Raw genomic sequence first — 269,951 nt, 5'->3', positions numbered from 1 at the left:
AAATTACTTTCAGCACTTGGATCAGCAGAACTCATCCGTGACTGAATTCACTGAGGATTTTAGGGAGGTTGAATAAACATTAGTCCAACCCTTAGCACCAGACCTCATGTCAGTCACAGATGGTTTGTGTTGAAATCCACATCACATAGACCCGGGGGTTTTACCCTTGTGTCTGTTGTGTTTCACAACAAATTATGGATCTTTTAGTCCTTCTGCCATCATAAAGCCTATAGGCGACTTACTGTATTTCAGTTAATTTCTCTTGTGTCTGGTAAAGGAAAAAAAAAAGTTCCATACGCGTATAAAAGGACAGACTGCGTACACTTAAATGTTTTATACTGCATGAGCTCTTAACTAAGGAGCTGTTGAGAAAAGAAATGTATAATGGCGAAAGTAAAAAGATGCAGTTTTTGCTTATTTGTAGTCTTTTTTTATTTTTAGTTTATGGTTTATAATATCAGTACAATGTGTATCAGTACAATGTAACTGTGGAATTTATTTTCTTACAAAAAGAATAAAAATGTGCACTGACAAATTACATGAAGTCTAAATGTACTAATTTGCTGGAGTCAAATTTAGGACTGATATGATGAATGCTTCATTTTAGTTCCTGTTGAACTAATAGAAGACATAATAAGCATCCAAACTATCACTAACACTAGAAGTAGTGTGATTATATTTTGTGCATCTGTTAATGTGAGATAACTGTTGTCTTATGTGATAACAGTCATATCTCTGCTGCTTTCCTTTGTGTACACAGGCATTTGTGGATACGTTTGGTAGATTTTTAATTAGTACAGTGTTGGCAGACGCAGCTGATACTTTTGATTAAACCAGGATTCCTCGGTATCTGTGAATAAGAAGAACAGGCAGAATCTCCTGCAACTGCCTTCAACTCCAGCACCGGATAATAGCCCCTTCTGATGTGCCCCCCCCCCAATCCAATGGGCTAGAATGCTGTCAATCTGACAATTGTGATTTCCATTGAATCAAAGTACTGTCACTTGGCTGCCTGTTCTGCCAATCTTCCCAGCCCTTGTCACATGACCAATTCATGTTTCCATGATGACTATCCAAAATCCTGATACCATGGGACCATCACTGGAATTGTTTTTCTAAAAAGTGGCTAATCTTGTAGGTCAAAACAGGGATGACTCTCTAATCTGGTTTTGCCCAATTGGTGGTCATCTCCTGTGTTCAGTCCATAGATATATAGTAGGTTTGTATTTTGGGTCAACCCCTAACAAATACCCACAAAAAATCACAAAAAACTCAGAAAAGGCTTCTTTTGTAAGTTTAATACCTCCAGAGTTTCTAATGTTGTGATCTTGTGTATTACAGCTTAAAACTGGATCAGAGAAAATCAAAAAGTCATATTCCACTAAGCAGACTGATCTCATGAAATGGGATATGTATGACACACCAATTTGTATGCCATTATTGGCATGTCATCAAGACACATTTGCTTTTTAGCGTGTATATCAACGCTGTTTGGCCTCCATTGACTTACATTACCTTGCGATAGCAAATGAATTTACGCCGTAACGAGTACTATGAAAAGCTGAAAACACAGGACTTTCACCCAGGAGACCGGGGATCGTGTCCCGCGTGTCACGTTTCCTTCTTGTCCCACATGTCACGTCTCGGTTTCTCTTTTTTTACTAAAGTCAACCGTTCTTTTCCTAAATCCAACCAGTTCTTTGTTTGCTAAACCCAACTGTGTGTCACGTTTCCTTATCTCAACCGTTGCTTTCTTCTAACACGGCAAGTGGCGATAACACAGCAAGTGGCGTGTATGTTTACGTACACTCTAGACAGCGTAGACATACATGCGCATAGGTCAAAATGCATACAGATAACACGCCACTTGGCTGAAAAAAGTTGGCGTGTATGTTCATGTGAAGTCATGATGTTATGCTGCACTAAGACCTCTCACTTATCTGACTCCAGCGATACCAAACACCCACCCACACAAACAATTAAATCAGACAGACTAATACAAATTGATAAATGACAAATTTCCACATTCTCTGCATTCAAAACAGGAAGAGGAAGCACACAAATAGTGTGTGTGTGTGTGTGTGTGTGTGTGTGAGATTGAGTCAAGCGATTGGGTCGTATTGTGCACCAGGAATGTAATCCATCCTCAGTGTCACCACTCTTTGCACTGACTATAATCCAATCTGTGTGGATGAAGTAATCAGAAGGTGAACTTGTGATCTGTGTCCTGACCTCTAAATATGAGGTGATGAAATGTTAGTAGGTCAGTCTGTGTCTGTATCTATTCACACTGACGAAAACCAAATATTAGAGATCCTATTAAAGAGATAGGTGAGATTTGGGGTTGTATGGGGGTTGTATGAGGTTGGTACTTGTCTGTGTGTGTTACCTACAGTAGATGGCGGTCAGCACACCTTCAATTTGGAGATGCAGGCAGGACTACCGACACAGAAGCAAAGCAATGTACTGCTGTTGACTGGTGCTGCAGCTAAACATATTTTAGCCACCTAAAAAAAAAATCAAATATTAGTTTAAGTTATATAAGCTATATTTAGAATATTTTAACCACAGTCATTATACCTCACAGAACACAGGAGTTGTTGGTCTCTGCTGCCTCGTTAGGTAAGTTTGTGTTATTGTGTGACTTTGGTGTTTTAAAAGGTTAGTTTGGATCACGGATGTATTATAAGAAAAATTATTCTTAGGCACGCAGTAAAGCACATTTACGTCAGAATAAATGTGACAAAATGCATGTAAGGCTCATCAATAGCAGCATTTATGGCTGATATAAATGTTATTTTGACTCTGATTCTGTGAGTGGTTTTGTTTTCACATCGCTGCTTAATAGAGACTCACCAAGTTGCTCTGCTGTCTACAGAGAAAAGATGTTGACAGATCAGGTGACGAAAAACTCGTTATGTAACAAAAAATAAGGCAGCAGGACAGGGAACTTGTGAGAAGGATAGTTGTGTTCCCTGCAGAGCAGGATGTGTTCATCAGAGGGATTCAGCTCAGTCAGTCAGTTGTCTCTCTGTGATCTCATTTCAAGAGACACTGTCTTGTTTGTTAGTCTCGCTTTGTTACTGCAGTTGTCAATCTGAGAGAGAAAAAAGTGGGTTACCGTAAAAAAAGGTATTAACACTCCTCAAAACATCCTCATCATAACAAAATGACTATTAAACTCCTTGTTTTACTCATTGTTTTCTTGATCCTGTCAGGGTTATATGCCTAATAATTGTATCTGCAAGGTGTTAAGAACAACTTTGCAAGGCCCACCCTATTCTGACTATTAACTGACTGTATTGTATTGCTCCAGGATTCTAATGGGTTAAAGTGTTTTGTTTCAGGTCTCAAACTAAATCAAGGTTTCAGGTAACCTAGTTTAAGTTTAGTCCTCATTTTGTGGCATGAGTCAACTGCTGAAGGAGTAGTTGGATATTTTGGGAAATACATTTCTAGTGTGATACATTAGTACTCGGAAGTCGGAAACACTCCCCTTGACCTCGGATTTCGGAGCTCAGAACTCGATCAACCTCATAGTACCCTGAGCTCAATATCCAACCTGGAGGCTCCTGTGCATCAACAGTAAAAACTGTAGTAACATACAGTTATTAGCATTTCTGTCTCATTTGTGTCCCACTAACCGGGAACCATGCTCACAAGCCCCCGGCTGAGTGCCACTACACTGGAGTTTACCCCGGTGGACGAGAGGGTTGCCTCCCTACACCTGCGGGTGGTGGGGGGAAAACTCTGACTGTTGTTTGTGCACATGCACCAAACAAGAGTTTGGAGTACTCAGCCTTCTTGGAAACCTTGAATGGAGTCCTGTATGGGGCTCCAGTGGGGGACTCCATAGTTCTGCTGTGGGACTTCAACGCACACGTGGGCAATGATACATGGAGAGAGAGGCGTGATTGGGAGGAACGACATCCCTGACCTAAACCAGAGTGGTTGTCTGTTGTTGGACTTCTGTGCTAGTCATGGATTGTCTATCACAAACATCATGTTCAACCAAAGGGATGCTCATAAGTATACGTGGTACCAGAGCACCCTAGGTCAAAGGTTACTGATCAATTTTATAATTGTTTCATCTGACCTGAGGCCCTATGTTTTGGACACTTGGGTGAAGGGACGGGTGGAGCTGTCAACTCACAAACAAATCAAAGCAGCGGGTGCGGGAGAAGTTTGGAGAAGACATGGAGAAGGACCTTCGGTTGGCACAAAGGTGCTTCTGGAAAACCGTTCGCCACCTCAGGAGGCGGAAGCGGGGAACTATCCAAGCTGTGTAAAGTAAGGATGGGAGGCTGTTGAGAGGAGGTAATAGAGCGCTGGAAGGAGCATTTTGAGGAACTCCTATGGTAGAGGTAGAGCTGGAGGATGATTGTTGTGGACAATCCTCCTCCAGTGGGCATTGTCGTCAATTTCCCTGGTGGAAGTTCCTGAGGTAGTTAAGCAACTCCACAGTGGCAAAGCCCCAGGGATTGATGAGATCCGCCGAGAAATACTAAAAGCTCTGGGTGGGGAGGGGCTTTCTTGGTTGACATGCCTCTTCAACATTGCATGGAGGTCTGGGATGGTGCTTAGGGAGTAACAGACCGGGGTGGTGGTTCCCCTCTTTGACGGTTGGCAAACCTTGGGTTGAAGAAGAACAATGTGGATTCTGTCCTGGTTGTGGAACAATGGATCAGATCTTTCCTCTTGCAAGGATCCTGGAGGGAGTTGGGAGTATGCTCAACCGGTCTACATGTGTTTTGTGGATCTGGAGAAGGTGTATGACCTGGTCCCCCGGGAGAAACTGTGGGAGGTGCTGCAGGAGTATGGGGTGAGGGGGTCCCTTCTCAGGGCCATCCAATATCTGTATGACCAAACCGAGAGCTGTGTCTGGGTTCTTGGCAGTAAGTCAGACTTATTTCATGTGAGGGTTGGCCTCCGCCAGGGCTGCACATTGTCACCAATCCTGTTTGTAGTATTTATGGACAGGACATCGAGGCGTAGTTGGGGTAGGGGTTGCAGTTTGGTGGGCTAGGGATCTCATTGCTGCTTTTTTTGGATGATGTGGTCCTGATGGCATCATTGGCTTGTGACCTTCAGCACTCACTGGATCGGTTCGCAGCCGAGTGTGAAGCGGCTGGAATTAGGATCAGCACCTCTAAATCTGAGGCCATGGTTCTTACCAGAAAACCAATGGAGTGCCTTCTTCAGGTAGGGAATGAGTCCTTACCCTAAGTGAAGGAGTTTAAATACCTTGGGGTCTCGTTCCCGAGTGAAGGGACAATGGAGCGTGAGATTGGTCAGAGAATCTGCACAGCGAGCGCGGTATTACGTTCAATTTATCACACCGTTGTGACAAAATGAAAGCTGAGCCAGAAGGCAAAGCTCTCAATCTACAGGTGAGTTTTCGTTCTACCCTCATCTATGGTCATGAAGGCTGGGTCATGACTGAAAGAACAAGATCCAGGGTACAAGCGGCCAAATTGGGTTTCCTCAAGAGGGTAGCTGGCGTCTACCCTTAGAGATAGGGTGAGAAGGACAGTCATCTAAGAGGAGCTCGGAGTAGAGCCGCTGCTCCTTTGCGTCGAAAGGAGCCAGTTGAGGTGGTTTGGGCATCTGGGAAGGATGCCTGGGCGCCTTCCTAGGGAGGTGTTCCAGGCACGTCCAGCTGGGAGGAGGCCTTGGGGAAGACCCAGGACTAAGTGGACAGGTTATATCTCCAGCCTGGCCTGGGAACACCTCAGGATTCCCCAGTTGGAGCTGGTTAATGTGGCTTGGGAAAGGGAAGTTTGGGGTCCCCTACTGGAGCTGCTGCCCTCGCGACCCGATACCGGTTAAACTAACTCAGATGGATGGATAAATCAGTCATACACACAGTCCTGTCCAACTTCTATCTGTGGGCATGTTGATACGCTGTTTGTATGCACAAAAAACTGCGTAATGCGTTGTCATCAACTGGTAATGCTAACAAAAGCTAACCTGGCTAGCACTTACCCAACAATGAAAAATCCAACTTGTAAATGGAACGCTTTCAACTCTGATGTGACGTCATTCTCAGGTCCGGATCTTGAGTTCCAAGATAAATGGAACGCGCTATTATTCACTTTCTTTCTGACAGTTAGAAGGTAGGTATAAATTAAAGCAAATGAGCTTATTTCCCAAAATGATTTACTGCTTTAAGTCAACATTCTGTGTGAAAACTAAAAACACTGCATTTACTAGAGACTCTCTCTATATTCTGGTTACACCTGTCTGTTTGAGAAAGCAGGTTTAACGTCATCACTTCAGTAATTATATTGTATTTCCCTTCATGTTATCTGGTCATTTGATGACACTGTTACTGCCAAAGCAGATGCTCCGCCAGATGCTGCGTCAGTTCTGCGGTACAGCAGTACAATACAGAGAAGATAGAAAGTCAAAGTAGGTCCTCTTCTTGTTGGTGGTCAGCTGGTCTACCATTTTGGTTCAGACTGAAAGATCTCAGCATCTATTGGATAGATGGATTTGCACAAAACTTTGTACAGATGTTCCTCAGAGAATGTATCCTATTGACGATAGTGATCCCCTATACTCTAGCGCCACCATAAAGTTCACATTCATAGTTTTGAGTTAAATGTTTTAACAACTATTGGATGGAACTGTATCATCTAATGCTATCATTGGGTTCAAATAATTTTTCCACTTTAGTTTATGACAAATGCCAGCAGAACTTATGGCATTTTGTGTTTTTAAACTAGGCTTGTGGACAAAGATAGTTAACATGGTAAACATCATACCTGCTTAATGACTTTGCATTGTGCTTTATGAGTATGTTAGCACAGTGATGTTAGCATTTAGTTCAAATCATTACTGTGATTTAAACTAAATGCCTCACAGAACGTGGCTGTTATGTACTAGCAAGTCATACCCAGAGCCAATGCACTAAATATAGACTGTGTTAGAAATTGCATGTTAACATACTATTCATACTATTCAAACTAAGTAAGACGTACAAATTGATTAAGTAGTGCTTTTACACTGCTTAGTACTGTATGTAGATTTTTGTACGTGTTAATGCCCAACGTATACTAGAATAGCAAGAATTTATGCAATGTGTGCATCGTGAACTTGCTGGACATACTCAACTGCCGAGTGACATTAAGAAACGCACAAACCTCACCTACGTGCTGTAGAAAACATATTTAAATCTAAAATGTTTTGATTTGCCTTAAAATAATACTAAATATTAATAAAATATTAAATTTAGTAGAAAAGGTAATGTTTGTTTTTATTTAAAGCTTGGACTGGTAGTCTTGATGCAGAGAACATGCATTGCTTGAGTATACTGTACTTCTGCTGGTAATGGCATAATTTGTCATTAATTTAGTGGTATGCTGTACATACAGGTTCAGTATATAGTATGCAGTACATTAGTACGTGATTGCGAACATGAACATTGAATAATCCAGTTATAACGTAATGTGCAGTTTTTATTATTTTATTATTGGAATATTACAACAGACCATGACAATAAAATGTGAAAGTTAAATACATGCAGAGATTGCAGTGATTTTGCAGTAGTGGAGAGTGAGTCTTTATACAGGATAAATGTTGCATGGCAGTAATGTTTCAGCTCCAACTCGACAAGGAACAGAGTAGAAATAAACACACCACTAAGCAATCACAGTGAACATCTGCTCTCTGTCACAGCCACTCTGCAGCGATGCAAACAAGTCACTCTCTTCCCTCCTGCAGCTGTTGTCTGACAACAAACCCTCTTTATCCCTTTCATAGAGGATAGATGGATCATCTAAAAAGAGAAGACAAATCAATCTCTGAATTAAAAAAAAGAGATATGGACCATGTCACATCTGGCACGGCAGACTAAACAATACTTAAATTATACACAGAGATATGAACATATATATATATATATATATCATATAAGCCCTCACCCACCTTCACTGGCTCTCAATTAGGTCCCGCATCACATATGAAATCCTCCTTCACAACTACAAATCCCTCCATGCCCTGGCCCACAGTACCTCTCCGACCTCCTCCATCCATACACCCCACCCCGAAACCTGCAGTCCCCAGACGCTGGCCTGTTCTCCATTCCTCTCACCGGACTCTACCTTCAGAGACAGGGCCTTTATTGTTGCAGCCCCACCCCTCTGGGACACCGTCCTTGCAGATATCTGAATGCTACATCCTGGACATTTATAAAAATACTTTAAAAAAACAACAACAAAAAACTCCTAAAACACCTCCTGTTCACCACAGCCTACAACCTCATTTAGCTTAGCCACAGTAATTCTGTAAAGGGTCCTTGGGTTTCTTGAAAGGTGCTATATAAATAAAAGTTATTATTATTAGTATATACATATACTGTATATATATATATATATATATATATATACAGTGCCTTGCGAAAGTATTCGGCCCCCTTGAACTTTTCAACCTTTTGACACATTTCAGGCTTCAAACATAAAGATATAAAAATTTTATTTTTTGTGAAGAAATACCAACAAGTGGGACACAATTGTGAAGTGGAACGAAATCTATTGGATATTTTAAACTTTTTTTGCAAATAAAAAACTGAAAAGTGGTGCGTGCAAAATTATTCGGCCCCCTTACGTTAATACTTTGTAGAGCCACCTTTTGCTGCGATTACAGCTGCAAGTCGCTTGGGGTATGTCTCTATCAGTTTTGCACATCGAGAGACTGAAATTCTTGCCCATTCTTCCTTGCAAAACAGCTCGAGCTCAGTGAGGTTGGATGGAGAGCGTTTGTGAACAGCAGTTTTCAGTTCTTTCCACAGATTCTCGATTGGATTCAGGTCTGGACTTTGACTTGGCCATTCTAACACCTGGATACGTTTATTTGTGAACCATTCCTTTGTAGATTTTGCTGTATGTTTGGGATCATTGTCTTGTTGGAAGATAAATCTCCGTCCCAGTTTCAGGTCTTTTGCAGACTCCAACAGGTTTTCATCCAGAATGGTCCTGTATTTGGCTCCATCCATCTTCCCCTCAATTTTAACCATCTTCCCTGTCCCTGCTGAAGAAAAGCAGGCCCAAACCATGATGCTGCCACCACCATGTTTGACAGTGGGGATGGTGTGTTGAGGGTGATGAGCTGTGTTGCTTTTACGCCAAACATATCGTTTTGCATTGTGGCCAAAAAGTTTGATTTTGGTTTCATCTGACCAGAGCACCTTCTTCCACATGTTTGGTGTGTCTCCCAGGTGGCTTGTGGCAAACTTTAGCAGAGACTTTTTATGGATATCTTTGAGAAATTGCTTTCTTCTTGCCACTCTTCCATGAAGGCCAGATTTGTGCAGTGTACGACTGATTGTAGTCCTATGGACAGACTCTCCCACCTCAGCTGTAGTTCTCTGCAGTTCATCCAGAGTGATCATGGGCCTCTTGGCTGCATCTCTGATCAGTCTTCTCCTTGTCTGAGCTGAAAGTTTACAGGGACGGCCAGGTCTTGGTAGATTTTCAGTGGTCTGATACTCCTTCCATTTCACAATGATCACTTGCACAGTGCTCCTTGGGATGTTTAAAGCTTGGGAAATCTTTTTGTATACAAATCCGGCTTTAAACTTCTCCACAACCGTATTACGGACCTGCCTGGTGTGTTCCTTGGTCTTCATGATGCTCTCTGCGCTTTCAACAGAACCCTGAGATTATCACAGAGCAGGTGCATTGATACAGAGACTTGATCACACACAGGTGGATTCTATTTATCACCATCAGTCATTTAGGACAACATTGGATCATTCAGAGATCCTCGCTGAACTTCAGGAGTGAGTTTGCTGCACTGAAAGTAAAGGGGTCGAATAATTTTGCACGCACCACTTTTCAGTTTTTTATTTGCTAAAAAAGTTTAAAATATCCAATAGATTTCGTTCCACTTCACAATTGTGTCCCACTTGTTGGTATTTCTTCACAAAAAATAAAAATTGTATATCTTTATTTTTGAAGCCTGAAATGTGTCAAAAGGTTGAAAAGTTCAAGGGGGCCGAATACTTTCGCAAGGCACTATATAGATATATATGTGTGTGTGTATATCTATGTGTGTGTGTGTGTGTGAGAAAGTTCAAGATATATACAGTATATAAAACACATTTCAATTTGTGTTGACAGCCCTGAGAGCCACTGTTACTTGTTAACCGCAAGTTACAGTCATGGCAGAGGAAGCTTTTAAAATGTACTGCCCAAAGCAAAGCCTTCTGAGCTCTGCAAACCAGTTACTGGTTGTGATGAAGCTCAGCTATTTTCTGCAGCATTAGTGGAAATGTGAAAAAGACTAAGAGGACTATAGATAAGAAAAAGTAAAACTGTGAAGATGTAATCCAACCAAACTCCGATGGGTTAACTTGAAATTGTATCAATAAAATAAAAGCATTCCAGACATGCAGATAATGTTTGAAGTGATAAATATGTATATTCTTATGTTAATCCTTGAGAACTTACTGAAAGATAATACGCAGTTGGAAAATCTGTGGGAGGAATTAATAAATCCAACTTTCATTTAGACTTAGGCCGTTTTGGTTTTAGTACTACATGAGGTTGTGGATGCAGTTTAGGTGCCTGTAGAGAAAAATTCAAAACGTGTCAGAGGAGAAAAGAGGGATTTGGAATCACAAATCTTCCATCGTGTCAGGTGTTTTCCACTCGTAAACAACAACAGCCAATTAACCTCTGACACCCGGCCGGAATTGAAGTGTCAATCCTTGTCAATTCTTGGAAATATTGCATTTAAGTTCTTGTTCTAATGGCTGGTTTTACTGATTGAGTATCGTTTTGGATAGTCTAAGATTTATTACCAAATTACAATGGTATTTGGGTTCATGTTCTCAAAATGCTGATCAGTTTAACTCTCTTCTCTGGTGCTCCTACTTTTTTGTCTGTGCAGAGAGGAACCAGCAGGAAACACAACCTCCGTCATACATGAGCTTTATGTCTCATGCTACATATGAAGCTGCCTTCAGATCATAACAACACTAAATGTAAATGGGATTTACAGTAATTGCTGACTTATTAAGCGTTTTCTGAGCTAATAGTTGATTATTTTTAATTTTGTTTTATGTTACTGTGCATAAAACATCATTTCTGTATGGTACACCGGACGAGGACCTAAATGGTCAAATTACCACATTGCTCAACAATGTCACAATGTGCCACCTCAAGACAAATCATCCATCATTAGAACAGATTCAAAAGGTTGATTACAATGACATTTTGCAAGCATAACAAATATAAATGAGCTGCTAAAAGTAATGTTTTTTATTGATCTTATATTTAACTGACTGAGTGGTCAATAAATGTCCACCCAGAAATAATATCTAAAACCCTCACATCCACATTCAGTGGTGGCATTAAAGACATATCGTACATTTGCTGCAGGCAAACAACAAATCAGTTCTTTGTGTCGAGTAATTACCCAGTTATCTGTTTTGCGCTAAGGAGCTCTGCATATTTTGTTAAAAGGTAACATCTGGAATTTAGAGCAGACAGAATTGTTTTAGTTTGATAATTAACTGAAAAAGTTACTGGAACGATGGATGATTTCTGTCTGCTGAGCATGTGAGTTTTGAGTTGAACTGACAGATTATCATCTGATCATAGCGGCCCTAAGTGGTGATGAAGGCTGTCGATATAAATTCAGTGCTGTGGGTCAAACACAACCTCCTCCATGAGAACAAATGCAAATACTTTTTATTCAAAGAGACATAATGTAAATACATGAAGCAGTGTTTGTCTGACAAAGAGTCTCATACTGAGTTCACTTGATGTTTGGTTTACTAAAACATCTTGGATTACATAATAGAAAGATGCTTGAATTGAATGTTAATTTTATCTTTAATTACTCCACTGTAAAGCTCACCTTTGAAGCCGCATTCTTGGGAAGATTAAACATATAAAAGGAAGGTATGGATGAATGCACAAATAAGCAACGTTTCATTCAAGGTCTGAGACATTACTTTTCAGGTCAGCTTTCTGCTGACAGTGCAAGTAAGTCGGCATATTTCTCTGTCAAATCAAAAATGTTAATCTGGTGTGACTAAAACCCGCCTGGCCTCCATTAAGAGCCAACAGCTTGCACTTTGAGCTTATTGTATCATATTCTGTCCAAAATAAAAACATGATGGAGCCAAAGCTTTAAATGTGCAGGAGCCAAAAGCAGTGTGTGAAGCTGCTGAGTATTATTAGGTCATGTTCTCTAACCGTTTGGCAACTAGATTATGTCCAATATGGCACACACTGTTTTTTGGTTTCATGTGATTCATTTGAATTAACACATGTAATCACAGGGACTGCTTTCTGATTTCACTGACAATCAAAATCAATGGCTAACCGATTAGCTCTTTGCCAGTGTTGTTCACTATACATTGGTGTCTCTTTGCTTGAAGGCACTTCGATAAACCTCTGTTCACCTGCTCAATTTAATTGACTCTATAAAAGGGATTGCTGAGACAGAGGTGGGGGCAGGGGGCACAAATCAGGCCTCAGGGACAACTTGTTGGCATTCAATATGTGTGTACACACACACACACACACACACATTTGAGGATATGTTTGCTCAGGTATGTGTACTGCACTTTTATAGGTGCATGTGGGAGTGCTTGTTGTGCTTCAGTGCATTTGTTTATGAAAGCCTGTCAACACACAATGATTCATCATAGCAGTGAGCTCCTGTACTGTTGTGGTGTGTGTGTGTGTGTGTGTGTGTGTGTGTGTGTGTGTGTGTGTGTGTGTGTGTGTATGAGATTCATGTTAGTCTGCACAGATTCATTTTTCTTTTTCTCCTCCCAAAAAACACCAATGATGAAGTGTTGTGGTGCAAGTCACGGGAGTGGAGGGCATGAGCCTTTGTGTTAGTGTGTTGGTTTCAAACACTTTGTTAATGACACCCTGGTAACCACCATCTACATTATTTGATTCATTCTGAGCCTTATCTAAACTTACATTTTGGCATTTTGGTATTGGTTATAAAGGGCTTTATACTGCAAGACCAACAATTGCGCTAGAGGGCAGTAGTACAGATAGTTGGAATGAATATACAACATTAGAACATCAAAAAGTAAGGGCACTCGGAGAGTGCAGACTTCCCCCAAGGCATGCTCCATCTCACAATGTAAATGCAGGGTCAATTTCTCCAGTCTGGAAAACTATTTTCTTTACGATTATTCTACTATCACATAAATTCAGCACTAACACCCTATCTCGCAATGTTAACAAAAGGGGAATATCATTAGTTTTTCACAACGTAATTCGGATCTGCTCCAGAATTTTATGGGTTCTTCCTTAGCCCATGCTATACCTTGTCTATACCAAGTTTCATAAAAATCCAGCCAATAGGTGCTTCGTAATCCTGCTGACAAACAACAAACTAATTAACGTGTGTGTGCGTGTTCTCTGCTCACCAGTGTTGTGTCTTTTCTTACTGCCTTGAAATTTTAATGACCTGATAATGCATTTAATCATTTTGGTATGGATCCATGAAGTTATTGCCATGCATCCTCACAGCTCTCTCGGTTGTATCATGAGAGCAAATAATGACTTTTTTAGTCTCAGGTGACATTATTACAGGTGGGGTTGAATACAGAGGTCTCTAGAGGTCCCGTTGCTTAATTGTTTCCCCATAGAGGAGAGGGAGAACACATCGCTCTGCATGCAGACAGAGAGATGCTATTCTCCTCCTAACTGTTCAGCAAATTAAAAATTACAATTTTATCATGTGAAACTATCTGCTGAGGGTAATGCCATGTGGAGATGCTTGTGTCACACTGTGTGAGGTTAGCTCCTAGCTCAGCAGGAGGCCCCAGTGTGATGGTAGTGTTTGCTGCTATAACTATAGGTGGTCTTCTACATATGTGTTGCCTCGATAAATGGCATGCAGTCAATGCTGATGTGGTTTTTCTCATTGTAAGGTGTTCATCTGCCCCAGTATTCTGCAGAGAAATAATCACAACACAATCTGCCAAATAGACTGAAAATTGGACTCTGCTTTCTGTTTCCAGCCTTTGGCAACTCCAACTGATTCTATCTGTAATGATCACACTATAGTTACTCAGTGCACATGGTGCATGATATAAATGGCTGATTACTGCGATGAGGCACCCTGTCACTCTAATTTACACAAATACAATCCAACTTTGACTTCTGCACAACCGAATTAATGCTTCAGCAATCATACCCAAAAAGCCTAATCTAATCTGCACGGACTTCCACACAAATAATCCCAACTGTGATATTCATTCCTACCAACAATAAGTATGCAGATTTTGTATTTATTGTTCCTCCGAGCGCGTAATTATGCAGGTTTGAATGTTTGTTGTCTCAGTGGCATCACATCGGTGAGGAGGACTTTGGTGTAATTTATCAATTCAGCTGATATCTGATTATCTGCATGATTAGGGGCTTGTTGGAGGTTTTGCAGAATTGAAAGTTCGGAGCATCAAAGACCACATTAACATGCCTGTCCTGAGTGGATGTGGAGCTAATGATGGCAGATGAATGAGGTAACTGCACTCCTGGCCATTCAGAAGAATGTTTGTGCGCATGTGCTTGTGATGTATGGAGGGAATATTAGATGTAGGCTTGTTGTCAGCATGCAGTTACCGTGCTTTCCAGATGTCTACAGTTATCTGTAGTGTGTGTGGAAGTGCAGTACTAAACCTACACGGACAGTTCCCACCTCATAAAGTTCTAAAACTGACACAACACTGTTTGTGGAAAACATCAGGGAGAGGCTCTCTCTCTCTCTCTCACACACACACACACACACACACACACACACACACACACACACACACACACACACACACACACACACACACACACACACACACACACACACACGACTCCTTGCAAGTAAGGAGTTGTACAGCTGCATTTGTATTATTTAGAAGCGGCTAAGGTTTAAGTTTTGGACTCCAACGTCTTATCATATGAACCTCACAAAGAAACAAACAAATTAAAATCAAACCTTTGGCAATGTTTTGCCGTAGTCTTCTTCAGGTTTAGTGTCAGTGTCTCTAAGAAGGGGATCATCCTCTGGGGCTTTATGACAGAACAACTTTAGTTTTCAAGACACCAAAAACACAAATCTCAGGGTTTCCCCAAGAAAAGTTCTTTAGCCCGGTGGCAATTGTCTTTTTTACAACGAGGGCCCGGCCGGGGCCTGTCACAGACTGATGGCAGCTTTAGAGCCCTATAGTTTCTGTGATAACAGACAAAACAGACTTGCGAAATTGCGAATTTTAAAAAGTTAAACCCAGATTCCATAGGGCTCTACATTATAGTAAGTCAGTGCTTACAGCTAGCATGTTACTTTCAGCGCTTCTAACAGGGATTTGAAACATGGATCCTGTATGGTTTGATAGTGGATTCACTGGTAGTTAAAACGACTAAACTGAAAAGATTTCAATATGGTCTGTTTTGGTTATTAAACAGAGTTTATCCTTTTTAAAATAATCAGTTTTTTTACTGCAAAAATGCTACATTGTTGTAGCATTTCAGAAAAATTAAATTAAAGTGAACTAAAAAGCCTCTTATACACCTGCTGCAACATTTCCTAATCCTGCTTTCCATATCCATGTTAATTGTTAACATTAAGCCAGCTTTAACTCATCTTAAGTTCATATACTGTATAATACAGCATTAAGAGGATTGCATAATTATCCATAATCTGCAATCCACAAACTGTACAATGATGAGTTTGCATAGCCAACACAATATCACCTGCCTGTTTAAAATTTGTATTTATATGTGCACATTTGTGTGTGCAGCACGTGCGTGTGTTATGTGTATATTCGTGAGTGTACATGTTCATATCCACATGACACTTTTTCTAATTGAAAGGTGACCAGAAAACCGTTAACATCTTTGTCCATCATTGTCTCTCTCACGGTCTACACTTCTCCATTATTCATCCCATCCCTTCACCTCCAGCATTTTAACAGAGAGCGCTCAGAGCTCTGCAAACAATTCATATGCGTACATTGATCTATTTATTCATACAGTTTAGGCTTTAGATGGCAGTTCCTATAAATATCCCCTCCCTACACACACACACACACAACACACACACACACACACACCACACACACACACACACACAACACACACACACACACACACACACACACACACACACACACACACACCTTTTCCAATACACATACAGTAGTTGTTCATTTGCAGTTATCCTACACACACTATTACCTGCTCTCTTCAACTCTCTCTCTCAGTTGGTTTTCTCCCATTTCTTTCTGATTAGCAGCACACAGCTCTGCAGGAAGAAGATAAAGTGTCTTCTTCTTCTTTTGCATCCTCTTCATCTGAATCCCCTCCCCCCACATCACAGCACCCAACCAAGAGAAGGGAGATGCACTACAGTAGGAGGGGAAGATGAGAAAAAGATAGTAGTGATGGCTCATCCTGCGGAATGAACAAAAGGCATGTTGGTGATTTAGTAGCTATACAACAGCCGCCGTCGCTGCTGCTGCTGCTGCTGCTGCTGCTGCTGCTGCTGCTGCTGCTTGGGTTCACGCCAAGTATGGGTTCGATTGGCCAAGGAGACTGTGCCCCTCTGACCTCTACAGGCCAGGAAGAATAATGGAGGGTGTTGAAAGTTTTGGGAGGGAGGAGATGAGAGTAAAAGCTAAGAATGGAGGGAGGGTGTAATCTCATCTGTGTCATCTGATTGGTAAAATCAAACCTCAGCAATCCACAGACAGTGAGGGAAGACGAAAATGTGGCTCCCACGGAGCATGAGATGCACATCATTGCACATTTATTGTTTTGAGTTCTCCTGAGGTTTTGAAAATCCCTGGGAGGACATGTTTACTCATAATTCCTTTTCATAATCTATTCACATATATTTAATCTTGATTTAATAATTGGCAGTGCAGTAAGCTATAGGAAGACACATGGATGATAGATTCTACAAGTTCCACAGTAGCCAGCAGGGTGGCCCTCTATAAATGATGATGTAATTCTCTCCTCAAAGGAGCAGCAGGATTAGATGATGTATAATGACCCTGGTATCAAACCAGCAACATGGACAGCCCTTTATGGTTACTCGCAAAGCCCAGGAGAGCCTTCCTTCTCCTGTTATTGGTCTTTAGTCTGTTGGCTCCCTCGACGCTGAATGCGCCCCCATTTGGCGGGCAGGAGAAGCGCGGACGGGGGGGGGGTCTTAAAAGCCTCAACTGAGGAGGAGCTGTCCACAGTACCGAGGAGCTCTACGCCGGGAAAAGTTTACCCCTACTATTACACTCGACTAAAAGGAGGGAGAAACAGCAGAGATGGCATCTCAAGCACAGCAGCCGCCCCACCTGCACCTGGCTGAGATCACCGCGACGCAGTTTATCGACATCTGGAAACATTTTGATGTAGACGGTTAGTGCGCTAGTGTCCATAAATCTACTGAATGTGGCATTAATTGAGTGATCAATTAGCGTCTATTAGAAGCTAAATATATAACACTGAAAAAAAAGGTATGTTATTAGATATTCAGGGTTACGTAGGTGATGTGTTACAGTCATTTTGTTTCCAGAGTTTATTCTTCTTCTGTGTTATTTCAGTAAATAATTCAATAACATGAAAAATATTACAGTAATATCACTAACTAGCGTACTGTAAGAAAACAGTATATTTGCTCCAGGTAACTGGATATGAATACAATATATAGGAAATAGTCTTTACTTCAGTGTTATTTCTTTCTAATATACTTGATTTGGCTCGATGAGGGTCGCCCCTCAATGATCTCTCGAGGGTAAATACAGGATGAACAATTAAAAAAAAATACTTAGCGTGTTTACAACCCACTCATGCACGTGGATATCACTATAATGTGTGATATGTTTTTTGAAATGAAACTAGACTTAGCCTTAAGTTAATACAGAGAAGGATGAAGGAGAGGGTGACAGGAGGGGGAGGGAGCTGAAAGAGAAGAAGAAGAATAGAGAGTGAAGGAGAGATGGGGGCTTATAATACATCCATGGATGGGGAGGGACAAAAGGGTGTAAAGAAGGGAGGACAAGAGAGAGACAGGAGAGGGGGAGTGAGAAGCAGAAGGAGGGAAAGTGTGTGAGAGGAGAGGATGAAGGGTGTTTTCTACAGGAGTTTATTGAGAGGAGCTTCAGAATCTGAGAGCTTTCTGAGAATGAGGATTTAGTAACATCTAGTGGTGGGGTTGCAGATTGCAACCAAGTCAATACCCATTTTATCACCCCACAAGAGTGTTTAGCTGCAGCTTGGAGATCTCCAAGCGTGAAGTAGAATCTACAGTGGTCTTCAGGTAGGCTAATGTAAATACGCGAAAGGCTCTCTCTGAAGCCAGTGTTTGGGTTGTCCGTTCTGGGCTACTATAGAAACCTTAGACTGGTAGCTTTGGGCAGAAGAGCCTTAAACCTGCATTCTATCTAATTTCCAGCAGGGGGGGACTCGATTGTCTCCAAAACTTCTTTTTCATAGAAGTCTATGGGGAAATTACCTTACTTCTATCTTGATTTTTTACCTCAGTAAACATTTTCATAATGAGTTAATGGTCGCAATCACTACTTTCAAATTTGTAAATTATGGATTTATTAATTTTAAAATAGACGATAACGCAGGGGATACGTTGGGGGCGTGGCTACACACAGACCTGTTAATCCCGATCACAGACCGTTAAATCAGTCTATGGTCATGATTGACAGGCCGAAAACTGTCAATCACATCATAGCCACGCCCTAAACACCTAAGCACCTTGACAACCAAGCTAGCAAACTAGCGCTAGTGTTGGTTACTTAAGAGGTCGGGATGCTGGTTTTAATCTTATATTTTTTTAAAATGATTTTATGTGTGGCATTTTTAGGCCTTTATAGTTGATAGAACAGTTTATATACGAAAAGACAAAAATAATGGGAATGACATGCAGCAAAGGGCCGCAGGTCGGAACAGTGGCAGCTGCGTCGAGGACTGAGCCTCAGCATATGGGCGCGTGCTCTCCGAGATGCTTATATTTAACCGTCACTCCCCGATTTAAGTCGAGTGCAGATTTGAGTCGCGCATTGCGACGAGTGACAAGTAGTAAACAAATGCTAACAAGAGACTTTTGTAATGTCAATACAGTAAAAATTTACCTACTTAACGAAGTGTGTTCACTGCTGGCTACAAGTTAGCATCAAACACAACAAAGGCTGTCACTTTAATGGCATTTTGATCTAACGTTAGCAATCAAACAATCAGGTAGCTAACACGTTTTTGAAATGACTGCTAGCTTAGCTACAAGCTAGTAATCAAACACAACAAAGGCTGTCACTCGAATGGCCGTTTGAGCTAACGTTAGCAATCAAACTATCACAGATAGCTACACCGTTGTTGAAATGATTCCCATCTTCTGTTATTGTTTGTAATCAGAAAAGTTTATTATTTCATGGATTTCAGTATGACACGTTATGCTGTAAACCGTTTAAATCTGAGCATGCGCAACTCACAACTGCAATCGCCCAGAGCCGGTCTGACCTTATGGTCCTAACCATAGACATATAAAGAGTAGACGCCGCATCGACCGCTACTGCCTATTGGCGCCGACGAGCCGTGGGGCCGCCATCTTGGACCGGTCACCCGCTCCACTCAGTGTAATGTGTTGGGCAGCTGAAATGAGCTGTCAGCGCGTTTAATTAATCAATCTCACTGAATACCGAACTGATTTTCATGGTTTTTTTTGCTAAAAAGGTCATACATGTAGCTATGAAACAGGACACATGGTTAGGCGTATTTTAATATTCATAATGTGCTTAACAGTAATAGAATATTCTGATATGATATAAAGTCACCAGACGTCCGAGATCAAAACTGGGAACATAATCACCGAAAGGGATAAGAATGGTGACATTTCCAGTTTGACTATCAATCTTATTGAAAAACCTAATGTGTCTTTAAAAACAGAACAGGGACAGAGGTAGTTAGTGAATATTGCAATATCAATATGAATTCCGATATTTTTAAACATATGTAAAATTACAAAATAGATTCATAAAAAATTAAACAAGTTTTCTTTATTTCAACTGACAGTCATACATTAGTGCTGCTTTTGGACACGCAGAATAGGTCATACTCACTTATGTAACAATCTGCTGTATAATGATATTGCGTTTATATGTCTTGCACCCCTAACAAAGCACGCGTACCAGTAGGCTACTTGTTTAAAGTAGCAGGATGAAATGAAAAGTGGCAGTTTTTATTTAAACTGCACATTTACTTGGTTACTCTTTATATGTCTATGGTCCTAACGGTCTATGATGGGGACCGATCTCCTTTAACTGTCTATGGGTCTGACTCAACTCTCATCGGGTATTTCGTTAACTGTCTATGGGTATGACACGTTATTGCGTAAACAGTTTAAATCTGAGCATGCGCGGGGAGTGACAGAGATAAACGATGCCAGTGCCTAGAAGTCCACGCGCAAAACATGGGCAAGCCTCTGCATGATGACTCGCTGCAGCTGGTTGCAAATCAGCAAGTTTCCCTCTTTTTATAGTGTATCTCAAAAAAGAGAAATGCAATTGGAACCAAATAGACAACACTGGCTTAGCCTCATCATCCTTCTCAGCGCCGCACTCTTGTCCAAATATTGTCACAGTTTCAAGAAACCAAGATGCCAATTCAAAGAGCCACAGAATTTCAAAGACCATTAGGCTAATCTTAAAACAGGTCACATTTTAAAACATCTACAGTCGTGTCCTGCAATTTAATCAAAGAAAAGGCAGATAGGTAGTGTAAATGGACAACTCATCAAAGGCTAATTGATACAGAACGTCTCTGACTTAACTTCCATGACTTTTGCTAAGACATCGTCTTTAAACTGCTTCACTGGAGTTTCAAGTTTATTGCCATGTGCATTTAAAAGTACAAAGTACAGAGAGAATGCTATGAAATGTGTTTTGCCCTGGCCCTCTCGTCTCATGAGAAGAACAATTGTTCTGTTCGAGGGCACCACACTCATTATAATGAGGGTGAAGAAATCATAGCTAAATATGTTCCCACCATGTTTTAGGCAAACTATAAAGAAAAGCTAATCCCTCCTAAGTTTGACAAAATGTTTGTTATGCCATCTTCTGGTAAAAAAGTAGTCTGTATGGAACATTATTGATCCAGCGGGATAGAGGCTTTCACTTAATTGCAAGAATCTTCCATCCCCTTTCTGTAAAACTGTCTATTTCTGGGGATGTGTTGGTTACGGTTTGTTGTTCACTAAGATAGCATCATGGTTGTTTTCTTGACCACAGCTGCAGTACAGCAGTGACTGACTGGACCTTGGCTCCTATTGGCTTCAGGGAAATTGAGGACAACATACAAACATCTGAGGACCTTAACCAGTTGAAGAATGTGTGCAGCAAATTTTACAGTAGTCTTCAAAATCATGGGCTTTTCTTAAAATTCAGCAAGTTCTAGTGTTTTTGCATGATCCTTTTTGTCTTTTTCAGTCATTTCCATTTGGGAAACTGGATTGTTTTTTTAGTTGATATTGGCAGTCGCCTTTGAGCTGTGGTTTTGAAAATGTTTTTGGGAAAAAGGCTGCTCTCTCAGTAAGCATGTGGGATTTTGGGCCCCTTTTTATGTGGCAGCAGAGATTTGTATTGCAACTAAACTCTTGCAGTGAGCGCACATGATCTGAAAACTCAGTTACTTATGTGGACTTTATTACATGTAACAGGATTTGAACACACTCAGACCTTATCATAGATTTTTTGTTCTTTGCTGTCCCAAACCTAAGATAATCTGTACTGTATTTAAAATTCAGTTATGCTTTAGATTAAAATGTATTCAGGTTATAAATCTAGGACGTCATGTCTGATTTCCCCACGAATTCAGGAGACAATGCTGTACGTAACATTACAAGGTGGTTAACAAGATTCAATAAGTGTATAATTTGGGTCAATCAGAGCATGTCCTTGAAGGCCAACAACACATTGAGATACACACGTTCATGCATATTTACAGGTCTTGGCCTATAGTGCAACTCTGCTGACACAGTAATGCATAATCAGTTGTGTATACTCCCTTCTTGCATGCATCTTGTCTCACTTGATCACACAATTTTGTCATACTTGAACTGCCTAAAACCCGCTCTGCCAGCCAAGCAGAACTTACTGAATCATCCCCCCTAAATGAAGGCACAGATAAATAGTGAATATACAACAATATACAATCTTTTTGGCTAGACTATCAGAGTGACTCTATAGGGATGGCAATGTTGGTTGAAAAAAACAATCTTAAAAGATGAATAAATAAAAATGGTGATGTAGTGAAGGGTTATTGTGCTCACTTAATTGGTGGCTTCAAACCAGCCAAAGAAGCAGAGTCCAATTTGAAGCAAACTGGCTAACACTCAGTCATTTGATATTGCAGATAGAGATATTATAATTTTATTGGTGAAATTGTTTGTGCGGATTTCATATCCCACATGTACTGTACATACTTTGATTGTTCGCCTAACAAGGGTTAATCCAGCCGTTACTCAGTCTGATGATAAGAAAGTATTATCAATTTAAATTTGAATACTGAAAGCAAAGTGAAACCAAACTCAAGATAAATTTCGCCTTTAGTTTGTTGTGTCTGTTTTCAGACCCAAAGCTTTGTGCCCCTTCAATGATTTGTTTATATCTAAAACAGCAGCTCGCTCAACCAAGGCACAGATGGTGACATGAAGCACCTATCACATATCGTGTGCAAATGAATCTGGGCAGAAAGACGAGAGGACGGGGGGAGGTGAGGGAGAAAATGATTGGAGAGGAGATGAGAGGATAAGAGATTAAGAGATGAAAAAGGGGGCAGGGGGAATCTCAGAATTTTATTCTGTACATCTGTGTTTTATTCCAAATTGAAGTAACAATTTCATTAATGTCTATTTTGTATAAGGCACAAAGACCCCAATCTGTGCTCGGGTTGTGGACAGATGGGACGCATTCTTATGATTATAAAGAGAGTGCCGAATGTCCTATATGTTGTCCTCTGACTTGCAGAGAAACCAGTGAAGTAAGCTATTGTATTAAAATCATCCCCTATCATGTCAGACTGTCATAAGACACAGGGACAGAATGCCCCAACAAGCATCAATCTGACTGCACACTTTCACCCTCGTAGGCAAGAAAACTCATTAGACTGCTTACACTCCAGCTATAATGTGACTCTTGTAAGTTGTCTTTTTTCCTGCTGCAACACATTACTGAATCCAGAAATGCCAATTGAGCGCAAGATATATGATATATTTCTCTAGACATAAGCTTGTTTTTGTGCGCCTTGCCTTCACTTCATTAAAGTGAGGTTTCAATTAAAAGTTATTAGATTTGTAGAGATCATATAGCATGTGTTAATCTTATTTCCCAGCGGCTAAACCAACCAAATACTCAAACTGAGTTAAGTACTGCTGCAAGCATGTACAGGATAGGTGCTGTATAAAGTCCAAGTAAGCAGTTTACAGTTTGCTGCTTACTTGGATCCAATCACAGAAGACTTTAGACCGGACTAGCACTCAAGGTTTGGCGACTGTTTTAAAATTCAAGAACCCCCCCCCCCACTGATGTTAAATCTTTCATCCACATCCACGGTCTTTAATCAAACTTTTGATCAGTCAACAAAGCTTCCGATGACTTAAAAGCACCATAACATAACTCGTGCCAAACTAATTTAGTTCCTCTGGTGCTAAACAGGAAACGGCTACATCGAAGGGACAGAGCTGGAGAACTTCTTCAAAGAGCTGGAGACTGCAAGGCGGGGAGCAGGCGTGGTGAGTGTGTACACACTTCTGAATACTAGAGTTAAATTTGCCCAAAATGATTCGTTTAGGAACAGCCCTGTTTCTTAAAAATTACATTCTCATATTACTAATCTGCATTCTCAATTACATTTGAGGGAAACGTATTTAGTCTCAGATTACGTTTGTCTTTGACGTATCACAAATACGTTTCCATGCCCACAAATGGAGGAGGTCTGGGTAAATGGATAGGTCAAACAAACACGGGACTTTCACCTGGGAGACTGCTGTTCAAAATCAGAAGTCAACGATTTTAATTTACGTCCTTAACTTACTTAATCTAAGGAACATAATTAAGAATGCAATTTAATTGTAGGGGCACATAATCTTTTGGGACGCAGGGTTGGTGTAGCAGACACATGTGACCATAATGTTTTTTTACAACAGATCATTCAGTCCACTTTTAATCTATCATTTGACAAAATAAAATATGGATATATTAATATTATACTTCAATCTACATTCCCTTATTATGTTAATAGAAAACCTCTGGGTGGAATTCCATTTCATATGAAAAATAAAGATACTTTTTCGTAAAATAAACATTTCCTTGGGACAGTGTTAGCTTGGCTAGCATGTTTAAATAAGGTTTTCTCATAAACATATGTTCACATTAAGACCGCATTATCAGAAATCTCTTTAATCTGTGATTTGATTTGGTTGCAGGATCCTACACACGCTGCATTCAAAGAAAAGATGAAAGAGTTCATGGCCAACTTTGACAAGAACGCTGATGGGAGAATTGAGATGTCAGAGGTGAGAACTAACTGGAAACAGCTACTGTTCTGGGGCGTCCTGTAGTGGCACAGGACACATAATACACTATATCTCCAACACCCCGGGTCTGACTCCAGCTTTTCTCTGTATTTTCACTGTCAATGAAATAAAAACATCATCTTAAAAGATATAGCTCATGTTTAAATAAAGCCTTGTATATGTTTTCTGTCTTTAGGAATCAAAACTCTAACCCATAAACATAAAAACAAGTCTCTGGAATAAAATCACTCTAATAATCCCTCTGTCTCTTCATCGTCCACTCTTTAGTTGGCTCAGCTTCTGCCGACAGAGGAAAACTTCTTGCTCTGTTTCAGAGAGTTTGTGGGATCCAGCTCTGCGTTTATGACTGTAAGTTTGTATATCTATCTACCTTGCCACCAAATAAATGCCTGTCAGTGTTTCTTTCTTTCTTTCCTTATGTCTTGTAGAAACAGTCCAATAAGGTTGTTACAGTGATTGATAATTTACAGCCATGATAATGTCTTGAATTAAAACTGTTACAAAAATGTAAGAAGATGTGCTGTAAACTGTGCTGCATTTATGATTTTGGTCGGAGTCATCCCTGGCAGCATAAAGTGTTTTGTTTGATATAAATGAACTAGATTAACTTCCGTAACATACATACCTTAGCTATGTCAGTGGACCAGTTATCAAACCAAAAATTAACTCCAATCGTAAATGATCACTCTAAATCAAAGACAGTAGGACTAACCTTTAAAAAGATTTGTATACAGGTATTTAATGCCAGCTAGTAAACGAAGCATATTTGAACCATACTTATTCTTTGGTTGCATATGTTGAAGTAATTAGAGAGAAACGTTGAGACATCGAACATCTGGTCCACTGTGATTGAACACACACACTTGGTGTACTCGGCCTTGGACTGAGGAGGGTTTTCAGTGGTGTACTGTGTTAAAGCTATTCTCAGACAGAACATACATTATAAATGGAGCACAGCTTTCTGCAGGGAGAAGGCAGTGAGTGCTGGAAGGGTTTAGGTATCCATTTTTTTTTAAAGGGCTTTGAGAAATTCTGTATTTACACAATATCAAATGACACACTTGTACTTCTGTCATTTCTCTTAATTGACAATTTTCCGTAAATCATTTTTCCCTGGTTAAAGTAGAAGGGATCTTTTCTAAAAGCTAACATCACTCTTCTCCTACAGGCCTGGAGGAGGTATGACACCGACCGAAGTGGATACATTGAGTCGAATGAGCTGAAGGTAATACACGGTATTCCAAACTCTGCCAGATGAATGAATCGTTTAAAGTTGCCTACATGGTAAAAACAGAGCTGTTTTGACGACAGTACAGCACTCTCACAGAGATTTAAAGTTGTGGGTGTACAGTATCAAAACAAAAGAGAGAACAGTAAATAGGTAGTTGATATATATCCGCGCATATATCTATTTTATCATTACAGTAAAGATACCAGACTTTGGTTGAGGTGAGCTTCCGTGCCATGCTAGTGGTATAATTAGTGCTAATGGCTCTACTGTGGGAGCCACTCTGAACCTGCACACTTTTCGTATGCTGTCACTTTAAAGTCAAAAACAAAACCCTTGTGCATTACTAGGGATATTTTTGGCTTTTTTATCCTTAATTGTGAGATCATTTTGGCTGTGTTAATTCATGGCATACATTTTGGCAACGCTGTAGGTTTTTATTTTCAAATTTTGGAAGTTCAATCTCTTACAGTAAGTCTAACAAACTAAAAAAAATAAACCCAGACCTTTGAGGACACAAATGTCACAATTGAAACCCATCAACACACAATTTTAGCCCACAATTTTCAATATTTTGTGTGTTTTTGCTAATCACTGACATATGCCAGATTGTGAAAAAAAGTAGTATTTAGTATACAGAAAATAATTAATTATGTATTACGTAAACAAACTGGGATTTAAGGGGTTCAAATCTGAGAATGAATGAAAATTTGGTAGTGATGATCAGGACTGAAGTTGGTTAAAAGATTTAACTCAGTGGAAACAATATTAACATATTATTTCATGGCAGTTGTTTGATATGGACATTTTTGTAAGGACATCAGAGAAACCTTTTCAAAGGGATGCACAAGGGTTAAAAACAAAAGACTGTTTTTACATCCGGATCTCTGATCACTGGTACTTTTTCTCTCTCTGCAGGGTTTCCTGTCCGACCTGCTGAAGAAAGCTAACAGAAACTATGATGAAAAGAAGCTCAATGAGTACACACAGACAATTGTGAGTATTAATAGGCATAAAATATGTTTGTACTACTTCAAGCTCAACATTATAACTGCAAGAGTATTTAAAGGTCAAGAGTTTTAGCAGACTGACATTGTAGAAAATGTGATTATCCATATTTACAGTAACATTGCAGTAATACCTACACTGGTACTGACATTTAAAAAAAGCTATTGTATAACATATAAACTATTCTGTATCAGTTAACTGTGGCGTTATTTAATAATGCTGCAAAGTTCTCAGTTACTCTAAGAATTAAGATGAAAACACTTTCTTTTTCCATTTCTGCTTAACAAAAGAGTACATTACATCTATGCCCATATGTTCAACATGAAACATGCGGCTGTTGCATTTCTACATAATGTAAATGAAATAACATCCCTAAAGGCTTTCCTTTTAATATGCTGAACAACACTAATGCTGAACAACATTTATGTCTGGGTTCACCCTCCAGCTTAAATATCACTCATCCATTTGTGGTCTAAACACAATCACTTCTGTTGTTGTTTTAAGACCTCCTGTTTTCTTTTTTTTCTGATAAATTCTCTTCTTTCTGTGCAGCTGAGGATGTTTGATCTTAATGGTGATGGTAAACTCGGCCTCTCCGAGATGGCGAGGTAAGTGTCTCACCACTTTTATTTCTCTTTGTAAATTTTTAAACCTCTCTTAAAGGATGCTACCAAGATAAAACCTTCCTTTTTGTTTTGCTGCAGGCTCTTGCCGGTCCAGGAGAACTTCTTGCTGAAGTTCGAGGTGAGATTACACGTAAAATTGATTTTAGGCATAAAATCACAGCTGCTATAGCAATATTTAGTATAGTGGAGTCCTGCCCCCCGGATAGAGAGAAGCCAGACAACACTGGAGATTAGGTACAATTCAGCAAAACATTTCTTTTAAAACATGATAGGCTCCTGTGTTTGGAAACAGCTTTTTATCTTCTATTGAATCAATTTGACGATTAAATCAACAATAATAATTTAAATCCAGGACTTTTATTTTGCATTTTGAAAAATAAATTTCTCATTTTATTGGACAGTTTCAAATGTATTCTTAGTTGGACATTGGACATTATTAAGGGGAATACATAGTTATTATCTAAGCAATTTTGATGCTTCAAATTTCAACATTTGTATCACAGGAACAGTACTAATCTGCATATATCTCCCACATGTACTTTGTCATGTATGTTATAATACTAGCTTGCCAGAGCAGATCAACAATTCCTTTCTGACAGAGGATTAGTCTTATCAGGATTAACTCAACTCTAGTCCCAGTTATCATAATCTGTTTGGATTAATATAATTTCTGGATCATGTGATGCTTTTACTGCTCTCTAGAAATACTCTGCAGTTTCTAATAATTTTCACTGCTCTCTCTCTTTTACACAGGGCATCAGGCTCACAGTTAAAGAATTTGACTCCCTCTTCACCTTCTATGACAAGGTAAAAAGAGCATGTTGTCTGTGTGTCTAATATAATCCATCTATGAAATGTAATATGCATAAGGTGTGTTTGTTGCTAGACGGTCCAGTGTTTTAAAAAGAGCCATATTATCTATAAGGCTGTTTTTGACTGATTGCACACTGCCTCTTATTCATCTTATTCATGCACTTCAAATTGACGGCATATTATCACTTGGTGCCTCTCCTCCGAACAAGTATTTGATAAATGCTAAGTTTGCTGCATGCTAGTAGCGTAACTTTACAGCTGGCAATGTCCATTACTTTTGTCCAACAACTATTTGACAAACATTATGAACTTTTGTACAGCCATCTATCGTGCCCAGAGGATGAATCCCAAATGTCTGACCTTTCCTGGGACATTTTTGTTTTGAGGGAAATGTCTCACCAACTATTGGATGGATTAATATTTGGTGGACACATTCATGTAACCCTCAGGATAAATTGTTATAACTTTCATGACTTTTTATCTAGCACCAAAAAACATTGCCATTTCCATCAGCCTCATCTTTTTTCTGTTGTGCTAATTAGCAAATGTAAGCATGCTAACGTGCTGAACTAAGATGGTGAAAATTGTAAGCATTATACCTGTTAGCATTAGATAACATACTTGTCTTTCCTCTGCATAATTCAACCCTCTTGTGTGGTCTCTTCCACCAGGATGGTAATGGGTATATTGATGAGCAGGAGCTGGATGCTTTGCTGAAGGACCTCTGTGACAAGAACAAAATGGTAATGAATAGTTAGCCCATTGATTGATCAGTTCAGGTTACTTTTCTACTTGCCAAATATAGAGCTGATATAGAACAGCTGCCTGAGATACCTCTGCACTGTACTGTATGTTTGTACCATCCATAGACCACTTTGTGCCTCTTGATTTTATGTGCCCGTGTCATCTGTGGCAGGACGTGGACCCTGTGGACTCAAAAGGACTGCTGGGGTACAAGAAGAGCATCATGGCTCTGTCTGATGGAGGGAAATTGTACCGCACCGAGCTGGAGATTGTCCTCTGCCGGGACTCCACACTGTGAGCTCCCTGACTGGGACTCTGCCATCCTCCCCTACGGCCTCCTCCTTGCTACCTCCTGATGTAACCTGGTGCATGTGTGACCCTTAAACTTGCTACACCACTTAGAATGAAAACAAAAGTGCTCCTAAGAACAAAGTGTACCGCCGACCCTACTATTTCAGCTTCAAACCCTTCTTAGGTGTTCTTCTTTTCCATAGTTAGACAGTCATATTCAATTACTATGGGAATATAATATATATTATTTTATGTATTTATTTATTTGACTTACTTTTTAATATGCTCTTCTTTTTTCTTTTTTTTACATTACCTTAATATCTATATGTTCCCCTGCCAATTAATTAAAAATGAATACCTATGATTTGTAGCATCTGTTCATGTATTTTATTTATTTCCATGTACTTGATGAGGCTTGTACTGTTCTGTCAAAGATATTACTGAGATAATGAATAAATAAAACATGACAACTCTTGTCTTTCATTTCAACTGTGCCACTTCTTCAACTGTGAAAGATTTGTTTAGTCTTCTCTCTTGGTGGGGGGTAAAAGAAAATAATTTACCCTCACTCTAAGAGTTGTGTGGTTCCGGTGAAGATTACAGCTCCAGTACAGATGCCCAGAGCAAGAGTGTTTTTTTCCAGAGTGCTCCACCTTCACTTTCTAATCTCCTGGTAACAGAAAGTGTGATGTAGAAAAAGCTTGTGCTGCTCTATTTTTTATGGAGGAGAGTCTCCGAAGCCTCTGTGGCACTGATGAAGTGGGCAGAGTGGGACAAGCTGAGAGTTCAGGGACAGAAAAAAAAAACACTCTTTCTAATCTCAATGGTGTGTGTGTGTGTGTGTGTGTGTATGCATAAAATCCCCAATATAGTACTAATTATGTTTGCCCCTTTCATATCTGAATGACAACATATCTTTATTCCATACTATATGTGGATTATTTAACATTTACAACTGCTTAAAATTAGGAAGTTATTTTTCAAATATGCTGTCATAAATAACTTTCTCATTTGAAAGAAAGTCAAAACCACCATGTTTTCAACATCATGGAACAGTCTACCATAGATTAATTAATAATCAGTAATCAATATTTAATTGACATCACTATCTTTAAAGCACAGCCCTTCACACACCATCACCACTGCAACAACACATACACATAGACAACACAGTGTTAACCTCCTTCAGTCGTTGTTCAATGTTATTCACATGTGGGCATACAAACACACATCCACGCATAAAATACACACAGTGAAAAATTGGTAACTGCTGACAACAAGGGCAAAAGTGAGTTATATCCGCTCTGATTCCTTCCCACACATCAGTCCCACTCAGAGCAATGAGACAAACGAGGGAAACAGACAGATGAGAGTCCCTCTGTTATTTACCCTCTGCAGAGCTGTACACACACAAACACACACACACACACACACACACGTGTGCACACACGCACGCACGTACGCGCGCACACACACACACACACACACACACACACACACACACACACACCACACACACACACACACACACAAACATACACAGCAAACTATAGCTCAATCTATAGCATGTGTGTTGAAGTGATTTAGACCAAGATTTTACACATTGACAATGGTCATGTATGTCTGTTGCCCTGGAAAATCTGTGCAAATATTAGTGATATTTTTGGATCTTAGTCTAATTATGTGTCTCTAATGACAGACACTGGGAACAGTGTTTTTCCTTTTCTTTACTGTAAATATTGAAGCCACATAAATAATTTATTTTGCAATATGCAACTTACCAAATAAAAAACAAATCCAATTTTTGTGGGATTCCAGTTTTTAATTACATGTTACATGTGGGATCACAATATTATTACAGTACAAGTCATGATGAACATAATGAATGAATAAAAATTAATCATTTGTGAATCTGTAAGTAAAATGATTTTTCTAACATAATTTCTTTCCATCTTGGTGGCCCAGAGGTGTGTGTGTGTGAGTGTCTACACTGGTTATGTATATATATATATATATGAATAAATATATGTGTATATACTGTATATATACAGTATATTTAGTATATATAGTCTTAAGCTTGTGGTAAAAATGCTGTAAACTAAGAATGCTTTCAAAAATATAAATTATTGTTTATTTTTCTTTATCAATTTACAAAATGCAAAGTGAGCAAAGAAAAAAAAATCTAAATCACATAAATATTTAGTGTTACTACCCTTTGCCTTTAAACCAGCATCAGTAGGTCAAGCAATCTTATAGGTACACTTGCAAAAAGCCAGGCAGCAATGAGGATTGTAGACACAGATGAAACACACATCAAGCTCCTTTCCCTTTGAAATCGGAAGCTGTCCAGCAGTGACATCAGCTCAAAGCTGGCAGAGACCAGTGGGACCCAGGTACACCCATCTACTGTCCGGAGAAGTTTGGCCAGAAGTGGTCTTCATGGAAGAGTTTCAGTCAAAAAGGCATACCTCCGACATGGAAACACGGCCAACCAATTTAACAATGCACAAGAACTTAAAAATTGGGGCGCGGAAAAATGGCAGCAAGTGCTCTGAACTGATGAGTCAAAATTTAAAGTTTGCTGAAGGCCTGGAGAGCGGATTGCAGGCAACTGTGAAACATGGTGGAGGTTCCTTTCTGCAAATGGAGTTGGAGATTTGGTCAGGATTGATGGTGTCCTCAATGCTGAGAAATACAGGCATATACTAATCCATCATGCAACACCATAAGGGAGGCGTATGATTTGCCCCAAATTTATTCTGCAGCAGGACAACAGCCCCAAACACACAGCCAAGATCATCAAGAACTATCTTCAGAGTAAAGAAGAACAAGAAGTCCTGGAAGTGACGACATTGCTCCCACAGAGCCCTGATCTCAAAATCCTCGAGTGTGTCTGGGACTACATGAAGAAACAGAAGGATTTGAGGAAGCCTGCACCTACACAAGATCTGTGGTTTGTTTTCCAAGATGTTTGGAACAACCTACCAGCCGAGTTCCTTCAAAAACTGTGTGCAAGTGTTCCTAGAAGAATTGATGCTGTCTTGAAGGCAAACCAAATATTATGCTGTATATACATTATATTATATTTATTATATGTGTGTTACATTATATATATAGATTCCTTGTCTGTTCATTCACTGCCTTTTATTAATTGATGAAAATAAACTATTAACACTTCCATTTTTGAAAGCATTCTTAGTATACAGCATTTTTTCATACCTGCCTAAAACTTTTGCACAGTACTGTATATATTATTTATTTGTTTTTTAATGATGCTTGTTTATGTATCATCTTGTTTGTGTGTAGGGTATATTCTACCTTGCCATTTTAACTGTGGGCGGCAAAATGTAGGTGCACTTGCACAGATAGGTTAAGAGGATGCATGGGGATTGGGGATTGGGGAGAGTGGGGAGTGGGTGGAAGATTTCTGTGTATGTACTGTATATTGTGCTGTATATTTGTGTATTTATGTACATAGCAGCACTGTTGCGCTATGTATAATTGTGTAGAAAACGTGAAGAAATAAAGTTTTAAAAAAAAGATTAAGGTTAGTGGACCAATGCTGGGAATTAAATGAGCTCTTTGGATAATAGTTCCTGCCCTAACAGGAACAACAAAGAGAAAATAGGGACATGTCAATAGGCCCATTTCACTGAAGACATGCAGTAGGATACGCATAGGTGTAAATAATAAAAAAGATGGTGGCTGAATTCCATTTAGCCGCTTCAAATTTAAGGTCCTGGTTATTGTGCATGCTGGCTCACTGTCACGTTGTCACTCTTACTGGGACACTTCAATAGAATGGAGCCATCGTTAATGTTATTAGTAACACCTGGGCTTTTATGACACGCTTCTGCTGTGAAAAAAGGCCAATCCAGAGAAAAGCTCTAATCAGCAAAGAGTGGAAGCACCTGTGTGGGTGTACCGTGGGTGTGCAGTGCCTTTAAAAGTCACACTGCTAATCCTCAGATCACTGTTGAATATCACTGGTTTTAGCCTGAGAGACAGTCATGTTAACCATAGGACAGCATTTTGTCATTGTAAAAAAACAAGTAAGTGATTTATGAAGAAGATACTTTTCCCTTGTTTCTTTGAGCTATTGTTGTGAATTGAAAATTCTTGTAACAGTAATGAACTGAATGTTTTCAGCGGGTGGGCACGGCTGAACTAAAGACACTCTAAAAACCTCAGGAATTCTCTGTTAATAAAAGTCAGTATGCAAACAGAATAAAAACAATGTGAGCAACTTAAATCCTTTAAGTAAAACTTTGTGACTGACCATTATTGAGAGCTGCTATTGAAAACAAAGGGCCGAACAGCAAAGAGGACACCCCATAGAATGTAATACAACATAAGCCTTGAAAAACTATAACCAGTATATGAAATAAAATGCTCTGTCACACAACCTATTGACCCATTCCCTCACAAGAGTGGGTGGAGAAGTGACCGTTACACATGTGTTTGAAAATAGAAAGTATTCATGTAAACAGATGGCCAAGTAAGGGCTTGTAGATTTATTTTACAAGATACAGTAACAATAAGATTGAGGACAAAATCAGGCACGCACATAATCTTTATAATGGGTATTAATTAAAGATGCCAACCCCAAGTATTACAGTCACTAACACTTGCTCTCATCAGTTTGTATTCTTTTTCTGCTGCTCTTTCATTTCAATGCTTCTAACAACTCTGCTCTGTGGACTCCTCAGTTCCTCAAACTCACGTTGCTACTCTTATTTTGCTGTCATCAGTTTCTTTCCACAAAGTAGTTGTGTTGATGCAGAGGGATTGAGATTCAAAACCATACAGCTAACTTTTACAACCTATAGGCCATATCATGCAGGTCAAAACACGGCATGCTGCTTAAAATGTTACTGAATAAACAATATAAACTGTAAAAAGCATGTTGTATTTCATCTCTGTTCCACAAACAATTGTTTTTGAACATTGCATGTGTGAATGTGAGCTCTCTGGAACATGATGAATTTGTTGGAAAAACCCATATCACCTCTACACACTTGCACTCCCACATGCAAGCCAAGTGTGTGTCCTGCTCTGTCACTCTGTTGGGGTGCCAGTGAGTCTGACTTGCAGGAAAATGTTTCATGGGCTTCCATTCTCTGCTGTGTGATGTTTCTCCAGGTCAATGTTCCTTCTACTCAGACTGAGCGTCAGTGAGGTTGCCGGTCTTGTCAAGTTATGTGACTCTGAAAGTGAAACCAGGCCTGACATCTTCACTTAATGCACTTGTAGCGCCTTAACATCAGTCAAAAGCACACATAGTACTTACAGATAACAGTATTTAAATGGCTAAGACTCTTAGATGAGTGGAAAGTGTGTGTGTGTGTGTGTGTGTGTGTGTGTGTGTGTGTGTGTGTGTGTATTACATGTTTGAATCATAGTATGTTTACCATCTGGTGGGTAGTTGGAGGTACCAGTGCCCGGACAGTCCTTCAGTCGAAACACCTCTTCTGCAGTGGATTAGGTACAATTGAGCACTTCATTTTCAGTTTCTTGTGACACCTACTGAAATATTCAAATCTGACCTACATACAGGTGAGATGTAATTTTGTCATTAGATTATCATCACACCTCGAAAAGTATCCATGACAAACTGAGCAAAATATTTGGACTCCATAAGACATTCAAAGAACTGTAAAACTCTGACGACTGAGCAGATATATTTAACATGTGTGACCTCCCATTACTGAATGATATTAAAACTCTTGTTCTATGTTCTCTATTCTATACATTTTTGGGAAAGAAAAAAATAATAAAATGGGCTAAGACTATTGGGAGATAATGATTCATGGAGCAAGCAGCTGCAGCTCAAATGATGACGGCTGCTGTGTGACATCTCCATCAAGTGGACAAATCAGGCAACTGCAGAAGGCCACTGACAGAGAATATCATTTCTGCGTTCAAGCATCCCCCCAAAATTAACCACTTATAACATTATTATCACAGTATTATCACTTATCACTATAACACTTTGTTACTTCAATCAGCTGTGCTTCAGGCGAACACTTACAGGTACACCTGCTTTTGCACACGTGCTGATAAGACTCGTTGAAAATACAGTTTGGCTGTGCAGGGGTGGTCAGAAAATTAAGTAGAAAATAAACTCTAACTGCCAGACTTATTTCCACAGCGCTGTGGAGTAATAAATATGTATAAGTACTGCACTGATCGGTACTGCTGATAGTTTGCCACTGTGACGTCAGTGCGTGCTCAGAGCTGAATAGCGTAGCATCGTGGTCGTGCCTGCCCTTCACATCCGTCCAGATCCTACTAGGCTTTGCTCCCAAGCGCAGCACAACGATGGCCCTGCTCAAGTCAAACAAGGTGATCTACTGCCTGGGGAAGATTTCCCCGTCCCTCGGAGTTGTGTCCACCCGCAACAGGTAAACAGCATTAACACGCTCTAAACTAACGGATGTAGACACGTTAGAAAAGGCTTTCCTCAGCTCACATTTGTTTTACAGCTAACCTTAGCTGGACCGGGCAGACAAGCCGCTATTTTAATGTGACCGTTTACGGTTCTGTCAGCTATCACATTCATGTTGAAGCTTCACTGTTCTGTTATTACTTTAGCCATACTAGCTGGCTAACTTTATTAGCTACAGGGGTCAAATTATTTCAGTAGGCCCCCGGTGGGTTGTCTGAGGTTAGCTCCTGTGGCGAGAGCTAGCGTTAACCTAATGTTCACATGTAGCTAGCTTGCTAACGTTAGGCAAACCTTAATGACTTCTGTTTTTTTACTCTTATTAACTCCTAGGTCTGCACTTGTTGTGCTGGACATCCTGTCTGATTAGCACTAACTTGACCTCGGAGAGTAACTTGCTGTGAAGCTCGCTGCTGATGAAAGTCACGTTTATTGTGTCATCAGCACAAATTTCCATTAAAACGTCGTCTGTGTGGACTTAAAACCTTCTTATGGAATTGGTTTGTTATAATAACGTATTTATTGTTTGGTTTTAAAAGCAACTTTATTGAGGATATACATGATCGCGATTACTTTAGCTGTCAAATCCCACGCACAGTTTGAGCTTAGCGACTTATCGTAGTTGGAAAAGACGTGCGAGCTGATTGGCTGTCCTGTTCCGCCTTTAATCGCTGATTTGCTGTCCTGGTCCGCCGTTGATCGCTGATTGGCTATATTTTTGCAGCGAAGCTGGAAAGTCACCACCACCGATGTCCTTACAGGGTCTGCTTGGAGGGCAAACTAGTTCAGAACCTTTTGCTTTTGCTGCGCCTTCACTATGTGCATACACAATATCACATGTAGCTTTTGTAAATCGTGCAATCGTTTCACAGTGGAAGTTTGTACGTGTCTTTGCTCAGCCTCTGCTTGTGTCGCCGGAGGTGTAACTGTAGGTTTCGTTTTGCTAGCTGGTGCTAGCATATTTCTGTCTGTGTGGGGGTGTTTCTGCAATCGTCTCATCCTGTCGGCGTATGTTCAAGCACATTGGTCTGATTTCAAAGAATACATAATGAATAGTTTTATTTAGTTTATAATAAGGTTTTTAGTTATTACTTTTTTCCACCACCTGTAACTGGACGTTTTTATTTGATGTTAGACGCTAGTAAAAGGACTTCGGTCTTTTGAGCACTGATAACTTGCCAGTCACTGTGATGTTTATACAAACGCTGAAGTTCAAAGTTTCTGTGTGCATGTACGCTGCAGATGTGGACAGAATGGGAACACTGGACCCAAACGCCCTAACACAATGATTCTCTTGTACAAATTGGTTTATGTTGAAAATTAAACTAAATAGTAAAATAATTGCAATCTCTGTTTACACTTTGCAAAGACATGCTTATTTTGTTGCGTTATGTCTTTAAAAAAAAATATATATATATATATATATATATATATATTATATATATATATATATATATATATATATATATATATAATAATAAATAAATAAATAAATAAACAATCATGGCAACATTAATAGGCTATTTTAATAGCTTAGTATTCTATCAAAAAAAGGTATGTATAAAGGCTTTAGGCCACCCTACACATTATTGTAGGCCCAGTTTAATATGCAACTTAATATTATACAATATACGAAGTAGGGGATCCCTGATCTGTCTCTGTCAGTTAAGGGCTCCTTGGCTTTAACAAAAAAAAAGTTAAAAGACCCCTGAACTACACAAATCAATGAATGTAATACCTCTCTGACACAGTCAAAATATTATTAGTGTGAACAAAGAGGCTTTTATTCAGGGCATCATCGCATTGCACTGTTAAGTGTTGCTTGGATTGTGTTGTCAAACACCCCATTGTATTTTGAGTCAACAGTTGCATAGCAGGACTTGGCCCATATCCTTTTTTTTTTTTTTTTTTTTTACTTCTACCACTTTACTTGATTTTTATGCAATAAACATGTTTGTCAGTGAACTGTAGTCACTATTTAATAAACCAGTGTGATTTTTTTTTTTTTTATTGGTAGGGGTTTGGAGACACTTGCCCTTTGCAAAGTGCTCAGTCCTAAATTTAGCAACAAAGTTGAGAGGCTTTACAAAGTAGAAGAAACCTGAGACAGTATTTGAGCAACAGTGTGGTAAAGGCCACAACACGCAACAACCTTCATGTATCAAACAGATGTGAGACCGAATTTATTTAATGCTTTTGCCTAAAGTAAGAAAGATTACAGTGCTAAAACAATTATTATGTTAGTGGCAGTCCTTTATGACATAGTAGCAACATATCCGGTAGCAAATCATTCAACAATGCAGTACACTTATTTTATAAGCCTTCAACACATAATATCTAGATATGTAGTTATCTAACTAGGTTAAAGTTTGTAGATTATTTTTTTTACTTTTCTTTTTTTCTTTTTTGTGAGTCTCTGTGTATGCTGTAGGCGTTTCTTTCTTTTGTTAGTTGCATACAATAAAAAGTAGAAATGTTTGCAGAGTTGATCACTGCATTCATCTTTGCTTTGTTGGTGTGTTAAACCATTAAAATATCTTTAGTAGATTTCAACCAATGCTGTTTTTTCATGCACAGATGATTTGCTTTTGTTTTCCTGGATGCCACACACCAAGACACTTCCTGAAACATCTAAATTGATCTTCCTTATTCTAAGTTTTGGATTTTCATCCATATCTTTTCCACTTACATCAACTTTCATTTGCTTTAGAAACCCTTTTTATTTATTTATTTATTTTATTTTTTAGAGGGAGAGAGTGATGGAGGGACTGTGATCTTATTCAGGTTTTTCCAAGTTGGCACCCACACCTACCAGTATGTGTCATACATTCAGTTGGAAAGCATTTATAATAAAAAAAAGAGAAAAGCATTTTAAAACCGTACTTTCATGCATTTCATTATAGTAAGTCTAAAATAGATCTAATACATTTACACAGCCTGCCCTGCACCACTGTCATGTGCATGATGAGTTGTAGAGTTCAGTCTGAGGTCAATAGGTCAGAGGGCATGACCTTTTTACATTTGATATGAAGCTTGCTGTTTGTAATTTTGGTTTACTTAATTCTCTGCCAGTGCTCACTTTTTTGTTTATGCAGGTATTAACCAAGGGCTGGATATTTCCAATGATTTCCCAAATTACTCCGATTTTAAGATTCACAAAGACCTGATTCAGTTACATTTCCAATTCGATATCATTCGTATTTGGGAAATTACAGTTACAATACCAATTTTGCTTACAGATAAAACGCATACTCAGAGCTTATGCTGTAAATTGTACAAGCAAGAAGCAAACCTCACAATGTCTATTTTTTTATAATGCACCAGGTCAATGTTTACATCAAGAATTGACCCCCAAATACCAAAGTATTTTTTACTTAACAAGACTTGCAATATATTAACATCATAGATTGATTTGGGGATTTTATTAATCGATCACAAGGCAGATCACTCAAACAAAGATTTATTTTAATTGGAGAATTAATCCAGCCCTAGTACGTACTCATTCCTCTTACAATGGGATATTTCTATTTTCACAGATGAGAATTTTTTTTTTTTTTAATTCAAAGCTGTGATTTTTATTGTTCATCCGAATATTTTAGCATTTACTTAATAGTGAATCTGTGAATAACTTTGAATAAATAATTGATTTGGTGGGTAGAGACTTGGTGAACAAGGGTGTTTGTGTGTTAGACCCATATTAACTGTTACTGTAGGTCTTGGACTCTGGACTCTGAATTAATTTTATTTGTTTTGTTAAACTTGTGCCCACTGAGCATGTGTCGTTCATGTGTTGCTACGTCAGTGTGGTATCCTCGGGTCACATGAAGAGTTAAGCTAGAGCATTAGGCCCACAGCGTGTTACAAGAGCAAGGCTAATACAGCTATCACGTTAGTGTGACTGGTCTCGCCTGAGTTCTTGGAAACATAAGAAGTAGCTAATTTCATGACCTTGTCATTAATGTTTTCGTTTATGGGGTGGATATCTGTTTTTCAGTGCAGTGTGCACAGATGAACTCTTGACTCTCCTCAGTGTTCAGCCATGCCGTCCACATCACCATTAGGGCTGGGTACCGAATTCAATACTTTTTAGGCACAGACCGAATTGCTTCTAAAGTATTGAGTATCAAAATGTGTCTCGTTATTCCATACTCAATTTCAGTACCTAAGGAGTAAACCATCAGTGTAAGTGAGCCAATAAGCACGCAGGATGATTCTACCAAGAGACGAAGTAGGAGCTGAAAAATAAATAAAAAGATTTGTGATGTACTGTAATTTCAGTTTTGTTTTATAAAATTGTTAGCGAAAAAGAATGTTTAGGAACCGGTAGGAAAGTCCATCACCATTTATCTGACTTGGTTTTTTTTACAGCTCATGGTGGGGTGGAGTGCAAATGGGTCCCCCCGATCCCATCCTGGGGGTGAGCGAGGCCTACAAGAGGGACACCAACCCCAAGAAGATGAACCTGGGAGTGGGAGCCTACAGGGATGACCAGGCAAGCCATTTGGTGCTCAGCTGTGTCCGCAAGGTAGGTTTCTCTCATGCACGCAGACACCACACACACACACCACAACACACCACACACACACACACACACAACACACACACACACACACAACACACACACACACAAAACACACACACACACACACACAACACACAACACTTTATTTTCCCCATGCAATTCAGAAGTGCCTTTCCCTTGGGAGGAAACTAGTCATATCATTGTGGTCAATTCTTAAAATAACACGATAGAGAGCCACAGTATTCCACTATACAATAAAGCTGCTACAAGAGCTGGATGGAACATCACTTCTGAACATTTTAGCATGCAGTGTATGTTAGTATATGTTTGGCTTTATGTCAATAATTAGGAGAATTCCGGCCTTATCACCATGAGAAAGTGCGTATGCATTTGATTTGTCTCTTAATAAAATATAAACTAAATCATTTATGTTTTTATTTACAAAGCATGGCATACCATTCAAGGTAATGACTTTCACACTTTTCTTCTAGGCAGAGGCTATTATTACAGCCAAACAGATGGATAAGGAGTACCTTGCCATTGGTGGTTTGGGGGAGTTTGCCAAGTCCTGCGCCGAGCTCGCTCTCGGTAATGACAACGAGGTCCTAAAAAGTGGCAGGGTAAGTTGGGGTGGTGACTACTCTAAACTTAATGACGTTCAAATTGGTTGTGACAGTTTTAAGTCCAAATCAGTGCAGCTGGTCTCTTCTCCCAACAGAACATTACTGTCCAGACCATCTCGGGAACTGGATCTCTGCGCATTGGAGCCAACTTTTTGGTGAGGTCCTCTTGTATCCGTCGATCACACAAACAGCCCTATGTTGGGCTGGTAATCTCACCAGAACTTTACTTTGTCACAGTCTCGATTCCATGGTCCACGTGATGTGTACCTGCCCAAACCCTCCTGGGGAAACCACACACCCATCTTCAGAGACGCTGGCATGCAGCTCAAAGCATACAGATACTACGATCCCTCTACTTGTGGCTTTGACTTCAAGGGAGCTCTGGATGACATCTCAGTAAGACTTAGATGATGGACTAGTCAAGAGAGTCTGTACTGTTCATGGCATTGTAAATTGATTAACCAGAACCTTTCTTTATCTCACAGAAAATCCCAGAGCAGAGTGTGATCATGTTGCATGCTTGTGCCCACAACCCCACTGGTGTGGACCCTAGGCCTGAGCAGTGGAAGGAGATTTCTGACATTGTGAAGGTGATTAGACCTTTAGACAGTTCAAAAGCCACAGTTTATAAGCACTGTACTTTATAGTCACTTGCACTATCATTAACTGGTTGTCTCTGTCTGCATCTCTCTCCTGTGCTCCCCCACCCAACTTATAGAAAAGAAACCTGCTTGTGTTCTTCGACATGGCCTATCAGGGCTTTGCAAGTGGTGACATTGATCGTGATGCCTGGGCTGTGCGCTACTTCATTGAGCAGGGCCACAACATCCTGCTGTCCCAGTCCTTTGCAAAGAACATGGGACTCTATGGTCAGTCAGCTTTCAGTACACACTCTTCTTGAATAAATAGTTTTAAATATGGCACGCAGATTTTCAAATTTCCTTATGGAAAGAGTAAAAATGGTACTGGTAAGTTTGACTGGATAGGGTCTGGTTGTCCGGTTATTTCTGATAACACATTTCTGGCCAAACGGCAGTATCTATTGGAATTTGTGTTGATTAAAAAAAATTTGCTAAATAATTAATTCTGTGTTACTGTGTCATGTGACGGTCAGAGGATGACAAATCTACATAGTAACTGAATAGGTGAGCATTTGCTTGTGTTTTACCACCACCCAGTGGTAAGAAAGTAGTTGGTGAAGCATGATTTATCCAAATAAGCATTCAGACTCACTTTACAGCTCTTTCGGACGAGGAACTCTAGCCATTCTATGCTCTCTTCAAAGCCACCAACAAAAAACAAAATGAATTTTTCCTCGCAGAACATGGAGGTTTTGCTGCCTCAATTGGTTAGTTAGATTGTGTTGATGTGTGACTTTGGTGTTTTTAAGTTCTAAGATTTTTTGTTTCCCAGACTTGAGTTGATCAGTCTTAACATTTAACCTGCATGTTGATGTTCACAGGTGAGCGTGTGGGTGGCTTCACTGTGGTTTGTAGTGACACAGATGAGGCAAAGAGAGTCGAGTCTCAACTTAAGATCCTCATCAGACCCATTTACTCCAACCCGCCAATGAACGGCGCCAGAATTGCAGCAACCATTCTCAACACACCAGATCTGCGCTCACTGTGGTATGTGCTTATACTGTAGATCCATACATTGTGCATAATACCTGAACTGAATGTGTAGTTTGAATATTTGGGAAAAAAAAGAGATCAAGTCTCTAGCTTCATATTCATCAAACTGCCAAAATCTATTCCTTGATCTGTTTGACCCTGCTGTCAATCATCCCAGGCTGGAGGAGGTCCATGGTATGGCAAACCGCATCATTAAGATGAGAGAAGAGCTAGTGGCTGGTCTGAAAAAGGAGGGCTCCACCCACAGCTGGCAGCATGTCACTGACCAGATTGGGATGTTCTGCTTCACAGGCCTCAAACCCGAACAGGTACGCACAGACACACATTTTTCTCTTAAATATTAGGCTGCAGCTAGTAGCTGGGACCAGGAACTTCCTGGATGCGCCGCTAGTTGCCCAAAATGAGAAACTATTCCTATAAGATGATACAAATGGCACTAAAAGAAATCGTTTACAGCTTTCAGAGAAGTATTTAAAGTAAATAAGAAAAAAAACTCCAGCCTTGTTCTTTTTAAGGTAAATTTACCACAGCAGTCTGGCCCACTGCAGTAGGAGATTTTTACATTGACACTTCATTGTGAATATTAGCACTTGTACTGGTATTAAATTGAAAATCCACCTTTAAAAGGGGCTTTTATTAACTATTTTTCTTGTATGATTACAAACCAGCATTTGTCTTTGTCCTCTACAGCTGCTCTAATATAGTCTAAATACAGTGGCTTGAGAAAGTTTACACACCCCTGCTAAAGTTAATTAAAAAGAGGAATAAAAAAACATCTTCTGTAAATTAATCTTAATGCCTTAATAAAAAAAAAGGAAAATCCAACCTTTTAAGGATACCAATTTTCTTTGTGAATGAATAATGTATTGTAAATAAATGTTCTTCCTTAAAATACAGAGGGCATAAATATACACACCCCTATGTTAAATTCCCATAGAGGCAGGCAGAATTGTATTGTTAAAGGCAAGTTATTTAATGGATCAGGATACTATGCATCATGATAAAGTTCGCTTGGCATTTGGAATAAAAATATCCCCACATCATCACATTTCATTTACGATACATAGAGACAGGCATGGGGAACTTTCCGAAACATCATCTCTCAGGGCAAATCAAACCAGCTATTTGGCTAACTGAAATAACACCATGCCAATCTCTATGTATGGTGAAGGGTGGGTGATGAAATAGGGTTAGTTTAATTCCAAAGGCCAAGGGAACTTTATCAGCATGCATATTATCCTGGATCCATGAAATAACTGGCCTTTAAAAATAAAAATCTGCCTTCCTCTATGGGAATTTAACATTGGGGTGGGATTTGTTAATCTGTGACATGTTTATCAGAGCCCTGAAAACTGCAGTTCTTAAGCCACAATTAAAAAAAAAAAAAAAGAAAGAAAAAAACCTTACCAATGTACAATTACAGGCCCGTATCAAACATCCCAATTTTGTGTAAAATTGTTTGTTTTCCAGTTTTCCAGTCAGGATTTGACCACAACACTATGACTGCTCTTGTTAAGGTCTTGACTCTTGAATGATATCCCCTTAAACACAGACAGTAGAAAGGTTTCTTGATATTATTAGATCTCAGTGCCTCATGCAAGACGGAAAACCACAACATCTTACTAGACAGACTAGAAAACTGGGTTGGACTCTCTGGCACAGGGTTACACTGTACAGTAGGCTTGACTAATAAATAAAAAAACTTTATCTGGGATTTGGGGTGTTATTTTGTGTCACTGGTGCTTCCACAAGCATACCAACTTGGATAAGAAATAAATATCCATGCTGTTTTGAGGGAGATACAGGTTTCTGAATGTCCTGTGCCTTCAGTCTCTGTGTGAGCTGTTCAAAATCTGCACGGCTTTCTACGTAACTAGCCGAGACGGGGTGGCTAACTGTAGCTTGCTGAGCTAACTCTCAACAAAGATAGTAACATAGTATAGAAGTGAGATTACTCACTCAAGACCATGAAAATTATTAACCATGTTAACTTATTCTGGTACAACCTCAAAATACAATTATGAAAATGAGCATAATATGGGAGCTTTAATATGTCTCTCTAAAAGAAGTGGATCGGGCAGCTTTGAAATATAATGAGAGACCGAAGTGCAGTGGGAATGTTTGTTGTTAAATTACTGACGTGTGTGTGTGTTCGTGTGCGTGTGTGTGTGTGTGTGTGTGTTTTGTGTTCGTGTGTGTGTGTTTGTGTTCGTTCAACCTGTAGGTTGAGCGCCTGACCAAGGAGTTTTCAGTGTACATGACCAAGGATGGCAGAATTTCCATGGCAGGCGTGACCTCTGGGAACGTGGGGTACCTGGCACACGGGATCCATGCAGTAACCAAGTAGAGGGAATCCTGCTGGGAGAGCTACGAAATCAAAGCAGCAGTGCTGACGAGGAGCGTAATGCGTCACTTATTCTCTGTCTCCTCCATTCCACCTTTTAGGAAAGAGCTCAATGTTTAGTTAGACACACAAGTTCAACTTTGAACAGATGCTGCTGTCAAACGGTTTAGTTTCTGCTTAACTTTGTTTGTTTAACATTTCACTGAACAGGGTCCCCTGCCAAATTGTAAAATACATGTTTACTCCCACTACTGATAAATTATCTTTGCATATTTATTATGAGGAATCAACTGGTGGCTGTGCATTAGTGTCCTCCTAAATGTGTGCTGTTGATGTGCTGGGGGCACCACTCACTATAAAACATCCAGGAACCAACATCAGGTTAGACTCTGAATCAATGTCCCCTACAAGTTGAGGTCTATGTTGAAGCCTGTAGAAAATGTGAGTTCTTAACTTTAATGGTGGAGTCAAAGCACTTTTATAAGTTGTAAGGCACTGTTGACTTTCAAGATTAGAGCGGCATTCTAACTTATATCTCAATTAGTTAATCAATTCACTGGCTATCTGTGGTTGTCCATCTGGACTAATCAATGAAGTAATTTCCTCATTGTCTCTGTTTGAAATTTTCCGTGCTGTCTCTCAGTCAGTCCCTCTTTAACCCCCGATGCAAGCACACAAGCCAAACACGGTAGAACTTAGTTCAGAGAAGCATCTAATACTTGGAAGGAATTGCACAATGGAGATATTTTCCATATTCTACCATATCCCCAAATCAATGGCCCCCTTTTAAAATTTTATTTTAACCAAGGAATATTTGTATTTGACACAAGTACAAACGTCTCTTTTTCGTTAATAAAGATAAGCGGGGTACGTTAATGGGGTGAACACCAGACAGTTCCTAAAGAAACATGCACATGCTGCTCTTTCACTCAGACATAAATATGTATGTGTGGATGTGTGTGTATCAATCTGTTCATCATTGATACAGTGAGGCACAAACAACATTTAGAAATGGGGGGTTTGCCCCCAGTCAACGCATACCTCTCAAACGTCTGCCAGTATGCCTCCATGTTTTCCATTCTGTCTTAAAATAATGGATCCTTTGGCATGTATCTTATTGAACAAACAATAAATGGTTATAGAGGAAAGATCTTTTCTAATGTGATTTTTTTTAAATATATATATATATATATATATATATATATACATGAACTTCTTTATAGTATATATACATACAGTGTGTGTGTGTTCATATATGTGTATATATATGTATATATATATATATATATATATTTATATATAATTTAAGCTAAGTAATTTGCTCCTACTAAATGGAGGAGGCGTATAAATGCCGAGAACTACAATACCTACAATTCCAAACAATAGTCACGTGACAACGTGTCACATGCTCCTCCGCATTCTACTAACTGCCAAAACAGACGGGTCATTCAGTCACTATCTGGAGACGGTTTAACACTGAAGGTAACGTTACTGTTCTTCATTATCAGCATTTATCTTCTACACATCACTACACAGCGAATATAAATGATGTAGATATAGTTAAATGTGTAGAACCGTTTCGTAAAAAAATAGCTTATTAGTATTTTGTACTAGCTAGCCGTTTGCTGGGTGGCTATTGTAGGGCACAGATCAAGTAACAATGGGGCGAACAGCGTTGGCAGATGTTTTGTTACGTTAATGAAAAGAAAAGCAATAACCTAATCACACTTAAAGCGGGTTGTTAATCAATATCTCGTGTAGGCAGCTGAAGGTGTGTACTGTGTGGATTAAGATAGCAGTAATCTAAACGAAATTGACAACATCACAGATTTAAAACATGTCTGTACATGCATGTTTTAGCTTTGATGAGCACTCTCCCTTGTAACCCAGTAACTTTGCTTTTACCCTTTCTTTTGCAGTTTCTGTAGACATTGTTAAAACTTATCAGTGATTTATAATGCACCGGTGCGCGTGCCAAAAACTGATTGACTGCCATAAACTGATTTGTCCGCGGGAGCGCGCGCATTAAGGCTGTATCGCACAGTTTCTGTAGGTCCACAGCTGCATTTCTCTGGATTAAACCGTCATAACGTGCAACTACACAAAACTTTTTGTCCGTGGAAATAGGAAAGGTATATTTTTGACGAAATAATCACTATAATGACCAAAGAAGTGTTTGCTGTTTATAGAGTAATCAGAGACAACAATTACGTGATTTTAGGCAATAATAGAAGCCTAATTTTTTTTTCCTGATGGAATAGCCTATGTACGGTAGGCCTATGTAGACCATCCATAGTTTATATTTGGAAAACGGACTGTAGTAACCTAGCCTGTAATTTAAACGGTTTCCTGCTGGGTTACATAAACTAAAGTATCTTTGTATTGTAATTATGCATACGACTCTAAATTATTTTACTTGATCTGTGCCAACCAGTCCAGTCATTTTTACCAGTTGATATATAGCCTATAACTGTAGTTTTCCATATGCCAAAAAGTGATAGCAGCTCCTACCTCATTACTGAAAGGTTCTTTCAGTTTCAAAATGATTAGATTTCTTTCATTAGGGTTATATTTGACAGATTGTAGCTCACTAAATCGTGTTTACCTGATGAAAAACCTTTTAAATGGCTGATATAACCAGTAACATAGTTTTTCGACTTGCCAAAAAGTGAATACAGCTCCTACCTAGTCGCTGAAACGTTTTTTTTCTGTCTCAAAATTAATTATTAATATTTTTTGCCAACTTACTTAGCTCATGTAACCATAAAACTATATACACTTCAGTTGTCCTCTACCTTAATTCAGTATATGCACATGCTTTTTACATATTTGAAAGTACTGTTTGTAACCATAACACATTTATATTTATTTTAATATTTTATATTCTCTAGTTTTAATTACTGTTTTATATGTGTGAATGCACATCAATATTGCTACTTCATTTTCGTTGTACTCTCTCAATGAATTCTTTGTCACTAAATCCAGTGGAACAAGTTAACATGTCAGGGTTTTCAAAGCAAAAAAATCATCTAATTACTTTTTACCTAGATTGGCTTGTATGAAAGGCTAACCTTCTTCCACTTGTGTTTTATTTCTAAGACTCTGCCAAAACATGCATATCAGTATTAATGGCAGCCAGCTTAATAGTTTAGCTGTTTGACTTAAAGCTGTTTCCTTTACAAGTCCCCGCTGTACACTGTTCAGCTTATTATTAATTGAACTGACGAGTCTAACTCAAAAGCTACCATGTCTTGCTTGTGTGAAGCTTTGCATTCTTTACAAAGTTAAACTGCATGTACTGCTTCAAGTCACACACATTCCTGAAATGTAATTTCTTCTATGTTCCTTGCCTTCCTTATCTGTTAGCATAAGATAGAAACAATTTGGGGAAACTGCTCATCCAAACTCTACAGATAACCTTTATATACTCAAAGATCATGTGGGTCATAGTATGCAGGTTTCACATCAACCAAAAACTTAAAAGCAGACTGTTACACAATGGACATTAAAATTGTTAAAGTGCCCATATTATGAAAAACCTTTCTGGGATTTGGGGTGTTATTTTGTGTCTCCGGTGCTTCCACGTGCATACAAACTTGGAAAAGAAAACTATCCATGGTGTTTTGAGTGAGATACAGGTTTCTAAATGTCCTCTGCCTTCAGTCTCCAGGTGAGCTGTTCAAAATCTGCACGGCTTTCTACGTAACTAGCCGAGCCGAGGTGGCTAGCTGTAGCTTGCTAGTATACTAGCTCATTCTCAATGGCAAAACACTGCTACAACACACACTATTTCACCATAATCTACAATAGAACTACTTCCATGTCCCTGTTCTGCAGGTATTCCACAAGTGCCCCTCGTTTAGAAGAAGTCTCCCAGCTTATCCTGCCTTGGACTGACCAAAGTAGGAAAAACAGTAGCCAGCTGATATTATCATTACCTAGCTACTGAGCATGTGCGACTCCCAACAAAGATAGTATAGTAGTGAGATGTCTCACTCTGTAGTTAAAACAGAGACCCAAAGACACAGGATGAGAAGAGGATCTGCAGCAATGTGCAGTACAACAAAAAGTGGTGTTTTTTTAAAAATGAAACCATGTAAACCTATTCTGATACAACCTCAAAATACAACTATGAACCTGAAAATGAGCATAATATGGGTGCTTTAATAAAGGTTAATGTACCTTGACTTTCCACATAATATGGATTAGGTTTAATTGTTTATTGAAAATTTCAGTTTATTCACCAATGTTATTTTAAATTAATATTGTTGGAAACTGTTTCTTCCTAGAATACCGAGAATAAGTGCTGTGCTAAAAGTGACTCATGTATTTTAAATGTCTTAACAAGAATCCAAACATTAAGACAAAGAACTGGTTTAAACTAATTTACATGTATCTTTATATGATATCAGCACTGTGCATGGTCAGATTGTATATACAGATGTATAGTATCTCTAAATACAAACACCATTTCATTACAGATTACTGAACGGTTTCACCATCATACTGACACTGGTGATAACTTGGGGAAAAACACCAGCTGACTTTTGTGAAACTTAGGATATTGCACTTTTCTAAACAACATTTTCTCCACTTGGATCCAGAGAGTTGGAGACAAATTTGGTGGGGTGCGTGAGGCTTGGCAGTTCAAGCTACAGCCTATTGACTCATGGCGATTAACACCGATGTCGAGGACTGGGGCGGTGTTGGGAGTAATGACTCTGGAGAAAGGGCGTGGCTCTTGCAGAGCCCCAGTGTGGATTCTGTCCAGCATCTTGAGACCGACCAGAGGGGGAGCGGAGGCGTGTCATCTTGGGCAGCGGTCTTCATCGTAGTGAACGCAGCACTGGGAGCGGGTCTACTCAATTTCCCTGCAGCCTTCAACATGGCAGGAGGCGTGACGGCAGGAGTTATGCTTCAAATGGTGAGGAGAGCCAAAGTGAGGACCTTTCCCCACTGCATGAGGCACATGCTCAGACTGTATAATGTGATAAATTGGGCTGCAACCTACGATTTTAATCAGTATTTAGGGTGTAAAATGTCAAAAGAGATGACAAATAATTATCAGATATTACTAGAAGCCAAAGGGATGTCCTAAAACGGATTACTATGTCCACGAACATATACCCTCATAAAACTTTACAGAGCAGTATTAAGAAAAGATGAAAGGCAACACATGGTGTTTTACTTTTATTGTTGACTAAAATTACTGTTCAATTATCTAAATAAGAATCTAAGACTTGGTATCGTTCAAAAATCTTCAATACTGATACCAATACCGTGACTTTGATACCAGTTCCTAAACAATTTTTATTTATTTTTTAATACCAATTTTATAAAACAAAATTAATTACAACATTATGGCACAAATCTTTTGATTTATTTTTCAGCTCCTACTACGTGAGCCTTGTCTCTGTGCCTAACGTATAGTTTTTCCTGCCTGCCTCTAGGACGGGGAACGTTAGGCAGCGAATCAGCAGCATTATTAGATCTTGGTAGAAGCATGATGTGTGCTCATTGGCTTACTGACGCTGATGATTTACTCCTTAGATATTAAAATTGGGTATTGAATGACAAGGCATATTTCGATACTCAAGATTCAATCAGTCAATTCGCTCGGTGCCTAAAGTATTGAATTCGGTACCCAGGCCTATCTAAGACTGAACCTGGCTTTGACACATGTGCAGGCCCACAGAACTTACTCGCTGCTTTGCACTGAATGTTAAAGCAGACAACAGTTGACAGTCTGAAAGTATTTTCTGTGTTTATGTGACCAACACAAAACTGCCTATAGACAATATTATTAGGAACTATAACGTGATGCTTCCTGTTTCTTTGTTTCAGTTTATGCTGATCTTCATAATCAGTGGACTGGTGATTCTGGGGTACTGCTCCCAGGTATGTCACTACAGGACCGTCAGATTCTGACTTCCTGAAAGTCTTTTATTTCCATCTCTTACTGTTCACTTGTTTCCGTGTTCTGAAGCCTTCTAAAACGGACTCCTTTTCTTTCACATGAATACTTTTCCTTCAGGAGCCTTATGTAATAACATTGTTTTGTGGTTGTATTCCTGACCAAATGAAGTGTATTGCACAACAATTCAGACGTTCACTTCCTGATGGCTCAGACTTCTGCTGACATGTTAAAAAACATCTAAAAAAAATCTGCCATATTCAGCTGCAGGATGAACTTTGTCTTAAAGCATGTGGTAACATATGAATTGCTGATGAGTATAACTGACTGACCGTACTTAGCAGCCAAAACCCATTACTTTCTCTAAAACCATGCCTTAAAGTATAATTACAATCAGCCATAAGGCTCCTGCTGTAGCTATACTTGTGGAGATTTTAGACACTAGTACATTTGATCATTTTTTTTTAGAGTTTGCACCTTATTTGGACTGTTGCTTTAAGAAGAGCTTGCCAAATCATTGGATTATTATTATTACTATAATTGTTTTTAAACCTGTCAGCAAAGAAAAACAGGATGAGGCTACTGTGAGCACATTATTGACTAGGAGTGTTAAATTAATCATTGCATTGCGATTGGTACCTAGATGATTCTGTTTTGCAGTGACAGACAACAATCAATTATTGCCTACCAATTTAGCTTGTTGTTTTTCCATTTGCTGCTGATTTTGGTTTTGCCTTTTGCCTGCTGCGTCGGGCATCGAGTAATGAAAATCGGCCATCTCAAGGGGCACCATTTAAAAATCTCACTTCACGCAATTGGATAACACTACGACCAATCACAACAACACACAGGGTGACTTGTCTAGAGCCTCATAAGCTTAGCTACCAGCGGAGTTAACTGGTAGATTAAACTGTCGTCATCTGTTCAGCTCGCCTCTGATACGTATACATCGATGTGATTGGTACAGCTCGACTAAAAGGGTATAGTTAATGAGCAGCATTACTCGATGCCAGAGTAACACGCTAAGCAAATTCAAATTGTACTCTCGTGAGAACTCTGGATTTCCAGAGTATCAGTTTACCCTAATTCAGATCTACTTACCCTAATAAATATCTTTATTATGTGCACCATCACATCAAGATGGCCAGCAATTTAATAACTAAAATACTATTCCAACACATTTACTGCTGAATCCATGTCCACTTATTATCTGTCTGGTTCCTTCAGGTCAGTAATGAAAGCACCTATCAGGAGGTTGTCCGAGCCACTTGTGGGAAAGTCACAGGAATCTTATGTGAAGTAGCCATCGCTGTCTACACCTTTGGGACTTGTATTGCCTTCTTTATTGTCATTGGAGACCAGCTGGATCGCTGTGAGTATATTCACACTGAAAAAGTGAATCAAGCCCCCGTGTTTCTGTCTCAATTTATGAGATTGGTTAGACAATTTTTGATCTTAGTTTACGTTTTCCTTAACCTCTAAAAGTTAAAAATGGGATTTCACATATCGTAGCTTTCTATAGTAATTTCGTATTGTTCTTTCACCTACAGTGGGGTTCGAAAGTTTGGGCACCCAGGTAAAAAATTTGCATTAATGTGCATAAAGAAGCCAAGAAAAGATGGAAAAATCTCCAAAAGGCATCAAATGACAGATTAGACATTCGTATAATATGTCACAAAAAGTTAGATTTTATTTCCATCATTTACACTTTCAAAATAACAGAACACAAAAAAATGGCGTCCGCAAAAGTTTGGGCACCCTGCTGAGTTAATACCTTGTACTGCCCCCTTTGGCAAGTATCACAGCTTGGAAACGCTTCTTGTAGCCAGCCAAGAGTCTTTCAATTCTTGTTTGAAGTATCTTTGCTCATTCTCCCTCACAAAAGTCTTCCAGTTCTTTAAGATTTCTGGGCTGTCTGTCACGCACTGCTCTTTTAAGGTCTATCCGTAGATTTTCAATTATGTTGAGGTCAGGAGATTGTGAAGGCCATGGCAAAAACTTCAGTTTACGCCTCTTGATGTAATCCACCATGGATTTTAAGGTGTGTTTAGGATCATTATCCATTTGTAGAAGCCAGCCTCTCTTTAACTTCAGCTTTTTCCCAGATGGCATCAAGATAGCGTCCAAAATTTGCTGAAATTTTATTGAATCCCTTTTCCCTTTTGCTCGTAAAATGTTCCGTGTGCCACTAGCTGCAATACAACCCCAAAGCATGATTGATCCCCCCATGCTTAACAGTTGGACAGAGGTTCTTTTCATTAAATTCTGTGCCCTTTCTTCTCCAAACTTACCTTTGCTCATTCCGGCCAAATAGTTCTATTTTAACCTCATTGGTCCACAGAACTTGTTTCCACAATGCATCAGGCTTGTCTATATGTTCATCTGCAAACTTCAAACGCTGATTTTTGTGGAGAGGACGTAGAAGAGGTTTTCTTTTGATGACTCTTCCATTAAGACCCTTTTTTGTACGAGTATCTCTTTATAGTGGAATGGTGTAGCACAACTCCAGTGTTAGTCAGGTCTTTCCGGCTGGATCGTGCAGTCAAACGTGGGTTTTTGACTTTCTTTTCTCACAATCTTGCGAGCTGTTCTGTTTCATATTTTTCTTGGTCTTCCAGATCTTCCTTTACCTTCCACTGTTCCTGATGACTGCCATTTCTTAATTACATTCTGAACAGAGGATATTGGCATCTGAAAACGCTTTCAGATGTCTATCTTCTTATAGCCTTCTCCTGCTTTGTGAGCGTCAACTTTTTTCAGTTTTCTAGACAACTGCTTAGAAGAACCCATGGTACTGATTGTTGGGGCAAGGTCAGATGAGTCTGGGCATTTAAAACCTTAAGATTAACATCACCTGGTCTTCCAGACAAAGATTGAGAACTATCCAGGACCCTGTCAGGTAGGTGCATGCTATGAACTCTGCAGGGTGCCCAAACTTTTGCAGATGCCTTTTTTTTTTTTTACTGTTATTTTGAAAGTGTAAATGATGGAAACAAAATCTAACTTTTTGTGACATATTATATAAATGTCTAATCTGTCATTTGATGCCTTTTGGAGATTTCCATCTTTTCTTGGCTTCTTTATGCACATTAATACAAATTTCTACCTGGGATGCCCAAACTTTCGAGCCCCACTTTACAGTTACAGTACATGGCCTTTGTCCTGCATTTAACTGTGACCTGTGTGTTTAGAGTTCAAAGGAAGATATCTAGTAGTAGTCGTATTAGTGTGTAGCTGATTCATCCTTGACAGGGGCAAAGAGCATCAAGGATGACACTAAGCTTTTTCTCTCATTAAATGTGACCTTCGTGACTGACATTTTTTCACACTGGGATGCTGATATTGTAGCAATCCTACTCCTTAGGAGTTAATTAATTAATGGAGTGGTTGTGACTTTATCTACTTTGCTAAATCTCTTCAATGTGTACTGCCCTTTACAGTTAACTCCCACTGTGGCACTCTCAACTCTAATAGGGTATATATGGTTATACTGCCTCCTTCTGACTATCCATTTTTGTGTTGCAGTGGTGGCTGCAGTGGCTCATGACACAGATGGTACTGTCAGTGGCTACTGGTACACTGACCGCAAATTTACCACCTCTGTCACTGCAGTCCTGATTATTCTTCCTCTCTCCATCCCCAAAGAGATTGGCTTTCAGAAGTATGCCAGGTACAAAACTTTGTCACACACTCAGCACAATTTCTCACCAAGGCTTAAAATGTGGTTAATGTTTTCTTAGCTTTTACTTTGCATGATGATCATGTTTAAGTTGTTCTTCATCTTAGTGCACTGAGTGTGATGGGAACCTGGTATGTGACTATCGTGGTCATAATAAAGTGCATCTGGCCGGATAAAGATGCGACTCCGGCATACATACCTGCCAGGTGAGCTCTGCGCACACAACAGTTTTTTCAAAATGTTTGACTAATTACATTTGCATTGTGTCCACCTGCTCATTCAAACAAACATTTGCATCCTCGTTGTCATGCTTTGCTTGACTTGCTAAATAGTTGTTTGTTACAGTTCTGCATCCTGGACTGCAGTTTTCAATGCAATGCCTACTATATGCTTTGGTTTCCAGGTATCTCTTCATTTGTTATCATTAAACATCATAAATATCTATATATTCCATTCTTTTGACCAGAGTTTGAAATTGATGTATTATTTTTGTCCTGTCTTCTTTGTCCTGATCTCTTTCTACAGTGCCATGTCAGCTGTGTGCCTGTGTTCAACAGCATGAGCAGAAGAGAGATTAAACCTTGGGGAGTAGTAGTCACTCTTAGCATGATAATCTGTCTCTTCGTTTACACTGGAACAGGTATGCGTGCACTTGTTACTCAATAATGTACCTAATAACAAAGTCTCGCTTTGCCAGACCCTCCTCCAGAGTGCGCTGAAGGAGAGTCTGGCTACTCAACATAGCATACGGGGATGGGAAAATGTGCTCTGGTTTATTGGGATTTCTTTAAACCAATCTCAATTGTCCTGGGTGGAGAAAACCTGCGGTGCCGCTGCAATTTTGGCTCGGAAGTAACTTGTTTTGTGAAAGCATGTTTACGTTTATAAGTCGTTTTACAACCTGATTTTCACCAATTGCGGAACGGCTGTGGATCCGCACCAGAATGGCGGGAGAGTCAGTAGGTTTACATTAAAGTCAATGTGTGCATTTTCACTGACTGCGGAGCAGCTGCTTTCCGTCCCAGCTCCGGCGATCCGCATCCCTCCGGAGCATATACCTTCTATTTTTGCTGGATGCCGGAGAGCTCTGTCACTACCCAATGTGAGTCAAGTGCAGATGTGAGTTGCGTAACTTTGTGCGACAAGTAGCCTACAAGATGCTAACAAGAGACTTCTGTAATGTCAATACAATAAAAATGGACCTATATAGTTTGTTTGATTGCCAACTTGAACAGAAGTGAACAAAAGCTGTCACTTGAATGGCGTCTTGAGCTAACGTTAGCAATCAAACCATCATTAATAGCTAAAATGTTTTTTGAAATTATTTCCATCTTCTGTTATTGTCTAATGAGAAAAGTTTATTTCATGGATTTCACAAATTTTCAGTATGCCGTGTTATGCCGTAAAGTTTAAATCTACGGCATGCCCAACTCACATCAGGTAGTGACAGCTTTGCAGCAATTCAACTCAGGGCAGATTGTGCGGGATAGAAAGTCAAGGGGGTAAGCCTCTCCTCTCTAACTGTAGCTCCCGTGGCGCCATTTTAATGCTACAAAGCCATCACCTGCAGTTAGCATCCCATTGACTGCCATTCATTTTGGCGGCTGCGTAGTAACGCCTAGCCATCACTGAAAAAGTGCTTCTATTTTCCTTCACTGGTCTCCATCCAGAACGAGATCTTTTGGTCTATTTCTTTAACTTTTTTTACGGAGCCATAACGTGAGCTACAAGGTAATGGAGCCTTTTATAAATAGTCGTGTTTCTTTAGAAATGAAAAACTGACAAATAGTCTTGAAACGCTTCAGATGTAAAGTCATTCACTGTCAAAGTGGCGCCAAAATGAATGGCAGTCAATGGGATGCTAACTGCAGGTGATAGCTTCGTAGCATTAAAATGGCGCCATGGGAGCTACGGTTAGAGAGGAAAGGCTTACCCCCTTGGTATTGAAGGACGGCGGAGCACGGAGCCGAAACGCATTGGAGCTGATCTCCAGCCGTTCAACAGTTAGTGGAAATCAGGGGTTAGTTGTACAACAGAAAACTGGAGTCAATCAACCAGAGTTTAAAATGACAACACAATGGAACGCCAAGGCTACGTTTATCCGGCCTGAATGAGTGAAATCCAGTGGATTTTTCACCGGCAACAGAGCAATCCGGGAAATGGAACGTCAAGGATATAGACTACTAACTAACATAGTAAAGTTATGGTAAACCATCTAATACAATGAAATATCTAGTTTTAAAATCACTCTTCATAAAAGGCTCATGGGTCAGATAGAATGTATATGTAACAGATCTTAGCGATCTTGTTTTGATATCAGCATAAATTGAACTGACATTTAAAGACACCTTCTGGATAGCGCTGTTAAGTCATATGGCTTGTGACTGGTGGTCAATACTTAAATGCTTGTTGTGTTTGATCAGGTGTCTGTGGCTTCCTGACGTTTGGTGCCAGCGTCAGTCAGGATGTGTTGATGTCATACCCTTCTAATGATATTGCTGTGGCCGTTGCAAGAGCTTTTATTGTCATCTGTGTAATCACCTCCTACCCCATTTTACACTTCTGTGGCAGGTAAGATAGTGAAAATATGCATATTTTATTTCCATGCTCTTGGTCTCCCTGTTCAAAGATTTTGAAGTTGCACAAGCCTAAAAAGACTGCAATATGAATATTGTTACCTATAGAATAGTACTGTGTAGCCACGGCCTCATGTTAAGTTACCTATGCCAGAATGATCCAGATCAGTTGCATACAGTGAGATACAAAGAGTTTATAAGTAACACTGGTTTAAGTTAATTCCCAGGAATGAGCCCTGATTGTAAGTAGTACAAAATGCTATCAGTCTGTGATAAAGATGACTTTCCTTTTACGCTTCAGTTAATGCGTCATTTCCTCACCACACTGTTGTAATCATGTGTCCTTCCAGGGCAGTTGTAGAAGGACTTTGGCTGCGTTTCCAAGGCGAGCAGGTGGAGGTGTGTGTGCGTCGTGAGCAGAGAAGGAGGATCCTGCAGACCCTGGTGTGGTTTGTTGTCACCCTCGTCCTCGCCCTCTTCATCCCAGATATTGGTCGGGTGATCTCGCTGATCGGAGGATTGGCAGCCTGCTTTATCTTTGTCTTTCCGGGTAATACTTCCGTCATTTTTTTTGCAAGGTTTCAGATTTCTGCGCGATTAACATCACACTGAAATGTCTATCCAATGTTTCTTTAACTTAACAGGGTTGTGTCTAATGCAAGCTAAACTTTCAGAGACAGACAGCCAAACTATAAGGTAAGATGTTTCTTATTCTTGGCTGTACAGGCCAAATGTTTGGACACACCTTCTCATTCATTGCATTTTCATGACTATTAACATTGTAGATTATCACTGAAGGCATCAAAATTATGAACATACATGGAATTATGTACTTAACAAAAAAGTGTGAAATAACTGAAAACATGTCTTATATTCTAGTTTCTTCAAAGTAGCCACCCTTTGCTCTGATTACTGCTTTGCACACTCTTGGCATTCTCTTCTAGAGGTAGTCACCTGAAATGGTTTCCCAACAGTCTTGAAGGAGTTCCCAGAGATGTTCAGCACTTGTTGGCCCTTTTGCCTTCACTCTGCGGTCCAGCTCACCCCAAACCATCTCTATTAGGTTCAGGTCCGGTGACTGTGGAGGAGCAGCACTCCATCACTCTCCTTCTTGGTCAAATAGTCCTTACACAGCCTGGTGTTTGGGGTCCTGTTGAAAAATAAATGATGGTCCAACTAAACACAAACTGGATGGGATGGCATGTCGCTGCAGGATGCTGTGGTTGCCATGATTTGCGAAGTCTCCTCTTAACAGTTGTTCTAGAGATGTGTCTGCTGCTAGAACTCTGTGTGGTATTCATCTGGTCTCTAATCTGAGCTGCTGTTAACTTGCGATTTGAGGCTGGTGACTCAGATGAACTTATCCTCAGCAGCAGAGGTGACTCTTGGTCTTCCTTTCCTGGGGCGGTCCTCATGTGAGCCAGTTTCGTTGTAGCGCTTAATGGTTTTTGCGACTGCACTTGGAGGCACATTGACTGTCATTTCTTAATGTAACGATGGCTACTTGTTTCTCTTTACTTAGCTGATTGGTTCTTGCCATAACATGAATTCTAACAGTTGTCCAATAGGGCTGTCAGCTGTGTATCAACCTGACTTCTGCACAACACAACTGATTGTCCCAAACCCATTAATGGGGCAAGAAATTCCACTAATTAACCCTGACAAGGCACACCTGTGAAGTGAAAACCATTTCAGGTGACTACATCATGAAGCTCATTGAGAAAACACCAAGGGTTTGCAGCACTATCCAAAAAGCAAAGGGTGGCTACTTTGAGGGATCTAAAATATTAGATTAGATTAGATTCAACTTTATTGTCATTACACATGTACAGGTACAAGGCAACGAAATGCAGTTTGGGTCTAACCAGAAGTGCAATAGCAGTAAGTGCAGGATATACAATGGTTCCGTAAGTGCAAGACATGGATATGTAATGAATAAATATAGAAAAGAATACTATTATAAACAGAGTTTTACAGATGGGTTTGTCCTATGAATACAAAATATAGATAACAGGTATTGTGAGCAAGATTTACAGCTAGGAATTTGGTGGATATTACTATAATTGCAAATTTTTTACAGATATGTGCAAACAGCATAATATACTAATGAAATAAGGTAAAGTTTGGGCAGAAACTATCCGAATTAAAGTGCGGTGGAAAGTAATTGCATATTACAGTTAAAGTACGGTAGTGCGGATGTAAATGTAAACAATTGGTACTGTAATAAATAAACAGTCAGCAGTGCAAAAGAAATGTAAGTAGGAAAAAAGGGGTGTAGTGCAAAAAAAGAGATGTAAACGGGGTTATATGTAACAGTCGCAGTGCGGGTAAAATTTTAAAAATATTGCAGAAAAAAAATGGAGGCGGTGTGGGGGAGAGGAAGTCTGTCAGTATAGAGGGGAGGGGGCGGGGATTGGTTTCAAAAAGAGACAGCTCGGGGGGAAAAAAACTTTCTTTGTCGCTGGCCCTGGTCCGGAGGACCTGAAACCCCGCGGGGGGGAGGGAGGAAAACGTCTGGGGGCTGGGTGAGAGGAGCCCTTTCAGGATGCTGGAGCTCGAGAGAGGGGTTCCCGGTGTGTCGAGGCGGGGTGGAGTCGGTGATGCGTGGGGGGTTTTCCCACCCGCTGCAGTGCGCGTCTGCAAAGAAAACTCCAATACCCCCCTGTTGAAAGTTGTCGGATTTTTTCTTTTCCCCAAAGCATAGAAGTCCCATAGTGGGGGAAAGTGATCTTCCCCCGGCCCTCGGAAAAGAGGCGTGGTGACCCTTTCCTTAAACCGGGGCGGGAAAGGGTTTTGGTTTTGCCCCCCGGACATTTTCCGCCGAGAGGGGATCCCCAAAAAAATGAAAGGGGGGCACGCTCAAAAAACCCATTCCTCGTTTGTGGATGGGCGTGCTTTGCCTTTTGGTCCTTTCTGAAGTCCCCGAGAGCCCCTTTGGGTTTTTGGGTGGTGTTGAGGAGGGGTTTTATTTTCAGTGCAAAATGGGGGCCAGGGTGGATCTCTTCCCTGTAGGCAGTCTCATCGTTGTTGGGTGATGAGCCCAACCCACCGTAGTGTCGTCCGCAACTTGAGAGGGGAATAGTTTCGAAAAGGCTTGCAAATGGAGGTGAAAGGGGGGGAGGAGAAACGGGCTCAGAAAACAGCCCTGTGGTTCACCAAATGTGGTTGGGTGGACGTGGAAACAGTTGGAGGGCCCGTGGGAAATTGGGGTCTGGTTTTTAAGAAAGTCCAAAATCCCAAATTTCCAAAGGGAGGTGGGATGCCCAAAAGGGCTCCAAATTTGGCTTAAAATTTGCCGGGGGTGACCCGTGTTTTAAGCTGAGGGTGAAGTCAAAAAAACAGTATTCGTTTTAAAAAGTGTTTTATTTTTCCAAAATGTGGGGAGCAAAAGAGGCAGTTCCATGGAAAACCCCCTCCTTGGGCTCCCATTTTTACGGTTTGGCGAAATGGGGGTGAGTCCCAAGTTGATGGTAGCAGTCCTTTTGGGGGGCCGGGCCAGCCGTCAAAGAAATTCATTACGAGGGGGGGGGGTGCTACCCGGGCGGGAGTCGGTTTAAAGGGACTTCGGGGTGGAGTGTTTTTGGCCCCTGGCCAAGGACGTGATTTTTAAAACATGGTTTGGGACAGCAGCTTTGGGGAAAAGACAGGTTGAAGAGTCTGTAAAAAAAATCCAAACGAGCTGCTCCGACAGCCCTGGTAGCGGCCAGGGAGGGTTTCGGTCCCGCAGCCTGTGGTGTGATCCTTCAGTGCCTTGCGGGAAAAATTTTGGAGGAGAGTGTGATTGGGGGGGGGGTCAGGGAGGGTTGGGGCTTGGGGGGGAGTTTCCCCGTTTTCTCTTTTAAAGCGAGAAAAAAGTTTTAAACTGTTCAGGAAAAGTTGAACAGTGGTAAGGGGGTGGAGTGAGTGGGTTTTAAATCACTGAGGGCCCGAAAAGCCCTGCCAAAATTAAAAAAGGGTTTTTTCCCGTTATTTCACTTTTGTTTTACCCTACCTTTAATTTCCAAATTTTTCCCTTTATAGTTTTTAGCCTTCAGGGATAAATCTACAATGTAAGTGTAAAGAAAATAAAGAAAAAAAATAAAGGAAGGTTTTGGGCCAAACCTTTGGCCTGTATTGTGTTTGTTCCCTTTTGGGAAATAAAATGATTAAAAGATCCTGGGCAGAAAAAAAAAGTAAATGTCCTTTTGGTCCCTGGGTGCTGCCCTTGCAGCTCCCTTTTCACTTTAGTTAAAAGGGGCAAACACAGAGGATTAATTTTTTTTTTCCCCCGGAAATTAAAGACAAACTTAAAGATGTGTTATCACACTTTTGCCATTATGGTGCAAAAAGCTGGTAGTGTGCAGTGTATCATAGCATGTTTGCTCAAAATCAAAACATTGAGCTAATAGAGAGCTGCAACAATTAGTCAAATTTTATGATTGGAAAAGGAATCTGCTACTATTTTGATATGTTAACTGAATATTTTGATTAATTAATGAAATAAATCAATACATTTAAAAAAAGTTGCTGCCCAAAAAAACGCATACATCTGCCGAGTTAAGTGATATTCAGATTTTGGCACTATGGGAGATTCTTTTTACGTTGACATTTGATTCAGTGTCTAACAAAATGTTTAATGCAAATTTTAATAAACTTAACTTTAATGTTCTCTTTTACAGCTGGCATGGATTGGTGCTATTTGGTGTTGTGATGGTTACAATTGGAGCTTTCATCTTTGGCCTCACCACGACCAACTCCATCTATCAAGACGTCAGTTAAAGGGAACTGTTTTATTGGAGTCAGTGTTTTAAGACCAAGGGGGCTTGGTCCTGTGCTGCTATTCTGAACTACTTGATGGAGAAACATCTCATGACACTCATTTAAAAATTCTCTACGGCATGCCGCATCCCTGCTCCATACTGAGTTAACGCTCCACGGCTCTTTACCTAGTAAGATAGAAGTCAGAGAAAACCCACAAATGCCAAATTACTTCAGACACTTTGCCTTTTACTTTATGTACAGTTTAAATTGCACGTTTTTATAATGGTTTTAACTTTGCACGAAACCAGTTTCTGACAGTCCAGGGGCAGTGACTTCCCTAGTCTCTAGAGGACTCATTCCTGTCCTGTTTACAAGAGCTGAAGTACTTTGTATAGAAAGGTCTTACACTCAAATTTATTTTGATAATGAAATTGTACAAATTTGGGTATTTTAACTTGCATGTCCAAGTAAATATTTCTTAGGGACATGCTGTTGTTGCTATCCCAGTCTGGACTTTGTTGCTGCTGGTGAAAGTTTGTCCACAAATTAATAATTTAGTTTCTTCCAGTGAATAATGTAAGTTGAGTGAAACATTTGCACAAGCAAGGATACTGGATCATTGAGTGATGTGATAAATGCATGAAGGGACAGTTTGTCTTTTTAATTTCCAGTCAGTACCTCCTAAAATAGTTTAAGAGTTTAACTATTTAGGCATTGAAACTTAAAATTACATTTTAAAATAATTCAGGATTGCATTATTTTAGTTTCTTGTATATTTTATAACAGTGATACTATGATGATTTTATAATTGGCTTTTAGGTAAAACTGTATTTGTTGTTTGTAAAAGTTACATTTATGTAAGCCTGCAGGCCTTAACCGTTAACTGGTAGAATGCTACAGCAGTGTGCCTCCCCAAAAACTACAGACCTGCAAGACAAGCAGTGACCAAACCTCAACTCTTTTTAAGAGTGCTGATTTCCAGAGTGGGTTTGAAAATGATAAATCTTTATGAATGTATGTGGGGGGAAAAACTTGATGTAATCTAAGCAGAATTCAGTTTGTACATAATTTACAGAGGCCAACTAGTTAAATTGAGTGTGTGATTTAATTTACTTGAATCGGTTACCGCCACTGTTTAAAGAATGAGAAGCTAGAAATGTAGTTTTTCCTTTTCTTACAAAAACCAAAGTGAGCATTGTCTAAGCTTCTGACAGCACTGTGGGAATAGGTCAGGCAATGTGAGGCTAATAACACACTTATTCAGTTGTATTAAAAATTGAAATTAATCCTTTTATTTTAACCAAGCTGCAAATGCAGCTTACACGTGTAAAATCAGGAAAAAGGTTTACATCGACATGGCAATCAAGAACAAATGGGATTTAACTGCATCACACCTAATAATCTTAAGAATATTAAACATGTTATTTAATTGAGATTCTTAACAGCCTTTTGTTTTATGAAATGGAACATAAGGTGATTTTTCTTTGGACATGAGGGATGGTAAAGGTTAAAGGGATTTTGTGTGCTCCAAAAAAAGCATGATACATTTAGAAGCTACAATCAAAACCGTAATGCAGACTAGTACAAAAAAAGTGTCTTGAAATCATTAATATAAATTGTCTTATGGTTTGGTGTTAAAATATTTTCTCAAACTTTTGGTGCTACAGACACTAGTTTGTGTGGTCATGAGTGAATGTCAGGCGCATTTATGATTTCTGTCTCTGATTTACTGTGTTTTCAGTAAACTACACTTTTTTGCATCTGTTATTCAGAGATCATGTCACTATTGTCTTACAATGAAAACTTTACTTACAAAGATGTAGCTCATGGCAGGTTTAAGTGAAAATACTTAAACCTGTGATATTCCAATAAATTACTACGGTAAAGGCATGTGAATAAATCTGGCAATCCATGTCACTGGCAGTTCAAAACATATATTATATAGCTATACAAGTGAAGTGAGCATTGTAACTTAAAGATGCTCTAAGCAATGTCACGGGTGTTTTAGGCTACAGCATTTGTTGTCACATACAGCAAACATCTCACTATCCGCAAGCTGCCTGTCCCCAGAACACACAGCCCAGGGTCTACAAACGGCCACAAAACAAACTGTGCCCACCTGCACCATGAAGCATACAGTGTTCCAACCAACAAGAAGGATTTGGGGGTGTGGGTTGGGGGGTTAGTGCATGGAAGCACAGGACGGGAGGAGGAGGGAGTGGTGAGCTAGTCCTGTTTGAAAAATGTCAAGAAGTAACGTCACCCACCATCGCTTAGAGCACCTTTAAGTTCAGAATAATAACCTATTACATACTTTACTCAACATCAGTAAAAGCCACAAATGCCAAGATTCAGCTTTATATTAGTGTACTTCTATTTGAAGTGAATAGTAAAAAGACTTGTACCTTATGTTTACATGTAGTTCCCCAGTTTCAGGACCAATATTCCCCCCCCCAAAATAATTAAGACAAGGCCACCTGGGAATTTTTGTTAAACAGTATGCCGTTAACAGGTTAAATCAGTCAGATAAGCACTTGCTCAGTTGGATTAAGATTTTTATTTACTAATCAAAATCAAACTTAAGGCACAAATCCCCAAACTGAGCATGAAGTGAAGCTGGCTGGTAACCATATAATAAATATTGTATTCACAATTATTTGTAGTCCTTTTAAAATTTAAAAAAATAAAAAAAATAAAACTGTCTAAAAAAAAGGGTTTAATTCCTACACCATAAGCTCAATATTTATGTAAACATCCAAACGCTGGCCCTTTAATTGTTAGATTTTGGAATTCAAGGTGATGCAGAGCAAAGTAAATAGAAATAATGTATCCCTCTCCAAATACTCAACACTTCACTGCAGGTACTCTGAATAATACAGATAAAAATAAGTTCCCTAATAGTCCTTTTCCCTCCAAAATCATCTTTCCTGAGAAAATGTACCATCTAACAAGTGCAGGTATATTGCATACAGCAGTCTCCATCATGTCTCAGTAGTAGCCATTTGTTATGAAAGACTGGAACATGTGGAAAGCTGGACCCGGAGCCCACTGAGGAACCATGTGCCCTGCACCCTAAAAAACAGATGACAGGAGTATTCCATTATATAAAATCATACCATCAGTGTGAGTAAAAGCACAACCATGCTTTTATTGCACAAACTAAACACAGTGGTGGTTACCTTGACTGTCAGGAAAGTGATGTTTCCAAACTGTTGGTAATAACCAGCAATCTGGTCATCATGAAACCAGTTCTGGTACTTAGTGGTTGCCTGAGAACAACATTTTAGTAGTATTGAGAAGTGTATCTGGTTGTAGTTTTAGGGTACATCTTTTAGAATATTTTATTAAAAGTTCCTACCTTCAGGCCGAGGTCTTCCACAAACCACTGGTCTCCCAGGAAGTTGCAGGCCATGTCAGTGTCTCCGTTGTAGACGAGAGCCCGCAGGCCCAGAGACAGCAGCTTCAGATACACGTCCTTCACTGTTGGGTACAGGTTGGTATATTGCTCTCCAACAGCATCACTACAACGAAGAGGGAGTTAATTATGATCATGACTGACATGTTACCTACCCAATTCCACACAAAAAGGAAATGCCTCAGTTACAAATTACTGTCACTCCAATTTAAGAGGTTAATTTCAATTAATGACACATGAATAACTAATGGATTCTAACAAAAAGGTTGCTAGTGCTATTGTTTAAAACAGTGTTTCCCAAACTTGTTAAAGTCCTGTCCCCCTTTAGACTTTTAACCTCCAGCTATGTACCCCTATGTACAGAGGGAGGAGAGACTGGTCAGTTCGTGTGTATAGATTATAGATTGTTAAATGTCATGAAGCTACAATGAACAATGACAAGCGTGTTGGACACAGTTAGCCAGCGCCTTTTTTCCCCCTCAATTTTTAAAAAAAGGCATTTTGGATTTTTAGTTTTAAAAAATTACTTTTAACAAGAAGCACCCAGACACTGGAATCAACCGCTTCCTTTAATTTAATTAGTGACATTACAAAATGCAATCAATAAAATTAAAATGGGACATGACATTTCTTATTTGGCTGCAACATACCTGCAGAGGTCCCATGGTGGCAGTGTGTCTGGAATGTGTAAAGCTTTCCTGACATCGCCTCGGTTCAGCCAGGTTATCTGAGCCGTACTGTTGATGCAGGGAGGGACTTCACCCAGAGAGATGGAGGAGGAAACTCCACCTGAAACCTTTCATTTACAATTTTATCATTACCGCTACAAGACAATAAGAATTTGAAGCCCAGGTGCATGGGCCGGCAGCACTCACCTTGTGAGTGTGTGGCTGTTTCTTGTAATTCTTAAACAGGTGACTCATGGTCCTTTCGTAGCCTTTGTGGGATCTTCTGCCAACCTCACAATCTAAGTAAAGGGCATACTCATTCAGTCCGCTATTATACACAATACCAAAGGCCACATTTACCTGAAGGGAGAAAATGACAAAGTAAAACCCGAATGAGTCATAGAGTAGCACCAGAAATGCCCTGCTGAATAATGAAAAAGTAGTGCACACGTACCAGCGTCTTGCAGGTCTGTGAACTTGAGTTGTAAAAGTTACAGTTTCCCTTGTCACAGCAATTTGTGTTCAGATCACGCCACAAACTGCACATAAAACATGGCTTTAAAATGGCATCAACTACATGAGTAATGTATAACTTCCTGGCTTGTTGTAAAACAGCACGGGGTTCTCAGTATACTATCAGTTACATCTCTGGCAGAATTAAAACCACAGAAGTAAATTGGGATGTTTTTCTTTTTATTTCTGGCTTGCAGTATAGAAAGGGACTGAAGTGAACATTAAAGTAGTCTGCTGTTCCTCCCAATGAAGTTACAAACAAAAGCTTGTCTTCAGACCACAGGCACATTTTCCCGGTTACATACACAAGTCATTCACTATCAAAGGTCACGTGTTGAATGTGACTTGTGAAAATTACTGATCTTTCAGTTCTGTCTTTTGACTTGTGTTTGTCTTGTGTTTTTTTCCCCCCCCAATGTTTCAGTGTTCAGAGTGTCATTTTAAACTGGAGGTTGTATTTGTCGCGTCACCGCTGAATGAACCAGGGGAGTATGCTAGCATCTGAAGGCATTGCTTTTCAACATATTCCCTTAAAGCAAACAATCTTCCTCCAGCAAAGTGCTACTTACTCTTCTCCGAAAAGGCCGTGGTAGTAACCAAAGTAGACCAATGTTTGGTCATTGAGAGCAAAACTGCTGAGGCCATTTCCCACTGAAAAGCCCTGAAAACAAAATTATATTCAAGATAAATGTTGGTAGTTAAAATCCATGTCTGCTTTACTTTACTTAGTTTCAAAAACTAACACCTCTAATCATGAAACGGCATTCTGGTGGTGATACTGATACTCAGTATTTGATGGTGCTCATGAGCAAAAATTTCTGAGAAGTTGAAGTAGTCAGCTTTATTACTTACATTACTTTAAATACTGTGGTCTATCTGTATAGTGTCTTGAGATAACTCTTGTTATGAATTGATACTATAAATAAAAATTGAATTGAAATTGAATTGAAATACCAATACGATAGTGTAGAATATTCTCACACAATTCATACAGTCAAAGTTAACTTAAGTAAAAAGTACAAAAATATTACCATCAAAATAATCTTAAAGTAGCAGAATGTCCCAATTCTGAATAATGCAATTCATTATATTGGATTAAAAGTTGTGATGCATTAATCTGTGCATCACTTTAATGTTGTAGCGGTTAAAAGATTTGATTACCTGATACAGACAGGCTGTGATTGTCAATAGTCTTATTCTATAGTTATAAATCAAAATCTGTTTGTTGATTATGTTTTGTATTATCAATCTAAATCTAGAAAGTAACTGGTTAAGTTATTAGAGGGATGTAATCAAGTAAAAGTAGTACAATGATTTCCTATGAAATGTAGAGAAATATAAAGTTGCAGAATAGTTGAAATAGTAAAGTCAAGTACCTCAAAATTGTACTTAACTGAGTAAGTGTACTTACTGGTTTGCATAAAGAATCTCACCTTGAAGTTGATTTTGGCAGCTCCAGTAGCCACGCGCAGGCTAAGAGTTGGTGCATAAATGCCACCATAACTTTCCCCAAAGATGAAGAACTCATTTTGAGTGAAATTTGGGAACTTAGCAAAGAAACTCTGGAGGGCTTTGTAATTGTCATCAGCGACCTAAGAGAAGAACACATGAAATGAAAATGCAGTTTCTAAGCTTTTTAAAGTCGGTCAGCAGTCGCAGAACTCACCTGGTCATCATCGGTCGCATACTTTTGGTCATCGGAGTAAGAATATCCCACACCTGCAGGAGATTCTAGATACAGCACATTGGCAATCTTGTTCCAGCTAAATGGGTTCTCATAGAGTGTGGCCCCGTTATCATTGACCTGAAGAAGAAAGTCAACAATGCCTATTCAGAGTCCCTTTCATCAATCAGTGCACAGGTATAGTTGGGCACAAAGCATGCTCACATGAAATGGTCCATTCTCTGACAGGAATCCATCAAGCGAGCTGCAGCCTGGGCCTCCATTCAGCCAGAGCACCAGAGGGTCTTTGACCGGGTCCCTTTGAGAAGTCACAAACCTGCAGGAGACCAGGACCGGGGTTGAATGCTGCATTAAACACGCCACGGTCTCATACCGCAGTCACACTGGGATGGAGCTATGTGAGGCGTATTGAGAAGCTGCAGGGGAACCAGTCGGTTCCGGTTTCTTACCAATAATGGAGATACTTTCCGGGCTGTGCCTGGAGGAATCCCGACCACTGTCGATAGTTCGGTTTGAACTTCATCCCTGGCAGGTAGGTCACCTCATCAGGAGCGTACTGAGCCCGCGAGCCTAACTGAAACACGGCCAGCAAACACGTCAACAAAACACGGGCGAACATCACTGAACTCCAATCACCGCTAACATAAATAACCACAGACTACACTAGAGGCTTCTCTTTGTGGCAGAAACTTCCTTCGACGTGCTCAACGGCTGTTCCGCTTGAACAAGACGCACACCGTCACATGACTGCTGCGGGCCACGTGAGCAGCGCCTGACTGGTTCACACGGAAGTCCCGGAAAACTAATCATACGGACGTCAGATGAATTGTTTCTTAGGCAGACGTATTAAGTTAAATTTACTTGGATTGAACATTTACAGTTGAACTCAAGGAAACATACTTCTTCGAAAGCAGCGCGACCACAAGATACAATAAGGCAAAATTAAATACAGTTTAAGACCATCTTATAAGGACAGTGTTTTGTTTAAATAGGCTGCATTGATGTTTTCCCATAAGAATTGACTTTACCATAAAAGATATTTGCACTCAAGTTATTGTACCAGATAAATAAAAAAGGCATGTTGTCAATGATATGCCATGAGTACATTTCCCAAACTGATTAACTCCAAACATTTGGAATGGGGACTGATGTCATGTGTTACCCAAAAGAACTAAGTAAGTTTTTGCAAGTGCATGGTGTGGAAAGGGAGGTGGCGCTAGGGGAGGAATCGCCACCTGAGTCTAAGGCCTCCTAGGGACTTCCACCCCAAGAAATGTTTTTATTTCAACAGGCACCCCAGTTATACACAGGTTCACCAACTGAAGCAAGACAGACGTGGTTACAAAAGAATTTCATTTATTGATGGATAGTTTATGACTTGGAGAGCCTGTAATAGGGTTTAAATCAAATTACAATTAAAAGAAAATGTAGAAAAAAAAAGAACAATCAGGGCAATTCTTCAAATACACTCAGTTATGGCTTAAAATTATTAAAAAGGAAAAAAACAAAAGAAAAAATAAAGGGTGGTGGTCAGAGGCCAGGTGTGGAGAAACATTCTACTAAGGGTATGTTCAAGGGGTGCACAAGCAAACTAAGCAAGGAGTGTGTCCTGGAGGCACTAAAATTATTAAAATCCAAAGACAACTAAACTAAGGAAAAACAGCAGATGACAACTTACAATTTAGACGGGCGATTACATTAATGACAAGGTTAAAGGCAGTGATCAATGTGTGATAACATTTAGCTCAGGTAGTGATCATACCAGACTTGCTGCTTTAAGTTATTCAACCTTCGCTCAAATGTACTCTGTAGGCTAAAAGGAAAGTTCATCACACCACTCCAGGTAGGGGAGCTTGGAATCTCTTCCAGGCCTAGGCAGACCATAGTCAGGCAGGCAGTAGCCTGCTGCAAAATATACAACTCAGTAGTATTTAAAAACACTTTGAAAGTAAAAACAGACTTAACACAATTACCTACCCAAATGCCACAGTGACGGTTCCATGTGGCACCCAACAGACAGAGACAAAGCCATGATGCAGCCATGGTGATACAGGTGCTTTATATATGCTAAGCTAACAAGGGGGTTTGGTCTGGGTGGAGCTAATTTGGTCTAATTGAAGTGCGTTCAGGAGCCACCAGGGTGCTGAGCTTACTACCCACACCACTATGGGAAAACGGAAAAAGGGTCAAATAATGTAGGTGAGGTTCTGAGAAATTATATGCATAGTGTTTATTATTTTCCTTGTATAATGGAGGTTTACAGGGCAGTTCATTTGATTGTCTCGCATTGACCAATCTCCACATTGTTGTGGAGTAAGGTCTGGCAGCTCTGGCTACACCAGAGGATAAAATTACAGGCGCAAATGGACAAAGTGTGGGTGAAATAAACATCTAAATGCGTATTTTGGATGTGTGTGTTTTTTTTTATGCCCAACAGCGTGAAAGAAAACATGTTATGGATGCAAAATAATCCCCAAACTCAAAATGATGGTTTTGCCGGTAGTGTCTCCCCTTAAGTACCGCGTACATGAGACATTGAGTAAAGCAGCCATAACGTTAAAATCCAAGGTGTTATCCAATGATACATTACATTGGGTTAGGAGGGAAGACGAGTGAATGCCCTTAAAGCATGTGTAATCCACAATCTCCCATTAACACTTACCCCCATAACCTGTTTCCTGTTGGGCAGACAAAGGAAGCTCATCCTGATGCACACTTTGACGAAATGTTTTTACACTCTGCAATCATCCGCGGTCGGAAGAATGTTGGCCATTTTGCAAGAAATTTACCAGACAAATCCTCATCAAAGAGCATAGTGAAGTCTTGGTCAATCTTAAAAACAAAATATGACAGGAAAAGCTATATTTTCTTACCAAGCCTGATGTGTCCAGAAATCTTGGAAAAAAGGTCTAGGACAGTGGACGCTGTGGCTGGGTCTTGAACAACCTTTTGTCTTTTCTTTTTTGGGGGCATTTTAGGCTTTAATGACAAGGAAGCTGAAGAAATGAAAGGGGAGAGTGAGGGGGAATGACATGCAACAAAGGGCCACGTGTCAGAGTTGAACCCGGGCCCGCTACATTGAGGAGTAAACCTCTATATATGGGCGCCCGCTCTACCAACTGAGTTATCCAGGCACCCAACATTTTTCTCTTCTGAAATGTCGCCTTCATTTTTGTTCTTGACAAGGGTTGCGTTAACTGAGTGCCTCGTCAACAACATAGCTTCATTGTATTCATCCCCTGACTAACTGAAGTAGAACAAATCAAATCAAATTAAAAACTACACAAAAGTGAATATCAAAAACTGCGGACGCCACATTTCTCAGGGCATCCTGCTCAACACAAAATAATCTGCCCTAAAACTAACATCCCAACACTTTGCATTGTAAATTAAGCAAAACAAATTAAGCAAAACCTCATTTAAAGTAAGGCTGGGAAATTTATCGATATTGTGATATGAGACTAGATATCGTCTTGATATCAGAATGTGGCATAAGTGTCGTCTTTTCCTGGTTTTAAAGGCTGCATTATAGTAAAGTTATGTCATTTTCTGAACTTACCAGACTGTTGTAACTGTTCTATTATTTGCCGTTACCCACTTAGTCACTATATACACATTACTAATGATTGTTTATCAAAAAGCTCATCGTGTAAATATTTTGTGAAAGCACCAATATTCAACACTACAATATCGTTGCGGTATCGGTATTGAGGTATTTGGTCAAAAGCATTGGGACATTTGATTTTCTCCACATTGCCCAGCCCTAATTTAAAGCATCTTCTAATACAGCTTACAAAATTGTTATTTTGTTTTTAATATGTAGCAGCTTCATACTCTCATAAAGGACAGGATCTTACAGTAAACCAATATAGCCAGTTGCTTGGCACTGGGGATGCCCTCATAAGTTATAAATAAGGATTGTTAGTTCTTTGATACATTGAATGTAGCAGTATTGTCGAAATTTCTTCCTAAAATGATTTATTTTCGCCCCGGATAAATGACAGCCTAAGAAAACACTGTTTTGAAAAAAATGCAATTGCTATGCTTGGTCTAGTGTGAACGTTTTTAAACTGGTCTTTGGTGTAGATGTTTACACTTTGCCTCGCCATTTCCAGCTGACTTCGTTCATACACTTTACCATATCAGTTTCAGTTTTCTTTGAGACTTCATCATCTCGTCACCCCAATAAACACATGAAAAAAAACAAGTGCACTGTTCCCCCTCCCACCACTACTAAAATGTGATCTGTCATATAAGCCTGTCATCCGCCACTCGGCTGAGTAGTAAATTTGCTGTCACACACTAGCAACTCTATTTGTTTTCATAAACATTTTAATCACGTTGCCATATTGCTTATTCCAAGTGTATGGCAAGGTATTGGAAAATGTGTGAAGAGCTAAGCTACCTACAGTAAATTACACTTAATTACACTGTAGCTAACGTCCCTGAATAACTTGACGGTGGCATGAGTAATCCTCAGCTGTTTTATTTTATACTGCTGCCTTGGAGCTTCAGACATGCTCAGGAAATGAAGCTTGTGTGGACACTTCCTTACTGTTTGGTAAATAAAAGAGCTAAAACTACTTCATTCAGAAAACAGCGGTGCAATTGAGAAGTGGTTAAACCTGTAACCCTTCTGCCACACACTGCCTGCAATAAAAGGTTGCACCCTGCAATTATGACACCTTGTTATTTGCAGTGCCTGCAAATAAAAGTGTGTCATAATGGCAAAGGCCGGTTTAAGCAGCTAGCATAAAATCAAACCGGTTTAGCCTCATACATCGGACCAAAACACCGGTGATACACAAAATCGACCCAACCTCTAGCTATTGCATTTTAGATTTACTAATATGAAGGTTACATACATCTGCAAATAAGGCAATGGAAGGTGGCCTTGACAGGCTACCTGGGCTTCTGTCAAGGTCACCGTCTCAGCTAGCCCAGCTATCTCCTGCATCGGCTGGCCAGTGCTTGGCAGGTCCTGAGCTGCCAGGACAAGCTCCTCCATCCGGTTAAGTACTTCTGTGTCATCCTGGACACGACTAGAGGAACAAGCCTAATGTACAAGTTACAACAATTTATATATTATGTCTATTTATAGTTTTAACAACAATTACTTGAATTAAATTAAAACTTGAATCAATCTATTAAAAGGTAATAAGTGTAATTTTAGGAAATGGAAGTTATCACTAATTTAAGATATTCAATATATATTTATGTAATAGCTAACTGCATTTTTTTCCCAGTAAGAAACAATTCTAGTTTACACCAGCACGCAGATGCCCAGTGTGTGTCAATGTCATGTAATATCCGTTGTCACCTTGGACAGTCCTGTTTTTGAGCTTTTGATCACACAATCTGTTTTTGTCCAGTTGTCGTTGAACCGTCCTTACAAGGTACAGTGAAATCAGTCACCAGTGTAAATTTAACTCTGAGAAAGTGTCCTCTATGAAAAGGGACCTATTTACCAGGCCCCCCATTTTGTGAAAACCAGAATTGTTATCGAAAAGTATTTGTTTGATGGCCAGATAACTATTGAAGGCAAGTTTATTTGTACAGTATAGCACAACAGAAAAATCATGGAAACACAAATGAGAAGAAACTACTTAATAATTGAAAAATAATAAAAAGAGAGAAATAAATACAACTCCTAATATTAGTTTTGAATAATCAGCACAAAAATGTTTATTCTTCAGAAGGACTTTCACTTAAGCAGGCTCCTTTACCAGAAAACTGCCAACCATGGGGCCCCTAAAAACTCTGGTGGCATGGTTTTTGGTCATTTAATTAATAGCAAAATCTCATTGCAAATTAACTTCTAAATTAGACTGGTTTTAACGACTAATCTAGATTGAATACATATTTAATAATAGTCAAGTTAATATATTTTCCAGGGTGCCCTTTTAAAGTTCTTGCATAATTTTAGTGATTTTATTGTGTTCGGTCAAACGTTCGGACTTTTATTGTGAAGGCAGGTACATACAGCTACCGGAAAAGATTCCGCGCCAAACACAGTAGTGGGGGCTGGACTACCCGTAAAGTCGGTTCATTGCCATAAAACATAAGCTTTAGTTTAGATAAATGTACCTGCCCGCCAAAACTTGTTGCTCAAGTTAAATACTATCGGTTGTCGTCTTTCGGACTGTTAGCTTAGTGTCGCCAGCAGCAACGCTTTGTGACGTTAGCGCTGGTCCCGACAACAAGGTAAACACCGTTTATTCTCTTCATTTTCACGCTTTGTACTGAGGTCATGACGACAGTCTGCTTGTACGCATGCATTGACGCTCTTTTGAACGACCAAAACTTATACAATAAATAAAACACTTTACAACAGTGATGCATGAGTAAAAGGACGTATTAGTAAAAAGCATGGCTTTATTGAGAGAACGTAAAAAGATACAAACAATGTTAGGGTTTCCGGAGTAACGTTACACACTTTTCATAATAAATCTGCGCCATTAAGAAACTAGCAGTGTCGAGACGAAACGAACGTGACTATGTTTTCTACTCAGATTATTTTTCACAGTATCCATATAAAAAAAAAAAAAAACCGAGTGCTCATACAAGAAACCCTGACAAGATTTTATTTTGAAGTAAAACATTTTTTCCGGTAGTCTGAAGCGGGCTCTCTGCAGCTGATTCAAACAACACAGCTCGCATTAGGCTCCCGGGTTTATTTGTTTTCCTCACACATCCAGCAGAATGGATCCTGAACGTAGCCCAAATAGTTCAGACGAAGTGACCGCCACGCCAGACCAACAGAACCCCAAATACCAAAGGAGTCTGAGGAGCCTTCATACGCTCACCACGAGGTTTGTCAGCATGTTACAACAAGCCGATGGCGGTGTGCTGGACCTCAAACAGGTAAGTGAGCCGCGACAGTCACAACACTGGAAATGTTTATCATATATTGACAATAAATACAATTACACTTTTAGATTTCTTCTTTTGTATTGTTTTATCAAACTTTGTCAGAAATGCGGGACTCTTGATACCTTAGTGTCTCTCTGTACTGTAACCAAACGTGAAAAACAAAGAAAAAGTTGGATTAGAACAGATCTAGATTTCTTAGCTCTCATGTTTTCATTTCACATTCCATTCCAGTGAAGACCTTTTAAACATTGCATTATATTACATTCATTTAGCAGAAGCTGTTTTTCTGAAAAGTTAAAGTTAATAAGTGCAATTAACTTCTATAGAAACAAAATGTGATCAATATTGTGGGTGCATCTTCAAGACAAGAAAAGTATGATGAGTGCCACAGTTTAAGTGCTTAATTGTTAGTATATTATTGAAAGCAAGGTTTGGATTTAGACACCGAGACGCGCGGGTTATAGACTGTGTGGACATTTGTGAAACAATTTTTTTATAGGATAAGGCTAAGAAGGCTTTTTTGTGTCCTTTTTTAGGCTATCGGTGTCCTGGCTGTTGGACAGAAAAGGCGAATCTATGACATCACGAATGTGCTGGAGGGTGTTGGTTTAATCTCAAAAATCTCCAAGAGCACTGTAAAGTGGAAGTAAGTCTTTAACCCTGTCTTGTCTGCATGCATTTTAATGGGCTTGTGTGTCAAGAGTGTGGTGCAAAATATGATTTACAATATAATACATGTGCTTTTTCTAAATAAGGGGTACAATGCCAGGAGAAAATGCACACGGGTCAAACGACAGACTGATGGAGTTGAAGTATGAGCTGGAGGACTTGGAGCAGAAAGAATGCATGTTAGACCAGCAGAAATCCTGGGTTGAACAGAGCATTAGGAACACAACAGAAGACTGCAACGAATATCCTTTTCACAAAAACATAGCAAAAGTGCACAAATGTATGTTTTTTTTGTTTTGTTTTGTTTAGGGTAAAATCTTTTCCTGCTTTTAAAAGTAACATTTGCACTGAAAATGACATGTCGGACAGCATTTTTCACATATTTATTCAGAATTTGTAGTCTTTTATGACACAAATGCTGTACTTTCTTTGGCCTAATCATTTATAATGAACATATCTGTAATGCAGGCCTGCTACTTTCTGACACACTGACATCATCCTGATCTCTCCTCAAACTTACCCAATATTTCAAGTTGAACTTTAACTTATTCAACTCTGACCTATGTGAATCATGAAGACATCTGCAACTGCTTCAGTGGTAAGTTACATTTACTCTTGTGTACATTTTTGTGTCAACATATATTTTTGAAATTCCACGTAGAGAAGCAGTGAGAGTCAGTAGAGCGACGTACACATCCGAGCCCTGCTTTTCGACAAATATGTCCTCGCCACATTTCTTCCTTCTTCATCTCTGCGGCTGATAATTTGCACTGCTTGATGTATCTGTAGAAACCCTCAAAAATTCAAGATAAAAAAACATTATATTCCAACCGTTTAAATCTAAACATACATGAAAACATGGGCAATGGGGACTTTTCATGAAATAGTCATGAAATAAATCTAAAAATGATTCCTCATTGATATTTCTGCAATATTAAAAAATGTGTTGGGACAATTTTAATCTCATGAACAGGCAAGATGTTGAATTTTTTAATGATTGTAGAATTGTTGTTTTGCTGATTCCCTGTATTTTCCCAGACCAGTGTTTCTGAAACTTTTAACACCTGGTACCACTTCCGAAAATATTAGCCTCTCTAAGTACCACCATAATGGCCCACGTTAAAATAGAGTGGCACCTACCCTATTTAGCCACGGACAGTTCATGCAGGAGGCAGGGTCATTCCTAAAAACAATATTTATTGATGACACCCACAGCCATGCTGTAACTTTACTTTCTCCATCCCACTCTAACTGAATCAAAACTCCAGACTCGGCTCATATTTCCTTACTGTTTTACATCATTTGCTGCTAGCAGGTGCTCTGGAGACTTCTGCCGCTGCTTAAAGCTCCATTGTGTAATTTTTTTGAGTTGACAAAAAACAAAAAAAACCTTTTGTTCTTTCACAAATAGGTACTCATTCATGTGTAACTACTTCCACCAACTAATCAAAGTATTCTCGTAAGCATAGAATCTGCCATTCAGAATACATACGAGCGACTTGCTCGAATGGCTGCAGCCATGTTGGGCCTCCATCTTTAAAATACATTTGCCAAAGAGGGACATACCTTCGCATTTCGCGCTTTTACACTCAGTGGCAAATGCCAGGGGGAGATTACTCACTACTGCTGGCAGATTTAAAGCCTATTCTCTAGGACATGTAACAGAGTCGTCAAGGAAGTTAAAAAGAGAATTAAAACGACAACGCAACAGGCAAAGCAACAAAACCAAAGTTAATACCAGAGTGGCTTTTCCAAGATGGAAAGAGCTCGTAAGGAGCAAGGATTTTAAAAGGGACACTAAAGTAACGTAAAACTATTACACTGGAAGGAGCCATCACGGACGAAGTTGTACTTCTTGGAATAAAGAAATATAAAATAAATAAATTCATTTAAAAACAATATTAAAGAAATACTACAGACCTTCCAATAAAAGTAGTTAAACTACTAAAAGTAATTTAAAGTAAGTGTTTGTCTATATCAGCGATTCCATCCTAGCACCATTAGAGGGAGCATGTGTATCACCAGTGGTACTTGTACCACAGTTTGAGAACCAGTGACTAATATCAACAGCAGTAAAAACCACAAGCTGACATTGTTGCAGTTTTTTAGCATGGGGCAAAAAGAGCCAATAACATTTTACTTTTAATACAAAAGACCAGATTGAATTATTGTCATTTGAAAAGATATCTACTCACTTCTTTCTCCAGGCCATAATCTCTTGGCAGTACGAGCACCATCTGGCACACAGCTAGATGTTCCCATTCCCAAAGCTGTAAGTCCTGCATCTCTGCAAGCTGCTGTAATTTCTTCTTAGTTTGCTTTCTTTAATTCAGATGAGATGATCTAGTATATGCACCGCATACATCTTCTTTCAGGTCCAGAACAGCCCAGCAAAGTATCAGATCCATCTGAAAAGCATCAATGGACCAATAGATGTTGTACTTCTTAACAAACTCTCTGTCAGCTCGGTTCCTTTCGCATTGCCAGTCCCACCGCCAGAAGAACTTTTACTGAACGCCAAACCAGCCATGTCCACTTCAGTTGAGACAGAAAGCAGCATCGCCCCATGTCAGGCTTCAGCTCATGCCAAATATGGCACCAAATCTAAACGGACGGACACGGAGGACATGCGACAGCACCTTCGGTCATCATGTATGAAGGCTCAAAGAACTAATGCGTCTGAATGTAAGTGTTGACGTTTGTACAATTTCTGAAGTGTGTTTTTGTCAGAATGACAAGGTAAAGCTCAATTTTAGCTTGAGCTTGACCCCTTGCCAGATTAATCTAAAAACAACAGTCGATTAAATGTGAAGTTAAAAACAATTGGTTAGGGCTGGGTATCGTTCATAATATTTGATACCAATAACATTAATAATAAATAAATTACAACATTATGCCACAAATCTTTTTATTTATTTTTCAGCTCTAGCCCTACTACAACACGTGTAGTAACATGACTATGCGTAACGTAGAGTTCTTCCTGCGTGTCTCTACGACATGTAACGTTATAGAGCCAATTAGCAGCATTATTAGATCTTGGTAGAAGCATGCTCCATGCTTAGTGGCTCACTGCCACTGCTAAGATTTGCTCCTTTAAGGTCCCATGACATGATGCTCTTGGATGCTTTTATATAGACCTTAGTGGTCCCCTAATACCATATCTGAAGTCTCTTTCCCAACTGCCACTTTGCTTGTTTGTAAGCCGCCTCTCTCCTCTCTCTCTCTCTCTCTCTCTCTCTCTCTCTCTCTCTCTCTCTCTCTCTCTCTCTCTACAGGGAACAGAAAAGTGTAAGCAGTTATAACAAAACAAACAAAAAAGAAAAACAAACAAAACAAAACCGGAACAGTGTATTTACAGATAAGCGAGCTGCAACAGGTGGGTTTTTAGTCTAGTTTTGAACAGGGGGAGAGAGTCGAGATTGCGGAGGTCAGGTGGGAGTGAGTTCCAGAGCTGGGGAGCAGAGCGGCTGAAGGCTCTGTTCCCCATGGTGACAAGTCGGGCTGGGGGGACAGTGAGGTGGATAGAGGAGGAGGATCTGAGGGAGTGGGAGGGGGCGGCAATGTGTAGGAGTTCTGATAGATATGGAGGAGCAAGGTTATGGATGGCTTTGAAAGTATGCAGAAGGATTTTAAATTGTATTCTGAATTGAACTGGAAGCCAATAGAGCTGCTGAAGGACCAGGGTTATATGATGAAAAGAGGGGGTTCTGGTGATGACACGAGCTGCTGAGTTCTGAAGAAGTTGAAGTTTATGGAGGGATTTTTGAGGAAGGCCAAAAAGGAGGGCGTTGCAGTAGTCAAGGCGGGAGGTGACGAGGCTGTGGATAAGGATGGAGGCAGTGTGAGTGGTAAGGGAGGGACGTAGGCGGTTGATATTGCGTAGGTGTAAGTATGCAGACCGGCAGATATAATTTATGTGTGACTGAAAGGAGAGAGAGGAATCGAGAATGACGCCTAGACTCTTAACCTGAGGGGAAGGGGAGACCAAGGAGTTGTCGATTGGTAGAGTGAAACTATTGATTTTGGATAGGGTGGATTTGGTGGCTACGAGGAGGAGTTCGGTTTTATCACTGTTTAGTTTAAGGAAGTTTGAGGTGAACCAGTCTTTTATTTCAAGTAAGCAGATAGTAAGGGAAAAGTGGGGGAGCGAGGAGGTGGGTTTGCTGGATAAGTAGAGCTGGGTGTCGTCTGCGTAACAATGAAAATTAATGTTGAATTTGCGGGAGATATTGCCAAGGGGAAGTAGGTATGTGATGAAAAGGAGGGGGCCAAGAACTGAACCTTGTGGGACGCCAGTAGTAACAGGGGAAGGGTGGGATGTGAAGGATTTGAGTTGAATAAACTGAGTGCGGTCGGAGAGATGTGAGCGGAACCAGTCAAGAGGGGTGTGAGAGATGCACACACCCCTCACACAGATTGGCCCAATTGAAATTTAATTTTCTCAAAGGCAGAGCAGATGCCCAGGGCTTGGTTTATACCTGTCACCATTTCTAGCCACTGGAGGACCAAAGGCAGGCTGGGGGAATGCATATTAATGTTAAAAAAAAAAAAACTGAGTGAAATTTTCATGCCATGGGACCTTTTTTTAAGCATTGAAATTGGATATTGAATGATGCAGCATTTTACAGACACTTAATACTTTAAAGGCAATTCAGTGCCTAAAAGTATTGAATTTGGTACCCAGCCCTACAATTTATTCACTGTATATATTTATATCCCTGATTAACTGGTCAATACAACATTACTGTCGGTAAATTTGCTCTTAGTGCTGTGCACCTGATATGAAGTGATCAGGATATATAACAGGCGTCAAGCTCTTCCTTTACTGACACTGGTTTATCGTTTATACATCACAGTGTAATGCCTTTATGTAATGCCTTGTGCGTGTTTCTTTCAGTGCCGAGGGCTTTTACATGTGTGTTACATGAGGTTTAATAACAAAAAAATTAAAAACCATTTGTTGCAGATTTAGCAAAGGAACTGCGGGACCTACTCCACCCAAGCAAAGGTAGGGCCCTTGTATCTTATTAATGTTAAGTAAATTGTGATTGTGTTTTGTCAGTTTATTTGACTGTTGCAGATGTTTGAAGTATGCTTTTCCTCATTTTATAGAGGTAATGAAAGCAGATCTGATCACAAAGCTTATGTCCTCTGAAGGTAATTGCACCTTATTACCTGGCTGTATATATTCATATCTAACAAATATTGATATTTGTATTAATCACGTTTGACTCTGCTCTTTAGTTTTTTCTCCACTCCATCGTTTATCTCCGCCTCCGTCCGACCGTGAATATGTCTACAATCTGGAAGAGACTGAAGGCTTTCTGTGTCCTCTTTGACATCCCTGTGCTCGATGTTTGACCATGTGTTTGAAATGTGTTGAGGACTTTAAAAATAATCATTCGTAAATGTACATAGTTGTCTGTTTTTAAAGTTATTTGATTATGACAAATAATAAACAAATTATTTTAAATATAGTGTCTACCACACACACACACACACACACACACACACACACGTATACATATATTTCACATGAGAATTTAACTTTTTGGTACTAGAATAATCATTTAATAATTCAATCACTAAATCAATTGTGTAATGAACATAGAAACGTATCTTTTTAGATAAAACGGATATTGATAAAGTTTTCCTTTGGGGCAATAATTTGAAGTTGGAAAATAATGTAATAAAATGCAATATATTTAAAATCGCATTAATATGTTGTGATAAGTATCGTGATATTGTATGGTGTGGCCTCTTGTGATTCCCACCCCTTTTGTTGAGTATACTCAGACGGTCATGTCCTCCATGCAGAGCAGTCCCGGAGCTGGTTACTGAATGCCCAGCAGTCTGTTAGGAGAATAGCTCAACTGCAGTTCAGTCCGATCTCTTTGGAAGAAGCGAAACCGTTGTTCTTATCCTCCTAAAGGCATAGCACTTCACTGCATACACACATCAAAAAGCATAGCACCAGAATGAGGGCATGAGGTACCGGAGTCTGGAAAATGAATGTGAAATTATATTTATACATCATTATCTGTATTTTAGGATACATTCATTTCATATTCAGTCTTAATAGTGACTTTAAGTAATGTGTTTTAAATAAGGCTATTACTCTCAGACTGTATATTTTTATAAAGTCTGTGGTATTACCATATATGTGAAATATATTTTCTCTGCAAACCAGATAATAAAAATTGTGTCTTTACTATACACATCAAAGCCAGTTTTTTTGTAATCTGTCTTTGAAGCTCTAGATGAAATACGCTGTAGTAGGATAACACATACGGTTTATTAATGTAAAATGTTTCTATATCATATAAATCAGGGCATCAAAGTCAAGGATATTAAATGTTTATGTAATATAAAAATGAATTGGCCAGTGCTGCTCCAAAAGACAACAGTACAGATATTGTCCGTGACAGTGGTGTTTGGCTCATACCAAAACTACATCGGTTTAAAGATTAAACGATGCGTTTTGTAGCTAGTTTAGTGAGTTTTGCTCAAAACTGATGTCCATGAAATGGGAGGGAGGACATGTTATAGTGTCATCCAAGGTCCAACTGTATTTAAATTAGGTTATATAACATTTGAGAGTTAAGTTAACGGATTTAAAATTTAAGGTATTCATTGGGTGTCATCGTCAATTCAAGTCTGATTTACAGCTTGTTTCTGTAGAACTTTTTGTACAAATCATAACACAACGTAAGATATTTTCTCTTATTTAAGGAATTGAGTGCGTTTTTGGCTCTTATGCTATCAAATCAATAAAATGTATAATCTTGCCCTTCTGTATCAGAAATAGAAGGGAAAGTGTAAAATAGCATAACATAGAAGATCCTCAAAACCTCTCAAGTAAACCTAAAAATTGTAATTATTGTACATACAGTAACGTTACTTGAGTAAATGTAGTTCTTTTCATCACTGATTTTTATTGAAACCTCCTTGTGTGGTTTCACTGGAGAGTCGGTGGTGATGCAGATCGCCCCCTCCTGGAGGCCAGAATTTATTTTCCTAGGAGGGCGAGCACCTCAATACGTCCACGGGCGAGCACCGGGGAAGGCATGGTCCGTCCTACTCTCCCTCTGATTGGCTACCAGCGCTCTGGATTGCGTTGGTTAGATTTAGGCAAGCGAATTGTAATTGGTTAGGGTTAGGGTAAGAAGGGCATGGTAAGCCAATCAGAGGCGGAGTAATGCAGAGTAGGGCGGAACATGCCGTTTCTATCCTGGGAAAAAAAGAATCTTGGTCTTGTGTTGCTATGACAACGCATGTTTGAGACTCTAGTCTTGATAGACTTGTCTGAGTTTAGCTAAGTGCTTACTGATGTGCTAGCTAGCTTGTCAAAACTACCGAAACGCTCCCGTCTACAAGTGTTATTTGCGCAATATATACGATGGTGAGCAAATCGTTTTTTTTTTTTTAATTAATTCATCACAACCATGTGGGTTCATAGTAAGCTGTGACAGTACAGTACAGTAAATAACGTTAGCCGTTAGCCCAGGCCCCTGTTTTGTGTTTCTCATGTGTTATCATTAACGTTACATTAACAACAATGTTAAAGATAGAGACTATGCTACTAGTAAGAAATAGTGTTATCTTGTTTGTATTATTTTGACTTTTGTCTAGCCTCCCAAAAACAAAGGCTCAAGTAAAAAGCCTGCTAAAGCAAAAACGCCCACTCTGATAGATGGCCTTACCAAGGAGGAGATGTCCAAGGAGCAGGTCAGAGCTTAAGTGTTTTTTTCGTATTATTATTTTTTAAGTGTAACGTTAGAGTGATGCTTGAATGTTTTATATCAGAAGGAAAGACATGTTCCTGCACATTAAAGCAAGTTGGTTTTGCACTTCCATACATCTGGGGGACTCCCAAGAGACAGGTTTAAACAATGGTTAAAAAACTAGGTCAAGATATCCTGACTTTCAGTTGTATGGGTCAAGGTTTCAAAACAATGGATAGGCCGACTACCTGGTGCATCCCACTTCTCTTAAATTGCATTCCAGGCTCCTCCACTTGCCTCCCTTCCTTGCATCTCAGTCTGTCCCACAAAGGATGCATGGGAGAGACAGGAAATCCTGGGGAGGGGGGAAATGAGGAAATGGGTTTTAGAGGGATTAGATGTCCTTTCCTTACGTCACATTAATTTGTGGAGCTATCAAATATTGATGAGAGATTAGGGATGGATCTCATTTCACTTATTTGATAGCTCTTAGGTCCTTGGCTGAACCGGAAGTTCTGTCCCTCCTTTGTAAAGGCCGTCTCAAAGCTCTTTTTCCTGCCCCGAGGAGCAACAGTGTGCATTGAGGAGGGATCTCTGAGAGCCATGAGCGAGGATGTGCGAGAGCAGCCTTCCTGGAAGTGGCAGCTGAAGGCCGTTGCTAATTCCACCCATACAGCTGACGAATTCATGTTACATTTCAAAGGAAAGGACGTCTCATCCCTCTAAAAACACATTTCTTCATTTCCTCTCTCCTCGCATGACTTCTTCCCTCTCTCCCGTGCTTCCTCGGTGGGAAGGACTAAGACGCGAGGAAGGGAAGCAAGTGGAGGAGCAGAGGATGCAATTTAAAGGAAGTGAGATTCAACTTAATTGTCAGAGCCTCCCTGCCTGATACATTTCTGTCAAGCTCAAACCCCCCAGTTTTTATTGCAGGCATTTTGTCTCAGACTTTCCTCCAGAGCCACAGAACAATGGTGGCCTTTCCGAATTCCCAAATTTGTACATCCTCAACTCCTCGATCCTCCAGCTTGTGACTCGGAAATATTTCTCAGCGAGCCGTGTTGAAGGACGTCCCAATTCCTTAAACGCACATCGAGGAGCAAGGAGGCTCCCCGGAGGAGCTATAATCGAGGATACACCGATGTATCCTCTGCGGAAGTCTTTTTTTACCTGTGGCATGTAAACAAAAAGGCCTGACATGGAGAGAGACATTCGAGAAACAGCAGATGATTATTTCAGAAGTAAAAGATTTAGTTCTGCTTCCTCTGGCTATAACTAGCTTAGTTTAGCTGCGTGAAACATGTACAAGCAGCCACTCTAATCTTTAAAGTAAATCATTATAGAAAACATTCTAAATACTTATACAATAAATCCTTTAAAAAAATGGATTTAGATAAACAGCTGATGTATGCATCAACAATAGATGGAAAGAGTGTGTTTGTGAGCACATACTATACTGTACATTACTTCTTTTTATACAAACATTTGTAGTGTTGTAGCTTATAAAGGCTTTAGCCCATTTATTGTGCATGTAGGCCTATATTATACATATATAAATAGCCTGTGTGTGTGTGTGTGTGTGTGTGTGTGTGTTAAATAAAGAAAATAATAATCTATTAACCCCCGTTCGTTCTTATCACTTTCTGCCCTGTTGTAAGCTGAATTCATAGTAAATATAGAAGTTGTCATGAACACTGTTCTGCTCATCTGACAGAGATCATAAAATACAGCGTATAACAGAACAATGAACAGCTGATGCAGCTGTTCCATACATCTTATTTAATTGACATCACTTTTAAACGACCGCTGCAAAGCGAAGATGTCTTACGTTTGTTAAATACCTGTTGCCTCAATTCCTCTCTCTTCGAGTCTCTTCCATAAACTCATTGGCCCAAATCTCCTATGGGCGGGACTAAGGCGCAAGGAGAGGAATGAAGGAGAGGAATCGGGGATGCAAAAACTGGTAATTGGGAAAAGGCTACAATGTCTGATTTTACAGTGTGCCTACTGTGAATGGTAAATTGGACTTTGACATGCACAATGGGTTGAGTACCCCTTCAGGTTAAATTAGGCAATAAGCTTTTTTAATTAATTTACATTGTTTGGCTCAGATATGACCACACTAAAATATATTTCTGTATTTGAAGCTGGAAGAGCACATTGTGCGGCTTCGAGAGCAGCTGGACAGAGAGAGGGAAGAGAGAAACTACTTTCAGCTGGAGAGGGATAAGATCCATACCTTTTGGGAGATCACAGATCGACAATTGGAGGAGGTCAAGGCTCAAAGGAAAAACTTTGATAAGGACATTGAAGAGGCTGAGGGGCGTCACCAAGTTGAGATCAAAGTAAGGTTATTACACAAGTTCTGTAGCTACCCAGTGAAACTGCAGTGTAGTTTGTTATTTGTGAAGATTATACATGGACAGATTTAATGATTGAATCCATTTTATATTGATAATTTTTCCCCATTAGGTGTATAAACAGAAGATGAAGCATCTCCTGTGTGAGCACCAGAACATGATCTCTGAGTTGAAAGCAGACGGGTTAGTCTCCACTCAGGTGATGCAGAAAGAACAAGAAGAATTAGAGAATCAGTTTCATGAGGACATGTTCACCATCAGGGTCAACATGCAGGAGCTCAACAGTGAAAACCTTATCAGGGAGCTTGAACTGGTTGGTAGTACACACACTTTTTTTGCTACACTTTCTCTTAACTCAGATAGTAAGCATTAATGCTACAAATCTCAGTTTGGTTGCTATCTTAACAGAAACATAGTGATGAAATTACTAAAACAAAGAGCATCTGGATGAAGCAACTCGCAGGTAAAGAACTAATCTAATTTTGAGTTGAATTCAACACCCTGTGCTGTCAAAAACTAAATGAGAGCCATCATTTTGTGTTGCTGTTGGAGTAGAAATCGAAACCAAGTATAAGAAGAAGATGGATTTGCTGCCAACAGAGCTGGACAACATGAGAAAAAATGCGACCATTGAGAGAGAGGATCATTGGAGCAGCCACATCAATACTCTTATAGAAGACCACGACAAAGCGTTCAGTGATGCTCATGCACTTGTTAATCGCATGCAACAGGATTTGGATGTGAGCGATTCACTCAAGGTATACGTGCACATAGTTGGCGTCCGTGTTGTTTTCTGTTCAAATTATTTTCTTTAAATTGATAAATTCTTTAGTCTAGGAAGTTGGGAAAAAGATGGCCATGTGCTTAAATAGCTTTTTTTGATTGATGATCAAGTTGTTATCCAATTCAACATAATGTAAAACATAGAACAGCCTTCAAATTTGAAAGGTTTCAACCTGATAATGTTTGGGATTTTCTCTTAATAAATGACTTTAAATTGTTAACAGTTAATTTTCTGTCATTTGACTAATTTTTGCTGCAATATTTATGATCCAGTTATGTTTTTTTCCCTGTGGCTTCTTTTATTGGCTTTTCTTAGGCACAAATTGAAGAGTTGAACATGAAACAGAAGGAGAAGGAAAAGGAACTGGTTCGTCTTTTGCAGGAGAACAAAAGTCTTGCCGAGATGCTCTCAAAAGTCGTTGACGAAAGTGCTGAAAATGAGAAGAAAATTAAATACTACGCAACTAAAAAGGTTGTTGATTTTTTTTTTACTGAGTTTAAATTGTTGCAACTTTGTGCACTGATATTTGTCGCTACCAGTAACTTAATTGGTACTTTGTGTGGCATGTGTCTTAGTAACTGACATGTAACATACTGTACATGGGCACAAGGTCAATTTGTGACGTTGTTTTTGACAGGATGCCAAAGAAAGGGTAAAAAAAAAGGAACTGGATGATCTGAAATTGGACCACGAGACACTGGAACAGCAATTCAGCAAGGTAAAAGCTAAGATTGAGTTTCACTGTATAATGTTGCACAAATATTAGATGTGAGCCAAGTGCTTGCGTGCTTGTTGGCAGTGTCCAAAATGAGCACCATCCACCAGCCAAATGCTGGTAAAATATGCAGGTGGCTGGTAGATTTGCTTCACTCACCAGCCAAAAAGCAATAGTAATCTATTGAGTGGCTGGTAAAACAAAAGTTCACTTTTGGGCCCTGCTTGTTGGTATTTATGTGAATGTTTTTGTGTACGTGCACATGTCAAACAGCTTCAGCTGGAAAGGGACGAACTGTACACGACGTTCACTCAGAACATTCAGAAGGTGCAGCGTAAAGCAGATTTGAAGAACACACAGCTGGAAAGGAAGTTGAAGGACCTGACAGACGTCCTGGAGAAGACGCAGGCTCAGCTTTTCTCGGTGCTTTCGGCCTCTAACATGGACCAAACTGCTCTTGATGGGGTCACTAAGAAAATTGAGGTTAATTACCTTGAAATGGTGTGTATTTTATGCCCCTTGTTTATACAAGAACATACAAAAACATGTTTTTGTTTGTAGGAGAATCTTGATTCCAGTAACAAATCCATCAAGAACTTGCAGTATAAAAAAGCTCAGATTTCCCAGGTTAGTAGTTTGTTTACTTCCTGAAAGTGCTATCATCCATTTGTTTAACTAATGATGGTGTTTAATGTATTTTTGTAATGATATTTATACGTGTGTGTATCCGGCAGGCCCGTAAGGATTTGCTGCTGACCTACGGAGCAAAGCAAAGGGCTTCTGGTGTCCCTGCGGAGGAGCTTTTTGTAAAGCCCTTTGAGAGCAGTCTCGCTGGGAAAATTCTCTAACAACACTTGAGTTGTCCCCAAAATGAGAAGCAATGAATCCAAACAGACTGAACCATTTACAGCAACTCTCATTTTGTTTGCATCTGGTCTCATTAGAATCGGACACGTTTCTCATGTTTTCCTTTGATACAATTGTTGAAGTTCGCTAACACAAAATAACACCATGAAATATTGCCTTCTCTATCTCATAATCTTTATTTTGTAATTTTGTTATTATGTGATAATGGGAGTTTAGACTTAAAGGTTCATCAGGCCCTTGATTCACGCTGCCCTCCAAAGGCAAAAGTGAGTAACTGCAGAAGTAGTGAAGTTTTCAGACAGACTGGCAAACTGTGTAACAGACCCCTTAAAATCATTGTCATTGACCAATTATAATAACTAAAGCTAATCCTCAAGGAAAACAGTATCTAAAAACAAAATGTGAACCTTCACTGCATTTGAACTAGTTTGGTAAAGAACATAGAGTCTTTATGGAATATTTCTCTTTTCTTTTATCCTTTCGTAAATTGTTGCAATGTATTTTACTATTGCTGTGTGTCTGTCCATATAAAATTACAAGTTAAATTGAAAATGATATAATAAATTAATCTAGAATGCAGTGCTTTTAAATATGTGATTTAAAAGAAGCCTAATGTAAGAGTCAGACACTGAGATGTCAGTAACTGATACTCTGCTAAGCTAGATAGAGGAGCTTTACAGGACTAGTTGAGCTGTTTTTGATCTCTGATCTCTATTGTGGTTACTGCAAATGTGCATCCGTTGCGCGTAATCATTTTTTTGAAATGATAAAACAGATATTTGTCATAGCTGAATTTGGACCAAATATGTATTTATCTCAACTGATAGACTTAGACTTAGACTTAGACTTCTCTTTATTGATCCTTTTGGGATGACTCCCGCAAGGAAATTGAAAAGTCCAGCAGCAGTTTTAGTTTAAAAAATAGATAAAAAAGACAGTATAAAGACAACAAAATAACAATAATAAGAACATTTGTCAAATAAATAGGAAGTGCAGACAACTCAGTCAATTTAGCAACAAACAACAATCAGAATACGGGCTGCTCTGGTGTGGTCTGTTAACATACAAACACAACGTTGTTTGTTTCTTTTAGGGGATACCTAAGAACTTACACCCTTTGCCTTTCACAAAAGCATAAGCAGCAGCCATTGAGTATCAAACACATTGTTATCCTGTGTTCTATATGAAAAAGCTGTATATAAGTATTTATGAGTTTATATTTCCATTGGAAGAAGGGGGCTAAAAGTTGGATTTAAACCAAGTTTTCCAATCTCAACAGCTAGTTTCACCAGCTGATTTCTTCTATGCCTGAGTTTCCAGCTGAGAGAGGAGGAACATATGGGGTGGATACAGTTTCTCATTGAATATTCCTGTTGTGAATCGAGCCCTGCTGCACTGAGTGATCGCTGTTCCCCACAGTATCAATAATACAGGAGGATGTTATTGTCCCTGTGCAGGCCACAGTATCATACAGCTAAAACAAGTGGAGGGAGGCGGTGGTCCTTTCACTCAGCCCTCTTTGGTTTCAGAGCCTGTGGCCAGTGGTCTGACTCTGGGGAGTTCGCTGCTGTGCCCTTGCACAGGGCTCAATTGTAAGTCCGCCTGACCAAAGGATAAATGTGTCTAAACAGTGACAGCTTGCACAGTCTCTGCTGGCCCATCCGGTATGGTAAGACTACACCCCCAACAAACCCAGAGTCACAAAATGAGTCCCAGCTGAGAGACAGCTCAATAGGGAGTCAGTCAGTGCGAGACATTGGACAGTTACAGAGTGGGATAGATATCCTGGGTGTGATTAACATGATCCAGATTTTCACCTTGTCTGAGCACCTAGCTGAGTGCCGTGACCTTCCTGTGGCCTTCCTGTAGCCTCCCATAAAACAATATATACATCCAGATACAAGTAGTGACCTTAAAGACTGAGCAGCAGGTCCTTTTTCAAGGGATTATGTTGTACACCTAAGCCTAACCACGCTGTTCTCAGCACATTGTTATAGAAACATAATGTAGACAACTTATGAAATACGAAGCCATCCCTTAACTCCAGAGACAAAAAGCTAGGGCCCCAAACAGCTCAAAGCACATAGAGAGAGATAGCGGACTCAGGTGGGAGGGGGACAGGAGAGAGTGAAAGGTAAAGAAAGTCGGAGTGATGGTGAAACAGAGAGTGCCACTCAGACCGAGGTCAGCTCCCAGTGTGTTGATACCGCTGGGTTAGAGATGCTGGCAAAAGCTTGAAAGGACACTTAAAGAAATTAATGGATAGTAACAGTTGGTGAGTTCTGAATTTTTATTGTTGAATTATTGTTTTGAGTGATTACTAATATTAAAAATACTTTAAACGGGAGCAAATATTTAGATTCTTGTGAAACAGATCTCTTTAAGAATTGTGTATTTAAATATTTGCCTCATATTCATAACTTTTTTTGGTCATTCTTTTCAGTGTCGCATACGGATCTACCTTTAATACATCATAGCTTTATAGTTTTTATAAGTTAAGTACATTACTAATACATGTTTTAGTGACCGTGCAGTGAAAGTGGTAAGGTGATGTGGTGGCCAGTCATTAAGGTTTAATATCCCTCCGTTGAGATACTTTACTCCTTGAGTCCACCCCACTGCTGAAAATAGAAAAAGCCACGTATGTTTAAACACAGGTGTTTGTGAACTCAATAGGGAATACAGTCTGAAGAGAAAGATGTGACACCACTGTGTCACTGTGCATGTTGCCATGAGATGAAGATGGCTGAGAAAGGGCCAGGTATGGCCACTCTTACATTCACAAGCATCATAGTTTGTGCTGTTTTACTGGCACAAGGATCCCCGGGGAAGACACGTGAGTGAACCACCAAAACGTGTTGCCAATATTACAATATTTCTGTGTTTATTACTACATGTGTTTATTACCTGGTGCTGGCTCAAGCTGTCCCTAATTGGGACTCTTTCAGGAGGTGGTAAACAGGACCAGAGAGACGCCATTCTTAAGGAGATCATTTCAAAATGGAGTACAGGAAGTGGTTGGAAACCTCAGAAAGCTCCTCCAGAAACAAACCAAGGCCAGTCTGAGTACCCTTGGGTGAGGAATATCATGGGGAGCCTAAAAACACTTGGTCTATTTCCCAGCAAGAACCTGCCTTCATTAAACAAGCCAATTGACAGGCACCGTCTCTCCGGCTTCCTCTACAACATCTCTCTGTACCTCCAAGAGATGGGTGCCGAGCTGGAGGAGGAACCGGCAGAGCCAGACCAGGAACAGCTGTGGGAGAAGGTGCTGCATTACTTTCTCCAGTCTGAAGGGAGTGCGGCGCTGAACCAGTGGAACGGCCGGGTGCCACCCCGACCCAGTGTCAGAGTGCAGGACTGGTTTTTGTCCCTGCGGGGCAGCCCCCACTGGGACGGGCTCCTGGGGCTGATGCAGAGTCTGATCAGTGTATCAGAGCGTCAGCCCCACAGGCCCCTCATAACTTTCTTAACTCAGAACTGGAGGACAGTAAGCGCTGTGTTTGAAGCCACGCTGCAGGCTCTGCTCAGTGGGACCTATGGTCAGGCCAGTGCAGGCCTGCAGGGCTTCATCTGTGCTCTAAAGGGTCGTGGTGACTGCGCCTTCAGTGTAAGCTGGCTTCAGCAGCTGCTGCGTTTCCTAGAAACACGCAACTGGAAGCCTGTGGTCAGTTTACACCCAGCAGGAGAAGGTGCTGAACACAGGAGTGTGTTTGGACGTTTAAGGCCCTTCAGCTTGCCTCCTGAGGCCATGAGGCAGGATGGGTTGTCTAGAAATAAATCTCTGGAAGACTTGATGGCCACAGAGGATGATCTAGACTCCATGCAAAGTTTCCTGCTGCAGGCGTTATCCCGTTCAGGTGGAGGAGAGCGAGGTGGCCAATTTGCACAGAAAAACCTTGCCCTGGTGCAGAGTTTGGATGGGCTGAGGAGGGGACTCCTGCACAGAGTGGGTAGTTCTGTCTATGGTAACCTGAGAAAGAAAGTGTCCCAAGTTACCATGGCGCTGCTTGATGATGTCAGCAGCCTGGTGGACGTGCCACAGCCCAAGGCTCGGGGCCGGTGCTCAGTTGGTGAGTACGTGGGGTAATTGCACAATCTTAAGACATAAGAACTCAGTAACATTAGACAGAAAGCTGAGTTAAAATGTGTCTCATTCCTCATCATTTAGTGTTGTTCAAGTAACAGGCAGTCACACACACAATCTGATCATAAAATCATTATGTACAAGAGCACCCTCCAGTACCGGATGCTGCTGATATGTTCTAACATGTGGATGCTTTGCTGCAGAGGATGATTCTGAAAAAAGCATGATATGACAAGTGTGTTGTTAACTAAATAATGTGTCAGTTAAAAGGTATAACAAGTTAAAGAAGTAAACCTTGCATTGTCTAGATTGTATTTAGTGTTATTCACGGAGGAAACCTCTTGTTAAGAGTCTCACATGTTAGGCCCTGGTTTCAGGGGTGATTCCAGAAATTTTTAAGCACAATGACAATCAGTCAGGGGGGGGCCAAGGGATTTTTTCAGCATACAGCATAGAAAATCTGCTAAGAAATATAGAAAATATTGGCTAAGATAGAACAACACAATCTTATTTGCTAAACAAAACACATTCATTTGTTTTTAACAAATTGTTTACCCAATTACAATACACATTTTCTCTGGGATCTTAAAGCAAAAAAAAAGCCATCATGGAAACATGGAAACTGTTCATGTGACAATGGCTAGAAAGATTTTTTTTCCACAGAACTGTATAAAATTTAAGTGCAATACACTTACAATAACCTTGCTTCAAACTCCAACAAAGAAAATATAGCCGCAAGCGGCGATTCGCAGGTTCAAACCTTTTTTCTCAATAGCAACTTCGTCCAATGTCGTTAAAAAACATATCCTGCATGCTTTGTAATGATTGGACAAACAGTGCACTTTGTTTAAAATGTCTACAACTGATTTTTCAAAAACATTTATTTTCAACTCAGTGTGATGCGAAGCTCAGTCCAGCTCACGGCAATTTGTGAAAAGCAGATGACCAACACAAAAACAATTGCTAATAATAACGATAAAGCTGCGATTCCAAGCTCAAACCTGGATTTGCGTCATTCCACATTGCGGTTGTAGCGCCCCCTAATGGTGTAAAACTGTCTGGGTCTATCTGGGGCACTTATCTGAACATACCCTGTGAGTTTTTTGATTTGCCTTATGGTTGCTGATGTGTGTTCATTGATCATTCTAGGCGGACCTTAATGATTCTTGAGGCTTTTTTGTAGAGCACATTAAGATGCACCTGTGTGAGAAATTTCAAGTCAATCGGACTTACGGTGTGGAGGGCGTGCTCTTTCAAAGTTTGCATTTTGAAGACTTAATCACAGCGCCACCATGTAGCCGATTGGGTTCATATTTCTATAGAAGCACATGCGCACGATATCCAGTTATTCCCCCAAGTTTCATGTTTCTGGCTCATTCCAGCTCACGGGAATTTAAACCGGCGCGGCAGACACCAAATAATAATAATAATAATAATAATACTATTAATAATAATAATTAAAACAGACAAACATAGAAGGGTTCTACTGCTTCTCAGTTTGAACCGTAATTAAATAAATGCAATATACAATTAATTTCTTACAGCAACGAGTGCTCTAGATCGAGTTCAGTATACTTCTAAAGTGGCCTGATATCACCTGAAAGATACAGGAGAGACAGTGACAGTGACTGACACTGCTTTACAATCTTTATAATCATCCTGGCTGATGAAAGCATCTGTTGTTGGCCCAGCTAATCTCTTTATCCTCTCATTGATGTCAGTAACATTATATCTCGGGCATTGTTAGATGAGCTGCACTATTGCATCAGGCATGATTGTGTACTGCAGGAGTTCCCAGGTGTTTTTTAAACCTCTCATTCACTTTGATTTTCTGCTGATATGTGCTTTTCATTTGTCTTTTTGAAGGTGACCTGAGACAACTGATCCTATGGTAAGATATTTGAGGAATGTGGCTCATTATATCATTGCAGTCCACATATTTGACAGTAAATTATGATATAATTAGAATTCACATTTCTACCATTGATCTCGCACGTGTAGGGGAATAAGACATAATGTGACGTGGAACACCCAGGCTTTGGGCGTTAGCTCCCATGGTCTCCCAAGCTCACTCCCATTCCTGTCTTGCCCCTCTACCGAAGCAGATGAACTAAGGTCACGACTATCACCGGCCCACTCATCTCCAAAAACAGGCCCCTCTTCACAAACAATCTCCAAACAAAAACGCCTTCATGACCTCTCTTCCACACCTCACCGCTCCCGCCTCAACCCGCCACTAACAGCGAGAACGACAGAGAGCAACAAGCAGCAGAGAGAGATGGAGTACTACACCTCCATAGAAATCCTGGAGGCAGCGTGTAATGAATCCATCCCAGGCTTGACAGGCGTCTCCAACTTCACTGTGTTCCTCTACTGTAAACTGTTTGAAGGGGAGAACGGGTCAGTTAATCCTGCAAAGGCCCAGATGGGGCTCGACCTACATGCCACATGCTCTGATGCAGCTTGGTACCTGTCTGCTGCTGAGGAAGACTTCCTTTGGGTTCATGTCTGCAGTGAGTACTTTGCCCATGAATTCAACAACACAGTGTGTGCCAACTCCTCTTTCTGGCTGCAGAGAGCACATCAGGTAATGGGTCCCTTTTTAATGAGTGTTTTCTGGGAACGTTTTGCTAAATATCTGTGGCATGACACATGAATGCTTGTTCATTCTAACTTTTTTTGTGATAATTTTTTATATTTTTTTATATTCAGAAAACATAACATTCACGGTTACAAAAAACACAAGGACATAGGAACGTGTTGCTTGTTCATTATAACTTATTCTAACTTTAATATTTGCAGGCTGCACTGACAAAGGACTATCATTTTTTTAACCTGACGAGTATAGACGACCTGTGCGTGCAGCTGACGGGTGAGGCAACAGAAAGTCCGGTACTCGATGAGGACTGTCTGGCCCAGTTGGGCAGCAGGTTGCTTAGTGCCCAGGCTTTCAGACACTGCTTCCTGCCCAATAACTCTGTCCTGATCTCAGCTCTGTGCGGGAGTGGGTCCTTTGACTCGCACCAATCCTTGCCAGAGGGTAGCTGGGCTGCCGCGTACTGCTCCAAAATACACAACTTCTCCCATGTTGACACCATTGAGGAGACTTGTCAGTACAGGGTGTGGGCTGTGCATCATTTCACAAACTCCACCCTCCTAGAGCTCTGTGGGCAGACACACGGATTTAGAGAGTACATTTGTCTGAATGCCACACTCTACAATCAGCTGTTAACATCAGTGCCTCAGTTTGCTGATTTCTGTGCTGATCTTCAGGAAGAACTGGAGGGCAGGAAGTGCCTGCTGCAGAGGTTTTTTGACATGCTCCCAGCGCCGTATGAATTTGACACGTCGCGGCTGTGTGTGGACCCGGCTCCAATGCTTGTGGAAGCTCTACACAAAATAAGTGTGTGTGAGGTTGAGGGAGGGGAGCGTGAAGGGTTTTTAGTGGCACTGGGATATGTGTTGAGAGTCCTTGACTTCATGGTGGGGCTATCTTCGGGTCTGGACGAGGGGGAAAGAGAGGCAAGACAAGGTTTGGGTCAGGCCATCCTTCTCTCCAGTCTCCTTGACAACACCTCCTGGGCCGCACTGCAGCCAGAAGCCTCCATGAGCGTACTCCACACCGTTGGAGTCTTCCTCCGCAGAGAGCAGAACGCCACTCTCAAAGAGGACCTTCTAAGCTGCTTCAGTGTATCCCACACACACACACACACACACACCACACACACACACACACACACACACACACACACACACACACACACACACACACTCAACCACAAAAACACACACAAAAAATAAAGAGTGAATCATTTGTTTTATTGTTACATTAGCCTGTCTTGTGGGACCTCATCCAGCGGGACGACAACTCATCTGCTCTGAGGTTTCTGCTGCAGGTACTGGCCTCTGCAGCTACACTCACATTTAAACGTTCACATCAGATCAGCTCAATGAACTTTATTTTTAGTTAAATCACTTTGTCTCACCAGGAGTACCTCCAGATGCCAAGAGACAGCATTCGCACTCTAGTGATGTCTGCTGAAAAAGATGATGTTAAAAGATTTCTCTCCCATATGCACCAAAGTTGGGACCAGCTACAAGTTGAAACTGGCCAGGTTTGTTCTCAAACTCCCAACAAAACGGAGTGTACTATTATTGGTTGACGCTTTCTATTAAGTAAGTAATTGTGCAGGTAAAAACTCTCATCTCTCTGTTGACAACAGTTCTACTCTATTGTAATCTATTGTGCAGTATCTATTTTATCTACTGTATGTCACTCCACTTGCATAGTTAGAGGCCAAATTGAATGCACATTAGTTTGTGTTCCTCTCTTTTGTTTTCTCTTTCAGGCGTCTCAAAAAGAGTTGCAGGCCATGGAAACAATGACTGCTGCTTTCATCCATAAGTTTCCCCGGGTGACCCCTGAATTGTTTGTGGACCTGTCTCAGTTTATTCCCTACATGTCTGTCTCTGACATCATGAGCTTCCCAGCCTCCCTGATAGTCAACGACAGCGTGTGAGTCACTGACACAAGACAGTTGCGTTTAGTTTGATACATCTTACTGTTCTGATGCTAACAGCTTCTGTGTTGCTCTTTAGGTTGACAGCCATTCGTGAACACAGCTCAGGGATGAAGTCGCTGCAGAAAAAGGCCTTTGTAAAAAGACTCCTGCAGTCAAGTGTGGTGGGCGATGTCCCGACGTGGCCACCATACTTCCTCAGTTCCATCCTCCCACTTCTGCCTTACCTCCCAGTCAGTCATTTTCAGCAACTAACATCACAACAGGTAATCTGCTGTATCTCTCTCACAGATGTTAGTAATCTCAGACATGGTGAAGTGATTAGTAAAGCCATTGATTTGGGTTCTTACATGACCAGATGACAATTTACAGGGGAAAACTTAAATAAATGTGAACCAAATACTTGCAGACAGGGCACAATGACTAACTGATGTAGATTAGTTTAACAACTATTAAACATATGTGAATCAATCCAGTTAAACCTTTTATTGTGGATTCTTTGAGAAACATGCTATCCGTCATCAACCCTCAAAACACCTTACTACCCTAAATTTTGTTTTTTGGCTTGTTTCAACATTTTATCTGTTGTCTTCTTTAGCTAACTCCTCTGGTAGAGTTGCTAGGCAACACTAGTCTGGATGTTGTAAGGGGGCGTCATGTGCTCCGGACTCTCTTCAGCAACAAGATTCTTCCCGGTGATAACATATCAAGGTGGGACCCAGATACTTAAAGTTTATGTCCACCTTTATGATCACTGAAAGGCTGACTCATCTGATTACAGTACTTCAATATACTCCAATATGTTTCCATGTCATGGTTCTTATACAGAGCTCCTGTCCTGCAGTCGGTGTTGATTTGTGTTTGTGTTTGCCATCGTACTATATTTGAAATAAAAAGTTTCATAATCCAAGGACATACTTGACATAGGTGTTGTCCCTGTTGAGATTATCCCGTAGATTATTTATTGACATCCAAGATTGGCACCATTGAGTTAGGTCATAGTTTGTTTAGGTATTGATGTGTGGTGCTGTATCAGGTATGGGAAAATACATCACTTTTCTCTTCCTCTCTCTCTCTCTCTCTCTCTCTCTCTCTCTCTCTCTCTCCTTGTTTCCTGTCTGCTATACAGTAAAGGCAAAAAATGCCCCAAAATAAAAAACAAGTGATAGCAAATGTCTTTTTGCAGGTTAGGAGTCCTTGCATGTTACCTGGATCCGGTGGACCTAGGTTTATTTCTCAAGGACTCAGCTGTGTCCTCGACTCTCTGGCAGCAGCTGGCTCAGTGCATGTCCAAGGGGTTTATCAGTACCAGCGGCAGGGTAAAAAGCACATGTTCTCTAGTAGCTTACTACAGAAAATCTGCTTTAAAATCTTCAATATCTGATTAACTCTGTTGAACTGTGTTTCATGTGCAGCTGTCCACTTGGTTGATACCAGCCATTGAGACCCTGAACATCAGCAGCATGGCTCCCGCAGAGCTGTCTGCCCTCAGTGGTCTGTTACCTCAGTTAGAAGCTTCCTTCCTACTGTCACTCCCCTCGCAGCAACTCCTAGAAGTCCTCTCACAACCAGGATTACACAGATTTTCCCCAGCACAGGTCAGCATGGAAGTGTTTTTCATTTCACATTTGGCTTCTTATCATTCCTATCGTGGGCGAGGTTGTTAAATGTTTGCCACCATTTTGTAGTAGATATTAGTAAGCTATTGGTCTCAAGTGTAACTGTAAATGTATAAAAATCAAACGCATTTACTTGAAAGTTTTCAAATTTGATTAAAAAGATCAAAAGAGTATTTTTCTCTAAGATGCTGCAAATAACTATTATACATTACTAAAACAAAAAGCCTTGACAGTAATGAGCACTTTGGGAATTATTTGTCAGAATTGTAATTCATTTGCTACCGAGTTTCTAGAAAAAAGAGGAGGATAAACAGTCAACATTCATGTTAATACTTCAATACTTTTTCCTCAGGCTTTTCAAATGTTATCCAACATTTCAAAGGACACCAATGTAAGTAGACATTTTCAAAATCTTTTTTTGCTGAATTTCAGCCAGCTGCACTTTCATCACTGGGTTTTCATCTTTCTGCCAGCTCACCATGGATAAACTGTGCAGACTGAAGCCGTTACTCTCTGGTCTCTTCCCTGCTGTGCTCAAGGACCTCCAGTGGGCTGAGATCAGTGGAGCTGCCCACTGCCAGTGCTGGAGAGCACTGCTAACTGAGCTTAAGCCTGGCCATAGAGCCATGCTATACAATGCAATGCAGGAGGTGACAGTGCTATTATCAGTCTTCATTAACACTTATCACTTCTTTTATCTTTTCATCTCTCCTTATAATTAGCTGTGGCTCACCTTGTTGTCACATTAAAAGTAGATTGACACAATGGAGGTGGATAGGTTCATTTTTACTCTCATAGGTAAACTTACTGGAAAATATCACATTAAGTAAAAACAAAAAAAAACTGTGGCCTAACTAATCTGGCACTAAGGTTTGCAGAACGTGTTCATTTGATCCACATGTGTGATACCTGCTTTGTGTTGCCTTTAAAGGCTTCTGGTTTCTTTGTTGTTGTGTGTCAACAGGCTCTACACAGAGACTTGCAGAGCATCACTCAGCAGGTAAACTGTCTATTACCATTTGTCCCTCTGAGGAAGCTGATAGAAACCTTAAATGAAGAAACCATCCTGAATGATGTCAGCCTGTACAGAGACATTCGCTGGTCGCCACAGCAGGTGCACATTTTACTTTAACCTACCTGTGTGTGCTGTTTCGCACTTTGTTCATATGACAACAATAGATTGGCAGTTTTCTGACTAAAGAAGAAAATGTTACCAGCTTCGGTCTTTGGTCCCATTAATCTGCAACTCATTGGTTATGCTTCAGATGAGCCTTTCAGGATATTAATACGCCTCACGCATCAGCTGCCATCAAGCTAATTAGTTTGGATGTAGTACAATGGTGTGGAGTGTAGCATAAATTAATAATGGCTACCTTAAAGGGATGTAGTCACAGCCAAGTGTGTATTTCACCTTCTTTTCTCGGCCTAACAAGACCCTAGTCAAATCAATAACAATTGCCCTTTGCCGTTTGAAAGACTGAAAAAAGAACAATGCAAAGAAACAAACATCACAAGTACAAGTACTCAGATAAGAATTGAAAGTAATAGGTAAAAAGTGTGCTCTTTTAAACACATGCATGTATATAATGTACAAATTGCTGTTCGGAGTATAATGGATGTAATTACGAGTTCAAAAGATGTATTGCACTTTGCCAAAGCTACAGAGAAGATAAGTGTGAGTCCTGTTTATTATTAATTAGTAATTAGTAATGTTCATTACACACAGTGCATTAAGACACTCAAAGACATCCAACAGTTGGATGGAACAAACAATACAATGACAATTTTACTATTCTTTAGAGTTTTGCCAGTGCTGAGTCTAATGCTTAACCTCATGTCAAGCTGCATGTTAGATTCTGAGAGGTTTTGTGTATAATACTAAAGTCTGAGTCTGAGAGTGGCACAAAAGGAAACCTCATGCAGTATTCAAAATGGAAAGAGTTCCTCCTCTGGGATACATGAATGTTTTGGAACGCTGGCTTTAAAAGGATGATGATGGGATCATCAAAAACATGTGGAAACCCCAAAGTCAACACTCAACGCCCGTAGAGTGAAAGCAATCTTTTTAAAGTATGTATTTAGTCCTTTATATAGCAAAGCAGCAAATACATTTTATTTTGAAAGGATTCAAACAGTATGCATGTCATTTTTTTTACTTAGTATGCTCACCATGTTATTACACTTTCACCTCTACCAAAATATGTGTCTGACTTGTGGGCAAGCACATGTCTAAAAATGGCTAAGCTTTTAGACATGTGCTTACATTTAAGCATGATTTCATATATCCTTCTATAATATTCATGTCTTATTATTCATATTATTCATTTACTATGTTTTTGTGTTAAATGACTTGTTTATGTGCCCTCCCTGAAAGCAGAGTTGACAGCAGTCTGTTGACTCATCACCCATTGAAGTCCAGTGCCCTGTAGTCTGAAAGATACAGATGTTTATTGATAAAGGGTGCAGAGCTGGGACATTTTGTTATTGTACGTGACCAAACCACACTAGGTTGTCTTTTGCAGCTAAGATGAACGACTGCTAGAGACTCTGGGGCAGGGGGGACAGATGCAGAAAAGACGTTGAAACGGCTCCAACTTGTCTCTGTAATATGATTAATTGTTTTGCTTAGATTAGGCATGTTCCCAAAAAAGGTCTTCTCTTGTCTGGGAAAAAGGAATATAAGACATTTTTCTGTTTTCTGTTTAACTTTGCCAGACACTCACACTGTTACTGCTGTTAACTCTGTGAAGTTGTTTCACCATTTATGCTTTACGAAGAAAAACGTATTCACCGAAGACCAACTCAGTACTTCTGCTCAGCTGTCTTTATTTTTGTTTCAACAAAGTCTCACTTAAAAACTTCTCCTGTCCTGCTGTACAGAAAGCTTCAGAAAGCTACAGAAAGCTACAATTGGTCTTTTATAATAACTACAATCTAATTTATCTTCTTTGAATACAATATTGTTTGTTCTAAGATAAACAGTCAAAATGCCAAGTCTGACATTTTTCTTTTTGTGTGGACAGGCTCAGCTTTTGTTCAAAAGGATCCACAAATTTAAAAACATTACCAGCAAGAGTGTTAGGTAAGTTGGATGTATTGCACCAGAACATTCAGATCTGTCATTTTAGTCCTTAAGTAATTTAACAGTTAGGTTAGATACTCAGTCAGTATACATTTTAAATAACCTCCTGTCTTTAACTCGTAGAGATCTAGGTCATATTGCCAGTGGAATGAGTTGTGACTTTTTGAGGCTTTGGAGCAACGATACAGATTTCGCAGAACTGCTTCAGTTTGTTAGTGAGCTGCCTGGAGGCATGAGACCTGCTCTGGTGAGGAACAAACACTTCCTCAGACTCTGTATCATAGTCTCTGATACATGGTTCATTAGTTTGTTGTTGATGTTATATTTCAAATTACAAATTACAAAAATATGTTACATTCTAACAAGTTCAGATGTGTTTTGGCTGTGTTACCAGCGGAAATGTATCATAGACGAACTGAGAAAACAACCTGAACTCAACCTCAGTGCATTGAGCTCTGGGTTTGCTGCAACTTTACCGTAAGCATCTTGTTATTACATGTAAACATTTCACATTTTATCCAAAGATAACTACATTCATACCTCTGCTTTGTTCTTTTCCACAGTGACAATGATAAATATTTCACATTTGATCCAAAGATAACTACATTCATACCTCTGCTCTGTTCTTTTCCAGAGTGACGATGATAGAGGACCTCTCTAATGCATCTTTCAGAGCCATTCTGGACCACATTCAGGCACACTTTGCTGATTTCCTCAGAATGCCACATTACAAGCAGACTAATTTAGCAGAGAAAGCTGTAACTGAGCTGGTAAAACACCATCATTAACTACACAAATACTGGGTTTACTGCATAGCTTACATGATGTGCAAGAGTTGACACATTGCTATATGTTTTAGTGTGATTAAAAAAAACATATAATTGCATTTAATTTATAAAAAAGTAAGTGTATAAAGAAAATAAAGAAACAGAAATCCTAAATTATCCTCAGCGCGATTAAGATGATAAACCAGCACTGTGCGCATTCAGAACTGGAACTCAGAGATGCTATTTTTGGTTTAATTAAATCAGGGTGTGCGTCAGTGATGGTGACTCATATATTTGATTGGTATTAACACAATAATGGGGCAGAAAGAACAAACCACATTTGTTAGTTCAGGCTTCTCAGGAAAACACGCATGCAGACACACACACACACACACACACACACACACACCACACACACACACACACACACACACACACACACCACACACACACACACACAGACAAAGAAAAACCATCTTCATCCTGTGAAATCCTTGTAAGACCCACTGACTGTATGTGCTGCTCTGCAGGGCTCTTCTCAGGCTGAGGGGAAGATTGATGGCACCACCCTGGACTTCCTGGGGCCTTTACTGCCTTTCTTAGACCGGGACAGTTTGGCTCTGGTGGACAGAGGAGCTCTGGCTCTGCGGCTGGAGGAGATGAGAAGTTTCTGCCTTCCTAAAGAGGCTGTGAGAGATATTAGTGCTCTACTTACTCAGAAAGACCTGCTTGGGTAAATAAAACCACATCTGCTGAAGAAAACACAACATGTCCTAGTTATGAATCAATAATATGTCCAGAGCTTAACTTCAGTCATTATTTTAAAAGGGTTATTGGCTCTGTAAAAAATATTTTAAGAGACTGACTTCCAAATGCTGCCTATAATTATATTTTTGGGCAACAGACATACAACAACAACAACAACAACAACAACAATAACTGCAGACTAAAGTAATAATTAAATATCAAGATATGAAATGCTTCTTCCTGTGTTTCATGAACAGCCATTCCATTTACTAATCAGCTCAATCAAAGACAAAAAACTGCTGAGGCTGATGGGAATGGCATTACTTTTGTAGGTGTTTGGTTACAAATAACAGACAGATTCAAATGTCAACCTAATGATGGTGTTAGGGGAACATAAATGTGTGTAGCACATTTCCCACCATACAGCTGTTGATATATTTCACTCAAAACCACATATTTGAACGTTGGGGTGACACTAGTACAAAAATCCGTAGATGACCAAAGCCGTTAAGAAATATCCTCTGAGGAGCATGAATGTCTGTACAAATGGCAGACTTTCCAACAGTTGTTGCAATATTTCAGTCTGGACCAAAGTGGTGGGCTGACTGGCTGAAGATATGTGTACTTGTTTGCCAGGGAGCCGTCCAAATGGCGCGTTGGGGATGTGGAACTTTTGGACAGGCTGGTGTTTTCTCTTTCAACAAAGCAGATTAACTCCATCCCACTGGTGAGCCGGCAAAAGCATCAGCCCAAGCAAATAATGAATTTCATTGCATTTAAGTGGTTTTCTAAAACATAGCATGATAATATGTGTTTCCTTTGTGCAGACAGTGTTGAACAAAGACACAGTAGAGCAGGTCCTGGTGGGTCAAAGTCACTGGGAGGACAGTGTGGTGGGTGGAGTCTGTGTTACCCATTGTATGGACCAACATCATCAGAGACAGCGGACTCAGAGTCTCATTCGAGGGATTGTTAAAGCACGGAGCAGGAGGGCAAAAGGTTAAATTAATATTTCACCATAAGGCAGCTGTTTTCAATTTCCTTGCGGGAGTCATCCCAAAAGGATTAATAAAGAGAAGTCTAAGTCGAAGTATGTTGTAATACTGTGTCTAGTGCTTTGTGTAAGTTCTTAATTATATCAGTGCACTGAATTCACTGGCGTCTCTTCGTGCAGTGCCAGTTCCAAGCTGTGCAGACATCAGAGGGACGTTTCCTTCAGCTTGGACATCCACTCAGCTCAGCCGCATGTCACAGGAGGATCTGAAACAGTGTGTAGAAATTTTTGCCCAGGACACTTCAATGAACCCTGAGCAGCGCCGCGCACTGTGGGGGAAACTCAGACAGGTCAGTAAAACTGTGAAAGACCACTTGAAGTTAAGGTGAATTAATCAAATCATCATCTTGCCTCAAAGTCTGCCTTGTGGTGCAGCAGTTCTTTCTACCTCACAGCTAAGACCTTGTTCCCATCAAGTGTATCTAAACATCAGAGCACAATACTTTGTCAATTTGTGGTGTATTTTTTGAGCAGGTAGTTGCATCCAGGCTACTAGGACATAATGTAATGTTGTGTTTTAACATCAATATTATATTTGGTTGAAACATGTTCTGGTTCTTCACTCAATCCAGTCCTTCAGTCCAGTGAGAGAGCTGAGAGCAGATCAGGTGCTGGCTCTGGGCCCAGTCGTGACTGAGATGGGAGAAAGAGAGCTGCATGATGCCAGTCCCACTGATCTGGGTGTGTTGGCACATTTGGGGACACTGACAGACTGGAGCCCTAAAAAGGTTTTGATTTTTTTATGCTGATGTAAAACTTCAAATAAACATAAAGATTTTCCTCCTGAAGACTTAAACATAGCCTGACAAGCCAGACCCACATCAAGATGTTGGATCTGGGAACTCATCATTGGCATGGCTCAATCCGAGGGGCGGGATAAACGGTTGTCTTTTAAATTCCCTCTGCACGCATTAGGACAACGCTATAACCAACCAGAGCAATGCTAGTTGATAGATGCAACTTTTGCTGTATCCGGTCGGCAAAACTCAGAACACATCTTCCTTTTATAAGAATGACTTCAGAGTCGTGGTCAAAGCCGATTTGAAAAACCACTGTTTGCCAGCAGCAGTAGCAACAGTAGCAGCAGCTATCTTCTTTGTTTTGAAGTAGCAGAGAATTTACGCGGAACTGTCTTTGCTGTCCTTATGTTAAGCCCACCCCTCAACTTGATACACGATGTGATTGGCCTGACCAGAATTTGTTTTTTCCAGCTCATAAGCCAATGAAGAGTTGCTAGACTGACCCTAGCAGCAAATTACATTTGCTTCTGCTAGGGTGCATCTAGATTTTTAGGCTATTAAACATGTCCATTAGTGTCTGTTTAAGGTTTCAATTTGTTTTTTTGTTTTGTTTTTTTCAGATGAGAGCGGTGATTTTAAGTACTATGCGGAAACGCAAACTAAGAGTGGAGCAGTTAACAACTGTTGATCTGGCAACATGTGGCCATCTGATATGTGGTCTGTACCCCTCAGAGATCAAAAGACTGAACCCGTACAACCTCAGGTCAGTCAAATACATAAAGCAGAGGTCTTTACCTAAACATACATACATTAACCAGGGACCCTTTACCTTAAGGAGAAACCAAGTAGGAACCCCTTCTTGCATGTATTGTGTACAATTGAATAACATTTTAAACTGGGCCCAATGGATAAACATCATGTTCTTACGTCAAACATACGTGGGGAAGACACAGTGAATCTTTAAGCCTAAATGTACGGCTACCATAGTGGCTAGCTTACCTATAGTAAGCTTATCTTCAATATGTAAATATATATATTTTTTCACAAATAGGCCACTTTATCTTTGCTATTGATATGTTGGATTCATATTAATGTATATTTTCAGACTTTTACATTTTTTAAGAAAAAAACAACATATTTTTGGCGCCCCCCCCGAACTAACTCTTAGGACCTCATAGGGGTCACGGACCTCCTGTTGAAGATCTCTGACAAAAAGTATAAACTTCCTCTAGCACAACAAAACTAATCAATAGTTGTAATCGCTATAAAAGAAAGTTCAGCTATATGACATCACAATACTTATGATATACAGTATATATTTATAAAATACAGTTAAATGGCATCAAAACAAAGTGGAGCATAAACAAAAATGGATGTGTACAGTCCAAAGGTGTTGACAAATACTGCTAATTTGTATACAAGGTACATTATGCACCTACATAGCAGTACTTAGCGGCAGTGAAATCCTTCAAATGCCGTAAAAAGAACTGCTTTAGGTTTCAGAGAGTCATCGATTGATTTCACATCCAGCTGTTAACAGATGCTTACTAACAGGAGGCTGGTGCACATTTATTAGCAGCTCCACCCTCATAAAACATTTTGCATACCCCCAGAGGAGGATAAAGTCCTAATTTTTTCCCTGACTCTGCAGTATGGCGGTCCTTTTCCTGCGGGAGATGTCCCTGCCATGCACAGAGCAGCAGATGGAAGCACTGACAAGCCGTTTGTCCAGACCTGAGGCCTTTGGTCCAGTCAGTGCTTGGGGACCAGAAGTTTTCACTGAAATTGGAACATTTGCAGGTACAGTAGAACACAATATCCCTCGGGATATAAACATTTTGTAATTAACTTTTTTTATTGTTTTTTTCCCCCCAAAGAGTGAGGAATATGAGAGTAGGTTTTTGGATGGATAGGAGCAATTAAAAATATCCCTGAGGGTATAAAAGTTTAGGAAAACTTTCATACTTCATGTGAGTTGATGTGAGCAGCATTAATTGTCTGACTACACAATGTTTGTGTCTCTGTTTAGTGGGCCTGGAGGACATGGTGCTGTCGGCTCTGGTACAAGAACAAATGGAGGGAATCACCCCAGAAGCCATCGCCCTGATGTCTCCAAAAAAGATGGCAGTGAGTTTCACCCATGATTTTAGGACTATTCATTGTTTAGTTTCAGTATAGAGGTACCTCTACTGTATAAGTAGCACTATTGGCAAATTTGGCTGAATTGTTCAAATTTGAGATATCACATTTAACTTCTATAACAATTATAGTCTCATAAACTATAAAATATGATGTAACTATGAACACATATTTTAGTTTTTTTCTTTTTCATAAATAAGCTACTTTTATCAACTTTGTGTTTTTCTCACCATTTGTAGATATAACTAAATCCAAACCAAATGTTACGTATTTTTCCTCACAATAACTGTCATTGATTTACAAAAGTGTTTAATATATTATTATGATATTTAAAAAGAACATACATTTGGTTTTTGATGTGATATGCCATATAAAATGTTACTGAAAAAATATTTTTTAATGTTTTTCTTTCTGCAAATGACTTATTTACTTAACTCATTTCATGTTTATTTGTACAGGAACAACTATGTAGCATAAACCTATGCCACACACCACAGCATTTATAGCCTAAGCTAATTTGCAATACCCGTCCCTAGATGGGCCTTTAAAAGACATTAAACTCAACAACAAACACATAAAAGACAGAACACAAACTCAACAACAACCCTTACTGAAACTGGCTGAATCTGCAACTTGACAATGTAAAGCAAACGCAAACTCACTGACCCACACAAACCCACACAACAGACATAAATTGGAAAATACAGAATATGACTGTTATATTATGGATGACTGGATCAGAGACTTATTGGCAATTGGGCAGGGTACACATGTAAGAATATACATAATTAGTGAGGCGAAAAACTGAAGTAATAGACATGTAGAATATATGATCTGATTTGGGAAGAAGGATATTTAGTGAACCCTACATATTGTGCATGTACTGTGTGTTGAATGCTTATATATCACACCCATATAAAGAAACTGAAGTATAGTACATTTTACTGAACATTTGTTCAACTATTATGTAAAAAAAAGGAAAATATACACAGAGTGCCTCCTCTCGCATGATAGTGTCCTGTAGGAATAAGTCAGTATGTGTGTTGGGTGTGTGTTGGACAGGTGGTGTTCAGTGCTGTTCAGATGTCGTGGCTGAGTGCGGAGCAAGCGTGGGCTGTCACCGAGGAGCAGTGGGCAGAGCTGGACACTGAGCAGAGGCACGCTGTCGGCCTCGCTCGATACGAAGGAGACGTCCTGCTGGAGCTTAGAGGTGTGCCTTGAAAACACATTATGGTGACAAAATGTCCTTTTAACAACCTCCTTCATAATAAGACTGTTATAGTTATTTTATTTATCAGAGGAAGTGTTTGTTAGCGCATATATTTTTATTATGGTAATCCTTGTTTCCACTAACCAATATGACTTTTATGTTGTGTTTATAAGGTGGTGATAAATGCTCTGTTTGTCTGCTTCAACAGGGAGAAACTCGGCTCCAGTAGGAGACAGCTTCACTATACGCTCACTGGCTCTGTGCCTCTTTTTTTCAAAACTTATTTAACAAGCTGGAATGAATGTAATTGTCCCCTGACCCCCCTTGGTGTCATCCTATTTGTACTTACAAATAAATAACTGTTCTGTTCCCTTTGTGTGTTGGTCCTTAAATTTACTTCCCTCTTGATTGTGCTCTACTGCACATCTTGACACAATGTAGATATAAGTGTATGTAGTTGTAGTACAGCATGTATAATAATAATAATGCGGTGGAAACAATGCAATGGTTAATGATTATTTGATAGATGAAAGGGGCTTTCCAAACTTTACAGGTTGTGTGATCAAGCAAACACACTTGAGATTATATTTTATTGAATAAAGTATCTTGAAACCTTTCCCTTAAACAGACACTGGGGTCTATAAAAGAACGTTTAAATCATTCCCCTATTTATTTTAAACATTTTTGGCCTGCCATCTACCATGGCAGACCTCTATGGCAACCTAACTTCTACTAGGATCTACTACTTTCTACCAGTATCTACAGTAGTTTGTTAGTTTCATTTCAGAAAAACTGCAGATTTGATGTATCAATCCTTACAAAGTAAAATACCTGTCCTCTTTTTTATCAAATACAAACTGACATTCACTTAATTCTATAATATTTAGTATTTTTCTGTACATTTAATTATGTAATACTGGAAAAATGTGTGCTTCTTTTTTTTTTTAAACTTTTTGACATAAAAGATGTAATTGGTAAAAAAACGGGTAATGGGTAAAAATGCTCCTGCCTGTAGGTATTTTTGATTTCTTGAGTGTGGTACTGCATTCCAAATGAGAGTAAAGTACAATAGTTGCAGTCAGCATGTGCAATGGTATTACTGAACTGTTGTACTACACAGTAAAACTTTGAAGCTTTCAAGATTTGTGATTTTTAGGAGCAAAGTCAAAATTCAAGGTAAGTCAACAATTTTAAGACAGAGAAAAAACTGTTATGTGAGCCTTTATATGTTGAAGATTTCAAAAAACAATTTAAAGCTTCACGAAATAAACAGAACATGCGATCTAGAGATCACTGGTAGTCTCAGCAAAATATAGGACAATGTAGAAGGAAAGAGGCCAGATTACCAACTAGGCAAAGTGACTGTAACTGCCCCAGGACAGGGGCCCCAGGTTCACCGTCTGTCAATTGCTTTTTGGTAAATTAATTAATTGCACATTTGTTAAATAATCCGACCCACTAGACTACAATATCAGTGAAGGTAGCGTGCAGCATTAGCTAATTTGTACAAAAGCCTTGTGTGAAAATATCATTTTGATAATAGTTTCTTTTCTTTCTGAGCACTTTATTTCTTCACAGCATTTACGTAGTCCCAGTAGAGAGATTTCAAGAAATGAGGAGGGAGAGAGAGAGAGAGAGAGAGAGAGAGAGAGAGAGAGAGAGAGAGAGAGAGATGCAAGAGAGGCAGGGAATGACTGATTAATGATGCTTTAAAGATCCCCAAGCTGAATGTGAACTAGGCACGTTGCGGTTCATGGTTGACCTCTAGAGCAGCTCAAATGCATATTTCTAATTAAAGTTGGGTCTCATAAAATTATCATATATATTATAACTGTCTGACACACAGAAAACTTGGGACCAGAAGAGGCCACTGGCTGGTCTGGGGAATTAATAAAACTTCCATATATAGTCTACATTGTGCTTGGCAAAAACTTGGAAGTGACAGGATACATACACACTGCACAGTGACAGAGAGGAACGGCTGGAAGTCAATAGGGGTCTAAAGGCAATTTTTTGCCCGGGGTCCCCCAAATGGGCCCTAAGAAATGTTCATTTATTGTGTGAGTACTAGCCACAACAATTTTCTCAATAAATATGGTGCTTTCTGGCAATTTACTGGGCATCTATTAAGTGTTTTACTGTAAAAAAAATGAAATAAATCCATCCATCTATGAATAAATATCTTATTTGGTATCAGCCTCGGTTTGAAGACTGAGGTGCTGTTCCGCTTGTGACCAGCAGGTGGGTGTGTCGCAACGCTGCTGGCCGGTAAGTAGGTGTTGCTCTAACGTCTGGTCTCCACTCTGTCCACGGCCGTGACGTATTTCCTGGGGCTTGAACGGACCACTCAGCGCTACACCAGAGGGGTATCATGACTATTTATAACCAGCTATTCTATCTCATTAATTTTTCAGCCGCTTCACCGTGCCGTCGTCGGTTTTAACACCGAGGTGAGAGACAAAAACAAGCCGGTGCGAGCAGGATGTAAAAGGAAGCTGGTAAGTTGAACGGATCGTAAGTTTCCCATTTGCTTTCGAGATTGTAATTTTACTTGTTTGGGATGCGTGGTCGGCGAGTTTGCCTCTGGTACCACCGGGACCCTGACACCGGACAGGACGGCGTGTTGTTTATTGATCCCTTGTGTGTGTGTGGTGTGTGTGTGTGTGTGTGTGTGTGTGTGTGTGTGTGTGTGTGTGTGTGTGGTGTGTGTGTGTGTGTGTGTGTGTGTGTGTGTGTGTGTGTGTGTGTGTGTGTGTGTGTGTGTGTGTGTGTGTGTGTGTTGCGAAGGGGGGATCTCACACACTCACTCACGCCGACGTGACGTCGACTGCGCCGTGTCCGGTTTCTGTGGTTGTTCCTGGGAAGAATTGTGTGTTGTTCGTGCTCCACACTGCTCGGTCGGTACGGGTAGTAAAATGTAGCTAAGGTCGGAAATGTTCGTCAGGGGTGGATGAGAGGAGAGGAAAAGGGGAGGCACCTGTGAGACGGAGCAGGTCAGCCTACCGCGGTGTCAAGTTTACGTTAATCCCGGCGAGGTACAGTTTCAGACATATTTGTCAAGCGCAGGAGTCATCATCGGTTCAGCGCCAGCCTCTGCTCCGTGGGACATTAGGAATACGTTTTGTTATCACGGACTTAACGTGTGAGGTGAGTCAGATAACCGCAAACTCCTATCAGCTGGTGTATTTAAACCTCTTAACTTTAGCTTATGAACAAAGTATTTAGCGTTACAGGCCGGAGCGAGAGAAGTTTTCCGGCTCCCTAACTGTAACTGCAGTTCATCTTTTTGTCCTTTTTTTTTTAAAGCACAGTAGCCTACGTGTTGTTGTTTTTGTTGTGCAGCTCATAGGAAACTTACTTTTTAATGTCATACTCCGATGCATCAGGGATTATTAAGGTTATGCCTATATATTGCTTTGGGACTGAACGTTGACATCAGGGAGTAATCAATGTAAAACACAACTTGTTCTGTTGGACTGGACTGTGTACATTTTCTTGTACACTCTGATTAAACAGAGCCTGAATTGGTATGAATACTAACTTCCTGTGAAAAGAGTCACTGAGCTTCAGCTATTAAGTGTCACAGTAGAATAGAAATGGGTGTTTCATTATGGCAACTGACCTCCTTTGTGTTTGTGCTTTTACTACATCCAACTGTCTGACATTTTATCTCTCCAGTGAGGCAATCCTGAGCTGCTGATCATTATGATTTAACACTGAAACAAGGTTATTTATCCCCTTACGTGCAGTTACGTACCACACAATGCCCTTTATTTGGGGTAGTAAGTGTCAGGCTGTTTGCTTCTACTGTACAATAAGATGTTTCAGTAGAGTTAAAGTTGAATGAGCACTAGTTGAGTGAGCACTGGCTTATACTATACAAGGCTACTACTTCTCATCTTGGGAAAGCTGAACTTAGAAAGAGAAAACTCTATAGTTACCTGTGTAGTAGAAAATATTATGGAAGTCTTTTGTAAGACGCATTAATAATGAATCACTACTGTAGTAAGTCTAAAGAAGTAGATGACCATGCATCGCTCAAAACAAATATACCAGGGGAAAAAAGGAAGAACAGACCAGGGCAAACAATGTGGCCAAGGAGGTGTTAGTTGAAAGACAGAGGTGTTTTTCTGTTCTTCTTCTTGACATCCTGGCTTTTATACTCATTGTGTCAGGATCTAGATGTATAACTCTCCAGACGTGTGCATTTCCACCATTTTGTTTCCTGTTTTCTCCTTTTACTTAGAGCACCTGTGGACTTCTAACAGAGGTCCCAAAGCTTTCACAGTGCCAGTTTTTTTAAATATTTTAATTGACAACACATTGAATTGAATTCAAATGCAGTCTCTGTGAAGGTTTCAGGTTTAATGTGCACAAAGAAACACATTACAAGGATTTGCTTTCAGACCCTAATTTATACTTGTAGAATATAAACCCTTGCTGTGATCCACATTACAGATGTTATTCATTTAAATGCGGATTCTGATAACACTGCAACCTTAAGCACATTTAAAAACAAAACAAAAAAACAAGGCAAATGTGTAAAACCTGATTGAAGACCAGCCAAACAATCTGAACATTTAAAGCATATTCTTTGTCATAATAATGGTCTGATTGTTGGCTTGCTGCTGGTTATTACACTAAATTTTGAATAGCAAATGTGTACAGTATATGAGCTAACTTAACAAAGCCATTAAATGGCAATGGAACACACCAACATATTCGGACTTTAGCTTATTCACTGTATTTCCCAGAATTAGTCCACACATACCCTTCTCATCTCTGTGCATGCTGTAACTGTATCTGACGCCCCCAGCATTAACTTAGCCTAGCAAAGATCCTGCAGGTAACTGGTTCCAACTAGCTACTGCTCCCAATAAATGACAAAATAACGCCAACATCTTCCTATTTACATGTTGTGATTTGTATAGTCACAGGGTGGACAAATAATGAGTCCCATGAGACACAGCCATCTTCTAACCGCATACTAACTGGGAACTATATTCTCAGAAAGGCAAAGCACTGGTGGGCTACTAAAGAGACAGCGAGTTCACCTGGAGTTTGCTCAGAGTTGGAGTAAAAGAGTCAACAATTACTAGATACTAAAAGCATAGTGTTCATTCTGATTCTCCCCTCGATCTCAGTCTGTTCGACATTTTGTCTATCAGCTTCCAAAATTTGTAACTTCTCGTCTGTGTATTCTGGCTCAAAAATATATGGTTCTGGAAGCTTGGTTTGATACCAAGTAAAAATCCTCTGACAATTCCTCAAAGTCAGCCATGATCACCAGTGTTGTTTGCTACTAGCTAGCTATTCACTTTGGTTTTGTTGACGGAAGTAACTGTGCTTTTCTGTGTTGCGCTAATCACTCCACTCCTGAGAATATAGTTCCAGTAAGTATGCGGTTAGAATATGGCCGTGTCTCATGTGACTTGTTATTTGTACACCATATGACTATACAAATCACAACCTTTAAATAGGAAGATGTTGGCATTATTTTGTCACTTATTGTCCCTGTCGATCTGCCATGAGAATACCGCTGTATATCACAATTTAGGAACTGAGGTTCAGTAATATTTTGCTAATTTTAGCTGCAAATACAATGTGATTGTGAGGGGTTGTTTATGGCATATTAAATTAACCTTAAGTCATCAATATTATTTCTGTCACTTCAATAAGTTTGCCTTACCTACACAACCTGTTATTTCCAAAATCTCTGTGGGTTTACCTGAGTGTTCTAGCACCGAGATATTAATTTTGTGTGAGTCAAAATGTGAGAACCGGCAGTAATTGCAAGGTATTTGCGTGTGAGAAAAGGTCATATGGGCTAAATGCTTTTTGAGTTTATTTTTATCTCATTAAAATGTAAATAATAAACTGATGAGGTGTTAAAAGTTTCCTTTTTAAAACGTCCCGATGACTTTGGTAATGAGGCTGGTATTATCCTTTTGGGTTTAATGACACTTGGCTAATGATAATTTGGTGTAGTTTTCTTGTTCTAATGTCTGTTATCACAGTCTGGCATATGGTATCATTTACTGTGGCAACACTAAAGACCACTCACAGTGCGACGGTCGGCTTCTCCTTACTCTCTTGCGAAACGTAAACGTAGTATGGCAGTTGTTGCGCCATGCTGTGTGGTTTTCATGCTGACGTTAAAGGATCGGAGTGGCTGAGTACCCGTGAGGTCACATGTTTTTGTACTTAAATGTCAGTGTGTGTCTGGAAATCAAACAGAGGTTTGGAAACGTTCACACTCTATTTACCTGTTGCATCAAAGGACAGAGGACAAAGTTGAGTAAGTTATGCCACCAGATTTCCTTTTTCCTTTTCTTTTTAGCTTATTTTCCTTTTTATATACTGTAGTTAAAAAATGTGATTAATGTAAATCTGATACATTCTTTTGTCACAATTTACTAGAAAATATTGGCTTAAATAGCCACGAAGCACTGAGCATATGATAAAAAAGTAAACATGTAATTGATGTTGGGTGTGGATCCTTGCCACTTAATTTATGCTGATTTGTATGTCTTCAAATAGGATTAATTAAACTTGAAGGGAGAATTAAAAAAAGGTGGTGGAGGGGTTCTACTTTGAGAGAATCTTACGACACCTAACTTGTTCTGCTTGGTTTAATATACATGATGCTTGTTTTATATTAAGTAGGATGTGTTGTTCAGTTAGCTCTTATCCAGATATTAGGAAATGAACATCTACTGTTGAAGTGCCTGGCATGGATTAGCAGCTTGTCGTGCATACTTACAGCCAGGCTGACCTGTAAGCTTGCTGATTGCTAATAATGCAACTACATAGGGCTTTACAATGCATTGAACCTATTTCAAGCCTTTATAAATTTACAGTACTTGTTACTAGCGGTTAAAATGATCAAGTCATTTCAGCAGTTTTAAATGGTCTTTTTCACTGTACACCGCCTAACATTTCAGTTCAGTTTGACAAACTAATTGCAGAGGGTACGAGGGATTTAAATATTAATTTAAATTGCCACTGACCAAACAAGGCTTCTTTTATAATAGAAACCGGAGGGTTGTTTGTTAATAAATGATAAATGCCACCGAGAGGGGATCTGCAGTAGCTTTATTTGTTTTAGAATAGAATAGAAGAAGTAATCAAGGGATCCTAAAATCAAGAGATCCTTGTAATTTCTGAGTAGCCAGCCAGATGGAAACATTCAGTTACATTTTATTTATAGTATCAACTCATAACCAGAGTTATCTCAAGACGCTTTACAGATAGAATAGGTCTAGACCATACTCTATAATTTACAAGGACCCAACAATTCTAGTAATTCCACCAAGAGCAAAGCATTTAGTGCAACTGTGGCGAGAAAAACGTCCTTTTTATTAAGAAACCTCGGACAGACCCATGCCCTTGTTAGGTGGTGTCTGACGGGGCTGGTTGGGGGTGACGTCAGCCAACAAAGAGATTTTTACACTAGCAAAAGTAATTCTTCTGTTAAGGTCATTCAAAACAAATTAGTGACTGATGTATACTGAAATTATATAATTTTTTTTAAGTATAGTTGAATTGGTGGATATGTTTGTTGTTATGTAAATGTACACAGAAGAGTAGCCCTACTCCAACAAATGAAACCTGTATCTGAAGTTGCATTATTAGGGAAAATCCCTTTAAGTATGTAATTAAATGAAACTAAATTGCCTATACATGTTACGTGAACATTTGAGAATGTATAAAAAAAGTGGACTTAGGTAAATGTATACAGCTCAGTATTTAAACTGTACAAATGTCTAATAGAAAAGGGATGAATTTATTTGTCTATGTATTGGAGCCTAAGTGAATAGACAGTTAAAAATGTCTGCAAAATGAACAATGTGTGTAAATGATTATTGTCCCAACTACCTTGAAAGGGGTCATTCTTGCTTCTCAATAAACTGATCAGGGTAAATTTGAGGAGCTTGTTTGTTCATGTTGAGTGTGGCATAATGGCACAGTGAGTTCAATTTGGTTATTTTGTTCATTGGATGGCAAACACAGGAGAGGGATTGGTTTATAGAAGGCTGTCACACCTGCAAAAATATGATAAAACCCTGTCCTACGGTAGACTAGAATCAGGATAACTGACTGTTTACAGTAGGAAACACAGAATAAGAGCATTGCTTTTAGTGCTGTCCAGTCAACTTGGTGGTTACAATAGAGTTAGAACTTTGGCTAATGGTCTCAACTGACTGAAGGCGCAGCTGACCCTTCTGGCTCAGAACAACAGTTATGAGGCAAAAGCCAACAGCTCTGCCTGGTGTAGCTATATCAGATGATATATTTCTTTGTCTTATTCAGAAGATGCTTTAGATGTTTGTTTCTTATTGCTTTAGTGATAACCTGTGAGTCAGCAGCGTACTAAAATGAAATACCCGAGTACTACTGTAGTCCAACATTTCTCTCTGACACTTTAAAGTGTGTATGTTCTGTCCTTGGCCTCAGCCATTCAGCGCCTGTATGAGACATTTAAACTCCATCCTTGAGTGGCTACTTCCCCTCAAAGTGAGACCAACTCTGCAGTGATCCCTCAGCATCCAGGCTGTAGTCTAGGTTTTCCAACCACACTCATTCACCTCTGCTGGCAACCTGTGACACCTAAGCATTTTCCTTTTTTGTTAGCTTCATCTACAGTATCTACCGTATCCTCCCACAGGATTTTAAACTCCAGATCTTGCTGCTGTGTGTCTGACCACAACATCAGGCCTGGCCTTAACGTCCTGCTCCCTGCTTCCTGTGGGATTATCAAATGCCTGTACTTAGCTGGGCTGTAGTATGCCTGATCCAAATGGCTGTTGGGGTGGCTGTTCTTTTTCATGGTCAAAACCGATTCATATATTATTTAATGTGTTTAGTCTTCATTTCAACACATTGTCATTTAGTTTGGACCTCAAAGTGTTCTTTGTTTGGCCTCATGTGAATAGTTTCCCCGTGGATCTTGACATGTCCAGGGTGTGCAGTCTTCTTCTTTGTTACAGTTTTATGAATTACAAGGCATGACTCGCCACTGTAAACCTTCACCAGTCTTTGCAGAAGTGTAAACCTGCATTTTTTTCCTTTTTTTTTTTTCTTTCTGTCAGGTGAGCTGTGACTACCCCCTTCTTTGTCTCTCCGTACACCTGCATGTACTGTGGGCAGCCCTGGCCCTTCGGAGAGGCGCTGTGCTCAGAGACTGTGCTGCACTAAAAGAACCCATGGCTTCTGGCACTCCATGTCCCTCTGTAGGCCGCAGGCTCAGGCTTCTGGAGTTGCTACTCGGGCCTTTGTTGGTCTTGCTGGTCTCTGGGCTGAGACCAGCACTGTGTCAGAAGGTCTACACCAACACATGGGCTGTCCACATACCTGGAGGTCTGGAGGAAGCTGATCAAATTGCCAGTAAACATGGGTTCATAAATCACGGACATGTAAGTAATAAGATGCACTTTTGGCTTAATTTGTTTCCCTCCTGCATTTGCAATGGTAAAATGTTTAGATATTATGAGAAAGTCAAAGAACTGAAGCACTCAAATGAGCACTACAGCAGCCATGGAAAATGAAACGAACTACAATTTGACTATGCAAATATAGGACGCATCAGCCTCCTGAGAGTTTGCATAAAAGGAGGTTAGCTTGCTGCTATTTTACGCACAGGTCCCTTCACTGTGTATAATATGACTTGTTCGTTTCTGTATTATATCCCATCAATATTCAGATGTGCTCATTAATGATTATTATGAGTTAGGTTTGATTCTTCATTATTATGGGTCATTTCCTTTTATTGGTGTTTCCTGTTGGCTCAGCTGTCAGAGAGCATCATGCACTTGTGTGTTTCCTGTTGTTTTCCACTTTTTCCATCCAAAGACAGAACACTAAAGTCTTTTAAAAGTATTAATAGTTCTTGATCTTATTTCCCTGAAATGTCAGTTACAGTGAAAGCCAATATTCAGCCTATTGTGTGACTGTAGTGTGTGATTTGATCACCAGGAACTAAACACCTTGTCCCCGTTTCATTATCTTTTACAGCTCATTGTTTTGTGACAGTGGTGTTGCAAGGAGCAGGAAGCTTTGTAATGCACTGATCAAACAGACAAGAATAGATGTTTTTTTTCAGTCCTGGTTGCTTGCTTGTTTGTGAACCGGTTATGACAATATCCTATAGCAGAGATCTTCAACAGGGGGTCCGGGACCCCTGAGGGTCCTCAGATTCACTGCAGATTTATTATTATTAATTAATTAATAATTTTATTATTGTCAATTTTTGAAAGAATTTTTTCTAAAATTAAAATTGCTTAACATAACACCAGCATATTATTCACGAATATGAATAAGGTAGCCACCCACAGACAGTTAATTCTAAAGATCCACTAGGCCACATGTTTGTGAAACATTAAAAGATGATTTTTAAAGTCATTTTAAATTAATATTTCAATAGTTTAGTATCCTATGCAAGAAAAAAATGTTTATAGGTGTTAGGCTGCCCTACATGTTATTGTAGGCCCAGTTTAATATGCAACTTAATTTTAGTCAATGGCTTAATACAATGTAGGAAAACCTTTTGCACTCCTCTTTTTGTCGGTGCTTAAAAAAACGTGAAAGTTTTTAAAGCCACAGTCCACAATCATGACTTTGTCTAAAGTTTGGAACAGATCTGAAGATTACTGAAACCTACAAAGGCTAGACAAATTGCTAATAATTGGTGATTTTCACCAACACACACAGTGCTTTGGTTTTAAGTGAATAGTGGACGAAACACTGCATGGTAGTAAGATTAGAACTGTGTCCCCATTTCATGTAAAAAAAATAAGTGTTTCCGCATGAGAATGGATGAAAAACGCATAAATCTGAAATACATTTTCTTGCTAATTTATGATGAAATTTGTGTGTAAAAGCTAAAAAGAAAGCAATGAAAATGCCAGATTTCTGCAGTTAGAGACGTGGACAACAGAGGCTGTAATGGAAACTCAGCCAAGAGAGAGTTTGAGTTGAGTTAACTTTGGAGGAGTAAGGTGAACTTTAGTTGAGCAACTTCCATCTTGGGGAAGGTTTAGATTATTCAGATCTTATTATGCCTGTAGCTTTTCAGGCACAGTGGGTGTGGGCAATGAAACATTCCCTGTGTGCTCCAGTAACCAGTGATATAGTGGAGGCTAAACGCACGTAAACGCCGTTTATGCACCTCTCAAAATTCTGAAATGGCGTTTACCCACCTCCAAAGTGCGTTTATCCACCTCTGAATAGCCTATCGTCCCAAAGCCATTCTAAATTAAGCTTGTGTTGTTTTAGTTTCATATTGTTCACTATTAGTTTCATAGGTTGTTAAACCTAAGACGAAGTCTATCATATTGCGCTGCATTACTGTCAGTGTGGACCAATCTCTTGTGGTGTTTGGGGTATGCAACCCCCAACGTCGCCTTCCAGGCAGCGCTGCCTGGAAGGCGACGTTGGGGGCTTAGAACATAAAGCAGGAAGCAACAGTCAAAGATTCGCCAGTCACACTATCCTACATTAGGCTACATGTCTCATGTAGTTAATGATGAATGGGTATTAAAAATGGATATCCATCATTTTTTTAAACGCCGCCAAGACAGCTGCCGTCCTCCTGATGCCAGCAAACGGTCTCAAAAAGAAGCCCAAAGTGAGTGAGCTCGGAAAACAGGACTCAACTTAATGTTTTTCAGGTTAATTTGGTTAATGGCAGATTCTTGCCACTGACTCAAAAAGCCACGGCATTGATTAGGTTAGCCTACCCCTTTCAGACATGAAGTTGCAGGTCACCTAGCTACCTTTTCCCATTAGGGAAATTCAGGATATATTGTCTGATAAATAACTGGATGTTATTTCATTCTCTGGCCACTGACAGTTAGTGACTAGATGCTCCCTTTGCTAGTCAGCTAGCTAGTTATTTTTGTCGCTCTAGCTGTTCGCGGTTTCGCAGGTACGGTAAACGTTTCTATGGTAAAAGCGAGTTGTACCGATCAGAAACGTTGCTGTTACGCTTAGGATTGTGGGTAATGTAGGTTTTCTACGTAAGGTAGTGGATAATTGTTTTTCTTATAATGTTACAAGGTTGATATCATACAGACTTCTAGCTTCATCAGGAGCAGAAACTGGGTCAGTCTACCTGGGATGGTTTATACATTATGGCTGATAATATAAATTAATATGGAGAAAATCAATGGGGTTTTTAATATATATATAAACTGTAATCACCAACTATTTTTATAATCGTTTAGTTGGTTTGAGTAATTTTTTTTTAAGACAAAAGTAAAAAGGTCTTTGATTCTAGATTGTTAAATGTAAATATTTTACACATATTTTTGTTGTCTCTGTTTTGGCATTTAGTAATAGATTATTATATTATTATAGATTTCCACCATATAATTCCTTCTTGAATCTTTTTAACAAGAACTTTGATTAATGTATGAACTGAATACTGATTGTGTGACCTATGAGGGAACAACCAGTGATAAATGACAGCCTATTGCAGTGTCATCAGGATACACCGGTAGGCCGTGGCCCACCTTATCGGTGATCGCGTCGTGGTTCACCTGATCACAGAAATTATAGTTTACCCACCTCTTTTTTTTACCACTACACCACTGCCAGTAACGTACAACTCTTTTATCACTTCCTGTTGGACCTAAGTGCAAACTAGTTAGCCAACATTCTCACGTCCTCTCTGGATTTTAGTAAGACTTGTTAAATTGTCTTCAGCAAGACTACTGGAGTTTTTTTTATCTTTGTTTGCCATGAGTCTTCTTTGTCTTGTGTACTATTGTTCAACAGTTCCTTGTCCTGATAGAAAGTGCTTTTTTGGCTTTTTCCTAGCACATTTTTGGCAATGGATATCTGATTTAATGTTGGATGTACTTATTTTGTACAAACCAAAACCTTGAGGCTGTAATGTTACTGCTGATTTTCATCTCAGCCACAGACTCTTTAAATTAAGTTTTAAAGTATCTAAACATGCATACCTATGTTGTGTTGTACACAAGTACTACTTCAAATAGCAATTCATTTTCTATGGTTGACATTAAAAAAACATTTTAGGATCATCTGTTTCTCTGCACTTGTTTTTAGAAGAAATTCATTGATATAGAAGAGCTGTAATTTTAAGATTGCACAATATACCTTTTAGACTTTCAGTTACTGCACTAAATGAGGTTTATATTTATATTTATATTCAAAGTATAATATAGGAATGTGAGGATAGTTTTCTGATAGACAACAAATAGTGTCCCTCCATGCACATGTTTAATTACATAGTCTCAGCATGCTTTTAGGGAACCATGTTCTGCATTGCACCATATTTTCTTACTCGTCATGACCAGAAATGTTATTTGTGCTCTGAATCACAGCATGCAGACTAATGAGTAATCCTACGCACTTAAATCCTTAAACTATGTATTGCCTGTGGACAGCGGGGACTCCAGACAAAGCAGCTACACCCATTTATTTGCAGAATTGCATCCTGGAGAGGCTAGAGCTGTGGTTTCGCAGGTTTCAGCAACTTGCTTAAAACTATTTTATAGTATTTTGAGGGAGGGAACATTAACTGTTGTGTCTGACGAGAGCTAGCTTGACAAGCTAATTTTGACATGGCAATTAAGAATGTAAAAGGGCAGAGCAAGGGCCTGTATCACGATGCAGCCTTTATAAAGTTGGCTCAATAAATGCTGAGTAAAGCATTGAGCTCTCTCAAATGTGAAACATTGACACAAGTTAAAACAGATGTTTTTACTCAAAGCAGTTATTCTTCTTATTAAACCTGCTTCATAAGTTAGATTCCTGTGCTGGCCTTGATTTTTGTTAAAAATAATCCCAGTTACTCTATGCCCGACCACAACACCAAAGAGCCTGACCTTACCCAGTATGTGTTCTGTAAAAATAAGCAGAGAAACCATCTTGTGCTGCTAAATCATCCAATTATTACAAATGTCCTATTGTGTGTGTGTGTGTTAGGCTGCTGGGGCCAAATTTAAAAAGTTAGTTTGAAGGATCAAACAGAAATTCATGAGACAGAAACCTATTTATTGCTAGAGAGAAGAAATTCTTCGTACATGTACAAGTTATAATTCTTCTACTTAAAAAGGTTCCTGTAGTGTTGAAAAGATGTTGAATGAATAAAGATACAGGATAGCATTTGTTAGTTTGGAGCTGCAACAATTAGTGTCTTCATTTAGTATTTGATCAACAGAAGACTAATAGGCAACATTTTTCATATTTTCGATTTATCAATTTGAGTCATTTCTCTGGTTCCAGCTTCTCAAATGTTTGTTGGTTTTTGTTTGAGGGGTTTTCTTCTTCTTGTATAATTAAGAAATGAACATCTTTAGATTTTGGACGGTTGGCGGCACAAAATAAGACATTCAAAGGCGTCACCTTGGGCTTTATGAACATTTTTCACAATTTTCTGACAATTCTAGATTAAAAAGTTGTTTGAGAAAAACATTTGGACAGATTAAGCAATAATGAAAATAATTGTTTGGTGCAGCCCTAATTAAGTTGACTGCTTTGGACACTGGCTTCAGGAGGATTTCTGTTGGACAAATATAGTATAAAAACTGGCAACATGACATTGCCATGATAAATCCTCAAAACAGTTGCATATGTTAAGCCCTCAGCACGTTATTGATGTATCCTCTCTGGTCATTAACTTTGAAAGGTGAGGTATAACCACAAGTGTGACCATAATATAGATGCTCCAACGTTCTGCATCGCCCCGACTGCATTCCAGAACCTAACTGCTCATTGATTAAAATCAAGCCATTACTTTAGAGCTGGGAACAAACAAATCTGTAAAGCCTTTTTGTTTTCTGCCTACAGGTGAGGAATGATAGTATCTTTGTGAGCTATGTGTGCAAGGCATGGTGAGTGTAAGCTCTGTGTCTGACTCTGCTGCTGTGTGCAGGTGTTGGAATTAGGCAGGAGAGCTTGAGAGGAGGATCAAAGACTCCAGCTGGGCAGGTTTTACAGCTCCGATGATGCTGGTTTTTATTACAATACAATGTACTACTCACACTATGGCATCCATATGCCCTATACCCTAAACATCGTCAGATTTCATGATCCTCCATAATGACACATGCAGCATGTAGTTATGATGGCGTATACACATTTATGTACTCCCGTTACACTCGACCATATGTTGTACATGATTTTGCTCATTGTTGAGATAATACAAATTTTCTTTAATGCAACATAACATCTTCAAGGATTTTCGCTGCTGAATTCATTTTACAGCTATGTGATAAACAGTGTTAATGCTTGTCAAAGTCAACAACCACAATCCAAACCCCAATAATAAGTGCTAAGTTAACTCATTATCTTTATTACTTTAAGTATACTTGCTCTTCTGTATTTTAAGGGGATGTTGGTGGGATGTGCCCTTTTGTTTTTGTAATTAAATGTTACATTGATGGCTGGGTGTGTGAAAACGGTCTACTCTCATCACTTTTTTTTGTCTTTGCAATAGATGATGCCAGTAAGGAATATTGATATGAATGTAGCTGGAATGACCGGGGCTAGCTGTTTTGTTTTTTTAAAGTAAAAGGTTGCCTTGACCAAGTGGTGTGCAAATGGCTACACCTCTCACTTTGACTCCACTTCAACATTATAGGGCCATTTTAGAACAAGGGAAATAATTAAAACCAAGGTAAAGTAATAAAATTAAGAAACAGCTGACTCACACTGTGGTAAATGGGTATTAACTGCCAGCTTGCATCTCGAATGGTTATTTTGCATTTTAAAGACCTTTTCTTGCCCACATCATCAGCCTTGCAGTGCATTTTTTTTTTTCATGGCAAATCACATTTTTGTGCTACGTCTGGTTCTATTGCACCTCCTTTACGCCTGTATTTAATTAAATGGTGAAATGGGATTCAAGGGACTGCTATTAGTAGTATAAGTAATTTGTTTAGTACTGACAGAAGTTAAACAAATCTTAAGAATCCTCATAGTGCAATCTGTGAAATGGATCAGACGGCCACAAGATCTGCTGAGCTTGATTGCTGGTTAAACTGCTAGTTAGATTCTTTTTATATATATTTTTTTAGGTCAGTCATGTGTTTTGAAACATTGTCCCTCTCTGGCCTCAGGCTTTCACCATCTCGTCCATCTTGTATGCAGCTCATGACGGAGCACAGGCTCTCAATATTTAACTTGCTCTTTGCAATGTTGCAGGAAAACTTTTTGGCCCTATTTTGTGTTGAGCAATTTACAGCCTTTTGGATGACTTTGCATTCATCTTGTTTAACAATAACCAGTCACATTATCGTCATTGATCCACAAGTAAAGTTGCACAATCACAAATATAACAAGTTGTTATACCTTGAGATTCAGTTTTAGTTTTGAACATGAAAAATGAAAGTCTACCTGCACAGAGCTTGTGTCATGATTAAGTGTTCTATAAGGAGTGTCAGTGACACCATTTCTGAGAAAGATTTTTTGTTTCCTGCTTCCTCCCCTTTTTGGAATGTGAAATAGGTTACTGGTGTTCGAGTCATGACAATACAAACATTATGTAAAATGTACATGATACTATGTTTAGAGGATGCAAATTGAATCTCAAATTTTTCTTAAAAGGTTTCTTTGATTATTCATAAACAGAGGTGGAATACAAAATGATAAATAATGTTAGTCATCTATTCCTACACTCTCACTTAAGCAGTAAAATGCACTTCTCAGAAGCTGACACTTCCCTTCTTGTGAGCAGTGGTTTGTGTCACTGGGGGTAGATAAAACCGTCTGTGTTCGTATTTCGAGGTCAACTTCCTTCATAGCTCCTTCTGCTGGTCCACCCCAGGGCTTTGCATGTAAGGGAGGATTGTGTTTGGCATACTGTGCCCTCACTGTGCTCAGTGGCACCAACTTGGCCTATTTCCGCTATCAAATGTGCTGATTTCTTGCCCTCCAGCCTGAAGTGGTTAGACCATTTTTTTATGAAAATTATTAATATTCTGTTTAGCACAAGATTAAAGAAGGAGCAGAAGAGATGGATATTATCTGGATATTATCTGTAATTTTGATGAAGTACATGAAATGACACTCCTATATGTAACTCATGACACAGCACTGCACTTAAAGGAAGCCTCTATAAGAACTTTCACTTAAATCTATCCCTCAACAAAAAGGAAAGTAATTCAATAGAAGATACGGATGGAGGGATGAACTAATCTCTTCCTTCCACAGTTGGTTGAGTTTTCCTTATATTTTCCCCATAGAGCCTGGCAAAATCAGATATTGCAATATCGTTTATCATATGCCATATTATCGATATGATTTGACATAATTTGCAGGGGACCTTTAGTGCTTTTAGATCATATTTACCCAATTTTGGAGAAATAATCTCAGTAATGTTAATCAAATGGCAGATTCACTATTTATTTCACTTGGTGACCAAAGTCACTATGTGCCTTCTCTATAGAATTTTTAAAGGGGAACTATGTAGTTTATTTTTTTTTTAGCTTAAGTTACATTAACTGAACAGCTTTGGAGTCATTGGAATGGTTAAATGACGTTTTTCGAGTTGAAGGGTGGTCGTCTTGCTCCCTCCTAGCACCTGTGACCGGAAAACCAATCCTGCAACTTTCACCCGGCGAGTCGCTGGACTCGGCGTCAAACTATCACCTGATATCAGGTCTCACGATGTAACAAATTGCTTCACGGCACTTCACACATTCAGGAACTGGCTAACAAGGTAGCGATGGAGTTTTTCCGAGTTTTCCACACTATTGTCATCGCTGAGCTGACAAAAATGAAGCAGAAAGCTTGGAAAGCATTGTCGGAGGAACAGAGAAGAGTAAATGGCAGATTGACCGAGCAAGGAGTCAGACACAAGTAAACAACGGAGCTGTCAAATATCTATTCCGAATCTGTAAGGGGAGCTCTATAGAGAAACCTGCAAAACCATCGCTCAGTTAAATTTTCACTGCAAAGTACAACCAGAGTGAATTGAAAAACCCCAGCAATGAGAGTCTGAAGGTATGGAGTCCATAATTGGACTCTGCAAAAGAGAAGCAATTAACTGTGGGGAAATAAGAGGTTTGAAGAAATTAGCTGGAAAATCTTCTCACGGGATGTGATTGGCCCAGAGATGATGGGAGAAGAAGCTGCCAGCTGAGCACTGAAATGAGCTGGTCTGCATGATTTGTACAATCCCACACAGGTGGTTCCTCTTACTTGTGCTGCATTTGCCACCAAGTCATCTGCCAGAAGTGAGACTCACCAACACCTTTTTATAAAGTTCTTTCAGGACCTCTTTGGTTCTCCACATATCTGTAGCTCACTAACATGATGCTAGCGCGCGTTTCCTCCCACTTTGTAGCAAAGTGTGAAAATATACTTTGGAAAATGTCACAAAAACTCTGACATACTTTTGTTTTCACAGTAGCTGCACTGAGATGAATAATGAGAAAATGCAGCCGTGTCAGGAAATTTACGGCCATATGAAAAATGGAAATAGCCTTTCAGAAATAAATTAATATTGTGAAGGTTATTGCTAATTTATGTCAGCTCATTTTTGCAATATTTTATACCCTGAAGGGGATTAAAAAAGATTTTATATTCTTATGTAAACACAAAAAGAGACATGTCCATTTAATATATCTGGTGAGATGTTGGCCAGATAATTTAAAGTAAGCCTTTGGACAAACTTTACTAAATCTTTTTGAATTATGAATGCCTTTTCATCTCTACACAATACAACACCCCATAGCGAGCCCAAGAGAAGTTTTGCAATATTAATACATCTATTGCTGATTCTGACCTCATTTAATCATTTTTGATGTATAGTGTAGTATATATGTCACACAAACTTGGATGGAAACCAGTTATTGAAATCGCATCACTGGGTCTGTTCATGATATGTTACACCCTTATATCCCGAGGGCCTTTCCAGGGTCCTTGAGTCAAACACGCAGCTCAAACACACCAGCTATATAGATTGTCACCTCTAAATATTTTATTATACCTAAGCAGGTTTTGTAGGCTGGTTTACTTGTGCAATATCTTCATTAATCTTTAACGTACCCCTCTGTGTACTGTGGCTCTGGCCTACTTTAGCCAATGAGAGCTGATGGCTCTAACGAAGTGTGCAGTTCTATAGAGCCAGTGTAGCATGTCCCTTTAGACTTGGTGCCTCTTTGAAGTGCAGTAACGATAACACCGCCAACACAGTTCACAGCGCAGTTGGATGTGGGCCCTTGTTTGGTGTTGACCCATTAGGAGGCTAGGCTCTTCATCCAGAGAGAGAGAGCGATCGTTTCTCATCTTGGTTTGGTTGATCAGCAGCAGAGTGGTGCATCTCTGCAGCGTTTTTGGTCTGACTGCCTTTGGTCCTCGTGTTGCTGTCAATGAGAAAGCCTCCCTTTATTCCAAGCTCCGGCCTCTCTCTCACTAAGCAGCTCCAGATCTCACTTTATCTCAGTGCAAGCTGCTCTTCTTTAAAGTTAATGAACTGCAGAGATTGACTTGTCCTGTTTGCTCTGCTGGAGACTGCTGTGTTGATAGGAAGGAGTTTGGAGCTGATATACACCAAATCATATCCTTAATGTAACTGATATATTTTATATGATCAAAAAAGGATTTTAATATATAAGTATAATCTGAGTTGTTACACTTTATGGATAGTAAAACTTTCACGTTAATTTATCTATCAGTTATTTTTTGGAACAAAATATTTAACACATTGCGATATCTACATCAGTTGTTACTGTAGTGGCATTTTCAGAAAACTTTGTTCATTGTGGCATTCCACCAACCTCTTTGTTTCTGAAGCAGTTCATAGATTGCTAACAATCTCCAGAGAGCAAGATGTTTTTTTTGTGACATGCTCTGCTCAAATTGATCTAAATTGAGATAATGGAACTGGTAATGAAAGACATGTATGCCAAATTTCACAAGATGAGTGTAAGAATATGATTCAGTAGCTGCAAGCTTTGTAATAACATAAAATAATAAAGATTGAGAAATAAGTACTGAGCAGGGAACTTTAGTCTGTCTGTCATCCATCAGTCGCATCTTCACGGAGTCATGAAACACCATAGAATCACGCCTACACACTTCTTACCGCTGAAAAACAAGTTGAGCAAAGAGAATTGTCTGGTTCATTTGATTCGCCTTTAAGTGTGCCATTTTTGTACCTAGAAGGTGTTATGTCAGAATGTGTAGAAAAAAGCTACCCATCTGGTCTTAATCATGTCCAAGTGTGATGTTATTTTCAATCTCACTCGTGTCCCTGAACCATCCAGATGTGCTGATATAAGGGATTTCTGACCACTCCTTTTAGGTATTTAATTAAGCAACCTTTTCAGGCATCTGGCTTTTGTAGTCTTTAGAGATGTAAAATACATTCTGTTTCACACCCAAAAGTTAGCAAAACAGTATCTGATGCAAATACCCTGAAACACCGGAGATTTGTTCTCTCAGTTCCATTTGTCAGTACTTCTATTACAGCTCAACCATAGATAACAGGTTGTTACCCTGTATTTGTTTTATCTTTTTGGATTAGCTTATAAATCAAAAGGCCACTGCATCAGGTCAAACCAATAATTACTGTTTTGTGAAATAACTGCCCCACAGTGATATCACTATAGGCCAACATCCCGAGAAGACAAAAGCAGTGCATGAATCAGTGTTTCTGGAGACATATCCTGAGAGGGTGACATAAATGTCTGGCTACACTCGTTCTCCTTACAAATAAATTACCCTGAAGACAAAGATCAAAGACAATAACAAACTGGTAAGCAGGACGCCATCGCCAGCCTCGGGCAAAGGAGTGAACACCAATATTGCTAGGGGTCCTGGGAACTGCACCAGCAAAGGCCCAGCAGCAGTCAGTCATTACTCTGCTCTCCCACAGAGGAGCTATGGGGGCTGGGATGAAGCAGAACCACATACAGGTCACAGGGGCTGTAACAAGAGCCAGATGTGCAAGGGGACATAAAAATACATGGACATGCACTGTTCTCTGGCTTTTAAATATGAGCATGCTCACACACACACACACACACACACACACACACACCACACACACACACACACACACACACACACACACACACACACACACACACACACACACACACACACACACACACACACACACACACAGGGTTGAGGTATTTGAAGCATGTCTTCACTGAAATGGAAAGAACTTATTTTTCTTCCGTTCATATGTGATAATAGTAGTTGGAATTATGGCAGCAGGTTTTTTGGTCATCACATTTTTGCTCCATTTTGTTAATTGTTAAAGAAAAACTGGGAACAAAAAGTCTTCACATAAATACGTAAAACAACCTCTAGTGGGTAAACTATGCATGTATCATAGAATCAACAATTCATAAATAAGCAAACGAATAACTAGCAGGTTAATTGTTAGTAAAGTAACTTGCCACAATTCAAAAGTATTTTAGATGGGCAATGTAGGCTTTATTCCATGATTTAATATTTCAGTAACTGCAGGCCTTCTTCAGAACTTTAAGCTACTACTTCTAATTTACTACCTAAAGACTGTGATCTACAGTATACCCACTAAGAAAGCTACAGGGTTTCCAAATGCCCACCTAAAAATGCCCAACGACACTTAACAACATACTTTCATTCTATTTTTTATATATTTTGAATAGTCATCTGTGTGTTTCTTCTTCACATAGGCTTTATAAATGTATTTCCACCGCAAATTGGTGCATAAAAGTGTATCCAAATACAGGAAATTAAGTCGTTAATGCTCAAAACTTCCCTGGGGGAGGACACCCCCCCACTATGATATGCCCCCCTCCCCCCAAAAAAGGTAGGTAGGTATGTATGTAACCATTGCCTAATTGTTATCAATTATGTTACTATACTTAAGAAAACAACTTAATTTACAACAAGATATTGAAATAAAATACAAGCTGAAGTGTGCCAAGAATATTTTCACATTATGAACAATTAAAGCAGCATCCTGGTTGAAAAGGAGGTTGCACAATATCTCCAAAACACTCTTCCCTGTTTCCTGTCATTTTGCTTTTATTCAACTATAGAACAAAGGCAAAATGCCAAACAAAAGCCAGGATAAGCATGTAAAAATACTCACAATGATTTATAATGTCCTTGGTTAGGATGCCATAGATACTAAGCCACTGAAACTAAAATAAGGTTAAACTTTTTAAAGTAAGGTCATCAATTTGACTATAAATCTGGGTGGGAAAATGAACAAATTACTTTAATGAAAGGAAGCCAATTCATGGGGCTGTTGCATGCAATTGCACTTAACCATCTGCAATGGCACTGAGATGAGACTGTGGCTGTGCTGGGGAGCTCCCAGGTGTCAATGTGTTATTGTTGCTCAAAACAAAAATGTATACAGGTACTTCATGGTTTCTCATTAATTTTGATAGTATTCCTTAGTTCAGTTGTTGAAGAAAGAGAAAATGAAATTGTTAAGTTGCAGGCAGCTGTGTTTGACGTAACTGATCTTTCTGTGGAAGCAGTTTGTATCTAGGCTTGTATCTTATGACATGCTGCACGTAACGAGGACAAGATGCCCCGGTTTTAACAAGGCCAGTATGACCTAGCCTCCTGGCACGCACACACAAGCCAACCCGGGGGCGGAGCGGTTATTTGTGGTGCAATTTAAAAAGGGTAAGGGCTTAGTTTTGATGTGCCTTTTTACAGTGAAAACAATGAGGTGAACTAGCCTGATGGAGAATGCAATGTGGGAGGAATGCAGCATTTGGGTGGAGCTTTTGTTTTTATGACAGCTGCAAGTGATTTTTTTTATTTTTTTTCATCTTTGTTACAGGAGTCCTGCTAAGTTGTAACAGATCTGCAGGTTTTGAGCTGTTTGGTTTTGCTGCAATGTAGCAGAGATTTCAGATTAGGTATCCTCAGGACTAATAGAGTTTGTGTAGCTACACATGACTCCCAGGGATAGAGAAACAGGTTTCCGTGTGCGAGGTTTCTGGTTTTGTGTTGCTGGTGTATCAAAATTGAGTGTGATAATACTGTTTTTTTTATATGCATTTTGCAAAGATCATCCACCGGACCTTTTGTACACTTTTGAATTTGCAGTGTTGCTAAATTCTAATCCAAGAAACATCTTGTTTCTCTCATCAGTTGTATTTTTTTCTTCTCTAGCCTGAATGACCTCAAGATGTCAATACAGTTGCTTTTATTCAAATGCCTCAAAATGAATCTCGTCAAAATACCCAGTTTGGCACAGAATATCATACAAACACCTCTCTCTTGTAATTTTTCAAATTCATTTTTCAGAGCTTTTCAGCACCAGGCTGTTTCCCCCTCGCACCACTGCACTCTGAGTAGGTGCTTATTTGTTTTTGAATGTTTCAGTAATGTTTTGGTTACCTGCCAACTTGGAGCAGAGATGGCTCCTAAATGCGCTAGAGGAATTTTTTTTTCTTTGATTTCCTTTTGAAAAAGAAGTGTTTGTTCTTCCAGGATGTTATATAATGTGTTTTATTGATGTGAAAGTCAGGTCTGTCTTGTGTTCTTCAGTTTTCATGGTAGTCCTTAAAGTTGGGTAGTATGAGCTCGACAGTTGGGTGTCTCACAAGTTCTAAAACACGTCTTTTTAGGTCATCTTCCATCCTCGTACAGTTTCAGTTTAATCCCACCTCATCACATGTTTGGGAAATTGAGTCCCTGGTGAATGCTATTGAACACGCTCATCTTTATTCTGCGTGATGATTTTTGCTGAATGAAAACCTGCTGACTGAACTGGATGCCTCATACAGTCGATTTTTAACAGTGGGGGTTTGTTGTCACTAGGTTGTTGCATCGGGAATGGTACAGTATACATAACCTGCAGGGCAGGTTAATATGCTTCAAATCAGTATTACATTGACACAATGATGATTTTATAATACTGATTTATTATTGCATTTATGGCAAATGTGTATGGCTTTAACTTAATTTTCATTATTAATTAATCGGTCAATATTTTTTTAGATGAATCCATAAAATGTCACAAAATGGTGCTATTTTACCACAATATAAAGAAAACCAACTGCACAGGAAACACTGAAGAGGCTGTTTTGTGAGAAGTGTTTTTGTGGAGGCTGCTTCAGCTCAGGGAATGTTACCTATGTTTTGGACAAGATACTGTATTGGCTATATATTTATATTTCGTTATTTACAGACTCAAGGTCCAGATAAAAAAAGTACACTCAATACATTACAGAAGTGTTCCAGACCAAACATAAATACATATAAACAAACTCATCCCCAAAAATATCACAAAAGAAACACACATACATACAAATCTACATATTGCAATGCCCAATAATTAAAACAGGTACAGGTGCATGTTCCAGTGATTTCATAGTTTTGACAAATATCTGGTATAACTAAGTGCAGGATTGATTATAGCATTTAAAATTGTATCATAGTTGGTAAGCCTCAGTGACTTGCTCTCATTCCCAGGGCATGAGTCCAGACATGCAGTGGTGTGGCACAGTGGAGATACTCCAGGTCCCAGGTTTCCCTGAGAGTCTGGTCCCACCATTCATTGACTTTCAAAATATGCAAAGTAAACCAGGAGAACTGCAATTATGGTGCGTTTAAAAAAGAATATAGCTGAGCCCTGTGCTGAGTTGAGTTTTGAGGGAGCTTTCCAAACAAGTGGGTTCATGTGTTTAGTCCACAGAAAATAGTCATCCTCCCACAGTTTTGGAGACCTATAATACTAGCGGTTTATGAAAGAATGTCTTACCACACAACACAGCCAACCTTTTTACTATCCTTATTTTGGTACCAGGTTGGCTTGTTTGTCTATTTTGGGACTGTTCTCTGTTTTACTTGTTCCAACTAACAGAAACTCTGAGATTGATGTGACTTCTTTCTTAAGGTTACACGAAACATGCATTGTTTTCCTGCATATCAAAATGGATGAATACAGAAATTATTTAAATTCATTATCCATATCTATCTACAAGCTGAAAAACATATAACAAATATAGCTTAAAAATCAGAGGGATCCACGTCCTCCCATGAATATCATGTTGAACACAGGACCATGTATCGGTTTAATATTGTTGTCAAACTTTAGGAAATGGTAGCGGCCGGCATTCCTGTCATTGTCCCAGCCACCATGCAGCAGCAGTGTGGTTTACGCAGCTAGAAGGCTGAGCCCAGCCGTTGTGGTCAGAGCTTCAGACTGTTCAGGAATGTTCCCCTCTGGGGAGTTAGTGAAATCAATCACACGCACACACAGACACACACACACAAACTGATGGACAGAACTGTTTCAACATTGAGAAGGTTTAAGTGAGCGATGTGTTAGTGTATTGGCTAAACAGTTGGGTGACTATTGTGTTTGGTATGGCAGCACTGTGTTTACATCCCTTCAATTACTGTAATAAAAATAATTGTATGAGTTCTTTTTTTTCAATTGTGTGCAGTAAGTGTTGGGCTGAAGCGGTGTATTGTGATATGATTTGTCGATGTAATTGCACAGTGGAGGCAGCTGAGTTTTTATTTTCAGTTTTATTTGTACGTCTCAATATTGCATTGATACTCTGACAATCTAAATTCCCTCTGGGAAAAATAATATATCTACAGGATGATGTGATTGCACAGTAAGGTCACTGCCTATACCCAATCATTGTGTTTTGCTCGGCTCCGTTGTTTTCACTCTCACCTGCTGTGAGTGAGATTGAGGAGCAGGTGGGGATGGAGAATGGCTGGATGTCTGTGTACTTGGACGACATGGAGCACATCCTGGGAGTGTACGTGTTGGATGTTGGACGTTTTAGTAACAACAACATCCAAACAGTGCTGTAAATCCAAAGTGCTGAGGCGGATGAAAGAACTTGGTAAATAAACATCTGTGCATCTTAATGGATCAAATCAGGTCAAGTTTATAGCTGCTCCCAAACTGTAAAAAAATCATTATCTGCGCTTATTTTTATGAGAACTTCAGTCTCTCTGAAACATCTGGCCCGAAAGATTATTTGATTAAAATATACACCAACAAGACATTTTCACAACAGCTTAGCTCAGAGGTATGCACTTAGGACGCATCTTGAAAAGGCGTGTGGTTGGACGTCGGTTGAACGAGATGGATACTGTGGTCGTAATTGCTTTTGGTAATTCATTTTGCACACACAGCTCTCTCTCTACTCATGTTGTGTTATCTAAACTGAATTGATATAGGACTTGATAGTGATGTTTTCTGTGCCAGATCACACAGAATACGCAAGGCAACACACTGCCTAATGTCTATACACTTTTTACTGTCTGAGACGAGTGTCTGATTGATAATATTTTTATGCTGGACTGAAATAAAGGCAGCCATGTCATGAGTTTAATGTTCCTTGACAAGGCAGTGACCGCTTTTTATTCTCATAATGTAGATGAGAGCAGAGTTGTTTTGCTCCATGCTGCTGTCTACTATGAATAATTCTGTGTCGCATTTGCTTTCAACATATCTTCCCGACCGATTGCTAAATTATTTGGTTGGAAGAGCTCATTTGTTCATACTGCCTGGGGAATGGAAATTATGAATAATTTTGTTGATCGACATTCACCCACATAAATGAACACATCAATTTCAGATAAGGAGGAGCAGAGCGTTGCAGCGTGTACAGCAGCAGCTGGACCCAGTTTGCGTGTGACTTCTATGTTGATTATGTTTCATCAGATCAGAGAATGATAGGGTAAATAAACCGTGATGACCCATTGAAAACCCAATCCATTTTCTCGGAAATGGACTCACTGCTTTCAGCTAATTTCAGTTCCTCTTAATTGCTGTTGACAGTATTTTGACTCAACTTTATTAAGTAAAAGAGTACAATGCTAAATTAACGTTTGTTCATTATTCTCAGGGGATTACATGCATTACCACACAGCGTTAATTCACGATGCAAGGGCAAACTGCACCTTATGTTTCATTAACTCATTTGTTTCACTGCTCCATCTATTTTGCAGATAGTGACTAAAAGTTTGAAAAAGTGCTTTCAGAAATGGTCTGTAGCAGTTTCCTGGTGTGGATACTTTGATGTGAGTGCAGAGCATAACAAATGTAATCTTTACCGTGTAGCTTGAAAATAGGTGTGCAATAATGCACTGCTGAAGATCTGTCTCATTGTGCTAGGCACATTGTGTAGACTATCCTCCCTTGACTAAAAGGCAAGCCAGTTATTCGGAAGTATTATAGAAAAATATATTAATTTCACAACCTTTTTGTGTTCGCTTATTTCAGTACTTTTATGTGTGAGCAGTGTCACGATCATTTTTGGCTATATCAATTTCTCACTTATTTGTGGGTGTGTGTGTGTGTGTGTGTGTGTGTGTGAGGATTTTGTCTAAATTAAAAGCTTTGCAATACCGTTAAAAAGCAAAACAGCTTCAGCTTGTTATCTCGCACCAGAAAATAGAAGTAAAGATAAGTAATAATGACTGATGAGATATCTGGTTATTCAGCCAGAATGCTGTGCCCAATGGTTTGTCCATAACCACCAAGTAGAGGTGCACTATGCTTACCATACCAAATCAGTTAAGTCTGGCTGGTGTCCTGTTTTAAAAAGGCTTATGAACCTGTAAAAGAATACATTAGTTTTGCCTTCCTGAGGATATTCTCTAGCACAAATCGCACATATTTATTGTTGCTATCTTAAAAAATAAATAAACAATTTTATCACAATCTCTTATCCATGCATTGTCAAAACTGAACCTAAACTGATCTCCGTGGTAACAAACAGTCTTGGAGGGCTTCCTCTCTTCCATCTGTGTGGTGGATCTTGTTATGTGATCTGTCTTTCTTTCACCCCACTTCACCTTCAGTGCAAAGAGGAGGAGTACAATGAGTCGGAGGCTTTTTGTAGAGTGAGGGGGATCACAGACTAATGTGTGCAGCCTCAGGCGTTGGCAGTGATAGGACGGCGATGTGGCTCAATTTCATGTTAGCAGAGTGCGGAGACATATTGGAATAACAATGAGGAGGAAAGTACAGTATTTGCAGACCGTGTAAAGTTGACAGATGCATATTACCCTACTCAATTTGATGCATTTCTTTCTTTTCACCCAACAAAAAAGGCAATTGAAATACTATGAAATCCCAACGGCAACAGAAATTGTAGTATATACAGTATATATTTTTCTTTAGTGATGCCACTTTTTATTAAAAGGGAGTGTCCTTCACCTACCAACATGGGACCATATCCTCTTCACATTTTTCTCAGTCACTCTCGGGAGACCCTCATGACAGTCCATTAAATTGAAGTGCAGAAAGGTTGGCTACCTGTGGTGTTCAGAGACAAAAGTGCTTGGTTCTCTGTGGAGGGAGAAGACATTGATGGAAATGTTTTAGATGGAGAGGTAGTCAGGAAATTAAGAGTGCAGCTTCCTCAAATGGCCCCTGTGGTCCTTCATTGGGGTCGGAAGAGCCTGTTTGGTATTTCTGTCTAGCAGCAGTTCTCTTTCACTGCTATAGGAGTGGGAGATAAAATTAGATGCCAGAGTTAAATCTTATTAGCTCCTGTCCCACTGGCAATCACGCGCGCGTGCGCGTGTGCGCGTGTGGTGTGCGCGTGTGCGCGTGTGCGCGTGTGCGCGTGCGCGTGTGCGCGTGTGCGCGTGTGTGCGTGTGTGTGTGTGTGTGTGTGTGTGTGTGTGATTCAGGCCTGTGTGTAATAACAAGAGTGTAAATTGTAATTTCCCCTTGGGGGATTAATAAAGTATACATTATTATTATTATTACCCCTGTGTACAACTAAACTGGCCGTAGAAATCTCCCTCCACGTGCTTGGAAACTCTCACGCCTTCACTTTTTAAAATCGAACGGAAATCAGAACATGAAACTAAAACATTTCAGCCCAATCATTTCATTCTGCACTGTAATCTGCTGCTCTGCTCATACTTTGTATTAATATCATTGCTCATGCTTATACATCAGTGCACATTAATTCTGTCCTGCCCAGGATTTTATGCAGCGTGCTTTCATGTCTCCTTATATAATGCCGTTTATTCCAGCACTCCTGGCAGGCGGCTCTGGGGACAGAGAAGCAGTTGAATGCTAAATCTTTGTCTTTCCCATCACTGTCACTACTTTGTCCTGCGTGATGCAAAAATAACTTAAGGCAAACCCAGCCCGTGGATTTACTATGTGCCATAAATGGGACTTGTGATGTTATGTGCTTTCTGAAAAAAATAGTTTTCCTCACTTCCTTGAAAATGTACATGCACACACACAAGAAAAACAGAACAAGAAATAGTTTGGCACATAACCCCCTCAACATTTATTTTCATGAATTATACAAGATACAAAGTGTTAAATAGTGAGCTTTAAATGTGCTGGTAGGCAATTTGTTAGCTTTGGACAGAGCCAGGCTAGCTGTTTTCTCTTGTTTCCAGTCTTTATGCTAAGCTAATTACCTTCTGCCTGCGAGCTACATATTCACCATACACAGTCAAGAGAATGGTGTAAACCCTCTCATTTAACTCTCATAAAGAAAGCAAGCAAGTGGGTTGAAGTATTCCTTTAAACAATCGTGGTGTTATTATTGCAGTACAGGGCCAAATAGCAGTTTGGCTCTAGCATAATGTTGGTTGTGTGGTTTTTATATATATATATATACACACACACACACACACACACACACACACACACACACACACACACACACACACACACACACACACACATACACACACACAGTGTATGTTTGTTGAAAGTTCCTATTGGGAATTTGCTGAAACCAGAATTATGCCAAAAGTGGGTAATAATTAAATAAGTACGCTGTCTGAAAAAAACAAATTAACCTCGGAATGCAAACTTCACTTGCACAATCCATCTTGCTCCCCTTTTTAAACTAGATTTTGGACATATTTGTTGTAGTGTTTAAAACAGATTCAAAGCCCAGATTAGATTAAGTATTCCCCCATGGTGTTAAAGGCAATCATACAGTTTCCACTCCCAGTGATGGAACTCCCTTGTGATAAAAACCTGCTTCCTCCCTGTCCCTGTCTCTCTCTCTCTCACTCACACACACACACCACACAGCCACAACAACACACACAACACACACACACACACACACACACACACACACACCCCACACACACTAGTTTAATTCCTCTACTAATGAGGGTTAGCTCATCAAGGCATCTGCCTGAGAGTTGACGACGTGTTTGGAGAGATTATCTCTAAACCGTTCATATGGGGCGACCTTTGATTTCCAGCAGACTGATCATGAAAAGTTGTTTGTTTCCGGCTCTAACAGAGTTATCAGACGTGTGATTAGAGCGTCTGTGACACTGATTACACAGCAGACAGTTGGACCATTTAATTTTCATTTTAGATTCATAATGATGGATTGTCTTTGAAAGTCCAAAGGTTAGGAATTCATTTATGTTTGATGACTGAATTTGAAACCTCTGAAAATCTCAATATTTGCACAATAAAATAAATCTTTGTTGCTCTTAACTCTCTGTGAACACAGGAATTTCTCATAAAGTAGGCCACAGAGAGTGGAGGCATTGCATGAGTAGGGTTATGGCTCTTTGTAGTCTTTGATGTGTAAATTGTGTTCATACTGCACAGTTAACAGATAATTATCTACACGTCAAGTTAATATGATAGAAAATGCATTAAAGTGTGTGTGTTGTGTGTGTGTGTGTGGTGTGTGTGTGTTATATATATATATATATATATATAATATATATTTAATACACTAATTAATATTTAGTCAAACTTGAGCAGAAATTTTGTTTTAAGGTTAAAGGTTTTATGCATCAACTGTCCTCAGTGCACCCCATCAGTGTTGCGTTGACAGGGTGGGGGTCGGCTCACGTAGAAGGTGTCTGAAAATGCTACTTTCTCCATAACCTGTGCTTGCAGGTCAGTTCAAAACCACAAACGGTTCACACTGGAATCTGCTAAAGGCCACATTTTAAAAGGTAATGTGAACAGCCAAACAAAAAAGTGGATCCGAATTAAGCATTAAGAATTGCGGTGTGAACATAGCTTTAGATCATTCTCTGAACAGGTTATGAATGAAGACTTAAGCTACTGAAGGACATTGCCTTGGATTAGTGCAGAAGCACTGCAGCAGCCTGGGAGGTGATTACAGAAAAAATAAATTACAGATTTAAATATTAATTATAATAAAGTGTAGCTTGTAAGGTAAGGTACAAACGTACATTGCCACCTTCACAATTAAATAAAGTATTACACAAAGAAAGGCAAACTGTAGCACAAATATGGATTTACTGTGTTTTTGACTGCTGTGGATGGCTCACATCTTCAGTATTTGACTTTTCTACGTAGATCAAAACCTTCAGCTGACTTTTCAGATTTAGGATGCACTTCAGGAAAAGCCCATTTGTTTTTAGAGGAAACAATGAAGAATATCAAGACCAGTTCTTTGAAAGCTACATAAGTTATAATTAAAACCTATATACCCTTTTACAAAGTCACTGGCCTTATTGGACTTCCACCAAATTGCATATGATATCTTAGTAATTAATTCTTCCCTGAGGAATGGAAATGATGTCAGCTATACTAAAAGAAGCTAATGATTGATGTCTTTCCTCTTCTAACATCTCTCTAGAGACATGTAAGTTATATGTCAAATGTTTTAGAGCCAAAGCTCGTGAAAGGTCCATTAGTGTAGAAGTGAATAACCTGTATTATCACTTTGTTGTGTTAAAATAAAGTTCTGAGAATGATTCACTCTTTTGAAAATGTAACCCAAGCAGAGACACATCCTACCCGAGCTTAACACACCCTTACAACGAGACACAGAGTTCCCTCTGATCACAGTTGGCTCTTATCTAACGGAGCACATTTCTGCTCTGAGAGGTAAAAAAACAATCTCTCAGACTGAGGTCAGACCGACTCGGTCAGAAACCCTTTACCTGCACCACCTGCTGATTGCAGCTCCACTCAGGTCGCACCATTCTCTGAGATGACATCTGACTCCACCCTGAGGCTGAAGTTCGCAACTCTCAGCTCTGGACCAGCAGGGGAGTGAAAGTGTTCGATCATAAGCCAAAGGGTCATAGCTATTCTTACCTTTTACCACGTCAATGTTTTTTTTCTTTCATTTTGTTGACTATGAATATAAAAGGCAAATATCCATAAGAATTACTGGATATCCTTAATATAGCTAATCATGTCACATTGTCTTTTTTTAGCAATTTGAAACAACATTGCACAAACTGATTGTCTGTCTACTTCTCAAATGGATGGACTTTTCTGTAATTGGTTATGATAATTTGTACTGACTCTGTTCACCCGCAACTGCAGTGTTATAAAGCCTACGTAACTACTGCACTGTCTTGTGTTTGTCTGACCTTACTGTTGCAGCACCATAAAAGACCTCACTGTGAAGAGTGAGTCATCTTAGGACAGCTGTCATCGACCTGTGAGCTAACAGCCCTGCAGCAGTTGTGCCATGACACTATAAACTTTTTACACGCTCATCCACTCCATAAAGTCGAGGTGTACTGCAGTGGATGAGTTGTTAATGCAGAGACCGGCGGGGGGGGGGGGGGAGATGATGGACCATATAATAGAATATAATATTCTCCCCTTTTTATTACTATTACATTGTGATATCAGAGGTTTACCATAAATAAAAGTAGTATTTATCTTAGTCTTGGTACAACAGTGACATTTACTGTTTACTTACAAGTTAATAAGTAGTAAAAATGTCACGGGGTTTGCCATCATTGCATCACATCACAGTAAGCAACAAGTAAACAAAATTTTGCATGCACCCAAATCGAATATGCCTGATGGTGTAGCAGCACTGCAAAGATCTGTTCCCTCACAAACACAGACAAATGCACGCAAGCAATCATCACAACACCACCACCATTCAGTTAGCTTTTTTCCACTACAGGAACATAACTATCCATAACCTGGAGCTTCCAATAACCTGAACTTGCACGTCAGTGAAAGGGTGACACTGTCAAACGTTGTTTATGCAGGGTTTGGTAGTCAAGTGCAGTTCAGTTATGGGACAGACAACAGTGGAAAAGTATATATTATTTACTGTACTGTATTTGCTGTACTGTAATGTGGTGACTTTTAAACGATGGTATCGTTGAATCGATAGAGAAGCACAGTGGGAGGGCAACCGAACAAAATGTAGCGATTTTGCATCTGGGCTTTGAAAAGAAACATTTGGAAATGTTAAACAATTTAGAAATTTCTACTTGAATGTAATTGGGAAACTATTAATGTATTCCTACGCACTAAGCACAAAATCTACAGTTTACATGGACACATGCATAGCACAACATAACATCATGACTTCGCGTAAACACACACGCCGACTTACTTAAGCCAAGTGGCATGTTATCTGTACGCATTTTGAGCTATCCGCGTGAATTTAAGCTGTATACAGCGGACTTAAACATACACGCAGCGTGTTATCACCACTTGCTGTGTTATTGTGATAAGAAAGTGACTTTTGAGTTTAGGACATGTGACACTCAATTGGGTTTAGTAAAACAAGAAACCGACGATTGAGTTTAAGAAACGTGACACTCGGGACACGGTCTAAGGTGTCCTGGATGAAAGTCCTGTGTTTTAACAATCCTTCACCCCGACCACCCTCACTACGCAGATTTCACAAGGTAATGTAAGTCATAAAGTAATGTAAGTCAATAGAGGCCAAACAGCGCTAAAAAGCGAGTATGTGTCTCAATAACACGCCAATATTGGCAAAGGAAATGCCGTGTCATACATACGTCATTTCATGAGATCAGTCTGCATAACAAGACAAGAAAACACAAATCAGAACACCACCTGCATATTGAAACAAACCTTAACTAAATACACACTGTGTTTTTTTCTGCGGCGTTTTCCCATGATGCAAACTAGCTGTTGCCTTTCTTTCAGCCAACACAATGAGGAAAATTAGATTTTTAAAATCATTCTTGAGTCCCTAATTCATGAAAAAGAAACCAAAGCCATTTTCTCACATGTTTTCTTAATGCGAGACAATAAAAAGGTCAGGTGTGAGTAGAAGAGGGAGAAGTGGTACTTGAGGGTTTTGCTGAAAGAGAGAGGTCCTCAGGCTTTGCAAGGGACTGGGTTACTGATAGCAAGGTTGCAGATGTGGGAAAGCCACAACGTATCCCATGTAAGCAGAATAAGTCATTTTCTTAGGAGATCTACAAGATATAAGAGTTCAGACTAAAGAAGATTTCATATTGTCAAACAAAGGACAACATTGAGGAGGGCAGAAGCATATGAAAGATGCACTTAAAGCTTTAGAATGTCAATTTTGTGTGGTGGTGATGGAGATGTGATAATACACAAGATGCTCAATGACCTCCAGAGGAAATAGTGGCTTTTGTATACAGCAGCCCTCAGTCAGCTATAAACACTGAACAAGGTACGCTACTTTATGTTTATGTTTACTTTATGTTATGTTAGAGGCTTAAACTAAGGCCGTCTGGCTGAATTATTAGTCAATATGGAAGTCATTGAGGTATTTCCTCACTCTCCTCTTTACTCAAATGCACCATATTTCACCATCCTGTTTAATCCACTTGTTTTTGTCAACACCATTTAAGGGACTAATCTAACTTCTTCAGAACAATCCAGGTAAACAGTGGGCTATGCCAAGAATCATAATCTGTATTTACTGTATAAACAAAGTAGAGGAATGTGGCCGGCAGCTTGTTGAGAATGAACAGTGTGTTGATAAATAAGGTAGTTTGAGTTTGCCTTCTAAGGCTTCATAAAAGTAATAGTTTATTTCTAGATGATTTAGACGTATTTGGACAAGTTTTCTGCAAACTTCACCTACACCTGTGTACACCTCTGCTATCATGTACAACACATAACATAACATAAATGCCTCCGGGTTATAACGTTCTCTAAACGTTAAGAGAACCAACCAACTGTAACGTTCTCCTGCGGTTGCGCTGTACCTCCACACAACGTTCCCGTTTGGTTCTGAGATTTTGAGTAGCATAAAGGTTTGCAGTCACTTGATTTAGATTCACTCAAAAATGAATGGACTTATAAAATCTACGTAAGATAAACAGCATAGCAAGAGAATCTATTTATTTTAAGGCTGATATCAATTTAGCTTAAAACAATGCTTTTATGCTATCTTATAGCTAGTTGAATAACTGTTAATGTGTTACCGTTAACATAACGGACACCTACTGTATGAATGCGACTATAGTCCAATGTTAACAAATACGGTACTTTATCGTTCCAGTATGCATCTTGCACACTACATTTGCACTATTGTCTATATTGCCAATAAAACTGATTCTGATTATTGTGTATATATATATATATATATATATATAGTAATTCTTTATATTGTTTATTGCAGTTTTAAATCCCATCAAGTTTGCCTCTTCATCAATTCCTGCTAAATTTTAAGTAATAAAACAATTGGTATCATGGTTGTTAAAAGTTTTTTAAAGGTTAGGGGAATGTAAAAAACAACGTTCGGGTAACGTTCTCTAAAGGTTGCAACATTAGGATAGTGTTAGGGGAACGTTTGCTAAAGGTGGCAGCGTTAGGATAACGTTTGGGTAACGTTCTCTAAAGGTTGTAACGTTAGGTTAACGTTCGGTTAACGTTCTGTAAAGGTTGCAACGTTAGGATACCATTAGGGGAACGTTTGCTAAAGGTGGCAGCGTTAGAAAAACGTTTGGGTAACGTTCTCCAAAGGTTGCAACGTTAGGATAACATTAGGGGAATGTTCGATGTAACCAAAAACTAACGTTCCCAGAACGTTAGGAAAACTTTCTGATCAACCAACACACAACCAAAACCCAACCAAATCTAACCTTCAGGGAACTCAGGGAGCTCTGCAGATATGTAAACACTCAACACAAGACGCCACAGAATGTGTTTGACCAGGAAAAAATCTAAATAGCCAACCGTGTTTAAACTTTGGTTCAAGTAAAGTGGCAAACTTTTTGAAGTTAATCGACTAGCAACAGTTGTGTAGCCATCCCAGTATTAATCCACATATTAACCCACGCTTCTTCCCACTTTTGGTGTTCCTGCGTATTTACTAACCAGCTATCGGGTCACCGGTGAAAGCCCGCCTGTAGTGTTCTCTGTCCGGCTGTTTCTCCGTCATACTGCTGGCCCTACGTATCCATAAATCCATGCCCGTAACGTTCCCGGGTTTAGCTTCTGTTTCAGGGAAAGGGGACTTAGCGTTCTCCTTTAAATCCGTGGGATGTTTCCCTGTAATAAACTGTCCACATATTTCACCACCTTACACTGCAAGGCACTTGCTTTTATCTGATACAGTTATAATCAAATAGGACTCTGCCACTTTCTTCCAACCTTCGGTACCGCCATGAGGCCAGGCGAGGGGCACAGACTACGTTGTTTGTTTTGTTCAATTATACATGGAATGTCGGAATTTCCTGGTCCCAGTTGGAAACTACACGTCTACGGGAAATGTCACGGTCGGAAAGATATGATGTTATTTGCTCTATAAAAGACATTGACAAAGACATTTACTTGATAATTTTAACCAAACTGATTTTTTTTTTTGGTACCGTTAGAACATTGCACATTACCACTATCCTGTAAACACAGAAGCCTCAATGAAGAGAAGGGAGAGCATTGCAGCACTTTAAAACCTATTTTACACAGTCTGTTTAAAACTTACAGAAGGAAGTAGTAGCGTTTGTGATGCAATCGGCTCATAAAATTAAATGAGAACCAAAGTCATTAAAATATATATATATATATATATATATATATATATATATATGACTTTGGACTCTATTCTTTTTAAAATAAAAATTAATTTAAAATAAAAAAAATTCAAATCAATTGTGAACAGGGTGAATCGCGATCGTGATTTTATAAAAATTAATCGTGCAGCCCTACTCCAGCCTCATTATATAAAAACAAGTTGCTGGACTATTTTAGGAGACTATTGCCTGTGACTGCATTAAGTTTTATTTTCTGAATTTATCTCAACCCGCTGGGGCACCAACAAAATATGGTAATTTCCTACATCCTGATGCCCCTAAATCAAATGCAGTTAAATGTCAAAACTGAAAGGGAACGTGCCGTGATTGATGTGAAATGTGTCAGGATTGATGTATTTAGTTTAACTGCAATTTATAGCCTCCTCTCAGTTGAAATTTACAAAATCCACAGGCTTTGTTCTTGACATTCAGTTACATATGGAAAACTGTTTCATATCACTTTATTGCAGCCCGCAAACCTCTTTCCCACTTCGTCTCCAAACATTGTTTGGTTCTTTGTGAAACATAAATGTGTCAACAGTCACTGGAGATGAGTAACAAGACCTTTTGATAAGTGCTTTCCCACAAGGTAAATTTGGCAGGCAGGGTGGCAGCAGACATGCAAACAAACGCGCAGACAGTTATTTTCCACTGTCTGTTACCGTGCATTTTAATGAGGTTGATGGATTAATGCCTCACTTCAGTAATAGGCCACTCAGAGAGTACAGGTTAAGCCTGTTGTGCTCTATCAGTGCCCAGCTTATCACATCAGTAATGGTCACTCACAAGTCCTGATTCGTGTGTTTCCACTTCCTTTTTTCCATCTGAATGTCTTTGTTTTAAATTGCCTTTTTCCAGTGGAAAGCAGTTAAGCACCACTGAAACTCCTGAGATTAAATGGTTGAAAACATAAAGGTCTTAAGTGTGCTGATTGCCAAACGATGATTGAGCTGCAGGGGTAGACATTTAGCACAACTAGAATAGACTTAATTTTGTCGAGTGAGTGTGTGTTTGCAAATGTTTGACACAGTTGAGCTATTGATAGTGTAAGTTGACCTCCGTGTTTATCCGTGCATTTATGCCTTATGCATATGCACAAGTTTTTTTTAATTTTTTTTTTATCTTGGAACCCATCTCTGTCCAGTCAGAGGCTGCTTCGTCTTGACCTGTTCTCTTGCTTGTAGGGAGGTTGTTGTAATTGTTGCTGCTGTTACACATATTGGGGTCGATGACCTCTGCAGTGGACCATGTCATGTTATTTCTAACAGAATGATGAGTTTCGATTAAAGTTGTTTCTCTTTGATAAAAAAAATTTTTAACACTAAAACCTGAAATCTTTCTTTTTTTAATTCTATCAAACTGCTTTTGTTGCTGTCCTGAAAAACTAACATCATGTTATCTATGGGATATCATGTTTAATAGAAAATATCTCACATGGGCCAAAATGGGCCCTTAAATACAGGGTGCATCACCAATAGCTGCTTTAAACTCTGATAAGTCATCTTCAAAAAATAATTGATTGGTGCTTTTTGTTAAAGTATATTTTTACACTGGTGTTATTGTTATGAGTATTGTCCCAACTCCAAGTCACCTAGCTGGGCTAACACAATGAACCCACTACCTGATCACACACCACACTACCCTTAATTTCCTTCGGAATAAATAAAGTATCTCTATCTATCTTTTGCTTCTCTCCTTGAGACAAGACACTGTCAGCCCAGCTGATGCTGTCAGAAACCAGCGTTTATGCTCTTATTATATCCTGCATTTTCTTTCTAATCTAGTTCTATTTTTTTTTTTTTACTGCCTCAGACACACACACACACACACACTTGTGGTGGTCTGTGCTGAATATCATTGTAAAGTGTGTCTTCCCTCTTGGATATTTCCTCCCTATTGTCCACTGGCTTCGTGTGCAGAGGCTTTTTGTGTCAGCCTGGCTGGAATCAGCCTGTTTACTGTGATTAAATGGGAGCAGAGGAGGTTGGGGGACTGAACCAGGACTCTTTAGCAAAAGGACGCAGTAAACACACTGCAGTACTGTTGCTGGGACACAAAGCATCCCAGTCTGTTGACAAAATATGTATAGATTTCTCTCCTTTCATATATGTTTATGCTGCCTATAATTATTTTTTTTAACTCCCATCTAAAATCAGTATGCTGTAGCAATTTTGTTTATGACTCACTGTTGCCCCTTTTTCTCTTCAGTGAAGTCATTATTTATCAGTTTAGTGCATATGCAGTTAACACCACCTGAGTACCTCATAGAAGTTTGATTGGTTGGCTCTAAACGCAGTTTTTAATGCTGAATGTAAAAATTGTAGAAAAGCAAGCAGATCCTCAAAATTGAGAGGCTGCAACCAGCAACTGTTGGGTTATAAAATTAATTTATCAGGTTGCATTCTCTGTTAATCAATTATTTGGCTAATTGTTTCAGTACTCGTGTAGATTCACACTATCGTCTGAAACTGCTCAGCTGTGATGTGGAGTGTGTTTCTTTGCTCGGACAACGTATTCTCTGAAGTGTGTCGTAGATCACTGCTCTATTAATTACCTTGATAACACACTGGCAATAACTGACAAAGCACAGAGGATTATGGGTCATGTATCAGGTTTCCCACATGGGAATACGTAACTGTGTCACTGTGGGGGTGGAGTTGAGTTAGGTCTTTTGGAAATAAAAATGAAACTGGGCTTCTCTAATTGTGAGCACACCTTTTACCAGCTAATGTAGCCCATTAGCCTCACTTGGCATCGCATAATGCAGGTGCCAAGTGGTCGCAAGGTTGGGGAGAGATTTGTTAACCTCCTAGCACCTGAGTAGAGTATTGCTATAGAATAAAAAGGCAAGCCAAAATATGAAGGTTATTTAATCCTACTTGTGTTTCAGTAGATGCTGTAAGGCGTTGTGGTTAACACTGCTGTAAAATATATTCATAAATAATGGATTTACTATATATACTGTATGTATATATTTAGATATATTCAGATGGACAAAGATTTGTGTAGGACATTACGTGTTTAGATCTACACAGATACATTTGCCTAACTTCAATATGTAACTAGTGAGAAGGTTGGAAGTCTGCATGCATGTTTCTAGGTCTCAAATTTTATTGCATCATGAGCCAAATATAAAAATATATTTTTAAATTTAGTCTGATTCATGGCTTCATTTGTTATGTGGTTGTGCAGTTATGTATTTTGCACTGTTTTGCACTGACAGGTATTCTGTACTCGACCATTCTTTATTTTTTGACAAAGGGGCTTGGTAGGGATTTAGCACAACCAGAGTCATTCATACTTTATTGAAACTAATATCAGATGTTGAGATATTATCAAATTACAGATTTAAATGTCCTCATGTGATAACTGATCGTATCCTGTTTTTCTTTTCAGGTATTTGGTGATTATTATCACTTCCGGCATCGTACAGTGGTGAAAAGATCGCTATCGGATCATAGGGGGACACAAGTCCGTCTTTCAAGAGATCCCAAGGTAAGAAGTTTATTTCAGGGGCGATGATTGATGGACTGTGTGTTCATGGATATACATACAGTTTATTAATGCTTTGGAGTATGCTGTGGGAAGGAAGTGTGGGTACAGTTGCTGTATTTGAAATGTCATCCGTCCGTGGTGGTTGTGGTGTTGCCATTACTGTAGCTACAGATACAACAATCAGAGCTTTTTTCTTACGATGAGAAGGAGACGCACAGTAGAAAACAAAGAGGAATACAATAAGGTAACAGCGACAGGGCAAAGATACAAAACCTTAGCCCTCAAATTTCCCCTTTTTTACGGCTGTCTCAGACGAGCCGCGGCGTCCACACTGACTCTTTTCCTTTTGCTTGCGTGCTCTGAGGTAAGCGGTTGCTCCCCAGAAACATGCACTCTTCTGTGAAACCTACTGCCTCCTCCTTGAATAATCTAATTGAAATTACACATTTCTATGTTGTCTTACTGTTTTGCAAGAGAGTTTGAGGTAAGTTTCGAAATTAGTCTGTGTCCTACCCCATTGGGAAGGACAAAGGGAAGAGTGTGAAATTAACATTCATAGCTGTGGGGATAGAAGGGAGTATGTGCCAGAGAAAGTAGATGTATGAGTACTTTTAAAAGAATCTTTTAAAACTTTTGAAAAAAAAGAAAGAAAAGATGCTCGTTCCCTGGTCACAGAGCTTTGCGTCGCAACTTGTCTTAACTGAACAGCCCGATTTTAAAATGGGCAGCAAAAGAAAGCAGGCAGCGTATTTTTACATACTTTAAAATGTATCGGAAGTGAGACTTTAAGTACGTGTACAGATTGTATAAAGATAAAACTCCCAAATCACAGCTTTACATCAATGGTTTCCTATAAAATAACAAACCGTGGGCCTCCCACGAGACAAAGCTTGGAAAAAAGGCACCCTCTTACCCTGTTATTTTTTCACTTCCCGTTCACTGAGCCTCCCCTGAAACAGTTTGGAGCCCCCCTTTAATCTATATTATCTGTGTACAGGAAAGTGTAAGATTGAATCTTGTTTCTCTGTTTTACCCCTTTGCCTTAGCCCCTCCCCTTAGTTTTGCACGTTCACGTGAGGTTTGTCTATTGTTTTTATGACAGTGGGGTTTGGTTTCAGACAGCCTCTCCGCATGCTCAGTAAACTCAAAACTTTACATGTAAGTTTCAATTGACAGCTGTTCAGAGCAGCTGTGTAGCTGTTAAATGCAAAGCAAAGAAAAAAAAGTCACTTTTGAAAAAAAAAAACCAGAGCAGCATTTCTTGCATCGCTTGGTGAAAAATATTAATTGGAAATGCTGGCTGCTATTTATTTGTTTGTGCTCCTCTGTGGTTCCCTGGCTGAAAACGCTGTGCATTAGGAGAATGTTAAAGTGTTTTGACACAGAGCCTCAGGGCCGTTTGACAGCTGGCCTACTCAGAGCACAATGGGTTAACATGAACAATGAATCTGAAATGGCTCTAGCTTTATATAGCAAATAGTGACCAATTGACTCCAATGCTGATCCAGCAGACCGACTCCGTCTCCTCAAGTTGTTGTTGTTGATTTCTTTGTTTACTTGCTGATTCGACTTCATTCTTGCATTATATTTTCTCCTCCTAACGATGGAGTCTACCAGAAAGAATCTCACAACTGTGAATTTTTAATATTCCCCTTTTCTCTGCCTTCTTATAACACTGTTGATTCTTCTTTCTGTCACTGAAATCCCTGGAAATTATATGAACATGGTTACATCTAAATTGCGTCCAGCTCCTCTCAGTATTATAGTAATGTAGATAAATCTCCATATAAATGTATACAAGTGCGACTGGAGAAGCAAATGTCAAAATGAATCTACTGCCGTAAAAAAGTGAATGAAATCTGACCCTGCTGTCATGCTGTGCAGCTACACGCTACAGGTGCACACTGGGAATAGAACAACTTCTGCTGGCTTTGTTTGTGTCCATCAAATGGTCCACCTCCCTCTTTGGGATTTCCTTTACTCTGCAGCTCCATTTCCTGTTGTTGAATTCCTTTTTTCCCACAGCACCTCAGAGAAAGTGGAGTGTTATAGTTCCAGGTCCTCCTGTCCATACAGGAGGGGTCAGGTCAGTTTGTCAGTACCCACAGGAATCTACCATGTTCAGTTTTATCTATTTGTTTGTTTATTCAATCAAGGGAGCTATGCAACTGCTGCAATAGCTTGCCATTTTTACCAAATCACCCCCCTTTTTTTTTAAATGTATAAAGACTATTAGATCTAAACATCGATCCATTACTGTAACTGTGTTGCAATTAATAGTCTGATCAGAGCTTTTATTAACCAGCAGATCATTGCAAATTTGATTTTCATTTGCATCAGCTGCACAGTTTTTCTCTAGAAAAGTAAAACATTGCAAAAATATTTCTGATGGGAGGAATGTTTTAATTCCAGAGAGATGGTCACTGCATCTTTTAAACTGGTTGAGATGAAGCCTGAACAAAAGGCTCAGTAAACTCTCTTTGAAGAGTGTCTAATTACTAACAAAAGCACCTGGACCTCTGCCAGATCTCATAGACTGGCTAACAGAGTCCTGTTAATAGGCTCCATTGAAGATTTAAAAACCGCTCTATCTACTACCTCCGTACCTTCTACTGTGTTCTGTTTTATTATGTTGTTGTAGCAGGCAGTTTGCTTTGCTTTTAGTGTTCTTGTGTGGTTTGTTGAAAAGAAGAGAAGGAATAAGACAAACATAGCAAATCAAAGAGTGACTCCGAAACGCAGAACCTTATCATTATTTGTTTGACTGGTTTATAACTCTATCAAGAATAGTAGCACGCTTTAGCATAATTATAAATGACAAAGTAACTGATCTAGTGTGTTCCTTTTATTGTAATGATGCTTTATTTGACGCTTCCTTTTGGCCTCAGAGGGAGGATGCTATGTTTATATAATGAAGAAGGACAAAGAGTTGGGTGGGACAAAATGAGTAGGGTTGGGAATCTATTTGTTTGACAGATACAATTCTTCACCTAAACACAAACCAAGCAGTCTGTTTGTGAACATTAGTTCTGCGCTGGATCCGTCTGGACGCATGAGATAGACACCGTTTTCCATTTTCAAAGCCCATTGATAATGAAAAATGCTGTTTGTCAACTTATGGGCTCTGTGTTCTGTCACCGACTATTAAAGTTTTCAAAAGACCCTTCACACGAATACTGCAAAATGGAAATGTTTGTTGTTACGCTCCTGCCAAAAGTAGGGAATCTGTTCAATATGAATTATGAGTTTGAAGCTGAAAAATACAACTTGTGTTGTTTGTTGTTCATGCTTGTTGTGAATATGAATAGGGATCAGACTTTTTTTTGGAAATGAGGACTTTGATCTCAGGTTTAGTTTAATATTCAAATAGTTAACAGAAGGGTCACAGGCATACTCACAATGTAAGGACTCTTTATACAACTTACAATTCAACAAATGATTAATTTTAATTCATTTGTGCACTGAAATTATGTATTTCTTCCCATGCATGGAACACAAAGTACGGAAATGAAGGTAATTACTGTACCAGTACGCAGCTTTCAGGAAGTTTTCCCCCCAGGGTTTACTGATTTAGCATCCCCAATGTGTGTTTGCGAACACACCCGAGACACTAATCTGTGCCACTATTTCCTCTTGAGTAGGACTAAAGCAAAGACATGTATTTGCTGTGTTTTGATGGGCACTTCCAAGAACTGTGTGTGACATTAGGACTGCACAAATTAGTAGCAAATTACTGGTCTCTGAGATGTATGCAGCTAAAAGGAGCAACAACCATTGCTATTGTACTGAAGCTCATTTGCATGTTTGCTGAAAGTATATAAGCTTTGTTTGAGCAGTCATGTTATCTTGTTTTCTTGTTTAGCCTGGCCCTGTGGTTTGCCCTTAAGCCCTCAAGTGAAAAGATTTCCCTCTTGAGAAACAAAAGTATTTTTAATATTGATTTCTGAACTGCAGTGACACATATGTGTCTGCTGTAATTGTTTTTATGGTCATGCCATAACAAGACCCTTAAGAGATGAATTTGGATTTAATTCAAGCATATGCTGTGATCAGTAAATGGCATGCACACAATTACAGAGACACGGTGCAGTAACCAGTCCTTTGCCGTATACTTTAAACATAAACTTGTGTTGCCCCAGAAAACTTATATTGCAAAAAATTGCCTCTTTTTTTCTTAAGAATCCTGTCCTGTTTGAACCGAGTCAAAGAACTGTCTTAGGTATGTGAGAAAGCAACAGAAGTTTCATACAGGATTTCATTTTTAAAAGCAATTGAGGAAATGGAAGAGGGGAAATCACACACACCGCCTTATGACGCAAGAGAAAATGGCTTGTTTCTATCTGACTGAAAATTACACGGACTACTGTCATGCCGTTGAATGTGATCAATGCATACAACTGAGTCTTTGTCGCTCAGACTGTAGACATTTCAGTCAATACTGCCATTTTCTTTAAAACAGAAAGTCAATATTAAAGCCTGACTGAGAGAAGCCCCTCAACAACTGTCCTTTCTCAAACTAATTAGATGTTGTAATAATGTCACTTAGGAATAGTTTTGTGAAACTCTCGGGAACTGAAACTATCCTTCTAAAAAATTGTTATAGATAAGATGAATATTTATTGATTCAGTGAAGATGAGATTGAGCGGACAATATGAGGCAACTCATTTCAGATTTAGAGGACAACTTTTAATTAGATTTAATCCAGTCCTTAGAAAAGCAATATTGAATCATCTTTTTTTGTTGTCTGCATAGGTCCTGTCACAGTGTGCATTATTAAGACAGACATTTTTGCATTGTAATGCGAATGGAAAATATATATATATATATATATAACATAACTGCTTCTGACCAGTTGTAAAGTTTTTCTATGACATGTTTACCACCTAATCTTTTTATTGTGTGTCTGCAAGAGAATTAAACAGAATAAAAATTTAGAAATAGGACACAGGCATTTATTTTTGAATGTGGTATAGTAGATAAGATTTCTTTTTCCAAAAGCAAAAGCCCTTAGGCTGACAATGCCAGCACAAAGAAAAAGTTAACAATGCCAGTTTCCCCCTTTTTTTTTTTTAAGACACATTCTTACGTAAATTCTGAATATATACAATAAGGATTCGCAATGGCGTGAAAATGGTTGGCCACTTTCTTTGTTCATGTACCATTTTACATGTTAGGCGACATATCCGTTTGTGTTAACAGCAATAGTCCTGTTGTGTCACACCCTAAGTGCGCATGTTCATTGTGAAAAAAGCTGGCATACCATTTCGTGTGTAGACTGCTGCAGCTGTACCTCACAGGGCTGACCTCATCTTCCAAATAAGAATCAGATGAATCCTGGTGGAAATGTCTCCTCCACTTAGACTGATTGAGATGAGGGAGCGAACACTAACACAAACCCGCACACAAACCTCTTTGGTCCTTGAATTGAAATTATTCCATTATGCTGTTATGATATGGTAGTGTTGGCTTCAATGTAGCAGCTAATGTGGCCTTCATTACTTCTTTCCTTTTTTACTCTTGGGTCTCTAGTGATCTGCAGAGGCGGAGAGAGAGAGGTGCTCTGTGATTTGGTTGTCCTTCACATCAGGTGCTCCGTCCTTGCGGCAGGCAGTTCTCTGTCTTCCTACTCTGACACATTCTTTTTTGTCCTCGTCTGCTCGGGCGTTTTTGCTGTACAGCGAGCACAACTCTGCAGAGGGAGTGAGATGCAGGCTTATTTTCACTTTATGCGTTCTGCTTCTGACAACACTTTCTGCGGGAGCTTGCACATTATGAAAGCCTGCGGCAGATGTTTGTGTTGATAGACTTGAATGAATTAATTTGTACTTCCTGTGTGTGTATATTGTTGGTGTGCATAATTCTTTAGGTGCATCTCATTTTACACTAATCCAGAAGTTTTAATTAATCCTGGGCGGCTCTGGAGTTCATCAACGAGTCTCATTAGTGATACCCCTGTGCCTTTAATCTCACTCTGTCTGCTGTTGTCCCGCTGAGAATTTTGATCTCTATTAATTCATTTGACATGGTGACCCGGATGTCCAGCACATAATTAATTCTGTTCTGTTTTTATTACGACAGTGAGCAGTAACCTTTGTGGCTGGAGGCTTTATTTCTCTGTTGAATCACCTAAATTCACCACTGTTTTGTTTGTATTGCTAATCTTTACATGTTTATTTCTGTGTTTGTGCTCTCCTTGTTTAGGTGACTTGGGCCGAGCAACAAGTGTCAAAACGGAGAAAAAAGAGGGATGTTTTTGCAGAACCGTTAGATCCCAAGTTCAGAGACCAGTGGTACCTGGTGAGTATGAACACTGATGAACAGAAACGTCATTGAACAAAATGCTGTGTGGTGTGTTTTGTGTTTGTCTGTGAGACATAATTCAGCGGTTCACACTGGTTGAGCTTTTTTATCCACCCAAAGTCGATACACTTAATTAAATTTGGGGCTAGGATCTTTCCCCCGGGTCATAAGACAAGCTTGTATGAATCCAATATACCGTCTTTATGCGTAATGCTGTTGTGTCTGCAGAACACGAAAGCACAAGTCTGAGTGACTTCACCTGAAGGATTCAGCTTAAACAACAGCAGCACACATGCATATACAGAGTGCATTTGAATTGTAAATTGCATGCTTTTTAAAGTTGGGGGTTTGCTTTAGTCCACATAGCAACAAAGAGAGAAAGCGGAGGAAAAGACAATGGTGAATCACTTTGAATTGCTCTGGTTCTCTGCTGATTGATTTTTCCGTTCAACTTGAAGAATGTCACTGGTACGTTGGTCTGTTTAAAAGCAGCACTAACAACCCCCGAGATTTTTTGTTTGGCTCCAGTCTTCCTTCAATTACTGTGAGGGTGCTTCAGGCGGAAGGAAATTCATGGTGATGCAAACAGACTTGCATCACCAGTGGTTCAACAATGTCTGTGCTTTAACAGAGACAGACTAACGTTCCCAGTGTGTTAGTGGCAACTTGAAAGGCAAAGAAGGAGATAAGAGCCTGCTGCCTGGTTGTATTAATGTGTGTACATGTAATAGATTCTGCCGTACGTTCACTACACACTATGTTATGAGTATTTAACTGATATTAAAGCCTGCTTGTGAAGCATAGGGATGTGAAAACGTTTTGTGCACAATGTAATCACATCTTTAGTATCTTTTAGAGCTGTATCCAATTATTTTCTTGATTAATCCTTTCGTTTTTAAAATGTCAGAAAGAAAATGCCCATCACATTTCCCAGAACCCAAATTGAATATAATGCAACACCCAAAGATATTTCACTTACTATTATACATGTGACCTCACATTTAAGAAGCTGGAAACGGCAAATGATTGGAATTTGTTGTTTTTAAAAATGAAATTGTTAATCCATTATCAAAATAGTTGCTCTTAATTGCCTTTCAATCAACTAATTGAATAATTGGCTAATTGTTGCAGTTTTAACATCTTTGTTAGCATATAAATAAATGACAGTTGTTTTATGAAATTTGTATTAGAAATTATTAAATCTACTGAGCATGATATTTAGAAATATAATGCACTGTGTGGTTCTTTTAAAAAGGTGCTGAACCTGTGTGAGTGGAACACATAAAAAATAAAGATTGAGTTCTATTTAGGGTTCGGTTTTAGTGTGTGGGCGTCCCATGAGGCTGTAAAGCTCATTAAAACACAAAAAGACATGAAAACTAGAACAACACTTTTGCTTTTCTCAGATCCACTCTTGGGATCATGGTAGTTGTTAATGAACTTAGCATTAATCATGATGAAGCTGCTGAATGTGGACAGGTCATATATTGTACAGATACTGTAGGATATGATTTTAAAGGTTATGTTGAAACCGTAGAACATGAGTCCATTCACACGTGCAAATATGTTTTTATTAATGGCACTTTGTTTAATTGAAATCCTCTTGAGTTGTCTTTGCCTCTTGTGTTTGTTTTGTAATTTTAAATTTTTGTTACAGGTAACTAATTTATTCGGCTATCTTGGCCAGGTCTCTCTTGAAAAAGAGATTGTATATCTCAAGAGACTAACCTGGTTAAATAAAGGTTAAATAAAATATAATAAAACATCTACACTCTGCTGAGTTACATAAATGTAATGCATGTTCCGAAGTGCAAAGTTGTAGCAAATATTTTAAGGTTCCAGGAATGTGCTGCCGCTTTAAACTAGCAGGAAATAAGTCTGTGCCTCATTAAAACTGAACCTGGCGAGCCAGAGGAGAGGGTGTCTGTGCTTGCTGGCAGGGTGTCCACGGTGGGCAGATGCTAATGATCAGCACCTGCTGTTACAATCAATATTTAATATTGTTTTGATATTTGTCTAAATAATAAGACATGTTAAGTCATGGGCAAGCCTCAAAGTGGAAATCTCAAGCTGTCCATACTGTACATGCTCCTCAAGATGTCAGTGTGCAGGAGGAATGCTGACCTTAAGGAAGAAAAGAACTCCCTTATTTAAACGAAACCTTGCACATGCCGTTCTTAGATCTATTATACACTTGGCATGTCAGCCACAAAGGGCCTTTTTAAAATTTGAATAGGCATTGCAGATCACAACTTTCAGCTTTAATTGATTTTCTTCTTGATGGTAGTGTCAATGATCACCCTCTCTGATAGACTGCAGGGTCTGAAAGCTAAGAGGAAAACGTGGCCGGTGGTACATCAGGCACATTATGATTAACCGATGGTACACTTTAAAAAGAAGAGCTCTGAAGTTGATAAAAGCCAGACGTGGCTCTTAACGAAAGGTCAAGTTAAATGTTAAAAGCATACAGAATGATTACTGTCTGTGCCATGCTCCAGTTCACTGGTGCTTTGCTTGGTATTAAAAAAATGCGATGAATGCATGCATGACATTGATGGTTTCAGAATAGAGATGCTCTTTGTAACCTTGTAATACCACCTTCTCCTCATTGAGAAACTTCAACTGTTTCACAAAGGAATAATGAGTTAAATGCATTAAGCTGCACATTTTTCCCGATGCTTCAGTCCAAAGGCCTTTCTCATCAAAATGTCTTAAATGATTGTCTTTATTTTTCTTACAGAGTTAAGCCCTTCTAGATTGATTTAAAATCACATTCTTGTCAGCACTCAGGTGTCTCTTGGATAAATTACATTTCATCTAAGTTCTTTTTATTTCTCCATCCTTAGTACAACAGCAACCACCGTGACTTGAATGCCAAATCTGCGTGGCAGTTGGGCTACACAGGTAAAGGTGTGGTGGTGTCCATCCTGGATGATGGAATAGAGAAGAACCATCCTGACTTAATGCAGAACTATGTAAGTATAATTCCTAAAAAAGCAGAAATATTGTGTTTTTCATGGAAAGACTGTACACTGCAGCAGCAAACAAAGGGAACGAAGATAAGAACAGAATTAATAGAGCAGATTTTGAATTAAAGATAGTTACGTCTTTGTGGTTAATGGATTTTATGAGTAATTTCTGTGCAGACAGATTTTGAGGTTTTAAATTTAGCAGATTTTTTTAGTACTGACGATTTGCCAAACTGACTTCTGCATCTTATTCTAACCGCTTATCTGCGTCTTTATTTAGGACCCGGATGCCAGCTACGATGTGAATGATGGTGACCCAGATCCTCAGCCTCGATACACACAGCTAAATGACAACAGGTAGAAATGTACACAAATAACGATTTCATTTCCACTCTTCTCTGGGGGGGACATCAGGAGCAATTTTCACTTGTTTAATAATTTGTCCACCTCACTTTCTGATAGCTGACATGTAAATAAGCCTCCTGTATGACCGGGGTGCCATTTATGGGAATAATGGAATAATGCCCAAAAATGGGCAATTACTAAAATAAATCCCTTCCCCCAAGTTTGTGGATTTGCTCTGGCCTCTTAAGTCACACAGGTGCCATTGGGGTGTGTCTATATCCTGGGTGAGTAGAGTAAATCTACACTAGGATTAAAGTAGTGTGTAAAGAAACCGCTTTAATGCAGTGGCCTTTGCAGATGGCATTAGGAGTTGTTTACCACCACAGTGATGTCTCGCAGAGAATTGATTGAATTAAGTTCATCAGCATTAATGAAACAGAGCAAATCTCTTGGCTCTGGAGGGCACTTGCTTGTCTTCCTTCGTTCCCACCGCCTGCTTCCCTTCTGATTTTAATTTCTGAATCACTATAATCTTCTGTTTGTGGGCCACTGGCCTGAGAGGCTTTTTTTTTTATCCAGAGGCTCACCATGATTACTGGTGATTAACAAGGAAGATTGGTAGGGATGGAAGTCTAATGTCCCCAACTAAGACAGGGCCCAGATTTAAGCACCATGAAAATAGAGGCTGGAGGGGTACAGTCAGAGCTGCGGAATGGCCTAAAAAATACTGTAGTTATGCCAATGCCAAATCAGCTCCTACAGGCTTTGTGGAACAGACTGTACTGGGTGTGTAATTGTTTTCATACTTAAAATAGAGAATACTTCTTCAGGAGGCAGAACTCTGCTCCCCCCCCACCCACATAACTATCTTTAAAAGTTTTGATAAACATTAAAACAGTGCAAACAATACGCCGCTGCTTTCCCAATGTTTTTAAGATTCTGTGCCAGTGCCTCAAACTGTTTTTGCCACCACCATCAACACAAGCCTAAATGGTGGAACTTGTGGAAGAATGTGAATATCCCTCCAGCTCCACAATCTATGCCAAGGCACGCTTAAGCTCTTCTGGTGGCTTGTGGTGGCCCAGGGCCCAGCTAAGACACTTACTATTGATGTTTCCTTCAATTTGGCTGCACCTCTTTCCAACCCTCGCTCACCTCAGTCCTTATCTCTTGCCACCCAGCTCTCCCTGTCTTCCTTGTGGCAAAACCAATTGAGAGGGAGCCTATTTGTGTGTGTGCCTTTTTCTCTTACTTTACATTAGGTTGGTGCAGGATGCATGTGTAAACAACCTGTGGGTGGGCATGAAAATGCGTAAGGTTGTGTAAGACTGTAAGTGTCTGTTCCCTGCAGAAAGCCCAACTCTGTTCACCTCCATAAGGGCGCTTTCATTCCCAGCATACGGGAAGCAGTGAGGATGGCTCAGTAGCAATGTGGCCATTCACCCTCATGTTTATCTAAGACAGCATGTGATCTAGATGTTTCTGATTTCAGGGTTTTCTCTGTCCCCTATCAGGATGGTTTCCACATGGGCATTTTGTTGATTAAACCTGGCTAAACTATTATGGAGGTTCTTTTATTTGAATATATTGCCTCCTGATTTAGATTAAGGCTAGCTCTCAACATAAACTATAGCAGTCAGAATCGCAATATTCAACATGAATGAATGAACATACAGCATTGTCATGATTATGATGCACAGGAAAAAAACAAAGTAAACAAGGGGCAGTGAAGACTGACTGCACATGTAAATTCATAAATATTTAATGCACAGCGATGGATGGAGGGACCTATTTAACAGTATTGCAAACAGTAAGCTGATTAATTTTCAGCGGACCCTACATTAATCTCTCCCTAGACATTTTCTTCATATTCCTCTCTTTATCGTGCTCTATAAACATTGCCGCACCTTTTGTCCTGAAGGCCAGCTCATTAGCAACCTGGCAGAACTATTAACAGATTTAATAATGAGCAGAGCAAAACAGTTGTTTAGATTTACCTTTGACGTTCAGTGCAGCCCATAGACTAATGAACTACAAATGCCACAGCCCCGAGAGCCTCAGTGATTTAAAAAAAAACAAAAAAAAACGTAATTAAGCTAATGTGAAAGAGAAACACCAAGTGAATGAAAGATGTTGTGTGCCAGATTCTGGGCAAGAAGTGGGTGAAGATAAAAAGATCAATGCAATGTCAAACTTTTTATAAAGTTTATGTACAACTTGGATGTCTTACTAAAGATCCTTTTTGATATAAATGTTAACACGATTTGATTTGGTTTCAAATTTCCAATGCCAAAAGCAATAATTAAATTGTTTTGTGTTTTTTGTGGGTTACATGTCCTTTTAGTCATCTTTTTGTTGTAAAGTCACAAATTTTTATGCATCACAAACTGCAGGAGCCAAATGTAGAACTTTAGAAGTATCACCCATCACATGTAGCACCTTAGTTTGCGGTTTACGCAGCACAAAACAACCTGCAGCAGTGACATATTTTTTATAACAAGGCAAAAAGCTGCTTTTGTGCATTTTCTTTTTTTGTAATTCTCAATTGGCCCAGTGCAGGTTGGGTGAATACTTTTCCTTGTGTTTGCACTTTGTCCACATACACATGGTGTCTCTATGATAGTAACATGTCTCTTCAGCAAGCCTAAAAAGACAAGATTTTGCACAGTGATAATGATTCTGCCAGCTGTAGGTTTGCAGCCAACTGTAGTTGCTGTAATCTTAGGCTCTGTGACTAGAATCTACCACAGGGTTTATTCTTGCTGTAAATGGAACAAGACTTTACTGAAATTGCTCATTGTTCACCTTAATCTCCTATAATTGCCATTGCATATGATGACGTATCTGATGCAAAAGGTGTTTTCAAGTTTATTTAAGACCTTCCTTTTCCTTTTTCCAAGAAGGGAATTACTTTTTCAGTCAAGGTTTTGTTGAGAAGGATTAGTAAAGGCATGACGATGTTTACAATAGAAAGCATATGTTGTCAACGCTGTTACAGCTGTTGTAAATGTGTTGAGATGAAGACTGATGCTGTATGCACCACTAATATGTCTTTAGATGGGCAATTTTTCATTATGTTGGCAACGTGGCAGGCACCCACACTAATTGACTGTTGCTTCATTGCGTTTTGTTTTGGTCGGCTGGAAGCTCGTCTAAATTAGACCAGTGGGGTATTAGTGTGTTGTGTCTAGGCATGCCAAGGAGAAATTTGATGGTGCTTGGTATAACTTCAAAGCTTTTTTATTGTGATATTTTTTTATATAAAAATAAATATTCATTTGCTTAAGCAATTACAACTGTCTATATACTATACAGTGGCTTGAATAAGTTTACACACCTATGCTAAAGTTGATTAAAAAGAGGAATAAAAAAAATCTTTTGGAAATTCATCTTAATGCCTTAATTCAAAAAAAAAAATCTTTTTGTGAATGAATAATGTATTGTAAAATTGTGGAATTAAAATAGCCCCACATCATCACATGCCCTTCACCATACACTGACACAGGCATGGGGAACTTTCCATAAGATCATCTCTCAATGCAAATCAAACCAGCTATTAAGCTAATTGAAATAAAACCATGCCAGTCTCTATGTATGGTGAAGGGTATGTGATGATGTGGGGTTATTTTATTTCCAAAGGCCAGGGGAACTTTGTCAGGATGCATAGTATCCTGGATCCATGAAACAACTGGCTTTTAAAAATAATAATGTGCCTGCCTCTATGGGAATTTAACACATGGGATGTGTATACTTGCCCCCTGCATTTTAAGGAAGAACATGTATTTATTTACAATGCATTATTTATTTACAAAGAAAATTGATGTCCTTAAAAGGTTGGATTTTCCAAATTCTTTTGAACATCTGTTAGACTTCTGTGATACCTGATCTTGACTAAATCATCACAGTTCGTTGAGTTGGGTCACGTAGTTGTTGAATGGTATTAGGTATTAGCTGAGATTGTGAGCACCTTTGCAATTAATGGGGCTGATTTTCTGAGTTTAACTGAGAGTTGGTACTTCTCTGTCCAGATCTAGTAACTAAAGTCTAACAGTCCTGCAGTGTGTCAGGGAATCTATTAATCTTTATTCTATGTGACTTGTTAACAATGCTGTACTTGTAGTGACAGACAGCTCTTTGTCTCTGCAGACATTGTCTGAGTGGTTTTACTGGAGCCCTTCATGTGATGATCTCCTGCGCTGTTCTGTCACGTCTTTAGCCCCCTTTGGAAACCCGGGACCTGGAGGTTAAATCCAGGTTTGGTTTCATGTGATGTCAGTCTTGTCAGGACTAGGCCTGCACAATTAATAGTTAAAAAATTGCAATCTTGATTCACCCTGTTCACAATTTAATTTATTTTTTTATTTTTTTTATGACTTTGATTCTCATTTAATTTTACAAGCCGACTGCATCACAAAACGCTTCTACTTTCTTCTGTGAGTTTTAAACAGACTGTATGAAATTGGTTATAAAGTGCTGCAATGCTCTCCCTTCTCTTCGTTGAAGCCTCTATGTTTACAGGCTTTTGGTGATGCGCAATGTGCTATAGATGCCAAAATAAATCTATCTTTGGTACTGCCAATTTGTTTTGTGTTGTCATGGTTCACGTGGGCAATAAACATTACACTTTGTGAGAAAAAAATCATGGCAGAAAATCGTGATATTAATTCTAAGCTAAAAAATCTTGATTCATATTTTCCCTGAATTGTGCAGTCAGATCAGTAGAAATTGTGCTTACAGACAAATTTAGGACATTCAGTTGTGCCTTGCCCTCTCAGAAGACATCTTATCCTGTTTACAGATAGACTCACAAAGTCAATGTTTTTAATTAATTATGGTGTATTTCTGCATTTGTTGTTTTGTGCTGCATGCATGTAATGTCACTGTAATGAACAATGTCCTTTAAAAGTAAAGCTAAGAGCAGGTCCAATATTTTATTTTGTTTAGAACACCAAATTAATGTATACATATGTTTTAATTTCACTATTTGGAGCCGCTGCTATCTTTTGGTTTGCCTTTACATTAGAGACTCCTTTGACTCCTTTAAGTCATGTTGAATAGCAGAGAACAGACTGCTTTTACAAGGAAATTTAACAAAAGTGTTTGACCCACAGATACACTCTTCTTTGCATTGACGCGAACAGTGAATGGGAGCAGTAAAAGGACATCTTCTTGAATCTTTTTTGCACTCCCGGACCAGTACACTAGTCCTTGCATAATCAGTTTCAGAAACTGAGAGTTTCACCTCTGTAACAGCATTTGTTGGCTGTGAATTAGACTACCATGTAAGTGACTAATGAATGTGTCAAAGGAAGATTTGGAACAAGGCTCCGTTGACCACCGTAGAGATAGGTCTGTGCATGCCCGGCATCCCGTCTGACACCTGAGCTGCTCCTTATCATTGGTTGCATCACAAACACGGATGCTGTAGGACATACGACTCCCAAGTGAACAGGCCTTCACTTCCAGGAATGTCGAGATAAGGTTCTCTGAAAATATGTCCAGAGTGGGGGGGGGGGGGGGTGGTGGTGTGGTCTGTCTGTTGTCTGTCTGTCTGTCTGTCTGTCTGTCTGTCTGTCTGTTGTTGTCTGTTCTGTTTCTGTTTCTGTTTCTGTGTACTTTTGTGTCTATAAAGATGTTTTTATTAGCATGCTGCAGGTAGGTCTCTGACTCTATCTAACTGACGTCCGGTGACACATTAAAAACGCGCTAAAGAGATCTCCAGCAGAGGAATTACAATTATCTGACCTGTCATTATACATTTGAAAACAGAAGTCTTAAAGATTATTAAAAATCGTCAAATAAATATGGGTTACAGCTTCTGTGACCTACAACCTCTTTGTTTTGAACAGTTTGAATTGCATTTCAATTTAGGTGATTAAGGAATTTAAAACAACACTTTTTAATAACTGATTATGGAAGTTTTAGCAGGCTACCGTCAGATTAAATGTCCGTATCCATACAGCAGCTACAGCCTGTTGTGCATTCTAATATGGTGTTTGGATTGTTGTGTTTTTGATTTGGCTGGATACCCGGAGTGCCAAAATAGAAGTCTGCAGGCATAGATTGTTTCTACAGTAATGAATGTCCACTGCTTCTGTTGTTTCTTGATGTGGCACAGTGTTGCCCTGGCTCCAGCATTCCTGTCTGGGAATGGTTGGGCCATGGTTTGAAAGACATTAAGAGTGTGTATCCCATCTGGCGGACCAGGGGAATGCACCTGACTGGAATGTGATGATCAGCCCCTCTCAACCAGCTTTTTGGATCTCAACACTGCGGTGCCTGGAGCTAAATCTTACTAGAGAGGCTCAGGCTTAATGAAAGACCTATTGTGAAAATAGCAAATCTAATTCACAATTTTCCTCCCATGTGATCGTAGTATGTCGTCTTATTTCCCTTGTCTCGACTCAGGCCCTGTAGGCATTCCAAGGTTGCTAATGCTAGAAGCCATAGATAACATACGTAGGTCTCCACTCATTGGCTGGATGTTTTCTTTCAGACAAATGGCAATTCAGATTTATTTAAAGGTTTCAAAGCCAAGAACCTGTCTCCACAAGTTTGTTTTGTCTCAGTCTGCAGCTCAACCACTGTGCAGGAGGGAGCACATTCTCTCACAAGCAACCGTTGTTAGACATACAGTATATTCTACCTGTGTTTATATACACAGTAAAATGCTGTGTCTTTAGGTGAATGACACTATTAGAAGGATAAGTAGGTTCCTTAAACATACCTCTCATTTCTCATTCTTCCTCCTCTCCAGGCATGGAACACGATGTGCAGGAGAAGTGGCGGCAGTAGCCAACAATGGGATCTGTGGAGTCGGTGTGGCCTACAATGCCAAGATTGGGGGTAAGGTCAAATAAAAAACATGTGGATGATTTATTCGATCTCAAAGATGCGAGTTTCATCTCTTTTCTTTTTGACTGCCAGAATAGTTAAAATACTTGTTCTGCAACGCCTGTGTTATTTTCAGTCCATTTCCCAGGCACAGCATGTCACTGAGTCTTTCTTAGCATCACCCCAGTTGTGATGTGGATTGCCAATTCACTGTAACAGTATTGGTTTTCCATGGAGTGACAGTATTGAAAAAGCACAGTGGTTTGCAGTTTCTGAAATGATTTGGAGCTTTAGCTTTGAGGAAGTCTGTGTTAAATGTATTCAAAAGGTACTGCTCTCGGCTTGTATACAAGGTAAACAAAAAATGGCTGATATAACTTACTTCTAATTAGGCCTGCACGATTAATCGTTATAAAATTGCAATCTCGAATCACCGTGTTCACAATTTAATTTTTTTTAAACTTTGATTGTCTTTTAATTTTACGAGCTGACTGCATCACAAATACTACTACTTTCTTCTGTGAGTTTTAAACATAGACTGTATAAAACTGGTTTTAAAGCTTTCCCAAGTGCTGCAATGCTCTCCCTTCTCTTTGTTGAAGCCTCTATGTTTACAGGCTTGTGGTGATGCGCAATGTGCTATAGGTGCAAAAATATATCTGTTTTTTACTGCCAATTTGTTTTGTGTTGTCATGGTTCATGTATACAATAAACATTACACTTCTTGAGAATAAATCATGGCAGAGAATTGTGAAATCAATTCTAAGCAAAAAAATCGTATTTGTGATTCATATTTTCCCCTAAATTGTGCAGGCCTACTTCTAATGTTCCAGTATCAACTGTAAATCGTTGCAGACAAAACATTAAATATACCCTCTAGTGCACAGTACAACATGTACTGGATAAACCGCTAACTCAATGCATTTAAAGACATCTAGTTGTGCTGGTGGTGTCACTAACGAAGGGAAAAGAAGAGCCTCAGAGTTTGACTGTAATACTGTAAACTTGAAAACCCTTTTTTATAGGAAGGCAAAACGCCCACTATTAGATTTTTATTTTCCGGACCACTCCGTATGGACAGACAGACTCGAGTCACCGGCCTCGCCAGACTGTCCAACGGCCGATTATTGGTTTGGTGTGTCACGGCCATTAGGGTGACCAGACGTCCCAAAAAATTCGTGACGGTCCCGAAATCCAAGCAGTTTTCCCAAATCCTGCCCTAATTCTCCCGAAAATTAGCGCAAAGTCTCAAGAGCAGACTCTCGAGTAGTAATAGTGTGAGAGAACATTAAAAACTGTTCATGGTGATTGAGTCGTCCTGAGTGCAAATGGAGAGCGAAAGAGATCTCAGCTGAATTAACACGCCTGTTTACTTCATTATTCACTCGCTGTGTACTTCTAATGTGCTAGCTTGTTTTCCAGTAAGCGCACATTTCTGGTGTCAAGGTGTGAATCTACTAAGCATATTGGACATGCATGGAGGAGAAAACTCTTACTGTGGGCTTTTGGCCTTGCAGTGCCACAATTAATGGCACTATTAATGAAGAACAGTTTCTGTTCCCATTCTTTAATCAAAGCTTTTTGATATTTAAAAATATTTCTTTTCATTGTAATCTAATAATTTTTTTTCATTTAATGATTATTTATTATTTCAGCATTTTCTTCCAGTACAATTCCAAAGTTGAAGCCACATAAGTTAGTAGTAGTTACTAGTAAAGGTGCAGATGTTTTAGATTTTGTGATTGCTTATTTTTTGTTCCTGTCCTGAGGATGTTGTAATGTATGACTCCAGGATGTAGCACAGTGATGTGTATTACTTTTGAACTCTCTCGTTACCTCTTAGCTTATCTCAGTAGCCTCCTGCTTACTTCTAGCTCTAACAAAGTTTGAACCCCATCAGGATAGTGCCATAACCCTTTATGATCATTACAGATGGCAAGTGGTAATATAACTTATATAATATATATATAAGTTTTTTCTTTCATAACAAGTGGGCTGTGGGACTTACTTCCAACATTTCAAATATTTTTAATTGTAATAATACAAATATTACAACCACCACCACCAAAATAGGTTGCAGTGACATGCCGAATAGTCACAGAACAACAAAGGACAGTGGGCACAACTGGAGTAACGTTCAAAACTACAGTCTGCACAGCAAAAGTTCATGTGGACCAAACTCATTGCTTGAACACAATTTTCAAAACTCTACACACTTATCCCATGACTTTAACCACAATGTGCACAACACTGTGGATTTATAGCACTTTGTTCAAATGCTAACACACTACTGTCACAACTGTTAACCACATTCAAATCAGAATAGATTCCAGCCTGGTGCCTATCAAACACTGATGATTGCAATTTTAGCTGAAAGCCTAAGCAGGTGTCTTGTTTTAGACTAGTGAGTGAACATATACAGTATTTATATAGGGAAAGCTCAAAATTGAATACAAACACCAAAAAGAATGAAACAAGTATCCTTTTGAGAGAAACAAGTAAAAGAGCAAAGATACCAATATGTCCAGTTAAGATGTCTGGGGTTATATACACAGCTATGAAAAAATGTGAAAAACACTAAATCTTTACTAGAGTTCTTACTGTTTTTCAAAAAGTAATGGAGGTGAAAGCAATGGAAACACCACATTCCAAAGTGATGAAGAAAACTTGCTGCATGATGCTGGAGAGAGGCAGGATTAGGAACACTATTCTTTGTTACTGTTATGCACCTTGAGTTTTTTCCAGAGACAAATTACTATATTGAAGCCAACTGCTGATTTTCATTCCTTCTTGTTTACCTTACATAAAAAATAATATATTACATACAATCTATGTGTTTTCTTTAAAGAAACTATTGAGTAGTGTGAAGTCACTCAAATTGTTGAAACTGTAAAGGTAAAAGTTTGTAATTTCTGTATTGGTGTTTGATGCCAGTGTTTTTACTCTGTGTGTTCTGAGTGACAGTGTTGTTTCAGTGAGGATTGTGCATAGTGTTTGTCTGCACTGAGCCTGTTTTAAGATGTGTGTTAAGAGTTGTGTTGCTTGGAATGAGTTTTGCAGGAGATAATAATAATAATAATAATAATAATAATAATTAATAATGTATACTTTATTAATCCCGCAAGGGGAAATTGCAATTTTACACTCTGTTGTTATACACACATGCCAATGGAAAGGCGCCCTGAGCAGTTGGGGGTTTGGTGCCTTGCTCAAGAGCACCTTGGATGTGAACTGTTTAGCTCAGGTTGGTTGTGCAGACTGTCATGCCTGCGTATTCATTTTAGTGGCCAGGGGGAATATATTATGAAGGCAGAGTGCAAAGGGGGCAGTACAAAAGCTTCTGTGACTCCTCTACATTCAAGGTCACTTGCCCACTTGACCCCATGTCACCTGCCGTGCTGTAGTCAGGAGTCACTTCAGCCAGGAGCCACTCCTGTGAAATGTCAATTAGGTAATTTCAAATGCATATGGGCACTATCGCTGTATGAAAAGTAAATCTCCTAGATTCTCCCATAGAGGAAAATGTGCTAGACAGCGTGTACTATTATTATTTTTTTAAACAGCAGTTCATTTTTGTCATTTCAAAAAAGTGCAAAATGTACATTAACACATTATGCAGCTATTAAACCACATTCTATTGACATGCAAGGACCTGGAATTGGTTGTGTGAAAGCCTAAAATGGGATACACACTGTAGCTCGTCTGTGACGTTGTATGAGCTTTAATATAATCTGAGAGTTAATGAGCAACTTGTACTACTTTACGTCACATTTGCACACAAAAAACTGATTGAACCTTGATGCATTTCAACCTTGGTCTCTGGTTTTTGAGATAGATGGATATATTGGATGAGTACAGAAGATACTTGTCTCCTCAGCGAAGCACATTGCCCTCTGACAAAAGTAAAGGCTGCCATGGAAACGCTAGTAGTCCAGTGCTTGTTTGATGCTTTTGGAGGACTTCAAAGGGACATTGGTTGGTTACTCTAACCCATATCGAGCAGCATGAAGTAACCTGAGCTGCAGTGCATCAAAGGAGGAAATTAGTTTGTTTTTTAGGTGTCTTTTGATTTTCTGACCTCTCGGTCTCTCTGGAGGAACGTTAGGACAGCCACCTCACGCTCTTTATGCCTTTCCTCCACTATTGTGTCTATTTATGTTTTATCTCTGGTATAGCCCTTCAATAATGATCACTGATCTCAATGAACGTTGGCTGAGTTGTTAGCTAATTAAAGTCTGATTCAATTTGCACTCAGGCAGTTACATCAATTTCATCCAGACATGTAGAGGAAGACGACTAATGTTGTCTTTCATCCTTTTATCAGAATTTTCTGTCTCATAAGTCTGCTGCACACTTGAGCAGGCAGTTCAACCACATTGCAATTGATTCAGCTACATTTCTGTTTTTTTCAAACCAGCTCACGTGCCAAAGCAAATCAATAAAGATGGTGTTGATTTACATGGTGGGCTCCATAAGAACATCACAGGGGATGCACAAATAACAAACACCAGCAGCATGTGCTGCACCATACAAATGCACACATTGTACAGCATTGTAAACAATCATGTAAAAATATGCAAACCAAACTGATCACAACAGCAGCATTGCTTTGTCACTACACATGCCAAACGTAGCTGAACATGAGCACACTCAGGTACAAATACAGAGCTAATACACCATGAACTAAGGTGCTGAGCTTAGCTGAGAGAGTAGAGGAACAGGATCCTGCAAGATTGTCATCACTTGCAACATTTTTGTTGCATGTTTCAGTTCTTGTGGTAAAAGAACTTCACCAATTTAGCATTGCGCTCTTATAACGTTGTTGCATAGCAAGCTGCTAGCCATTTGTCGCACATCATTTTGGTTCTATGTTTATTAGGTATTCAATTTCATATAAACTTTCACTTACCAAATAGTATGTATGTATTAAGAAAACCTTTATTTTGTCATGTGGCGTGTATCTGAATGTGTTGTGTGCATGTGCAAACGTGGATGCAGGTGTGCGAATGCTGGACGGCGAGGTGACTGACATGGTGGAGGCCCAGTCCCTCAGTCTGAATCCCCAACACATCGACATCTACAGCGCCAGCTGGGGCCCAGAGGATGATGGCAAAACTGTCGACGGACCTGCCAAACTCGCAAAAGAAGCTTTTCTGCGTGGAGTTACAGAGGTCTGTGTGTCTGTGTGTGTCTGTCTGTCTGTGTGTGTGTCAGAAATTATTTACTGCCTGTGCTTGGCTTCCTTTCAGCAGTCAGTAATTGAACTATTCAAGCATGAGAGAACACAAGCGGAAAGAACAAAGCAATTTTTGACCCCAACTATTATGAATGGAAGGGAATGTCCTCTAAAAGCCACCAGGGAGGGAAATCTTGGAAAATGAATAGAAGCAGCACTGACAGAAATTAACTAACTATGAACAGTTTTTCTTTGAAAATGTATTGTTAGTTGAAGGGCACTTTTTAAATTGCTATATCATCTTTTATCTTTCAGCTCTTTCTGTATGTTGCCATGTGGTCTCTTCAAGTGTGAATTAAAAAAACTTGTTTTGTTGTTGTTGAAATTTTTAGCAAACAGTTACTGCAGCTTTGAATAACTTGACAAGCATTTCTAATCAAAAGCTTCCAAACGGAGATTTTAACGGGGTCATTTTGAAAAGTAGTCTGTCAGCATTTAGCAACGTGGCAATCTGAATATTAACCAAAAAGAAACTAATGCAATCCTGTAACCAGTCTTGTTGATGATGTTAGCGCTTGTTTAAATGCACTGGAACGTATCAGATATGTAAAATGAACAAGTCAACAGATTAATAAGCATACAGATCACATTCCAGGCTCTTACACTTGCACTCCATGAATACACACATCCATCCAGCTTTAACTGACTCTTGTTATAGAGCAGTAGGATTCAAGACATGTTCCATAAAGCTGATTACAACCACTGACACTGACTTCTAAGACAATTGCCACAGTGACTGCTGTCAGATGGTAGTGTGGGTGGTGGATAGCTGGGTTTGATCAATGCCGAGAGAGATGGTTCCACTCAGTACAATAAAGCGGCTCTTAGATGAAAATTATTTCACTTCAAAGGCTGAGAGGTTGGATGATTTATTACAATGAGCTGTCATATAGTGCGTTTTTGTTTAGCAATGCTGTCAGGCGATATTTAGCTCTTTTAAATTTACTGAGTGATCACCCCGGCCTCCGGATGTACAGTATGCTGCGTTTTTAATAGGCCCCTTTTGAAATGAGCCCTGCAATGAATTTGCCCTCCTATAATTGGAATTCCTATTAAAGATTGAATAGGATTGTGTTCTTTTCTCGTTTGTGGTGATCCAAGGGATTAATGAATGAATGAATGACTGAATGAATGGGTCTGTGGTCGTTTTCTTCTTCTTTCTTTTCTGTTTTACTGAATGTACTGTATGATCTCCAGGGTCGTAGTGGTTTGGGCTCCATTTTTGTGTGGGCTTCTGGAAACGGCGGGAGGGAGAAGGACAGCTGTAACTGCGACGGCTACACCAACAGCATCTACACCCTGTCCATTAGCAGCTCCACCCAGAACGGCAACGTCCCCTGGTACAGCGAGGCTTGCTCCTCCACCCTTGCCACCACCTACAGCTCAGGGAACCTCAACGAGAAACAGATAGTGAGTTGTGTCTTTCTCTCATTCTCTTCCTCACATTATCTGAGAATCTGCTTCCCTGTCTGTGGTGATAAAGGTTGGATATTTATTTCCAAGGTGAAGTTTACTTGATCCACAGCTTCCTTATCGTTGCTGCAATGTTTGAATGACAAACACTTAACCAGGCTGTATTCTGGATAAGTAGCAAGTAGCATAACAAAGCATTTTTTTTTTACATTTTGAAATCTTTATTGTTTTCATCCATATTTACTTGCTTTCAGTCTTCATCTTCCTTACCTTTGCACATTGTTGTGTTTCTTAGCGTATTACCCCCACCTGTAGATCACTGGAATAGTGGGAAACCACTGGCAGGACTGTGCATCGCATTACCCAGGTGCACATGCATGTGCATCCCTGTGCATGTGCACTGATTTAAAACATATATCCATAGAGGTACTAGTGATCAAAAACTCTTTAATCTTTAAAGTCATTTATCAGCAATATGTTAGCTGGTTTTCAGACTCTCAAATTGGATAATTTGGAGATGCTTCTTGCCCAATGTCAGATGGTATTGGCTTCAGCTCCCTCGCGACCCTAAATAGGTTAAGCAGTTACAGATAATAGATGATTAATTGATTATCAAAATAGTTGCGGATTAGTTTTTATGTAATATGTGATTAGTTGAGTAATTGTTTCAGCTCTATACACACAACACGTTCTGCAGCTTTATTCTGAACCTGCTGTCTGAACCACAGCATGACTTTTTCATTTTTTCCTCCTTTTCTTCTCCATCCATTCCTTCTTGGACAGTTAAAATTATTATGAATAGTGTACAGCTGAAACTCCTTCTGACAATCTGTTGCTGCTTAATATTCTTGTCACAACACAAAATCTCACACACACACACACACACAAAACACACACCACACACACACACACACACACACACACACACACACACACACACACACACACACACACCCCACACACACACACACACATTTAGCCTTTCTTTCTCTAGCATAGAGTCTAGCAGCCAGGCCAACTGGACAGACAGCTTATTACATCTCCCTGACGAGTGGCTGGTCCCTTAATGCCTCATTTAATTGTGCTGTCACTCATGAACGCGGGGAATGAAAAGATGGAGTGGAGAAGAGGGGGTGGGACCTCTCAGGTTTTGCAGGAATGAATATCTTAATGTCTGTTTAGGGATTTTTTTCACTTATATTATCCTTCTCTTTCGATTTAAGCTAAGGGATATGGGACGCTCCAGAATGCATAATTGAAACAAGTCAGTTCTGCCAGTGCATTCATTATTCAGTTTAGTCTGTTAAACGATCAGTTTCTGGAGTCTGCATTGGTCGGCACCATAGAGCAGATTTTTCATTCTGACTGCTTTTGTATTCTTATTAAGTTATGTAGTTTAACCTCCCCTATACCATTACATTGTGGTTGACTGGGGGTGTTTTGTGAAGCATTGTTTTGTAACCTTTATCCTTCTTGAGATTACAAACATACTAGTTCTGCACTGCCTTGCTTTGTTTTTATGCAGCTGCAAGAATTCACTCCTTGCAGCTGCCCAGTTCAAACACAGCCATCTCCTACGGGCCATCATGAAGATTTTTCTACTGTAGCATTTGATCTTAAGAGTCTTGCTCAAAGACATTTGACTGGTAGTGATTGAGAGAGGGTGAGCATAATTTAGATTTCACTGCTTTGATTTTCCAACTGGTCCAGGAAGCCGTTATGACTGAGGACTTCCGCTTCTTTAACCGTTTCTGCCTCCAGCAAATAAGTTTGAGATATTAAGAAAGGAAGTGATGGAGAATAAGCTTTTTTGCTCACTTAAAGGTAGCAAATTCCAAGTTATCAGGTGACAAGATTTTAAATGTCTTGTCAATGTATTTTTTAAAGTGAAGGCACAAGAGCAATTTTGGTAAACGTTCAGGATTTGTTATACTGTGTGAGGACGGAGTTAAAAAAACTGAATTGGAAGAATAATTTTCCATTAATAAATGTCCAGTTTTTGTTGGAGCGGTCTATTTTAGCTTTACTCTGTTCCTGTTCCGTAGGTGACGACAGATCTCAAATCAAAATGCACAGACTCTCACACAGGCACGTCTGCCTCCGCTCCGCTGGCAGCTGGGATCATCGCACTTGCCCTTGAGGCCAAGTAAGTGCTGATCACCATTTTTCCTGAGTTTTACCAAGCCTGGCACTTCTCTCCATCTTTACAGCCTTATTCTAACCTTAACCATATGCATATTTCCCTGACTTTTGTTGATTTAAAATAATTTTAATACTATGGAAAAGGGTTAAAAATATAATTTGTCCTGATCAAACTCTTGATTATTCTAGAAAAAGACTGGTCATTTTCAGAACCATCATGTACTATTCAGAAAGCTAAATTAGTTTGAATTAATGCCCCAAACTTGTTTTAAATTGGTCATTTAGGGGCAGGTAAAATAATCTTTAATAATCTTTTTTTAGCACAGACTTCAAGATGCCCGATTATAAATGTGACACTCTAGTATTAAATCAGGCTTTAACTGCGGGCTTTACATGTTAATGCATCAATTCTGCTTGATTATCCCATTTTATGAACTACTTTTTAACCCCTCTGCCGAAGAGACTTTTCCAGTGCATTTACAAAAATGGCGCTAATCATTCTTATCCAGTCAAGCAGCACTAATGGAGGGAAAAACATGAACGTCAGAACAGTCCTGAAATGGACTAATTAGACTAGTGGAAAAACAGAGTGAGGTGATAAAAGGATTGCAATGAGGAACAGATGGGAAAGTGATTGAGCAAAGTTACTATTCCACAATACAATTACACATTTATAGTTGACCTCCTGTAACCCTTTTTTGTCTTCATTCAACCCTGAGAGCTGCTGTTTGATCTGATTAGTGCCTTTTTTTAAGCCAGTCTTACTGACTGTGTGTGTGTGTGTGTGTGGTGGTGTGTGTGTGTGTGTGTGTGTGTTTGTGTGTGTGTGTGTGTGTTGTGTGTGTGTGTGTGTGTGTGTGTGTGTTGTGTGTGTGTGTGTGTGTGTGTGTTTGTGTGTGTGTGTGTGTGTGTGTGGTGTGTGTTCAGTAAAACCTGACTTGGAGGGACATGCAACATCTGGTCGTACGAACTTCTCACCCTGCCCACCTGCTCACCAACGACTGGAGAACCAATGGTGTTGGGCGCAAAGGTACAGCAACTCCTTCCAAGTTCTTTTCTACCCTCTGCAGTTTGCAGATATATTTGAGGCACATTAACACGTTATGCAGCTACTAAACCTTATTCTATTGACATGCCCTGGAATTGGTTGTGTGAAAGCCTAAAATGGGATACATACTGTAGCTCGTCTGTGACGTTGGAGTTGGGAGAGGAGGCTGCTCTCAGCAGGCCAACATTAATTTGTCTGTTTCCTTTTTCTCTCTTGGTCTCTGCAGTTAGCCACTCATATGGATACGGTCTACTTGATGCCAGTGCAATTGTTGCGCTAGCAGAAACTTGGACCAGTGTGAGGCCACAACGGAAATGTGTGATCACCATGGTCTTTGAGCCAAGGTTAGTACACTACACACGCACACACAGCTCTTTGAATTTATCTCAACACCCTGATTACAAGTGTCTACATATATTACAGCTGCCACATAAAATCTAGTTCACACTAATGAGAAGTAACTGCTAATTTGTTCAAATTAATTTGAATGCAACCCACACAACCTAAACTACATTTTAGTATTAATGTTGTTCCGTTCATTCAGAGGTTCCTCCACTGCCTCACTTGAGTGACAAGCCAACGTTATTGTAAGGCAGTTGTATTTTACATATTTAGCAATCACCCTTACCTTTACCCACAATGTTTTCATCTGTGTCAAAATTAAAATCTTTACTCACTTAACTTCTCAGACGGTTGGTGTCATGATTATCTGTTCAGCACAGCTAGCTGGTTTTCTCCATTTTGTGTTAATAAAGAAAACGGTTTACTGATAGAGCAGCAGGGCAGTCACTGGATCAATGCAGGTCGAATATTTAATTTTTTGCAAAGTGGATTTTAAAATAAAAAGTGTCAGCCCTAACATACAGTACAGTATATAAATAATATCTTTACTGATTTTACATACACAGAAATTTACTCGCCATGTGGAGTACTATTTAGCATTTTAAAACAGCTGTTTAAAGCTATCTCTTTCTCTGGAGGAAGCTTTTTTAAACTTTGGAAAAATAACCCTGAAGTCAGAATATCTTTTGTTGATTTTCATGTGAGTCCTCAAGCTTTATAGAAGTGCAATACTAAATCACTGGAGTACCCACTTTACCAGAAAAGTGCCTCACTGAGTTTTACAGGGGTGTCCTGGCTAAGATAGCAGCAGCAGCAGGAGCACATAGAGCACCGAGGTAAATAACATATGATAAAACATGAAGGGATGAACAATTGAGTGATTGGAGAAATAATTTCATACTGCTACAATGAGACTTTTCAATAAACCATTAAATAAATAGAAGAACAGATACACAATAAATACATTGTTATATACATTGTTTTGACGTAAACTCAGTGTGATTCAGCATTATGTGAACCTGGATGTTTGAGCCACAGTGAGCGATAAGAGACATTGACATTAAACTGGTCCGTAACAGAATGCAGGTGTAGGAGATGCTCCTGTATAACTGAGCCCTCATGCTTTGCTGCAGTGACACGTTATGTCTTTATATTCAGCTTGGCCCGGTGTGTGGGTGTGTTTGTGTGTGTTTGCCCCAGGCGCTCGGCTTGAGAGGGAGCATTTAAAAGATAAATAATAATATGTCAATTCATGTGTTGCTTTCGCTGTTAAGACACTATATTTCTCCTCAGCCATTTAATTCTTCCTTTCCTCGTGTCACAGTCTAAACACAGCCTGACATCTCCTCTTCATTATGCGCTCCCTGTCACTTCCCTCGCCCGGTTTGAGGTTTCTCTCTCTTTTACTGCGGCTATGAGATGCTCAGTGCAGATGGTTCGAGCGTCTGGGAGCAGCAGTCAAGGCAGGTTATTCAATTTACATTTAGGTGTTTAGCTAGCTCACTTATCCAGAGTGTCTTGAAATAAGTCGGCGGGTAGGGCTTCAGTGTCTCTCTCATTGTCGATCATAGCCAGTGATTACATCTAACAGAATCTTGACAGTATGATCAAAAAGGACACCTTTCCATGGAAAACTACAGTACAACATACTGTGTGACAGTTACATGTTATTCTGTGGGTAGAAAGATGTTTTTATGGTTTTCTGAGTGACTGGAGTTTTAAGATCACTGATTTTTTTTTTTTTAATGTTTTTGGTTGTCTTAACCTTGTGTTAACGTTTGGAAAATGGATTGTTTCTTAAAGCACAAAGTCATTGCAAGAAAGCTCCTGTAAATGGTTATGTGTCTAACCAAAAATGTGTGCGCACACTAGGTTCTAAAAGAGGATTTAGCTTGATTCAAATCAGCACCAGGAGTACAACATTTTGCATAACTGCATTCTGAAGTTGACTGAAATTGGACAGATCTTTTCAATAAGCGATCTATGTTTTAGAAACACTGAACGACCAAATGGATGGCAATTCTTCAGGTTTGGCTGTCTCCCATTCTATATTGTGGTTTATTAAAAGCTTTATGAACACTGGATTAAAATACACATGTGTGTCTGCCCAGGGTTATTGCTATAAATAGATTTAATTAAAAAATATTTAATAGAAGATTTTCAATTGTGATGCTGGTTGATTTTTCATAATGAATTGGACCAGATCTGCCGTGAGCTGCTAAATGCCAGGGGGTAAAAAGATATAAGAGCCAAAGTTGATCATTTGTTCTCATTTACATGTTGGTTTATAAGTTTATAGCATATACTTTTATTTTTCTCTGTTTATGTGCTTGTAATAAACATATGCCATGCCATTTGCATCTCCCAGATCTTAAATCTTCCCAGACACCTGTGCTGCAGTGGTAAAATGGCAATGATAAACAAACTTTAGAAGCCATCTGTGTGGTTTTCTATTTCCTTCTCTCATGTTTTCTGACCACCTAGATGCCCCACAAAAGACCCCAAACATGCAAATGTTGAAGTGCTGCATTGCTGATAATTTGCATCACAACAATAATGTGGCCAGTCACTGTATGACTTGTTGGCATCTAATGTAGAAAAGTGGTGTAAATTAACCTTTTGGACTATTATAATATCAGGCGTTTATGTAGTCCTTTAATGCACCGTGAACTCTTTATCCAACTGAACCTAGTGGGACTTTGTCCTAAAACAGTGTCTCAGTTCAGTGATCACAACATTTTGTGTCAGTAAAACCCTGAGTCTTCTGCCTCTTCAGAATTGTTGTGGATGTGTGTAATCTCCTAAGTGAGGGAGTTAAAAGAGGATGTTCCTTGACTTCCAGAAGAGCCTGGTGCTACAGGTTGTGAGACGCTAATGCTGTTAAAGGCCACAAACTCTTCACCTTCTTTAGGCTTTCACTCTGGCCACGAGCCAAATGTCACACTCACACAGTTATCTGGAGTGTAGCTTATCCCAAGCTCAGAACGAGCCAGTAATGATCTCAGCAGCAAACCACTTACAACTAATGCCCACCGCTGTCTTCATGTGTCTTCTTTGTGTCATTTCTCATGTTTGACAGGAACATTGGCAGCCATTTGTTGATTAACAAGACTGTGGACGCCTGCATCGGGACAGACAGCCACGTGACTTCATTAGAGCATGTCCAGGCACGGCTCACCCTGTCCTACAACCGCAGGGGGAACCTGGCAATCCACCTCATTAGTCCTTCTGGCACACGCTCCACTCTGCTCCACCCCAGGTACAAGTACACTTTCTCACAGACAATACAGTACAAGTTGGTAAACACAAACTGTTTACTAGGGCTGCACGATTATAGCCAAAATCATAATCACGATTATTTTTTATCAATTATGAGATCACGACTAATTATCACGGTTATTTGTTGATTTTAACCAAAATAAATGTTATTGTCACATAGGCTATTTATAACTGCTTTCACATCCATATTGTGCTACATTCCTCTTATGTTGAAGTTGTATCTTATACATACTTACAGCTGCAACACGTAAATGAAATTATCTGAAATAAATAGCCTAGGATATATATTTAAATAAATGTATCTCTGAGAGAGCGCCTTCATTTGTTTTCAACAATTACTGATTAAAAGAAATAGGGAGAGAGAGGGAGTGCGGTGGACTGAAGCGTATTCTCATAGAGTCACGGCTGACTCATTATGAATGTGTCCAGCACGGGTTGAATGGCGGGTCAGCGGAGTTACACACGTCATGTGTATGAAATGTCCGTATGGTCACTGCACTGAATTTCAATGAACTATGATATTCTGGCCATGGGTCACATCTGTCGCCCAGGTCCAGCAGGCGCTGTCTCACACGCTAATGCTCTACAAACTGAAGTTAATTGCATTCAATAACTTCTTCTGTGTTTTTTGCCGAAGCGGCCGCAATGACAGAGTTACCAGCGGAAACACTGGTATGAATACAGGTTTGCCTCTCATGCTTAACAATATACAGCTGTGTTAATAACAATTAAAACTGTGGACAAAAGTCAGAAGTGTGTACTGGCGTTGTCGCCGCTGTGTCTCTCCATGTTGCTGTGGAGCCATGTGTGAGTGAATGGGGGCGGGGCTGCACGGAGAGTAAGAGGAGAGAAAGAAACACAGGCACGGCGTAATTAGGTCATGTAACGCAAAATCAAACCATATCAATATAAACAACATTGCTTTGTTTGTGGAGAGGCAGCGGCTGTAAGGACGTTAGGTGCACCACTGCGACCTAGATGAAAAATGTTAGTTGCACCCTTAAGCATTTTGGTTGCACTCTAAAACCCTGTGAGCTAACAGACACAAACTAGTACTGGTCACTGCTGTTGTCTGAAAAACAACACAGACGGGACAAAATGTTGGGTTTACTGCTAAACTGGTAAACGGACGATGTATGACAGACGTATGACCGACTGCTATCTGTTGTGTAATTTTCCTTTATGTTACTCTGTCCTCTGTGACTGTCTACATCTAGAAACTAAGCTGCGCGGTGCAGGGAGCCACTCATCAGACAGTGGTTTACAGAGCGATAGATTGGTTTTGCAAAAAAAAAACGGAGCGTTCTATGAACGCAATGGCACATTTAAAATATTGCTCAATCACACAAATTTGATCGTGGGAAGCTAAAATCGTGATTGTGATTAAAATTTGATTAATTGTGCAGCCCTACTGTTTACACTCCTTGCTTGTGGTTTTCCTGCAGGCCCCATGACTACTCGTCAGAAGGATTTAACGACTGGGCTTTCATGACCACCCACTCCTGGGACGAGAACCCCACCGGGGCGTGGACACTGGAGATTGAGAACGTGGCAGGTGCCAGTGACTATGGTAAAGCAGCATCATTGTTGTTGAGAAATTCAAGAATGAAACATTTTGGGTGGATTTGTCTTCATGTTTGTGTTCATATCTAGAATTTGGTGTTGTCCAAGTTTGTCTTGAATGATTGAATTGAATTTGATATAGGGTTACAACTTGTGATTGTTTATTTATTATGAATTATTTATCAAATGTGTTGAATTCTTTCCAGATTAATTGGCTAATTGTTTTTTCAGTAAATGTCTGAAAATAGTAAAAGATGCCCATTCCAAGTCTCTAGGACACATCTTCATTCAACTATTTTTGCTGTTATGTCTGTTATAACTTTCAATATGACACATTTTTCTTATCTTAGCTTCAGCAGTCTTTTTCTTTTGGCATTCTTGCCTTTCTTTGATAGTGACATTAGAGATACTGACAGGAAACACGGTGGGAGCAGGCAACAAGTGGATTTATACAAGGGGCATTGCGGTCCCGTGTTGCTAGGCCACAAGAGTGGCATGTAATGACCTTACATGAATGTTAATCAACACGCACATTAATTTGTTGAGTCTAGAGTTCAGCTCAATGGATAAGGATTCAGTGCCAGGAGATCAAGTGGCTCCTGTGTCCAAAGTGCCTGTGCATTTGTTCTCTTTATAGGAGCTGTGAAGCTAACTATGTACAGCTCTGCAGCAATCAGTTTTTTTATAGCAGGGAGCACAATAAAGCAGTGAAGTGGATACTTCACTCTTTCTGTTTGCGCTTGTATCATCCACCCACAACAGTCTGCATCTGGACTCATTGTGTCCACGCACAACAAGGAATTCAGAAGTCAAGAAAACCCCAGAAAACAGATCTAGATAGATGCCTCATACCTCCCTCGGTAGCAGGAAGTGATTTACTGAAGTTAAACCTCTCATAAGTCCCCACACTTGAACGAATCTTCAGAGATGTGCACTTTATAACACTCGTATTAAGCACAGTGAAATCATGCTGTCTTTTTGCGGCTCATTTCAAGGAGTCATTTCCTGTCACTTAATGCAGATATCCAAGAGTCTGCAATGAGAAGAGGGTACATTTGCAAAATCCACCCTAGAGAGTGCCAGAGCCTTACTGTTTTTGACAGGCCTACTTTGTCTCCCAGTTAATATCAGTTTTTTAGTATTATTATTATAAATCTCTTCTATCTCTCCACTCAGGCACACTGACCCAGTTCACCCTGGTGTTGTATGGCACCGCCTCAGCATCTTCCAGCTCCTCTGACAAGGCTCAGCCTGGCAGTGACAACTGTAAGACCTTGGACCTGAGGCAGATATGCATCGGTAAGACTGGTATCTCTTGTCCACAGTTTGTTTCTTACATAAAGTCACTGTCACAACAGCTGGAGTGGGGTAATTACTGAGTTATGTTGAGATGTGAAAAGTGAAGTAGCTGGGATATTGAGAGGTGAACAAGATAATATATAATCCCGTGTGTGCTCAGCTGCCTCCCTTTGCATTGCATGTCTCTATGCCAACTGTGGGCATGCTTCTTTTTTTTTTTTTAAAGTTACACAATTATCTTATTTAAACTCTTCCTGCAACCATCATGTCATTATGGAGTTTCAGCATCCTTATTAATTTGAAAAGATCTAACTTGTAATGAAATCAAATAAAATTTCACTGCCCGTCCCTTTTTAATAACCTCATTTAAATGTAATGGTTTCCATACTGCCATCTCTTACCTACTTCAAATACTGCTATAGGCAAGGTCTCAAGATACTGACTGAAGTCCACTTACATGCTTTCTGAAACAGGTACAGTCTGACCTCTACAGACTGTCAGAGGTACTTACATACCGACTGACGAGATCATATACAGAGTCATTAGAGGGTGAACTGAATATCATTTTCATATTTGATTATAACATGTTATGATTATCATATGATAATCAACGCTCTCTGACTTGGGGCTCACAACTACAGTTTCACTGTTTTTGAATAAGTTGACAAGTGCAAGTAAAGTAAATTAGATTTTGTTGGCTCACACTCCTGTTATCAGTTCTGTTACCCCCCACCACCCACAGTTTGTTAATTGCCATTATAGGCAATGGTCTGCATCTGGACCTGCTGCATATGGAAATAGCTCTGTTGACTTAAACATGCTGCTCTCAGCATATCAATTGCAAAGCTTCTTTCATCATCAGTTTTCTTAGTAAGCAAATGTAGCACTAACAAAAGTAAAAATGGGCAAAATTGCCAAGAAACTTTGTCTCACATTTTCCAAGATACCAAACAACCCATGGGTGACTTAATACAGAAATGTCCGACATAACGTACTCTCCTATATTAACTGTGCACTCTGAGCTTTGGCTGTCTGGGAAGGAATCCTGGTTTCCTGTTTTTGGGTTGTCTGACTCATATAACGAGAATAAAAAGTTTTGTTTCTCTGTTTTACAGAGTGTAATGCCGGCTACTACCTCTTTAAGCAAGGCTGTGTGAAAGAATGTCCAGCAGGCTTCTCAGTGGGCTCCCAGCTGCTCAACTACACAGTGGGAAACTTTATACCACCAGCATCCGTCCCAGCCTGCCTGCCCTGCCCACCGCCCTGCCTGACCTGCAGCAGCCTCAGCCCTCAGGCCTGCCTATCCTGCCCCCCCCACAGCTCCCTGGACTCCATCTCCGGCACCTGCCTGCACCTTAACCAGTACATGCGCGAGTCCCCTGGCAGCTTTACAGTGGGCCAGGGGAACCCGGGAATGCAGCCCCAGCTCAACTCTCGGCTGCCCATCACCGTCGCCGTGCTAAGCTGCATGGCCATCATTGCTACCTTCGCTGGCACCTTCCTGTTGCTGCAGCTGCGCTCAGGCGCACTTCTCAAGATGCCGTCTCTGGAGGCTGGCAGCGGCCTCGGGGGCAGTTTCGGCCTCGGGGGAAATAGGGTGGTGTCGTACCGCGGCATTCCGACAGTGTGGGGGGATGATGGGGTAAATACAGACTCTGAAAACGAAGAGTTTGACGTCCAAAATGAGAGGACTGCCTTCATCAAAACACAAAGTGCTCTTTAATGCCTCCCCCACATCCATCTCTCTCTCTCTCGCTTTTAAAGTCTTCTCACCCTCATTTGTCTGATATTTCAGGGCTGTGCTAACTGCCCTCTCACAGTTTTTTCTAGTTTTATTTCGCTTCACTTTTTTTCCTGGCTCTGTCTAACCAGGTTCTGCTGTGGGAGACCTGATGGTAAGCCGTTGTCTGTCAGAGCTCGGGATGGTCCGAGCTTGGCTCTGTTCACACTTGGGCGCTTTTCTATTAAACTGGCTCTTTCCCTCCTCTTGCCCTCAATCACTAACAGTGTCTGTTTGTGTGTACAGAGTCCATTTCCCCCTTGAGCTCTTTTTTTTCTTTTTTCTTTTTTACAGTAAACAAAGGATTATTATTTGCGTCTTTTTCCCCACTCTTTCCATTAGTGCAGTAGCCAGATGAGATTGTTAAATGTGCGGAGTAAAGATGTGAGTGTGAATGTAAGCGTGAATCTGATGAACAATGTACTGCCCTTTTATAGAGAAGCTAAAGCTGGTCCTGTCACATTTAGTACTCTAACTTAAAAGTGAAAGCAAAATTGTATTACGAGGCATGAAATCGGATTAAGAAACATTGATACTCTGAGTGTAGTTTAGTGACATCAACGTCCAAAAGCTGTTCATAAAAGTACCACTTATCCGTTGTGAGTCACAGTGTGTTAAAAAAATGCACAAATCAACAGCATAATAGTTGTCATGGAAATGTCCAGACTTTAATGGTTTAAGACAAACAAAACAGACTGTCTGAGATCTTCTCAGTTGTCTTTCTATTTATGAGACATTATTTTGTATTTACTTTCAGCAAAATCCATCTTTCAAACAGTCTTTTTTATCTGTATAGTTTTAGTTCTAGGTGGGAGAGGGGGCTTTAGTTACACTCAATCTGGAAAGATCTCTCTTAGCTCTGGCAGAACAAACTGAGTTACAAAACTTGCGAATCTTCTTCAGCCACTCGAGATTCAAGATGTATCCCGGTTTAGAAACTATATGTTCTCCTGCACTCATCCCCTCCCCAGCCATCACTTGGATTGGTATCAAAAGAGTCAGATAAATAAAGATAATTAAAAAACACACACACACACACACACACACACACACACACACACACACACACACACACACACACACACACAGGCTACTCCATCAACCCTGAGGCACATTCCCTTGCAGGTATATTTAATTTAATTTCCGTGTTTGATGTGTTCAGCTGAGAGAGAAGCAGCTAAAGTGCCAATGGGACCCAGAACAATATGACTGTTGAGCACAAAAGCAGCTGGCAGGTGTTCAGTTACTTGTGATTGATTCCTTCACAGCAGACGCTGTTAACAATACAACAAGGCTTTCCCTTTTGTCAGAGTACTACAAACGTACATTAGGCGCATGTTATATCTGTGTGTGTGTGTGTGTGTGTGTATTGTGTGTATGTGTGTGTGTGTGTGTGTGTGTGTTGTGTGTGTGTGTGTGTGTGTGTGTGTGTGTGTGTGTGTGTGTGTGTGTGTGTGTGTGTGTGTGTGTGTGTGTGTGTGTGTGTGTGTGTGTGTGTGTGTGTGTGTGTGTGTGTGTGTGTGTGTGCCACACAAGGTCTAGAAATATGTGTCTGCCCTCTGAAGGGAAGGTTTCCTTCTTCTCACAGTCAACGCTCTCTTCTTCGAATCTTGAATGCTGTTTAGAAATTGAGCGCGAGACTCCACATCTTAACAGTCTACTCTGTATTTACCCTCTAGTCTTCATTTAATCTGAATTTCAGATTATCTCTTCAGCATATTTGCCAATTAATTATATTCTGAATGATACTCAGTAACTATTTATTCTGAGATATTTTAATCATTCCTTTAGGGAAGATTGTTTTAAAGAGAATCGTTTTCTCCAGGGCTGGTTATCATCTAAAAATGTGCATTTCATCATACATTGATCGTTGTTGCAATTATGATTTTTCTTTTTCATTTCCAGTACAAAAACAGTGGAGCTTGCTAAGAGAGGTTGTCATGGTGATGACATGCATACAAAAGTGCAGCTGCTCATCCATTTAAAAAATTTTTTTTATCTACCTCTCATAACATTCAGCAAGGTTTCATACGCCGTTAGAGGAGCTGTTTAATGATTATAGAGGTCAAATTATGTATGTCAGATATGAAAACAATTTTCAAAAAAGATTTTAGGAGAATAGGCATGCAAGTCAAATTTATGTCTTAGAAGAGAAACAAGCAATTGTGATTCAGAAACTGTAAAGCTGCTGTGTAAATTCTAGTCTGCTGAAGCGCCTATATTTCCTATAATGTATTGCCTTTAGGATCAGCATTCATAGGCAGGCACATCTGGGCTTTAAAACCTGTTATTGAAAATAGAATTGGTAGAAGGATTGTCCATAGATCTTGTTGGTCAGCGTTTAAGTGCTAAATCAACTTGAAATTGTTGGGCGTGTTTTGTTTTTACTCAGTGTTTACCCGGGTGGCTCCATCAGAGGTGAATACCTTTTTGTTCATAAATTTATGTCACTGACAATCAAAATATTTCCTGATTTTGAGTGCCCAAGCACACACAACTAATTTTAATTTAACCACTGGTGTTGGAAGGCTTTCTCAGAAGGTAATCTTCATAAATGTGATTCATATTGCCAATTGTTAAGAAAGAGGGAAGAAAACATCAGAGAATAAAGAGTTTGAAACCAGTACCTTTCAACATCCTGTTCAAACACATGGATAAAAGATAGGGATGTATGCTCTCAAACACTCAGACACCGCACTGAGCCAGGAAGCTTAATTCATCTCAGATGGCCGGTGCAGGTGTACATTTTGCTTATCGCTACAGTTTTAGTCAGGAAACACTAAAATGGAATGGAAACCAACCCTGAGAATGTGGATCTAGACGAAGTGACCTAAAAAGGAACAAAGCTAATGTTGCTGCAGAATAACAAACGTGTGCTGCATTGCTTTGTGTACATTTGTGCCTACTGCCTTTTAGTCTTCGATCAGTCCCAGTTTAAGAAGGTTGCGCATTTAAAAATGTAATAACTACACCCTCGGACTTGAGCCACAAAATCGTTTTAACTTCCCAGCTTGGTGTGAAGTGTGTAAACAACAGATAATGGGCTAATGCAGCCCCAAAATTGCTTCCATAAACTATTTTCTTAAAGTCTGGATGCTAAGAGTTTGCTTCTTTAGAAGAACTTTAATGTGGAACTCTGAGCAATGCAATTAGTATTGACGCTCAGTCTTAGCAACAATTATCCACTGTGCTTCTTCCCTTGCAAAAGATTTATATTTCTTCCAGAAAGAATACTTTCTTCTCAAGTTCAACATTTTGGGGGTGTTCAGACAACTTTCGGTGGCCTCTCGAGTACCCGCATAAAATGATTGATTCATCTTAGCTTGATGTTGTATTCACTACAGCTTGAAAACTCAGAAAACTTTGTGCATTCAAGTGTCCATTATTTAAGAAAATCATGAATGCTCGCAGCATTAAATAGCTATTGCTTCTAAAGCACAGGGAGCTGCTAAAAACCATTGGCTCCTTACAATGCAAGAATGTGATGGAAAATACACACTAAAAAAAAGGAGGAGGTTCTTTAAATATGCCAGAAAGCAGCTCATCATCATCATAAGGCTGTCACTTCACCGGCCCTTAAGTGTGAAGCCTTTTAATATATAAAGTAACAGGAATGTTACAAAATCAATCACCTTGTCGCAAATTGTCTCCTCTGGCTATAAGGAAAAGACTCCCTCATGGGACTGATGGATGCTTTTTTCTTCATACAGCTGATTTTTTTTTTTTTCACGTGAAGCTCAATGTTGCTTCAATCCTGCCTTAGGATGTAGTCTTACGTGATCAATATGGAGTTGGATGAAGTTAATAGGAGCAATATCTTTGGCATAACCAAAGACAATCATTTTAATGCTGTCTGTTTAGTGTTGCAACGTGCTGCTTTCAGGTTGTCACAGTCCATCAACTCCCTTCACTCGTATTCAAAGTGTTTTGTTGACATCATTCTGTTAAGATCTGCAGCGACACCCTGTATGTTCAGCAGCTGTGGAGGGAGGAGGTAGAATGTATTCCATCTCCATTAACTTAAGGGCTGAATCAGATCTGCATGGGTCTGTGTGTGCACATACTTGTTTAAGTCTAAATGAAACACTTTGTGATTGACGTGGGGGAGGGGGGCAGATAGTGGAGGAGCCCCCTCAGACAACTTTGTCGCCCTCCTCCCGCCTCTTTGTGAGGTTCCTGGCCTGTTGCGGCACACAGTACCTTGCAGATTTGTGACCTATGAATAATGTACAATTATGACTATCTTACATGGGACATTACTCTAAAATAAGGCCTATTTTTGTACTATATGAATGGTGCAGTGTAATTTTCTTGTAATGTAAAGATTTTTTGCTTTTGTTTTTTCCTTTTTATTTAATTGATGTCAATTATAGATTCTACTAAAATAATAAAGATCTATGCAAATTTGAATGTGTTATTAACTTAAATGCTCTTCAAGTAATTATGCTTTGGTGTAGCTATAAAAACTACAGAGTGGTACTCAAATTCATTACTTAAATAAATACATGTTCATTGTTTTAGTTTAAACTGTCAGCATGTTTAAATGGGCTTTTGCTAAAAACAAAGCACAGCTTAGGCTGATGGGTCATTTTGCAGGTATTTGGTCACAAACCAAAGTATTGGGCAAGTTAAAATTACCTGATGATGGTGCTAGTTGTAAGAGTTAAGGGATCACTATAGAGCAGGGGGTCTTCGATGTTTTTTAAGCCAATGATCCAATAACTGAAAGAGAGACAGAGCAGGGACCCCGTACTACATGTATTGGATAAAATTAAGTTCCATATCAAACTGGGGCTACAATAACATGTGGAGTGGCTTAAAGCCTTTATGCATATGCCTTTTTGCATAGAATTTTAAGATATTAAAATAGTCCAATAAGTGTTTGCATGCTTTTATAAATCATGTTTTAATGTTAAACATACGTGTGGCACTCTGAATCCTGTGGATGGCTACCTTAGTGGCTACCTTACCTATAGGCAAGTAAGCCTATCATCAGTGAGGAGTTATATTTGATAATAATATGTTGGACTCATGTTAAGATTTTTTAATTTTTGAAAAAAAACATTTAAAAAAAAATTAACAATACTTTGGAGGACTCTCTAGGGGTCCCGGACCTCCAGTTGAAGATCTCTGCTAAAAAGATTATGATTCATCCTGAAGGGGAAATTAATGTGTGTACTTTCATGCCAATCCTTTTGTACTTGAGACATTAAAGTCTGTAATAAGTGGTGGACTGATACAGAAACACAAATGTTCAATATAAGATCAATACTACTGGTGTATTTCCGAGATGGGAACTCAAAACCTTTTCTCAGAATGCCGCACTTATATGCCTTCTAACCTGTGTGTGTCTTATTTCAAGATACCGCTACCTTTGAAACATTTCCTGCATTTTTTTCAAACATACACTCACCTAAAGAATTATTAGGAACACCTGTTCAATTTCTCATTAATGCAATTATCTAATCAACCAATCATATGGCAGTTGCTTCAATGCATTTAGGGGTGTGATCCTGGTCAAGACAATCTCCTGAACTCCAAACTGAATGTCAGAATGGGAAAGAAAGGGGATTTAAGCATTTTGAGCGTGGCATGGTTGTTGGTGCCAGACGGGCCAGTCTGAGTATTTCACAATCTGCTCAGTTACTGGGATTTTTACGCACAACCATTTCTAGGGTTTACAAAGAATGGTGTGAAAAGGGACAAACATCCAGTATGCGGCAGTCCTGTGGGCGAAAATGCCTCGTTGATGCTAGAGGTCAGAGGAGAATGGGCCGACTGATTCAAGCTGATAGAAGAGCAACTTTGCCTGAAATAACCACTCGTTACAACCGAGGTATGCAGCAAAGCATTTGTAAAGCCACAACACGCACAACCTTGAGGCGGATGGGCTACAACAGCAGAAGACCCCACCGGGTACCACTCATCTCCACTACAAATAGGAAAAAGAGGCTACAATTTGCAAGAGCTCACCAAAATTGGACAGTTGAAGACTGGAAAAATGTTGCCTGGTCTGATGAGTCTCGATTTCTGTTGAGACATTCAGATGGTAGAGTCAGAATTTGGCATAAACAGAATGAGAACATGGATCCATCATGCCTTGTTACCACTGTGCAGGCTGGTGGTGGTGGTGTAATGGTGTGGGGGAGGTTTTCTTGGCACACTTTAGGCCCCTTAGTGCCAGTTGGGCCTCGTTTAAATGTTACGGCCTACCTGAGCATTGTTTCTGACCATGTCCATCCCTTTATGGCCACCATGTACCCATCCTCTGATGGCTACTTCCAGCAGGATAATGCACCATGTCACAAAGCTCGAATAATTTCAAATTGGTTTCTTGAACATGACAATGAGTTCACTGTACTAAAATGGCCCCCACAGTCACCAGATCTCAACTCAATAGAGCATCTTTGGGATGTGGTGAAACGGGAGCTTCGTGGCCTGGATGTGCATCCCACAAATCTCCATCAACTGCAAGATGCATCCTATCAATATGGGCCAACATTTCTAAAGAATGCTTTCAGCACCTTGTTGAATAATGCCACGTAGAATTAAGGCAGTTCTGAAGGCGAAAGAGGGTCAGACACAGTATTAGTATGGTGTTCCTAATAATCCTATAGGTGAGTGTAGGTATTGTGTGAGTTTTAAAGTGTGTTTTCAAGTTGGATGTCCTAAAGAATCCTTTTCCACAGATGTTACAAATATACGGCCTTGGCTGTGTGGGAGCAAATGTTAGCACGCTCACACACTAAACTAGGATGCTGAACCTGGTAAACATGGTACCTCTTTAGCATCAGCATGTTAGCATGTTTAGCATTTAGTTCAAAGCAGCATTGTACCCTGTACAGCTTCACAGAGCCGCTATAGCCTAATTTGAACTGCTACAATACAGGGGAGATAAATGTAGTAGTAAAGTTCAACAGTAGTTTCCTTTGAAATGTAGAAGAACAGAAGACTAAAGTAGCAGAAAATGGAAATAGCAAAGTTAAGTATATGTTACTCAAAATTGTATTTAAGTAAGGTACCTGAGTAAATGTAGGCTACTTAGTTGCATCCCACAAACTGTAGCTATGAAAATAGTTTTCTTCAACATGAATGTTGCCATTGAAGTGACAGCACATAAATCATTTAGTCAACTAACGGTGACATTTGGGAATCGTCCAGTAGCCCACAGCATGATTCACTTTTGCTTCTACACAGTGTCTGCTACCATAGACTGTACTAGCTAAAAGGTGACCGGCAACTGTTTTGTGGTTACTGCACCTACACATTAAGGCAGACATTTCCGCTGTGGTCTGTAAAACAGGTCAGCAAAACCAGAGTTGTGCTATATTGTTTAGTGTATTTCCTTCCCTTCTTCTCTCTGTTCTGTGTAAAGAGTGTATTTGATGATGTATGGCTGGTGTAATTACAGCAATGAGGATGCATCTAACACCAACCAAGTCATAGATACAAGTAATGAAGTGAGACCGGGTTCCTGCTGTGATATAAAGAAAATGAAAAGTTTTTTTATTTATTTTGTTCAACAAATACCCTCAGTAGTTTTCACAGTCTATTGTGGTCTAAAAGTGATAAGCAGTAAACAACAACACTCAAAGAAGGTTTTAACACACTGGTTATTTGCTCAAAGTTAAATAGCTTTGGAAAATATATTTTACACAGCATATTTATATTTTATGTGCAGTAGCATAAACCTGCATCTGCCCACAGGGGCGCTGCCAGGAATTTTGGGCCCCATGACAAAAAATCAAATTGGGTTAGTTTAATAATTTAATATGAGTTTTTTACCTATTTTTTGGGGCCCCTGTCAGTCATGGGGTCTTGGAATTGTCCTAACCGTCCCCCCTATACGGCGCCCCTGCCTGCTCGCAACCGACTTTCAGGTCACTGATGGGAAATCTTGATGCCACACTGCTACAATAACCTGCTCACCAGCTGCTCACATGGACATTTATAACATCAAGACATTAAAAGCCACTTGATTGTTAAAAATACAAATATTCAGTGGTGGAAGCTTGACCTTTAAATACTCATTACAAGTTAAAGTCTTGCATTCAAAACTTTACTCATTTACAGCAAGATGTACTTAAAGCATTAAAAGTAAAATGGCTCCCAGGAGTGGTCTAATGTATTGACGTCCTGAGTTATTCAGTGTGCCAATGTGCTGCAATAGCAGCAATTGGCACAATGACTATTATTGCCCATACTTATTATTATTCCGCCAGTTTTTTGACGCACTACTAGTCCCAAAGCGTTGCCAACACGCGCACCACATTACACCGACAAGTGGGTATTGATCGGGAATGGTGTGCTATGTAGTTTCAACCAGATTTGCCGCGTGGTTTTACCGAAATCGGCAAAAATACGGCCAAAAATGTCCCATAGACATGAATGGGAAATGTTGGGGAAATCGCTCAACATCGCTCAAAACTCCCTCTCTTTGGGATCGTGCTGTATCGCCATACTTTAACGTAGAAACCTGATTAAAAGTTTAAACCGAAGACAAGACTTTGGCGTTTATTGGGCTGAATGGGCGTTCAGATATCAAGCACGGTTTCTCCCAAATCCCAGTTTACGTATCGTCCCGTTTTCAGACTGTCTCAGATTTTCCAATGTGTGTGTATGTGGCGGAATGTTCAGAGTTAGAGTGGGAGACAGAGTGAGGGGCTGTGGGTACGGATATCTGGAAGTTTCCCGAACAAATTGCTCTCTCTCCTCCAGTTTTAACTCTTCAGACTTCATTATTAGTCAAAATTTAGGGTATCTTGTTCCAGTCGCAGCCATGTAACTATGGAGACTATCGGACTTAAATTGTTGGCTGTGATCTACCAACTGTCGAGAGAAATTATGAATAAACCATGCAGCTGGGGACGATTCAATGATTTATTTCCCCGAACAAATGTCTCTCTCTCCTCCAGTTTTACCTCTTTAGACATCCTAGTAGGTCAAAATGTAGGGAATCTTGTGCCGATCGCAGACATGTAACTATGGAGTCTATCGGACTAAAACTTTTCGCGCTAGGCTCACCAACTGCAGATAGACAACATTGGAAAAAAAATCTGGCTCCCTCTCTGATGAAATCACCATAGCAACAGGTTCTGCTACTGAGAGGACAGAGGGAGGGGCTGCAGGACGATGCTCTGAAACAAACAAATGTCTCTCTCTCCTCCAGTTTTAACTCTTTAGACATCATAGTTGGTCAAAATGTAGGAAATCTTGTGCCGATCGCAGACATGTAACCATGGAGACTATCAGACTTAAAGTTTTCACGCTAGGGAACCAACTGCCAATACAACACATTGAAAACGGCTCAGACACACACACCCCTATCATGAGACTGTTCCCTGGCGGCCATGTTGACCAACTGACTCCTAACTGACGTTTCCAATGTGTGTGTGCGTGTGGATGGGCCCCAATAGCAGGCACACTGATAAAATTTCTGCGGAATTTTCTAGTTTTTGTTACTGTTGCACTGACGTGTAAGCATAACTTTACTGCTGTAGGTAGGGTGACCACCTGCTAATAAGCCCAAGGGGGGACAAGTGGTATGTTTCTGAGGGACAATGTGGGACACTGCCTGGCGAAGCGGTGCCCCCCCCACGGGCAGACTCACTAATAAAGGTTTACCCATTTCTAGCACATACCACGTACATGGTATATTAATAATGCCCTATGCCCCTGAACATGTGAAACTGCTGATGTAAGCTCATGAATAGGCCCACCAATGTGTATTTTTTTCTAAATAAAGATTAATATTTTGAAATCTCATACAATTATAATATAATTGACAGATGCACTTCCACTTACGATTTACTTTAGCTATTTAATTTCATTTTTCATTACAATTTATTCACTTTAAATACATTATAATATGAAATTATAGGACTAACAGGAAGTGTAATTGCTCAACAGGAACAGTTTAAACAAAAGAGTCTTCCCAGTCTTCCTAGAACCCACCTTCTCTTTCTAACTGATGGGGGTGGGGGGGTCTCAGACTGCTCAGACTCGGGCTCTTTCTCCAGTTTTTGAATTGGAAAGCCCATTCCTAAAAGTCCCTTCCCAGTGTTTGGTATGCACGTGCGTGCGCTGTCATGACAACGAATAGGAGGGATTTTAACTATTTGTCTGATTTAAAGTCATATTCTGGACATTCTGGCTGATAGAGACGTTTAGAAGTCAGAGAGACAAAATCTGATCAGATCACAGATCATCTCCAGTCTGTTGTTAATTAAAATCAGCAACAGATCTCATGTAGAACACTTTGAGAGCTACAATTAAAACTAGAGACTGTTCCAGCTGATATGTGAGTCTGATTAGATTTTATTAAATCGGAATCGCACCACAGTGTTAAAGTCACTTCCTGTTCTGGAATCGGCTGGAAACTGCCCGACTTTACCGCAGCTTTTAGTGTGTCCCCCCCCACCACCCCCCGGCTGCGGCCGCCTGCTCTCGTCTACTTTACAGGCGCAGTTCATGTCCAACGAGCCTAATGTTCGTTTGGTTGCCTCGGGCTCCAAGATATAGAGCGACCAACTTTTTTTTTGAGCAGCATTGATTATGCGTGACACGGTCTCAATTTGCGGGACGCGTGAATTGGGCTTCAAACGCTGTGCGCGCACGCGCTACGCGGGACGGGTGGTCACCCTAGCTGTAGGGTGAGGCTGTAAACTAAACTAACTACAGCTACAAACTAGAAATAAAAGTATGTGTTAAAAAGTATACTATTTGCCCCTGGAATGCAATGAAGTACAAGTATAAAGTAACATAAAAAGGAAATAGTGCTGAGTAAAGTCCTTTGTTACGTACTCTTAAAATAATCTCTAGTTTCTGATGCACACATATAGCTAAAGATGAACAATAGTGGCCATAATGTAACATGAGCTTAGTGCTCAGCTTTCAGCTTCCACCTGTCTGGCAGTTGTGTATGCATTTTAGTAAATATTTTAGACATTTGCAATAGTGATTAGTTTTAGAGTTAGAATTACCAGCACACACATTGACACAGACATGAGGAAGTGCTGTACTTTCTTCTGTTCTAACAGGGAAGTGAAAGCTGCCTTGGGCCACAGAGAAATAACTACTCTAGGTCATTAGCAGCTGCTGCAGCTCACTGCTCCGTTTATGTCCCACTCATGAGAACACAAAGGTGCTGACGGACTTACTGCTGAAATCAAGAAGAAAGATAAATATTCAGAGATGGGGTTTGGAGAGGACCTGCGGTGCCCCCAGGCACATGCAGCTGTCATGCGGCTGCTGGACTCAGAGCTTCACCTGATGGAGGTCATGAAGAAGTGGATGGGCCAGCGGGCTAAGAGTGAGCGGGAGTTTTCAGTGCAGCTGCACCACATGGCTGCCATGGTGGAGAAGTTTGACCGGCCTCAGCCTGGTGCAGGACAGGACTACATCAGCCAACTCAACAAGGTGAGGTCTGAAAGATCACTCTGTCATCAACAATCATCAACGGATCATCACTGACCACCAGTCATTTCAGTGGAATAAAGCCACTGCATAATACAAGTGTGTGATTTAATTAGTTTTCATAATTAATATAGTGCTTATAGTGCTATATAGTGCTTCCATAAAAATAATTAAACTAGATTTTCCTCAATCCCTCCAAAGGTATTTGTATTTAATTATTTGTGCAACAAAACGTGCAGATAGATGGTCATATTGGGACAGAATACTTCCCTAAACAGAAGATTTGTTTTACCTGTCTACACAAATGCGTTTTATTTTACTGTCCAAAACACACCCATATATTCTAATGTCATTGTGTGCATGTGGGTGCAATATGCAAAGTACATTGTCTGTGATGGCCTAATGTATCCCAAAATAAATAAGTACTAATAAATTCAGAGAGGTTTTGCTTTCATTTAGTAAATGGACTGTATTTATAGTGTTCAATAGTTACCAATAAATCTAAAATAAACTCCTAATAAACTCTAAGTCTAAGTTGTTACCAATAAATCTGACCTCAACCTTTCTTCCTAGTTGATAGTTGTAGTTTTTCTACATCAAATCCAAATAAGAGAACACTTAGGGAGTACAACACACACACACAACACACACACACACACACACACACACACACACACAACACACACACACACACACACACATATATGTGTACATATATATACTATACATATATACAGTATATAATATAATGTAATGTATATGTCTACTCCTTACATTTTTAAAAATTGGCTTGTTACTTTAGTTTGGTAAAGTGCTGCAAATGTGGAAGTAACTTAAACCTGCATTCTATCTGAATTCCAGCAGAGGGCGAAACGCTCCCCGGAAAACTGTTTCAATTCTGGAATTCACCTTACAGTTCAGGAGTCATGAGCAAATACATAAATTGTTTTTTAAAATAAAATAATAAGGCACTTGTTTTGTCCCATTGACTGACTTTCATACATTTAATTGAAATGTAGTATTTTTGAGATAAATGCTGAATCAGAATCAAAGTCCAAACGGAGGGTAAACTTGTGAAGGACTGTTAATCTCTTCTTTGAATGACCTGTCTCCCTGACATTTGTCGCCTGTCTGTCTGTCAGTCGTGGGGAGTGCTGGTCTCTCAGACTGACTACTTCAGTCAGGTGATGAAGAATCGCTCTGAGGCTCTGCTGAATGGCCCCATCAGCAAACTGACGCTGCTCATCAGAGACAAACAGCAGCTCCGCAAAACCTACGCAGAGCAGTCAAACCTGCTGAGGCAGGAGCTCAGCAAGGTGTGTGACTAATATACACTCACACACACACACACACACACACACACACACACACACACACACACACACACACACACACACACCACACACAGCAGTTAACTTTTTAGGTAATGAACTTTGATTATTGTTACTTTTTTGTCCTTGTGATCTAAATTGACACAAACAGACAAGACACACGCAAAAAGCCAAACTAAACAAAAATGCCTTGCATATATCTTTAAAGGAAGATAGTGTTGGTGCATTGATGAGTGGCTAAATATTTATTGTGGTCCATGAACTGATACTGCTTAAATGTTTATTTCACTTTTGTACGTTTACTTTTTTTGCATTTTAAGTGATGGCAAAAAACAAACTCATCATAAATTACCATCCATATCTCAGTTGTTGTTAAGAAATACTTTTACTTAACCATTACATTTAGTTTGCATCCACTGTTTGACTTTTGAAATAGCATGTTGAGCAGCAGAGAGGTCACTGTGTTCATGAGTTTAATGTTATGTCAAAGGCAATGTCATCATCACTGCCATCTGGTCCTTTTCTTGATGCTCTGGCATTTTTAAATGACAGCAAACATATATAATGGCCCTTATGTGTACAAAAAGTCATAGTATTTGCAAATTTGACACTATTCTTAGTCATAATGCAGTCTAAATGGAGTGCTGCTTGGTTGTGTAGAAACTCGACATGACATTATTTTCATAAGAAAAATAGCAGAAGTTGTTTCTCAATATCATCTTACAGTTTTTTTCTCGATTGCTTAAGCACTAATTTGAAAGCACACGTTCCATATGACTTAATTCAGTTTGAACCAGTTACACACTACTGTTGCTAACCTAAAACACTTCAAGCAATTCTACTTCTCAGTGATTGGAGTATTGTAAATCAAGTACACAGAGAAAGTACAAATATACAAAAAGTTCACCAAATACTACACAAGACTGAGGAAAGTCAACATGGAAACAAACAAAACATGTTCCAGTTTTCATACAGCTACTACAGTTGTGTGCATAACACTGTTACAACTGATAAACATGAAATACCCAGTACAGGTTACAATTACAGAAAAAAACAAAAAACTAAAAAGAAGATCTGAAAAAGTAAAAAAAGAGTAGATATTTTCTCTTCTCCTAGCTGGATCTGGACAGGGAATTTCATCAACATCACTGGCGATATCCTCATTGCCAAGATAATGTGTGAAGAACCGTCTTGAATGTTGAATCCATCTTTGCACAGCTGCAAGTCAACCTGTTCACAGGCTTTCTCCATGGCCTGAATGAGGGGAACCTCTTCCTCCAACTCCTTCTCCTCCTCTGTGATTCCCACTTTCACCCTCCCTCTTCTACTGACTCCTTTCATTTTGGTTGAAGGCAGGTGAACTTACCTGCTGCCTTTTTTTTTTATAGTGCTTAAACCTAAATCGTGTGTCTACAATTAAGCAGTCATGTGTTTACGCAACTGATGGCTGTGTTTTACAGATTGGCTCACAGGTGTGGTAATTTGAGTGCTTTGGAAATGCAAGGAAGTGACAACATGAGATACTTCTGTGTCTAATGAATACAAGTGTGTTTAGTGTTTTGCAAATCACTGTGTATTTCTTTTCAAAAAGTGTGAAGCTGACATTGAGTTTGTAGTGGTGCACATCTGGGCCAATGTTTTGCTCCCTAAGTGTGGGGTTTTGATAACTGTGTAATACTTTTGTATGCAGAAGTGCATTGCAATGTCAGCATTATAAATTGACAGCAGTTGAATGAAATGAGGTTCAGTAGAAAGAAATGAGGTTCAGTAGAAAGAGTGCCTGCAAATGCATTTTGATGCAATCTCAAACTGTTGGCTGCCCCAACTGTTTTTATTACCCAATTGTATCAAGAAAGTCATGTGTTCATTTTCAGTAATCCATATTGGGTTGCAGTTTGGCCTTCTAGCAGACAGTTAATTTTTATTGTGCAGACGGCATCTTTGGTTTTGTGTGAATTGCTGTGTGGTACAACAGATTTCATGTTGTGATTGTGAATGAACAACAATGTCAGAAATGTTGTTGGTGGAGTTTTAAAGTATTGATATCAGCAACCCACAAAAGAGAGATCATTTCCTCTTACTTCTTCTCTGATGTGTCAAGTTCCTCTGCAGTGAAACCTAACAGAGCTAGTGTCCACTTCCTGTCTCATTTAGTGCTCTAACTCTGTGAGGCAGCTTTTAACCACACAAATACTGCAGGTCCTCTGAATAACAGCCATTTTTTAACCAAATATGTTCCATCTGTGTGTGTCTGTTTGCTGCTTCAGGTGACCCAGACAGAGCTGGAGAGGCTGAAGAGCAGCTACAGACAGGCAGTGAGAGAGGTAACTCAGGCTAAGAAGAAGTACCAGGAGGCCTATAAAGGTGAGAATCACATGTACGTGAACTTCAGTTTCATAATGATGTGTGTATATCCATTACGACATAATGTCTTCTCCACCTTCCTGTACGTGTGTGTGCAGATAAAGAGCGAGACAAGACTAAAGAGCGTTACGTAAAGGCTTCACTGAAACTCCACGAGCTGCACAACGAGTATGTGCTGTCTGTGCGAGCTGCTCAAGTTTACCATCAGCAACACTACAGTCAGATCCAGCCCACGCTGCTCAGTGCACTGCAGACTCTGCAGCAGGAGATGGTGCTCATACTGTAAGATGCAACTACTACAGTGTGTGTGTGTGTATGTATGTGTGTGTGTGTGTGTGTGTGTGTGTGTGTGTCTGTGTGTGGTTCTATTTACTTTTTTTCTGTTTCCATTGTACACGGTGTCACACAATACTGTACACATAACAACAATGCTAACTTCAAAAGCCCATTTTAATTAACAAAATTCCACAATTCATGCACATGTTTTCCCCTATTAAATGAAAACTCCACAATAAGATTTTTTTTTTTTTAATCAGCGTTAATAATATGTTAGTCTCGCTTTGCCAGACCCTTTTCCAAAGTGCGCTAAAGGAGGGTCTGGCTACTCCACATAGCCTTTGGGGATGGGAGGAAAATGTGCTGTGGTTTTATTGCATTTCTTTAAACCAATCATAATGGGTGGTCACAGACGCACTAAACTCTGCACAGAGCAGCTGCAAAATAGTGCGAGAGATCTGAGGAGCAGTCAACAATAGTACTCCAACACAAAGAAAGTGGAAACTGAAATACATGCATCCGGCAGAATTTCCTGCAGCACCGGAGCAATCCCGGAAGTGGAACGCCAAGGATATAAACGAATATGTAAACATTTGGTCATGCAGTTGAGAGTAGTAAAGGTTTTGACAGTATTTCCTTGTTTGTGCATTCACAAAACTTAGATATAAAAATCCAAAACAATTCTTTAATGAGGTTTGAAGATTAAAATGGAAATTATCTGAATTTAGTAGTGTCATGCCATGAATAACTGTCTGCTGAACACAGAGTTTGCAAAAAAGGCCCTGATTGATCAACACAATATGACAAGAATTCAAACATCAAGATGTTTACTTTGATGGACTGCTTACTTCAGACAATCTCTCAAAGTAGATTTTTATAACAGTGATATGAATCAACCTGCAACCAACCAACCTGTTTTTTGTGCTTTTGGAAAAATGCAATGTATTTGATTTAAATTGAAAACACTGACTTTGTATTATTCTGTTTTCATGTGACACCCTTGACCCCTGAACCAGAAAGGAGATTCTGCAAGAGTATTTTGACATCTCCACTCTCCTCCATCATGAAGTGGTGCGGATCCACAGGGAGATGTCTTCTGCTCTAACGGCCATCGATCCTCAAAAAGAATATGAGAGCTTCATCCAACAGAACAGGTAGACTGAGGAAAAACGTCCCTTCAGAAGGCAACAATGCAGTCATGAAAGCTAAAGTGTGTGTGTGTGTGCAGATCTGTAGGCGAGACTCCTGCTTGTGCAGAGTTTGATTGTAGTCTTCTAGAAGAAACTGAGCAGCTAAATCCCAGGGAGATTGAACTGAACGACCTCACGCTTGAGACAATCCAGCACAAGTGAGAACAAACTACACATTTTCATCCAGATGACTGAACTCAACTTTCCTTTGTATTGTCTCAAATACTTCCTCCTCCTTCTCACCCTCCTTGTTCTTTTTTTACCTCCTATTTCCTCGGACTGTATGTTCAGCAATAATTACTTCCTTCATACACAGTATTTCTCCGTCTCCTTTTCCCAGACTGACTGTGGTGGAGGAGGAGCTGCTGGATCTGACTCGGACTCTGGGCTCCCAGCAGTCCTCGGTTGATCAGCTGGAGCTGGAGCTGGACGCTGAGCGGGAAGGTATCAAAAAAGGCCAGAGGTGAGCAGACCAAAGTCCTAAGGATAGAATCAATGATGCTCTTACATTGTCTTCAGAGGTCACAGAGGATGATTTTGAAATAAAAAGACACACACTTTGGTAGCCGTGAAGACAAATTACTGGCAAACTTGGTGTGCTCTTGGCTGGGCAACAGCAATAACCAGTATGGTCTCAGGGGGCTGTACCTGCCTTATGAATTACAGTACCATGCAGCGATATGGTCAGAGATATGGAGTTTGATTCTCTCATCTGTCTTGGTTGATGAGGTTGTCTGAAGTTGTTAGAGGTTAACAATCCTGTGGGAGTGATAGAGTCATTAACAACCTCCTGGAGGACAACTGGAAACAATATGTTTATAAGCAAAAGGTTAATACCTTTTTACGAACAGCTGGGGAGTACATATGGTGGTGGTAGTGGTGGTAGTGGTGTTCAGAGAGGTGTGTAGAGGTTATGCTGCCCTTTGGTTTCTATTTTGAAGAAACATTTTGTAAATTAACAGTGACATGCTTTATGAGGTTGAACTAACATGACCTTTTGTAGCTAAAAACCGTTTAAATTGAAGAAGTTGAAGAATGAGTGCTTCTGTTATTCCTACTTACCATCATTCTGAGATCATAAAAAATGAATGCTTCATATATATTCAGTTTACTTCTCTTATTGTGTATGTGTGTAGAGCAGCAAATCTTCACGTTTAAAAAGCTTTTGCAGTTTTGCTTGAAAAAAAATGACTGCAACAAGTAATTATTATCCGAATAGTTGCCGATTGATTGCCTTTCAATCGATTCATTTTTCATCTCTAATCCAAACTAACGGACTCACTGAACACATTGGGCCAATAGTAATTTTGCAGCATATAAGGATCTCAGCATTTGAAAAAAAGAGTCTTGTTTCACCTCACTAGCAGAACTCTTGGGCCATTTTGAGATTTACTGGTATTAATACTCACTGTATTCTCCAACAAACAATTGCTGTTAGAATACAACTCTGATAAGCTTTAGAAAGATGAAAAACATCACATGGAAGGGGAAAATATTTCCTGTAATGCAGATAGATTAAATTCTTTATATACTATAAGGATAAAATGCAAGGTCTCTGAAAACTGAAGGTTTTATGTCAAGTTGTATGAACACGGGTATGGGGAGGGGGTGAGCTCTTTTTGTGTGTCACTCATATTTGCAGCCTTTAAAAGTGCCACTCTGCGTCCATCACGTAGTAAAATAACTATCTTCTTGGCAGGCAAATGAAGAACCATCTTAGTTTAAAAAAAAAAAAAGTCAAGTAATGCTGTCTATCTATGTGGGCTGATCAAAGCTTCAGTCATTGATAAACCCAAACTTGTTCCTCACACAGACTTGGCAATTTACTTCTTTAGACATTGTGTTAATGAGAGCATACTGCGGGCACTTCTGCTATAGGCCTTCACATGTGGGGAACATAGGCTGCACAGAGCAAGCTAAAGGTGCAGTCATAGAAAGAAATGATTTGATTTGATTGTATTTTTGGCTGGGAATGAGTTACAAAGACGTTCTAAAAAGCCTGTTATTGCAAGGAAATGCTATTACCAAGAGGTGTTTAAACACTATATTGCCAGCCTGGATGCTTTACCGGCGAAGGTATGACTTGGACGCCGGTGTTGCACCGATGCTGCTGCACATCGTCTGCCCGCGCACGGTAGACAATGTCAAATTAAAAAATAAAATATAAATTATATTAAGGTCGATTTTATATGAAAATTTTGAAAATGTATTTCTTTGTGACTGCATGCACGAGTTACATTTGTAATAACCTAACTAAAACCTACCAATTGATTGTCAGATTATGTGACCCCTCTGTAAATGCTTAATAAAGGAGTTCAACTTCAAAATATTGTTTGGGGTAGTTATGTCATCCCTTCACACTAATCTGGACACATTCACAGACTCTAATTTATAGTCATCACAGAGCCAGGACCTCAGAGGTAACACAAATTAGTATAATTTTTCTTTTTTTTTTCGGATGTCATGTATGGGGCTCCGTAGCAAACCTATTTCCATGTTGTGTTACTTAATTGACTTTTGCAACCCTTTGTGTGGCTAACTCTGAAAAGGCCCACACAAATATAATTCACCCTCCCTGATGTACTGTTGCTCTCTGCTTTGTCCAGAGTCTATCAGTTCAGCAAGAGACATGCAATGGAGGAGTGCCGGTGGCAGGTTGCTCTGTCTCAGGGTGTTAGAGCCAAGCTGGAGGTTCAGAGGCTTATTCTGAAGGAAAAACTGGACCAGCTGGGCTCCAAAGAACCTCCCTGTGCTCTGAAGCTGGACCCAGACGCCATCTCACTTTTGTCCCACACAAGCAACGTATGTTCTCTCTGCAGGAGTCTTTGTTACTGTAGTTTTTTTTAAGCTCCTAATCTAATTGGAGAATGAAGCCATACTGACTTTGGTGATCCTATCACTTTTCCATGCCGTTGCCTGCAGTTTGAGCATTTTGGTTTTTAGTGACATGTCTCGACAACTATTGGATGGATTACCGTGGTATTTTGTACAGATATTCATGTTCCCCAAAAGATCCCCTGATTTTTTCTTTGAGTGCCACCATCAGGATAAACTAAATTGTACAATATTTTGGTTTATGAGCAAATACCTCCAAAACTAATGACAGTGTCATCAGTCTCAGCTGTACTTGTGCTAATTAGTAAATGTTAGCATGCAAACACATTAAACTAAGATGGTGAAAATAGGTATGGTAGTGTATATACTGTATATCTGCTTAACACCAGCATGTTATCCTTGTCATTGTAAGTATGTTACCATGTTTGCTAAGATTAGCATTAAGCTTTAAGCATTGCTGTGCAAAAGTACCGCCTCCACAGACCAGAGATCTTCAACAGGTGGTCCGTGACCCCGGGGGGTCCTCAGAGCTACTACAGGCCACCAAATTATCTTTAAAGAATTTTTTTGAATTTTTTGAAAGTTTGAAAGAAATATGTATCTAATATGAATCTAAAATATTAAGTTATAGCAAATATAAATTGGCCTATTTGTGAAAAAAAAACACATGGAGATAAGCTTAGGTAAGATAGGCTCTATGGTAGCTGTACAGTTAGGCTTAAAGATTCACTGTGCCTTCCACATGTATGTTAATAGTTAAAACATGTTGTGTATATAATATCCATTGATTTTCATCCATTTGGCCCAGTTTGATATGCAATTAAATTGTTTACAATATATGCAGTAGGGGATCCCTGTTTGGTTTCTCTTTGAGCTAAGGGGTCCCTGGCCTAAGAAACGTTGACGACCCCTGCTGCAGACTTTTATTCTTTGATTTTGTCAAAATTTCGTACCATCTCATGTAAATTGAGTCCACACCTTTGTTTTGTACTCCAGTTATTCATGTAACAAATCAATTGGATATTAAGTTAACCCGTAGTAGAAATCCTGCTTTAGTACCAAACAAGTCTTTGCAACTGGGCCCACCAAATACAGTTGATAATCATTTCATAAAAGCCTTGCAACTCTTATAAGTACTTAGTCTGTAGTTTTTGCAATCTGAAGAGGGAGAAGAAAAACAGGGGGGGGGGGGAGCTAGTAACCGTAACAGGAGAGCGATAAAATAATTTTATATTGTATAATGTTATATTTTTATTGACCAACATGATGTGCTCTGGATATTTTCTTCTTGTCAGGACCACAGCCCATCTTTTTCCACACCCCTCATGGACGGGATCATAAACCATCTGAGTGGCCTGCTTAAACCCAAATGGGAGGTAGGTTAAACATTGATTTACAATCAAGTCAGAAAACAATGACAGAGTACAAGTGGTTGTACTAAACTGTTTGGCATAACACTTGGAACATTATCTGTTTCTCAGGATGTTGTTGAAGACATTTTAAAAGGAAAGACAGTGTTCCAGTTGAAGGACACTTTAACTGTAGTGTGTTTTTGTGCACTTCAGCTCTTACCACAAAACAAGCAATTCATCACGTTTTGGAGAAAGTGTATCCATTGCACATCAGCTCACTCAGGCACATTACCTTTCTTTGGGGTCTCGTGCTCCTGAATGTTGGAGTAAATTAGGTCATCTTTGTCAGTCAAAGTCAATACTATCAAAATTCTCCCTGACCTAAAACTTTACTAAAAATTTACTTCTCGGGCGGCAAGTTTACTTTTCATTGTTTTATCATTGTTGACAGATGGAGCCATGACCCAGCTGTGCTGCAACAAACTCTCTAAAGGCCATCAATGTGCAATCAATCTTTCAGTTTTTAATTTCAGAAAGATAAAATCCCCGTGTTCATGCTGTAAAAGATCATCTTGAGCAAGTTAGTGTCAAAATTTCAAGCCTAAATTATCTGCTATTTTTCTTTAAGTGTGAACTACTTCTTGCTCTCTGACTACCAATCCTGTGGTTTCCTCGAGGCATGGAAAGTGGTGCGGTTAGACTTTAAAGTATAACAGACTCTTCTCTGAAGTATCTTTATATATTCTCTACAGAATCACCCTAAAAATTCATCCTTCCATCACTTTTTATTGTTTTATTTTTCACATCAGCTTTAAAGATTGTGCTTTTCGCTCTCTCCAGGTGCTCCCCGCCATCAACCCGGTGCAGGAGGTGGATCGACCTCTGGGGCAGCAGGACTGGTACCACGGAGCCATTCCCAGACTGGAGGTCCAGCAACTGCTGTTGAATGATGGAGATTTCTTGGTGAGGAAGAGTCAAGAGAAAGATGGTTATGTGCTCTCTGTACAATGGGAAAGATCCTGCAAGCATTTCCTCATTCAGAACACGGATGTAAGTAAATGAAAAGGCCAAACCACTTTTGTGTAGAGTTGTAGAAGTACATTAGCATTATGTGTTTCTGTGTGCGTTTGACATCATGTTTTGAATTTGTATGCACATTTTCAATTGAACAAGACCACTGATACTGAATTAAGTGATGCACTGTTTCCCTCCCAATTCGGTTTATTTAACAGGAAGTTGTGTGAGCATGCAGCTAAATGTTTTCTTCTTAAATTAAATAGAAGTTGAGATGTTTAGAATGAAAAAAATCAAGTATTTGAACAATCTAACAATTTAAAAGTCCATATTGTTAATACGTTTTTTTCATTATGTCTTCAGATATTCTGCTTCCTGTATGTTTGCACATAGTTGCAAGCTTGTAAAGGCTTTTCCATTTGTGTCAGTAGAATATGTACCGTCTGGATGGAGAAAGCTTCCACAGTATCCCACAGCTGATCCATCATCTGCTGTCCTCACATCAACACATCACCAAGAAGTGTGACATAGTGCTGATAAAACCTGTACTGAAGGTACTGCTGTAACACACACATACACACACACACACACACACACACACACACACACACACACACACAACACACACACACACACACACACACACACACACACACACACACACACACACACACACACACACACACAAACGTACTGACCCTAGAAAGGCTATAACACACAATTTAAACACACTATTAAAGTGCTTCCATAGTTATCACACATGGAAACTTGAACTTACTCTCTCATGATCTTTACTTTAATTTCTCTTCCCTCATAGTTTCCCTCCACCCTTGCTAGTGTCATAGTTTAAAACAGCACTACTATGCATCTCCTATTGTTCCTTTCTTACCCCATTAGGACAAGTGGGTCCTGGAACATGATGATATCATCTTGGGACCCCTCATTGGACGGGTGGGTAAACTTAACATATGTTTACAGAAACGTAAAAGTTAAGTGAGAAAAAGCAACAACAAAAAAATTATTCATTGCTTTTTATTACGCCTTTTAGTGGAATTTTCCATGAGTAGTGTGTCTAAGTATTTGCCAGTATCTGAGTCAGATCTCTCGAAATGTTGTGAACATATTTGCATGAACCTTAGTGGGAAGTATGGTTGAGGGGCAAGGAAGTCCTGCTGAATGAGTTACAATAATTTGCTTTAAATTTCAATTCAATGTCTTCCAAAGTCTTTTTAGTACAAACTTCCTATTTTCAGCTGTGGCACAGCAAGCAAACACTGTCATTGGAAATACAAAAAAAGGGAATTAATAAACTGTGGAAGAAATCCTGTGTAATTTAGAGTGTTGATGTCTCATATTAGCTGCAGCTCAACATAAGTTATTTTTCCAATGAAGGAGAACTGTACATTTAGTCCCCCATCACTCACACTTAATCACCTCAAGAAGGGCTTTCAGATAGAGCAGCCAAAAACCCTTTCTTTTAAGCTTTCTTACAAATTTACTCCACTACCAATTTTAGATACTTTCTATAGTTTGAAAACTTAAAAGTAGTTATAATTGATGTACATGTTTACCTCTTATTTCATCTTAAATTGTCATAAAATTGTGCACAAATGGTAACAATCCATCAAGAAAAATGGTTATAACTTTGGATTAGAAAAGAGTGTTAAAGAAAACTGTAACTAATCATGTTTGTATTACACAGGGTAACTTTGGAGAAGTGTACAGTGGTCGTTTACGCTCTGATAACACTCCTGTAGCAGTGAAATCCTGTAAAGAGAACCTGGCCCCAGAGCACAAGAGTAAGTTCCTGATAGAAGCCAGGATCCTGAAGCAATATGACCATCCTAACATTGTGAAGCTGATTGGAGTGTGTACTCAGAAAACGCCCATCTACATCATCATGGAGCTCGTTCAAGGTAAATATGATCCTGTTACTCTACATTTATTTCTCAGCTTGTTTACCTAACAGCTTCAAGCTTTATTCTACTATTATTGTTTCCCTGCTTTGTTTGTCTATCATCACTCTCTTTATATGTATGTATTTTGTGTGTGTGTGTGTGTGTGTGTGTGTGTGTGTGTGTGTGTGTGTGTGTGCACATTTTATAAGGTGGGGATTTTCTATCCTACTTACGGCATGAGGGTCACAATCTGAAGCCTAAGATGTTGGTCAAAATGTCAGAAAATGTAGCATCTGGCATGGAGTTCCTTGAGAGCAAGAAATGTATCCACAGGTTGGTCAATCAAATCAATATTTGTTCAATATGATATTATTTTATCCAACATTTCATACAAATATAATAGTTAAATCAGGAACAGGAAATATTGTGACTTTGTATAATGTAACTCAGAGACACGTCTTGGGTTTCACCATTTATAGTGTTACGGTTGTGCTGTTAGATTTGGCAACTGAAAAATCTGATTCAGAGCAGCAACAAGGATCCCCACCAAGTGAAATTATTCCATATGAATATCCCGCATAGAGTATATTTTTTATACTTCGGAGAAGTTCACCAAAAATATACACTAAAGTATAACTTACTAGATTAATATCTTATTTTAACCCAAACCATGATCTTTTCCTTAACCTAACCAAGCATTTTTTGGGCCAAAAACCCAACCCAAAAACGGCCTTTAAGGGGGTATCATGTAGTAAAGGTCCTGAATACGTGCACTACATCAGAGAAAACCATTGAATATCAGGCCTTGACCAATACTAAATATTTTTCGGGAAAAAAAAGGCCCACTGTCAGAAAAAAAAACTTTCCAAAAGAGATAGGGTTTTGCAAAGGAGACATTGACGGATTTGTTTGTACAATACTTTTTTTTTAAAAATTTTGCTAACTGCCCTTTTAAAAAGTTTGGTCTTTTGAGGAGCTTTTTCTGTTTTTGCCCTCCGTTTTTTTATTTAACAAAAAGGTGGCAAAAGGTAAAAAAAAAGCCGCGGAAGAAAACAAACGGTAAATTTTAATAGAGTTTTGAGATAGCGCTAGCCGGCGGGAGACTAGAGGTTGTCCCTAGTCCCCCAGCCCCGTCATTGTCTTGTGGACGGTTAAGCCCCTTTTTGGTTTTGACTGGCTTTAAATGACGAGTTTTGGTATTTTTTTATTTATCTAACCCTGATGAATAATTGGTGTAAAATGGTTGCAAAACAAATGAATTAATTAAGATATTGAAAAGTCTTTTACAATCTAATAAAAAAGATATTTTTAAAAAAAACCCGCATAAAAACCACACAAAGAAGATTTTTTACGGAAACTGTGGGCCTCCTTGTCTAATATGTGGTGAATTAAACCCAAAGTAAAACCGCAGGAACGCAAAAATACAGAAGAGTGAGTAAAAAAAAATTTTGGGGTCATGGTGAAACCAAAAGGGGAAACACGGAGGCAAGGTCTTAAAGGTTTTTGGTAATAATACAGAGCAAATTTTTCCCAAATTCTTTTTGTCCAAAATGTTAGGGAGGTTGGGGGAATGGTTTACCAAATTTTAACCCATCCCTTCCGCTGCCTAATGTTGTTTTTTCTCTAAAAAGGGTTTAAAGTGAAGGAAATCAAGTTGCTGTGTCCTTGAAGAGGAAGCGGAAAGAATGCTCTGCTGGCTGACCTACAATTTTTTTTTCACTTGTATAACAAAGACAGAACAACCATTAGGTTAGCAGCACATACCTTTACCTTATTGCGAGAGGTACGACGCAGTTGTGTTTAAAAAAATAAATACAAAATTAGATATAGCGTAATAAGCGCTTAGCGTGTGGTGGTGGAAGATGGGTAGTGACTGCTTTCCTGACTTGTGTTGGATTTTAGTCCACAGAAAAGCACCTTGACTGTCCTAGTAATATGATACAATGTGTTTTATTCCTCAGGTCAATAACAAGGACTGACTGCCTCTCTATACATTTTTGTTGGTAAATGTCAGACAGTCAACTTCATATAAAGGTGTAAAACCATTTAGGGCCTCATACATTCTTGTTTACCCGTAATAGGATTTTAAAATCAGCTGTAAGGGAGACAGGGAGGAAAAGCAAGGATGCTGACATGGCTGTGATGATTCTTTTTGAACAGGTTGTACAAGCCCAGAGGAAAACTGGTTCACAACCTCCAAAGACTGCGGATCTCAAAGTGAACAGGAACTAATTATAAAGATCAAACGTGGTTTTGTACGTAATCTACAATCACAAAATCTAGCTTTCAAAACATTAAAAGTAAAAAGTGGGAGATCAAGAATATGTTGTGCATTTGAAATGAAGCAACCTTAAATAGAATTGTTTTAGGGGATCAGTAAGTGGGAGCGATTGCGGTGCTTTAGGTAAGGCATCAGTGGAGGATGTCTGCTCCAGGGAAGACATGAGGTTGTGACACCCGGCTCATTACAGGAGCACTGTGTGATTTGCCCAGCGGGGACCGATTAGACAGAAGACTGCTGGCAGATGCTCAGCCTCTAACACTGCATGTCAAACTGCCTCACGCAACACTAGAGACATGAGAAGAATGCCTGTTTTCTCACCCGTTTTAGTCTGTTCTCTTGCTATTTCTCATTTTTTACATACAGAGCATAATTCCTTTCTGTCTCTTTTTTTTATCAGATTTCCATGCATGCATGCCACTGACAACTTTTTCCTTCTGTCTTGTCTTTATTTAAGGGACCTGGCAGCAAGAAACTGTCTGGTTGCAGAGCAAAATGTGGTGAAGATCAGTGACTTTGGGATGTCCCGTCAGCAAGATGATGGTGTCTACTCTGCAGAGGGCAGCCTGAGACAGATCCCTGTCAAATGGACGGCTCCTGAGGCCCTGAACTATGGTACATCACAACTTTTTCTGCTCTGCAGTCACAACCAGAAACACATCTCCTGTTCCTCTCTGCCAGTATTCAACAAAAACTCACATACATGCCGTTGCTAATGTTGCCCCCTGCTGGTGTTTTTAGGTCGTTATACCAAAGAGACTGATGTCTGGAGCTTTGGAGTCTTACTGTGGGAGACCTTCTCCATGGGAATGACGCCCTACACAAGCATGACTAATCAACAGACAAGAGACGAGGTGGAGAAAGGTAAAGACTCATCAGGCTAAATAAGCCAAGTGTCAATGTGTTTGTGTTTAGATGTTAGTGAGGAAAATCTCTGCACCTTTGTTGATTCTGACACTGATTCCATTTGTGAACTCCATGTTTCAAAAATGTGTACAGTGTGCTAAGAGTATGTCAATACCTGTCTGTGTTATGTTGCAGGATACCGTATGCCCGCTCCACATTGCTGCCCTGTGGAAATCTCCAGGATTATGAACAGCTGCTGGCAGTACGACCCCAAAAACAGGCCATCATTCAAGAAACTTCGGGCTGAGCTTAGTGCCATATATAACAAAATGACATAATACAAGCCTGTTTATTGGACATGCAAATAGAAGCAAAGTAAAAAATAACTAATATTGGAACCCTTTGGTTGTGGAAATAAACTTGGAATTGTGTTTTTGACTTGTAAAATATCAGTTGACCAGTGGATGGCAGCCTTCTTGTTTCTTAACTTCTTGCCTTGTGTGTCTGTTTTTAATTCCTCCTCCTAAGAACAGAAGCTTTCAACACATCTGCCTCTTTTACTATAACACAAAAGTGTGCTATTATAAACACAACGTACCACTGTGCTGTATATTATTACCCAAACTGTTGTGTATAAACCCCATATGGCTTGTCTGAAAGACAGCACTGAGACTGAACTGACACTTCCTCCTGAGAGGCTGACAACAAAGACATGGGGACGATGAGGTTTAAAATTAAGGTTTAAATTAACACAGCCTTGTAGGCATTTGTGTCACCTGTTCGGTTTTTAGGATCCAACTGCAGACCTCCCTCTTGAGTCAAAGTCAATGGAAAGCATGTAGGTGTAACATGACTGCCTTTAAATATCTAAAATAAAAGTGCAGGTCTGTTGAAGCTGTCCTTTTTACTCTTTTTTCACAGGACGTTAACTGAAAGCTGCTAGTGGGGATCAATCTTAACATGATATTAGCATGTTTCAGTGCTGTGTTGATGCAAGCCTGGCCAAGGGATTTGTGGCAGTACATATACAAAGCTTACTGTCACCTCTGTGGCCATTTTACTGTAATAGTTCATGTTGGGAAATATGCATATTTTTTCTACTTCTCAGGAGTAAGATGAGAAGATTGGTACCACTCTTCTTAATAAGCAGCTGGTTAGCTTAGCTTGGCATAAAGACTGGAAACAGGCAATTGTTTAGATTTACAGTTGTGGTTTTATGGTGGAGTATGGAATGGGAGTGCTGGATTGTTTTCTCTCCTATCTTATGCTTGAAAGGTCAGAATAGCCCATTACACAGCACTTGTTTTAACCTGCAATTATTCTTATTTTGTCAGACAACTTCACAAATACAAAATAAGGATATCATACCCATCCAGGAATTGCGATTCATCTGGTTAACAGTTTAGTAAACAACCCCTTTGGTTAGCAGTAACAAGGCTGCTAATGGGGACTCATTTGGGTTGCCAGACTTGTAGTATTATGGAACGTTTTTCCTGGTATATGGTGGATAAACAGCCCTTGCCACATCTCTTAGCTTGTGTTAGTAGTAGTAAAATAAAATTAAAACGGAAAGGGGATCATGACTGGACTAGAAATAGTAAATTAAATCTGACAAAAACTTAATTCTCTCTTATTTTTTACTACCGTGTCAAGAGAACATAAACACTGCCATAATCTTGAGTCTCTGGCTTCAGTTGAGACGAGGTAAATTACATTGTTGATTGATATGACATGTCTCATGATGTCTGTATGGGTGTGTGATGTCATGGAGAGGTTACAGTGAATTGATCCGTATCTCTTTGCAAACACTGGTGCAGCCTGGAGCTACTGTCTGGCACTGAATATGACTGGCTAAGTGTCAGTCGTGCTGGGAGATCATTAAAATTGTTTTTGAAATGATGTGCAGTCATTTAAGCCTAACTTGAAATGGATTAGTATCATTAGCACGGATAATCCTTTACATATTGCAGGAACAAGACATTACAACATTACTCCCACAGAGAATAAAAACAAGAAATTTCCACTGCAGAGTTTGCTTAACTTCTGTAATAAGTTCACCAAATAAATGTTTCTTCGGAACTACAAACAAAAAAGGCAGTGTAGTTTTGTAATAAGTCCTCCATGGACCGATCACCAATTTACAGTGTTTCTTGCTAGTTGAATGTAATCAGCAGCTGCCTCAGCCATTGTGGGACTGACAGAAATGAACAAATTGAAGATTAGATGGCACAACAAGCTGCCGAAGTGAAACATGTCAAATAAATATGTCAGACACACCCAGTAAGGCTTAAATGAGGACCTTTCTAAGTTGAAACATTCCTGCAGTGAGGAAGGTGTGGCACCCGTAACTCATGACCCATCTCGTTAAAGGTATGATTGCCACGCATGATTCTTTTTTTGTGTTTTCTGAAACTGAGTGCACAACTGTTTCATAACTACAATCCCTTCACCGGTCGAGCATGTTCTGTAGCTTTTAGTTACCTGACGCTGAAGCCTGTATTTGTCTTTATTTGGCTCCAAGGTAACAAATCATACAGATTTATGAAACTGAGACATTGCATAAAGAATAGATGCACCTAAAATCAACTAAATTTTAGCTGTTCTAGTTGGAGAATTTGACCAATTATTTGGCTGATTTGGAAAGTGATTCAAACCCAATTAATACTGAATTTGAGTCACATCTGGATACAGCCTATACATTTATTTCCCCCACATCTTCAACACACAAACACAACTGACTCTGATCAGAGCTCCCAGGGACCTCACAATACTAGGGAAGTAGGTGTTATGGTTGGGTCCCAACTGGCCATGAGTATTTGTTTTGTTTACCATTTTTCCAAGTTTTCTGTTGGCCTGCCCTGTTACCCCACTGTTTTCTTTGCTTCTCACTCTCCCTCATGCTGAAGTCAGCTGACAACACACACCTGAGTTTCATCAGTAATCACCTGCTGCCGCCGTACACACCTGCCTGCTATCTCAACGACTATTATCTACCCCAACTCTCCATTCATTCTTCACTTGATCGTTGCTCCATTTATGCTGGTAAAACTCGCCAAAGAACAACCTTATCTAGAACATTTGTCTCGCTGTGTTTTCCTGTACTTAATTCCTATTGTTTTCGTCCGCCTTCCCATTTCCCCTTTCCTCAATAAATTATTGATTGTTGAGCCGTGCGTTTGAGTCCTTCTGTTCTCGTCATAACAGTAGGAACTCAAAGAAAAATGGTAAAACCTTTTTCTTCAAAACTGTAGTTGTTGTTTTAGCCTTGTTTTTGCTTCTTCCCTTAGGAGGTCAAAAGGGGCAAGATTCCAGATCAGCACATCTGAGCTTTCACTTTCTCAAAGGCAGAGCAGAATACCCAGGGCTATCATCATTTCCAGCCCCCTGGGGACCACAGGCAGGCTAGAGGTAGTGTTAATTTTATTACCTCTTTAGACTATCTAGTCTTGTGCCAAATGCCATCGTTAGTTTTAGTTATATTTAGTCATTCACATATATTTTTTTGTTAGTCATGTTTTAGTTGACTAAAAGTCTTGTCATTTTAGTCTAGTTTTAGTCAAAAGAGAACTCAAGTATCTTAGTCAAGTTTTAGTCAAAACGTTTTAGTATTTTTTCTGCAAGGTATTTAAGAGCTGCTTGGCCAGTACTCCTTTCCTTGTCCAGTGCCAGGGCACATTGCTACTTGCTGTACTGGTTCCTGCAGCAGACTAAACCGGGGTTCCTCCCTCCCCCACCCGGGCCACATCACTACCTGGCTGTGTGACGGCTGGATGAAAAAAGGGGACACGCCAAACCTCTAGATGAGCCGCAACCGAGCAGCGCCTGATTGAACCACACTTAGTGGGTGAAATGATGCTTGGAACCAAGCAAGTGGCCTGTTTGGTACTGGCACACGCTCCAAACGGGATCAGCACAAAAATGAAGAGAGATTTTATCTTAGTTTTTAATTTATGCAAAACATTTTAGTCTTGTCTTTTTAACACTAATGCATGTTAATTTAGACTTAGTGTTTTTGGACATTGGTGCAGTTTCGTCATCGTCTTGTCTTCATCATGGAAAAAAAGGTTGTTGACAAACATATTTAGTCTTGTCTTGTCTGACGAAATTAACACTAGCTGGGGGACTGCATGTTAATGTTAAAAAAACTCAAAGTGACATTTTCATGCCATGGGACCTTTAAATAATGATATATTTCTTACAGTGTTTCAAATTAACAAGCTGACACATTGAAAAAACACAAATGTAATCTTGTTTTTCAAATTAAATTTAGACTTAATTTTGGAGAGAAAGATAATTCCAAGGCTGTAAGTATGGGCTGAACTATAAGGCTGATTTCCTGTTGACAGTGTAGGGCGCTGTGACCAAAAGTCAATTTAGGCCTATAAATGTCCCATAAGACCATTGTTAATTGTGAGAATTTTTGGCCATATTGGATAATGTACACTAAAGTTACAACACACAAACACATACACACTTCTTCGTTCATAATAAATAAAAGATAAATGCTCAAAATGGCCGCCCCGCCATGCCCACACCGTTGGACAAAAGGTTTTGCTTTTAATAACTTTTCATTGTCACGGTCTTTAGATGACACAGACCAAATGTGAAGTCAATCTGATGAAATCTCTAGTAGGAGTTTGTTAAAGTATAGCACTTTGACTTTTAGGCCTACTTCCTGTTGCCACTACTGGGCGTTAAAATGTTGAGTAAACATCAGCCTTTACATGTCCTCAGGAATGGACTCTATTAATCCTGAAACGGTTCGAGCCAATTGGACAATGTACACTCAAGTTACACCCACTTCCTATTTCGATGGCGAAACACACAAAATGGCCGCCCCTCCACAGCCATGCCCTATGGCAAAAAGGTTTTCTTTTAATAACTTTTCATCTTTAATGTCTTACAATGGCAGAGTCCAAATTTGAAGTTGATCAAATTAAATCTCTAGGAGGATTTTGTTAAAGTACGACGTGTGGAAATGGGCAAAATCACACTAGTTTAAAACTTTTAATTAATCCAATCCACTTTATTTATATAGCACGATTTGCTACATAAAGTGCTGCACAAAAAGATAATACAGAATGAATACATAACACAATACAAGCACAATAAAAAGGTGAGGTACCAAATATAAAGATAAAAGCAATAAAATAAAAATAAAACAAATAGAAAAAATAAAATAACTAAAATGCACTGCCAGCATTTATTTAACTTTGTAGGGGGACGCTAGCTAACCATTTTTGTGCATCTATTCCCAAAACCCTTAAAATACGTAAATTCTCACCAGGATTGAAGCGACTGCCAATTTTGGTGAGTTTTTTAATATGTTAAGCCCCTCAAAAAGGTGATTTATTTGCCGGAAGAAAGAAGGAATAATAATTCCTTCAGTTTTAATAGGGCCTTCGCTGCTGTCAGCGCTCTGGCCCTAATAAGCTTAAAATTAAAAGGAGAATAAAAGTGGCTATTTACGCCAGTTACATGTGTCCATTGTCATGTGTGCAGCTGACTGAGGCACACGAGGCATCTTGCATGTGGGTAAAGTTGTGTAATGGACCATGTGTGAGACGATGCACAAGATGTCTGACAAAGTAAAACTTGTGTCTCTTCTGAAAATCTCAACACTATATCTGGGGGTTATCTGAGTGTTAGATTGTCTTCAGAGTGTAAAGGAGTTTTCTGTCACCAAGAAACAACTGACTGCCTGACGCTGTCATATCTGAGTGGCATCTGGCCGCGTGTGCTTTTATCTTCTCTGAAATTCTTGTCTGGTTAGTCACACTCCCGCCCGGATCATATCAAAGTGCTAAACGCGTAAATTATATTTTATTTCCTGGAATGAATACAAGGTGTCTATTTTAATAAGTCTTTTCATGCTGGAATGATCTCATCAAAAGAAGCGATAATCTGATGCCTTCCCACTTTTTTGAGCATTAGAAGTTGTTGGTGTCACATTATTTCCCAAACACACACTGATAGAAGTGGTCAACAGCTTGTGTGTGTTGATGTTTCTGACAAAGCGACTAAAACAGTGCAGATAATGCGAGAAAAACCTTTGCACAAAGAGATTTTACAATCAACAGCTTGAAACATTACTTGGTGGTAATTCAATAGGCCTACATGCTCATAGTGTGCAGACTACAGTTTCCATCTTTTAAATGTACTGCTGTCCAGCACCAGTATTATTTTCTCTGGATGTGCCTGCTTTTGTAAACCTTTTAGTTATAAGTGATGCCATTTGATAAGCTTAATAGGATTCCACAGTAACTTAGGCTTAATAAAACAAGCTTTGTACTGATATGTGTCTCACTTACCCGTAGATTGACAGGTACTTATCTCTCTGCATCATTCCAGTCCTTTGTGCGGCTAAGCATGTGACTGGAAACATCACTGTAATACCTTAGACAGATAAGATCTGAAACTTTCATGCAGTCCCTCTCTCACATGTTTGACCACTCCGAGGCAGAGCTGTTTAAGGACAACACTGTAATATTTCTGCAGTGATAAACATTTCAACTGCATCCAACTTCTTACAAAACATATTTTAGGTCTATTTATTTGAAAAAGAACAACATAACAACATAATTACTTTCTGCTGTACTCCCTGCAGCATTGATGTATGGCAGTCCCTTGATTAGATATTTCCCTAAGGCAGAATCTTTTGTTTGGAGCGAATGCTTCATGCGACAGGCATTGAACATGATCTGGTAATTGAACAACACTCTTCCTCCTTTCAATGCCACCCTGCTGCCGAGGCTTGGTGAATCAGAAACTTTGACATGTTTTGCTTAAAAAAGGCATAACTGATCCCTAATCATATTTTACATGCGCTGTAGCTGATAGATGATGTGTAATGATGAACAAAGAGTCTTTTTTGTCAAAACTCATCACAGGATTATTACTGTTTTATAATACCAGAAAAACTACCCTGCTTCACAACAAAAATAGTTAAACTGTACACATTAGGGGCAGGATTTAGAAGAAAATACTGTTAACATGAAAATAAAAACTTGAATTGATACACAATACAATTCACCCTTGCACAGTTGGGACTGTTTTTGCTCTTGTTTCTTCTTCTCTAAATATTTGAAAGCAACTAAAAAAATGTTTTTGGTTAAACTGGTGACAACTGCTCAATTCAATTTTTGTCGTAGTGTCAAATCATACCAAAAGTTATTTCAGGACACTGAGAGTAGGTCTAGACCACATTCTATAAAGGTATGTAACCAGTGAAAAGGAGTCTTAGGCAAAATAGTTAGGAACCTTTGTATAGATAATGTATCTTGTTTTCTGCAACCATTTCTATTAATGACCTTATTTATCACTACGTTTTAGCATTTACCGTTACCCCATTGTTCCTTGTTACAGTTACATAGAATCCTTTAATACTCATTTAGCCTACATTTTTGTTTTATTCAGCAAAGTGAAGGTTTATAGACCACTTGTTTAGTTTACTCATTGGTGGTGTACTAGACTTTTACTGGTTCAGCTGTGAATCTGCGACTAAACTACACAAGACAATGCAGTACAACATAATCAAGTGCAAACATCCTGAAAACACAACACCAGAAGTCAGTATGTCATAAAATGCTTTTGCTGTTGCTGCAATTTATTATTAGGATTTATGATTGAACCCAATGCAATACTAGGGTTATGTAAGTACTCATGTAAGCTTCAACCTGTTTTGTATTTTTCTTTGCAGACCCACCCTTCATGTGGGCGTGTAAAACCTGCTAAATCCAGTGATACATTGCACATGATATTTGGGAAACACGTACAAATACAATAAAACTTCACAAAGAAAAAAATGTCTATTAAATGTGCTTTAAGAGATGTTGGGTGACGTTACTTCTTGTTGACTATTTAAAAAAAAACGAGACTAGCTCGCCCCTCCCTCCTCCTCATCCCGTCCCCTCTCTCTCCCTCCTGTGCTTCACTAACCCCACACCCCCAAATCCTTCTTGTCGGTTATTGGCTGGAACGCTGAAACACTGTTTGTGTATGCTTTGTGGTCCAGGTGGGCACAGTATTTCTTTGTTGCCGTTTGTGGACCCTAGGCTGTCTGCAGAGACTGTGTTTTTTTTCCAATGTTCTGGGGACAGGCAGCTTGTGGATAGTGAAGAGATGTTTGCTGTGTGTGAACACAAATGTTGTAGTCTAAAAAATTGCTTAGAGCACCTTTAAAATAGAGCTGCTGGAGTAAATACTGCAAATCCTAGTTTGACTCTTGAGCACAAGCTGCATTATTTACAAAGAGCAGAATCTCGTCAGTTATTTCCTACACATTGTGTTACATAATGAGTCAAAGAAGTTGAATGACTTAAAGACAGGAAGCAGATATCATCTGGAATGTTCTTAGTGATGAATAGATATGATGAATAGATAAGTATTAAGTTAGGAATAAACAACCAGAACACAAGGTACACATGAACTGTAGAAGGAGAACAGGAATAACCAGTGGGCACGTTGTGTGTCAAGTGGTGTGCTTTAATAAAACAGAATATTACATACAGATTTGTTTCTATTAAGCTATCACTCATTTTGAGTCATACTGATATTTGTCTGTCACTGACTAATATCACGCTTGAGACCTAAAGGGTAGAGCAGAAGTGACTGTGTAAATGGTACTGACATTGATGTTATGTTTTTTAACCGCTTATGCAACTGGATTCCCCAGTACATCTTCTTAAAGGGTCCCTAAACAAGGCACTTTGCCCCCAGCTTCTCCAGTGGAGAGACCAAAAGTACCAGCCTGTGGTACTTCTTGTAAAAGATGCATGACATTTCTACAAGTGCATCTCCATAGGGATTATTTTACAGCGTGGAGGCATTTTGAATTTGACCTTTGATGACTTTCAAATGACCTTAAACTTTCAGAAAGCAACACATTGAATACAGCAGCCCTGGTCATGTTTGTTTGCTTTAACATTTCCTTGGAAACTGCTAAATGTTTGGTGTTGGTTTAGTGCTTAACAGTATTCTGCTTTCTCTTTTGGTGCTGAATTTTTGTTCTCAATAAAGTGAAGCGTCATATGCTGGTGATCCATCCATTACATGTATTTTCAAGCAACCCAAAGTACCTGCTATAACTAACTGGGTGCTATGTGTCCTTTGCCAGTTCAACCAAGATCCAGATGGGTAAGGGTTTTTGCAACATTGGCAGATCTCCTCCAATTTTAGAAGCTGGGCAACAGTCCACTGGAGACTAAACAATGAAGATGGCTTACATGCTTCACTAACATAAAACGCGAAAGGCCCTAACAAGAGCCAGTTTTTGGTTTGTCCATTCTGGAATACTGTAGAAACATGGCAGAATGCAAAATGACAGGCTCCTTGGGACAGGACCTGCTCCATATAGATATTAAGGGCTTGTCTCTCTCTCTCTCTTTTCTCTGTCTTCCCCCTTAGTTTATAATTTATTGTTGTTACATACATATATACACAGCACAAAGAAAGAATATGAGACACAGAAAGAGAAAGTTTAAAGTAACACACACCTATCATTATAATATGTAGTGTAAGCCTGATGGACAGGTGTGTTTACCCAGGACCAGTTTAATGTTCCCACAGCGCAGATGGCTGACTCTCAAAAATCAATTCCAATACAGGACCAAGTGAACAGTCCTAGCAATTCATTATGTCATCTGCAATTACAGGTGTTTGATATATTTACCGTTACACTAAGGCCTGTTGACCTTCTGGCCTGGTCATTTTGTAATTATGGCTAGAAGTTGCCACATCACAAAATCATGACTTATCAAGTTAGTCTGTACTGAATCAATTCCATCACACGTTTCTGCAGTGATTATTTTATTCCATGCAGTGGTTACCTACCTTTTTTAGGAGGAGTGCTGTACAGTAAGGAGTGGTTTTCCTGCTAACAGGTAAGGCGGGTCCACCCCCTGTATGTGAGTGGAGAATTCGAACACACCACCTCCAATGGTCCATACATATAAATACCTGCTGAGAAGCTGGCGGTCACAGCTGAGCAGGTGACCTGGCTGATTAATGTGATAAGAGCATCATAAGCAAAGAGTTGTCAAGATGGGGAACTGTTGTGAAGGCGTAGAAAATTTTTTTGGCCGGCAAAAGAATACCAATATTCGTATTAGTCTGCCAGCCGTCTGCTTCGTCTGGCAGATTGCTATGATTATACTGTTTGGAGTTTTCATCCGGTATGATAAGGAGTCAGACGTACGAAAATGGATAGAGTACAAAAAAAGTCACAACTTCACCAGCGATGCTGAAAATGACTTCTACTTCAGATATCCCAGTAAGTACGACATAAGAAAGCCTATAAAGAAATTGTACTTGCAGTAAAAGTTAAATGCAGTGATCCTGTGATGTTGGCCATGGACCAACAATGTTTATTTGTCCAATGATGACAAATGGTTGGCTATGATTGCGTTCTTAGCCATTTCAAAAATATAAATTTTCTAATTTAACATATTTCTTAAAGCTGCAGCAGTTTTAATATCTCTCTCTTGTTTCGGTCTTTGTTTTGTGTTCATTGCAAGACATTGACAGAGGGCCTCTCTTCTCCTGGCATCTAAGATTAAAATATTAGAATATCATTTTTCTTGGTTTACGTCTATAAGAAACTTAAATTCAGCCTATAATTACCCTAAGTTAATTAATGTGAAGTAGAAAAGGAAAGTGCCAGAGGGAAAATTGTTTCTGTTTCTCAATGAATGCAATTACACAAATATGTCAAACTTCCCTCTCTCCAGGCTTTCAGGACGTCCATGTCATGATCTTTGTTGGATTTGGTTTCCTCATGACCTTCCTGAAACGCTACAGCTTCAGTGGTGTGGGCTTCAACTTCCTGATCGCTGCCTTTGGTCTGCAGTGGGCTCTTCTCATGCAAGGCTGGTTCCACACGCTCGACCCCGCTGACGGGAAAGTCTATATCGGAGTGGAAAAGTAAATCTATATAATATGTTATTTTTTATATATGTTATTTTTTATATATACATTTATCAGTGTTGGGCAAGTTACTTTGAAAAAGTAATTAGTTACAGTTACTAGTAAATTAGACACTCAGTTACAAATTATAAAAGTAACTAGTTACTTCAGAAAGTAACTAATGCGTTACTTTCAAGTACATTATTAAATGCTCCAATGTGACCCCTCCTCCACCCCTCTTTAACGGAACATAAACTACATGTACATGTTCAATTATTTATGATAAATCTGAATACTATAATGAAATGGACACTTAATACAATACATTATTAATAGAAACTGTACACAAATCTAAACTCTTTTAATGTTGCTGTGGGACAAAGTGAGACTAGCCTCCAATCAAATGCCATGTACGTAGATATTATGTCTAGTGGATCGATACAAATACCAACATAGATGTTTGGGAACTTTTGATATTTATTGCCCCTCAACACGCCACAACCGGGCAAAATTAAATAATGCTTGTTAAGCACTATAGCAAAAATAAATAACAAATATATATACTCTTTGTAGCGCAAATGAGGTAAGTGGCCTGATGTTTATACTTTTGCGGGGTGTGTGTGTTTGTGTGTGTGTGGAGGGGGGGGGGAGCGAGTAGCCACTCTAGAGTTATAGTGCCTATGTTTTCTGACCACGGTGGGAAATCTTCAGCAGGAAAAGTTACCCCCCCTCTCCTTGATTTCATGATGCCATACCTGTCTCTCGTTGACTGACTCGCTTGTGTTGTTCGTTGTGTGTCTGAGTATGCATGCTTTCCAACACCCGCCCAACTCTACCTCTGATTGGCTTACCATGAAATTTTACTCAACCTCAGCTAATCGTCAGCATTTATGCACTTGTCTCGTCACGGCCCACTAACCAATAAAGAAAAAAATTCTTTCTACGTCTCAGAGATCTAGCTGGTCTGAAGAAAAAAACAGCTTCAATTATTATAACGCGCCGCATTTTTCGGCAGTAACGGTAACGGCGTAATTAAGATGGGAAGAGTAATCAATTAGGTTACTCGTTACTTTAAAAAAGTAACGCTGTTAGTAACACCGTTATTTTATGACGCCGTTATTCCCATCAATGATTTATATTGCATCAGCAATCACATATGCATCATCAATCCCACACACACACACACATATATATATATATATATATATATATATATATATATATAATATATACATATATGTATAAATGTGATACGTGCCATTTTTTGCAACATGAATCATACGTTCGCTCAGTGAGCTTTCAAATGACAAAAGTTCATCATCATTAGGTAATAAGGAATTCACTGATATTGTAGTTTAGTGGTGCCAAATCCCTAACAAATTTGTGGTTCAAATCAAATTACCAAAACCATCTGATGCACTGAGCCTTAGACTTTTGGGGGCCATGGGGGGTCTGGGGCCTTAGGGTAGTTGTCCACTTTGCCCAGTTGGTAATCCAACCTTGCTTTGACTCCACACAATAATTTGGTGCATCATTTATTGCTTGTTTGGTCATAAATGTTTCCACTCATTCTGACCTTGTTCTTTTCCTTGTCCCCCATAGTCTGATTAATGCAGACTTCTGCGTTGCCGGCTCTCTGATTGCCTATGGGGCCCTCCTGGGAAAAGTAAGCCCTGTCCAGCTGATGGTTGTCACCTTATTTGGCGTCACGCTATTTGCTGTGGAGGAATATATCATCCTCAACCTCCTTCATGTGAGTCTCACCAAACAGAATCATCCCACATGAAACTTTATCACTGTTCAAAAAGTGAGAATTTTCCTTCAACTTTATTTAGCAATATCTTTTTGTGCTGCTTTTTCCTACAGTGCAGAGATGCTGGTGGCTCCATGGTCATTCACGCCTTTGGAGGGTACTATGGTTTGGCCATCTCCAGGGTCCTCTACCGACCAAACCTACATCAAAGCAAACGCCTCATGGGATCGGTCTACCACTCTGATATCTTTGCCATGATAGGTGAGTGTTTTATATTTCACCGTTTTAAACCTCACATGTCAGTGTTTTTATTAGTTCATATGGTATATCTAATATTTTGTATTCATCATTGTAAAACCTGCACACTTGGTTGTAAATGTGCTAATCTAAGTGTGGTTTGATTAACTTTCTCTCACAGGTACACTGTTTCTGTGGATGTTCTGGCCCAGTTTCAACTCGGCCATCACAAACCACGGCGACGGACAGCACAGAGCAGTCATCAACACTTACCTCGCCCTCGCTTCCTCTGTTCTCACTGCGGTGGCCATCTCCAGCATGTCTCAGAAAAAAGGAAAACTGGACATGGTAATGTCAGGTCACTGAAAACAAAACAAATCTACAACCAATCATCTATGTATTTCTCATTTTCTCATGACTAACATGCTGATTTACTTGACAGGTGCATGTCCAGAATGCTACTCTGGCAGGTGGTGTTGCCATGGGAACAGCAGCAGAGTTCATGATCAGTCCTTATGGTTCACTAATTGTGGGTTTCTGCTGTGGCATCATCTCCACCTTTGGCTACTTGTTTGTCACGGTGAGACTGCAGTCTATCACCACCTAACTTTTAATCTGAATACTTGAAAAGGAATCTTTAAATAAAGAATAATAAAAAACTGTAAAATGAAGCCATCAGTTATGGGAAGCATTACAGGAAAATAACAGGATTATAAGAACTAATGACTCAGTTTAGGAGAAGGTACTAAAATGAAATGTATTAAAAGTCCCATGAACTGATGCAAGGTGTTGTGGCAAACTTCAAAAAGTTAGTGGCGGTACTGATGACTTTCAACCATTATTTGGTTAGAGGAGACATGTCTGTGTTTTCAAAAGGATTTTGTAACAAGACACTTTATATTAAATGTACTTAACACATGAACTAAATTAAAGTTTAAAACATAGATTATGGGATTTTGAAAACCTGATGAGGATTTTACATGCCATAAGTACTTACAAATGACACGTTTGAGTTTTTAAAGGCTTATTCTTCATCAATAACAGTAACTTGGATGAAACTAAAAGAATTTCTATACGACAATGATGTTCCAATGCCATTGTGGAGAAAGATTTAAAAATACTTGCAGGCCATGATGGGGATACATAATGTATAGGATATTTCATTTTAACAGTTAAATGAAAATATATAACAAAAATAAATTTAACAAATATATGACAACGTTATTATTAAAGTTTTTATAATAAATAATAACTTTGAAAAAACATAACAATGTAAGAAATTACAGGTATTTTTGTTTATTTTGCAGTGGCCGAGAATATACTCGTGACCTCTGTTCTTTTAGTTTGTGACTATGGCCCTGGTTAAACATCATGTTTTTTCTCATTCTCAGCCCTTTTTGGAGAAATACCTCAAGATCCAAGATACATGTGGTATCCACAACCTGCATGCTGTGCCAGGGATGCTCGGTGGATTTCTAGGTGCCATTGTTGCTGCAGCCGCCAGTGTAGAAGTCTATGGCAAAGAAGGGTGAGGGATTGGCACACACACACACACACGCACGCATGCACGCACGCACGCACGCACGCACACACGCATGCACGCACACACACAGCTTGAAAGAACTGACCTTCTCTGTTTATTGACACCGACACAGTGAATGTAAAATCCTAGATTTCAGGTGTCTGGTTGTGCAGATTAAGCGCTGATTGTGCAGATTAAGCGCTGATTGCTCGGATTAAAAGTTATTTTTTGTTCCTAGGTTGACGCAGACATTTGGCTTTGAAGGCAATTTTGCAACCAGATCGGTATTAACCCAGGGAGGCTTCCAGGCTGCTGGCACATGTGTGGCTGTTGCATTTGGACTTGTTGGAGGAACAATTGTTGGTGAGTTTCTTGAATGTTTTTTGTATTCCAGTACTAAAATATGCAGGAAAACAGTTCTGTATAAAGCAGTCTGTTTCAATTATCATGATAAGGAGATCCAGAGGCATGACAATGTTTATTTCTTTCTACAGGTAGTGGGATGTCACTTACAGTAAAATAGTATCTTTCAATGTCAGTGTTTCTGTGTTACATAGGTAAAATGTAGTTATTTTATTGATGATGTCTTTGAAAAACAACAACATATTCCTCGAGTGCTTGTTTAGCAGCCAAGGAATGGTCAAATAAACTTACCTGGGATTTTAACACTGACCACCCTGAGGCTTATTATTATTTGATTATATTCTTTTAGGTGCAAAATAGGTTTTAAATGCATCATGGCTAAGAAAAATGTTTTAAAACTGAAACTTGCTTAATGTTATCTTCTCTCTTCAAAGGTTTCATTCTAAAGTTCCCCATTTGGGGTGACCCTGCTGATGACAATTGCTATGATGATGAAGTTTACTGGGAGGTAAGAGTGCTTTTCAACCACTAGATGGTGGTCTCGTCTCTTTTTTAAGAGTGACAACACTAATTACTCCGATGGGTTTCTGGCTCATGATCTGATCCCATGCATCGGTTTCAGGTTCCTGAGGATGAGGAGACCCTCCCTCCTGTTTTGGAGTACAACAACCACATGATACACAAGCACCAAGACATGTAAGCTAACTCACACTTACACATCCTCATTTACTCGTTTCTCACTTGAATTCTCATTACATTAAATGTGATTTTCTTCTTTTTGTTTGACAGATCCGAGTCAAACTTCTCTGTGGAGCAAAGTTAAAGGTCAACACCCTCATATCACTGGGAACTTAATATGAATTCATGAAGGAGCAACTCTCAAATTCAGTTTTACAAGAAAGGAACAATATGTCTTGCATCATTTAAACATTTGTCTGACACCTTTGCCAATGATTGTAAGCTTAATGTTATGACAATGGAGACCAGATATCTCATTGATGGAAAAGTTATCTTCAATCAAAACTGGCATTATTGTAGAAGGACATTTTAAACTATATTTGCTTTCTCTTTCATTTTGGTTGAAATGTTGTATTATTATAAATGCATAATGATATCATGAGAAGTCAAAGACACTTTGTTTATGTTGTGTAAGCTCTGTAAGAACTGTGAAAAGTTTGGAGATCATTTACTGTACATCTTTTATCTTTAAGGACCATAGAAAGCTCTGAATTATTTAATGTATTATTACATTTTCATTGAAAATGTTTGCCATTTTATTTGTTATAAATGAAAAGTCTGTTAACGTACAGTTTATTTAGTTGTGCATGCAATTAACAAGGCATTAAGTGAATAATCACTGTTTTTTGTGCAGACAAATTAAGCAATATTAAAAGTTGTATGTCTTATTTAGTAATTTTTTTTCAAATAATGAATGGGTCTTTGTAAGCTGCATGAACGCATTTTAACCCCATTATTTGTTTGGAAGTTTTGAGTAACTACTATAACTATGATACAATGTCCAATGATTGGTTTGCTATAGTGTTGAATTGAATAATTAAAATTAAAACTATAAAATAAATAAACTTTTTTTTTTAAATCAATTTTGGTGCCTCAATTGAGAGTTTGTAAACCTGTCTGTACACAGACAAACAGACAAACCATTACAGGTTCAAAGGGCTTGAAACACATGTGTCTGTTGCCATTGCTATGCACCTGTAACCCAGTAGTAGTAGTATGTTCCTTGTGTACAGCAGTGGTAACCCATCAAGGAAAGAGCAAACAGAAACGTAGTTTTGGCCAATTGGAGTTGGTTGTGCCAGACTCCCGCCTTTGGCTGACTCTCTATCTGATCTGTCAGAAGGAGAGCAAGAGTGCGGTTATGAAGTTTAACGTTGGTAGTCCCCAGAGAAGAAGTTGGTAATTTCAAGGTGCAAATTAGTACCCAAATTGAAACTTAAGCAACTAAAATCTTTGAATGTTAGAACATTGGTTGTTATTGCTGTGACTTATAAAATATCTGGTTTAGTTCTATCATAGTGTTAATAGTGTCAAAAAAACTTTAGCTAACCGCTCAGCAGCTAGCTCAGAGATTATTGGCTAATGAAATTACTGATGGAACAGGGGGCCAGTGTATCCGTGTCACCTTCTCTCATCAGGGGCTGAGCCCGCCCAAAGGTTTGATCCTAGAATTGCCCCCAGAACCAAGCTCAAGAACACAGTTTGCACACAATAAAATACATCACACAGGCAGGCAAGTCTCCAGTTCACCTGACCTGCACGAGATCAACTCACCACTGTGCCACCTGTGTCTTTTTCATCAGTCATGCATCACATGTATTATGTCACTCTTTGGTGCCACTTTCTAATGAAGCATAAGAGGAATTATAAAGTTTACCTAATTACTGAAGACTGACATGTTGTCAATTGAATATTTATTGACTAAAAAAAAATTCAATAAGGAGAGATTTTATTAATGGTAAACAATCAATTTATTGAAGTGCATGATAAAAACAATTTGAGAAGAGTCTTAGATGATTAGACCTCATTGTGACATGGTATGTTTTGGGAGGTAGTGATATCGTGATTGGTTCAGGATATTTACCTCCAGGGTCTGGACATTGGAGGTGGAACAGAGAGTAGCCAAAAACCTGGATGGAGCAGGACTGGACGTTGATATGATGAAAACTGGAAGTGAAGTTGGAGGAGGGCCGCATCCGCTTGTACTGAAATGACAAATGACAGCAGCATAGAGGGGAAATAATTTGGAAGTTTGTCAGCAAGGAAATGATTGGCTAAGAGGGATTGAGAGACTGAGGCAAGATCTGGTTGGACTACTTAGAGTGAACATCCAAAGATTAGAAGCCAAAGAGAGATGAGAATGAATGAGAGAGTAGAGGGAGTCTTCCTGATTGAACTTTCACTAAGCTTCATAGTAGGATAGGAGGAGAGCAGTCTATATCCAGAGGCCTGGATTTTAATCATTTTAGGGGTAAGACCACATGGCCTTTGGTATTGGGCAAAAATAATGAATTCAATTTCTGTGCTCAGAGTTTCACTTCACAATGTTGCCCAATAACAAATCAGAATCTCGACAAACGAAAATTGTCTAAAATCTGTATTGACAGGAAAGCGGCAGATGAGTTAACAGGGAAATCAGCATGTTTTTTGAGGGCCAGAATAAGGCTAAATTGAGGAGGCACCTGGTCATCGGCAAAATTGCTGCCCAGCCTACCAGGGTTGCTTTTCATGGCTGTTTGTCAAATAAATAAAATGGCTTTTCAATGGTTTTCATTGCTGCATTGCAGCAGCTTGGCAGCAAGAAAGTAGCTCAACGAGAAAACAATGGCCAAATAAAGCACGACCAAAAAGTAAGCAGCCCAAAAACCTGACCAGAGATTGAAAGTATGTGGCAGCTGGTGCCATGACAACAAAACTGAAAACTATTGCTTGTCCCATGGAAAGAACAGTGAAAATGCCTGCTTTCACAATGGCAAAAAACATCCAAATAATTTCTTCTGTCACATGGAAAACAGTCAATTGCTGCCAGCAAGATGACAAAAACAGTCTGTTATCTGTTTTATCATGGCAGAAACAGCAATTCTGGAGAGTGACTCAATGAGCATTTTAATTTGGCCACAAACATACTCCAGTATGATGGTGACAATAAATGGTGAGTAACTGAAGGCACTATATGTTGTTGTGATGATAAATGCAGCTTTTGTCAATAAGAAAGCAACAGCATTGCCAGCTCTGGTCATTGTGTAAACTGTGTAGAGCCCGTCTCTTGTTCAAAGCAGCAGCATATCTCGTCTTAAGGGAGCTCCTGGGAGAAAGCTTAGAGGCTTGTCTTCCTGTTGACCTCTGCAGCCGGTCAGGTTGCTCAACGTCTATTAACAGTTACTTTGAAGTCCCTGCAACGTTGCAGACTCCTCCTCCAGGGGACACCTGTCTGCTCCAAGGTGGAGAATAAAAAATACCTTTGCTTTATAATTTATTTTAACAATCCTCTCAACAAAGGTTGAAAATCTCCTTTTACAAACTTTTTTTTTCACAGATAACAACAACAAATCATATGTGAGAAATCAGCTGGCGGAATATGGAGCAAGAATTGTTTCTTTAGGCTAATACATACGAGAAAAAAAAAAGATCTGAGAGAAAAAAAAGTCTGAGAGAAAAAGTTTTCATATCAATAGCAAAAAAAATCTCTCTCAAAATATTTTTTTTAACTCTCAAATATGTAGTTTTTGCTATCAGTTTAAAAAAAAAATTCACCAAAAAAATGGTTTCTCTCAAAACATTTTTCTTCTTGCACTCAAAACCTAAGTCTTTGCTCTCGATTCAGTTTTTTGCTGTTGTCTCAGGATTTTGCTCTGTGAAAATAGTGTCATGGGCGGGGCCATGTTCCTATTGGCAGTTTCAAAAAAAAGATATTTGAGAGTTAAAAAAGTTCTTTTGAGAAAATTTTTATGTTTTAAGAAAATCTTTTTTTTTTAGATAATTCTTTTTTGGAATGAAAACTTTTACTCTAAAATATTTTTTTTCTCTCATAAAATGTTTTTTTGCTGTCGGTGTGAAAACTTTTTCTCTCAAACTTTTTTTCTCTCGCATTTAATAAAGAAACAATTCTAGCTCTATAGCGGAATGGGAAAAATGCGGATCCTGACACCAACCCAACAATAAGTCCGACGTTATGTTTGCAGCAAGCATTGCGTTACCAAGGCAAGGCAAGGCGAGGCAGCTTTATTTGTAAAGCACATTTCAGCAACAGGGCAATTCAAAGTGCTTTAACCAAGTCAAAATATTTAAACGTCAGTTTTAAGCTAACTATATTTCGGTAAATTAAGCTAACACGTGACGTTGGGAGTCGGCTCATTGTTTTGTGTTTAAAACCTTTGCCTTTTTAAATTAGCAGCAGAAATGCTAATGGTTTTGGAACTTTTTCTGCAAAAAAAACTATATTGTTTGTTTTAGAGCCACTTGATAATGCTTTTGAAGAGCTTTAATTGATCTTTTCTTTTCTTATAGCCTACGTTGGTGGTTGACCATAATCACAGAATTGATAATAGTAAACTATAGTTCTCTTAATTAAAGCTGGCTGGTAATATCACAAGAAGTCTTTTGATTCATCCATCAGATGTCACACACGGACCGTGTTTGAAATATTTTCTTATTCTTCTTTTAGCCTTCTGCACATGGTGGAAGTATGAGGTAAAACATGATGAGGGAATGTTGTATCAACAGTTGATTGCTAAAAGTTTGTTAAGTCAAGGTTCAACAGAAGTGTTAGTCCTGCATTTAAAAAAAAAAAAATCAAAACTTTTGTCCTTAGACACATGGCATAAAGTCAATTATATGTAGGCCTGTATGTAGTCTATGACTTGTGCGATATCTCCTAAATACATTTTAGGGTGAGCAGTAGTCAGTGTTACAGTTTGTCAATCACAGGTTTGAGTAGAACTAACCAGAAAAGAAGTTGCATGCAGTCAACAAAGTTTTGGTATAATATCCAGCTGGTAATTGTAAATACTATTTTTTTTAATTTAGATAAACTTAAATTGGAAAAAGGATTTACCTAACCTTTTGTGAATTCTGACACTGCTTCCAGCACAGTTTCAATAGTGACATCTTATTATTTGTGTGACTCTGACAACTCAAGGACTCAAGTAGCATCAGATTTAAATGCCTGCACTGATGCTGCTTGAATGAGTGGAGAAAAATACTCATCTCCATGACAGCTGTCTACAGCTTCGTTTTGACTGAAGGCGTGAGTTAGGAGAGTCTAAACCAGGAACCAGAGGAAGTGAACGTCTGGCTCCTTCAGGTCATTTTGGCCTTGTTTGTTACCTCCAGGGCTCTGGTCCCTGTGCTCCCTTTATTCTGATGGTAATGAGGCTTGGACAGGCCGGTCAATAGGGTCATTTCCTGACCATTCACTGTGCCATTAATGAACTCCAAATACACTGGGTGGACATATGCTTTGTGCTAGTCTTGTCAGTTTGGCTGGTGGTAGAAGCTTTATTGAGTGAAGGTCTCTAAAAAGGCCTGAAGGGGTTAAACAAGCTAACTGTTAAAACACTGCTGGGGTCCAATACCTTAGAATCTGTGTCGTTAGTGCAATGAAACACAACATTTACATTGTGTCAGACACGTACCTTACTATAGATGCACTGTTTTTGACCATACACAGATCTGTTTTAATCATTCATGTCTTTATAATTACACTTAGCTGATACTTTTATTCAAAGCAACATCCAATACATTTACACTCTTTCACACACTGATGGCAATTAAGAGCAATTGGAGGTTCAGTGTCTTGCCCAAGGGCACTTTGACTTGGGACTGCAGGGCCAATGATCAAACCACCGAGCTTCTGATTGGTAGCAACAGTAGTGTACCAGCTTGTGTGGTTTGTTTAGTCTGTTCAGTCGTCTTGTAATTTTGTTACATAACCACTAAAAGATTCAGAAACCTATTACTGATACACAGAAGCAATGCAGTTTTAGCCATTTCATACGTAGAGCTAGGTTCAAGATTTTGACAAGGAAGTAGAATGAGCAAAACAAAAAAGGCAATATCTCTGGTACTTTTTACATTTTTACAAGAACTACGTTTGGCACGGCTGTACCTTCATCAGAGTCCTTTCACTCAAAAACCAAAATGATCAGAATGTGACTTATACAGAGTGGTTTCAAGATGTTTGTTTGCTTGCATTGTCAAGGCTACAAAGGCTACAAATCAATCTGTGTAATCAAAGCTATTACCATCTATAAAACAAACAAATCCAATCTTTTCAGGAAATGCAGAAGTTTTCTTTTAGATAGAGATAGACCCACTGAAACAGAGATGTTTCTTTTAAAGATGCCCTGCCACACAAACCCGTTTTTACTTGCATTTTTTGAAATATGTTGCCCCCAATTTCCACAGTATGCGTAGTGGCTGCGGATCGGCTCCACTGCAAAACGGGTCCATCCGTCAATACCCACCAGGTCCAGATTTGTTGTGGAATGGCTGCGGCCATGGCGGACAGCTGAAGTCTCAAGGACCGACGAGATCTCGCAAATTCATGTAGAATAGAACCACAAAAACAACATCCAGAGGAGTAGAGAGGAAACAACTCTGTGCTGTGCAGGTGTAGTGCAGAGAAATATGATCCGCCGTGAGCACGGTCTTTTATTTTGAAAATTAACTGGATGTTTTATTTTGCTTCTGTGCTCGACCTCCTGTCCCGCATTATCTGCTGTGTGCTAAATTGCTGCGGAGCTCTCCGGCGTCCGACAACAATAGAAGCTCTGCGTATCTGCTCGAGAGGGCTGCGGATCGCCGGAACTGGGACGGACCTGGGACGGACCTGGGACGCAGACGTTTCGCAGTCCGTGGAAATTCCCACATTGACTTTAATGGAAACCTAATGACTCCGACGCCGTTCCGGAGCAGAGTTAGAGCCGTTATGCATTCTTTTGGAAATTGGGGGTGAGGTCCATATGTGTCTGTATGCTACGTCTTCTGTCAGCTCTAGCCAGTGAATAGAAATAAGGGGAGAATTCAGGCCAATTACAAAAGGTTACCATTCATTATTACCATTATGATTACTATTCATGAGCTTGGCCAGTTGTGCTGGGTAAATGATACTGCATCTTAGCTCGTTGAATATTAATGAGAACTGGCACAAATTAAGTCTTCTTGCAGGCTTTCTATACCATGCTAGAATGGCTTAAAACAAGGTAACCAAGGCATTTTTTCCACAAAAAAATGTTACAGAGTCCATGGTAGAACTTCAGACATTACCACAAAGTGATGAAATACGGGTGGCTGGGCACCTTTAAATCACTGTGCAAACAGGCCTTGCAGCGACCTGATGCCAGAGGAGAGTGGACGCAGCTCGTCTTGTGAATCATATGACCCTGGGGAGAGTGTTTGTGAAACCACTTGGTCTACTATTGTCCTCCTGGGACTGGCCTCTTTTGAAAAGCTGCCGAAAGCCTGTAATCAGATTAAAGGTTGCTGGGAAAAGGGAGGAGGGATTTTTGAGGAATAGTGAAGAGGTCGTGGAAGTTCTCTAATCAGTACCTGCCATTGAAGTGCAGAAGAGGGGCTAAATAACGCAGCAGGAGGGGAGGCGGGAGCCAAGCTGGAGGGACAAATTGGCCTGTTGTTGGAGAGGGATAATGGGACAATGAGGGAGGGGAGTACAATCAGCGAGCATAGAGTGGGGGAGAATAGGTGCAATGGGAAAAGGAGGAGACTGAAGAACTCCAAAGGCGGTGGCCTTGTCCCATCCTGCCCTTGCAATTATATCACCTTTGTGAGCTGATTGGAGCAGGCTGCAGAGTCCATCTGGGCTTTTAGATGGACCTAACAACCTACATTTTCTCACTGTCCCTGCCAAGCGGTCTCATCGGGCCACTCAGCAAGAGATCAGGGGCAGGATTGTGGTCTAAATGAAGCTCATCAGCACACCCCTGAAAAGCTCCTGACCTTTTAAAGGTCCACAATACCTGGTCTAAATCCTTTGCGTTCCACTTCCGGGATTGCTCCGGTGCCGCAGGAAATTCTGCTGGATGCGTGTTTTATTGCCACTGTCTGTTTCCTTCGGATTTCTTTGTGTTGGAATGTTAAACTCTGGTGGATATATGAGGAGTATGGTTAACTGCTCCTCAGATTTCTGCACGGTAAATTGAGACAGATAACTAGACTATCCAATCTGAGTTTTCTCTTGTATGACTAAAACAACTTTTTAAACGTACACGTTCTAGCCAGACCCACCAATCTCAGGAGCCTTTATGTCATTGTAATTACTCATCAAATGTCCATTGCTTGAACAACAGGCATCACTAAAGGCTAATCACTATTTTTTTTTTATTCAGTTGACAAGAGTCCATTTGTCTGGGTCAAGGGGTAAAGTCTCAGGGGGGAAGACCTCTATGCCAGCACTGGTGAGCAGAAGAAGCAGAAAAAATCACTATTCATAGCAAGGGAGTGCTTTGATTTGGGCACAAAGGCCACTAGTTCCCCGCCTAGTTTGAAAGAAGTAGAAATCAGAGCTGCTTTAAAAGGATTTCAAACCAAATGGTTTAGCTAATTAGCAGCTCCACCTGCCCTCGAGCCCTAATTAGTGCTTAAGAAATAGTATCTGATTAATATAAAAAATAAAAAATGCTTGTTAATTGCTCATTGCCAATACATGCATTTCACACAATTAAACACAACGGTAACATTTCACATTTTCTTTGCTTAATGGTTTACATGCAGAATAACAGCAAATTGACTTGTTTTTGGATCTGTAATGAAGTGTCCAATCCTGAGGTGATTATTGGTTACATCAAATTTTTATTGTCAACACAGCTGGCAGAAAGTGCAGAGAGAGAGCGAGAGAAATGATGCTATGTTATGTTAATGCTTATAATGCTCACTTTTAGGGAACGTTCTTTCAATAGAACAATTAAAACATGCCTCAGAAACATATGCACTCTTTTGTATATATCTATTTTTGGTATAATTAGAACAGAGACAGAATCTTAGGGTTCATTTATTTATTTTCTCAGGAATATCAGATGAATTTGACACACAAGTATGTTGTCATCTGGACACAGAAAGGCCTACACCGGACTGCTTTGACAAGGTTTTAAGACATTCTCATTACCATGTTACTGCTGGTGTCTCACTGCAGGTTGATCGCTAGGCAAGACAATGTGCTAAAAAATGCATGTAAGTCTATCAGCATCGCCATCCTCTTGGAGTTTGTGATTGAAATGGCTTTTACAGCATGCGCTTCGGTGCCCTTTTGCAAACATACAGAGATGCATGAACAGACACATGCACAAACAAACATACTGGTAATACACACAAATAAATTGGTAAGGTTATACACCAATTTTGATTTAAGATGTTTTTGTAAGCCATGTTAAGTCTATGTATGATCTTATAACTTCTTTCCATAACTTGCTGTATCGTGTTGTACCTCTGGAGTAAGAGTGTTCAGAGATCAACAGAGCATCCAAATATAATGTAATATTTCAGAACAAGAAAATATTGATTAGAAAAAATAAAAAGAGAAGTGAAGTAATTCCATTATTTGATGCAATAATGTCTATTTCCAGTTTATTGTGCCGCTAGCTATATACCAGTCATTGTCAACCCTTTTTCTCTGAAACCAGTCATGTTTTTAAACCTATTTTCTTGAGGTTTTTAATAATTAATGCTAAAGAGTGCCTTTTTTCTTCCCCTTACTGTATGTGAAACTGACTAAGCACTTGGCCTCTTCACTATTCTTTTTCTAACTGACTCAGGGTAACGGGGCAATGTGGCATCCTAGAGTAAATACTGAAAATAAACACATCCCACCAACAAATCTTTCTTGTTTTCTGAGTGATGCAATGTGGTAGGCCTGCAGTAGTTATCATTTTTGTAAAGAAGAGCTTAGTCAAAGATAGCCTTAGGAAGAAGAAGATGTTTAAAACAGAAAGGATGTACCATGTGAAAGCAGTATTACTGATTTTGGAAGTGGAAGTACACAGTCTCTCACATCTCTTTACAGCAATGCAGTGGATGAAAGTGTTGTTTTACACTCCTGCTCCATGTGATACAGAGACTGTACGAGCTGCACAAAATCCCCTGCACCAAGTTCAACATGCACGCAGACTGTGTGCCAGGTGCCAATATATTTACACACTTTAAGTTCACAACATGAGACTTGCAGGTAAAATACTGTAAATTCAATAGAGACCATCAGCTCCAAGTCAAAGCTGATGAAACCCACTGGCAGAGAGGGGGCAGTAATCAAGTGCAAATGAAGCAGGGAAAGTCATAGAAAAAAGGAGGGGAGAAGAATGATTCTCTTGGGAAGGGAGGGTGTTTTGGGTGAAAAGCAACAGCATATGTATTGTTGGAGGCCCTGACTCGCCACCCTGGAGAGCTCCCTGTTCCCACGGTTTGCTCAATAAACAAACGCACCGCCCCTGCCCCCCCGCACACACACACAACACACACCACGCCACACCACACACCACCATGCACCCGCACGCAGTGATGTCATTAATTACCATCAAAATGAGCATGACAGCAAGCAAGTGTGTGTGTCTGCCAGTGAAGCTTTGTGTGTGTCTGTGTGTGTGTCTCTGTGTGTGTGTGTGTGTGTGTGTGTGTGTGTGTGTGTGTGTGTGTGTGTGTGTGTGTGAGAGAGGGAGATGTAGGGAATGGGAAAGAAAGAGACCATTGTCCATTCTGAAATAAAGAAATCTCCACTGAAGCATTGTAAATGGAAAAGGCAGAAAAATGGACCAAATTTGGGGATCTTTGAGAGAGAGCTGGGTTGTCACATCTCGTCAGGGCCTCACAAAACCTGATGTGCACACATTGCCTGCCTGGCTACAGAGACGCACTGTGGCCCTGTGACTGTATGCTCTCCTGATGAAATTCAGTATTTTCCCTCTCAGCCTCATAAGCACAGGGATCCTGGTTTTACTAACACTGTGTGTTTGTGTACATGTGTCCACATCTGTATGTATGGATCTTGCATGTGTGTAAGCTTTTGTTTGTACAACAAACATCACCAAATAACTAACAATTAACAATCTTAAAACTGGTAATGTTTAAGGTCCTTGGTTGTTGCAGTGATAAGATATAAAGGTTGAAGTTATTGCAATTCCTCCTGAGGGGGTGAGTCTGCTTGTCCAACAAAGTTCCATAAAAATTCATCCAGTTTGTCTACACAAAAGTACAAATGTGAACCTCATGGTGGCACTAGAGGAAAAGTCAGGGGATCACCAAAGGCGGTATTTATTGTGTGGGAACCATGAACGTCCATTCAGTATGTCATGGCAAGCCAGTCTGGATCCAACGGGTTGGACCGACCAAAGACCTTTCCATTGCTAGAAATTTTAACTGTGTGTGTTCAAAACATGAATATTTCCATCTTAAGCACAGAGATGACCATCCTGAGTGGCTTTTTCTGGTTTGGCTGAAATACAGCAGAGAAGTGCCTTGGTTGTTAAGACGGGAAACCAGAGAACGGTACAATTCTGCACTTCAAGTGAAAAAACACAACTCTCCAAACATCCTGCTACTGAGTGTATAGGTTGCTGTATACATCTTTTACTTTCTCTAACCTAGCGATTAAAAATACAAGTGATAACTGAATCCAAAGTGTTGTGTGTGTGTGTGTGTGTGTGTGTGTGTGTGTGTGTGTGTGTGTGTGTGTGTGTGTGTGTGTGTGTGTGTGTGTTTCAACTCTGTGTCCTGCAATTTTTTGGCATGGCATAGATCATTGTATGGCCCTTCATTAGAGATCATTAGTTTTTTGCAGAGTGGGCCTCACTGAGCTCTGGTTGTGCAGTGAACCAGGCCATGGGCAGAGATTATTGTCGAATGTGCAGCCATGAATGCATGGGATTCCACCTCATCAAAGTTTGCACAGATAATAGCTACTATTTAAACTCCACTATCTGAAAAGAAACTGTGTTAATTAGAGGCTTTGATTGGGATGTGAAGAGAAGAGAAACAAATGTGTGCTTTGTTGTCTTGTACATGTCTCTCAGGGGTTTATGTATCTGCAGAGCTGGTAGGTTTTTGTGTCCCAAACTTTGATGAGGTCCTGCGACCAGTCCCATCTCAGTCTTTGGGAAAATATCCATGTGTGCCCTATCCTCCAAGCTCATCAGCCATCCCAGTGAACTGAAACAATGCACTGTATTGAAGACATGAGGTGGAGGGTTGAAAATGCATAACTTATAATTTGCTGTTTGCATGGTGAGCTGTTTAAGATGCAATATCTTGTGTTTAAAAAAGGTTCTGACAAGACTTTCAAATTCACAAAATAATGTTACGTGACAAGAAACTAGTTTGTCCTTGTGATGAAAAATTAGTTCTAAGCATGATTTCCTGTATCCTTCTATAATATTCATGTATTATTGTCATACAATGCATGACTTTGCTTTTGTGTTATATGACTTCATTCACTTCATTTCTGTATGTGTCCTCCCTGAAGCAGACTCAACAGCTGACTGTTCCTAAATTATCAATTGAAAGCTGGTGCCCTGTAGTCTGAAAAACCAAGATGTCCAGAGCTAGATTTATCAATAAGAGAGCAGAGTCAAGAAATTTTGTATTTGTACGTGACCAAGGCAAAGGTTGTCTTTAGCAGCTAAAGATAAATGAAAACTTTGAAGCATGAGGAACAGATGTAGAAAGACATCAAAAGGCTCTAATGTGTCTGTATTGTAAGATTAATCTTTTTGTTAAGATTAGACATGTTTTCCAAACAAGGTCTCCTTCTCTGTAGGAAAAGCAAGATATAAGACGATGGTGTTTCTGTTTTGCTGCACTCAGACTTTGTCACACTGTTACTGTTGTTAACTCTGTGAAACTGTTTTCACCATTTATCTTTTGCAAAATATAATAAGAAATTCCACCGAAGACCAACTCAGTACTTTTGCACAACTGTCTATATTTTTGTCTCACTTCAAAACTTCTCTCCTGCTGTACAGAGAACTTCCACAACGTCCCTTTCATCTTATTTTTCAATTTAAGTCAAGGAGCTAAGCACCAATTGTTCTAAAAGATAAATCCCTGGTGTTTGTTTTTTAGAAAATATAGCAACTTGTTTATCCATCAACACATTTTTTTAAAAATGTATTTCCCTAATCTTGTAAATCTAGATGAAAAAATATTTCATTCTATGTGTGATAGAAAAGATTGAAGTTCAAGGGTTAGAAGTGATACACATCTCCTTACGTGAACCAAAATGTTTTTTTTGTATTTGTCTCTTTTCATTATCTTATATATTTCTACATAATACATAATGCATCCATATTCCTCTTGTGTGTGTTACCAATAAAGCAAAAAATATTTCACTACTATCACTATTAAGTCAAGATCTAAAGTTGTGTGTTAATGGAAACTTTAAAAGATCCTTCACAAACATATTTCTGTTCTGTGTCTTCAACTGAAGCAGACACAAACATAACTTTAACGTGTGAAGTTAGTGTCGGCTGCATGTTTGTGTGTGTGTAGTCTGAATGTGTGAAGAGGTGAATGCAGGTGAGATGGCCGTGAAAGAACTTGAATATTCCAGCAGGTGGTGCCACAAGGACGCAGGCTAGTCATTTACTCTGTCATGAACATGCCTTTACACACAATTTATTTAATTTTATTTCACACAATGGATTCATGGTGCTCTTTGTACTCCGATCCATTCACACCACTCTGCTGTGGTTACAGCCACGTTTTCTTGTCCATGACAATATTAAAGTGAAACACGAGACGTATTGCTCAGAGGCAACTGGTCACATTGGTGGTTTATAGTAAATATTATATTCACAGGGAGTATCAGTGGGAGTTAGAGCTCTCACTTCCTCTTTCTCACTAAACAACTCAAGCTTTATCTCATTCATGCAGCTGAATGGACTCCCCTGTGGACTCCACACCATGACTCTGACTACAAATTGGGCTCACTATTATTTTTGCTGTCTTGGATTTTTTCGACACCAGAATATAAAGTACTCTTCTTGAACTGTGAGTTCAACAACCTGCAATACAGGAAAAATATTGTCCACTTCAAAATGTACTAGAAAGTCAAATCTGGCCAAATTTTAATAAACTATATGCTGTCTAGTACTTTAATATAAATATTACTTTGTACATAAATAAAAATGTTCACATTGTACTAACATAAAGGTATATACACTTTTCTCAGGACAAACACACATTGAAGAAATTCCCAGTAATAGCTCATTTTAAATTAGAACAGTTACAAATAATTCAAGAACATGTTTTATGGATAAAAAATGGATGAAAATCATATTAACCTATGGGGTAATTGCATGCTTCTTGAGCTGAAAGAAAATCATCATAAAAATAGCATAATGACGTTTAATTTAAAAATAAATATAAAAGAAACAACAACTTATGGTTTAGTCTATTAACAGAGATTAAAAGAAACAAAGCGTAACTTCATGACTTCTGATCTATCCTTCCATCTGGTATATGGAATACACTGTATAACCCTAACCCAAGTGCAACCATTTCATTTAAACCTTTTTACTTAAATCCGTACCAGGTCCAGTGAATGTCTTCAACAGTGAAGCTTTACGGTCTATGCAATAAAGTCACAAACATCATACATTGTAAAGTGTTCCCTATGAAACAATGAGTGGAAACAAAGCAACACTTTATCACAGTTTGTACTGTCATGGCTTTTATGTTTAATTACTTTTGTTGCTTAATTTCACGAAGCATTAACATGTATCAGAAGCCCACTTGCATGTTTTGGAAAACCAATTGTCTATTTCAGTAAATAAAGAGTCAGTTTAATGACATTTTAATTTACGAACCAATGAGCGGGCATGTGGCTGTTGTTATGCCAGAAACTCGTGTCATTCAGCCACTGAACAGAAGAAAAATCTACAAATTCATTAAAAATTCTTGATTGGACACAATACAAGCACTACATACGCATCTTCTACAATCTCATGAAGAAATTGTTTTTGAGGATGTTACACATACTGTCAAATTCTTTAAACATCTTCATTGTACCCAGTGTTGCATTAGTGCCATAAACCTCATACTAGACTCATATTTCTGCATTGGTTACCTTTCTAGTAAAAGTTAGCTCTGTGCTTGCCAAATTTAGATTTGGATTGATTTTGACATGCATCTAACATTTTAACATCTGCATACCTGTCAACAGTCACAGTTAAAGTCTCATTATAGTTTTTCTAATCTTCTGAAAAGGTCACTGCTCCTGGGCATTTAGGAAGTATGATACCTGCACGGCAGGTGCTGCTACATGTGTCCCCATGCAAGTTGTTGAGGAGTAGACACTTACAATTAAATTAAATCAAATGTAGCAGAAATTGAACTGAAATGCAATTGATTACATGTAAAGTGATTTTATCCCAACTTGTTTTTGTCCCTTTTTCATTGATAGTCTAAGCTAGTCAGTTTACAATCCCACATCAGCACTTTCAACTGGTTCCTCATATTGTCTCTACATGATATGGAAATAGTTCTGTTACTAAAGATTCACTGATGACAGACTCTGTCAGATTAGTAGACATAGAGCTGTCACATGTGAGCCAGGGATGCATTTGAGGCAGCTTCAGTCTCAGTCTTTAATAATGTTGTTCTTCAGCTGTATCTCCTTTGTGAGATTTTCCTCTTTCTTCTAAATCAAAAGACTGAATGATAATAAGAAAACCCTATTTTTAATTATACGGAATCTGGGCGTATTTGGCTGCTGAAAAGGAACTTATAGTGCCACAGCAGCCCCTTAAATTTGTCAAATGAAGAGTAGTGCTGATGAGGTGAGAAGCAGAGAATGCCTAAAACAAACTGTAGAGGGGCTCCAGCAAAACAGCCAGGGGCTTAAGATATATTAAATTACCATGATTGGGACTTAAAGCATGGTTAAAGCCTGTTTGAGAGGCTGGGGAGCTTCATAGCAGAGCTATTCATGTCTGGGGAGCTGGGTCAATAGGTTGGGGAAGTTCACAGGACCTGATTCTATTCTTATGCAAACGCAGAGTACAAGACCTAAAGCTCACTGAGTTGGAAGTTATAAATGACTGGATAATCATCTGCAGCCCTCCATAGACACCAACCTGTTCTACAGCTGCCTACTCGTAATTCATGAGGTAGAGCGACTACGTCACTTTCTACTCTGAAAGTGAAATGGACATGATGATGACTGAGAGCCACATTTTGGCAATTTCACATGAAAGCTCAGATAAACAAGAAGTACTAAATCAAATTTTGTCTCATAGAAAATGTTGCCTGTAATCCATATTGTAGTTGTAAGCAGTGTACAGAATGGGATGTCACAATAAGGATTAGTTTATTTACATATAATAACACCACATAACAGCACTTTGTCTCTTTGCAATGCAGCCTGAAAATTAATTTCTCAGCTCTAGTGACTTATGGGACCTCTGATGACTCATACCACAAAAGAGAACATCTATCTCCATCTCTTGACAAGTAGAAAATCTGAGCAGAATTCATGAATGAAAACACACTACTAAGTGCCGTGAGATAGAACACCTGCAGCCAGCAGCTAATGAGTTCCATCAGGCTTTGATGCTCAAATGTGATGAAAAGGAAAGAAGCGTTAAACAATCTAAAGTATCCTGACACCTGGATGTGAATGTTGAACATCTCATTTCAAGCCATGGACTTTAATATGCTCCTATGACAGCCTTTACTCTTCACTCTTAATATTTTGGATCCTAGCTGAAGGGATTTGCTCTCATTAAGCCACAAGAGCATCAGTGAGGTCCAACATGGATACTGGGTGATAAGGCCTGCCATGGGTTGAGGATTTTACGTCAATAAAAAAAATAATTAAATAGTAAATTAAAAAAATACCTTTGTAATTAAATTGTGCCTACTGTAACTACTGTAACTACTCTACATCTTCAAATGACCCCAAATTAAGTGTTTTGAATAAAACAAAATTGAATGTAAGTGCACTGTGATATTGAAACAGGAAATGTCCATCCTGAAAATGGTTTGCCATCAAGGTAGAAGCTACTGGCTTTACTGTAATTTGAACAGGCCAAACCATGAATATCAGCCAAAATAAGTCGAAAGTGGACCACACATTTTTAGCCATGCAACGTATTTATGAATGTCAAGTATCAAATAAATGATTGAAAAATGTTTCTGATGTTATTTGTTTGAATATAATTAATACAGGATTGAAAATGTTGCACTCTTAGCGTTACTTTCACCAAGAAAAGTTTCTTTATGTTTATAGCATTTCAAAAACTTTTGATATTGAATATGTGCATTTGTGTATAAGACTGTTCGTGAGTCAAAAAGTGAGAGCAAAACCGAGCATGACTTTTAAGAGGCCCTGGGGACACACTAATACATACATTTTCTCATAACACGATTCTTTCTTTCTCTCAATCCATGAGATACTGCAATAATTTATTCTCCTTTTAGAGAGTATAAATATAGGCCTACATGCTATTTATTTAATAACACACCAGGTCAGACGTAACACCTGAATCTGTGTGACGGGTCATCAGAGGAACACACACGTGTCTGCTTGTGCCGGGTCAAGTTGTGTCCCAGGAGAGTGAAAGGTCACAACCCCCTCTGTCCAACAGCTGACTGGCGCTATTTGGACACAAGGTCATCACGTTGTTGTGGGCAGTTCACTAATCTGCAGCTAAACACCGCAGACAGGCTGCATCAATAGTGAGCTTGACAACACCTCAGTTGGTTTATAATACCATCGTGTGACATTACATAATCTCTTTCATTATTAGATGCCATGAGAAGAGAAGTAAAATGAGTGGATTCATTCTTAATGTAGGCTTATATTATTTTTGTTTACTTACTTAATTATTGTTCTATAAATTCTCTCTCTCTCACACACACACACACACTTTTTTAATCATATTCTCAGAGGATTTTTTGAGACGTGGGGACTGAATTTGGCTTATCTGAGCAAGTTATTGCAGCACACTAGAACTTGACTTTTGGCTCACAATTAAGCTTAAAAAACACATAAGGTGCATCCCATCCATAAGGTGAGATGCTGTTGCATCATTGTCGTGTCAACCAGTTTGGAAGAACACATTATATTCCCCAAGGCGTGACTCAAGAGATTTCATTTAATCCTTAATGTTTTTAGCTCTTTGTCTTTTATGTAAGCTTAGGCATTTTTCCTCCTTTTCATTAGTTTCATTTATTTATTATTATAGGGAGAGATGAATGAATGTAAGAAAATTGTTTCCTTACAAAATTGTTTCTTTCTCTCATACATAGTCTGGGGTTTATGAAAAAGTAGCGAAGACCATTTTTATTGCAGTTGTAAACCACCCTCCAATGTAAATAATAAACAACTGTATAACTAACTAGATGTGTCGTTAATCGGTATTTTAAGCCCCTGTCTCCTTTCCTGGAAGGCACTGGAATTAGGCAATGGTCATGGTTATGGTTAGGGTTAGGTGCCTTGAAGTCAACTGTTGCAGTGCAGCCTGGAAGGAGACGTTGGGGGCTTAAAACACCATTGAGCGTGTCTGCAAATGACTCAAAATGTGTCTCTGTCCAAGGTGCTACAGCCTTTATGAACAGTTTCAACACGATAAATAATAACACAGTCATCATTTCTCTCCAACATTTATTTTATTGAGTAAAGAGCCAAACAAGTCATTCAGCTTGCTTTGATAAGCCCAAATGTCATATGAATAAATAAACTAATAAAATAAGGTTTAAATGTATGAAAAAAAGCAGCCTTTGAACATTTAGAATTGTTTTAATTAATTCAACAAAATCACAAATGATCAACTTCAAAGACAAAAAGTCATTATAACTTTGACAAGAGAAAGCTAGGTCATAAATCACATAAAGATCACATATCAGTCAAAAACAATTTACATGTTTTGATCATTTTTCAGAAATAATTCTCAAAGAACAAATAAATAACACCCAAATGTTATACCATATGAACTTTCTTTATCATTATCAAAACTCATTCAAACTATTATTATGTATGAAGTGTGGCTAAGCACCTTTATTGCACAAAGACCAAAAATCCGTGTATTGGCCTGTGTAACACAATGATACAGCTCTGAAGGTCCTCCACAGCATGACGGCATCATCATCATCATTATGGTACTATAAACATAAAAAATAAGAAATCAGAATCAGCTCTGTAATTCAACATTTACATGTACACTGTAAGTCAGATAAAATGACTTCCACACTGAACATTTACACTTTTCTCAAGCTGGTTGCATCATCTCGGCACGTTTTTTTCTTGTAAGTTCAGGCGGGAGCTTGATGTGAGATCAGCCCTGCAGCCATGCCGCTGCCAGATTCACCAAATTATATATAAAGAGGTTCCTGGACAATTTAATCTCACTAGGAGACATGGTAAGACCCTTTATTTGCCAATTTTCACCCACTCTCTTATTCAAACCTCCTCTTTCTTCCTGCAGCTTCACAATGCAGGGTCATGCTTTTTTTTCTTCATGTTCTCCCATATCTTTTCTCAGTAAGGCACCCCCAAGTCCCTCAGACAGCATGCAGTTTATGCAAATCATCAGCCTTTCATGCTTAAAAGTTGAATGAGACCTCAACAAAATCTATCTCCCCTCTCTTTCTCTTTCACACACACACACACACACACACACACACACACACACACACACACACACACACCACCACACACACACACACACACACACACACACGCACACACACAGATTGAAAATGTACTTCTCTTCACCATGATTTTTATTGTCAGTTTTTGTTTTGAATTTGGAATCCTTCACTTGATTACACACTACAGGTGGGCATAATGAAGTGAGGTGTAGCAGGAGAGAAAGACAAAGAAGTGTGTGTGTGTGGGGAGGGGGTAGAGGAGGTGGAAGTGTAGTTATAGAGTGATGTTAAGTGGTGGATGGATGAACACAAGAGTTAGGAGTTAGTTTAAGAGGTAGAGAGAGTGAGTGTATGTGTATATTGTGTGTGTGTGTGTGTGTGTGGTGTGTGTGTGTGTGTGTGTGTGTGTGTGAGTGAGACAGAAGAGAGAGAGAGAGAGAGAGAGAGAGAGAGAGAGGATGATGAATGGGAATCCTTGGTGTTCCCAGGGTCTGGGGGGTGTTTGAAAGGCTTGAGGTGGGGGTGTCTGTGCCCAGCTGTTGGGGGGAACCTGAGTCTCTCTCACTTTCTGACAGGCTGTCCTTGTCACTAGCGCATAGCCAGGCTGTTCAGCCCGCTGCCATAACAACGCCACAGGCCCTCTGTCATAGTAACCCCATGCAGACAGTGCAGAGCAAGGGGGGAGAGGGAGGGATGGAGGGAGGAGGAGTTAGGGGGGAGGAACGACAGAAGTGAATGTAGAGTCGAGACATTTCCACCCCTGTGAACTTGAACTTGACTGACAGTCTGAACGACTGGCGGAGGAGAATGGAAATCCATTCCTTAGAGATTCTCTTCTGTGATTTAGTTCCCACAAAGCTTTTATTTGTTGTGAATATCAAATATCGTCTGTGTTAATCATGAATGAACAAATTATTTATTAGTGAGTTTATCTTGATTTGTAGCATGATTAGGATCATTTCAATTAAAATCGGGTAATACTGCAGCAAATAGCTTGAGTTAAGTTGTTTTGGTCAAATATCTAAAAATAAAAAGTTTTATTGCAATTGCATAATTATAAATTGTCCTGTTATAATGAAATATATAAATGATCTATAATAAATACTAATGTATGCTAACACATAATACATAACATAAATAATCATTATTGTAATGTATGAATTATGATATTAATATTATAATTCTTTTATTAAATAGTAAGATTGAGAATAACTTCTTTTTTTTATCTTCCACTAGTATCACATATGTCATACTATGTAGTCTAGTGGCATATACTTTAAATAGTACACAGATTGCAGAATGTTGTGAACTACTTACTTATTATTTAGTATTACTGGTATTTGTGCCGAAAATAGTATCTTCTGAAATATATTTTGAAACAATCGAGATGAGGACTGTGTGGTGCTGCAGATCCATAATATTTTTAACATCCACTGTTTATCTCTATCTGCTTCAGGGTTGCTGTAACGTACTTGTTTGCTCCTGCCTAAAGCCGAAGAATGGCGACTGGTCTACATTGGGGGTCTTAGCTGCTCAGACCCACTCGACCATGGGAAAAAAGGGAGCTGTAAAAAGTCCCCTGTCGCTGTTACAAAGCCAAGAACAAGCCATAGCAGGATAATCACATTTATCCCCAGATTAAGACAGGATCGCAGCTGTGGTATCCTTGTTGGGGGAAAGGGGGCTGCCGGGACGTAAACCATACGATGTCCTGCCTTCAGGAGAGCTCACGTCGTTCAAGTTGTACACAGGTTCTGGTACGGAGACAAATGGTCTGTTTGTCCTGTTTGGACCAGGATGCCTGGGTCATACGGTGCAACCATGGCTTTGTTCTAAGGAAAGCGAGGTCTCACAACAGAAAACACAACAGCTTTTACTAAGGATGAGACCTGGCAATGAAAGTTTGATGTGTGGATTGCATCGTCTCTTTTGTTAAAATGCAGTCTCTGACACATGGCAACAGAGACAGATCATGTAACACCCCAAAACACACTTTAACTCACTCACACATTACAACGAAGACCTGCATACACATAGGTCTCAGTGTTTTTGCTGATACTGCCAGCTGTATTATTCCTTTACATTTTAAAAATCCTTTTAAGTCTGCCCCTCTTAAACGAGTGTGTGATTAGTATCAAAGTAATAAAGGAAATCAATAACGGATAATAGCCTTTACTGAGATTACTCTTATCAACGTGATTTGATAAAAATATCCATTCAGTGTGTCTACCCTCTGTAACAAAATGGAAAGAATTCCATGGATTTCAGAGATTATATGCTGTTGTTAAGAGATGCTATAGTTAATTTTATTCTGTATAATTTATATAATTGACTCCTTATGTCCAGGTCCCATACTGAATAGAATTAGTGTATTTTTATTTTGTTTTCTTATTTTTTTCGTTGCTCTAGGTGTTTATGACAGACAAAAACCTTGACTACGTGAGGCTACATCTTTGCAAACAGGAGAATTGCTCATATTCGGCAGAGAACTGTTCTCTATTGAGATACTTCTAGTAATATAAATCAAGTAGGATACACATTTGACTCACTGGCCTCATTCTTTTCCATTAACATTAGTTCTGGCGTGAGACCACACATCCATCCACACCCATACACTGACTGTGAGAGAGTCAATCACAGACATAAAGAGGCAGGAAGACAAAGGGACAACTTCTCCAGGAGACACTCTCATGGCTGCAGTGCTAATGCAGGCATCTGCCGGTCTGGTTGGACGCGACGTTCCCACCTCACTGCCCAGTTTACTGCAGCGCCCTCTCACATATACAACGTTGGGAAAAAGACGTGGTGGACCTTTGTCAAGTGCTCCTTTCACAAAGCAGCCATTGTGGAGCAAAGCCAGGATCAGAATGATAATGTGGACGCTGGCTACTGTTTACCAACAGGTCTCCTGCAGCTGCAGTTCACAGCACCAACAAGCTGCGTCTGAGAGGGTTTGTGTATCAGGGGGAAACAAACAACACTTATACTGTACATGTGTACAGTAATTGGTGTGGGACCCTTATTCATTAATTAAATAATTAATTAATTAATTAATGTATTGAATGGTGGCTTGTAAATATGACTAAGATCATCTTTTTCAGGATTTTTTTCAATTAGGCAAGACAGTAGGGCTAGATTATGTTTACAACAGCCTCATTATAGACAATGGTTATTGTGCATTAAGTGGCTGACAGCCAAAGCGTATGAGGAAAGGTTATTTCTGCTATAATCGTTTTAGCTAGCAGACATTCAGCCACATAATTCCAATTAGGCCTATTGAAATATCTTCTGGTGGTTTTTAATTACACAAGGATGATGTTAATTCAAATCTAAATCAAACAGAGTCACCGACACACACAGAAATGTTTGAATCTAAGAACAAAACCTATTTTTAAACACGCTAATAAGGCTGATGTGCTCTGTGATGGTAGTCACACAGTGTTTTGCTGTATGAGCTCATATTATCACCCAGCTTCACACCTGCCCCTCCCCCAGCTGCTTGTCTAATTACAGCCTAGTGTCTAATAAAGAAACAGTCCCCCTTTTATTTTTCAAGCCGTGGTGCCGACTTAAACCAATGGGTTCCTTGCCTTTGTCATGATAAGAAAGCAGCAAACCTTTAAACACAGATTGTTACATTACACTCAGGTGGCGTGTGGAAGACAACAGGCCAAGATCGTTATACATCACAATATGAAAGAGTTTATTTTGAGAGCAAGGACTGTTTTGAAGTCTTTGGTCTTAATAATGGCACCATATCAACAGTTACTTTGTGCAACATTTGACATTGTTTTAAATTATGAGGGCAAATTCTTTGAAACACAACAGTTCAAAGCAGAGACTTGGCAGATTAACTTTTCACTGCAAATGTTTGATTATTATAGCAACCCAGTGGAAATCACATTCTACTATTAAAAATGTACACATAATGGGCGTAGGCTTTTTTCAATATTTTATATATATACACAGTAGAAATTAAATATGTCTAATTGTAACAACAACTTTACTCAGCATTTCCCTACAGGAATTTAAATCTTGGTAATTTGGAGGCAGCTTTTAAAACTGTTTTTATTCTTCATGTTGACAAATTATTATAGTACATCTTTGAGAGTCTAGTGAAAATGTTCAGGGATGAGTGACAGTGTTTTACAGCCTTGGTTGTAGGCTAACTAGTTATGTATATTTACTTAGAGGCAAACCTATTTTTTTTCCTTTTCAGATTAGGCCTCTAGGCAGAGCATTTTAAGTTCAGGTTATGTTTAAGGGTGAATCGTAATAGATAACTTCTGTACTGCATTATATTTTTTTTAATGCCAATATAATTGACTGTTCGTTTTTTGTCCAGAATGCAAATGTTCATATTGGTTGTGTTCTCCAGACGGGCAGATAACAGCGGATGAAGGGGCACGCTGGGTGCCGCTGTGCCTTTAAATACTCTCTCTGCTCCCGTCGTTTCTATGCAATTATGTTAATATGCTGAGCCAGTCTGGCTCCTATTCATTATCGGCTGTAGTTGTGCGATTGTTTCCTTAATTTTCCATCATTGTAGGCCACTCTTGGGTTTTTTGGCAGGTCTGCTTTATCCCACAGCAATGGTCTGGCGGAGAGACCGGCAGAGAGTGCTCATGACAGATAAAAACGTGTAATGTTTTTTGTTCTGTGTGAGCTCCACTCCTCCTCTCTGTTTCAACACTGCGGATAAAACACACCGCTGGGTTACAAGGTTACATTTGTATTTTTCTCTATTATCATTTTTTTTTTTTTTAAATTAGCCCTTAAGGTAGGCTCTGGCTTTTTCGAAAAAAGGGACAAATGCTAATTTGAAATAGGCCTCCTTCTCCAGTCTGATTTCTTAACTATGATTCTTGTTGATTGATGTATGAATGGAACGTGTATCACTGTTTCCACCACTGTGTTACTGATCCGTATTGTTGTTGAAAATAAATGATTTTTAATGATAAATGATAAATGATTTCCATGTTCAATGTTCATGGGACACACTCATTGTGGCTGTATCTCTACCCTTTACACCTACAACTATAAATAATAATGAATACATTAATTAAAAGGCTGCAGGTCTGTAAGATTTTTCCAAAGCAGATTTACAGACTAAAGGCTTCTTATCTTGTCATTTTCTGCCAAAAAAAAACAGTTCTCAGGAAGAAGTTTCATGTACAGTAAGGGCCTTATTCAAGGCCTAATAAGGCTCATTTATCCATGTAGTTTTAACTAATAATTTATCTGATAATTTCTGTAAATGTAAGATCTGAGCACTATTTAATTAAAAAGATAGTGTCTCTCTATAAATCGTCAAACAAATAGAGAATATACAAAAACATCTAAAATTGTTGTTTCATATTTAACTTTTCTTTTCCATTAAAATCACAGATTTAGATGTATTGCTGTTTTATGTGGTCCGAGTCGAGCATGAGGAGGATGTGGGCACATTGGATCTGACAGGTGATTGCAGGTAGTTATTATCCGTTTTAAATGACCTTAAAATGTCCAGAGTTTGGTCAGTGTAGCTATCTGCAAATGTATTTAATTTGAATTATTTTTGTCATGCAAACAAGCAACAATTACTTTAACTTGTAAAACCTGAGTCAGAGTTTTAATTTTAGTTATGAAAAGTCTGCTGAGTGTTGTTTCTCTAAACTTGACTTAACTAATTAGACTTATTATAATATTCCCTTGCAAACATTTTGCAACATTAATGGGAGATGTCAGGATGTGTACAGGAACAGCAGCTTTAATAAAATCAAATGTCATGAGATTTTCTATCTCCGAATCACTGATTCATTCTTTCACTGTTTAATCACAGTAGCAGTTATATGTACACTGGCTGATTTTGATTGGACTTTAAAAGGGCTCGGTAACATGACCTCAGCAATTAGCTACATCTTTGTTAGTGAGATCACACCCAGAGGAGACGTGTTGTAAGAGTTCAGACAGGAAGGCTTAAAGACAACGCTGATTGGTGTCTGATAGCCAGCTAACGATGGACTAATTCAAGCGGCCCTGCTATGTGCAACACAACCATTTTAGAGGCAGCAGAGGGGCTCCATCAAGATGGCTTCCATTTACACAACATGATGTTCTGGCAGGGAAGGAGGCTGAGTTCTAATCTGCACCATCCGACACAGGCCTTTCCTTTAGAGTAAAGGTGTAACAGGCCATTTAGGTTTAGGAAAACGTTTTAGTTTTTCTTTGCAATTCAGATACCTTGTGTAAAATTGTTGGCAGTATATAACTGCTGCACAATCTGTGTTTGTACATGAAATAATACCTGAAATTGCATTAAAAAAAAGTAATTCAAACTAAAATTATGTCTTTTGTGTGATTTCAGAAAAAAATGCCTCTAAATGGGGATTTTTTTTTGGTTCATCTGAGCCTTTTCTTATGAAAGACAAGCTGACACTTGTCTTTTGTTGCCTTTGGCTCGACAGATTGGATCGGTTTTTATTTTATTGCTAATATGCAGGACAGGGTTTAGGGAAGCAATGTAAGGCTGCCTGTTATTTCTTTACAAAGTGAAATTAGTGGATGTTTAAAATGGGCTGACAATTAGGTTACGTAAAATGTATAGTCAATCTGAGTGACAATATAAAACGTACAAAGTTATGCACATAACATCGTATTGTTCCACTCACTCTGCATCACTAGGGTTAAAGGCTGCAAAAGGTCACCTGTTTTGCTACAATTATTCAAAGACATTCAAGAAGAATTTCTTTAAAGAATTAAGAATTTGTAAAATGAAAAGAATAATTTATATTATAATTTATATCTTAAATTAAGTAGATAGAGTTATACTATCTAAAAAGCATTTGAGTTAATAAAGCAATAGGAACAATGAGCCGGGGTTAACTTGGTTTGGTGTATTTTAATTGTTTTAAGTTTGTTCAATAGAGGCTTTAGTGAGGGGATGAGTCGACAGCAAGAACTTTGATGCAAAGAAATAGTATCAGGTATCAAAAGTCTGTGTAAAGTAAGCGTGGGACAGCAACATTCATGTGTGTGTTCAAGAGCCTATTACAGCAGGGGCCCCTTTTAGATTTGTAACTCTCACATATATTACCTCTATAAAAGTGAACGTGTCTGATTTGTGTAAATAATTACTCCCACGGTCTCAGATGACAGAAAACATCCTTCAGAAAAGTGAATTCTGTCTTTTGACAGGTAAATGAACAATAGCTTACAGGGAGAAACTATTATTTGTGTCTGGCCTTCTAAGTGGAGTAATTGAACAAGGGGAATTTTCAAAGCAAAAATGAAATAAAAAGACTGCTATACTTTAGATATCTATATATATATATCTATAAATATATAGATACATATGTAGATATATATTTATAAATTTAGAATTATTTTTATTGTCAATTAATTTAATTGGTTCATAACATGTTAGAAAACAATTTCCTAAAGCGTAAAATTATGTCACCAAAATGCTTATTCTTTCTGACCAACAGTCCAAAATACCAATATATTTCATGCACTATCATAAGAGCAGCAACACATCCTCACAACTGAGAACTGGAAGTTAAAAAAGTTTAAAAATAACTTAAATTATAGCTGCTGACTGTTTTTCACTAATTGCCGTAGCTCTAAATGTGTGTCCTTTGCATGTTCAGATAATGAGACTAGTGTTTCATAACCCACCTGAAAAGTCGTAATGTCCTCTTGTGTTTTTCTTGTTGTTTATTCTCATTATTGCAGGAAGTTGAAGGTTTGGAGGTCATTCCTACTTTCGGTTATCTAGCTTTATGATGGATGATTAACACTCATACAGCTAGATAACCAAAGACAGGAACAGGCTCCGTTGTTTTCTCTAACAGCAAAAGGAAAGTCGGAAGCTTCCTGGGAACAAAGGAAATTATTAGGGAGTTAATGGCCTAATTACATGCTCAATTGTACACTGCAAACTAGCAATTTTGATTTAAAAAATTGAAACTTCAACCTTTCGTTCAGCATTTTTTTAAGCATTTCAATCAAATCAAAGTATTTGTTTTCATCTAAATACAAAATTACAATGAATTATCTTTCATGCAGTCACAGATAAACCTCAAGTCTTTATGATGTAATAGTAATCATTCACATTTTAGGCCGTCGGCTAACTATCGATACCCAAACTGTACCTTGTGGCTGTTAACAAGTATTTTCCAGCTCTTATTGCACTTTACATTCTTACTTTAAAGTACTTAGTAGTATTTTAAGTAGTAAAACTTATTAATTGTCAGATAAAACATGTCTATGTGTCTGTTTTAGGTCTCTGCCTCCCACAATGGAACAGGGCTTTAACATTTTAATTAATTCCACATGATATTTTTTCATCAAACCCCAACCTTTAAAGTTAAGCATTTGCTTAACCACTACTTTACAAACTTTACAAATCTTTGGGATGTGGATACTGTCAGGGGTTAAAAGGCCTATGTGCTTGTGCCTTGTAGGAATTTACTGAATATGCCAATTTCTTTTCTGTTTTTACAATTGTACATTGCTGCAAGGGGCCACTGTTATTGATGCCAATGTTTTTATGAAGCTATCACCGAAATAGTGAATTTTTGAACTTAAGGATCACTTTTCTACACTTAATATTTTCTAACAAAATGTTGTTTCAGTTGAAATATCCAATACCTCTTAGAATTATTTACATTTAGGCCTATATTATAATCTTTTTAACTCAAAATAACCTCATGATGAACTCACGCCTTTCTTTGTCAGTACGTCTGACGTCAGTCGTTCTAATTGGGGAGTAAATGCACTGACAAGGGATGCGTCACTTTCTTTGTATATCTAAGAAAAAACTCTTGCACATATTATTTCTCATTATCATAGCCTATTTATAAATAAAGACAACATACTTGACACTGTGTCTATAGGCTAGTCCCATTTTAGGCAAGCAGGGCACATTAACAAAGCTCACACTAGGGGGTGAAGTTGCTTTTTTTGACTCAATCTACTTGATGTTAAACAGGCCTGTGGCTTTATTGTTATAATAGATAGCCTAATTTTGTCTTCGTCAAATAGGTTAGACCGTATATTAAAGATTTACTCCATGTGAGATTATTTGGCGAGAAATACAACCTAACCCTCCATGACTGTATCTACTGGTAGTTGTTTTGCTTATGAACCCTTTTTGAAACATTAGACTTCAATATTACACGTTCAGAATAGTGCAAACTGGTCCTAAAATCCGGGTCCTAATATTGTCTAATGTTAGGCCAGTGTATCTGCAGGCTCAAACTGAAACTGAGATGCATTAATTAAAAAACATGCGTGAAAATATGAATAAGTCTGATTTGTGTACATGAATCAAGCCCACTGAATCCAAAAGACTTACTTTCTCATCGTGCCTCCTGCATCCATGGAGACTTAACCATCCGGTCGGTAGAATCGTCCAGGCTCCAGATGTGCAGGACACATGAGTTTGTGCAGCCTGACTTTGACAAACAGGTGAGCGCGTGGACTAGATCGATAAATCCCACACCATCTGCCGAGGCTGGTTGTCCGCGGCGGGCTTTGGGTGCGATATCCTTGTTGAATGGTGTGTTTGTATCCGTTACCAGAAGGCGTTTTTTTTTTTCTTGTTGCAAGTCCGTGCACGAGCAGAGAGCGTGGGACGGCCGTTCATCCGCAGCGTGTGAGCGAGTGTTTTCCTTCTGTCCGAGGTGCTGAGGCTGCGCTCTGTCCCCTGACTGAGCCTCCCGTCATCTCCTCTCACCTCCTATCGCCCCTTTTTTTCTAAATGCTTCCTCCCCCGTGCTGCGCTGACGTCACACCGACGGCAAGTTGCCGATAACCAATCGCACGTGGTTTCCCCGTGTGTGTGTATGTAAGATGTACACACATGTCTCAACTGTAAAAAAGGAAAGGAAATATACTCAAACGTTATACTTAAAGCCGCTATATAGAATTTAAAAGTCTGACTATGTCGTACCCTTATTTTTAGTCTATGGTCGTACCCCAGTGGTGGTGAAAACAAAGACACTGTGACATATAACAATGCACAATTAGATTCGGTGTTGCGTCTATTTCTTCGGCCAAACATTTGCACTCTATTCCTCTTTCTTTGGCTCACATAGGCCTAGGCTTCATTTTACCGCCATATACACAACCTATTGGTCAGTATATATATAGCCCTCTGCCAGAAATGTGTACCAGGTCATCTCTTGCTTGTAGTGTGCAAGTGTGTATTTTGTTCTGCCCTGGTAGATACAAGATACAAAACAGCACAGAAATCAACTTGTCAAGACTTTGCTCCACTGCATCACTAGTTGTCATGCAATATAGAAAAAAAAACTATGCATAAGCATAGAGAAACAATGGTTTCCTTGGTTACATTTCCCATTATACACTGTCACGCTCATTATCTCGAAAATTCTTGGGTCATGAACCTTTTCCTACTGCATTAGGGAAGCTTGTTACCGGATGGCTGATATTTAAATTTAAACATCAAACTCATTTATTCTCACTGTACTACACGTGTCTGTAGCTATGCAATTTTGTTGGGATTAAATTAATTTCCACAATACAGGAAAACAGGATTTATTTTGGTCAGATGAATAGCATTTTTTTTCTACAAGGATGAGCACAAAGCAATTAGGACAAGATTCTCCCAAGATACACTGCGCCACACCTCCTCTGTTACCTCTGTGTTCAGAGAGCTGGATCATCTCTGTCCCAGAATCCAATGCTTTTTTAATTGATTTGGGCCTCATTCATCATCCAAGCCACCCTACCCACTGCCTCCCCATCTCCAGCACCACCAGGTCCATTTTGGAGCTAGAATGATGTGAAGAACTGATATTATATTTTTCCATTGCAAAAATCGGGTTAGTTTTTTCCCCCTTCATATCTGTAATCATTTTTCCCATCTATGGTACCCATTGAGCACAAATTTTGTTTTACTTCTCTATTTTTTTTTAACTTAATACTGTCTTTGTGTCCTCCGGGTATCATTAAAGGTTTATCTTATAATGCAATCAATTGATTGCTAGCTTCTTTAAATCTGCTTATTTAAAGTGGCCCCAAACCAGCACTAACTCTTGAATTGCCTCTTAATCTGTTTTTTAAAGGGGCAAAGATTTTTTACAAAGAATCCTAATTTCAGTCTAGAGAAAATAAAAAATAAAAATTGCTTGACCCTCATGGAGATGAGTACAGTCTGAACTATTACACCCACATGTGAAACACTAAGGATATACCGCCCTCTGCTGCACAGATAGTGTCCATATTTTAACACAGTCAAATAATTGCCTCCATGGAAAAGCAGATCAGAAAGCTCTTTTTTGGGGGGGGGGGTAACAAACTATCCTTTTTATGTCAGTGGTTTGGAGTGGAAAAATAAGTACTCAGATCCTTCACTTAATAAGCTCTACCACAATGTAAAACAATACTATGTCAAGTAAAAGTCCTGCTTTCAAAATCACAGTATATAAGTATTTTCAGTAAAATGTGCCAAAGTGTCAAAAGTACTTGTCTGTCTCCTTTTTAGCATTATAGTATATTTATTGAATTATTACTGATGCATTAAATAAATAACATTAAAATGGCTACAATCAATATTTCTATAATAACAACTTATGAAATGACCTGAATTTGATGTGTCCATGTGAAAGATGGCAGAGAGGAACCTACAGAGAATTATCAGTTAAATCTGCTCCCTCTTTAGTGGCCAAAAAAGTTATTGCAGGCTTAAAGTAACATTGAGATAAACAATGTTACCAGTTTGATGTCATGGCTCCATCATCATTATACTGATATTACCCAGTCCTAAGTACATTTGATAGTTATTGCTGTGATGAAATGTAATGTGTTTTCAAGTTAAATGCATTATACCACACTAGAGCTACTTTAAATGTGTTATAGTCATTGTCATGTTATAAACACACAGTTGGGGAAGAGCTGTGATGAAAATAACACATTACAAATATGCACCATTTTAAAAGATAACATTACAGACGAAAAACTCCCAGACGCACTCTTGCCCTAACAATCACAGCTGCACCTAAACCCCCACCATGCTGACACTAATCGGACTTTTCACAGCAGCTTTCATGCGTCTTCTAAATCAACTTTGATAACACCCAACCTGACTCTCGATTTAAAAACCAAAGATCAAACGGTAAAAATCGTTTTTTCCTATTTTTGTGTCTCAAGTTGTGTTTAAGTCATTAAGGGCTGCATGAAAAAAACACAAGCTATATGAGTGTTACAGGCAAAAACATTTTAATATAAAATACTGTTGAAGGCAAAAAGACTGCATGATTAAAGAGCATCATTTTGTAATGATGAAAATGATTCACCTCTTGTTGACTGTCACGGATGGCAAGAACATATACCTGCCAATTACTGTATGACATGCAAACATAAACTTTACCTTCGTGAAAGTGCTTCACATAAAAATCAGTGGGTGTCCTTGTTCATTAAAAAACTATATTCAAGTAAAGAAATTGAAATACCAAAACTAAAGTAATGTTATGCAACACAATATTTAAAAAAAACACAGAACAAAAATCTATGTGAATGGTCTTAAGTAGCAAAATATTTTTAGACAGGATTCTTCCGCACATCAATTAATGAATTGTTTGAAGTCAGTTGTCCGATGTTGAGGCTGGAGTGCCGGGACTCTCTGCGAGACTTAACCACGGGCAGGGATGCTGCCCCGCCCCAGGACCCCATACCAGTTTGAACTACGCGGTTAACAGGAACGTCCCCAGCTCCTCGAAGCCATAACTCCTCCATGATAGCAGGTTCCTCTGTAGGGAGAGAGGAGCGTCTCCACGTGGATGGGAGAGGGGTGTTCACCAGCTCACGCATTTCCTCCCTGGACCTGTAAGGTTTGTCAGACTGGCACGTCGCCCTGCCTCCTGGGCTGTCCTCAGGGCTGCGGCTCAGCTTCTCCATGCTGCCGATGCCTGCTGGCTTACCATCAGATGCCCCAACTGAAAGACAACACACGTAAAAAGGACAGTTACCCCTATGTTCCACCAGGCGCGTCTGCGCTGTGTTCCACCAATCTACACAGGGAGAGTCTCAGAAGTGGAGTGTCTTGCCTCGCCGACTTGCAGATTTTACTGTCTCTACAAGGACTTGAAAGAACAATCATGTGTTTATTAGCTATTAGCTAGTATCTATCTTCCACTCCACGGTTAACACTGGCAATTGTGACTATAATTGCCAGTGTTCACCATACCCCCAACCAGCACAGACAGACAACCGCCCACCAAGAGCCTGGATCAGTCCGAGGTTTCCCCCTAAAAGGAGGTTTTACTCACCGCTCAAGGTTTCTGTCTAAAGGGGAGTTTTTCCTCGCCACTGGCGCACTAAATGCTTGCTCTTGTGGGAATTACTGGAATTGGTCTTTGTAAATTATAGAGTGTGGTCTAGATCTACTCTGTTGAGTGTCTCAAGGTTACTTTTGTTATGATTCGATACTATGAATAAAATTGAATTGAACTCCATGCTTCTCTTTTCTTGGCTGTGATGTCGTAATATGTTTTAGAGTTAGAAAATTAGATTCAACACTTGCTTTCCACCTTGACCGGCTACAACATTAATATTAATGTTTTGCTAATAATAATCTAATAACTGGATAATATAGTTTATGAAGTGTTGCATTACAATTACTTTTTCTACCATTTTATAAACCAAACGACTAATCGAGGAAAACAACAGAGTAATGTATAATGAAAAGAATGATTAGTTGTAGCCGGAATGTCCTGTGGTTATCTAGCCGTAGGAATGATTTGTTCTGCTCCCTCAGCAGCAGGCTGTAACTGAGCTAGTGACAGTGTGCCACAAAAATGAAGAGGAGAATGGAGATACAGTAGTTGCCTGAGGAAATGTGGAAGGTTATTTGCACTTAAGTCATTTTATTTTTGGCAAGAAGCAAAGTATGGCTTAATAACATGGATATCTGAAGCCATCATGCTGCAAGCTGTAAACACAATGATTATGATAATCATAAATATTAAAAGCAACACACACTTTGATGTAAAAATGGCTCTACCTTTAGCATGCTCCTTTGGCTGGTTGACTGAACCACAGATTTCCCTTAGTTTGTTACTTAGTTCCAGATTTGCTGCCTTGTAGTGGTTCAGCTCCTTGCTGAGGTTATGGATCCATCCTTCATACTGCCGCTGCCTTCCTGCCAGCCCCTCGTCTATTTGCTCTGTGGGGGCAACAGGACACACACATAAGGGGGTGCAAATACTATTCGTTTCATAAGATGATTCATATTTGAATTTAAATTGAATTATTTTGAATGAAGAATGAAATGAAGATTTGCTAACACAGAATGGTAAATCACTTTAATCCAATTTACTTTCTACCTGTAAACCTAAAATATACCAAGGAGTGAGGAATTTATAAAAAATAGAAATAAGTGGAGCAGGCACATAAAGACATGCAGGCAACCTTTTTTAGTAGGATAATAATTATTTTGTTGCTGTTGTAAAAAGTCCTTGGGATCCACACCTCGACACTGCTGCAGTAAGAGCTGCACACTCCTCTCATGCTCCTTCTGCTGTTGTGTGAGCCGGCGATCTGTGTCGAGTTGTGTGCGATCGAGGGCGTTCTCCAGCCACTGCACCAGCTTCTGCTGCTCATCCAGTTGCATTTCCAGCTCAGCCAGGGCGAGTTGTAGCTTACGCTCCTCCTCACGCAGAGACACCACCTACAGGAATCCCAAACACATGGTCGTGAGTTCGGACATGAAGGCTTACACCGCAAGGTCTGACACTGCTTAGCTTTCTTATCAAGAGTGAACAAGTGTTGCTATTACTAATGGTTAATTAACTGTATTGATATTTAAATGACGTTAGTGTAGTGTTACCAATACGGCTGGGTACTGAATTCAATACTTTTTAGGCACTGACAGAATTGCCTCTGAAATATTGAGTATTGAAAAATGCCTTGTCATTCAATACCCAATTTCAATACCTAAGGAGTAAATCTCATCAGCGTCAGTGAGCCAATAAGCATGAAGTAGGCTTCTACAAAGATCTAATAATTCTTTTGATTGACTGTTTGCATTATAAGTTGTAGAAGCAGGCAAGAAAAACTTAAACTCTGTGTTTCTCTCACTAAAGAACGTAGTAAGAGTTAAAAAAAAATGAAAAGATTTGTGCCGTAATGTTTAATGTGCTTAGTAAATGGTATGAAAGTCACGGTATTGGTATCGGTACTGGCATCAAACATCTTTGAACAATACCCTGCCCTAGTTAACTAGCCGGCTTGTCTAATAAAAGTAGTACACAGTAAAAAAAGAAGAAGCAGAATCTCATGTTGAGTTCACAGACCTTGTCGAAGTACTTGCACAGCAGAGCTCTGGTCTCAGAGGCAGACAGGTAACTGAGTTTGGCCATAAGGTTCATCTCCCACTGGGAGAGCATACTGGCAGAAGCCCTCAGCTGTCTTTGTCTCTGAGTGATGGCCTCATTTTTATACTCAATAGCGGCATCCAAAGCCTCGATCGCTTCGTCCAGCTGGAAAAGTGTTCGCTCCTCCTACAAATGTCAGAGGGAACAGACTTAATGAGAATTTGACCATGAACATTCAGTCCCACACAGGTGATATCACAGCTTCCAGTGAGGATTTGTCACGGCTTGACTCGTTTTCTAGTAAGTTCCTCTTAATGGCATGTGAAGTACTTAATTCATGTTTGCTGCACAGCAACACCTCTCTTACTATGAAATTAGGTCTAAACAGTAAAAATATGTTCAACAGTCAGTGCTATGAAAACACAAAACACATCCCACCCACACAAAGTCTCTTCTTTCTGTGGCTGTTTGAACCACATAGTAATATCTGACCTCAGGTGACAGCAGGCTACCCTGGCGCAGCTTATCGTCCAGCTCCACTCTCTGTTTAAGCAGTGAATCTTTCTCTTGACGGAGGTTGGAGATCTCCTGGCGAATCTGTTCGGAATCTTGAGCACTGCTGCTGCGAAGAAGACCATTCCTCTCACTCAACTCTCGCTCAAGTGACTCAATGCGCCCCGTCAGTGTCACCAGGTCTTTACTGAGGGCCTGGAGGGAAGATGAATACAAAATATTCAGCATTTGCCCATTTCCTGTGACACTGAATTGAGTTGTTTGTGGTTGTTAATACCTGACTGGAGCGGAGCCTCTTGGTCTCCAGTCCGCTGCGCTCCTGTAGCAGGGCTTCTTTCTTGGCCAGGATTTGCTCTCGTTTAGTGAGCTCTCCCTCCAGATCTTCCAGTTCTTTCCTCTGGTCCAGTACCCGTTCCATTTCCTCATCCAGCCAGCGTTTTTGTTCCTCAATCTTCTGCTTGCAGGGTATCAAGACACAAAAGCCCAGACGTCAGGCAGAAAACACCACACACACACACACACACACACACACACACACACACACACTACACATACCATACACATACACATACACATACACATACACACACACACACACACACACACACACACACACACACACACACCACACACACACAACACCACACACACACACACACACACACACACACACACACACACACACACACACACACAGCACAAACTGAGGCTGCAACAGCAACAGCCCCACAAGCAACATTCTACACATCTTTAGCAAAATGACAAATTCTTTATCAAACCACTGAGTGACTAACTTTCTTTTGCGATTCAAAGACAGTTTGCTTTCTATGAATTCAAAGTTGGGAGCGATATATTCTCCTTGAGATTCTTGTCCCACCTGTTGTTCTTCCAAAGAGATAACAGAGCCGTTACTGCCGCTGCGTCTCTGCCTCTGGAAGGCAGCGACCTCCTCCGTCTTTATTCGTAGGATCTTTTGCTGCTGCTCATTCTTTATTTCGAGTTCCTACAGAAGGGATGGGTGGTGGAACAAAGGAAGATAAAGGTCCATTACAAGATTAGTATGGACGAAATCTATATCGGACTAAAATTGGCCCTCACACTGTATTGATATGTTGTCCTTAAAACTATTCCCAGACATATGGACTTGTGGAAGAGATTTCCTTTTTCCACACATGAAAAAACAAACGTCATTTGCAATAAACTGAGTTTGGTTCTAAATTCACTCAATCAGGTTCAGAAGCAATGGCTATAACCAGAAATCTATGGCTTGGCAAACCGTGGCTATAAATTTACAGAGATTTGTCAGGGTCATAGAACCTGCTAGGTGTTCCCTGCAACAGCACAGTCAAGTTTTGCAAAATATTTGGGACTGGCTAATTGGCAGAAGGACTTAAATGAGCTTGTTTTTCCGCTAAAAGAAAGTATTAAGTGATACTGTCCATGTAACTGCATACATAGAGAAACAGGATTTTTAATTCTGTTTTTAAAGATATGGCTGTCACTCTGCTGAATTGGCCTGAGATACCTTTACTCTGTGAGTTCTTCTTTGCATCTCGCTCTCCAGACGTCGTTTTTGCTGACTTTCATGGCGCAGCCTTTTTTGTAGCTGCTCTTGCTGCTGCCTCATACTCTGAACACTTAGCTCCAGCTCTAACACACGACGTTCGCTCTGGGCAGGCAGGTTAGCGAGACGAGCGGTATCCCTCTGACGCTGACTGAGAACCTAACACGAAACCATTCACAGAAGTTCAAAAGTACAGGTCAAAAAGGTCTCACGGACAAAAGTATAACTTTAGAACAGTACAGTGTTATGTTGTTAATCACATATCGGGGAAAGAACATGGGTTTAAAATAGTATCTTAGATCGATAAAAATATTTTTTTCAAATGCCACACAAATCAGCATCAGTAATTGTAAATAAAAGTTGTCAGTTGCCTATGTGCTATTAGGTATAAAGACAGAGGTGTGGCAGTCAAACCTGAACTTTGCTCTGAGCAGCAGCTATCTTCCTGCGACATTCCTGTGCTCTGGTCTTGTCTGACGTGCTGATCTCTCTTTCTTGCCTCTCTAGATCCTGCAGCTGCCGTTGAGCCTCCTGCAGCTCCTGTCGAGCCTGCACAGCTTCACTCTCCAGAGCTGTGATCTTATGGCTATACTGCCTGTTCAGGGCCTGAGCATCCTTACCTAAAAAAAACCTGATGTTTAAAAGAGAACCTTTATTTGGATTAAATGCAGCTAAAGAAGGGTAACAAGATCAAAATTGCTACCCGTTTTGACCAGCTCCTTGATGAGTTCTTCCTTCATCCGGATGGTGACAGACAGCTCCCTGATCTTCTGCTGTGCCTGAAAAAGTCCCAACTCTGAAACGCCTTCGAAACCTTTCAGACTTTCACGCACAGATGTCTCCCCAGTACTGGAGTTGGCTACACAGAGATTTGAGACAATACACATGAGGTCAGCAGGGTGGTACAAGGAGGAAAGGGATAGAGCTTCAACACAATGGCCAAGATTCAAGCCCTCATGTTTGATCCTCCTTAAGTACCAATACAAATCAGTACTCCGTTTGACTCTCACTCTCCAATAATGTGAACCTCGGACCGCAGAGACTAAAACCAGCTAACAAAAGCATATTAAACAGATTTTAAAAGCCTAAGGATACTTTGACTCTATCGGGACAACATGTAACATCTGAATGCAAAAGGAACCAAAAGACAATAAAAAGCTATATGTATATTTAAAAACTGTGCATAAACTATTTTAATTAAATAATTTAATTTTGGAATTACCTGAGTGCTAACGAACAACGACCATCCCCCCCCCAATACGCCTACATATAGAGGCACACTGGGTTGTTAGACTTACATGCTTTTCTTGCTAAACAGGGGAGCAGGTCTGGCTCATGCAGAGATATGAGCCCTCTACCACCAACTGCTAGTCCTCCTGACAGCATGTCTCTCTTGGTCCAGGTCAGGTTCACCTGTCTGACAGAACCATTAGCATTACATTACATACATGACAACTGCTCACGTGTCAATTTAAATAGTGTAAGCTGCAAGCTATGAGTTCTATAAACACGACATACTTGCGTCTCTCTTGGCTGAGGTTTGAATGACTGCCCTCTTCTTCTGTATCCTGCATTTCTGTTCCTCCTGTGATATCCTGGTCCTCATAGAGGCCACCATCCTGATCACCACAAAGCCCATTACTAACCTGTAAGTACATACACACAAACACACACACACAAATATATTCTGCTTAAGTGTGTAAAAATTACATTAGATCTGTATAAACATGATAGTAAAACCAAGCTAAAATTAATTGCGCATTTTAAACAGATTTGTTTTACTTTTTGGACTGTATCTGGGCATTTTTCTGGTTAGTATGTGCTCATCATATTGACGAGCCTGCACCTCCATTTCTTACTACTTTTTAAACTTTTAAATCCACCCAACCCTACAGGCTCAAAAAATAGCTGGTCACCTGACTGTATGTGCCTCCATTCTGACAGTGTTGCATGGAGCCCATAGGGGCTGTGTGTGGCCGCGGCCTCAAGTTAAGGCCCAGGCCCATCAGCCCTGGAGTAGACAACAGAAACTGCAGCTCCACTATTAAGTCCTGTTGCTCCTGCAGCTTATCACTCTGAAACAGAAGGAAAGCAATAAATGCGTAACATACAGTATCAGCTGTATAAGGCAACAGACATGACGTGTTGAAAATCAGTATTATAAAAGTTGACACAGCTCAGGTGGGGTTCATCACCCAGCTCCCAAGTTAGCCCATATTACTGCCAGCTTGGTTAACACACGCATATTAAATATAGATGAATGTGGCCTGCCATGATTAAACTGTGAAACACTGCACTTATGGAAAAGGCAATAATAGAATTCCATTGCATATCACCTGCTGCTTGTATTGCTCCATAGCATCCTCCAGAGCTGCTAAAAAGTCAGAATTCTCGCCCTCAAGCCGCTGAATCTGTGCTTGAAGCAGCCCAATACTATCCTCTTTCTCTCCATGCTCATGGCCCCACCTCTCCTCCACAGCCTCTGGATCCTGGGTAATATTTTTCACAACACACTTTTATAAACATATCAGTGCTGGGTACCTGAAGTTCTGACTAAAACCTCTTTAAATATTTCCTTGGGAGTGTGAAAGAGACAAACCTGGTTCCTCACAGAGGGTCTTCCTCTCTTTAATGCAACACTGTCTTCAGTGGAGCTGTTCTCGATGCCGCTGTCTGGTCCTGAGGCAGTGGTCAGTCCACTCCGCTCCTCTTCCACGGAGCACAGCCACTCCTTCACTCTCAGACTCTGTTCTGCAGTCAGAGCCCCTTCACTCTGCAGCTCCCACAGCAACCTGTGATATAGAAATATAGAAAATATAAAGGAAGGAAGCACCAATGCTTCTTAAACCTAAACTAATGAAAATTAAGCAAAATACACATCACACAGACAGGATGAGAGACCTGAGAGACACTCCTCTGAATGAAGCCTGACATAGATGATACCACCTAAAGCTTTATGCCAACAAACTCCAGTGTTCACCAGAGTGTGGAATGTATGTCTCTCAGCTACTCAAGCTAACAAACCAGGGTAAAAACAGAAACATGTCCCTGGCCATTTACTTCTTGTCAGCAGTGAGCTGCACTCAATCTAAAATACACGAGGGAACGCTGATAGCAATGAAAAAAATATGTCAATACATTGCCTTTTATGTATTTTTTAATACTTAATTCAAGTTATATTATTATACGTATCTTAATTTTTTTTAGTTTTTTAATGAAGTACAGTTGTATCATACACTAGGAGTGGGAATCTCTGGACACCTCATAATTTGATTCCAATTCAGCGGCCAACAATTCAATTCTAAACCAATTATTGATGCATCTTGATGCAACAATTTTTTATGTACATTTCCAGGCGTGATTAAAAAAAAATATATATACAATTGAGTTTGTTATATTTTGACATATGCAGTATTTGTCACACACAAGTTTTAATGAAATATTTTGTCTACTGAGGTTTTTATTTTGTGGTCATTCCATGCTTACGCCTTAAACATGCGTGGATAATTGGCTTCTTAGAACATGAAAGGTGGTCAGATGTAATGTGATAAAGTAGATGAACAGCCTTTATGTGTTTTGCCTAATTATTTTAATGGACGTCTTATTAGATCATGTGTACATACACAAAACTTTTTTTTCTCCTTTTGGCCATTTTGTGTTTGTTTTTTTTCCTGCACTCTTGCCTAAAATCTAAGTTGTTGTCCATTATCCCAACCTCTTCAGTCCCTCTGTTTTCTAATTTGTACAAGTGCGGAGACAGTAACTTTTAAATAAAAACAATTTAAATAATCAATTAACTTATCAGAATCAAGCATTGAATCATTCTAGAGAGAATGCAAAGCATCAAAGAATTGATTATTTTCCCCACCCCTATTACACATAAATATGATCTACTGTATATTAGGTTTTAGCTAAACAGATGGTGTAATAATTATAAATTCATTGTAGGGTTTTAGCCTCTTTAAGGATTTGAAAAATTTCAAGATTAAAAAATAAATAAAGTAACACCAGTATTCGTCTTTAAACTGTGTAAAATTCTTCAAATATATGCTAGCAATTGGAATTCATTTGGCTGACGTGGAATTAGGAAAGTTTATATTATAGCGGTGGTTGCTTGAACATTAAGTATTAGTGATATAGTCAGAAAAGAAGGTGGCTGGACTTCATTTAAAATATAACAACGGTGACCACAGGGATAACAATAACAATTTAATATCCCTAATTAATATTTTTATATCGTGAACTTGTGTATGCATAAGAGAAACCATGGCTTGTGAATTCCATATACACATTAATTCACAAAGAACTTACCAGTCAATGGTCCAGGACATGCACAATAAAAAATGATGAAGACTACATTTAACTTGATAAATCAATGTGCTTTAACCTGTAAGCAGTGTCTGTACACGTCCTATAGTGGGCGCTCTGGGCTTGCAATCTGCTGATCTCTCCTTCTCCAAGTCGAGGTCTTCTGTTCGTATCAGCGTGAGAAATCATGCGGGTCTCTGAACGCTGGCGGTTTTCCAGGGCTCGGCGAAGGGCCTTGATTTGTTGCTCCAGCCCCTCCACCCGATCTGGCTCACGCTTGCAGTTGACCATCGCCCGGTTCTGAATGTTTCTGGCCCTTGTCGCATAGTTTAGTGTATTCAGACTCTCGTCAAAGTCTGAGGAAGATGGGCTGATGCAGGCAATCATCAGTGTTTTTGAATTTCCTCCCAAAGAGTCTTTTAAGATCCTAGGTGAAACAAGGATTATATGAATTAAACCAAAGAGACATTTTAAGTTTATGTTAAAGTGGTATGCTGCAGTATCTAATGAACTTATTAAAAATGTACCTTGTGATTTTAGAATCTCTGTATGGTATGTGAGAGCCTTTCCTCTTAGGGTCCCCCAGTGCCCCGATAACGTTTCCCAGAGCCAGAAGACCGCTGTTAATCTGGATACTCTCTTTCAGTCTCTCTCCAGTGTTCCCAGTCTTTAAGATGCGCTCTGACCCTGCAAGGTCAACAAAGTGGAACTTGGAAGACAACATTTGTGGTCCAGAATTTGTAGCGGTCCCATAAAGGCGAGAGCTTCCCCGGCGCTGGTCCATATACACAGTAAAAATGGTGTGTGACCGGCTGGAGTTTGGATTCATCTGGGTTGCACCAGTGTGCCTGGCTGTGTTTCCTGACTCTAGTAAACTCAACACCTCATCAAGACCCTCCACCTCACACTCCTTTACGCCACACAGAACTATGGGTCACAAAGACAAAAACAAAAAAGCACATTCATACATACACAAATCACTTGAGTAAAATGCTGCATAATAATAACAATATCTTAACCACAAAAGACATGCTTAAAGATAAACTAGGCAGCCTAATCCATACCAATGTTGCCTTTATCCTCCCGGATGTGGATGTCCTTGCTGGCGGTCTCCACCTCCAGTAAGTCCTTGAACTCCTCTTTGTAGACCTCCAGATAGGAGACTCGGACAGAGAAGTCTGCGAGGTCATTTTCATCTAGAAGCTTGAAGACATCTGCAACAGCCCTGGGGATTATACCCTGCTCCTCATCTCTAAAGGAACCTACAAACACAATTAAAATACAAATAATTGAAGGCAACTGGCTTGTTAGGGTAAAACTTGATTAGAGCAGTGTGTACTGACCAACTGCTGTACTTATGCTGTACTTTCTTGGTCTTGTTTTCTTTTGATTTGTCTTATGCAAAACCTTAAAATTAATTTAAGATTTTTTCTCAATTTTAATACAGGACTGACTTTACAACAACTGAAGTGGGCAATGGAAAAAATGATTGAATAAATAACTTACAAATATTTGCTTCTCCAATGGTGTAAGTCTTGCCTGAGCCCGTCTGTCCATAGGCAAAGACTGTTGCATTGAAACCTTGAAAGAAGGCATCTATGAGTGGCTGAACAGACAAAGAATAAACCTCCTCTTGACAGCGAGTTTCTTCAAATAGGTAGTCGCAAAGGAAGTGCCGGTCGTGGCCCAGAGTAACACGACACAGCTCCGAGTCCACGGTAATACAGCTCTCGTGGCAACGTAAAAGCTCTTTAGGCAGGAGGGGACGTACTCGAACAGCTACTTGCACTGCAGAATAATCGCCTCTGCCTTGGCCACTGGGCACTTTAGGAGACATTTCTGCTGCACCGCTGGAGCTCTTCTGTGTTCCTCTGCTACACAGGAATCATCTTTGGGCCACTAGAGGGAATGGAAATCACTTGTCACTAGTTTTTTAATCCAAATCTTGTGTCATCTGGCTGAAGGATGTAATAAGGCTACAAATCAGAATGTGACTGATTACATGATAAGGCAATAAACTCACCTAGCAGCTCAAACACAATTGTTGTACAGGTAGGTGGCTATTTTGCTAAAAGACCATATTGTATAACACAGTTTTACATAGGAGAGGGTGATATTAAAATATACACAATATCAATAATATACAACTGGTGGTGGAATTTTACAGTACATTTACTCAAGTATTGTACATAAGTAAACATTTGAGGTACCTGTACTTTAATTTAATACAACGTTTTATTATAAATTAAGCTACACAACAATATACAGGCCTACAACTACAGCTCAAATGATTAGACAATTAAAGACTTAGTTGATTGACAGTAACTGTTTGGATCGTTTCCAGTTTCTAAAGTGGGAGTACTTTTATTTTAAGTTAAGTTAACTCATAACACTTACATACTTTTACTAAAGTATCATTTTAAATGCAGAACTCTCTTGTAGCAAAGTAGTTTTACAGTGTGGTATTAGAACTTTTATTGAAGTAAAGGATCTGAATACTTCTTCCCCCACTTTATACACCAAATTTGTGATATATTAGCTATTCTGTAATGTAGAAACTGTTATGGTAGATAAAATAACCAGAAGTCAAGCAAATTGTATACCTGACAAATCAAGGTACTTTATTGCATTCATGTTAAAAAATAAAAATAAAATAAAAATTGTTGCCATAGACCGTGGCCTGGCTCATTGGTTTCAGATAACAAAGAAACAGCTACTTCTGTATATATGGTATGGCAAAATATCCCTTTAAAACTCAACACATCCTGGAGCTGCTTTTTCAAAAACCTTTAAGTGAAAATGACTGACAAACAGATATGAGACATACATTTTACTTTTAAGAAACTTCATGTATTTAGCTAGGACCTGGATGGGCCAGTCCCGAACTAGGCAACCCTTCTTGTGCTTAACGTTATTTTAAACACATCACCCTTACTCATTTTGGTAGGCTTGATCTACGATAGATCAAAGTTAAGGACCCCTTGGAAATTGCCTTGTTGCTGAAAGGCTGCCTTGCCTTATTGTAAAAATAAAGTATTCCAATTTTTTATGCGGACCCTCTGGAACCCTCTCAAGGACCCCTGGGGGTCCCCGGTCCCCACATTGAGAATCACTGCTATGAAGTAAGTTAACGTTAACTTATTGTGGCCATGTTAGCAAGATGTAGCTAGCTAACCGAGGCCCCTTTACCACTGTTTAACAAAGTGAATACGGTACGTACCGTTGTCCATAACAAACACACCAAGGTTGATGGGCTTTTTCTAAATCTTCCTTAACAAGAAGTTTCCCCAAATCTTACACGTTAGCTAAGCTAAAGTTAGCAAGTTAGCCAGCCGTCCGAACAACAACATCAAAACATGAGGATGGGGCTGGATGTCGTTATCTAGAAGTGCTACTAAGTTACATTATCACGTAAGAAATGGCTAACGTTAAACATCATGCATTGATTGGGCAAATGATCGTAACCGCTACCAGTTAACACAACTTACTTTAACGTGGCAGAAGTTACACTAGGATGGATTCAGGATAACACTGGAGTTTTCTTCTCTTTTTTTTTTTAGTGTGGAAGTTGAGGGGAAGGCAGGGGGGTGGAGCCCAAAAGTTTGGGCTGAATTTTGGGTGTGGTCTTGAAAGCATCATGGCTGAGATGGCTCAATGTTCTCTTAATACATCCATGGGCTCAATGCAGAGAGGCAAAAACAAGTGACTTAGATCATCCTCACTCTTCATCACAAAAACAGGCACAAAAGCAGTACAATAATAGTCAGTGGCAGATATGTCAAATCTGCATGTGTGTGGTTAGTACAGTAACCTGAATTAAACATACAA

At 39.4% G+C, this 269,951-nt stretch overlaps 11 protein-coding genes and 1 long non-coding RNA gene across 16 annotated transcripts; 9 read left to right on the top strand and 3 right to left on the bottom strand.

The window, feature by feature from the left end:
• Positions 1-17,130: 17,130 nt before the first annotated feature.
• Positions 17,131-29,747, top strand: LOC116691556 (calretinin). The gene is made up of 11 exons (XM_032519292.1): positions 17,131-17,387; positions 23,687-23,763; positions 24,457-24,546; positions 24,835-24,915; positions 25,736-25,792; positions 26,714-26,791; positions 27,356-27,411; positions 27,508-27,547; positions 28,183-28,236; positions 28,914-28,985; positions 29,159-29,747. The coding sequence occupies exons 1-11, from the start codon at positions 17,294-17,296 to the stop codon at positions 29,282-29,284; spliced, it is 825 nt and encodes a 274-aa protein (XP_032375183.1). The 5' UTR covers positions 17,131-17,293; the 3' UTR covers positions 29,285-29,747.
• Positions 29,748-35,482: 5,735 nt separating this feature from the next.
• Positions 35,483-45,535, top strand: got2b (glutamic-oxaloacetic transaminase 2b, mitochondrial). Its single transcript, XM_032506245.1, has 10 exons — positions 35,483-35,681; positions 40,091-40,247; positions 40,736-40,864; positions 40,963-41,022; positions 41,105-41,263; positions 41,353-41,457; positions 41,586-41,736; positions 42,330-42,495; positions 42,659-42,809; positions 44,726-45,535. The coding sequence occupies exons 1-10, from the start codon at positions 35,599-35,601 to the stop codon at positions 44,846-44,848; spliced, it is 1,284 nt and encodes a 427-aa protein (XP_032362136.1). The 5' UTR covers positions 35,483-35,598; the 3' UTR covers positions 44,849-45,535.
• Positions 45,536-46,236: 701 nt separating this feature from the next.
• Positions 46,237-63,685, top strand: slc38a7 (solute carrier family 38 member 7). 2 transcript variants are annotated; one of them, XM_032506045.1, is made up of 12 exons: positions 46,237-46,327; positions 49,450-49,769; positions 50,690-50,743; positions 51,987-52,131; positions 54,285-54,429; positions 54,546-54,644; positions 54,784-54,841; positions 54,964-55,078; positions 56,862-57,009; positions 57,365-57,564; positions 57,659-57,710; positions 61,673-63,685. In XM_032506045.1, the coding sequence occupies exons 2-12, from the start codon at positions 49,515-49,517 to the stop codon at positions 61,770-61,772; spliced, it is 1,371 nt and encodes a 456-aa protein (XP_032361936.1). In that variant the 5' UTR covers positions 46,237-46,327; positions 49,450-49,514; the 3' UTR covers positions 61,773-63,685. The 2 variants fall into 2 exon arrangements, with proteins under 2 accessions (XP_032361936.1, XP_032362025.1); XM_032506134.1 differs by having other exon boundaries at positions 46,238-46,327; positions 49,327-49,769.
• Positions 63,686-64,203: 518 nt separating this feature from the next.
• On the bottom strand, positions 64,204-68,804 carry si:ch211-122f10.4 (cathepsin A-like). Its single transcript, XM_032505927.1, has 12 exons — positions 68,709-68,804; positions 68,484-68,671; positions 68,239-68,350; positions 68,017-68,154; positions 67,784-67,942; positions 66,920-67,011; positions 66,292-66,376; positions 66,045-66,197; positions 65,820-65,965; positions 65,113-65,275; positions 64,934-65,023; positions 64,204-64,826 (listed from the first exon to the last, which is right to left on the bottom strand). Exons 2-12 carry the CDS (start codon positions 68,651-68,653, stop codon positions 64,743-64,745), a joined length of 1,392 nt encoding a protein of 463 aa, XP_032361818.1. The 5' UTR covers positions 68,654-68,671; positions 68,709-68,804; the 3' UTR covers positions 64,204-64,742.
• A 5,180-nt stretch (positions 68,805-73,984) lies between these two features.
• Positions 73,985-81,295, top strand: LOC116692844 (transcription factor E2F4). 2 transcript variants are annotated; one of them, XM_032521408.1, is made up of 10 exons: positions 73,985-74,238; positions 74,733-74,898; positions 75,444-75,553; positions 75,663-75,818; positions 76,131-76,174; positions 77,784-77,848; positions 77,952-78,261; positions 80,543-80,584; positions 80,689-80,733; positions 80,821-81,295. In XM_032521408.1, the coding sequence occupies exons 2-10, from the start codon at positions 74,737-74,739 to the stop codon at positions 80,913-80,915; spliced, it is 1,029 nt and encodes a 342-aa protein (XP_032377299.1). In that variant the 5' UTR covers positions 73,985-74,238; positions 74,733-74,736; the 3' UTR covers positions 80,916-81,295. The 2 variants fall into 2 exon arrangements, with proteins under 2 accessions (XP_032377299.1, XP_032377293.1); XM_032521402.1 differs by having other exon boundaries at positions 74,045-74,235; positions 74,726-74,898.
• Positions 81,296-82,820: 1,525 nt separating this feature from the next.
• Positions 82,821-88,316, top strand: drc4 (dynein regulatory complex subunit 4). The gene is made up of 11 exons (XM_032521389.1): positions 82,821-82,978; positions 83,209-83,304; positions 85,448-85,645; positions 85,773-85,973; positions 86,069-86,123; positions 86,216-86,418; positions 86,760-86,915; positions 87,082-87,162; positions 87,433-87,642; positions 87,721-87,786; positions 87,894-88,316. The coding sequence occupies exons 1-11, from the start codon at positions 82,976-82,978 to the stop codon at positions 88,005-88,007; spliced, it is 1,383 nt and encodes a 460-aa protein (XP_032377280.1). The 5' UTR covers positions 82,821-82,975; the 3' UTR covers positions 88,008-88,316.
• A 2,083-nt stretch (positions 88,317-90,399) lies between these two features.
• Positions 90,400-108,361, top strand: LOC116692824 (stereocilin). Its single transcript, XM_032521380.1, has 29 exons — positions 90,400-90,862; positions 90,975-92,099; positions 93,980-94,004; positions 94,115-94,700; positions 94,916-95,803; positions 95,947-96,009; positions 96,103-96,228; positions 96,463-96,629; positions 96,713-96,899; positions 97,232-97,344; positions 97,820-97,952; positions 98,049-98,231; positions 98,605-98,643; positions 98,726-98,902; positions 99,217-99,366; positions 101,276-101,334; positions 101,458-101,581; positions 101,729-101,811; positions 101,969-102,104; positions 102,632-102,834; positions 103,485-103,575; positions 103,676-103,847; positions 104,023-104,192; positions 104,475-104,630; positions 105,263-105,405; positions 106,294-106,442; positions 106,672-106,769; positions 107,844-107,991; positions 108,200-108,361. Exons 1-29 carry the CDS (start codon positions 90,763-90,765, stop codon positions 108,277-108,279), a joined length of 5,874 nt encoding a protein of 1,957 aa, XP_032377271.1. The 5' UTR covers positions 90,400-90,762; the 3' UTR covers positions 108,280-108,361.
• Positions 108,362-110,821: 2,460 nt separating this feature from the next.
• On the top strand, positions 110,822-183,753 carry furina (furin (paired basic amino acid cleaving enzyme) a). Its single transcript, XM_032521368.1, is given in 16 exon segments — positions 110,822-111,138; positions 117,084-117,407; positions 148,078-148,176; positions 154,379-154,474; positions 157,324-157,452; positions 157,727-157,803; positions 164,549-164,637; positions 169,624-169,796; positions 171,059-171,271; positions 173,320-173,424; positions 174,344-174,446; positions 174,691-174,808; positions 177,886-178,065; positions 179,531-179,655; positions 180,825-180,947; positions 182,063-183,753. Coding segments are annotated over 15 exon segments (2,448 nt in total). The 5' UTR covers positions 110,822-111,138; positions 117,084-117,197; the 3' UTR covers positions 182,671-183,753.
• Positions 183,754-193,769: 10,016 nt separating this feature from the next.
• Positions 193,770-209,983, top strand: fes (FES proto-oncogene, tyrosine kinase). 3 transcript variants are annotated; one of them, XM_032521343.1, is made up of 17 exons: positions 193,779-194,145; positions 195,285-195,458; positions 197,741-197,837; positions 197,936-198,119; positions 199,130-199,267; positions 199,342-199,461; positions 199,644-199,766; positions 201,910-202,105; positions 203,434-203,514; positions 204,331-204,540; positions 204,936-205,058; positions 205,402-205,455; positions 206,207-206,420; positions 206,612-206,735; positions 209,141-209,298; positions 209,425-209,547; positions 209,725-209,983. In XM_032521343.1, exons 1-17 carry the CDS (start codon positions 193,921-193,923, stop codon positions 209,865-209,867), a joined length of 2,487 nt encoding a protein of 828 aa, XP_032377234.1. In that variant the 5' UTR covers positions 193,779-193,920; the 3' UTR covers positions 209,868-209,983. The 3 variants fall into 3 exon arrangements, 2 of the variants coding, with proteins under 2 accessions (XP_032377245.1, XP_032377234.1); XR_004332791.1 differs by lacking the exons at positions 206,207-206,420; positions 206,612-206,735; positions 209,141-209,298; positions 209,425-209,547; positions 209,725-209,983 and having other exon boundaries at positions 193,771-194,145; positions 204,933-205,058; positions 205,402-205,461; XM_032521354.1 differs by lacking the exons at positions 204,331-204,540; positions 204,936-205,058; positions 205,402-205,455; ... (3 more) ...; positions 209,425-209,547; positions 209,725-209,983 and adding an exon at positions 203,942-204,178 and having other exon boundaries at positions 193,770-194,145.
• Positions 209,984-219,496: 9,513 nt separating this feature from the next.
• On the top strand, positions 219,497-225,834 carry rhcga (Rh family, C glycoprotein a). The gene is made up of 11 exons (XM_032518584.1): positions 219,497-219,799; positions 220,257-220,449; positions 222,034-222,184; positions 222,298-222,445; positions 222,603-222,769; positions 222,864-223,001; positions 223,813-223,949; positions 224,182-224,306; positions 224,741-224,814; positions 224,929-225,002; positions 225,096-225,834. Exons 1-11 carry the CDS (start codon positions 219,571-219,573, stop codon positions 225,127-225,129), a joined length of 1,470 nt encoding a protein of 489 aa, XP_032374475.1. The 5' UTR covers positions 219,497-219,570; the 3' UTR covers positions 225,130-225,834.
• A 17,588-nt stretch (positions 225,835-243,422) lies between these two features.
• LOC116689396 (uncharacterized) lies at positions 243,423-254,114 on the bottom strand. Its single transcript, XR_004331978.1, has 2 exons — positions 253,756-254,114; positions 243,423-252,272 (listed from the first exon to the last, which is right to left on the bottom strand). It is a non-coding gene; the product is annotated as an uncharacterized LOC116689396 (long non-coding RNA).
• A 2,508-nt stretch (positions 254,115-256,622) lies between these two features.
• kif7 (kinesin family member 7) lies at positions 256,623-269,730 on the bottom strand. The gene is made up of 20 exons (XM_032515920.1): positions 269,612-269,730; positions 267,630-268,022; positions 267,188-267,385; positions 266,651-267,050; positions 266,203-266,550; positions 264,415-264,607; positions 264,152-264,304; positions 263,732-263,890; positions 263,334-263,461; positions 263,114-263,232; positions 262,519-262,674; positions 262,230-262,435; positions 261,777-261,974; positions 261,129-261,254; positions 260,529-260,705; positions 260,231-260,446; positions 259,718-259,924; positions 258,894-259,092; positions 258,427-258,588; positions 256,623-257,359 (listed from the first exon to the last, which is right to left on the bottom strand). Exons 2-20 carry the CDS (start codon positions 267,958-267,960, stop codon positions 256,965-256,967), a joined length of 4,071 nt encoding a protein of 1,356 aa, XP_032371811.1. The 5' UTR covers positions 267,961-268,022; positions 269,612-269,730; the 3' UTR covers positions 256,623-256,964.
• Between the last annotated feature and the right edge of the window lie 221 nt (positions 269,731-269,951).

The sequence above is a fragment of the Etheostoma spectabile genome, chromosome 1 (genome assembly GCF_008692095.1).
Source record: "Etheostoma spectabile isolate EspeVRDwgs_2016 chromosome 1, UIUC_Espe_1.0, whole genome shotgun sequence".
NCBI lineage: Eukaryota > Metazoa > Chordata > Actinopteri > Perciformes > Percidae > Etheostoma > Etheostoma spectabile.
Note: the sequence above shows the minus strand (reverse complement) of the source record. Positions and strands in the feature narration are given on the sequence as shown.

Coding starts and splice junctions, on each gene's coding strand:
- got2b (XM_032506245.1), top strand. CDS start 35,599: ATGGCCCTGCTCAAGTCAAACAAGGTGATCTACTGCCTGGGGAAGATT. Junction 35,682..40,090: donor GTTGTGTCCACCCGCAACAG/GTAAACAGCATT, acceptor TTTTTTTTACAG/CTCATGGTGGGGTGGAGTGC. Junction 42,496..42,658: donor CCAGATCTGCGCTCACTGTG/GTATGTGCTTAT, acceptor CAATCATCCCAG/GCTGGAGGAGGTCCATGGTA.
- LOC116692844 (XM_032521408.1), top strand. CDS start 74,737: ATGGATCCTGAACGTAGCCCAAATAGTTCAGACGAAGTGACCGCCACG. Junction 74,899..75,443: donor GTGTGCTGGACCTCAAACAG/GTAAGTGAGCCG, acceptor GTCCTTTTTTAG/GCTATCGGTGTCCTGGCTGT. Junction 75,554..75,662: donor AAGAGCACTGTAAAGTGGAA/GTAAGTCTTTAA, acceptor TTTCTAAATAAG/GGGTACAATGCCAGGAGAAA.
- si:ch211-122f10.4 (XM_032505927.1), bottom strand. CDS start 68,653: ATGTTCGCCCGTGTTTTGTTGACGTGTTTGCTGGCCGTGTTTCAGTTA. Junction 65,276..65,819: donor CCACCATGGGACCTCTGCAG/GTATGTTGCAGC, acceptor TCTTCGTTGTAG/TGATGCTGTTGGAGAGCAAT. Junction 65,024..65,112: donor TGGAAGACCTCGGCCTGAAG/GTAGGAACTTTT, acceptor TGTTGTTCTCAG/GCAACCACTAAGTACCAGAA.
- slc38a7 (XM_032506045.1), top strand. CDS start 49,515: ATGGCGATTAACACCGATGTCGAGGACTGGGGCGGTGTTGGGAGTAAT. Junction 50,744..51,986: donor TTCTGGGGTACTGCTCCCAG/GTATGTCACTAC, acceptor TGGTTCCTTCAG/GTCAGTAATGAAAGCACCTA. Junction 54,430..54,545: donor GGCTTTCAGAAGTATGCCAG/GTACAAAACTTT, acceptor TCTTCATCTTAG/TGCACTGAGTGTGATGGGAA.
- kif7 (XM_032515920.1), bottom strand. CDS start 267,960: ATGTCTCCTAAAGTGCCCAGTGGCCAAGGCAGAGGCGATTATTCTGCA. Junction 259,925..260,230: donor GTAGCCTGCTGTCACCTGAG/GTCAGATATTAC, acceptor TGACATTTGTAG/GAGGAGCGAACACTTTTCCA. Junction 257,360..258,426: donor GCCAAAGGAGCATGCTAAAG/GTAGAGCCATTT, acceptor GTTGTCTTTCAG/TTGGGGCATCTGATGGTAAG.
- LOC116691556 (XM_032519292.1), top strand. CDS start 17,294: ATGGCATCTCAAGCACAGCAGCCGCCCCACCTGCACCTGGCTGAGATC. Junction 24,916..25,735: donor CCAGCTCTGCGTTTATGACT/GTAAGTTTGTAT, acceptor CTTCTCCTACAG/GCCTGGAGGAGGTATGACAC. Junction 26,792..27,355: donor ATGAGTACACACAGACAATT/GTGAGTATTAAT, acceptor CTTTCTGTGCAG/CTGAGGATGTTTGATCTTAA.
- drc4 (XM_032521389.1), top strand. Junction 83,305..85,447: donor AGGAGATGTCCAAGGAGCAG/GTCAGAGCTTAA, acceptor CTGTATTTGAAG/CTGGAAGAGCACATTGTGCG. Junction 85,646..85,772: donor GTCACCAAGTTGAGATCAAA/GTAAGGTTATTA, acceptor TTTCCCCATTAG/GTGTATAAACAGAAGATGAA.
- fes (XM_032521343.1), top strand. CDS start 193,921: ATGGGGTTTGGAGAGGACCTGCGGTGCCCCCAGGCACATGCAGCTGTC. Junction 203,515..204,330: donor TGCTTAAACCCAAATGGGAG/GTAGGTTAAACA, acceptor CGCTCTCTCCAG/GTGCTCCCCGCCATCAACCC. Junction 204,541..204,935: donor TCCTCATTCAGAACACGGAT/GTAAGTAAATGA, acceptor TTGTGTCAGTAG/AATATGTACCGTCTGGATGG.
- rhcga (XM_032518584.1), top strand. CDS start 219,571: ATGGGGAACTGTTGTGAAGGCGTAGAAAATTTTTTTGGCCGGCAAAAG. Junction 219,800..220,256: donor CTTCTACTTCAGATATCCCA/GTAAGTACGACA, acceptor CCCTCTCTCCAG/GCTTTCAGGACGTCCATGTC. Junction 222,185..222,297: donor TCATCCTCAACCTCCTTCAT/GTGAGTCTCACC, acceptor TTTTTCCTACAG/TGCAGAGATGCTGGTGGCTC.
- LOC116692824 (XM_032521380.1), top strand. CDS start 90,763: ATGAAGATGGCTGAGAAAGGGCCAGGTATGGCCACTCTTACATTCACA. Junction 92,100..93,979: donor TCGGGGCCGGTGCTCAGTTG/GTGAGTACGTGG, acceptor GTCTTTTTGAAG/GTGACCTGAGACAACTGATC. Junction 95,804..95,946: donor ACCTTCTAAGCTGCTTCAGT/GTATCCCACACA, acceptor TTGTTACATTAG/CCTGTCTTGTGGGACCTCAT.